General features: G+C 41.5%; 14 protein-coding genes, 3 long non-coding RNA genes and 12 other non-coding genes across 52 annotated transcripts in view; 27 read left to right on the top strand and 2 right to left on the bottom strand.

Moving 5' to 3' along the window:
- Window positions 1-2,430: 2,430 nt before the first annotated feature.
- On the top strand, window positions 2,431-8,948 carry LOC117760565 (collagen alpha-1(V) chain-like). Its single transcript, XM_034583687.1, has 11 exons — window positions 2,431-2,518; window positions 3,781-3,882; window positions 4,091-5,284; window positions 6,024-6,077; window positions 7,055-7,174; window positions 7,673-7,755; window positions 8,007-8,060; window positions 8,175-8,228; window positions 8,331-8,438; window positions 8,765-8,818; window positions 8,903-8,948. Exons 1-11 carry the CDS (start codon window positions 2,477-2,479, stop codon window positions 8,946-8,948), a joined length of 1,911 nt encoding a protein of 636 aa, XP_034439578.1. The 5' UTR covers window positions 2,431-2,476.
- On the top strand, window positions 8,007-21,390 carry si:dkey-21p1.3 (collagen alpha-1(I) chain). Its single transcript, XM_034582539.1, has 58 exons — window positions 8,007-8,060; window positions 8,175-8,228; window positions 8,331-8,438; window positions 8,560-8,605; window positions 8,765-8,818; window positions 8,903-8,947; window positions 9,076-9,129; window positions 9,243-9,287; window positions 9,395-9,448; window positions 9,527-9,571; window positions 9,677-9,730; window positions 9,968-10,012; window positions 10,108-10,161; window positions 10,245-10,289; window positions 10,446-10,499; window positions 10,594-10,701; window positions 10,805-10,858; window positions 10,941-10,994; window positions 11,178-11,222; window positions 11,328-11,381; window positions 11,667-11,711; window positions 11,924-11,977; window positions 12,169-12,222; window positions 12,309-12,362; window positions 12,508-12,561; window positions 12,647-12,700; window positions 12,795-12,839; window positions 13,033-13,077; window positions 13,485-13,592; window positions 14,222-14,275; window positions 14,376-14,429; window positions 14,576-14,629; window positions 14,725-14,832; window positions 14,920-14,973; window positions 15,056-15,163; window positions 15,332-15,382; window positions 15,708-15,761; window positions 15,866-15,919; window positions 16,042-16,095; window positions 16,199-16,306; window positions 16,445-16,498; window positions 16,575-16,628; window positions 16,944-16,997; window positions 17,082-17,135; window positions 17,260-17,313; window positions 17,476-17,529; window positions 17,624-17,677; window positions 17,833-17,886; window positions 17,971-18,024; window positions 18,109-18,162; window positions 18,247-18,264; window positions 18,361-18,423; window positions 18,573-18,737; window positions 18,830-18,965; window positions 19,075-19,181; window positions 20,065-20,145; window positions 20,252-20,461; window positions 20,942-21,390. The coding sequence occupies exons 7-58, from the start codon at window positions 9,079-9,081 to the stop codon at window positions 21,092-21,094; spliced, it is 3,501 nt and encodes a 1,166-aa protein (XP_034438430.1). The 5' UTR covers window positions 8,007-8,060; window positions 8,175-8,228; window positions 8,331-8,438; window positions 8,560-8,605; window positions 8,765-8,818; window positions 8,903-8,947; window positions 9,076-9,078; the 3' UTR covers window positions 21,095-21,390.
- Window positions 21,391-23,245: 1,855 nt separating this feature from the next.
- Window positions 23,246-47,726, top strand: soat1 (sterol O-acyltransferase 1). 4 transcript variants are annotated; one of them, XR_004613595.1, is made up of 19 exons: window positions 23,246-23,412; window positions 24,268-24,419; window positions 25,461-25,519; window positions 26,017-26,165; window positions 26,341-26,400; window positions 26,548-26,655; window positions 27,037-27,316; window positions 27,503-27,581; window positions 27,726-27,810; window positions 27,893-27,938; window positions 28,041-28,170; window positions 28,265-28,362; window positions 28,466-28,564; window positions 29,037-29,172; window positions 29,401-29,546; window positions 29,697-30,037; window positions 35,456-35,459; window positions 37,641-37,647; window positions 47,717-47,726. XR_004613595.1 is itself a non-coding variant. In XM_034582541.1 (16 exons), exons 2-16 carry the CDS (start codon window positions 24,269-24,271, stop codon window positions 29,772-29,774), a joined length of 1,704 nt encoding a protein of 567 aa, XP_034438432.1. In that variant the 5' UTR covers window positions 23,265-23,412; window position 24,268; the 3' UTR covers window positions 29,775-31,302. The 4 variants fall into 4 exon arrangements, 2 of the variants coding, with proteins under 2 accessions (XP_034438432.1, XP_034438431.1); XR_004613594.1 differs by lacking the exon at window positions 23,246-23,412 and adding an exon at window positions 23,444-23,670; XM_034582541.1 differs by lacking the exons at window positions 35,456-35,459; window positions 37,641-37,647; window positions 47,717-47,726 and having other exon boundaries at window positions 23,265-23,412; window positions 29,697-31,302.
- abl2 (c-abl oncogene 2, non-receptor tyrosine kinase) lies at window positions 31,817-57,543 on the top strand. Of its 5 annotated transcripts, none has more exons than XM_034582534.1 (12): window positions 31,817-31,831; window positions 31,876-32,631; window positions 45,014-45,178; window positions 47,918-48,213; window positions 48,341-48,613; window positions 48,879-48,963; window positions 49,125-49,302; window positions 49,438-49,622; window positions 49,725-49,877; window positions 50,117-50,206; window positions 50,513-50,695; window positions 52,529-57,543. In XM_034582534.1, exons 2-12 carry the CDS (start codon window positions 32,415-32,417, stop codon window positions 54,295-54,297), a joined length of 3,594 nt encoding a protein of 1,197 aa, XP_034438425.1. In that variant the 5' UTR covers window positions 31,817-31,831; window positions 31,876-32,414; the 3' UTR covers window positions 54,298-57,543. The 5 variants fall into 5 exon arrangements, with proteins under 5 accessions (XP_034438425.1, XP_034438426.1, XP_034438424.1 ...); XM_034582535.1 differs by having other exon boundaries at window positions 31,827-31,842; window positions 45,017-45,178; XM_034582533.1 differs by having other exon boundaries at window positions 31,828-31,842.
- Window positions 57,544-58,973: 1,430 nt separating this feature from the next.
- Window positions 58,974-94,281, top strand: osbpl9 (oxysterol binding protein-like 9). 10 transcript variants are annotated; one of them, XR_004613553.1, is made up of 25 exons: window positions 59,017-59,127; window positions 61,180-61,230; window positions 64,807-64,885; window positions 73,325-73,401; window positions 77,654-77,749; window positions 78,263-78,310; window positions 79,776-79,805; window positions 79,895-79,945; window positions 81,511-81,549; window positions 85,798-85,891; window positions 86,478-86,582; window positions 88,027-88,186; window positions 88,442-88,554; window positions 88,650-88,768; window positions 88,934-89,019; window positions 89,120-89,300; window positions 89,930-90,014; window positions 90,329-90,439; window positions 90,534-90,597; window positions 90,761-90,901; window positions 90,997-91,075; window positions 91,300-91,391; window positions 91,483-91,618; window positions 92,254-93,243; window positions 93,306-94,281. XR_004613553.1 is itself a non-coding variant. In XM_034582118.1 (24 exons), exons 1-24 carry the CDS (start codon window positions 59,017-59,019, stop codon window positions 92,326-92,328), a joined length of 2,217 nt encoding a protein of 738 aa, XP_034438009.1. In that variant the 5' UTR covers window positions 58,974-59,016; the 3' UTR covers window positions 92,329-94,281. The 10 variants fall into 10 exon arrangements, 9 of the variants coding, with proteins under 9 accessions (XP_034438009.1, XP_034438007.1, XP_034438010.1 ...); XM_034582118.1 differs by having other exon boundaries at window positions 58,974-59,127; window positions 88,442-88,545; window positions 88,647-88,768; window positions 92,254-94,281; XM_034582116.1 differs by having other exon boundaries at window positions 58,974-59,127; window positions 92,254-94,281.
- A 4,793-nt stretch (window positions 94,282-99,074) lies between these two features.
- LOC117759768 lies at window positions 99,075-101,905 on the top strand. The gene is made up of 10 exons (XR_004613554.1): window positions 99,075-99,431; window positions 99,515-99,558; window positions 99,704-99,751; window positions 99,927-99,970; window positions 100,427-100,476; window positions 100,665-100,714; window positions 100,904-100,930; window positions 101,113-101,152; window positions 101,324-101,373; window positions 101,852-101,905. It is a non-coding gene; the product is annotated as an uncharacterized LOC117759768 (long non-coding RNA).
- LOC117760879 lies at window positions 99,293-99,372 on the top strand. The gene has a single exon (XR_004613746.1). It is a non-coding gene; the product is annotated as a small nucleolar RNA SNORD74 (small nucleolar RNA).
- Window positions 99,790-99,858, top strand: LOC117760888. The gene has a single exon (XR_004613755.1). It is a non-coding gene; the product is annotated as a small nucleolar RNA SNORD75 (small nucleolar RNA).
- LOC117760876 lies at window positions 100,283-100,362 on the top strand. The gene has a single exon (XR_004613743.1). It is a non-coding gene; the product is annotated as a small nucleolar RNA SNORD24 (small nucleolar RNA).
- LOC117760889 lies at window positions 100,520-100,595 on the top strand. Its single transcript, XR_004613756.1, has one exon. It is a non-coding gene; the product is annotated as a small nucleolar RNA SNORD79 (small nucleolar RNA).
- On the top strand, window positions 100,754-100,836 carry LOC117760883. Its single transcript, XR_004613750.1, has one exon. It is a non-coding gene; the product is annotated as a small nucleolar RNA snR60/Z15/Z230/Z193/J17 (small nucleolar RNA).
- On the top strand, window positions 100,966-101,048 carry LOC117760881. The gene has a single exon (XR_004613748.1). It is a non-coding gene; the product is annotated as a small nucleolar RNA snR60/Z15/Z230/Z193/J17 (small nucleolar RNA).
- A 35-nt stretch (window positions 101,906-101,940) lies between the features above and the next one.
- Window positions 101,941-102,007, top strand: LOC117760886. The gene has a single exon (XR_004613753.1). It is a non-coding gene; the product is annotated as a small nucleolar RNA SNORD78 (small nucleolar RNA).
- A 167-nt stretch (window positions 102,008-102,174) lies between these two features.
- On the top strand, window positions 102,175-102,247 carry LOC117760878. The gene has a single exon (XR_004613745.1). It is a non-coding gene; the product is annotated as a small nucleolar RNA SNORD47 (small nucleolar RNA).
- A 5,746-nt stretch (window positions 102,248-107,993) lies between these two features.
- On the top strand, window positions 107,994-108,076 carry LOC117760882. The gene has a single exon (XR_004613749.1). It is a non-coding gene; the product is annotated as a small nucleolar RNA snR60/Z15/Z230/Z193/J17 (small nucleolar RNA).
- Window positions 108,077-108,205: 129 nt separating this feature from the next.
- Window positions 108,206-108,288, top strand: LOC117760880. The gene has a single exon (XR_004613747.1). It is a non-coding gene; the product is annotated as a small nucleolar RNA snR60/Z15/Z230/Z193/J17 (small nucleolar RNA).
- Window positions 108,289-109,223: 935 nt separating this feature from the next.
- Window positions 109,224-109,290, top strand: LOC117760887. Its single transcript, XR_004613754.1, has one exon. It is a non-coding gene; the product is annotated as a small nucleolar RNA SNORD78 (small nucleolar RNA).
- A 181-nt stretch (window positions 109,291-109,471) lies between these two features.
- On the top strand, window positions 109,472-109,544 carry LOC117760877. The gene has a single exon (XR_004613744.1). It is a non-coding gene; the product is annotated as a small nucleolar RNA SNORD47 (small nucleolar RNA).
- Window positions 109,545-115,659: 6,115 nt separating this feature from the next.
- LOC117759769 lies at window positions 115,660-117,363 on the top strand. The gene is made up of 3 exons (XR_004613555.1): window positions 115,660-116,013; window positions 116,168-116,373; window positions 117,275-117,363. It is a non-coding gene; the product is annotated as an uncharacterized LOC117759769 (long non-coding RNA).
- An 801-nt stretch (window positions 117,364-118,164) lies between these two features.
- Window positions 118,165-119,286, bottom strand: LOC117760563. The gene is made up of 3 exons (XM_034583686.1): window positions 118,882-119,286; window positions 118,365-118,766; window positions 118,165-118,289 (listed from the first exon to the last, which is right to left on the bottom strand). Exons 1-3 carry the CDS (start codon window positions 118,997-118,999, stop codon window positions 118,165-118,167), a joined length of 645 nt encoding a protein of 214 aa, XP_034439577.1. The 5' UTR covers window positions 119,000-119,286.
- Window positions 119,287-122,015: 2,729 nt separating this feature from the next.
- On the top strand, window positions 122,016-123,257 carry LOC117760562 (cell division control protein 2 homolog). The gene is made up of 4 exons (XM_034583685.1): window positions 122,016-122,195; window positions 122,371-122,494; window positions 122,751-122,849; window positions 123,111-123,257. Exons 1-4 carry the CDS (start codon window positions 122,083-122,085, stop codon window positions 123,255-123,257), a joined length of 483 nt encoding a protein of 160 aa, XP_034439576.1. The 5' UTR covers window positions 122,016-122,082.
- A 2,172-nt stretch (window positions 123,258-125,429) lies between these two features.
- Window positions 125,430-130,619, top strand: tor3a (torsin family 3, member A). Of its 3 annotated transcripts, none has more exons than XM_034582127.1 (7): window positions 125,430-125,891; window positions 126,039-126,161; window positions 127,063-127,328; window positions 128,067-128,242; window positions 128,997-129,121; window positions 129,392-129,682; window positions 129,719-130,619. In XM_034582127.1, exons 1-6 carry the CDS (start codon window positions 125,726-125,728, stop codon window positions 129,637-129,639), a joined length of 1,104 nt encoding a protein of 367 aa, XP_034438018.1. In that variant the 5' UTR covers window positions 125,430-125,725; the 3' UTR covers window positions 129,640-129,682; window positions 129,719-130,619. The 3 variants fall into 3 exon arrangements, with proteins under 3 accessions (XP_034438018.1, XP_034438020.1, XP_034438017.1); XM_034582129.1 differs by having other exon boundaries at window positions 129,713-130,619; XM_034582126.1 differs by having other exon boundaries at window positions 125,431-125,891; window positions 129,392-130,619.
- A 1,390-nt stretch (window positions 130,620-132,009) lies between these two features.
- On the top strand, window positions 132,010-138,843 carry calr (calreticulin). The gene is made up of 9 exons (XM_034584010.1): window positions 132,010-132,303; window positions 132,864-132,965; window positions 134,106-134,309; window positions 134,566-134,660; window positions 134,882-135,091; window positions 135,471-135,584; window positions 136,767-136,910; window positions 137,233-137,325; window positions 137,521-138,843. The coding sequence occupies exons 1-9, from the start codon at window positions 132,204-132,206 to the stop codon at window positions 137,752-137,754; spliced, it is 1,296 nt and encodes a 431-aa protein (XP_034439901.1). The 5' UTR covers window positions 132,010-132,203; the 3' UTR covers window positions 137,755-138,843.
- Window positions 138,844-140,153: 1,310 nt separating this feature from the next.
- Window positions 140,154-164,839, top strand: eps15 (epidermal growth factor receptor pathway substrate 15). Of its 5 annotated transcripts, XR_004613718.1 has the most exons (26): window positions 140,154-140,294; window positions 144,815-144,856; window positions 145,629-145,718; window positions 145,822-145,869; window positions 145,971-146,066; window positions 146,183-146,245; window positions 147,222-147,347; window positions 147,663-147,722; window positions 148,145-148,375; window positions 148,665-148,810; window positions 149,672-149,828; window positions 151,301-151,383; window positions 153,617-153,689; window positions 155,668-155,829; window positions 155,952-156,149; window positions 156,255-156,680; window positions 156,896-156,970; window positions 157,237-157,399; window positions 157,523-157,567; window positions 157,662-158,059; window positions 158,907-158,976; window positions 159,129-159,199; window positions 159,763-159,898; window positions 160,053-160,258; window positions 161,262-161,345; window positions 164,440-164,570. XR_004613718.1 is itself a non-coding variant. In XM_034584005.1 (25 exons), the coding sequence occupies exons 1-25, from the start codon at window positions 140,268-140,270 to the stop codon at window positions 164,578-164,580; spliced, it is 3,330 nt and encodes a 1,109-aa protein (XP_034439896.1). In that variant the 5' UTR covers window positions 140,154-140,267; the 3' UTR covers window positions 164,581-164,839. The 5 variants fall into 5 exon arrangements, 4 of the variants coding, with proteins under 4 accessions (XP_034439896.1, XP_034439894.1, XP_034439898.1 ...); XM_034584005.1 differs by lacking the exon at window positions 161,262-161,345 and having other exon boundaries at window positions 157,240-157,399; window positions 164,440-164,839; XM_034584003.1 differs by lacking the exon at window positions 161,262-161,345 and having other exon boundaries at window positions 164,440-164,839.
- A 3,289-nt stretch (window positions 164,840-168,128) lies between these two features.
- Window positions 168,129-192,566, top strand: ttc39a (tetratricopeptide repeat domain 39A). 2 transcript variants are annotated; one of them, XM_034584009.1, is made up of 21 exons: window positions 168,129-168,372; window positions 170,017-170,067; window positions 170,290-170,340; window positions 170,670-170,723; window positions 177,131-177,235; window positions 183,120-183,251; window positions 183,956-183,996; window positions 184,098-184,165; window positions 184,273-184,337; window positions 184,447-184,546; window positions 185,365-185,430; window positions 185,856-185,964; window positions 186,062-186,129; window positions 186,215-186,274; window positions 187,287-187,448; window positions 187,986-188,077; window positions 188,304-188,424; window positions 189,620-189,731; window positions 189,924-190,038; window positions 190,291-190,407; window positions 190,548-192,566. In XM_034584009.1, the coding sequence occupies exons 1-21, from the start codon at window positions 168,320-168,322 to the stop codon at window positions 190,660-190,662; spliced, it is 1,857 nt and encodes a 618-aa protein (XP_034439900.1). In that variant the 5' UTR covers window positions 168,129-168,319; the 3' UTR covers window positions 190,663-192,566. The 2 variants fall into 2 exon arrangements, with proteins under 2 accessions (XP_034439900.1, XP_034439899.1); XM_034584008.1 differs by lacking the exons at window positions 168,129-168,372; window positions 170,017-170,067; window positions 170,290-170,340; window positions 170,670-170,723 and adding an exon at window positions 173,021-173,398.
- Window positions 192,567-193,021: 455 nt separating this feature from the next.
- rnf11b (ring finger protein 11b) lies at window positions 193,022-206,177 on the top strand. Its single transcript, XM_034584011.1, has 3 exons — window positions 193,022-193,603; window positions 203,133-203,302; window positions 204,263-206,177. The coding sequence occupies exons 1-3, from the start codon at window positions 193,481-193,483 to the stop codon at window positions 204,432-204,434; spliced, it is 465 nt and encodes a 154-aa protein (XP_034439902.1). The 5' UTR covers window positions 193,022-193,480; the 3' UTR covers window positions 204,435-206,177.
- Window positions 206,178-209,995: 3,818 nt separating this feature from the next.
- cdkn2c (cyclin-dependent kinase inhibitor 2C (p18, inhibits CDK4)) lies at window positions 209,996-212,758 on the bottom strand. Its single transcript, XM_034583124.1, has 3 exons — window positions 212,627-212,758; window positions 211,972-212,329; window positions 209,996-210,127 (listed from the first exon to the last, which is right to left on the bottom strand). The coding sequence occupies exons 1-3, from the start codon at window positions 212,756-212,758 to the stop codon at window positions 210,123-210,125; spliced, it is 495 nt and encodes a 164-aa protein (XP_034439015.1). The 3' UTR covers window positions 209,996-210,122.
- A 6,699-nt stretch (window positions 212,759-219,457) lies between these two features.
- Window positions 219,458-221,448, top strand: LOC117760727. Its single transcript, XR_004613714.1, has 3 exons — window positions 219,458-219,764; window positions 220,082-220,087; window positions 221,334-221,448. It is a non-coding gene; the product is annotated as an uncharacterized LOC117760727 (long non-coding RNA).
- Window positions 221,449-235,562: 14,114 nt separating this feature from the next.
- Window positions 235,563-243,793, top strand: part of faf1 (Fas (TNFRSF6) associated factor 1) — a 59,696-nt gene continuing 51,465 nt past the window's right edge. Inside the window, exons 1-5 of the mRNA XM_034582886.1 lie at window positions 235,563-235,872; window positions 238,901-238,969; window positions 241,316-241,362; window positions 243,040-243,344; window positions 243,465-243,556. Of these exons, the coding sequence (XP_034438777.1) occupies window positions 235,813-235,872; window positions 238,901-238,969; window positions 241,316-241,362; window positions 243,040-243,344; window positions 243,465-243,556 (573 nt within the window). The 5' untranslated portion in view covers window positions 235,563-235,812. The remainder of the gene's footprint in view (window positions 235,873-238,900; window positions 238,970-241,315; window positions 241,363-243,039; window positions 243,345-243,464; window positions 243,557-243,793) is intronic.

Raw genomic sequence — 243,793 nt, 5'->3', positions numbered from 1 at the left:
ATGCGAGTGCAGATAAGAAAAGCTCTTTACCCAGAGCAGTTCACAATGTATTACTTCAAAGTCGTCTTATGTTAAACACTAATTCTAAATGTATAGGGGAAATGTATTGTGCAAAACACAGACATCTCGAAATAAAGGCTAATCTGTTAGAGCTCAGACATACTGACGTACTGTAGAAAACTGTAAGACTTCAGTGAGCCTGTTTGTCCAGGGTGGATTTTATTTCCATGATGTGTAGGTTGAAAGGATGGAGTTCAAGCCTCTGGTGTTAAACTTGACCTTGAATGTTAACGCACAGACTGCTGATGCCGCCTGAATCTGGCAGCTTTGTGATAGAGTTTACATTAACATGTGAAGCGTCTCTCATGAGGACAGTCTCTCTGTGACACCACAACCTAAGCTCCATTCTGTCCCAGACACACGTCTCACAACTGTCCATGTCCGGTGACTGATTAGGTTATAATGAATGTGTGTGTCCTTGTGGCACATGAATGAGTGCATGTATACATCTGTGTGTGAGCGTGCTAACGTTTACATGACAGATTTCCAGATGAGCTGAGTGTGCTGATGCGTCTTCGTCTGGGTCAACGCTGGTCAGGGCAGAGGACGCTATTGGTTGTTTTAGGCCAGGAGGGGGAGGAGCTTTTCCAGTTGAAGCTGGGCCCACGACTCCTCACTGTCGTCAGTGTTTGGCAACAACACTATGAGTGAGAAACAACACCCGCACAAACACACACACACTCATTGGCATAATGCCTAGCCCCTAACCCTAACCTTAATCATATCAAAACTAAATACCTAACCCTAACCTAAACCCAATTCTAACCCAAACCCTACAACCAAGTCTTAACCCTCAAACAGTCCATTGAAAAAGAGAGGACCAGTCAAAATGTCCTCACTCTGTAGCTTTGTGCTTAAAATGGTCCTCACAAAGGTATATGTATAAGTACACACACACATTTTATATTGTATCAATGCTTTTATATATGCTCTTAAAAAGATCATTATTCAAATCCATGCTAACGCCCTATATGTCTCAATGATGAAAAGAAAAAAGATTGCTGTATCCAGCCCCTGACATGGATCCACATTATAATTGAATGGGTTCTTCCCTGACCCATTCTGCATCCTTCCATCAAGTTTCATGGTGATACATCCTGTAGTTTTTGTGTAATCCTGCTAACAGACAAACAGACGCAGATGAAAACACAACCTCCTTATGGCCGAGGTGACAAAGATATTAGTTTGTATACTACATGTAATTAGGTGGACAATATGATCAATATAGACTTTAGACGGAGACAAGCTGCCTAACTGAACTTTTCGATGAAGTCAGAATAATTATCTGAAGTAGCACACCATCTTTTGCTTAAATGAGACAGTAAAAGTGTCCCACACATGTCTGACAGGTTTCCTGCTGCTGCTCTGTGGGATGGCCTGTGGCACAGGCTCTCCCTGGCCTTCTCTCTGTCCACACTCAGCCTGTACCTGGAGTGCAGTCAGCGGGAGAGCACCTCCTGGCGTCACGGCTTGGGACCGCGGATCAGCACTTTGGGCCTGACGCTGCTGGGAGGAGCTCCGAGTCCTCACCACACACCGTTTACGGTAAGCACCAACCTCACCCTACACCAACCGTCATCAGGCAGCCGCCCCTCCCTCGCTCTTCTGATCCCAGTGTCACATTCCTCACCTGGGCCACAGTCCTCCCCCCCTGACCCCTGACAACAGAGGTGGCGGTGCAGGGATCAATGTGAAGTTCAATGGCAAATGGGGTGGAACAGAGTCATATGGTGTAAAATAAATCACATTTGATGACTTTTGATCACATTTGATCTATTGAGGCATTTGTTTATTGAGCAGCTATTGTAATATAGGAGATTAAAATTCAATTATTCTAAGGTTATTTTTAGGAGACTGATTATACTTAAAATATTTGGTATCGATGGATCTCCCTTAACAATATGATTAGTTGAAAGTAGCGATTCCAGTGCAATATGTTTGTAGTGGAAATAAAAGATTTCAAGCTCCAAAAGGTTTAAATGTGAGTCAAGTTGAAAAGAGTCTTACTTGTAAACCTTGAGCTCACATTTGGTTCCTTTGTTTTGATTAAATTGGGATGAAAACTTTGGTAAAAACTGAGAGCTCAGCAAAATCTCCCTGCTCATCTCAGGCTCACAATGGTGTCAGGATTTACAGGGAGGCCCAGCACACCACACCACAGTGTCTGTTGTTGTTCCCACAGTGTCTGATGTGATCCACTAGCTAAGGATTAAGGAAACAAAGCCACATGTGTACAGTATAAGTGGGTGGGTGAGAGTCTTTGGTCGTCTGTCTGTGGTCGTACAGCATAGGCGTGAATCCTCCACAGAGCAGGAGGGGTGTGTTTGTTTTTTCAAGTGCAGCCCCTGCAGGAGTGTGTGAGGACTTACAGACACCAACAGTCAGAGCAGACCACAGTTTGTCTTTGTCAGAAACCATGCAGGGGGCTGATGTGCTGCTGCTGCTGCTGCTGAGCTGCGTAAGTCTGCTTCTATCATATGTCTCTGTTAAAATGTTGTTAGCGGATTGATTTAAAAAATGTTGGATTTATTTCATGACCACTGAAAGAACTTAAAGAATTGTATTTAAATATTAGGAAAAGATTATAAGACTGCTTCAAATGATAAAAAAATAAGGTTTTTCGCAGACTGACTAGAGTTTCTGATCTTATTTCAATTTTTAAAATATTTCTTCGAGAATTTCACGGAATTGTTGAAGTATCGTCTTGCTCCTTAGAATATATGTTACAGAGTAAAAAGGCCAAATACAATCAAGAGAGATTGTCTCATAACACTGGAAATCGCACTTAACTCTATTGTGTTCAACCAACTTTATTCCTTCAGTGGTTTAAGAGGTTTTCCTGTGAATGGAGGCATCACTGTTGTCTTCATGTGTTTTATTACATGGTCGATCAGTAGCCTCCATCATAGCTCAAATATTTTTTAAGGTTTAAATGGATTCTTACATGTGAGAGGATGAGAGACGCGTCAAAGATGTTTCCTTCGACCTGTAAACCCTCATAAAATATGTGCAGGAAATGTCACCATCTTTTCACTGTGTTCAGCATTAGATCACAATGGTGTCATTTTGATCTAATGCAGCAGAAAGAAGTATTTCACCACAGTCACTCTGCAGGTTCGTGATGTTACAGTGAGAGGCCTGACAATGAAACTAACACCTCTTAAAGCAGTGTGCAGACCTGGCTGCGTACTCAGTGCTTCATGTTGACTTTTCTCGTTATAACTGAGTTATACAACCAGCTTGTTAAAAGCCCAGTCTTTGAGTCTTTTTGCACAATTTCGTATTATTTGCTTGTTTAGATTGTTAGTTAATCTTTCATGACATGTCCTTTTAAAATTTAAAAAGTAAAGGGACACAACGATCCCAGAACTGTCTTCATTTCCTCTCTCCAGGTCTTTTCCCTCCACTTTCTCTGGATGAAAAGGGATTTTAAAAAACAGTCTTTCCATTGTAGTATGATGTCATTGCAGTAAGACCAAAAACATAAGTGTTATTAGTTATACAATTTATGGCAGATTACATTTAAATGTGTCACAAATTATAGTTTTCTGTAGAAAATTTCAGAAATGTTTTTGCAACTTTCAAATTGCCTGTGCAATATTTTTGACTCTGGTGCCCTCTAGTGGTCTTGCAGCAGAACAGACCCTGTAGCAGACATCATCACACACAGACTGAAAAATAAAATTCACTGAAGCTACAACTTGTGTTTGTGATGTTCAGGGAACCATCCAGCAGATGATCTTTGTCGTGGGAGATCCTGCAGCAGCCGAGCAGCACTGTCAACATTACAACAACACATGCTCAACACTGACCGACACACAGGTACGAATAACACACAACAAGCATACACTGGTTTAAAGTGCAGGGTTCCACTCACAAAATGTTTGTCCTGAATGTATTAATTTAACAACCTGACATGTTCCATCAAACATAACAATCTATTCTGATTCTGATTCTGATTCTTCTGATTATTCTGATTATTATTATTTGGGAAAAGCCTGATAGTTCTCCTCATTTAAATCTCTCCCAGCAGGCTACAGCAGTAGATGAGGTGACTTCTCATCCTGGCATTAGAGAATCATCCAGACCAGACACTTCCCCTCAGGACACAACTGTGAAGGCCGGACTCCCTGAGCTGACAGGGAGACTGAATCCAGAGAGCAGCACCTCCCCTCTAAAGACACACACTGCTCAGACTGGTGCAGAAACTCAGACTACAGGCTCAACCACAGGAGAAAAACCAAAGACTGTGGGTGAGGAGACGGTTCTAGGTGGAGCTAACGAGCCGCAGACATCACAAATATCAGGGACAATGAAGGAGACACAGAGAACAGAAGGGAGTTTGACAGTCGCTTCTGTCCACACAGCTCACACTGCTCAAGTTCATCAGCCATCGGGTGCAGCAACAGAGGGCTTCACAAGTAATGATGCATCTGTGGTGGAGCCAGTCGAGATGTCTATTTCAAGCCCAAACATCCAACCTGAGAACCCCACAGCTCCAGGCGTCACTTCACCATCCGCAGGGGGAGCAACAGAGACTGCAGAGAGAAGTTTCTCTGATGGGCCTCATGAGTTTGTCATCACTCTGATCTCAGGCTCCACCACAGAATCAGGGTTTGATGCTGCCAGTGTGGACGCTTCACCTGACGGAGGAACAAAGGAGGCCAAACAGGATACTTCACCAGCAATAATTACACCTCCAGTTTCTGTAGTCACTCATCCCTCCCTGGAGGTTTTAGCAGCAGCAGAAGAAGACAGATCAGTGGAGGGAGAGGTGACACAAGACTTTGCTGCTCCTCAGAAAGTTCCAGCTCCAAATCTGACGCTTTCAGCTCCCACACAACAAAGCACAGCAGCACTGAGTAACATCCCAACTGAGGGGGGTAACGTTTCAGCACAAACAGAAACCACATCACCACCGCTACGACTTCCAGGTGGAGAAGAGGGGAGCGGCAGAGATGAAGATGAGACAGATTCAGTGATGGAGGAGGAGGAGGAAAGAGAAGCAGAGGTGGAAAAAGCAAATCATGATAATGACACCGGCATCTTTGAGGAAAATAATCAATCTTCACTTGATTCGATCTCCATGTTCAGCGATGAAGACTTCATAGTCATATCAGAGACTGAGTCGCCACAGCAGAATGTTAAGGCAGCCAATCAGCAGCCTGCATCCTCAGTCAGACATCACGGGGCCGGACTAAAACCTGGGGTCAGAGGTCAAAGGGTAAGACATTGTTTATATTTACCTGTATCTACGTAAATGTTTATTAAGGCCTGGAATTAATTGTCACATTGGAAGTCATTTTGTGTCATTACAGGTCAATCATATAAGTGTCAGAGTGTTAATGATGTTTAATGATGTTATAAGTAAATAAACAAACCACGGAGGAAATGTCTTAAATATGGGAAATGTTCGAATCTAATTTTCTGTCACGACTTGGTATGAAATTAAGTTTGAGTGGAGCCGTGTTGATGATCGAGATGGCAACATAGTCAATTCAAAAGCAGTGTGTGTGTGTGTGTGTGTGTGTGTGTGTGCGTGTGTGCGTGCGTGCGTGCGTGCGTGCGTGCGTGCGTGCGTGCGTGCGTGTGGTAAAAGGGAGGGGTTGAGGTTGAACTCTTCCATGAAACACACCATTTCCACATTATCTCAGACTAAGGACCATGAACTGTGTTTTAATAACAAGCATTTACAAACCACCCTACTTTTTATTAAACATTATCAAATAAAAGGGTTACATTCACCAGAATCCAGACATAATAAACATCTGTCCAGGAGATCATGTTAAACCAGGGCTGTTGATGTTTTGAAAGATCTCATTCTGCTTTTATCAATATGTTTTATGGAATTACTGTTCATTAGTAGAATTATTTGTTTGCTGGTTTATTTATTTGTTTACTTATTTTTGCCATTTCTGACAGGTGAGCTGTTGCCTAATTCTTCTATGTTCCTCTTTCTTCAGGGACTACAGGGTCCACCTGGACTAACAGGGCCATCAGGACCTCAAGGAGACAAAGTATGTGTTCAACTCAAGACATTATTTATTTATTTTGTATGAACAATTAAACAAATGGCTCAGTGTGGTGGGAAAGTGCTGCTCACAAACATCAACAACAACAAACTGCTCAACTCTGCTCAACTCTTTGAGCTCGTTGTTTTGGCCCACAGATATTTGTTAGTCTCTAATCAGATAAAAAGTAGATGTAAATCAAACATTTGACAAGCAGCCAATAAGAAATATACAGTCATTAAAAGGATTTGCTCCCTTTGTCTCATGTCTGTTAGATATGTTGGTAAGTTTGCAGTTTTTTTATACAAAGCAAATGGGCCAGTTAAACCATTTTCCACGAGGATTTAACAAGCAGCTGTGTGTTGAGTTCAGTAGGAACTCAGAAAAAAACCCTGTCAAACTTCGGCTAAACTCCAGTTTTGCCACAAGTCAGCCTTGTATTCCAAGACTAAAGAAAACCTTCATCAACCTCCATGTTACTTTGTCATCAGTAACTTTAACTGTACATCAATCACTCTATGCATTCACAACAAATCAAGAGCACATTCTAAATTCCCCCAACTATAAAATATTAAACATATCTTTAAATCCGGACTCTGCACAACCCTTATTCAACCTATATCCACTAATCAATGAATTATATGTACACAAAACACATATATAAAACTTTGACTCATCCAATAGTCCTTACCTGCTTTACTGAATCCAAACCAAACCATCTCAGATGCAATGACTTTTGTGTAACATGTAACGCTGGGCTTATTTTCTTCAAACAGACCTAAGAATCAATTTATACTGTGGGGGTTGTGTTTGTGAGATTCTTGTGGAAACATCGCTCAGTACGTCTATGTCTATCTTTTCTCTTTGCGTCTAACTGAGATGAACTATTCCTGTTTTGGGCAGTGCTGATCAAACCTGTGGACGCTGTAAACCAAGGTCTGTTTTGCACATCATACAGATGATCTTATCTCTCGTCCTCTCAGGGATATCAAGGTGTTATGGGCAGGACCGGGGGGACAGGATACAGAGGCCCCATTGGTCCTCCAGGGATGCCTGCCATTGTTGTATTCAAAACCTCTGAGGAAGGATGGGAGGCTTTCAAGGTGAACTGTTGTGAATCATCTAATGGTTGTTGGCCATGAACCAGGCCAACTCTGTGCTACACACATACTTGAATTAATGCTGAGAGTATGAATATGGATGAATGAAAACACAACAATGGAGAAAAAAAAATATTTATTGGGTTAATGGAGTAGGAAGTGTTCGCTAATGTTTGGCTAGTTTTCGGATAAATATTTAGGGAGTCTATCAATCTGCAACACATTACATGCTTACAAGTAAGTATTAAAGTCGATGAAAGTCAATTGCATTGTTGGAAGTTGTTGGACAACCATTGCTTCCAATGTATAAATCAAATTTTTTACATTTAAAAAACCTGCCAACCAAATAAAGGTTTAATAACATGATTGTTGCAAATTTAGAGAAACAATTACATGTGTTTTACCATATAAGTTTATTTCTTGTGGTTTGGTTATTTTCTCAAATTACATTATTTGAACTGAAGGTCTGTGCTATAATATTTTTGTGTTGTTCCTTCTCAGAAAAAGAAGATCTACAAAAAGCTGGTGTTTTCCTGGCCAGTAGGTGTTTGCGTTAAAGAACAAATGGTGTTGTCGTTCCTGAAGTAACATTATATTTGGTGATGTTTAAATTATTGATCAGTGTTTTGTCAGTTGAAATCCAGTTGTTCAAAATCCTGCACAGCTGTTAAATCCAATATCTGCATCAATAAAGTTATGGACATTGTTAGCTTATTTACAGTCGGTGAAAAGTGTTTGGACCAAATGTCTGTCTGGGGAATAAATATCAGTACGGGAAAACTATGAAGATGTATTGTGATTAAAATATCAAACATTGTGGTTTTTGTATTTTCAGAAAGTTAAGGGGCCTCTGGGGCCTCCTGGACCTCCTGGAGATGCCGGACCAATCGTAAGTAATCAGATTACTTGACAAGACAAAGCTTAAACAGCTATGTAGGGGTAAACTTTATCGTACCCTGTCATTATTAAATATAAATGATGGTGAAAAGATTCTGTATTCTAGGGGCCACCTGGAATTACTGGGAAACAAGGACCAAGAGGAGCTCCAGGGAAAATGGTAGGTATCTCTACTTTATTTGCATCTCATCAGAGTCGACAATGAGGTTTTCTTAGCAAAATGTGCTGACTTCCTCACATTCCATGTTGTATTGAACCGCAGGGTAGTTCAGGGCCACAGGGTCTGCCGGGGCCCCAGGGCCGACCCGGAAGAGATGGGACCCCAGGAAAGGACGCTGACCCAGGCCCTCCAGGCTTACCTGGAGAACAGGTAAATCCATTTAGAAACATGTAAAAGATGTGTGTATTTTTATTGTTTGTCTGTTAGATGTAAATGTCACTTGGCGCAGTTGTTGCAGCTTGATAAATATATTGTGTGCCTGTCCCTACAGGGTCCCATAGGCTACAGAGGAGAGGAGGGCAGTAAAGGGGAGCTGGGTGAGTGGGTAAGAGTGGCCTGGACTTCTAATGTTATGGGGATTTCAATTATAGAGGCCCAAGTACATGTGTGTTGGTCTCTTTGTCTAAATGTCTAAGTTCTATTTTCTGCAGCTACCTTATATTTGCATATGTCTGTGCTAATATTTCTGCCTGTAGGGTTATGAAGGAGAGGCTGGACCACAAGGAGACAGAGGACGAACAGGAGACAAGGTCAGATTCAGGATACAATACACACAAAGTCTTTATAAGGAGAAGATGGTTGAACTGCGATATTGTATTTCCTCTGTCTCACAGGGAAATAAAGGAGTCAGAGGCCTTGTTGGGCTCCCTGGCTACATAGTAAGTGAATTTACTGTTAAATTATGGCCATTTTGATTGTCCTAACATCATTTTCATGAAGTCTGACTTCAAATCAATGAGAACTTTTCCCTCAACAATGCAGCATCTGAAATGTCCTGTGTTTACAGGGAATGCCCGGAGCCAGGGGTCCTTCTGGTTTTCCAGGACCATCAGGAACTCTAGTCAGTGTCATGCTGCTCACTGGGTTACAGTTATCCATCGCTACTGAATTAAAATAACTCTGTAAATATGATAGATCTTGATCACAGCCGTCTTTGCTTTTTATTGTTTCCAGGGAGAGATTGGAGCTCAAGGCTTCAGTGGACCACCAGGCCCACCTGTGAGTTAAATAACATAATATGGAGATAATACTATAATTAATTTGGAATTAAACAAATAGCCACTGTTAAAGTAAGGACAGCAGCAATTAATTTGTCTGCTCCTCAGAGCAAAATTGGCTCCAGAGGACTGAATGGTGTTTTAGGAGTGAATGGACCTCCGGTAAGTAAACAGCCAGCTCATCAAGTTGTGGAGTGAGTTATTAAACAATATTTGTGAAACATAATTTTATGTTATCAGGGTCATCACGGTGCAGTGGGTCTCAGAGGAGCAGCTGGACCACAGGTGCACATGCAGATTCATGCAGACACTGAATAATAATAATAAGCACACTACATTATCTTAATACCTAAATAAATGTCTAATCTGTGTGTACATGCTTTGCTTCAGGGAGAAGCAGGTCCTGAGGGCACAGTTGGATTTCCAGGTGTTCGTGGTCCTCAGGTACAACAAGAGCATTTGGTCAGAAACGTTGTGTTGTTGTGATGTGATGTGTATTTACAGTCACTGCAGATTTACTCCTGTTACTTGAGCTATTGGTATTTTATTATATGTGTTTCCTTGTATGTATATGCATACCTGACTCATCATACAAAAACACAGCAGCCACACTTTATTGAATTAGATTAGATTTATTAAATGACAATATTACAAAATAAATTTGATATTTGTTTCTCTTAGGGAAATCCAGGACCAGATGGACCAGTGGGTCCTAAAGGAGACCCTGTGAGTACACTTAAAAAATGAGAATAAAATGTCATGCAGCATTGGATGCAGTTATAATTCTTGACTCTCCTCTGTCTTCTATGCATTTTCACAAGGGTGATCCAGGAGATGAAGGAGATATAGGAGAACCTGGACCACCTGGACTTAATGTAAGGCTATGAGTCCAAATCCTCTACAGAGGTGACACTCACTACCACAGATATGAATTTAGATGTAATTTTTCTCATTACAGGGAGCCAATGGGAATCCAGGAAAACCTGGACCCTCAGGTGATCCCGTAAGATTACTTAAAGCAATTTCAATATTGACTCCATCTAAAAAATGTATTTATAAACATGTTATCTATGGCAATATTTAATTATCTTAACTTTCCATGTCATTATAGTGTTGCTGCTCTTTTGGTTACTAACTACTGCACGTGTTTCTCTACCAGGGGGATAAATCCAAACGCGGTGACAAGGGTGATTCAGGGTTTAAGGGAGACATAGTGAGTTACATCCTTCCTGTCAATCTGTACAGATGATTTCTAATCTGTTCTTTGATCAGAACAGTGAACATTGTCTTGTTATGTTTGTGTACAGGGGCCTCCAGGGCCTCTAGGTAAACAGGGATCAAAGGGTCGTCGAGGCCCATTGGGGTTGGAGGGACTTGTAGGACCAACAGGGCCACCAGGACCTCCTGGTTCCAGCGTGAGTGAAATAAACTTAATGGACAAAGATATATTCACAAGATGCTACTGAACAGCAACTGAAATTCCCACGTTTTATTTTGCATATGCTTCTATTATTATAGGGGTTTGATGGCATCATGGGGGAGCAAGGAAAGCAGGGAAAAGATGGTCCAAAGGTGGGTTTGAGAAAACTGTCGGTATCATGTCTTTTTCTTTTGAGTATTTTGTGTAATCAAGTGTGCATGTATGTTTTTGTAGGGAGATCGAGGGCCAACTGGTATTCAAGGAGCCGCTGGGCCTCGAGGTGACAAGGTTGGTACAAGTGTGGATAATGAACAAGTCAGGTCAATTTAAATGTACATTGTACTCACACCAGCAGAGATTGAATTTTGGTCTAATATAAAAAATACTGGTGACAGTGTCAATAGAGTTTTGAGTTATTTCCACCTAATGTTAAATCCTAATCAATTATTATTATCATTTTTCCTACTGGAGGGTCGAAAAAGCCAAGCAGGATTTTCAGGAGTACCTGGTCCCATTGTGAGTATGAGAGTGTACTTAATATAGCTGAAGAATGAAACATAGAATAAATAAATAAAATATAAATTCTAGATGTTGATCATTGTTCCCATCGTCTATTTGCAGGGAGAGATGGGAAAATCTGGGGAGAGAGGACGTGAAGGAGAACCTGGTATTAAGGTTCCTATGTGATTACACTTCTTGTTCTGAGCTTATGTGACTGCTGTGTTCAGAATAAATATATTCACTATTTGTGATTTTCAACATTTGTCATTTAAGGGCTTTTTTTAACAGCGAAACCTGGACTTTGATATTCAGCCTTTTATATACACTGTATTTCCATGATTACATTTGTAGATTGTTGACTTTTATGTGTTAATTTGTGAAAAGCAGACAAACTAATAAAACTTCTTATAAGACGTTAATAAAACACTCTGTTTGTATGTGTGTAAACTGTTTGTGTAGGGAATGCCTGGATTCACAGGGGAGCGTGGACCTAAAGGCCAGAAGGTGATCACACTGGAACCTTCATATTTACACACAGTAGAGAACATTTTGACATATCTACAATTAGAACCACGTATTGTCCAATAAATGCCATGTGACTTTTCTGCCCAGTATAGTTTGGAAGAATTTGGGGATTTACTCATATATTTCATCCACTCCCATTGAATAAAACACTGTCAAAAGATCACCATCACATGATCTCTGTCCTTTCTTAGGGTTTTCGAGGTCATTTGGGAAACAGAGGACAGGATGGAGCTCATGGAGCCCTGGTAAGGCCAAACACAAACAATATGTTAATACTCATGTTTCTAAATTTGTCCAAAGACTTATCACCACACAAACCAATGTTTTATTTGATTTGATTTTCCAATTTCATGAAAAGATATTTTGTTCTTTTACACAGATGAGTAAAAAAGTCAAGATATGTGATTATAATGAAAACAATACATCTTTCTATCAGGGCCCCATTGGTGCAAATGGAATGAATGGCGACCCAGGAACACCAGGCCCAAAGGTGAGTTTTTAGCTCTATTATCATAAATGAACAAGTCAAATTTCACACAAATTGTATATCTACTATCTGATAAACATCTGCCACAGGGATCACCTGGAAAGACGGGAGCACCTGGCCTCCAAGGACATGTAGGGAAGAGTGTGAGTTATTTACCATCTTTAAAGTTTACAGCTCTTAAATTGATTTAACAACAGACGAACAGATTTAGACAAAGTAAGAAGGTAGGTATGATGTGAATGAGAGATGTTAAGTCAAAGAGCTTTAAATATCCTGTGCCATTCAAAGGGTGAAGCTGGCAGTAGAGGATTGGAGGGGACACCAGGAAAACCAGGAGACAGAGTAAGTTAAAAACTATCATTACATGGCTTCTTACGATATTTAAACTGGTGTCATAATGATGCTGAGATCTGTTGGTTTCCTGTAGGGTGTTAAAGGTAAAGAAGGCCTCAATGGACTTCCAGCGGATGAAGGACTAAAGGTACGAGTCATTTCAAAGCCTCGTGTTTATTCAGTGTACGTGCACATGATGTATATTTTATGTTTCAATTTAATGTGTTAACCTTGTTATGAAGGGTAAGAGAGGCGAGGAAGGACCAAGGGGAAAACCAGGCCCCCCAGTATGTTATTTTTCATATTATTATTATTAGTAGTAGTAGAGGAAGTAGCTGTAGTCATAAATATTTTCCGTAATCAACTGCCATAACAATATCAGTGCAACACTACACCATCATTTTACTGACTTTTAAGTGTAAGTGCTCTGGTATTTTTTTCTCTAAGCTCCATTACTAACAGTATCCCTCTGTCCTTCAGGGTGAGACGGGCATGTCTGGACCACGAGGATACAGAGGAGCTCCTGTAAGATGATTTCAGTGATTCATTCCTTCCAAGCACTTACATCCACCCAGTCCTTTGCTGTGTCCTTAAGTTTCCCTCTGTGAATTATTGACATGTTTTCCTACTATGACCTGCGAGTCTCTCAATATATTTTGTATGGAAATTGGGTTGAAGTCCTCTCATACAGTAGATGTGCTTACTGTCTGTCCCATTATTTGCAAGCTAATCCAACACAGATCACATGATTGCATATTTTAAGGTTTAAAATGTTGTTTCAGGAGAGATAGATGTTGAGACGTCTTTATAGACCAATAGCTTCCATTACATCATGCTTTTGCATTCTTCAGTTGGTCAGTCTTTGTTTAGTCCATTTATTGTTATTCTTGAAATTCTTTTAATTCTTGTTTTTACATGTTTTTTCGCTCCAGGGTATTCAGGGTAACATAGGACCATGGGGTGAGGTTGGGCCCCGTGGCCTTCCAGGTGACCAGGGGCCACGAGGTCCAGTTGGTCCTCGAGGAGTTACAGGTTACCCAGTAAGTTTAATTTTGTGCTCTGGTCAATGTTGACCTTTATTTTCTGACTGTTTGGTAGATTTGGTGTTACATGTTCTTCGTAGCCAGAAATACCACAGTTCACTGTCGTATTAAGTACAAATAAATGAAAATAAGCTCAGTGCTCGTGGTCACCAGTTACTTAACTGTCAAGGTAACCAACAGAAGATGTCAAAGCCTGATCAATGCTTAAGGGTGAAAGCAAACAAAAATCAAAGATGAAACTGACCAAAAAGGATTACGCACTAATTCGCTATGGCCAGGTCCACCTCGACTGCCTACGTCAAGACTTAACCCTTGGGGTTCACTGGGTGCACGGACACTGAAACCATCAATAATGGCTACATTACAGTCATCTGTCACAGAAGACCATGCCAATGAGTCAGCGTGCTCTACCAAGGGTCAGGGCTGGTGCTTCTTAGAAACACTTTTGTTCGACAAGCCCGAAATATCGGCCATGACATTTTTTTTCTTTTAACACCAGTTTTGCTGATTTATTGACTAACAGCCGACCTCTTGTGTCTCAACTTGGGGTTTGTCGTCATGTCTGGTGTAACAGTAAGCATTGTGATAGATTACACCAATCGTTGCTTTATTCTCTCTGTATTTAGGGTAAAGATGGATCCCAAGGACCAACTGGATCAGCTGGTTTCAAAGGAGATAAGGTTAAGTTTCTCCTCTACACAGCACCTTTGTCTCTTTGATGCGCAGGTAATTTGGAGTGAAGCTGTTTAAGGATTCTGTCTCTCCATGTTGTATCTTCAGGGATCTACGGGGGCTTTGGGGCAGGAGGGAGTTGCTGGTCTCGATGGTGAGGAGGTATATTGATTAGACTGAGTTGCTCACAGATTTGAAATTACCTTTTTTTAATTTAACTTGATGCCAAGCTTTAAAAACAGGGTTATGCAATCTGTTGATTTGACTGTAGGAGAAGACGTCCATAACAATGCTGTTCTTGTGTTTAGGGTCCAGTTGGACTGAGGGGACCTGAGGGCTCAATTGGACAAAAAGGAATATCTGTGAGTCAATATGTGACTTTGTATAATTTGTAAAAAAAAAATGTTGAGGTCATAAAACCTCTGAATAATTGGATGTAATTTAACATACATTACAGGGTGATAAGGGGAACACTGGACCTCCTGGACAGAAAGGGCCAAAGGGAGCTGAAGGTGACACTGGCAATCAAGGGCTACTGGGAACAAAGGGTCTGCCAGGAAAACAGGTGAGTCAGATTTAAATAAAAATACCTTTTGAGTTGTATTTTACAAGGGAATCTACTCAGGACAATGCTTTCTGCTTTTTTGTGTAGGGATACAGGGGAGCGCAGGGAGACAGAGGAAAACAGGGGGTTCTGGGTCTCAAGGTCAGTCATACAAGAACAATGACAAAGAACATTAGCTAAGGATTGTTGTTAATGAAAGTGGTGATTAATTATGCTTTTGCAGGGTGATCCAGGCATCAAAGGCCCATCAGGTGTGCCTGGACGGTTCGGACCAGGGGGCAACACTGGGACGGCAGGAGGCAACGGCCAGAAGGGGCTCCAGGGACAAGCTGTAAGTACCACTGTTCGATTTCTTTTTGAACTGAAAATTATGTTAAAATTCTGTAATGTCTCTGTCAGGGTAATTTGATGTTTATGTGATGTATAAGATACGTGTGAACATGTTTGACTATTACACAGCTGGAAACAAACACTGTAGGTTTATTTCTTCTCATTTCAGGGCCCTCCTGGGAGTATAGGTCCCCCTGGACAAATTGGACCATCAACACCAGTATGTCCGACTTAAAATTGAACTTACATGTTTTCAATTGTAGGAAATCTCCACCCTGAAAGTTTTGTGGCCTTTGTGTATGAAACTGCTTTTTATGTTATAAGCCCTTCAAGGTTGGTGATCTGTGCCATACAAAACAAATGCAACTTAACTTTGACCTTGACCATGAATATTTTGATTGTATTAATCCTTAAAGAATACACAGATCAGCAGACAACATTAAAATTGGTTTCCTTTATGAATTAATTAACTTTCAATTATGCAGTTACATGAAGTTACATCACCTGTTGTTTCAATGTTGTGGCTAATTCCCGTGTTTTTTCAGGGTTTACCAGGCAACAGGGGCTTTGATGGCAAAACTGGAGGTTCTGGGACAAAGGTGTAATGTACCATTCATTCATTCTGACTCTCTCACTGATCTGTCCATTTAAAGGGCTTTATTGACATTTAATTCTCTCTCTGATGTGTGTTGGCTAAATTCAGGGCAGTCACGGTGAAAAGGGCAAACTCGGTCTTCCAGGCGTCACAGGAGACATGGTGGGATTTTATTTTCACTTTCCCTTTAGGCATCATTAATCAGGTCAAGCATATTTAATGGTCTGTATGAAGATGTAACCACAGTGACACAGTGTGTTTATATAACCCTCTTTATTTCCCAGGGCATAGGAGGTGAAGTGGGTGCAAAAGGAGAACCTGGAGCACGAGGCACCGCTGTGAGATTGATTATTTGAACTCTCAAGAACTGGATTTACAATTCAGAGTTACTAAACGTGCAAGTTTTCTCACAATTTTAAGTACGTCACTGCAATTTTTTAGGGGAAACTTGGGAAGATCGGGTTCATCGGCTCTGCTGGTGCTAAAGGTCAACCTGGACCTGCTGGTCCTCGTGGAATTCCAGGAGCTAAAGGAAATCTGGGGCCAAAGGTAAAAGGAAGCCAGTGTATTTGTCCTATTAAAGTAAAGTCATCATAACAGAGTATTCACCTTCATTATGTTTTAAGTTTTTGATGATTATGATCAGCTGAAATCTGATTTTTATTTCCCATTATTGTTTTTATAAAGGGAAAAAGATCCCAACCTGGAAGGAAAGGGAATAAAGGGACCCCTGGGAAAACTGTGAGTTTTATGATTATTGATACGATTATCTTGTCAAAGTCAAATCCTGGACATTCTAATGAAGTCTGATTTTTAGGGAGCTGATGGAGAGGCGGGGAAAACAGGACCTGCTGGAACACCTGGAAAACCAGCAAGTATCCCTTCTGACAGATACTGTTCAATAAATACCTTTATATATATATACTGAAAACCCATTACTGGTCAACCACAGCTCATCTCAAATATTAAAGGTTCAGTGTGTAAGATTTAGGTGAAAGGGATCTATTGGCAGAAATTGGATATATTATAATCTTAGTGATGACAATAAACATAAAAAATATATTTTACATTGGGACATATACGGATTATTATAGATATAAATATTAGATATTTGAACACAATAAAAAGTTAAAGAGAGGAATGTGTCGATGATAACTGGTTTCTTGTTTTGTGATTTTGTTGTCAGGGCTTGAGTGGCCTGGACGGGTTACTGGGGGTTGAGGGTAATGAAGGATATACGGTAGGAAAAATGTACCATGCTGCAATTTATTATTGTTGTTCAACCATTTTACTGAATTAAATCTCTCCTGTGCTCACACCAAAGGGTGCCGTTGGTTTCAGAGGAGCTCCTGGAGCACCTGGCTGGTCCGGCAAGATGGTAAGCTTAATAAAGACGCGGATAACATGAAACTCTGCAAAAATGTGGTGTCTCATTCATAAATGTCAGTTCTAGTGTGGTTTACATTTCTATTTTGTGGTATTACATACATTTAATATTTCAGGGAAAACCGGGGCCTCCTGGGATCAGGGGAAACACTGGAGCAGGAGGGTTTAAGGTACAATATTATGTCATTAATTTAAATGTCAGGTAGATATTATCACCATATAATGTTCGCCTTAAATATAGTTAGTGATTTGGCTTCTTATCAGACAGTTTAACACAATTCACTGTGAAATGTGTCTTATTGGGTCTCAATGTGTCTTATTGCATCACTCAGGGTAAAACTGGTCCAAAAGGAACACGTGGACCTTCTGGACCAATTGGGCCAAAGGTTTACAAGTTTTTTCAGTATAGTATTAAAGTCATAAACATGGCATCATACACCCGTTCATGTCAACATCTGTATCATCTGTGTGTGGATACAGGGTATTCCAGGACTGAGAGGAGAGAAGGGGGAATCTAGAAGTCTTGGTACAAAGGTAAAATGTCCTCAACCCACAATAAAATGTATCCTAATAGATATGTGCAACATCATTCATAGATAAAACGTGACACAAAAAATAATGCATTGTCTGAGAATCACACGTCTTTTCAGAGAGCAATTTGTCTTTGGTCGTCTGTTCTTCATGTACAGGGTCTCCCAGGTGAAACAGGGCTCTTGGGACCGATTGGGCCCCCGGGGCTGAAGGTTGGTTGAAATGATTTTCATATAAAGTAATTCAACAGCAAAAACATCAATTAATGTTGATCACATTTATAACTTTTATCTCAGGGGAATCCTGGTTTGCAGGGGCTGAAAGGTCAAATAGGTCGTAAAGGAAAACAGGTAAGTTATGTTTTACTTTTTATTTCACACTTTCTTTTAATTATGGCAATAGCAAATTATTGATCAATCATCTGATTATCACAGGGAAACACTGGTCCTCGTGGTCCACCTGGGCTAGGAGGCTTCCATGGACTTCTTGTATGTTGTTTTGATTACTCTGCTATTTAAAAAAATGTTTTACTCACATTGGTAACTAAATACATTTCTAATTGTCTTTTATAGGGCAAGCATGGAAAAAAGGTGAGTGTTTGTGTAGATAGCATCATGGTCTATAGATAATTGTAGTCTCCTCTCCTCTTGATGCAAGACAGAATGAATGTGTTTGGATCTTTACAGGGAGTGAAAGGTCTCCAAGGCAGGAGAGGACCTAAGGGACTGAAAGGAAAGCCTGGACCTCCAGTAAGACATTTTACACATGGAATAAAACCTGATTGACAAACTTAGCTGCAACATACTGATAGGAAGTTGAAGCTTAGCAGCAGTGAATACTGTGTAATGGCCAGTAGCTTCACACCATGGTCTTGGAGTCATACTCATGTCTTTCACAGGGGAAACCAGGAGCTCCAGGCAAACATGGTTTGACACAAAGAGGACGATCAAAGCCAAGACCAGGTCAAAGAAATGAGCCCAAAACAAGAACAAGTACAAGATCTAAACTGACAAAATCCAGACAAACACCCGAACTCCCGAAGCAAAAGGGAGGGCAACAAAAAGTTGGTACAAGCTGTCTGTCTTCATTTTGCTTTGCATTCAGTCATATTCAAGGGATTGCATCATGATTCTGGTAAATTATGAAATCCTATAGAGGCCCAGGCTGGTGAAGACGAGATTGCCTCGAAGTGATGAGGCAGAGGAATCTTTCATTTGGCCCCTGGGAACACAGGACGACCCCGGAACCACCTGCCATGAGCTGGGACTCATACACCCACATCTGACTGATGGTGAGGGTCTCTCAATAGACTCATAATGTTGTAAATCAGTCACTGACTTTATGCTGTAAAATACATTCTCCTGAATGATGGACAAACACTGGACTTGATTATCTTTCAGGTTACTTTTACATGGACCCCAACCAGGGCTGTGTTTGTGATGCTTTGAAGGTTTCCTGTAACTTCACAGCAGGAGGAACAACCTGTATAGACCCTTTACAGTCACAGGTACACTCATTCTCACATGGTTTAAACCATTAGAGGGTTAGCTGCTGTGTGGAGACTGGCCTCACTTTATTTATGGAGGTCAGAGCACAGTTAGAAGAACTTGTAAAACATTCATTTTCCCATTACCCTGTCTGCACTGGCACTGGCATAGCACAAGCAGGGAATTGTTTTCAACCCGGACTGTGTTTGCGTGTGTGTGTATATACGTGTGTCTGTGTGCGTGTGCATGTGTGTGAGTGTGTGTGTGTTGACAAGATAACTCAACAACAACAGCAGGGATTTTCACTAGATTTGGTGGGAATGTTACTTAGGAGGGAATCTCCTGATGATTACCTTTTGGAGCACAGGTCAGGGTCAACAACAATATACTCCAAATAGTAGATTTTAAAAGATACCTCTGTGAATAAGACTAGAATAACATCTAAAATCTAAAGCCTATATTAATCAGAAAATAATCATACCTATCATATGATATCATTTAATAAGTGATGTGATGAAGAAGTACAAGGAAGTCAGAAAACGATGTTATTTAGATTGACCAATCATTTGTCATCATAAATGATATCACAAAGGCTTAGTTACGATATGTAGTGTTACAGTATAAGAAAGTTAACATTGTTTAATTGTGGTATAGTGCTCATGCAGGGTTTTCAGCTACAGCAACAACTTAACATAAACTAATGGTGTCACAGCACAATCTGGCTTCTTGCAGGTTAGGTTAGATTTACCTCCAGCATATATCGTAGCATATATAAAGCTACGTTTCCAATTATTTGTGGGTTTTGGGGACTATTAAAAATAATTTTGTGAAGAAAGGGAATAACATTTTTCTTTTGTTATAAATAAGGTGGTGCTTGTTCTGTAATAATGTTCTGTTGTGTAGATTAAGCTCAGGTGGGAACCGGAAAAGCAGAAATCTAGGAGATCCATCCAGTGGTTTAGTCAACAACATGATGGAAACAAGGTAAGTCTAACTCATTTATGGACTTCAATGCGGACAATGTATTACATCCAACAATAAGTGAGTTATTCCCTCCACCGTAAAATGAATCATTTCACGTCTCCATTAGTTTGAGTATGCTGGTGTGGATGTTGTCCAGCTGAGGTTTCTGCGGTTACACAGCCATACGTCTTTCCAGCACATGACAGTCAGCTGGGAAGTGGGACCCTCCTGTGCTGCCACCGCAACTAATTCAACAAATTGGAGTATCCACATCCTGGGAGACTCGGGCAGAGAAATAGATTCTCACTTAATTAGAGTGAGCAGAAAACAGTGTGAGGTAAGTCTAAACTGTTTTGTCATTCTCCAAAACACAGCTTATTACAGTTTAGCAGTTTTCTTTTTACTGTTAAAATAAATATTGTAAGTAGCTCTGTATTGTTACGACAATGTGCAGACAGCATTGCAAGAAATGACAAAGAAAGATTGGCATTGGACTGTAGATCAAACCCTTTCTTTTCAGTAAGATTAATGCAAATTAATAAAAAATTGTCTGACATTGCATATTCTTCCTGCATTGGCAAAAAATGTTTTACCAAATATATCACCTCAGCAATATAGATACAGAGATGTGATTAATTGATTTGATCAATACATTTTCAATCGTAAGCAGATGTTTGATGCTAGATGAAAAAGATTTCCCAGTCTGCCATTTTCTTACCCATAAATGGTTTCAACCCTGGATATAATTATAAATTCCGACAGGACAAACTTCCCCTGTTCTCGTCACGTCTATTCTGCTGTCCTGGTTATTTTGCAGGAGCACATGGTTGTGAGGGTTCAGGGGAGCACTGAGCTGCATCGAGGAGATATGGAGTTGCTTCCTCTCAGAGATCTGGGTATAGCAATGACGGGACCGACTGCCCTCGCCCCTGAGATCACTGTGATCCTGGGACCCCTCTGCTTCCTGTGACCAATTAGTGATGTGTGTGTTTATTTGTATGTGTATTTAAACATTGTAAATATCATTTTCATATAGAAAGCAGCTATATACCGTATGTATCTAGATATTTTAAATGAATAATTTTGATAGGAATAATTTACTCTGTATTTTGTGTATATTTATTGAATTCATCATATACGCATTTAATAAATTGCTCTTAAATTTTAATGCGTCAACAAACGTTTGAATAAAATTCTGTTTCTAATCCTCCTTGCAGGGGATTGATGTGCAGCACTATCAAAATAAAAGTATAATTTTGAACTTGAAATAAAACTGAGTCATGTGTATTAGCCCTGAACTAATCCCCAAGTTTGTTAAGCCTGCCACTGACAAGTTTCAAGTTCTGACATTTCCAGAGACCACATAAAGTGGGGCGACATCTCCCTTGGAATTTCCATGAGCATTGGAACGTTTTGAACATTAAGGGTTATTTTGATTTTCCATGACCAGCAAACCGCACCACAGAGCGTCCTCGTTGTGACAGAAAAAGCCTGCAGCCATTGAGCTTGAGTCACAGGGTCCTCTCCAACAGACTATAGCAAATCATCAGAGTATGATATCACTGTCTCCTACCACTAACACGTGGAGACCTCGTACCCTCACATATTCAATCATGGTTCTTTTTTTTGCCCTTTGATCATATATAACACAGTCCTGGTGCAAAGGCTGTCAGTAACTGTATGTACTAAGCTAGAACGGTTATTACTAAAAAACTATGGTCACACTGTCCTTGTGTTTTTGCAGTTAATTGTATTTGCCACATTCAACTCATGAGACCAGTTATAATTTGTAAGCCATCATGCTTTACTGAGAGGGCACAATGTCTCATTCAGAAACACAGAGTTCACTGTTGACTGAATCAGACTCAATTTAAAAACATTTCAAATCACACTGCCTTCATTAGAACAAATTTACCGGTGTAACATTTATGAACATTGTTTTAGTTATGGGTAATGTGTTGACCAACATCATTGGGAGAAATGAATCCCCATCATATGATTCATTTGATGTGATGTCATGAAGAAGTCAAAATGAAGTCAGAAAATGATGTTCATGTTCATGTTCTTCCTCGTAACTCCACACACAGACATGTCTGAGTCTCCAGTGTAGGACACCTGAACTCCTCACAACCAAACAGGGCACATCACATCTTACATTCCATCACTGATGTTAAACATGACTCACATGACCTGCATGAAAGGAGATCAGAAGTGTTAACTAGGGGGGTCTGTATTTATATAGAGCTTTTTTAGTTTGATGACCACTCAAAGTGCTTTACAGTGCAGTTTATTGCCATTCACCCATTCACACACACACACATTCATACGGTGCATCTATGGGCAGCACTTTTCCTGAAGGTTAATTCAGTATCTTGCCCAAGGACACTTCGGCACGCAGATGGGGAAGACTGGGATCGAACTGCGACCCTCACACAGAGCGCTCTTCCCCCCTCAGCCATACCCGCCCTGGTAGGTCCTGTATGCATATGGATGTGGGAAAAAAGTGGCCCACGTGTGATCAGTTTTCAACAGCTGTTATCCTGTTCACCGTCCATTTACATTCATATACACTGCTCTCACTTTATCGCACTGATGTCGTCGTTGTTTTCTTTCTGGTTTTTACTTGTGTTTTTTCATGCTCTATGGGCCTTAGAATTGCCCCAAGTTCAAAACAAATAGTTGTTTTGAATTTGAAGCAAATTAGGCCCAAATATCCCTAAATAAATGTGGTGCTCTCGGCGAAGGTGTAATCAGGATGTAAACCTAAAGCTGCAACATGTGGTAAATGGTGATTGTGGCCCAAATAGCAAAAAACAAATGCCTTCATTCCAAGTGGGCCAGACGTGGGATGTGGGCCAAATCTGGGCCAAAATAATGTTGCCACGCGAAGAGCCTCAGTGTGAATCTCAGTATTTCTTGTTGGAAAAACGATAGAGCGCAGGTGAAAGAGAGAGAAGGACCAGATGAACCCAGACAGTTTCAGTCCCAGGTCTCAGTCTTACAGTCTTTAAGTGTGAAAGAGAAAAGTAGGAAGTGAGAGTGTTCCTCTTCACTCATGAATCTCACCGATCACTGATCCGATGACTGGCGTGGCCAATGCGGCGACGTAGAAGGAGGAGAGACTTTGGGCCAATCAGCGGCGGCCGTGGGGCTCCTCGTCTGCTCGCTGTGTGTACCATGGGGAAGGTGAGCCGCACCACAGGTCGCTGTCATCACAGGAGTTTCCTCGGCTGAGTGCGGACTCTGCTCGGTCTGAGGTCCGCTGGAGGAGACGGCCCCTGAAGTCAAGTGAGTAACCCCGGAGCTTTTATCACCGGGCAAACCGCGTCTCTGTCCCGGAGCTCAACACGCACGGCAACAGGCTAATTTTCAATTAGCTCGCTAGCGGTCCTGAGTAACAGGGTCCAAGCGTTTGATGCGACCGTGATGATAGAGGTTCGTCGTTAGCGGTCGTGTTAGCTCCTTCTGAATCTCCGCTCATCACACTGACTCCTGGTGTTAGCTCCACCGCAGCTAGCTCCGCTGTTAGCTGGGTGTCTGTGTCATGTGAGGTTTGATTTGATTCTCATTTGTTTGCTCTGTCACTCAGTCAAATCCTGAGCGTTTCTCGTCTGCCTGAGGTGGTTTGAACCCTGATTTTGTTAAGTTTCCCTCAGGGATCTGTGATGTGACCCATAAATATCAAAATAGGAATCTTCACATCGGTCGATAACAATATTTATTATGATATATGTCCCGTTATTATTAGATTTTCGCTCCTGATTGAAAGTTGTGGTTTTACACTCTTCGTGGTCAGAGAATGACAAATACTTGATAAACAGCAAATCCTTTTACAACTCTGAGGTTGATCACTTATATGTTAAACCCCCTCACTCAATCCAATAGAATACTGGACTGTTGCTGTTCAAGATTCAAGATTGTCATTGTGCAAGTAAAGCAAAATTACGAAACTGTCCTTCTCAAATCAAATTGTGCCTGTGATAAAGATTTATAAAGTAAATATACAAATACATTCATGTTGCTGTCATTTATCTTGTGATGATTATTTGTATTGTTCAGCCCGAGCGTCCACGAGACATAAAAGCTTTATTTTGGTGGATGCGACTGTTTATTTTTCATCTTGAATTGAGTCTGCTTCTTCAGGATGGAGAGTGGCAATGACAGCATCCTCCGGTCCCGCCTGCGACCCATCCCCTTGACGCCCCCCCTCTCTGACTTGGACAGCTCTTTGGACGGGGAGTGTAGTCCTGAAGACCACCGGCGAGGGAACGGAGAGACCCACATCACAAGCAATGGTGAGAAACTCTCCCTTGTCAGTAAGAAGACAATGACCTGCATATAAAAAGGGAAATGCTAGATGAACTGTGCATGTTGACTCAATCCTGTCCTCCCTTTTTTAAAATGCCAGTAAATTCCCCTGGACGTGACTTGACCTGACTTACTGAAACCTTGTCATGTGATGATATCTTCATCTTAAGCAATGTTTTTGACCTATGGTACATTTAGTTTGGTTCACCAGGGTAGGGAGTGACTGAGGCTGCTTTCCGCTGAACTCCTGCTCACTACTACGCAGATGAGATGCTCTGAACTCATCAAAATCATTATTGATGTATCTAGGTGAAGAATTTGGAAATATGCTAATAAAGTATAATTTATTGTCCTCCTGGCTTTGTTACAGAGTGGAGTTCAGTCAGTTTCTTTGCTGTGCTGTTTGTTAACGTGTTCTCACTAGATGGATGAAGTGTTACTGTCGCTTATTGTTGTTTGTGTGACAGTAACTGAGAAAACTTGTTTGACATCAGACAGCTGTCAAAACGGATGAGCTGTAATAACTTTAAGCATTCATATTTACTCAGCCTTACAGATGCTAGATTGCACTTTGTATGAACTTGGTGCGTCTCCATTTGAAAATTGCAACATTGGATCTAATGTTAGTGGACTTCTGCTATTTTCAACTGTTTCCCTTTGACAATACGATGACTAAACCCTACAGACATCAACTATTAAAGTCTACTAGCAATACAGTCTTTTGTCAAGGGTTATGTGCAATACTAAAAACAGATTCAAATTCTGTATAAACAATAAAACAGAGGGATTTCATTTTGTGTGACATCTCCTCAAATAGCCACTTGTATATTCTCTCCTGGTCATTTAATAAGATATTTGAATTGGCTTGAACTGATGTTTGCGTTTCCCAGTTCAAAGTTCTGCTGGGACGAGGTGACCTGGCAACTCTGTTTTGGTGTGCCTTTTGTGTAGAGCTGTATTATTGATAATGGGAGGGTACAAAGCAGCATGTTGATAATTATTATTTTATGTTCCCTTTTTGATTTCAGGGAAAATTGAAGTGGAACAGGTGATCAGCAAAAAGCTACAACTGAAAAGAAAAGCAGAGGTTTGTAAATAAGTAATCCAGAATAAAAAAGCTGAACTTGCATATGGAGCCCTTTTGGGCTAATCAAACATGATATCATGACATTATTATTCTATTTAATTCAAGCAGTCTTAAAACATTTATTTACAGAACTGCCTTTGGCTTATAGAGCTCTGGCTTGGTGTTGATGCTTGACAAATTCATAATGCATTCAATAGCTCTACAAATATACTCTTAATATTAAGGGTCTATATGGGAGTTGTGAAAATATTTATTGTTGAAACTATATTGTATGTATTCAAAATGATTTGTGTTTACTGCATCAATGTTTTGCAGTGGATTACTCAATACCTGTACTTTCTTTAGCAGCTTTGAAAAATTCAAATCAGTGTCGGTGTAATTAAAACAGTGAAACTTCACAATGTAAAACCAAATTTGTATATTCAAAAATGAAATCATTGCTGCCGCCCAACTGCTGTGAATGAAAAATTTGACTGTGTCTCTTCTTTGTTGCTCAGTTCCTCAAGAGTGACCTGATGCGTCAGTTTGACAGTCAGGTCAATGACTTCATGGACAGTCTCATTGAAGAGTCAGCCAGTCTGGAGCCTGCACCTGTGCCTGCGGCCTTCTCAGCGCCAATGTTGGACAAGGAGCGTAACAAACTCGGGTATTGACCTTCAACTTCTCTATCAAATCAAATGTTGCTTTAAGTTGCTTCCAATAGGGTATATGTGGTGTTGCAGCCCAAACTGTCCCCTTGTCTCTCATCGACATACACTTGCTCTTCTTCCTACGAAAATTATGAAGTTGCTGGTACCTGATTTCACTCTGTTTTCTTTCAGGCATTTCCGGGCTCCTCATGGCCAGGGGAAACAGTTTGTCGATCGCAGGTCGCTCCTAGAGTAAGCTGAAACTAACTGGATGTTAAAGGCATACAAATATTTTTTATACAATACCGAGGTACATTTAAATATGTCTTTGTTACAGTGAACAGTTTTAGCAGAACTTAAAGAGTGTGTGTCAATTGTCTTTTGTTTGTTCTCCTGTAGTGAGCTGTTTGAGGTGAACCACATCAGGACCATCTACCACATGTTTATTGCCCTGCTCATTCTCTTTATCCTCAGTACACTTGTGGTGGATTTCATTGACGAAGGAAGGTAATATAAGACTGCTACACATTATACTTTTTTTTTTAATTATTTCCTAAAATTTATATAACTTTTGAACTTGCTAAGATTTCAACTCAACCAGTGGAGGCAGATGGTCGCCCAACCTGAGTGTGGTTCTGTTGGAGGTTTATTCCTGTAAAAGGAAGTTTTACTTCTCCACTGTCATCAAGTGCTTGTTCATTGTGGGGAGCTGTTGAATTTCCTTGTATAATTTTGATAATTGAAAAATAATATTGTCTCAACCTCACTGTGTAAAATGTCTTCAGATAATGTATGTTGTGATATGGTGCCACACAAATATAACTGAATTTAGATCATGTGTCATGAACCATAAAGTTTCTCATGTCTACTTTTTCTTCTCTGCCTCAGACTTGTGTTGGACTTTGACCTGCTGGTCTATGCGTTTGGACAGTTCCCTCTGGTGGTGTGCACGTGGATCTGCATGTTCCTGTCTGTGTTGGTGGTTCCCTTCACCCTGTTCCACCTGTGGTCACAGAGCCAGTCCGGGTCTAACCCCAGGTTGTACACTTTGCTGTTTGGCTCTGTATTCCTGCTCTACCAAGCTCTGGGTCTGGGATTCCTCCCCACATATGTGGTGGTGATCAACAGTATGCCACCGGCATCCTGCTTCATCATCATCCTGGAGCAGGTACATGACCAGTATGACTGCTTGTAGCTTGATCAGTGTGTCACAACTGGACTGTTGTATTATACCATATTACCTGGCTTATGTCGTCACTTTAAAATGTTGTGTATAAATTCACCCTTCCCTCTTAAATCAAATATGTGGTCAATTATTTTCATTCAATCATTTTTATTATTTGTGTAATTCCAGGTGCGTCTGATGATGAAAGTGCACTCCTTCATCAGGGAGAATGTACCAAGAGTTCTGGCCTGGAAAAAAGACAAAACCAGTACGTAACTTTCCCACAACTATATATATAATTTCTTCTTTCTTTCCTGTGTATCCATGTACAGTTCATACAATTCTTAAAGTTTGTTTCTGTGTTCCCTTTTCCTTATGATCATATGTTGACAGTCTCTCCTTTCATCTACAGCTCCCAGCCCAGTGGGCCCTCAGGTCTTTCAGTATATCTACTTCCTGTTTGCACCCACACTCATCTACAGAGACAAGTACCCCAGGTAAACAGACTCTTTATCTGGCAGATGGCGTTTTAAATGTCCTTTTGAGAACTGCTCAGACTTTGTTTTTAACCTAATGCAGGAACCTAGTGATCAGATGGGGCTACGTGGCCACAAAGCTACTTCAGGTACAAACTTCTTTTACATTTCACTGCTGACTTTGCTCAAAATTTCAAGCTAACAGAATTGGCTCATTTTTCTTTTTGATTCCAACCGTTCCTACCCCGCAGGTACTTGGCAGCCTGTTTTACGCCTATTACGTGTTTGTGCGGCTGTGCATCCCTCAGTTTCGCAGCATCAGTCTACAGCTGTTTGACCTGAAGGCCATGGTCCTCTGTGTCTTCAACTCCATCCTCCCAGGTAGATCAGCCACTGATTTGTGGACCCTTGCATGAACTATTGTTGCTGTAACAATACAATATAATTTCTGATTCTTCTGTGTCCTTCTTCGCAGGAGTGTTGGTTCTCTTCCTGGGATTCTTTGCCTTCCTCCACTGTTGGCTCAACGCATTTGCTGAGATGCTTTGTTTTGCTGATAGGATGTTTTACAAGGTGCTGTTTTTCTTCTGCAAAATTTAGATTGATATTTAATTTTATACATTTTTAATAGTGTTGCACTTAATATTTGACTCAATTCAATTTGATTGAATCATAGGATTGGTGGAATTCAACCTCTTTTGCCAATTACTATCGCACTTGGAACGTTGTGGTCCATGACTGGCTGTACTACTATGTGTACAGGGACTTCCTGTTGGTAAGTGTTTTTTTTCTATCTTTACAGCAGCAGTATGCAAATGTTTTATCTTAATTGTGTTTTTTTTATTTGCTGTTTTTATACCTCAGTGACTGCTTTGGTGAGAGGCATTATATTTTCACCGTGATCTTAAAAAATTAAAGCAATAATTATGACACAATCTAACACAAATGTCTAATTAGATTAAAATTATGAAGTGATTGCATTTAATATCCCAGAGGTCAAAGGTTAAATTCATTGTTGCATCAAAATGATATGCAAAAACTCTTTCCCAGCCATTATTAAACGCTGTATCTCAGGAGCAGAAGGGGGAATTAGTGACCATATTACCTGCAAATTGACTGATTGGTGCATGGAGGCATATGTTAAATGTAGTCTAACAAACACAATGCCGATTTAAAAATGTATGGATTAAATAAAAACTGTTTGCCAATGATGTTTTGACTTGACTTATCTGCTGTTGTCATTCCAGATGTCTCAGAAGCGTTTCAGAGCAGTAGCCATGCTGTTTGTGTTTACAGTGTCTGCGGTGGTCCACGAGTACATTCTTGCAATCTGCTTTGGCTTTTTCTATCCCGTGCTCTTCTGCCTTTTTATGTGCTTTGGAAGTAAGAACAAAAAGCCACTACACACCTCAATGTTATCACACATACATTTTTTTTAAGTGCCGTAAAGACATGTGACCCAAAATATTCCTCTCTACGCTTCATTTTACCCCAAAGTTACTTAAAAGCTGGATCTAATAATAGAATTGTCCCATATGGATCATGAAACTCACAAATATATATCTGTTCATTATGCTTCCACTCTCATCTCCTTTCTTTATCCTCTCACAGTAATGTTCAACTTCATTCTGCACGACCAAAGGAAAGGTCCCATCTGGAACATAATCATGTGGACATCCCTCTTCTTGGGTCACGGTGTCATCATCTGTCTGTACTCCCATGAGTGGTATGCCCAGCTCTACTGCCCCCTGAAAGAGGTAACAACTTCAGCATTAACCTTGTTCTGACCAAACAGTCGATTTGTTGTCCCGATGTTATTTTCCTTGATGGATTCAGTTTAATTCATCTGAAAGTTTTAGTTTGCAGTATCTATCTTGAGACTTCAGCTTCTTATGTTGGTGTTTCAGCCTTCGTTCCTTGAGTTACTGAAGCCTCGCTCCTGGAGCTGTCAGAGAGGCTCGATGGTGGAATCTGACCGGCTGTGACCTGTGTTTGAACTACTGCAGAGGACTATCGCTGATCTGTATATATTTTAAGAGCCTTCCCTAGTTTCTTTCACAAAATATTGTTTTATTTTATTGCACTAAGGTCACAACTGAGTCTGTGAATGATTGCGGGGAAGAGGACCTATAAGTATCTGCCAAAATGTTCTTTACTCCAGCAGCTAAGTTACACTGATGCCTTAGTCTGTTTTATGTCTTTCAAAGGCAACCCCACAAAACAATTACAAGTTCACATAGAACCTCATGTTTTTCCTTGATCAACTGTGAAACCCTGTGCCAATAGAAACAGTGATTGCCACTGTGACACAATGACATAGCAGCTGAAAACAAACATTACACGGTACAAACGCTGTTCACATATGCAGTAATGAAAGTAAAGTGCATTCAGTATGCTGCTTGGAAAAATATGTATTATTATTTATATTCACTGCCCATAAGATTTTTTGTTCTTTAACTCTGGATTGAAGAAGAAGAAGAGAAACTGTTTAAAAAAGATGACAGTTGTAATGTGTGGAGTTAAGGTACTCTGTGACTGCTGAATGTTTTATAACTGAATCCACCTGGTTTGAATATGCACCTACTGTCAGGGTCCTTCTGAACCTAAATGAAGTTGTATTTTGTTAATGACCGATGATATGTGAATTATGTACAGTGATTCCAACTGCAAGGGGAAATCACCGCAGAATGCCTCCCATTGTAAAACTGGTGCAGCTGGCTGCTAGAATATTACACTGGGATACTGATGATATAAAGGGCTACATTTTGTTTTGTCAAATAATTAGTACATTAAATAAGACAAGTATGTGTTTTCCAGGACAGTAATTTTCATGTCAAACTAATAAGGATTTGTTTCTGCTCAGTGTGCTTTTTGTTCTTGCCCTAAATAGTTTATGTACATGTGTATTATTTGAAGGAAACCAACCATTGCACAGTTGATGTGGCCAATTTTGACATATTTCAATGTATTTATTCTTGTGAATAATGAGATGCACAATGCAAAGTAAAACCAGCTAGGAAACTAGGCACTTCTAAAAACGCTATGGCCACAAGGTGGCACTGTATTAAAAGCTTTTATTTGTGATGTTTCCTCGGCTCATTCTGCAAGAGAAACTTCCATTAAGTTAATTATTAATAAACCACGAATACCAGCAACTTATTTTTTATCATGTACTGATAATAGTTGATAGATTGGAATGTCCTGTGGTACTTAGTGCTGAGTTTGAACTTTTAATCTCTCTTTATGGTTTGGAGATTTTATTCATAAGGATATTATTATTAATTAGTAGTGAAAGAAGCCAAGATGCAGAAATGCTGTTTATCTATTTTTGTGATCTTACTGTCATATTCGTGTTGATTGGGATCATTCTTTTTATTCTGGCCTTGACTATATTATAGTGTCAGGTGACAATTTTATGAATCAGTATGTTGTTCTATTTTTGGATGTCGGTCATATGTCCTAAAAACACATCAAAGTATGAGAACTATGAAGAATAAAAACAAATTAAGAACTGTATGTTTACTTTGCCTCATCTTTGATGAATGTGTGGGATTTAGTGTGAAAGGGCACCAGTAACAAAGTGTTGAGATTGAGATGCTCAAACTCAGAAAACATGAACTGTTGAGCACCTATGCTGTTATATATATAAATGTATACTGTGAACCAAGATCTGTTGAATCTTTATAAAATATATGAATCACAATGATTTTATTCTAGGTTATTGCTTGCTCATAAACTAAATAGAAAGATGTTCGCCCATATGATCATCAGTTCATTTAACCATCTGCAGAGAAGGGTCTGTTTTTAATCAGGTATTTCATCCTTTCCTGTGAATGTATATAATGAAAACACATATATATATAGGCCATGTCATCTTAGATATAGTTGTATAGAACATAGTAGTTTTCCTTATTGTATCATCACAATCAATCATGACAATCACAACACAGTGTTTGCTTGACAGTAGTTGGTGGTGATGTTCATTTCTCCAGAACTCAGGCAGCCCCACACGGGACCGGTGCTCTGGGCTTGTTGGGACCGGGTTGGGAGCAGGTTGGGACCGGGTTGGGAGCAGGTTGGGACCAGGTTGGGAGCGGGTTGGGACCGGGTCAGTGTCGGTGCAGGAGGGCAGCAGCAGCAGCAGGAGGAGGATCACGGTGACAGGGGATCTGTGTGAACCCCCCGCCTTGTGCAACACATCTTCTGTTCTGCGGTAAAGATGGCGGCGTCAGAGGGGGCGCGCAGCTGCCGGACAACGGCAAGGCAATTCTGAAAAAGCTCCACATTTGACCGAATCCCGCGCCTCGGTTACCGTCGATTTCTACTCGGACACCGTCCGGATCACCGGAGTGGGACCAATTGCTGTCACGAGCCTGGGCTGCGGTTTTATTGTTAAAGGCAGGGTGGGTGGGTTTCACCGATAGCTGCTAACGGTGGCTAACGGGCTAGCCGAGCGGGCTAACACGGGCTAGTCAACGTTAGCTAACGGTGAAGAACAGCAGGGAGGGGATTGAGGAAGACTATTCCGGCCAGGCCGCTGCAGCTCAGGGGGGAATGTGAGCCAGAGGTGCGGCAGGGGGGGTTCGCTCGCTTCGTCCCAAACGTCCGTACACCAGTCTACCAGGATGGGACAGCAGGTAGGCCGCGTCGGTGAGGGCACATCGACCGCACTCCAGCCGCCACAGCCCCACGCGTCCCAACCGCACCAAGGGAAGGGGATCCGGGGGAGCGGCGCCGGGAGGAGACCCCGGGAACCCGGCAGTAGCACCGGGACACCGCCGGGCAGGGCTGCTGCAGTCAACGTGCCCGATCCGGGGATCAACATATTCACGCTGCATTCAGGTAAATGGAGAATTACGCTATTAACCAGGGTGTGGGTGAGGATAGAGGAGTGTAGTTTTGATGTGTTTGCTGCTGACTAGCGACTGCTAGCTGAGTCCATGCTAGTTTGACAACGACGCGTTAGCGGAAATAGCCATGCCAACGAACATTAGCTTTCCATCTCACCCATGTCTCCCTCTTTCTCTCTGTGTGTGTGGGTTTATTCCTCTGTTGTCTGTGTGCAGACATGGGGCAGTTTATTCAGGGAAGGGATTTCTCACTTGATCACATTGCTCACCACTATATCGTTATGTTGGAGCGTGTTCACTAAAGATCAAGAGGAGAGAGTGTTTTTTTTTAAGAAGAAGAGGAAGAATCATGTGGTCCCAGTGTGTGGGATCCACTGCTGCAGGTCACCTGGTTAAGTTGCCCGTCTCTGTGCTTTACTTGGACTGGTAAAGAGTGATTCTTGCCGCCGGAGGTTTTGCAGCAATTCCACTCCATTAACTCGCTGTGGCAGCCACCACAGGCTCACATTACAATACCTAGTGGCTTTTCACATGCTCGCTTACATCCCCTGTCTCATCATCTCTGCTGTTCCAACGCAGTCAAGCAGCAGATTGCACAGTTTGATCCCGTGGGAAACCTGTGTGAATTATTTAACTCGACCCTCATCGTATGATCAGAGTTTAAAAGCTACATGTGTTTGATCATAATTGAACATCCCAGCATCTCACACGATCAGGGAGTTCATGCGCTGCGGGAATAATGTGGCTTGTATGAAACATTGACACAGAGAAGCGAGCTGGTAACAGTCACCCCTCCATCCACCATGTTCCTGCCTCAGAGCTATAGCTGTGCATTGGTATTGTTATCTGTGAGTCATAGAGAACAATGCAGATCTACACCAACTCTCTCCTTTGAGCTATGGAGAAACAGCCCAGCGGTAACTCCTCCATGCCCTAAATGGCCTTCCTCTTCCCTCCCAGCCTTCTCCCCTCAGGCACCTTCTCACAGAGGCTGATCTGAGCTTAATAAGTAATGAAGATGACAAGATGTCAAGATTTATGATAATACTCCGCTTGATTGTACTCTCCCTGGGTGTATGCCCAGTGTTGTATTCGACGTCTGTCTACCTTCAGTTAGCTTTGTTCCTCACTCGTGTCGTTCCTGCAGTGGACGAACAGTTTACGCAGCACTTCTCATGTGTTGTTTAGATGTAAAACTACTGACGCAGCTTGCTTAGTTTCCGCAGATGTCCAAGACCCAACTTCCTCACAGCATTGCAGCGAGGTGCAAGCTTTTTGGGAATGGAAAGCCTTTTTTTAATTCCTGGCCGTCACATCTGAAAAGCCACCCGCCCCAGTTTGAAGTACATGCACCAGGCAGACAGACGGACCTACTAAGTGCAGCACCTCTCACTGTCGGCGCTGCTCTGTTCTCGCCGATGTCAGGGCAGGAGTGGCCTTTTTATAGCAGCCAGGATGCAGTCACATAGCCACTCTGCAGAAAGACTTCTCCTCTTCAGAGTACACAATAATAGAACAAAGACTCCTAAGTGAGGAAGCTTGGGACTGTGCACTTGCTCCTCCACTGACGATCAAAGGACCTTTTTTTCTGTTCGTCAGTCAGTTAAAGTGATAATGATGCAGCATTGTCTTCCATGTCTTTGTGGGTAAAATTTGGACTCGATTCTTTGTACGGAGGCTGTTGTGATTGTCACGAAAGAAGTTGATGTTCATTAGGGCTACAGAATCTTTCCGTTTGTAAAATGTCAACAAATCACAGTTGCTGATAAGAAAAGAAGCAAGCAGCTCAAATTTATAATCACGTAACAGTTGTCATTTCTGACCAAACTGAATGAACCACTTGAGGTTCCTAGATTTGTTATGTGTTTATTTGACAATGCGACACGTCGGCAGATCTTGTCCAAGAATTGAGATAAGAAGATATTGATCCCTTTTCAAGGAAGTTGAATTGTCAGAGCAGAAAAAGGAAGTTCAACAGATGCATAGTGGAGTTGTAAGCCAACCAGTGGGTTGTGGTAATGAGATTTAATGTTCATATTGATTGTGTTTTCACAGGCTGCATGATAACAATAATATTCCTGTTGAAAGCTATAAGAGATTAACACCTAAAGTGGTTTTATTAATCCAGAATCATAAAAACTTTATATCAGACGAGCACAGTTCTCAGGCCAATTGACAGATGAGTGGTCCATGCTGGCAAGGGATTCGATGGACCTGGATAAACAGTAACCACGGGTACACTGTAAGAAATAAAGCAAATACTATAAGGCAGTGAGGATTTCATAGCTCAACATGGTACTTGGTATTCTATTAGTTGGGGAATTTTGACAGGCTCGTTTCCCAAAAATGTCAAGAGCGAGAGCAGAAATCTGAGCGACGAAGCCTCATGAGCACAAAGAAGCAGGCCGAGCACGAGGAGAAGGACTCGAAGTTATGCACAGGACAGTAAAGCTGAGTTTTGGTTTTGAGCAAGAGTAGAGCAAATTTGCACACAAGCAGGTGGTGGAGGCAAGGCATTCGAAAATCTGAACGTGGAAAGAAGAAATAATGCTCTCAAGACCACGCTCTTGAATACATATAGGAAAGAACCCCTAGAAATAAACAGTTGGCTATGAGGAATGCATGTCTGTGTGTTGAAACCACGTCTGTGTGTTGCTACCTGACTTTCCACAGTTTCTGTCGGTATATGTGAAACCACTGAGTCGTTTTAGGGAAGACAAACACACGGGCATCCCTCTCCTTCATGTCGCCTCAGTATTGGTGTGTTTTCCCAACTTCTATAGATTCCTGTTGTGGGCTGCTCTGGGTCTCACAAGGTGAGTCAGCTAAATGTACCCCTGCTCAGGTACGCAGCAGTTCTCTTCAGCTCATCATTAATTAAACACCCCTGTCTCTGAGCAACATCCTACCAGACAGACAGGCCAGCGAGAAAGCCCTGACCTTAACAAGGACGGACAGGGCGCAGACCGCCACTGTGCTGATTCAAAGGGAGCCGTCCAGACAGCCACCTCTGTGCGTATTGGTCGGAGTGCGGAATTGGTGAATCGGTGGCTGCAACATATTGATGGTTTCTCCCCTTTATAGCCCTGTCAGGGGTTCAGAGATTTCCATCTCTGCTGTGGGTTGAATTGATACAGACATTGCAGGGATAAGAGTCCTCAGCTGTTGAACTGACACAGAGATGTGAATCTGTTGAGAGAACAGACTCTTAAATAGGTTTTTATTTTTACAGGATTTGTCACTTTAACATCTATTCTTATTCTTGATCGTGCTTGTGGTTTAACCTGTTTGCTGCACTGACTGTGTGAATAAGCAGCAACAACACTTCTGAAAGTTCCTCATAAAAAGAAAAACAACAAAGCGATTGGTTTATCTATTTTCATTCGAACCAGATCATAGAAATTGGGGCAGACGAGTGGATTGGAGCATTTTTTGGCAGCAGCGCTGTGAATGTAGAGCAAGCTTCACCCAAAGTGCAGCGCTGTTAAAGCTGCCCATAGGAGAGAAGAGATGCCTGGATCCTTTCAAGGACCTAAGCTGATTTGCATCGTGGGTGAAATTAGATTAGCAGCAAATCCACTTTTCTATGGACTGTGCGCTAATACCCAGACGACCAGGATAAGTCACACTGCAGCTACTGCTGTATCTGGGGACAAATCAAGCTTCAGACACTTCAGTGGCTATGGGTGAGATTTAAAACAGGCTTTTTAAAATACAGTAGCCTGGAGTAAAGATTATTTGTTGATTAAAGTCCTGTCAGTCAGTCCTTGTAGCTACCATTATCCACTAGGAGGAGCCATGGCCACACCTTCTCGGGGGGAAACTGGGCAGAAATTAGGGCAAAACTGATGAGTTTGACTGATTGTTTCAGAAGTGACAGTAAGTGTGATCCAATAGCTGTGTTTTAGAAGCATGAAGTGTTTAAACACAATCATGGTCTTCTAACTGAAGACTGCATGTACCGTTGCGCACTCTAATGGTTTTATGTTTAATGTTTCATGTATCTCTGTGTATTCATCCTTATCCCAAGACTGCCCTGTTCATCCCTGCAGTCGACCTGCTCTGCTTGATTCCTCTCTGTTGAGCCCGGGCTCTTGTGATCAGCCTCGTTCCTATTTCAACCTTAGAAAAGTAAATGATATTTAAAATGGAAATATCCCTTCAAATGCATCACAACGGCACGTGAGCTTAAGTTATTGCATAAAATACCCAATCCAAAGATTTATATAGATGTATTTTCACCAAACTTTAAGAGTCGTCTTGTCTGTTTGTGCGTTCCAACGTTCAGTCACTGCCTTGAGCCTTTGCATCTGCTACCAGTCAACCTCGTGTAGCTCCCAAAACCACAGTCCTAGTTTTTAGTCATTGGCCTTAGCTCTCTTGCAGCTTATATTATTAAAGGGCGAGGATTAATCTGAACACTGAGTGATTGGCTGTACAGATGGCGAAACCATCCCTTGAATCTGTCCGCTTTAAAACACCAAATGTTTTCAGCTTTGTGCAGAGCTCATGCCAATTTGTTGCAGTGGCCCCTGGTTAAATCAAGAGTTTTCACTCTGTCGCTGCGATGGTGCAGCAGAGAAAAAGATGAGATATGGGGGAAGGAAAAGGGGCCAGTCGCTGTGCCAAGCCTGTTAAGAATTGATTTGCTTCCAGGAGCAGTCCTCTGTTGCTGGCATTATCACTGCTGCTTATCTCCTGAGTTGCAGGGTAGAGACTTGGCTAGAAATGCGCGCTCACATATTCACTCACACACTTTACTGTAAACACACACTTGCACACACACTCGCTCTTTCTTTTCCTTACATCCTTGTCGGTGAGGTTGTAATGTGGTGCAACTCTTTCAGAGGATTATTCAGCACGTCCTCCTCTGTCAGTGTAATCGCCCACCAGCTGACCAGTCAGTCAGAAACTTTAATCTGGGCGCCCTGTGGCACCGCTGTACTCAAATATGCCATGTGATGTATTCTGAGAATAGAGAGAAGTTGTTGCTTTGATAAGACTTTTAGTGATTTGTTTGAAGAAGGATTGCTGCTTACATTTCACCCTCTGTTCATTCAATAACGATGCGTCCCTGTTGCTGCACTGACATGTTATCATTGAGTATAATGATAATAATTCTAATAATGTAGATAATCTAGTTAGAATTTTGAGACAGTTTTGTGTTAGATGAGCCGAGAAACTTTATACTACAAATCTGTTGTGTGTACATAGTAAACAGTTACTCCTCGGGTCTGGTGTTTGCAGCCAGGGGCCTCTCAGCTCTCTGATTAAGAGCACAGTGAAATTCAAATCTTCCCTCTGGACTCCAGTCTGTTCATTAAACTGAGTCATAGTAAAGCGGCTTAAACCTACAACTAACACAGCTTAACCGCACCACACACAGATTAGCTGTTCAGACACCAAATAACTCTGGCTTCTACTGTAAACCCTCATTAGAAAGAGAGGAGAAACACCAGGAGGCGGCAACAAGGAGAGTGTGCTTTTCAGGCTTTGGAGAGATTTGCTGCGGTGTACACGCCCCTTTACCTGCAGGGCACATAAACACACACCAGACGTTTTACATCATCCACACGCAGTACATTGCAGTATGTTTGTGACAAGATTGGGCAATTCTGCAGTGAGGACAGCAGGCTAACATCTACAGGGCCGAATGGTAACTTTTTGTTTTGCACATAGCACTGGTGCTACAGAGAGTGATGATTTTGTAGCATTGGCCACAAAGTATGAGCCCCATCTCTGAAACCTATCACAGGTATAGTGCATGGCAAGCTTGTTGCAGTCAATGCATACAAATATCAATTATTTTAAATGCTAAATTGTGAGTGCGTGTGTATGCACGCACGTATGTTTGTTGAAGTTCATTCACCAAGTTATTACGTCTCTGTCAACGTGCTAAGAAACAAGGGATTACTGAACTGTGGGATTTTGGAGTTTGATGCATGAATTCTCTGCAGGAGGGGACTCGGTTTTTACTCACTTGCCAGACTACAAATACCAAGTAGATTAGCAATGCATCATCAAATCACCTCACACATGAGCAATTATATTGACCCTCAAGTCACAGTCTACACACACATGTGCTACAGGGACAGTTTTTTTTTTGTAGCAGATGCAACATACATTTGCAGCCCTGATAAACTGCAGTCATGTCCGCTTAATATTTCCATTCTGTTTATTTATGTGTGCCTTTATGACTTCTATTGACTTCTATTAAACTTTCTGTTTGGCTGGGATTGACCAATTTTGGCTGAAGTAAAAATGCTTAACAATTCCAAAGGCCTGTTTTTGCTATTTGAATTTTATATCACAGGGACTAAATGATTATCTCTACTCTGTTCTGAACAGGTCAGAGAGCCTGAGTGACTTCAGGCTAATTCTGTATTTTGAATATATTAAAATATAATTAGTCAATTAAAATATCTATTTGCCTAATGTGTGAAACAGACGACTGCAAATAGTTGGTTTCAAGTCATTATATGCTGCAAATCCTCTCCGCTGTCACATAAAGCAGCACTTAGCTTCTTTTTTTTTTTTGCCAGCACACCTATAGGGAAGCACTTAAAGCCCATTATTAACCCATAACAAGCCCTGAGAGTGGCAAGGCAGGGTGAGTTGTGAGTTAAGGCTCCATTCTTCTCCATTCCAAGATGATCCGCTGGCCCTTAGGCCCAGACTGATGTCTGTCCACTCCCTAATTGGTGCATTTCCATGTAGACAGCAGACACCGTGGTTGTATGGACAGAGATGAATGGAGAACATTCACAGGCGTTCCCAGCATGCATGTGTGTGAAATTACTTACTCAGAGGTGTTTGCAACACCAGGATTTGTGTCTGGGGGGGTCGGATTGAGGCAGACGTGCCTGTGTGGACATGGAGAAACCGTGGGCACGAGGCAAGTGCATTCATGTATTTGGTTGTGAAGAATGCAGTGAGTGGTGTATAAAGGTCTGAGACCACTTTCCGGTGCAAGCGAATGGGAAGATGCTCTCAGACGTTTGGACCCCGCTGTGTTGAATAACACGGCTGATGAACTTATTTGTGCTTCAGACTGATATCAGTAAACAGAAGAGCAGTGTTTTCAGACAATACATTTCAAGTCCTCATATCTTCCTGAACCAACACACACACACACACACACACACACCCTTGTGATGTGGCATTAATGAGGCTGTTGTCTTTTGTCCAGTCTCTTGAACAACAACTGACTCATGTCTCCTCTCCAGCTGAGGATTCTCTATGGACTGCTTCTCAAACTAGAGATGGATTGCTTACAAACAGAGTTAGTGACATGTGTGAAACAAGCACATTATTGATTCATTTTTCCAATAAATATTTAATCTATAAATTATTATTTTCATTACAGATTAATCTCTAGTTTATTTTCTTCATTAAATATATTTTCTGCAAAACATCTTGGACTTTCTCTCAGTAGTTCTTGCGTAATCCTGCCGACAAACAAATCAATGAACACGGGCCAAAACATAACATTCTTGGCAGATGTAAAAATACTTCATAGACCCAAAACAGAGAAATCGGAGACAGTTGAGAACCTGCTACCATTATTTTCTGATCTGATCTTCTGTTGGATGTGCGTCATGGAATGAATGGCAGTAGTGGTCTCTTGTTTGTTGCTCTTCCTAAAGTGTCTCCCATGTTTTTCCACGTCAACATGTTTAATGTGTGTTTTCTTTTTAAAGTGAGAGGCATGGAAGGGTTGGGATGAGTCTTATAGAGATTTTAAAGCCGCCGGACATGTGGTGATTTGGCGCTGTTTTAATGATACTCATTTGACTTCAGTCCTTGCGTTTCCCTGAACATTTGTATCAGTACCTGGCTGCATATTTAAATGTTTTAATATGTTAAAAAGTTTCCTGTGATGATATCACAGTTTCCTGTGATGATATCACAAACAGTATGACCATTATTATGCCTATGAGACAGTTGTTCTTACATCATTGCGGCTCAGTGTGATTCAGTGACTATTAGAAGAGAGCTGTATTCTGCTGTATTCTGTTACTATATTACACATACAGATTACTGTTAACCAGTCTCTCTGGCTCCAGTCCACTGATTTTGTTGAAATCCATGACTCCTTTCTTCAGCTTTCTGTCCAATGTCGTCACAGGATCCGATCAGGCCTGTCCTATTGGCTTATGTAATGTCTTGTATATCGGTGTCTCATCCGTGTCATTGTCTCAGGTTTTTGTTTGGGCTTCCTGCAGGCAGCAAGCCGTCTACCTCCGCACCACCATCACTATGTGCTCTGTTATTTCTGGATGTCATGTTGCTATGTTTTGTTCTCCAGCGGCTAAAAATAAACCCTTACCTCGCTGGTCATGGGCTTCAGATATGAACTGTATTGTGTTTGATGAGGGCGTGTAAATTATGTTATTGTTTATTTGTTTGGCACAAAGTTGTTGGTTTGTGGAGTGAAAGCTTTACGGACACATGGAGACACAAAGCAGTGCAGGGGCAGCCAAGGAGATAGTGTCACCATTGATGTGTGTGTGTGTGCATGTGATGTGGATCGGAGTGTCTACATGTCAAGTGTGCTCTCGGTCCAGGGTCACCTCTGTCCCAGCTGTCTTAGGGGGCGCAGGCTTGGCATGCCCCTCCGACTTGCAAATACCCTCTGTGCTCAGCCTAACACAAAAGCCATAGTTTCTTCACAGTGCACATGTGCTACACTTGACAACACACACACTCTGAGGCACCCGGACGGGCACACGACAAACCCCACGCAGGCCAACTGCTCCCTCAATCAAACGCTTCTGCGCACGAGGTTTTAGCTTGGCAGAGGAGACCAGCATCTTGCAGTTGGCCTGAAATAACAGATTTAAGAAATATCCACTCAAAGTGGATCATGCTACTAAAACAATTTAATGTAATTACGTTATTTAGTTTGAGCCATAGAATACTTGAATAATAAGTGATTGAGTTTCTTTTTGCGTCTTTCAGTTTGTTTCAGTCTGAAATTGAGATTAATCGAATTGAGACCTTTAGCAGGCGCGCATGCCATAAAATCACTCTTTCATTAAAAACATTCTTGAGGAGCTGTGATGAGATATGTAGCCACGTATGTAAGAGGAGCAGCTCGGACAGTTGGCTCAGCCGGGCTACGGCAGTTGCAGTCATGCACATTTACACACAGGCTCACACACTCGCAGAAGAAAAGTGGGGGTCAATAGGACCTCTCCTCCCCCTGGGGAACAAGACAGGCCATCTGCCGTTGGCCACAACGCTAGTCCAGGCCTCACACACTCCCACAATCTCACACACACACACACGTGCACACACGTCGAATTCAGCTCAACTTTCCTCCATACCCTACACCCTGCCCTACCCCCAACCTCTGTATCCACATGCCCCCCCCCCCCCCCCCCCCCCCACACAACTTTACCACACGCCTTTCTCTCTCCCTCTCTCTGCCATGTTTTGCCATCCCGTACACTGCGTTAAACCACAGCGAATATCAGTCATGTGTGTGCTCTCCAGATGGACCTTGGAAATCTTGACTCCTCTTGGCCACATCAAAGCGAGTAGGGGAGTCTGCAAGTCACCACTGTAACTTCTGAAGTTAAGGTGGTTTGATTCAAGGACAGCGTGGGTAAATATATTGTCCGGGGGGTCTCTGTCTCTCTCAGACTGCCTCTCATACAGCATTTGTAGTTCCACAGTGAAGGTGATGGTTTAGAGGACGAGTTCGGGCTTCGTATTCTTTGCCAGGAGAATGAACTCTCTTTCAAGCCTCCATCGTCTTGAGTCGAAATAGACGCACAGTCGAGCTTTAAAACTGTTCGGAATCAACACAGTGGAATCAAGGAAACCTCTGTGTTTCTTTGGATACTAGGACCGGTAACAGACCGGAAGATGTACTGGGAACTGTGGCTGAGCCAGGTCACGGCCAGTGCTGCGCTACAATGCATGCTGGTCCAAAACAAAGGTGAGCAAGCCTTGTGTGTAGATGTTGTGGCACAGATGACGCTATGGATATTATAGAGCTACATATTATGGGATGTGAGAAAGATCGTTGTATTTATTTAATCCTACATTTCAGTGGGTCGATCACACGGCTTGGAAAATCGCTCTGCTCCTGTGTGTGTATGGCATGTGCCGGCCACATGGTGCCGACTAACAATGGAAAATGTTTAATTTCTAAATGAATTATTGCCAACTTTGCAGGATTACTGCAGTGGCACACTGTTGTTACTAAATTCTTTGAATTTGATTGTCCCAACCGAAACTGCTCAAAGGAAAAATGTGTTTAACCACGGAAAGCCAGTGTGTCAGAAGTTTAGAATGAAAATCCTGCATCTATGAATGAGACTTGCTTAATGTGGCCTCATGATAATTTAGTAGTTAATCAAGGTTTCATTCAGAATTCTCAAATTAAAAACCAGATCTAAGAGTATTGTTAACTTGTCGAGTTATGTGTGATTGTTCACTCATTATCTCACCATAAATTGACATTTCACACCAGCTTTTGTTTTGTTGAGTTTTATGCCGGTTTCCTGTCAGGTTGGTAACATGACGTTCCTCTTGCATTTAATAGTTTGGTTGTCTCTTCAATTACTAGACCTATGACATATTTATATCTATATTGCGGGTGGCTGTGGCTCAGGCGGTAGAGCAGGAGTCAGCGGTTTGATCCATGTCACCCCTATTCCACGTGCTGAAGTGTCTTTGGGCAAGATACTGAACCACACAAAACCCCTGATGGCTGTGTTGGCAGTGTGTGAGTGATGTGTGCTGCACACAGATGCACTGTATGAATGAGTGAAAAGCAAAACTGTACTGTAAAGCGCTTTCTGTGGTCATCAAGACTAGTAGAAACTCTAAAAATGCAGACCATTTACCATATGAGACTAAATATTTTCCTATATTGACGATTGCGTTACAGCTGTGAATCAAAAAACAGAACGTCTCTACATCTATATTACATATTTGTTTTCATTTTTATGCAATTCAGCATTGCGTTGGATTTGTTCTTAAAGAAGGAAATATGTTTGTTTGTTTTTGCCACTTTTACCAAAGCCTGACCATGTTGCTAATAATTGTATCTGGTCTGACAGTCCAAAGAAATTGCTGCAGGAGAAAGAAACAGTTATGAGTCACAAAGTTCCTTCTTTGCTTCTATGCTTAAAACTGAAATAACCATAATCATCAATGAATTTTGTTGTCTTTTTCTCTTTTAAAATACAAATCATACCCATGGGAGTTTTCTCTCAGTATTTTTCTTTTATATGAACTGTTAAGTTGCATTTTGACAAAGATAAAAATGGGCACAGATGATTCAAAACCACACCATTATACAGAAATAATGTTGTATAGTGATGTAGTTTATTGCCATATCCATATGATCCAAATCATATTGCCACATCGCCCTTGTTTGTGGTAATTTAGGAGTTGTACATTGCCTCCCTGTTGTTTTAAATATGTTCGAATGGTCAAAATATAAACATTACACAGTAAAATACAACCGTACTATAAACAACATTCTCCAAAACAACAGAGTTAAATAAACACCTCTGGCTCAGTTGTAACAAAAAACGAAATACTTTTTAAATGTAGGGTTTGTTGTTTTGGATTGTATTTATGTTTAAACTTGTTCTATTTTTAAACGAGGAATAAAAACAATTCAGTGCAACAGCTTTTGTGTTTTAAAAGTCACTTGTACTTCTTCCCTGTCCCTCCATTTCCCCACCCTCCTCTCCCACTCGCTCACCAGCTGTCCAGGCATGCAGTGACTTTGGCAGCAGCTGTCGAGTGCTGTACACATTAGCTACGCATGTACGTGTTCATAATTGTGTGTTTGCGGGGGCGTGTGTTACGCAGCTATGGCGATCACTGCATCCTGTGTAGCTAGAGAATCTTTCCTATCCCAGTTGCTCCTCCCTCCTGCTCTCTGTATATACTGGCGTAAAACAGCACTCCTACCTCAGATCTTACCTAGCCCAGGCGAGACACGGCAGGTTTGTGTAGTCAGTGATAACAGTGCTCTGCAGTGAGTGGACTGGTTAAAGTAATGCTTCTGAGGTGCCTGCAGGCAAGCAGCAGTTTCGAGGAGGAATGGACAGCTCTGAGCAACCGTCATCGGCACACTGGGTTCAAGCAAGAGACTGGGCCTGGACAGACAGGTAGACAACCTGTGAGATGGACACCTGGGATTATAGAGAGTTAAATCTGCGCCAATTGTTTAGAAGGTATCAGTCTTGTCACCGGGCTGCCCTGCAACCACGGGAGTCATGGTATAGAGAGATAGAACAGCAACAGGACAGTTCCCTCTTGACCTGTGTGAAAGATGTTGCTTGTTTACAAGTCTAATAATGTATCTCCTTTCTCTCTGACCCTTTGTCCCCCTCTCCCTCCAGAAGCTCTCCACCGGCCGTTCGGTCTGGACTCTGCGGCACTGACGGAGGCGGTGCGCTGGAGCTCCAAAGAGAACCTACTGGGAGCGGCCGAGAGCGACCCCAACCTCTTCGTTGCACTTTATGACTTCGTCGCCAGTGGAGACAACACGCTCAGCATAACCAAAGGTAAACAATGACACAGGACAGTAGAATAATTGCATTGACCACAAATCTTTAATTCATCAGCTGCCTCAAAATAAGATTTAGTTTTGTCGTGTCAGTGTGATGACACAAGACTTGAAAGACCTGTCTTCCAGTCTGCTGATTCCATGCATCATCACCTGAGGTTATTGTCTAGGAATGTGATGTTACTCCCAGGAGCGATTTTTTTTTTTTCCATATCATCCTTAAGCAACACTGTTGACATCTGTAGCAACAGAGCAGAGTGATTCCCTCACGTGCAGCAAAGAGTCATCACTATTATCCTAAGGGCAAGGCTAATGATTGACAGGTCAGCGACTCCCAGAAACAGTTTTTGTGTTGTGAAGCGTAGTTATGACATAGGAATGTTGTGTGTCACTCGACCTCACCTCATAGTAATGGTAAATATAACTTTTCATGACAGCAGCAGGCACACATAAACACAAGCAAACTATATTTTAATTATTTTTCCACCACCTGTGAGCCAAGTGTGTTACTATAAACTACAGCAGAGGTTAAAAATAATATTAAGCTTGTAACAGGAGCTTGTTATCTGACAACCATGCAGACCGCACAACTAAACTACCTTTATTCTTGAACGATGTCTAAATCATTTCACCATTTTCCTAATCTTTATTCTCCGATCTGTCACACAAACTCTTTGTTCAAACTTCCTCTCTTAACCAGCAGCAGTTAACCAGTAATCAAGCTTTTCCCCTGAGCTTAAAATATCCTCATAATATGATCCAGAAGCTTCAGGCTTGTGTCCCGAACTGATCTAAAACATTAAACGTGGCAGTGTGTTAATTACCCATCGTTTTAAGGCTTTACAGCCCAGTCGCTGCCTGGGATGGAAATTAGGTTTAGACCCTGACTCATGGAGTGAATCTAAGATTCCTCTCCACATGCGAGCACATGTGCACTCACACAGGCTTCACTCCACTTTTCCTTTCTGTGTCGCATGGAAACAACCCCAGCCTCCAGTGCTGCGTTAATATGGAATTTGTTCAACTGTAATAATAACAGGTGGAGGATGTGCACAGCAGAAAGAGGCTGATCACAGAGAAGGATTTAGCCGGCTCTCGTCTGGGGCTGATCACTGTCTCCTCTCCGTGCCAGGCCAAACCTAACTAGGCCAAACCAGGCTAGGCCCGAGCAGAACCCAGCTTCAGGCACACATGGTGTGTGAGAGAGAGGGAGGCAGTCAGTGTTTCCACTCCCACAAAACCTAGAGACACAGAAGACAGACACAGAGGAGACTGGTGGATTGGTGGGCTGGATGTGGATAACCAGCTCTGTTTAATGTAGCTCTGTGGATTTGCTGGCGTAGCGTCTTTAGCTCTAATAGCTCAACCTGCAGCTCTGGTTAGTGGTCACATGTTGGCTGGCCACGGTCGTCTTACAGAGCGGACTGGAGGTCTGTACTTTAAATTTTAACTCTACTGTATTGGGCTTATTAGCGTCCGTCTGCTACACAATCTTCGTTGCTACCATTTGTCACAGTTTAGGGCATAAAGCGACTGACTCATGATAGCCTGAGGCCACGCTCAGATCAACTTAAGCAGTGTCGGGAAAAAAGCAGCCCACTCATTCATTTCAACAAGGCATCACAGCGAGGGTGCTGACTCAGGGGGTTCCATTTTCAAAATTGCAGGGTTGTCTGGTTAAAAGTTTGAACCAAGCGTCACTCTGAAACAATGAAGCATCATCTGGCAAGGTGAGCCAATCAAATAAATGCAAATGCTTCGCTGGTAGATCAAGGAGATTACATTTTCATCTGCTTTTTTGTTTTTCGTCTGCTTGTCAGTAAGCAGAATTATGCAAAAACTATTGGGCAGATTGCCATGAAACTTAGTGGAAGGATGTGGTCAATTTCTTTAACATTGTGAGATAGGGCACTTTTCAACTTCTTCATTGATTTCTTAGAGAATAATTCATGTTTAGGAGATTGATATTTATGAGTCTGTGCAATATGGTACAGATTTAAATAAAAATCCAGATCTAGTGAATTTCCATGTGGTTTCATAAGGAGACCTTGGCAGGAGTATGCACTCCACTGAGTGCTAGTATTGTTATATGCATAGTTTATTTCTACTGTTTACATCCAGGAATAAAAGGCAGTCTAGAGGATGAGCGGTAGAACTGCAGTGATGCCTCCACTGGCAGATGATCAATCCCAGCCTGCCACTGTCAGCCCTCTGTCTCCTCTCACCCCCTTTTCCCTCCAACTAATCCCCCCCATCCTACCTGCAGGACTCATCACGCTACCATTCTGTGTTGTTTGTTGTACCAACGGCTCCCTCCCTACTCCAGTCTCCCAACACATCAGCCTCTCCACTCCCTCATCTCTCCCGCACTGACGTCAGAGACAGATCAGACCAAGTCGTTACATGCCTGGTTTTGCTGAGCCTTCTATGACTGATCCGCAGTTCACCCAACCCTATCATTGTTCCATACTTTTGATGTAGTTTCAACAAGAGGCACGTTTGTATACGTGGCTCCTCTTACTTCTATCACATGCAGTGTTAAGGTATTTTGACCAGCGTGGTGACCTCATTAAAAAGTTCCTGTGTTGTTATTCAACCTAAAACAGACAAAATAAATCCTCTAACCAGAATCTGATGTTTTAATATTTAACTTTTAGGCATTTGTGTTTTTGATTCGCTGTTTATCGAGACACTCAGTAACCATCAGGCCATCTCTGCCACTCCCTCCCGTGTCCAGGTGAGAAGCTGCGTGTGCTCGGCTACAACCAGAATGGAGAGTGGAGCGAAGTGCGCTCAAAGAATGGCCAGGGTTGGGTGCCCTCCAACTACATCACACCAGTCAACAGTCTGGAGAAGCACAGCTGGTACCACGGGCCCGTGTCTCGCAGCGCCGCAGAGTACCTGCTCTCATCCCTCATCAACGGGAGTTTTCTGGTCCGGGAAAGCGAGAGCAGCCCCGGGCAGCTGTCCATATCTCTGCGCTATGAAGGGAGAGTCTACCACTACCGCATCAACACCTCCTCCGATGGAAAGGTAGGCAGACACATGAACAGTTTGGGCCCACTTAAAATTTGGTGGTGTAAGTTTTGTGTGTGGACTTCACCAGAGTCCACCTTTTTTTCTGTCATTCTCCACCTTCATGCATGCTCCTCCTCCTCAGGTGTATGTAACATCCGAGAGCCGTTTCGCCACCCTGGCCGAGCTGGTCCACCACCACTCCACTGTAGCCGACGGCCTGGTCACCACATTGCACTACCCAGCACCCAAATGCAACAAGCCCACAGTGTACGGTGTGTCACCCATCCATGACAAGTGGGAAATGGAGCGCACAGACATCACCATGAAGCACAAGCTTGGAGGGGGCCAGTATGGGGAGGTGTACGTGGGAGTGTGGAAGAAGTACAACCTCACGGTGGCTGTCAAGACACTCAAGGTTGGTCGGTAGACTTCTCTGAAAGCAACTGTAGAAAGTTATATTGTAAAATATCCTATGGATATCCTAGGATATTTTCACAGCACTGTTTAAATGATGGGGCATGGGCATAACAATGGTTTTAGATCACCACCTGCAGGCAGACTTTGGTATTACGTGTGATTATCACTGAAGACACCGATGTAACATTTTTCTAACTGTTACAACATGTCTGTAAAAAGCCTCATTCTTTTCTTTGTCTCTCTTTCTGTTTCCAAAATAACAGGAGGACACCATGGAGGTGGAAGAATTTCTAAAAGAGGCAGCAGTCATGAAGGAGGTTAAACACCCGAACCTCGTTCAGCTACTAGGTCGGTATTAATGGAAATCACTGATAGTATTTAACTGTTAAACCTTTTTTTAATTGCATGTGCCGCTACAACACCTACTTTAATGCCTCCAGATTATACACCATTGCTGGCTTTGATGCACACGTTAACACTTTTATTGTTGGCATCTGTATTCTTCATAGGTGTGTGTACCTTGGAGCCTCCGTTTTACATCGTAACTGAGTACATGCCACATGGCAACCTACTGGACTACTTGAGAGAGTGTGATAAAGAGGAGGTGAATGCTGTGGTGCTGCTCTACATGGCCACACAGATCTCCTCTGCCATGGAATACCTGGAGAAGAAGAACTTCATACACAGGTAAGGGGATATTTAGAGTACGACGTTGTGTGTTTGTTCACACTTCTTGCATTTGTCCACACGTGAAAAACTTATTTTCTCTCTCTCTCTTCCTCGTTTTCCTCCATCTCCCTCTCCCTTCGCCTCGCCCTTTAGGGATCTTGCGGCGAGGAACTGCCTGGTCGGTGAGAATCATGTCGTGAAGGTTGCAGACTTCGGCTTAAGCCGGTTGATGACTGGCGACACATACACTGCCCACGCTGGGGCCAAATTCCCAATCAAATGGACTGCACCCGAGAGCCTCGCTTACAACACCTTCTCCATCAAGTCTGACGTCTGGGGTGAGCAGCACATGTGCATGCAGTCATTCTGGACTGTTTTCTACCCTGTACCTCATTTCCATTTGTCTGATGTTTGATCTTCGGAAACTTTCCTCCTTACAGCTTTTGGGGTGCTGCTGTGGGAAATTGCCACATATGGCATGTCTCCATACCCTGGCATCGACCTTTCTCAGGTCTATGACCTCCTGGAGAAAGGATACCGCATGGAGCAGCCTGAGGGATGTCCACCCAAAGTCTATGAACTCATGAGAGCATGTAAGTAGTAGCAGTCTAGCCTTCTTTTGACATATTCACCAAGTTCTTACACTGCACTGGGAAGACATGAATAGACTGACAGCAGGCCAACCTGTTTTTAGACATATATACTCTGATTTATTTCACAATATCTCTTGTATGTACAATTGGATTACTTAAAAACCCATTTTAAGTCTCATGTATTTGTCAAATACTGCAATTCCTTGTAGTAATATGCCTTTTGTGTGTCTTTCTACCAGGCTGGCAATGGAGCCCATTAGACAGACCTTCGTTTGCAGAGATTCACCAAGCCTTCGAAACAATGTTCCATGACTCCAGCATCTCTGAAGGTAAAATAACACGTAGCTTGATCTCAGTTCCAATTAAGTTTAATAGTTGGTCTTAGAAATGTTGAAATCCGACTCTCAGAGTGCAGTTATTAGGCTGAACATGCAAACTGGATCTTATTCAGACTACTACTCTTTCAAACAAGGCATGAAGTAAAGTTACAAGGAGGGTTTCCCTCACAAAGCACAATGAATGTTAACACTTTTAATTTTGTTTTATTTGTTCAGCAACTGCACAGTAGATGCACTGTGTTGATTTTAAGTCATCGCTGCCTCTGAACCGAGTATTTTCTTCTTTGTGCGTTACAGAGGTGGCGGAGGAGCTCTGTAAGACGGCCTCCTCTGGTCACTGCGGACCACTGCACTCATTCAGTCACGACATGCCCCTGTTACCTTCCAAATCTCACACACTCCGTAAGCACACAGAAAACAAGGAAAACATTGAGGGTGGACTGGATGGGCGCAGCGACCACGGCACACACAGCCACTCAGGTACAGCCAGGCATCCCCGCCTTACTACCCACCAGTCAGATGCAAAACATTATGATTCTGCAGGTACGCGAGTGGACGCCGATTCAGAGGGTCGACTGCAGCGACGCCGCGCCCGACGCCTGAGGAGAAGAGCCGTCATTTTCCTCAACAACTAAGAAACGATTCTTCAAGTAGAGCCTGACAGAGTTCCCACTAATAATCTGATTTCTGATTTGAAGTTCAAGGTTCATCACGTACTTCATCCATGAAATCTAAGCACTCATGTTCATGTCACCCAACACCCACTGAAAGTTTTGAAATATAAAAGTAACACTAAAATATAACTGAACCCTAAAATATAAAGGTTTAATACAATTTAAAATAATCCTTTTTTCCTATTAAAAGAAAAGAAAGTTGTCCCATCTATGCCAATGTTTCATAGTACTAAGGGAAAATACCAGAGATAGATACTATTACTATATATGATATGAATAACATTGCCATTACTGTAATGTAAATCAAATCTAAGGAATTAATTCTTATGTATTAATATTTGCTAACCCTAATATTAAATTTTAATTACATTGTCCTTTGTTTGTCTTGTTTTGTTTGAGTTGTTACTAACCTATTTATTTAATGTTGAAAATAAAATTTTGTTCATTAGTGTGTTTGCTGAGGGATCTTGGTGTGTGTGTATGTTTATGTAAAGAAGACGTTACGCTTCGTTTGTGTCTTGTTTGTTGTCATTGTGGCCATTTAGTTCCATCTTGTATGTTTTGGTCCGAAAAACACAAGCATTCACGAATAAAAGGGACAGTAACGTGCAAAACCCCCCAAATCCAGTAAAATTTACACATTCAGGACATTTCACAAAGGCATAAAAACGTGAGTTGTCACAAGACAGAAATAGAGAAATGGTTTCTCCACCAGTGGTCCTAAATTATACAAGATAATGAAAGATTAAGACCACAGCCTATATATTATTTTTGATTTTCATGTATGATCAGGTGGCTGTGGCTCAGGAGGTGGAGCAGGTTGTACACTAATGTCAGGGTTGGAGGTTCCAGCTCCTGCTCTACACATGTAGAAGTTTCCACAGTTTGCACCCACTGGTCAGACTAGGACCCTGAACACCTCTGTCTGTCTGTGTGTGTGTGTGTGTGAGAGAGTTAAGGTGAATTAAGCCTCTTTGGATAAAGTGCTATAGAAGTGCATCCATTACCATTTACCACAATGCGTTCTAAATATTTGATTGTATACATTTATATTTTAAATGCACATGCTAATGATGAAAATGTGTTCTTAACAGTTTTGTGAACTTGCAATTTTATTTGGCCTTTTTCACTTAACATATTTGTACAAAGAAAACTAACTGCTCTTTTTCCATTATCTCCAAATTACTGTCTGTGGTGAAATTGATGCAGCATCTATTTATTTATTTAAAGGCTGTGAAAATCAATTTAACTTGCGTAAAGTAGCACAACAGCTTTCCTCGTATTGGGGGTTGGGCCCTTTCTCTTTGCCCTGTGTTATCGTCAGGTCCCAGAGGTGTATTTATCATCCCATCTTTTACAAAAGCAACTTGTAAATCATTGAATTAATGTGTGCGCATGAGCGTGAGTGGCATGGATTGAAATCTTTCCAATCCCTTTTGCTGAAATGTCTTTTCCTTCCTTATAAGTCCCCCAGGAGGAGAGAACAGCTTTTAGAGAGAAAGGGAACATGCATCTGTGATAGAATGTACAGACATGGGGAAAATTCAGAGCAATATCTGTTTTTAATTGTGTTTTGTAAGATAATAAGCAACCTTTGAAAGCTTTGTTTTATTAATCCGTGTCCCTCTTGTCTTCCCAGGTTGGGCTTCATTGCTGGGAGGTGACAGCCGGTCCGGTGGCTCCCCAGCTCTGCCCAGAAAACAGCAGCCACGAGACAAATCTCCCAGCAGCCTTCTAGAGGACGCACAGGATATGGGCACATTTACACGAGACCGCAAGACGGGCTTCTTCAGCTCCTTCATAAAAAAGAAATCTTCCTCCTCCTCTTCATCTTCGCCATCCTCCCAGCTCCAACATAACCTTCCGACGCCGCCCAAGAGGAGCAGTTCTTTCCGGGAAATGGAGACGCAGCCTCACAAGAAATATGAGCCCACTGCTGATTTCAGCGCTCCTCCTCCTCTGCCCCAGTCAGACAGTTTAGGAGGCTTCTCTGCCTCTCCTTCCCACTCCCACGGGGAACCCACCCAGACTCAGTCGCGCTGCTGTGGGGCAGCGTTCGGACAGAAACCCTCTGGCCTTGGCTCACAGGTGACGAGCGGGAGCAGTTGGAGTGGGTTGGCTGGTTTTTTTACCCCTAGACTCATTAAAAAGACCCTGGGGCTACGGACAGGTAAGACAACCTCTTCAGAGGAGGGGGGGAGTATAGTTGGAGGGCCTAAACCCTTCCCTAGGTCCAATTCTACCTCCTCTATGTCAGCTGGGCTGCCAGACCTGGAGCGCATGGCTCTAACTTTACCCAGAAACCGCAGCGCTAAGCCCCCTTTGGAGAGAACTGCCTCCACAACCTCCCAGCCAGAGAACGGGGCTGCACGGCCCTCAGAAACTCTGCTGCGGAGGATGGATGAGGGGACCGCACAAATCAGGGAAAGGCCCAAAGCCAAGCTCCTACCCCGGGGCACTGCTGTAGGGGTGAGGGCACCAGGAGTAGGGGGGGAGGTGGGGGAATCAGACAGTCTCTCCCGGGTCAGAGAGGTTAGAGAGGAGAGTGGGGGAGGACTGGACAGGCAGCAGAGTTGGTCATCTCCCTCAAAGAGTTCTAGTTCCAGTGCTTCCCCAGTGGCAGCAGGCGCACCGACTCACAACCACAAAGTTCCAGTCCTGATCTCCCCTACGCTGAAGCACAGCCCAGCTGACGTGCACCTAGTCGGCCTAGACTCTCAGGGGAACCGCTTCAAACTGCTGTCTGAGCACCAAGCAGACCGGGACAGGCCGCGACTTGTAAAACCCAAGTGTGCTCCTCCTCCACCTCCCACTCTGCGGAGCCTGCAACACTCCTACAGCGGAGACGGAGAGGAGCAGGTAGGAGGTGCACCCGTGGAAGTGAATGGAGACACATTAAAAGGTCACAGGTCAGGGCGACCGTCTGTGCCACCACCACAAGTGCCTCCTGCATCTTCCTCCTCCTTTTCCTCGTCTTCTGCAACCACCAACACGACTCCCACCAAAATGGCCAACGGAGCCCCCACCACTGCTTCATCCAAAGTGGCACTACGGCGAACCAGGCAGCAGGTGGAGAGGGTGCCCCTGGAACGGGCCAGCCGCGAGGCCCTGCTGGTGTGCGCCGAGTGCCTGAGCAGCGCCCTCCACGCCAGCTCCGAAAGCCCCTCCAGCAGCCAGGTGCTGGACGCCGGCCACCAGCTGCTAGACTACTGCTCAGGTTACGTGGACTGCATCCCTCAGATGAGGAACAAATTTGCCTTCCGAGAGGCGGTGGGGAAGCTCGAGCTCAGCCTGCAGGAGCTGAGGGCTTCGTCTTCAGGAGGAGGACTGAGCAGCGTGGGGCCCAACACTGTACTGGACAACCTGCACAGCTGTATTAAAGAGATTAGTGACGTAGTGCAGAGGTAGCCACTGTGACAACACCAACCGTCAACGTCAAACCCCAACTACCCGACAGATCGCATATATTGCCTTTTTATGTTTCTGGTTCTATCGACAGCTTTTCGAGGGACGAAATGAGATGAATCTCTAAAGTACCTCAGAGAAATCTCTACAAAGTGTAATCTTTAATGTTTACAAACAACAGTTTCATAAAAAAATGCCAGTGTGGACACTAACTTTGCTCTGACCTGTACATATTGAGAAATGTTTATACTGAACTAAATGTGGTTTTAAGTCGCACCATGAAATGTTTTGCCGCGAGTCTCCACGCGGCCGCGATAATAACGGCCTCTTTGTTAAATGAATGTCGAGTGTATCAGCTGTGTGTAGCCAGCCCGGAGCGTAGGTGAAAGCTCCCTCTGCTTGTCTGTCAGTCTGTCACATTACTGAGCGGGAACGATGGCGGTTGTTTCCAGCCTCACTGAGAATACTAGACAACTGTTTTTCCCTGAGAAGCTGAAACAGCGTTTCACAAATATGTGAATCATGAGGCTTCTGCACAGTGTCTGGGAAATGTAGTGACCATAAGCCATTTTTAAAGCCATTCGGGGTCTCAATTTGACATTTGTGTTTGTGTGCAGATGTTTTTTTTTTTTATATATATTTTGGTTTTTATTTCATAGATCGCATCTGACAGTCAGTATTTTTCAGGAGTTGGACAATTGTGATAAAAGATGAGAAGATGAATCTCCCCAGAATTGCTTGTTTTAGATATTTGAATAAAGTCTTGTTTTTGAGAATAATCTTTAGAGAATGATCAGGTGTTTAGACGGTGACATTCCCAGAAAAGTGAGACCATTGAAAGCTATTGAAGGGATCACTTACAGCGTTGTGTTCATTTTACAAGCATCTAGCTAAGTAGGCTCAAATAAAACGCTAAGTTTATGGTTTGGTACATTATCAAATCTAACGAGACAAGAAAAGATTTTTATCAATCTATTTTGTTGTTTTTTTTCCACAAGACTGACACATTAATGAACGAATGAATGAATGTGGGGTGTCCTAACATATGCACAGCATTTGTCTTCGCTTCAGTGACGTGACCGATGTTAACACAGTGCCACATTAACGGGGGAAGATCCCCTAAAGCATTTCAATATTTTGGTCCAGTTGTCCTTGCGCACTACATTTCTCTTCATGTATTATGAAGCGTTAAAAGTGTGGAGTGAGGAGAGGGAGAGCACAGGGTAGCACATGAGCAGGTGAACTGGCACAGTGTTTCTATAAGTGTCCTTCTGCGTATGGACAGTGCTGGATTCCCTGTAGCCTTGTCATGGCCTCAGTGCCTCAAATACTTCAAAGTTATCGACGCTACGCAAACTCAGAGACCTACTCTACACGAATCACACAGTACTGATCTCTCAACAAACAAACTGCAGTATGTCTTCAGCACATGAGCGATTTGTACATTATTTGGTTTAAAAGAGGAAAAGATGATTTTTAGAATGTTATGTATGAACTTGAATTTTAAATTATTCTGTTTTTTTTATTAAAAGCACAGACCTATTTTGAGAAAAGAAAAAAAAAGAGTGTAAATATTTGATTTATTTCATATCCAGGAAACAAAATGGTTTATGTGGGGGTCACAGCAAAAAGAGCAATGTTTTTTGACTGTAGAGATGTATTGAGGCCCATCCACCCAGATCTGAATACCTGCTTTATGAATGTATTATTCTTCAGTTCTGAACCTGGCCGAATGTCCATCTGCACAACTCTTTAAACTCTTATGGTGTCATTTCTTTATTTATTATTTTACACCTTTTATTGGCCCGTACGTCTCATTTTTGGGTGACACTAAATCATTAAAGTCCAAAATCAGCTGCTCTGTTGTTTTGAGCACAAATAAAACTGTGTACAGCACATACACAACTCACATATTTTCTTTCTTTACCTTTTTCTTAGGCTCACATCTTAATTTACACTGGATAAGACACATTGGTTTATCGACACATTGCATCTGAATATTACAAAAACTAATCTATAAACACTGCAGGTCCATAACGTCTGTTAATGATGCTTTTCCAAGTAAAACTTTTGTGGTGCATTTCATAACATAATTTCACGTCAATGAGTCTATAAAATGCCTAATTTCTTGCCAAACAGAAAGCTTTGAGACAAAGTGTAATGAACGTCTACTCACTGTGCATTTCAAATACCATGGCCATCATTTATTTTCGTGATTCTTGTGCCTTTGTATGAACAAATATGTACAGTTACACTGTCACTGCAAGAAATCAAGAATGGGAATGTTGAAGTCCATCATTAAAACATTCATGGGATGTCTTTTCTTTGCCATGGGATTGTGATTGGTTGTCACTACAGGATGTGTTTCTGTCATTCAGAGGTTAAAGATCAGATGCAAACTTGAAACCAAAAGGTGCATTTTCTACTCTTCAGATTTTGTATTTGGACACTTATTCAGTTACAGGTCATTCAAACGAATACACCTGTTTGGTCGCTTGAGCCTGTTGCTCTATTATCCTCTTAATTTCACAGAAATGTTTTCCTTAATAATTGCCTTGCACCACTCTGGCCTGTTTGCCTGTTAAGTTTCTATTGGTTTCAGTGCATCTCTGTGAAACACGTTTCCTCAACAAAGCCTCGTGAAAAAAGTGAAATAAAAAAAATATGTGACCATCTCGAATCAAACACATTTCCAGCCTGGGTGTGTTTTTTATTTTTATTTTTTGGGTTGTGTTTTTTTAATAAACATGTAAAGATTCAATCAATGATTACAGTGTCAATGAATTGATTGGGTGCCAATGGATTTCCCCCTCATATCTGTTATCTGAACCGATGCTGTTTCATTTTTGAACTGACCACATTCTCATTATCAGTCTCATGCATTGTCTTTATTTACGATGCCTGCATTTATCCTGTATATCTGTTGTTTTTTCCTTCTGTCTCCCCCTGTTCTGGTGAGCAGCTCTGGAGAATGTGTGTACACATCATTATACCAAAGGCCACTTCTTCAGTTGTACAAGTGCAATGTAAATCCACACACACATATATACACACACACACCATAATGGAATATGTGAATCTAAACAGGGATGAAAAAAATGGCAGAGATGTTAACATTAACTTTTTTATTGTACAAAAATATATTTTGTGTTTTTGTTTTTTTTATTTAAAGCTCACGTTATATTACTGTGAAGTTCTGCTTATCAGTGTTAAGCCTATTGTAAATAATAAAGATATTGATGAATACTGTTTCGATGTATGTTGTTGAGATGCCTTAAACAGTTTTATTAATTTCAGATGAATATTCAGGATTTTAATTTGTGTTTAGACTGTTGCACGTTATCATCTTTAGCCTCACAATTTGTAGGGTTCATTATGTTTGAGGAGTCGACACAACGCTTACAAGTCTTAAATTAATTAGAGCTGTCTTTAAAATCATACATAAAATAAATGGACATTGTAAATGTTATCGGAAACAAATGACGTATGAGATGTAATATGTAAACTGCATGAATCAATCAAAAGCCTTTTTAAAAAATGATCTTTGAATGTACTGTGTAAATTGTGTACCGCAATGCAAAAATAACAATTTGAGTTTTAATATTTCACCCATTGTAGTTTCACTAAGCAAACAGTGATGTTCATGTGAAGTTAAATATGATGAAAAAGACAGTTTCACTGACTTCAAGTTGGCAATTGGTGCAAAGCCAGAAGGTTTTCTGCTCAGAAAACCAAGAAAATAGCAAATAACATTTAGCAAATAACGAATAAAATACAAACGAGAACCTAAAATTAAATTTTTCAAATGTAATCATCAAATCAGTTTTTTGCTACGTTCAACTAATCCACTAAAAAAAAATGTCTACCTCTTTAAGTCTTTTAATGGGACATAGGAGTATTACGGCTTGAGTGTTTTGAACATTTTTATGCAAACCCTCAGCTTACAATATGTTTGAAAATACATGCTACTTCATAATGGAAGGGGTGGATGACTGTAGCTCATACATGTTGGTAAATATAAGTAGTACATTTTCACAAGTACTCTACTTATATAAATGTGAAGTACTTGTACTTGAATATTTAAATGTCATGCTATTAAGTACTACATTGGAGGGGAATATTGTACTTTTTATAAGAAATACATGCAAAACATTGGTAATACAACATGATGAGTTCTCATAGATTGCATGACCACGGTGTAAATAATAAATTTATTTTTCAAGCACTTATGTAAACAAGGAGACAAAGTGCTTCACAAAATCCATGGCAAAAAAATGAATGAACTAAAATAAAAACTATTCCATTCTGAACCATTTTAAGGCTCTGAGTCATAACATTATAAGGTCAAGACCTTAAAATCTATAGAGAAACAGTTCTCATGAAGTATATGAACTATAAACACCCTGACCAGCTACAACATGAAAGTGGCGCTTGTTTATGCATCACTAAAGAGGATGTATTTGCATCATAGTATAAGACTGGGGAGTATTTTTAATTGTACTACATTTTTTATTTCAGTGGAACTTTGAAAGCGGGGGTTTCACCTTGTGTTTAACTGAGGTGATGATACTTTAACTGAAGAAAACCGCCCTGATGATAGTCTGCTGTACTCAGAGTCCTCTTCATCACCAGCACCATCCTCTCCCTCGGCAGCTTCGCGGCCGTGACGCCGGCCCACTGACACCATATCCGACTCCTCCCCGGCCGTAGCCTGTTGTAAAGATGGCGTCCATCATGGAGGGGCCGCTAAGCAAGTGGACTAACGTCATGAAAGGCTGGCAGTACCGCTGGTTCGTGCTGGACTACAACGCCGGTTTGCTGTCCTACTACACGGTACGTTGGTCCCCGGGGTTTGTGCCCGCCGGAGAGGTCCGCTCCCCGGGCTACAGGCGGTTAAACGTGCCGCTGCCCGTCGGGAGCGGGGCCTTGTGTTTGTCAGGACTCTCAGCTGGCTCACAGAGGAGGGTCTCCCCTCTGACAGACCCCACGGTCGACCAATAGCGTCGCTCCTCTCGCAACAAGCGGCCAATCAACGCTCGCCGTCTTCGCCCTACTTCCGCGTGATGCAGCTAGCACCGCGAAGCTAAAAGCAGAGATGAGCTAACGCGTCCAAACGTCGCTGTGAATGTTTCTCCGCGTTAAGGTGAGACAAGGTTGTGATTCTTCATGTCGGCGAGGCCACACTCGTCCCCGGTGAGTTGGTGACAAGGTGACAAGCGGACACCAGCTGGACTGTTAGCCGAGGAGCTAACGAGACATCGCAGGAGGAAGCCCGTGTTAGTTTGGTGTTTGGCTCACTGCGGACGACAAGCTGTCATTGACACCAGAAGTAAACAAAGAAGCTGAGTTTACTGAGTCGTCGGGACATTTTCTAATCGTTCGTTTACATGTGATGTGATCAGGAGCTGCTCAGTGACTCCGTTGTCTCAAACTGTCAATAACTAGTCCAGATAGACGCCTGAGCCCTGACTGAAGTAACACTGGGTCTGAATGTCAGATGAGAGGATAACTGTGGCTCAACACTCACAGGGATGTGTAGGTTATCAAGGAGAAGCAGAGTCTATCAACAGTTTGATACAGTCTCCGATTTAGAGCTGAAACTACAAGTTGGTAAAAGTATTGACAGGAAATGACCAACTATTTTTAGTAGTTGAGCACATGTTGGAATCATTGTCTGTTTGCAGCTTCTCTGTTAAAGACTTTATATTGACAACATGTTGTCAATATACAGTTAAATTTGCCAAATGTTTGCTGAGCAACTTGAGTGAAGGGTCACCACACTTTATTCAAGTCTGTTTCCCAACAAATAATATTTAATTCTGTAGAGAAATGTGCATGTTATGTAAATATTTATAATATTTATTTTATGATATGGCCCATTTTATTCTATCTTATATTTTCATGTGTTCTCTTGTCTATCTCATTCTGAATATCTGCTGTAAAAAGTGAATATCCCCAACATGGGATAAATACCATATCTCATCTTATCTTATTTATAGAAAGCTCATAATAACTAAACTAAACATAACTGAGAGGGGCGTGTTTGAGTTTTAAATAAAGCAAATCAGAAGTCATATTCCGTTATTGGATATTGTGTATGGAAACATTAACCATTTCCTTACAGTTTGAAGACAAAATGATCAGTAGAGGAAAAAATCGATTAATTGACAATGAAAATAAGATGAATCCCTAATCCAAAGTACAAGAAAATGTATATAAATGTTCAATTGAGTCAGTTGAGTCTGAATTTGTCACCTCTCTCACTTCTGCATCCAGTTAAAGGTTTTTAACTCATAACCCTTTATTTACAATGATTTTTCAAAACTTCTACATTCAAATATAAGTCGAGAGGGAAAAGTATTCTCTGTTAACTTTTAACTTTTCCAACTAAAAGTGGGGGAACTTAAAGAATATAGTTGGATCACATGGAGAGCCCTCAATACAGGACAAACTGACTATATGTACAGTGGATTATTTGCAGTGAGCCTTGTACATAATATGGAGCTGGTTTGTTATAATATCTACAAGCTGATTTATGTTAAATGTTCATAGCTTAACTTAAAAGCAGCTTCTTCCCACAGATGTGCTCAGTATCTTTGACACTTTTCTATAGCAGACATGTTGACTTGTCACAGCAGAAATAGCACGATGGCTCTGTTCCTTTCAGGTTTCCTGCTGAGGCAGTTTAAGTGACCTTGAGACACAACACCAGCACTTTCAGACTGAAGCAGCTTAATGGAAACTACTCAGATTCTTTTCTATGACGTGTCAAAACATCTTCTGCCAAAAATGCCTGTTTAAATAATTTCCTTGTTCACCGTCCAGTATAAGTAAAGTATGTATACTGACCATTAATCCCTTATCTGTTCTGTTTTGTGTTTACAGTCAAAGGACAAGATGATGCGAGGATCCAGAAGAGGCTGTGTGCGACTCAGGGTAAGATTCTCAGGCTCAAGGCCGCCCTGACCCTTGACTTTGATTCATGAGACGAATACTCTGCATGCTGGGCTTTGTTGCTTTTTCCGCTTTGCTAGATATTTCCCACATGTTTCAGACAATCGTAGTCCTGCGTGTAGTTCAACACCCCCCATTTATGACTTTCTGTCAAGATTTGCTTTCTCAATGAAATCCCTATGAACTAAAAACACTGTGGTGCAACCTCCAGTATATTTGCTGGAAGACATAAACTTTGCACCTGCCTTATTTGAACAGTTGCTGCAGCTCCATTGCTTCACTGGTTTAGGATTCCCAGTGCAGTTGTCTTTGCAATATGTTTTCAGTACTGAGTAATGTCCACTAGGTGGCAGCAGTCGTCCTACCTGTCAGATCAGATTCCTAATGCAGGATAGTTTTTAATCAACCTCTCCGACATTATTACTGAAAGAAGAAACTCAGATTTCTTGAAAACGTAGTGTGTTGTATTTGTCCATAGAAAAGCCACCACAGGGCTGGATCTAAAGTGTAGGAGCAGTGGAAGACACGTGTGGCTTGACCTCTTTTCTTACACAATCCCACAAATAACTCTAATTGAAACAGCAAGGCCAATCCCTGTGTTTCTGCCGTACACTAAAGACAGTTGGGTTTGAGTTCAAAAGATGAGCATGAGACAACATTTTAGAGTTTTAGTTTTGGATACAAAAAGTGCAATGTCTCTGACGCATCTGGGTGTAAATACCAGGAAATCAAAGCTGAAATTCTAAACTCTTCTCTTCTGTTATTATCAATTGTTAGTAGACTGTAACACAGTCAGGATGTCATCACTCTTTCCTTATTGAGGCAGTTGTGAGGTGAGTTAAGCCCTTTTCAGACACGACCTGTGGGTAAAGTCCGGAGAATTGGGTCTGGAGTTTACCAAGAGTTTGCCTCTAACACATGCACAACACAGAGGTTCACAACAGCAGCAAATCCTCTGCATTATTCAGGCGAGAGGTGGAGTAGCCGGGTGCAGCAGACAGAGGTAGGAAGTGACCTATTAACTCCACTGCGTACATCACGTGATTTTCTTAACACAGAGGCGTCGGCTCTTATCACCACAAACTCTGTAGACACCTTCGTTGGTGTCTTCTACGTGTATGACACAGACATATTTGTTTTCTTTTGGTTTCTCAAGATAAAATACGGACTATCTGGGGAGTTCAGTGCATGTCTGAAAGCAGCTTCAGTGTGTTCTTCTTCCTTCTGCTTTGTACACTGTAGAGCCTCACTTGTTCCTCTCTACTCCTTCAGCCTGTAGATGTCACTCAGCAGTGAATATATTCATTCATTCGTCATTTAACATTCAAGTGGAAGGGAAAAGGGTCGTAGACATTTTGACTCCACTTTAGTTGCCTGTTAAAAGAGTGTATTTGTACACCATATAATCTTTTTTTAACTGTGCGTGGTTGTTTGACATCATTGATGCAGCCGTTCTTTTGAATATGTGAGTGCCTTTATTCAAAATCCCTCAATGGCCACAATTAGACAGGGTACATGCATGTGTTTTGATGTGTTAATCCATGAAAAGAGTCTTAACACATCCAGCCTCTCCCTTTTTACATGCATGTGAATTGGCATCTAAGATGTCATTTGTGCTTATGGTGCATGACATGAGTTCCTCATGAGTTTTAACAGAAGCAGAGGTGAAAGCCACATTTTCTACCATCAAAACCTGTTTCAGGACAAAATGCATTGTTGTCTCAACCTGTTCTCACTGCAGAGAGGAAGTAGCTCCTGAAACCACCTGAATAGAGGATCCAGCATTAACAGTCAGAGGTCAGAGGTTTCAGTAAGGGATGGATTATTGTGATACATAAGACTGCATTCCAGTCAAGTGATGAGATGCATCATGGAAAATTAAGAATAATAAATTGTTAAACTTATAAACCTTTTGCCAATTTAAAGGAATAAATAACATTGTCGTGGTCTGTTTTTCAAGAAGCTGACTGTCAGTTTCAGTTTCCTACGAAGTCTTTTTCCCACAGGCTCTGTGGCCCTGCTTAACCAGGCGTGCTTGGTCTTGTTTGAAATAACACTGTAGCCATAACCTCTAATGTAATGTCATGCTGTTTGTCCTTGGATTCATTTCCAAGTGCCACAAGGTAACTGAGGTTTGTCCCTTCTCACATGTCTAAGCTCTGTCATCAATCATTACATGACAATAGTTTTTGTTGACCATCTGTCAGGAAATGATGACCTTTCATGTAATTTATGAGGCCATGCTTTGTAGTCAGTGAAAATAATCTTTGAGGTCCTTTTAGGCACAGTAAGGAAAACAGTTGGTCGTATTAGTAGTTTAAACACTGAATGGCATCAAGATGGCACGGTTTTCCATCAGAACAATATATCTTTTTTATAAAATACACCTGTACTTGCAGTTTCATATACTCTATACCTTGTTGAAACAGAATTTAAAAAGTTAGACCTTCTCCAGTTTTCTCGGGTGCCTCTAGTGCCTGTTTCTAAGAATTTTGAATATATTTTCGAGAAAAAATACCAAGGATGTGAGTTTTGTTCTCGCTCCTGAGTGTCTTGTCTTAGTGCCTCTCTTGCCGTGCAAACAATGTGTCACACCCGCTAACATTAGCTTAGAAATGGAATCCAGTAAATTGAACCCGACCAATTTATTTGCCTTTCACAATTCTTTATGAAGTTAGTGTTTTGGGTCTCATTCACACATGAATTATAATTTAGTTACTCATTCATTTTCCCTCTCTTAACTTTAAACTAGCTTGTCTCTAATAGAATGGGCTCTCTTGTAAGATAAGTTATAACACACTAGTTCATTTCTGAGGTTATGGTGTTATTAATTAGATGAGCCTCATTACTACAACACATCACAAGATACTAACATCAGAGCTCTTGTTGACTTTAGGTAACTGTCTATTCTTGTGGACTTTCGTTAGAACAGCAGAGGCCACATCCGGCTTGTTATGATTGCGTCAGAAATCTATTCTCTAAACCAATAAGATGTAATAACATCTTAATAACAAAGCGGCATTAATGGAGAATTATTTTGGTGGACTCCACAGTGGTGAATATAATTTATAATATGTATAATTATTCATAGGTTTGTTTTTACAAGGAAGCTCTTGAGTCACACGCCCTGTTTCTATTGCTAGGAGCTAATGCCCCAGCTAGCCAGCAGGCCATGGATGCAGTTGGCTGCTCGCTGCCCGTCCCCTGTGTCTGTTCCTCTCCACCCTTCCCTGCCTTTCTCCTCCTTCGCTCTCCCATATCCCACCTCCACCTCCCCTCCCTTCTCTGCCATACTCCAAAAGGTTCACGTGCGTGTGTGTGTGAAAGGAAACAGTGGTCATGAGAAAGAGATTAGGCAAAAATGAGATGGAGCTTTTAAAGGAGAGAGTGAGGTGCTGAGATGAATCAAGGGTATTTCACAAACGAGACTCGATCAGGGGGCTGCAGGAACATATGAAGGGTATGAGGAAAGAAATGGAAAGTAGAGAATGACGTGTCCCACTGTCTCTGTCTCTCTCTCTCTCTCTCTCTCTCCTTCTCTCTCCCTTTCTCTCCCAGGGAGCTGTGATCGGCATCGATGACGAGGACGACAGCACATTCACCATCACTGTGGACCAGAAGACTTTCCATTTCCAAGGTGAGCTGCCCCGCTTTTAATTTTCTCTTCTCTTTTTTGCCTCTCCCCTCTCTCTACTCTTTTCTTTCCATCACTGGCTTGCTCTCTCTGTGATCTCTCCCCGTCCATCCCTGCTGTCCATTTGCTCTCTCACTTTCTCTCTCTCTCTCATGCCTCTTTCCCTCCCCGCCTTTTAAAGACTTGGATTGGTCTGCTCTAATGCCAGGAAACACATGCACACAGGCATCCATACAATGTCAAAGTATGCCACTCGCATTCAGGTCTTTTCTCCCCTCCTGTGGAACCCCTCCAAGCGCCGTGAAGTTGGACTGATGCGTCTTTTCGTTAGATAAACAAGATCCGCTCAACTGCAAGCTAGACAGATTCCTCTGGAACACAACAAGCAAGTAAGGCTTTTTTTCCCCTTCGCTTGACTGTGGCTGAGGAGGAAGATTGCTGCTTGTGTGCAGCTGAGCCTCTGGGAGTAATAAGGGAATACTGCTGAGCTGGAAGCTGAGCTCCGGTCTCTTCGTGTTGCTGCCGCTGTTCGCCCTTCGGTGCGCTGCCGCCACCGCTCGCTCTAACAACCAGTCGTTCCATAGGGACAGGATTGACTCCCAGCTACAGGATCTGCGCCCCCCCCTCCCGTCCTGCCGACCCTTGCCTTCTTTTTGTCAGGGAGCTGTCCAGTCCAGTGCCCCACAGACATCCTTTTTTTGCTCTATCACGCCACCAGGTCTTTAACAAACCTCCTCCACATATCCTCCATCTCTGTCCTCCCATCTGTCCATTTGTATCCGTTTTGACATCACCAAACCCCCTCACACATCACCACCAGCACCCATCACCTTCTTGTTGAGGGTCACCAGCCACAGTCCATGGGCTCCCCTCCCCTCACACTTCCTCCATGCCCTCTCCCATGTCTGTGTTCCGAAGCTGTATGCTGTGGTTCTACAAACGCAAGGGTAAGGAGAAACCATGCACGTCTCATGGTCCACATGCATGCCAGTGCAGAGCGAAAGGATCGAGAGCAGGCGTTGTTTGTTTGTCTTCTGGGATGTACAGTCAGGGTGGAACAGAATGCTTCGTAACATTCGGCTGAATTGGTTTGTGATGGAGGTTCAAGGACAGTTCAGAGCCGTGCGAATGCAAACAGTTTAGTAGCCTTCAGGTAGTCGTGAAGTATTAGGGAGGGAAGAGTGTGATCAGTGTCCCATATTAGTCTTATATTAGTTTGTACAGACTGTATTATTTTAGAAAAGGATATGTGCTCTGACTGTTTGTTCTGCTTTACACGTGCTTTAGCTAAACAATGATGTAATGTCTTTTTTTCCCTCAGGAAGGTCATAGTTTGTACCTGTAATTTGCTGATGTTGCGCTGGTTGAACGTTATCTAAATTAGCTGAGTCTGAGAGACTTCTACGTGAGTGAGAGAGCAGGATAACATCAGCAAAGTATGCTAATGCTATTCTGATCAGAGTCCAAATTTGAAAGCATTATTTAAATCTGTCAAAGAGGGAATTAATTTCTGGCAGGATGTTTCCTAACGAGACAACACAGACACCAAAGACAATACAACACGTGTTTAAACTATTACCCAATAAAATTAGAATTAGAAAACACATCATTTTTTTTACCCAAAGACACGTAATTGCTAAGTGCTATTTTTTTTATCAGTTAAAGCAGCATATCCAGACACATCTGCTCTTCAGATATCCCCACAGGACAAACAGGCAACACATTAACACTAGCTGTATGCTGAACATGAGATTCTGGATACATCAGCAGATTGCTTGGACATCAAGAGATGCACAGGATGTTGGGCAGGAGGACATTTCTCTGTTGTTGTAAAATGATCCTGATCTAAGCATGTTATGCAGTCAGTGTCCAATTCACGGCAACGTCTGAATGTGTCTGTTTACACACACACACAAAGGTCATGGTAAAACAGGCCTTCGAGTGAAAGAATTTGAACTGCAATTTTCTCATCCTTCCATAACTCCCATCTGACAATGCAACTGTGTTTGTCTGCTTGTCAGAAGTTTGGTTTGGTTGTGCGTGAGTAGACTGCTCACGAGTTACTGTAGTGAATAGTTTTCTCTCATTCCTCATTCTTCAGACTTCAGTCTATTCAAGCTCATTGTCTGTGATTCTTGGCAGTTTGACGGATTTTCTTCCTGGTTTATTTCTGCAGTAAAGACGTCAGAAGACGTTAAGTCATGTCCACTCTTTGTGAATTTATCTCCTGTCACAGTAGAATATGTTGGAGCAGCCTTCAGAAACTGCTGCTGATTAACTCTGAAAGACTTACTATAAACAGACTTGCGAGCCCAGCAACATTGCGGCTACAAATAACCCATAATGCAACACTGACCACACTTAGACTGGTACTCTCCATTCAAAACAAAGAATCTGTTGTAATGAAGGAACAGCTGTCTGATAGTCTAGTCCCACATGCATATTTTTTTATATTCGGGCCAATTGGTATCCTTCCTCTCCAGATCAATGAGAACTCGCAGCATAGTACTGTGCCTATGCCTTATTATGGTATAGAAAACTCTTTGCTGCTTTATGTGTGGGCTGGGGCATGTTCAAGATTTGGATTGTGGGGCTGGCTGAGCATCACTGCCAAGACTAAGAGGGGTTAAAGAAAAAAGGCACAGTGGATGAACTGATAATTTACCAGTGTTTTAAGTTTTAGGGACCAAAACCTCTGCTGATGCACATAATTATCAATGTTAGCTTGTGTCATGGTATAAAAAATGATCTTCTTGACACTTGTTCTTTGCGGGACATGTTGATGTGTAGTTCTGAGTCGACTTCCCACTGTGCTCGCCTGGAGTGCAGCTCTGTGCTGTCTTTCTATTTAGAGAAGCATTCATTATTTATCAGACCCTCTTCCCCCGGCAGTGCATCAGAGTTGTTTGAGAGCCCTTCAGCTTCCCCTTTTCCTCTCCCCCCCTCTCTGCTCTCACTCACCCCCTCTTATCTACAGTATCTATCAATCTCTTGTCTTCTCCTTCTTTGTCAGTCTGCCCAGTCCAGGATCAAAGACCCCCCCATGCTCTCTTCCTAGTCTCCTCGCTCCAGGGTCCTTCCTTACCTCTGAATAACTGTGTTCTTCTAGGGGCTGAAATCCGCACCTGTATATTTATAAAAACGTTGCCAGGTGCAGATCCCACATCCAAAGCAATAAGATGTGCTCATTTTCCTTTTTTGCCACAAAGTTGGAGATAAAACAGAGTTTGAATGAAAAAAGGTTTTAACAGATACTTACTTTTCCCACCAATGCATCATGACTTCATTGACCTCAGATTATATTCATATTAAAATGTTCTTATCAGTGCATTTGGGTAACTACAAGGCCACAGTATTGACAGGTAGTTGTTCAGAGCATCAGACCTTCGGACCTCCCACCGGAGCATGTATTGCAATATTTCATCAGCTTGTCTGACGATGGCAGGAACAAGAGGGAAGGAATGAATAATTGACAGAGAAGCCTTTTGGAGAAGGTAGAAGCATCGCTATGGGGAGAGGCTGAGTGTCGTAAAGGGAAAACTCAGAGATGGATACCTCGAGGAGAACACCACTGGTGCTTTTAGGTTAATTTGTTACTTTATCTGGACACAGCATTTGTCTGTGGGTGTGTGTGGTAACTGTACTGTTGGGATCTCTTTTTGTTTACTTGAATATTATAATAGGTTATGCAGTCTAGGGGACTATAACTACTTAATTAACTTATTTATTTATTCTTAGTTCCCTTAATCAAGCTGACATCCAATACAATCTGCCAGATGTCAGGCATTCATAGTCGACGGAGTATCAGCACACTGGACCGACACTGAAATTACATGTGGATATAAGCTGAAGACAGCAATATGTTGGCAGTATAGTTGTATATATTTCATTAAAAACACTGGCAGGTCATACTCTGTATCTAAAACATGCATCATTATATCAATTGCCAAGTGATCCACTGCTTTGGATGGCATAATATCCTTTGCCAGATAGAACATGAAGGCATCAGTCACCTCGTATCATAATTTGCTGCATTTATTGGATTTTTCCACTGCTCTAATGCATCAGTCGGTGAGACCTGTTCATGTTTCAGGGACTCGTGAGATACAGACGAGTTTTCCTGACCTGAGTTAAACACTTGTTTCTTCAGATGCTTCCTTTTCAAAGTGGATGAATAGATTCACCCACTGTTGCCTAACAAGGTACACAGAAAAGATTGTTCTGAGTAATATTAGACTGTGCATCACCAAACCTGAACTAATGAGTACTTTTTTGGCACCAGTTCCTCATCTGTTGTTTTTCAAATGTGTCACACATGATAGAAAACACAGAAAAAGTCAAAATATCCCAGATATGAATGCTGCCATCCTGCACCGATGACATTGAAGTCAGAGTCTGTGGCAGTAGCAATCGAGGGATGGAGCCACTGTATCGTGGTCTCACCAATACACACGCTCGACCAATCCTGAGTCGGTCTCAGCTGTTAATGAAGTTTCACCCAGTTTTAATAGCATCAAATAAGTTAAAACCAAGCTACATCAGTGTGATTAAAAACTACCTAAAATGACTAAAACCGAGTAAAATGTATTTGACTTCTACTTTGACTTTTTTGTTTGGTCCATGTCCAATCCACCAACATGGAGGAGGCAGGGTTCATGACCTTTACTGCTGCCAGCCACTAAGGGGCATCAAGGCGCATAGAAATACAGCATAGCTATCTAATAGGCTATCATTCTGTTGGTTTGTTAATGTAGCCTGAATATAATTGTCATTAAATGTCCCGCCCGTAGGTAGGACACTTAAAAGTTGGCCTGTGAGACTGTTGCACTCAGACAGGGTTGAAAAGTCGTCATTTGTTGTTAACGTCAGCTTTGTGCAGTAGTAAAGGAAATCGTTTTTACTTGGTGACTTTTGGACTTTTGTCCCTTTTTGTTCCTCTTTCCCATTAAATTTCATAATAGCTGCTAAACAGCATGTAACAACCCTTTAACCCCTTTTCACAATAAAGGACTAATCTCCATTTCTTATCTGTCCACAAAGAAAATGATTGAAAGACAGAGTATTCTAGATACAACCAACATTCTCTATTGCTCCAGGGTCTTTTATATATCTCTATTATTGGATAGCAGGACTACTGTTATACATCCCCCTCCCCTTCAAGACAAGCACTACTACTACTAGTGCAAGTATCTCCTCTTCACTCCCCCCTTCAGGCTCCACATTATTGATGACAAATCAAGGGTAGGTGGCCCTAACCTCTCGAATGCTCTTTTTTTTTTTAAAGGTGCTTACGAATAAAATGTATTATTATTATAACTAATAGTAGTGGTGAATCTGTCCAACGTGCTGTCAAAATGATGAAGTAAATAACTTGTTTGGTTTTCTACCTTTTATGGTGAACTGCATAATGCTCTGTTTTGTAAGATATTATAAAAGATATTCATTTTGTATTATATGTTGCACAAAGACAGAGTAAGCTGTTATAGGAAGTTTATAAACTAGCCAGTTATCTGGAGAAAGCCTGGGAGAAGAGATGTGTCTTCTCCTTTTCTTCCCCCCCCCCACATGTTTTCTATATGTTGCACTAGAAGAAGATGTATGTGTTTGTAAATTAGGGGTGTCTTGTAATCCAGGAAGGGATGGGCCAAATACCCTAGTACAGAAATAAAGAAATACATGTATGTATGAGGTTAATGTTCCAGGTTAACATACTGATTGTTTGCATGTTTAGATGCAGTTTCACAGTTGAGGTTCTTGTCAGATGACAGCCACAGACACACTGTCCTCCCATGTGATCTGCCCACTGACTCACACCTACCTGGGATAGTAAACTGTGTGGTATAGTTGAGCCACAGACGAGGACAAAGATTTGTTTTAAGTTGAATGGCCCTGCAACCACTGCCTCTCTTCTGTCATGAACCGAGCTAAACAACATTAGCCACAGTAATCTGTTCCTGTGGAGAGTCTGGCTGAGGGGGAACGTGAGAGGGCAGTGAGGCGCTGTCTGAGTGGATTGGCCTGAACCTCGGCCGCCTTTTAATGTCTTTAAAAGCTTTTCTGCCGTGGCAGTGCTCAGCCTCTCTGCTAGCACAGCCATTCATCTGCTGCACACTCTTGTTTCCAGCTCAATGAAAAATGACTCCTTCACAGGATATAGTTTGGCAGGTAATACAGGGGCATATATCTTATTAAGTTCTTTTTTCACAGCTTTTAGAGCTATAGTTTTTTGTCTGTGGTGGCCTCCCTCCACACGCACAGTAAAGCAGATGTAAAGCCACCTGTCACATGAACTGAAAACCTTTTAATGCTTGAAAATATAGTGTGAGCCCACTTCTTTCTGTTCCATGTCATGGCACAGGACAAAATATTGTGTCCATGATCGCCACTGGCACCATTGTGTGTTGCACATGCTGGGGCCTATAATGAATCACTGTTTAATGTCACTGGCAGTGTGTTTGTTCTCTGTCTTTGCTTTGAGGCTGCAGCCTCGCCCTGCTCCATTTCATTAAGTTTAAAACCATACGCTCTTTCCAAAGGTTGAAATTTCTTCCATTCATACACATTCTTTCTGCTTAATGTATTTTCTATTCAGCAGCTTATTGGAGGGAGGGCTTGAATATATGTCATGCAATCACCATCTATTCTGTCACAGACTTTTCCCCCCAAAAATCTCTCTAGAGTTTCTCTTTTGGTACTTTGTTCACTCACCAAAAATTGTAGTGCTTGTTCAGTTTGTGTAATAAATCAAATACTACCTGTAATAAATTACTTAAAAAGTATGGTTAGTTGATGCCTTATCTCTTATCTTTTTCTGAATTAATTGTATAATTTAATCTATCAAATTTACTTCTCCTCGCCTTGTGACTTCCTGACTAGATTATTGTCTTTCATTATTATCAGACTGCCAAAACAAGTCTCTAAAGATTCCGTAGTTGATTCAAAATGCTGCAGCATGAGCACTGACAGGATGTAGGAAAGAAGATGTGTTAATCTCGGGCCATGTATAGTCTAGAATTGAATTTAAAATCCTCCTCCTCACATCCTAAACGGTTCTACACCATCATATCTTAAAGAGCTCATATCCCACTCGAACACTGTGTTGCCCGATTGCAGGTTTCCATGTGGTTCTAATCTCTCCTTCCTGTTTGTGTCCAGGTCGGCAGACACCCTCTCTACCTCAGGCTTAGTACTTTCCTTTTTGATAAGGACTGTAGTTATGGTTGTCTGAGGCTTGACTTGAACCTTCCTCTTGCTATAGGCTTTATATGCTGGACTTCCCATGATGCACTCCTTCTGTCTCTCCATCTTTACTCATTCATATCCTATTAATGCATGTTATTGAGTTAGTTTGTTCTCACTCTCTCATAGTTTTGTGCTTTGTCTGAATTTGTGGTTTCAAACCATCCACCGCCTCCATGATCTTGCTCAACACCTACTGCTACTACTATTATTAATGTTATTAGTTATTATCTTGTTATTAGTTTCAATTATATTATTTTGCTATAGTCTTATTAATCTCAGGAGTATTAATATCATTCTAGTCATTACATATGGGTTATTCTTATTCATGTTTATGTTTATGTGAAAGTTGCATTGTGCTAATTGACTTTATTTAGATTTGTTCATGCACACTAGCCCAGTTAAATAATTGCATTAACAAACTTTATTCATAAATTTAAAGGAATAAATCTACATTCAACATTTTGGGCATCTCACTTATTTGCTGTTTTGATGAGTGTTGCATGAGAAGATTGATAATTCACTGTATCATAAATATGAAGCCACAACTAGGAGAAGGTTAGCTTAGTTTAGTAAAGTGGCTGGAAGCTGGGTAAACAGTAGTAGCCTGGTCTTAACCAGGATAACATACCTGGAGTATTTCAAGGCAGATAATTTAGCACATAACCACAAGAAAACAACAATCTGGCGCTTTTATGTGTTTTTTAAATGAATTTGAATGAAATGTGTGGTTTTTATTACCTAGTAGATTTGTATACCTTTGAGCCAGACCAGCTGTTTCCCTCTGCTTCCAGTCTTTGTGCTAAGCTAAGCTAACCAGCTACTTCATGTTTAATAGGCAAAGATAAGAGTGATGTCAGTCTCGTCACCTGACCTCAGCAAAAAATAAGCAATTAACAGGTATCCCAAAATGTCAAAGTCCTTCTTTAAAGCTCAATTTTTCCACATAAAGATTATGGTTATTTTGTTATGTGTGAAACTGTGAATACAATCAATGATCCATCCCTATTGAGCAGAATTCTAGTATTTTTGATAAAAAGCCAACAATCTCATAGAAGAATGCACTGTTTCCATGTCTGTGTGACCAGTGCTAATGTCACTTCACTGTTGTATCGTGGTGTCATTGGCATGTAGAACATATGTAAAGGCTGCACATGGTGTCTGTGTGGAAAACTAATTAATTTGGTTTGTCTCTGCCCTTAGCCCGAGATGCAGATGAGCGGGAGAAGTGGATCCATGCCTTAGAGGGAACTATCCTTCGTCACACACTCCAACTACGAGTATGTAACTTTATTAGCATGTTTGTGTTTAAGTGTATGTGTTTATGCATATGAGTCTGTGTGTCCAATCCATCCAGTGTATTTATAAGAAAAGTAATTTAGCTGTGGGGCTCAATCAGCAACCGTAGGTGTGGTTTCTATTTATCCTAAGCAAATATGTTCTTGTTTGAGTTACCAGAAGAGGATACTGAAATAGATACTGTGAAGCCTGAGGACTGTGAAACTCTGAAGTGAAGGTAAATGTTACCTTGATATCAAAAGCTTTTAATTGAGGCATTTTTATTGAACCTCTGTTTCCATTCATTTGTAAACCCTGTGAATCATTTACTGTGATCACATCTCTCATTCGATGACATCAGGGTGACTTCGCCTCTCAAGTGTTTTCAGCACCTTGAAGCTGAGTCTCATGCTTGTACCTGATTTTTCTTTGTCTACTGATCAGAGAAGGTGAGTCATTGATGAGTCATGTCAGTGTAAATAGAAATGAAAAGCATCAGAGGGGCAACATCGTTTATACCATATGAGGATGACTGATTGGTGAAATAAGATGTAGATTTTGTCTATTCTTATAAAGTCCATCCATTACGACACTATATGACATAACTTCCTGACTTCATAGTGAAGCTTTATGTTGTGTCTATAGTCTTACAGGATGCAGAGGTACCTGGAAAAATGCATTTATGAACTACGCATGACATCATTTTCTGATTTCATTGTGACCTCTTCAAGACATCACTTATCATGATATCGTTTTTTGGAACGCATGTTTGTTAGGATCTCCTGCTGTGTTCTCACATCGGCTCATTCAGACACTCTGTAGAGATTTTACAAGAAAGTCCGCAGGCTCTCACTCCAACATTTGCGTTCTCACATACAGCCCCTGGATAATGTCTGGAGATCCTCTGGAGTTCAGTGCTTGTCCGAAAGCAGCAAGTCTGATAAAGGAGTCATGATTTTTAGTTTATAAGAAAGGTCATTTAACTGCTGATTTGCCGTCAAAATTTTTGTCCCACTGATGTTTGTCTTTGTTTTTTCATTGTGGGATGTTTATTGAATGTGGGAGTATTGAGTGACTCAGTTAGTTCTCTTGTCTGCCCTCCAGCTGTTTCCATGTCCAACTTTTTTCCCTGCCTACCTTCTCAAAACCTGTCTTTTTTTATTATTCCTTATCATCATTACCTATTTGAAGTTCTTCCCACCCATCTCCTCCATTTCCCCCTCATGACCAGCCTTTTAGTTTTCTCTCCCTTCCTCCCTCCCTCTTTCCTTTTTCTGCTGTCCCTCCCTCTGTGGCAAATCCTTCTGATGTGCTACGTGTGCCTGCTTGCTCACACACACATTGCCTTCGTCAGACGACATGTGACCCAGCAGTAGCCAATCTGAGACCTGCTTGTTGGATCAACCAAACATCTTTCACTGCCACAGCCAATCGGTTTGGGCTGTTAGTGCTTGTCCCTCTGAGCAATTGCGGCTGCTTTGTGTGTTTTCTCCTCTGCCTGCATGAGAGGAAGTGTGCCTTTCCTGCCAGGGGAGGGTCCTGGATTAACACTGCTCTCTCTGCCTCATACCAAACACTCAGCTGATAACTGCTGCCGAAGGATATATTGTAGCCAGGCTGGCTGCCCTCCTAACGCAGTCTGAAGGCTGCTGTGGTTTACATTGGCAGACTGCAGTTGGGGAACAAGAAGGAGGAGATTGTTTTCTCTTTCTCTGTGGGGGTAGGAAGAGAGAGAGAGAACGCTAACTTTTTACCAAAGCTGTTGGTTTTGTTGCCGTAGAGGGAGGAAAAAGAGAAGAAGCAAAGCCGGAGAAAGAGAGACAATCTTTTGTTAGGCAAAATGGCCCAGTGGGAGAGATGCACAAGGTTTTAACGCAGCATGTCCATTGGAGGGAGGCACCCAGTAAGTAAAACACACAAACACCACTGCACCATAGCAAGGAGCTAAACGGCTGCACTGCGCTTCCTGCCGGGGCATCAGCATGTTAAAGTGGGTCACTGTGCATGGAAAGACAAATAGAAATGGAGGGGTGGGGGGGAAGGTGCAGGAGCAGTGTTGTTTGTTGAGTCTGGGGTGGTTGGGTGGGTGAGTCTGTTAGTGTTTACGTGGGAGGGGTTGCACACCGCTCTGAATTATTCCCACTATGTCGCACACTCACCGCACACACACAGGGATCCACAGAGCGTTCAGCGGGAATGAGTGGGAGAGGAGACGTCTGGGAATATTTCAGGAACAGCGGAGCAGTGTGACGTGGTGTTACGGTGGCTGTTTATAAAACCAGCCCCCTGCTTCTGGTTTTCTGCTTCTAAACTTATCGGCTCTGTCTGTACAAACTCTTCTCCTCCAGTAAGTGGAAAACATGAGGCGCTTGGTAATTACTGTTTTGGGGACTCTGTTTTGTTTTTCTGTCCTGGTTTGTTTTCACCGTGTCAGCTTCAAATTCCTGCTTTTATTGTTTTTCGTCTTTAGTGTTTTTTTTACCATATGTTCAAGCCTATGACAGTTGCATACATGAATATTCAAGCAGGTTTTGATTCAGTTCTTTGTTGAGTTGAGTTTTTGCAAATTTACTTTTTTTTGGTGTACTTAATAGATTTATGTTTAAGGGTGTTGGTGTACTACTTTGTAAATATTGTTATGTTGGAGCGGTTGTCCTGATGGTGGTTAATCTTCACTGTACCACTTAAATTTAAAGGAGATAGATGTTCTGTTGCATAGTTGTGTTTTTAACACCTACTTCCCGTATGTTCAAAGGTGCCTGTGTTGCTCTGTGTTGCTTTTGTTTAGGTAAAAATGATCATGATGTAATTCTTCTTGAGAAAGATATCAGTGTTTTTCCAGTGTAATATGAGTAAGGAGCCAGACACCCAATTTGCTGACACATCCATTGTTTTCAGTTTGGATTTTTGCTCAGGCCCTCATGTGGACAGCTACTCCCCGGTCACGCTGATGATGAAAGCACCTTTGATCCTTTTGAGGAAGTCTGACCAGTTACCATCAGACTTCATTGGCGCTGACTTAACTCAGACTTTGTTCTCTAGAAAGCTAGCATGTTTTTCCAGTTTAAACTTTAACAGGTCTCAGGCTGGGACAGCTGTGAACAGCAGTTTGGCTGTTAATGGCTTTTCTTCACGTTCCTGTGAGGTCGTTTTTAGAAGGAGGAAAAGCCCCCTCAAAGTCAGACCACAACAGGACTGTGCGACGCAGCAAGTCCGAAGCAGCGGTAGCATCAGACGTGGTTAGATAAAGAGCCTGATTTATTACCAACACATCTGTTTGATTCTAAACTTTCGGATTTTTCCATGTCAGAGTTACAGCTGTGCAGCAGTAAACGGTGCTGCAAGACATTCGTCATCTGACTGGTTTGGCATCGAGTTTTTATTATGTTGTCACTAGTCCAGAGTGTCCTTTGTCTTTACAGGCCCCAGCTTTATATATGGGCTGATTTTTGAAGGAAGTCTTTTATTGTGTACGTGTGCATTTTCATTTTCCTGCTTTTGGTTTCGTGTCACAGCCGACCAGATTGTTCCGGGTGCTCGAGTGAGCTCAGACAGATAGAGACAGATGCTGGGTCACATCTGCTCTACCAATAGTGGAGTAATTACCTTTTAATGGATATTATGTAACGAAATTGTCTGTGCCCGTGTGTGTGTGTGTGTGTGTGTGTGTGTGTGTGTGTGTGTGTGTGTGTGTGTGTGTGTGTGTGTGTGTGTGTGTGTGTGTGTGTGTGTGTGTGTGTGTGTGTGTGTGTGTGTGTGTGTGTGTGGTTGGAGTATGTGTCCTATTAAGGGGACATAATTAACAAACTATGTGTCTGAGTGAGCCTCAACCCATTCACACACACACACTTCTGTCAGTAGCCAAATCAATTCCAGCCATACGTTTCCTGATGTAGGTTTTGTTGAAGCCTGACATTCGCTGGCCTCCAGTCAGCGGCAGACAGACCTGCTGGCCTTTCATGTCAACAAGGCTTTAAACAATAGTATTCATATCTACAACAGTACAGTACATTGCTGGAAAACTCTCTGAACTCTTGATGTTTCTGTCCGACATTTACAAACAGTTACAAACCGTACCTGACCAGGCGGTGACAGACCCAAGCCTTTTTTCAATCAATGGATGGATTCTATTAATTAATCTATGGATTACATGTAAATATATATGTGTTAATATGTAAATACCAACATGTTGTTTGAAGTGGATGTGGTTACCGCTGCACTGATTCCCAACTGTGTTTGTCTCTTCGTCCACAGGAGGCCGAGACAGGATTCGTTCCGAGTGTTCAAGACTTTGATAAGAAGCTCGCTGAAGCTGATGCCTACCTGCAGATTCTGATTGACCAGTTAAAGGTAGGACTCGATGTGGAAACACCTGTCAATCCTTAGCATTTCATTTGTGATGATTCACATCTTCATAAATATGTCAAATATATAGATCTTTCACCACTCACATTGACGTGTTCGGTTAAAGATCCAGATGTAGTCCATTTGAAAAAAGTCCATGTTCCACGTAAATGGCATCTCTTTCATTTGAAGCTGTGACATGACCTTCCTCCTTATTTTTTGTCCATTCCTGATGGTGTCACTCTTCAACAAAGCAGAATTTATTTAAGATTAAGATTTGTGGTAGTACGGTGATAAAGCACAAAATCATGTATTAAAAGAAGCAGCAGAATGTCGTCTCAGGCAGAAGATGTAAAGGAGTGAGTGCCCTTTCTTGGTGAGAAGAGCTCGCTGCTTTCCGCCACATTATCTGATGCCACGTCCTCTGTACACATTAACCTTCTGATAATCTCGGTGCTCATTTCACCATAGACCCGTCTCAGCTCATATTCCATTCCCCTTCTTTCCTCTCTCACACAGCTGTTTGATGAGAAGATCAAGGACTGCAAAGAGGATGAATCACGCAGAGTGAGTACCAGAAGAGCTGCTCTGTCCTTGTGCCTTGGCTTTCCGGTCCGTGTTCTCGCTGTCATTAGAGCAGTGGCTCACAGCAGGGAAGCGTGCTGACACACAGACCTGGAAAGAAAAGATGATGACGATCATAGCATGCGAATACACACTTTGATATGTGTAGTTTGTCCGTTTAAAGACGTCATATTTTTTTTAAGTAAAAAATGACCACACATTATGACCTGGTTCTCAGCATTTAAATAATTGGGAAACTAACAAAACTGTTTTCTACAAAACATTATAATAGCCTATTTGAGAGAGACCCGCTAAAATATAAAATCATACAAAATATTCGGCTCCACCAAAAATTGTCCTGAACTGACAGACTGGATTCATTGTGTTGTCCATACTTTCTTTCAATCACTTTCTAGTTTCAGCTCTGACACAGCTACCCCATTAGCTATATATGGGACACATTATTAAAATTGTACTGTATTAAAAAGAATTAAGATATGCCAATTAGGAATCGTTGTTAGAACCAGTATTCTGTAATTATAATACTTAAAACCACCGCTTCCTAAAAGTGAGGCCAAAGCAACCTGATGACTGGCTGCAGTGTTGGTCAGAAATCCTCCATGTTAGTGGATGGGACATGAGCCAAACTTAAAAGTCAAAGTACACATCAAATATATGTTTCTCACACATTTCTCTGATTTTGGGTAGTTCTTATTACACTGACGCATTTTAATGAACACATTTCATGAAAGTAAGTTTGGTTTATTTAATGCTATAAAAATGGGGTGAAACAAAACTGAAACAGTACATGTCTTGATGTATTTTGTGAAGCACAACCTTGTTCAGATAAGTGCTATCCAAATAAAGTTATTATTATTATTATTATTATTATTATTATTATTATCATCGCAGGACCTTGATACTGCAACTCCAATCCCCTGATTGTTGATTCTGGCTCCAATTGTGCAAGATGGCAGGGTATACATCCATAATATTTCAGCTTAATTTCTGAATATAAGGAGGAAGTAGTCAATTACTCCATCTTTATTTACTGTCAATGGGATAAACCTAACAGTTGCAATTCTTGTTTGTCAGCTGTTTTGGTGCTTTCAGGGAGTCTGTTCAGTTCTGTTGAAGGAAGCTGTTCAGTTTCAGGATGTGTTTGTAGCCTCTGTGTTTTTTGGAGCAATGTGATTCACTTCCTCTCTGACATGACCTCTGTTCTTTATCACTTTGGCTTTCGTTGTAACCAGTCTCTTCACCGTGGGAAATTGTCTCATAGGACAAAAATTAACAGAAGTGCTGCTTCATCTAGTTGTGGATTAGCACCTTGATGTTTTATACACATACTTTATTTGCTGTTGAACTGGCTGAACCAGCACCTCTGCTTTTGAAGCTTGTATTTGTTTTTACACTGCTGTTTATTTTACTACCCTCTTATCTTTCTTTCTTTCTTTTTTTTTTACAGAAAATTGAAAATTTGAAAGAGACTACTTGTGTAAGTCAGAACTTAAACACATTTACGTTTAATCCTATCGTTCAGTTTCTCTGAGCTCTTGGTTAATAAATTCTGTTTTTCTCTTTCAGAGTATGGTAGAGTCCATCAAGCACTGCATTGTACTGCTGCAAATCGCAAAGGTAAATACAATACGCTGCAGCTCGGTCTGCCATCTCACTATAATCATTGTTCTTGTTAGACCACAGTAGCTTGCACTGTTACTTTGTGTATGTGTGTGTGTTTGTGGGATAGTTCCCTGCTTACGGTTGCTGTCTGGGCCAGTGGTTGAGGAGGGTGTAGCGCAGTATTGGTTTCATCACATGTTCCATTCAGCCCTTCTGAAAGGAAATGGAGCAATCATTTCTGCTTCATGTGGTTGTTAGGTGAAACTTGTAGCTGTTTGTAAAACTATGAACATTTTTTTCCGGAATAAGATTTGAGGAAACACGTACTGACAAGACCAGGAGTATTTGGACACTGGACAGTTATCTTTTTGTTATGTTCTGAGCTTCAACACATTCAATTTAAAATAAAATAATGGATAAACAATAAAGTGCTTAGTTTTAGTAGGTTTACATCAATATAGAAAGCACTGTGTGAGAGATAAGGTGCCTGAATTTTAGCAGTTCAAAAGTAATTAGACACTTGGCTATTAAATGTGTCTTGAGTTGACATTTGGATTTAAAGGGAGAGTTCACCCAAAAATGAAAATTCACTCTTTATCTACTCACCACTATGCTGATGGACGGGTGGGTGAAGTGTTTGAGTCCGCTAAACACTTTTGGAGTTTCAGGGGTAAACAGCGTTGCAGGTAAATCCAAAACAATTGAAGTAAATGGTGACCACTTCTTCAAATGTAAATAATACAATAATAATAATAAATGCCACCATACTGCTCCTCTGGTGTCATCCAAGTGTCGGAGGAGGGTAACACCTGCTGATGTCTATAGGTCAAATACGTAATACAGTTATTATATTGAGCACTAAAATATCTTTTAGTGCTAAATGTGATTTTTGTTTGACTTCACATGTATCTGTCCAATTATTTTTGAACGCCCAAATCATGGGCACTGTGTTTAAAGGGCCACAGCACCCACACAGATCTTTCTCTTCAGGGCCATTTTCACAGCAGACTTTTTGACCAATCGCAGAAGAAAAGATCTATAAATAATAAAATGAACAATTGCTGAATTCCATTCCTTCAGGGTCCTGGTGTTGTACATGCTGACTCACTGTGCACTAACAATGTTTCTTACCGGGATACTTGAGCAGACCCATTGTTAATGTTATCAGTAAAATTAGCTTTTCCTCCTAACCCTAACATGTCAAAATGTCTGCTGTGAAAAGGATAGTATCGATAAAACCTACTCAACTTGAACTGGAACTTGATATTATTTATTCCAATGTGCAGAAGTCCAGAGATCAAACATGAGTAACTGTCCACATACTTAGTCTTGTGTGTAGTTTACCTTACAGATTGGAATTAATGACAAATCCCGGTCTTACTTATACTGAAGGAAACGACAGGGGATTTTACCATGTGATGAAAGGATTACTGCATGTGGCAAGTTGGTGAATTTTATGACGCACCATGTGATAAGAGGGGATGGCTGTCACTGCTCTGGACCCAACAGATGCTCAGGATGCTTTATGAAATGACTCGTCCTACAGCAGTAGTCTAACATTGTTTTCTCAAAATTTTAAGGACCAAAGTAACGAACAGCAACACGCAAACGGACTTATAGTAAGTTTGACGTCCTCTGTCCACGACAAAAATATGAATCAAGCAAACTGCTAACCTTCTTTTCTGCCTTAATCGACTTTCCACTGTAGAACATCAGATGAATCAGATCTCTGTAGTGCATGCTGTCTAATTTAGAGATAAGCTTTATCTCAATCTCTTTTCCCTCACGTTTACCACCTCTGTCCTTCTTAATTAAGTTCCTAATTTCCTGATTTCATCTGGGATTTTAAATTCTTTTTGCGATGGTTGGGAACTATTCTTTCCTTCATCAAGATAAACAATGTGTACGTGTGTGTGTGTGGAAACTTTGCTAGAGAAAATGCACAATATGTATGTGTACATGGACTACACATGTGTGTTTGCATGCCTCTATATGAGAGATTGTTGCACTTCACTCCACCCAGTAATTCAACATTGATTTATTCCACACTGCCTGCTTATTGAACTACTGAGCACTAATGACTGGAAAGCCTTCCAGAGAACACTTAACTCGCTCTGCAGGCGTTCGGTCTTCATGTCAGAGGCCATATCTGAGTTTTGCATGTTTCATCTACAACAAGTTTATTTTACTGTTGATTGTTTTCCAAAAGCATTTAGGTTTTTAGATTTATTACTCATGTTCCAGGTAGCTATTGTTTTTATTAGATGGAAAATCTATCACAGAAAATGTTGTCTTCCTTACTTCAAGTAACTTTACAGTCATGTCTTAATGCAGTTGTCTGCTGGGAGTCCAAATAATTAACATTTAAAGGTTCAGTGTGTGGAATTTAGTGACATCTAATGGTGAAGGTGCATGTTGCAGCTGAATACCCCTCACCTCACCCTCTCCTTCCAAACATGGAAGAGAACCTGTGGCAACCTTCTGTCATCATAAAAACTCAAAATGTGTTGAGTTTGGATGATCGTAAAAAACATGGCAGCCTCTGTAGAGAGGATCCTCTCCCACTGTAAATATAAAGTATTTAAATATATAGGACCAATTCTAGGGTAAAGACAACAATTCATACAATTTTTAGATGATTACACACTAGTGAAAACATCAAGGTTTATTTAAAATTTAATTTCTCCCTCTAGATCCCTTTCACCTATATCTTACAGACTGAACCTTTTAAATGTGTAATAACACTGTCACGCATGTCCATCTTCGCCTGTTACTCACTGTTTAGCTGCTTGCAAACATGCAATGAACACCAGATAGTCTCCTGATATTATCTGGAGGGCCTGTTTGAGAATGCAAATACTGGAATGCTCCGGACATTCTGTGAAGACTTTTCTGTGAGCCCCTAGTAAAACCTCTGGAGAATGTCTGTCACGTGTTAGAAACATCAAGAACCCGCCCACTAGCTCGCTCTCACATGGGCACATTCAGACGCAAAACTGGAAAAACACAAAAAAGAATACAAATATCTGGGGCTGAAAAAGAGGAGCCAAGACACAGAAGAAGTCAACTTGGAAAGACGATGAGATTTGAGAGCTTTGGGTGATAAGGGCCAACGTCATTATGGATGTGCTGTAAACAAAGACACACGATTTCCGCAGCAGGATTTATACATCCTGTCCTTCCTCCTGCACGCTTCTACCCAGACGCCACCCCTCGTCCAAATGCTCTGTAGATGTTCCTGTTGTTATGAACACATCTGACCCAGACAATCTCCTGCTGCGTTCTTCAGATGTGAAAGGCAACCGTTTTCTGGAGTTCATGTCTGAAAACGACTTTAAAGAGTGTAGCTCATAAACGCAGTATTTTCAGCTGTCAATTCTCAGAGATAATTTTTGTCCCAAACGGTCTTTGCTCACAACTACTTCCATGCAATTGAATGCCACTTGTATACATATAACAAAAAAAACAGTGAGCAGAACCTAGTAGCTTCCTGGAAATTGGAAAAATCAATGTTCCTTTATGCTTTGGAAAACGGGAGCTACAGAAATGTGCATGGGTTGTTGGTAATGTACTAACACATGTACAACCTCTTGTCTGATCCTTGAAGCAAGAATCCCACAGGGGCCATCCAGCTTGTTGGCCTGCACTGCTCTTATAGCTGACTTAATCTCACAGTCATTAAGTACAGCATTACACAGTATAAATAGCACCGCATATATATAAGCTCTGTCTACACATCTAACTGCACATGTTTTATTTTTTTATGCCATAAGCTTTGTACTTTAGAACATCTAAGTGTCTGTCACGTTGCCTGCGCCCCTGCAATGTGGAGGAAAAAGATAAATGCACTGTTGACCTTTGTTTGAAATACCTGAAACACCAACTGCATGTTGGATTGACCTCGTCAGGCGCTGCTCTGTTCTGCACGGCCAGAGAAATTGTCCCTGAAGTGCAGGAAGCCAGAAGCCTGTTCAGTATTTATCTGTCAAAATTATTTATGGCCTGTGATTGGTTAAAGGTTCGCTCTGCTGCTCGAGCTACCTGGTTTATTAATATTCTATCCACACACCCCAAAAAAAACATCAATTACAACACTATGTTTTAAAGTCGTTTTTAACCGTAACTCTTTCCTTCCATCTGCTTTTGCTTTATGGCCGCCTTGCAAAGCCACAGGCTGGTCCCACCATGACAGACCAATATTTCTCTGATTGGCTATAATTAGTAGCTCTTGCCTCATGGAGTCACGTGGAGAAGGGAAGCATAGGGCAGTGCAAAGGGAGGTGGAAAGGAAGGAAACGAGGCAGGGAGATAAGAGAGATTCTGTCTGGGAACCATTGATGTTTTTGGTGATAATTATCTAGACACAAATTCAGAAAAACAATCTTCTCCTTTCACCCTGGTGGGTATGTTTCATGCAACACGCTCAGTCCTGTATACTGCAGTTGTGGAGGCATGTAGTGGCTTGTTGTTCACATCCTGGTACACTAGTACAAACTTAATATTATCCTCTGCTACTTCTACTCCTCCTCAGCCTCAGAGCCTAATGTCAAAGGACGGACATTGAAGTGATTCACTGTACCTGTTCCTGTTGATTGCCTCTGCCAGAGGAAGTTTTTTTTTTTTTCCGTCTGCATTTGTTTGTTAGTTAGCAGGATGACGCAAAAAAACTATTTCATTGAATTTTGTGGAAGGGTTGGGGAATGACACAATAGAGATGGTCTTGTATTTTGGTGCAGATCAGGATGAAGGGGCTGATGCAGGGAGAAAAAGGATTTCACTGTCTTAACATTGTGAGATTTGGCGTTTTCTCAGCATTATCCTGGATTTTTCAAAGAATAATTCATGGATCTTGAACAAAATTCCACATGTTTAGGGGAATGATATTTGTTAGTGTGCAATTTGGTGCAGATCCAAATAAAAACTGGGATCTAGTGAATGTAAACGTGGTTTCATTAGGTGACTCATAGAGACATTCTAGTTTCACATGGTTCTGTTAATGAAAAAGCTAAAATCAAGTTTGAATAACAAGATAACACATCACATCGACTAGATCCAGTGCAACCAAAAGCCCCGGGGGGAAGTTGTTGGGAAATGACAGTCGATAGGGTTTCACTTTGTTCGCTTGTGTTGCTGTCGGTGTTCCTGTCAGTGTTGGGTCATTGGGGCCAGTGACCCCATTACACAAAGTCATCAGGCTGCTTTGTGTGTTTGTGGTCACATACGTCGGACACACAGTGTTAATGTTGCACTGACGAGGGCCGGTCGCTGCAGGTAAGAGTGTCCCCACTGAGTTTAACCACAGGGAATTCAGGAGTGATACACATGATACACATTTCGGTTGCTTCCCAATGGAGTTAATTAACTCCTCTTTAGACTCGAAGGTTGATCCGAGTTCAGGAGGTGCTGTTAGTTATTGTGTAAGGGTTCGGCTGGTGTCTGGCTTTCTGACATTGTTGTTGGTTTCATATTGATTAGATGAATGAAACCCCGGTAACAGCTTTCCAGGAAATGGAGTGAAAGGAAATTGATCGGCCTGCGGTGGGTGGCGCATGTATATCACACTGTTCTTGTTGCGTACATATAGCATTAAGCTGATCTACAACCAATACAGCTGTGAACTTGATGTCCAGTTTTTGTCTGAGAGCTTATATTGACCTTTGGCTGTGATGTGAGAGGAAACAGTCCCACTGTGGTTTGTATATTTAGTTCTACATGTTAGCGACATGCAGGCTCGTTGGGTCGTCTCTGGATATGCAGTTTGTGTCATTTTAGATTGGTAAGCAGGCAGTGTTAGTCTTGTGTCTGATGTCAGAACTGATTGATGCAGTTTCTGTTGTTGATGGCGATGTTATTTTAATTTCCTCCAGAGCACCATCAACCCAGTGGATGGGATCTTCCAGCCACCTCTGGACAACCCTGTAGACAACAGCACGATGCCAACACAGAACACACTACCAACAGGTACCTGTCGTCCGCCTCCTCAGCATCTCTTACACTCATGTGGGTTCTTGTGTCTGATGTGTTATAACATTTGATACACTTCACACACCCAACATTGCTCACAGAGGTTATTAATGTTTTGTAACTTACTCAAAGGTGAAAACGGCTCCCCCTGGTGTTTGCATGTTTAACCTCCTCAAGCTGATGTTTCCACTCGGTTCCACACAGTTAATTTTGTCACAGAATTTATAAAGTGCTCGCTTACAAATTCTTTTTTTATTTTATTATTGTCCCTGAACAACATTTGAAATTCAAATCTTTCACAGTCAGAGTAGAGACAGTGGAATGAAACCTGAAGCGAGTTCTTCTCTGACAATATCAATATTATCCAGGCTTTTGATAAATCTTCTAAATGTGCTTTCATTGTTTGAAGGTAAAATCATATAAGATAAGTTCCTGTGAAATCCCTCTCAGGACTGAAGTCTGTGTTTACAGCGTCTCGGGTTCTTTTCCCAGCCTCTTGGAACTGCTCTTGATGAGGTGCTGCTTATAATGTGATTTGGCTTCAGCCTCAAAAACTCATCCGCTTTCTCTGTTTTTGCCAAAGACGCTTCTCAGGTGTGTAAATCAGAGCAACGACCTTCCACGTTACCTGTTGGTCCCGTTGTCACGGTGATGGGCAGTCTGCAAACCCCAACTCCCAACAGCACAGGTGAAAGTTCACTTCACTCGCGCAGCCAGTTATACTAAAGCACTACTCGGAAAAAGTATTAGTTGTTATAATGATCATTCACTGTGAGTTATTACTTCCACTGATCTTAACAAAAATTATAAACTGTAGGAACTAGTCATTTTCCTGGTTTTGTGCTTTAGTACAGTCCCCCCCAGTATTCATTCATTCATCCATCTATTGCATGTTTGGTAAACTACTGCAGTGCCTGTTCTAAACATGCTCGTTTGGAAGGGGCTCTTTGTTTGGCCTGTGGTGATGCTGCTCGCATGAAACTGTAAAAGTGACCTGCACTAATTGAGCCACAGCAATAAATGACCTGCGACTGAACTCAGTCCACAGAACCCTGAAGCTGCTGCTCTAAGAGCTGTTTACCTGTTTATTCAAAGTTCGGTAAAGCTTGACTCGGTGCACAGACGACTGACCTGGAGGATCGGTTGTCGTCACCGTGAACGCGCTGTCGTCGCGATCGACAACATCACTTCCGTTAATGAGTCCCAGGGCCAATACAGACATACAGCTTGTGATTCATGAAACTATGAGATATAATATAAATAATATAATATTTTATAAATCTATCTAATTTCAAGGTCCATTTACTAGCTGTTCTGGTGTTTTAAGGTATATTACATGATCTGCATTAGCAGATGGAATTTTCTCATTTGTCCTGGTATGGTTTTATTATAGAGTTTTAATCTATGTTGTCTTAAAAGTGACATTACAAAGATTATTGTTGTCCTTGCGGCTGACCAGAATAATAAAAAGACAAATGTAAATGTCCGTTAAGTACATTTTCTGGAGGTTTAGATGATATCACATAATCTTTAATAGCAGATGGATCTTGTGTGAAGTCGGATGCCTGTTGTTTGTGTAGAAATTGGCTTTATTTCTCATTCTGCTTTGACAAAAAAAAGTAGAGTTTCAACAGGAAGGAGGATACTTGTCCTTGTCAGGATGCTATTTCTCCTTTTTAGATCCGCTCTACAAGCTACAGGGAGCTAATGGAATAAGAAGTCCACCACATGACCAAAAGCAGTAATAATATATATCTGTTACTGTTCTTCTCCAGCCCAGAGTGTTGTGTCCATGAACATAAAGTAAATTAAAAAGGCCAAGTACAAAAGCAAAGGACAGCAGAGGCTCCTGCCTATTTGTCTTCTGTGCTGAGGCAGCAGTATTAAAACGCTGTGCTGTGCATTAAGGAGGCCGCCTGTGTGCTCGAGAGCGCTGTCAATACGCTCTGCAGTGTAAGTCTTCACTGTGTTAATGACAGGTTACTGTACATGGTGTTCAGGACTGGGCTCCGGTTAAAGAAGAACATGTTGATTTTACTTTCTTTTTTTTCTTTATGAATAAACAAACCTTATTTTAAAATACTGCAACAGAAGACTGATGATGACACTTGATATTTTCCCTCCTCTGTCAGGGAGTGGTCCATCAGGCCCCAGCAGTAGCGGCACCTCCCCGGGTCTCATCCCCCTGCCCTCGCACTCGGTGCCAGATTTCTCCTATTCCTCCAGTGAGGATGAATTCTACGACGCTGATGAGTTTTACCAGAGCACCACTTCCCCCAAACACTGCATAGAGTGAGTACAGCAGCACCACCGCACCTCCATGCAACCTGCAATGCACAGAGGGAACCTATTGCTTCAGAGTTTGAAAGCAACACTTTAGTTTACTTTATTGTTTGGCAGCTCAGGTGGCAAAACGCAACTTTGCAGATGCAGTTAAGGACGTGTGCAACAGAATTGTCTGTGAAATCCTACTCATTCTTGTATCTCCTCATCTCTCCGGCTTCCTGCCTCCTTTCCGCTCCTGCTATCTCCTCCTCTCGCCCTCAGTCCCTCAGGGCCTGGAGCCGCCCAGCCCCTCTCTAATAAAGACACGGCGTTGAAACGACCAGACACCACCGAGTCCCTCAACTCGTCCATGTCCAATGGAACCACAGAAGCAGGTAAAAAGGGAAACGCTCGCAAGAGACACAAGTATAATGGACATGATTAATGTTGTTTCAGCCATGTAAGACGTGTCCCCTGCTGTTGTCCTCAGATCCGTTTGATAGCCATGACGACCGTGATGATGACGGAGAGGGCGAGTCCGTGGAGGAGCACAAGAGCGTCATCATGCATCTGCTGTCACAAGTTCGTTTGGGCATGGACCTCACAAAGGTAGAGAGATCAGAGCAGTGAACTGAAGTACGAGTGTCTCTTTGCTCTTTATGCCTTTCTACCACTGCAGTGCAGTCAATCCTCCTTTTACTCACTAACATCATCTGTGTGAACTCTTTCTTTTCAACAACCACAACAGTTGTTCATCTTCATTATATTCCACAGGTGGTCCTGCCAACCTTCATCCTAGAGAGGAGATCTTTGTTAGAAATGTACGCAGACTTCTTTGCACATCCCGACTTATTTGTAAGGTACGTACCATTCCAACAACTTCTCTGTTCTGTTCAAGTCATTGTTTTAATCAGATACATTTCAGATTTAGAGCTGTGTCTTTCATTTGTCTTCCACTAGTATCGCTGAGCAGGAGGAGCCCCGGGACCGCATGGTTCAGGTGGTGAAATGGTACCTGTCTGCCTTCCACGCAGGGAGGAAAGGCTCAGTGGCCAAGAAACCTTACAATCCAATCCTGGGAGAAGTTTTCTACTGCCACTGGGATCTGCCCACAGAGGCAGAGGAGCTCCCCCCACCCACGGTGAGACCTCATGCATCTGTAGAAAACACCACAACATACAAAAAAAGTTTGTCCACACTGTAGCTGAAAGTCGCTTTGGCTAAAAACCTTGTGAGCCTGCACCGAGCACTGAGATAATACATTTGATCTGTGGTTATACAAATAAACCTACAGTCCTAGATTTTACATTAAATTAGCAGCTGACATCTATTTTTTAATGTGTAGATACTAAGTAATTTTTTCATGTTTAGATTATGAAGTCATTCTCCCTTTCTGTGATGTGTGTGTGTGTGTGTGTGTGGCTCAGAGCACAACAGACTGTAAACACACCAGCTCACGACCGTGCTGTTAAACCAGAAACAAAGCAGCAACACTTTATACAGTTAATATTGTGTATGTATAATCTTAATTCAAATTGCAAGACCTACTAAGAAACACCTACCAAGACATTTAACAAAATGTTAATTTTGCATTAGAACTGGTTGCCTTTTTATTTATGCTCTAATTGCTTCCAGTGGTACAACACATTTTATTTTAAAATTGTTTTCATAATCATCAAAATATATTTTTCATATTGTGTACAGCTGTAACATGGAATAAGCAATAAGTGATTCATCATTTTCAATCTTTTACTGTATACCACCCTTCAGGAGACAATATCAGAGGGTCCAGTTCCCTGGTCTTCATCCAACAGCGTGTGTTTTGTGGCAGAGCAGGTCTCTCACCACCCGCCCAGTGAGTGTCCCACCTTCCTGTGAACGATTACACTGCACTGCCAAAACCTCTGCACATGTCGGGTCAAGGAAATCCAGCTGAACACAGACTTTTTATCTTCAAAGTTACCCACAGCCACTCTTTCTATTAGCTCATTTATCATTCAGATTTAGAGCCCAGAAAACTTGTACAGCAAACATATCCCAGTGACCATGTTGTATATTAGGATTTCTTAATATTTTTTTTAGATACTGGCTTCTTGCTTGTTGGATTGTCACTGAGATGTTTTCTCTTTTTGTCCACACTCATCAGTGTTTCTTCTCATCTCTCTTTAGTTTCTGCATTTTACGCAGAGTGTTTAAATAAGAAGATCCAGTTCAACGCTCACATCTGGACTAAGTCAAAGTTCTTAGGCATGTCCATAGGTGTCCACAACATCGGCCAAGGTATTCAACACGACTGTCCCACACACCACAATATACATTTGACACACTCTGATAGAACTTTGTGGATTTGTAATGATTGTTTTCTGTTTTTTAGGCTGTGTATCATGTTTGGAGCATGATGAACATTACATCCTCAACTTCCCTAATGGATACGGCAGGTGTGTGTGTGTGTGTGTGTGTGTGTGTGTGTGTGTGTGTGTGTGTGTGTGTGTGTGTGTGTGTGTGTGTGTGTGTGTGTGTGTGTGTGTGTGTTGTTGCTGCCCTCATCATTACTGTGTGATCATTACCATCTGCTTCACTGACGTGAACCTGTGTGTCCAGGTCGATCCTGACCGTGCCGTGGGTGGAGCTGGGCGGGGAGTGCAACATCTCCTGCTCCAAGTCGGGCTACAGTGCAAACATAGTGTTCCACACCAAACCCTTCTACGGAGGGAAGAAGCACAGGATCACTGCTGAGATTTTGTAAGATGGAAATAGTTGTACAACACATTAGGTCACAGTTTATAGACCAAGAATAGATTTGAGTAAATATACTACAATTCTTTTGTCTCTTGCAGTGCACCTAATGATAAGAAGTCTTACTGCTCCATTGAAGGGGAGTGGAATGGAGTGATGTACGCCAAGTGGGCGTCTGGAGTGAGTCCTTTACTTGTTTTCTGTCTTCCAATTTTTTCTATTTTCCTTTAAGTGGTGGAGGGTGTGGATCATATTAGAAAATAATCACAAATAGTAATTTATTTAACAAAATGTAGGCATTCATTTCATAGGGAAATTACTACTAAATGAAAGAGTTGCACAGTGAGTAAAATACATTACATTATAATACATTATATTACATATGTTGCTTTTTGTGTTTCTAGGAGAACACAGTGTTCATCGACACTAGGAGGATAGGTATCATCAAGAAGAAAGTGAGAAAGCTGGAAGACCAGCTTGATTACGAGTCCAGAAGGTGAGATATGAGACTGTTTTCCCACAAATTGCTTTACTGAGAAACAAACTGTGGGTTTGTGTGTTTGACTTTCAACCCTTTGATGCATCAGATTGTGGAGAGACGTGACGCTGAACCTGAAGCTGAAAGACATCGATTCAGCGACAGACGCCAAACATCGGTTGGAGGAGAAACAGCGAGCTGAAGCACGAGAGAGGAAGGAGAACGAGCAGCAGTGGGAGACGAGGGTGAGTCTGGTGAAATTGTTTTTTCAGCTTGATGAAAGAACTCAGATCTTTGATCTGAATAACTTTTAAGCAGAGCCCCACTCATGTAGGTTTTCTGGCGCCAAATATTACAGAGTAGTACATTTCTGATAGAGATTTATCCGTAGATTTATACATGTATTAAAAAGGATTCCTAAGATTTCGTTGTCAAAGCCCTCTGACAAAGAAATATAACTGAGCTTGATATTTTACAGTTTAACCATAAAGTGTATTAATGATAAAAAGAAAACGTAAATACCACCAAATATAAAGAAGGTGAAATTAATATAGAAAATAAGCAGAATTTTTTAAATATAAAATACAAACATAAATGCACATCTTATCTGCATTGTTTATTCTGTAAAATAAGTAGAAAATGTAACTACATAAACGAGTCATTTGGGCTCTATTTTCATATAAGCACATTGGGTTCAGTCCTCATTGTCATTAACATTCAAAATATTAGGAAAACTATAGCAAAAGGCTTTCTCCATAATTTAAGTATACACAGATCCAACTGCTCCCTGATAGACAGAGAACATTGTAATATTGACGTTTTTTACTTTTGGGATTTTCTAATGTGAGTAGTAATTGTTATTGCTTGTGTTTCTCTGCAGCTATTCCACGAGGACGGCGAGTGCTGGGTCTACGACGAGCCTCTACTAAAGAGATTAGTCTCTCAGAGGCAATGAGGAGACGACGCACACTCTGACACAAACACACAAACGTATGCATCAAGAAATGCACACACAGCAGAGTCTTCATAAGAACTCTTTTGCAAAAAAACACTTCTTATCCAAGCCTTGGAATGACTGATGATTGATTATGTACACAGCTTTGCGTCTGACTGTAAAACAACAATATGGAAGTGAATGAATTCGAGCGGGAAAAGCATCGAAGGTGTAACATGAAAATTAGTGAATCTTCTTCTCCTTATTTTGGGCAAACTCAGCTTTCAACGCCATCGAGACCCGCCATCACGAGACCTGTCGGTGCACAGAGACGGGACAGGAGCCTCTCCGCTTTTGGTTTCTCCACTCTGCCCGTCAGCTTCATGACCACACCCATCGTCTGCTCCACACACATGGTTTTTGTTGGGAGGGGGTGGGTACAGGGGTGTGTGGTTGGTGTTCAAATCAAATACAACAGCGCTCTACATCTCAGGGAATCTGGTGACTGAGGAAAAATAAAGCTGCTGCCCCCTCTGAGAGTCTGACAGCCTTAGTACGGTGGAACGGATTCATCTTAAAGGGGCAGGGGAGAAATTCTCTGCTTGCCTGCAACTAGTTATAACTGTTGTTTATATATAGATACGATATACATATGATGGATATATAAATATATATTCTTTTTTATTTTCAATGCTCTTTTTTTCGTTTATTTTTCTTTTTGGCAATAGTGTAAAATATTTGAGGATATAAACTTGATGGCTTTACATCTTTAGGAATCATTCCATTTTTTTTTTTCTTCTGTTCCCATTTAAAAGTTGACTCGCCACATATTTGGTCCTCCTCAGAGTTCTGTGTCTCGAGTGTTATCCAGAAGCAAAGCCCTGCATAACCCACAGCACAGATAAATGGAATATATGCAATATAGAAATACTTTCCGTTGACTGTCACTGGACACATTTGTACATCTGTTATGCCAGAAAAAACGATTTGGAGAAAAGGTTGAAGAGAACAAACGATCCCCTAAAAAAGCAGATGTTTCCATGCTACCTGAAGGCATTTATGAACGAATGATTGTTTACATATTTTTGTCTTTCTGGATTGCTTGTCTGTGATGAGGACGTAACAGTTGGACTTAGTCTGTGACGTCTCCCTTTCTGTTGTGCACATCACGTGTCCCTGTGTCCTCTCCGAACACGCTGACTCCACAGTGGATCACCTTGATGACCGCTCCTGTGTCGTCAGAGGCTGAGGAGAGGGATACAGAGAGGAACCTGAGGTTCTGCATTCTGCTGGTTCAGTCTCCTTGTCATCTTGTGTTTTTTTTGTCCATGGTTTTTCAAGATAAGAACAACGTAGAGGTTGGTATTCACCCCTGTTGTTCACCTCGGACCATTCATCATTCATTCTCTTATTTCAAGCTGGATCTAAATGCTGTCATATTTGTATGAGATACAGAAATTGAAAAAAGATAGAGTTCACCTGAAAATGCCTGAGAACATCTTTTAATGCTGCAGCAAACGCCCCTAGAACCGTTGTGTTGTTTCTCCAAGATATTTGGTCATAACTTTTAATAAACTGATCACGTCAATAGTAACTAAATTCAATTAATCTGTAGAAGCAGTTAATCAAGACATTCCTGATGCGTTATGTGCATCCAGTGACATACAAATTGAAGATGGAAATACTTGTTTGCTGCAGTCGAATTGAATCCTCCTCTAAATCGGACTAAAATGCTTTTTGAATCAACCCAGTCCAAGCTCAACATGAAGCTACTATTTAGTTTATTTTCTCTTCCATGTTTTGTCTTTGTAAATTATATTGAATCGAGGCCTTGCCATACATTTCAGTATCACTCATTGTCGCCTGATAGAGTAATCAAGACAAATGTATTTTTTATTTCCTTCTGATCATAACCATTGATTGTATCAGATCCTCCTGTTTATTGATGCATAATATTAAATCTCCATGAGTTTACTGCTGTGAGTCTTTGTCTTGGTTCTTCCAAAGAGCGATTTCTGGGTAAGTGAGGAAGCAGTTACTTTTTCTATAGACGTTCATGTCCGTACATAACTTCTGTTTAAGGTAAAATTAGTTAAAGTTGCAGTGTGTAGAATTTAGTGACATCTAGTGGTGAAGTTGCATGTTGCAGCTGAATACCCCTCACCTCATCCTCCCCTTCCAAACATGACAGAGAACCTGTGGTAACCTTCAGTTGTCATAAAAACTCAAAAGGTGTTTAGTTTGTCCAGTCTGGGCTACTACAAACGAGAGCTCAACGCACTGCAACTTAAGAAAACATGCAAGTGGACAAAACACAGGCAAAGTAAGAAAACATCCTCAATTTCACAACACAACACAGCACATTACAGAAACGCACTGCAAATACAGAAAACGACATCGGAAGTGTTTCCAGAGGACTCCTAAAAGTGATGGACACGTCCGCTTGTTGTTGCTGCCGCAGTTTGGAGTTGTTAAAGTCGGTGTCCGTTAGTGATCTTGGAAAATTTGCTAAACTTTAAACGTTTTTGGTTTATTTTAATAAATAACAAACTTTATTACTGCAGATGTATCCTGTTAACCCTCTGAGACCCACTGGGCCGTGTACGATCTCAAATATCATGTTGTCTTTAGAGCGTCATGACTCCTCAGCGGTCTGAGATAGAGACATGCGGTTTTCTCCTGTTAAACCGAATAAACAGCGCTAACAAGCAAGCCCCTGTTAGTGAGGCAATGTATTGTCCATATTGTGCAGGGGAAGGAAACCCTAACTATCAAAAGAGCAATTTTGCCCTCTTCCGAGCTCCGATCTCACTGTGCGTCTCTCGGAGCCCCGGGGCCAGTGTGTGTGTGTGTGTGCTATTTGGGAGCACACACACACACGCATGCGCCCGCTCCTGGTATTTCATGATGGCCTGATACGATGATGATTTAAAAAATGATCGTGATCGTTAATCATATGAAAACTGATTAGTTAAGTTCACCGTTCGCGAAGAATATGCACAACACTGTACAGCCTCTGCAGAGGGGCTGAAGAGCCGCATGCGGCTCCAGAGCCGCGGGTTGCCGACCCCTGTGTGGAACCGTATTTGTTTGATGTATTGGACGTTTTTGTGTCTCCTGTGGCAGCAGTGTCCATCACTTTTAGCTGTCCTCTGGAAATACTTCCGTTGTCGTTTTCTCTATTTGCAGTGCGTTTCTGTATTTGCTGCGCGTTTCTGTAATGTGTTGTGTTGTGTTGTGAAATTGATGAAGATGTTTTCTTACTTTGCTTGTGTTTTGTCCACTTGCATGTGTTTTCTTAAGTTGCAGTGCGTTGAGCTCTCAGGGCCACCGTATTAAACACACTTGTGAAAACAACACTAGGATTATTTTATATTAAATGTCTTTCAATAGATCCCTCTCATCTAAATCATACAAACTGGACATTTAAGAAAATAATACGTTATTGACCATGTTGGGGAAATTCATGTATCACTGCAGCCCAGGTCCTAATACAGGTAAAAGAAGAATAGAATGAAACTAGAACAGTAGAGCACATATCTCTGCCAAGGTCCAACATTCTCCTTAAATTCAGTCAAGTGGCACTAAATTTCACACACATACACACTACCGTTCAAAAGTTTGGGGTCACCCAGACAATTTCGTGTTTTCCATGAAAACTCACACTTTTATTTATCAAATGAGTTGCAAAATGAATAGAAAATATAGTCAAGACATTGACAAGGTTAGAAATAATGATTTTTATTTGAAATATTAATTTTGTTCTTCAAACTTTGCTTTCGTCAAAGAATGCTCCATTTGCAGCAATTACAGCATTGCAGACCTTTGGCATTCTAGCTGTTAATTTGTTGAGGTAATCTGTAGAAATTTCACCCCACGCTTCCTGAAGCCCCTCCCACAAGTTGATTGGCTTGATGGGCACTTCTTGCGCACCATACGGTCAAGCTGCTCCCACAACAGCTCAATGGGGTTGAGATCTGGTGACTGCGCTGGCCACTCCATTACAGACAGCATACCAGCTGCCTGCTTCTTCCCTAAATAGTTCTTGCATAATTTGGAGGTGTGCTTTGGGTCATTGTCCTGTTGTAGGAGGAAATCGGCTCCACTCAAGCGCTGTCCACAGGGTATGGCATGGCGTTGCACAATGGAGTGATAGCCTTCCTTATTTAAAATCCCTTTTACCTTGTACAAATCTCCCACTTTACCAGCACCAAAGCAGCCCCAGACCATCACATTATGTCCACCATGCTTGACAGATGGCGTCAGGCACTCTTCCAGCATCTTTTCACCTGTTCTGCGTCTCACAAATGTTCGTCTGTGTGATCCAAACACCTCAAACTTTGATTCGTCTGTCCATAACACTTTTTTCCAATCTTCCTCTGCCCAATGTCTGTGTTCTTTTGCCCATATCAATCTTTTCTTTTCATTGGCCAGTCTCAGATATGGCTTTTTCTTTGCCACTCTGCCTAGAAGGCCAGCATCCCGGAGTCGCCTCTTCACTGTAGACGTTGACACTGGCGTTTTGCGGGTACCATTTAAAGAAGCTGCCAGTTGAGGACCTGTGAGGCGTCTATTTCTCAAACTAGAGACTCTAATATACTTGTCTTCTTGCTGAGTTGTGCACCGGGGCCTCCCACTTCTCTTTCTACTCTGGTTAGAGCCCGTTTGTGCTGTTCTCTGAAGGGAGTAGTACACACCGTTGTAGGAAATTTTCAGTTTCTTCGCAATTTCTCGCATTGGAATAGCCTTCATTTCTAAGAACAAGAATAGACTGGCGAGTTTCACATGAAAGTTCTCTTTTTCTGGCCATTTTGAGAGTATAATCGAACCCACAAATGTAATGCTCCAGATACTCAACTAGCTCAAAGGAAGGCCAGTTTTATAGCTTCTCTCACCAGCAAAACAGTTTTCAGCTGTGCTAACATAATTGCACAAGGGTTTTCAAGGGTTTTCTAATCATCCATTAGTCTTCTAAGGCGATTAGCAAACACAATGTACCATTAGAACACTGGAGTGATAGTTGCTGGAAATGGGCCTCTATACACCTATGTAGATATTTCATTAAAAACCAGACGTTTCCACCTAGAATAGTCATTTACCACATTAACAATGTATAGAGTGTATTTCTGATTAATTTAATGTTATCTTCATTGAAAAAAACTGTGCTTTTCTTTGAAAAATAAGGAAATTTCTAAGTGACTCCAAACTTTTGAACGGTAGTGTATACCCCACACATATATGTATAATTTCCCTAAATGTGCCTGATTATTTTCATCAGGATCCATAAATTATTCCCTGGGATAATGTTACCAAACGTCAGATCTCACAATGTCAAAGAAAGTAAAAAATAAAAAAAAAATCCTGGATCAGCCTCCAGATTCGGATCTGCACCAAAATCTAATAAGTCCCTTCATGACTCAACCACATCATCCCATCAAGTTTCATGGAAATGTGTTCAGTTGTTTTTGTACAATCTTGCTTATTGACAAACAACACAAACCAAACAACAATCAAACATACAAGGGTGAAAACAAGCATGATGACAGTCTGTAGCGTCCACCGTCTGTTGTTCAGTCTGATGTCAGTGGCCACAAATGAACAGCATTGATCCAGTGGCACATCTGCCACAGCTCATCATGGAGAATATGAGACCCTACACATGGAATTACTCCCGCTGACATGCAGTGATGTGCGAATGAACAAGGTCAAAACAAAAATTACATTCCTGCTCAATATCAGCTTCATCACAAACCACATTTCCTGTCATACACTCAGTGGACATTTTGTTAGATACACCAAGGTCCAACTAATCCAGTCTATAACAACAACTTCACAATAAATCCACATTCAGGAAGTTTTAACGTTCTGTTTGGGTTGAAACTGTTGGATCACACTGTGTGATCATGTGATGGGATGATGTTGAGCTGTATTGTTTCATACAGTGAAGTATTTCTTTTATGAAATGAATCTACCTTCAGTGAATTTCAACACAACAACACAATCTACATCCTCCAAAATGATCACTGAAGGGGACAGAGCATTTGCTGGGAAGGCTCCGAACCTCTGGAACCATCTGCCTGAGGAAATCAGGTCAGCTGAGTCAGGGATCTCTTTTAGATCCCTCGTTAAAATTTACCCGAATTTAAGTTCTATTTTATTAAATTAAATTTTAAATATTGATTATAAAGACTTTTATGTGAGCTCTTTTAAATTAATATTGTTTTATAATATTGGTGATTCCTTACTTTTTTATGTGCTTTATTTCGCTGCCCTTGTAAAGCACTTTGTAACTTAGATTTTGCAAAGCGCTCTTTAAATACAGTTATTATTATCAAAGTTATTATCACACTCTGCAAACCAAACCCTCTGAAACACTTCTGAATGTGGATTTATTGTATTGTTAGTAATTGTATTGGATGTTAGAATTTTATTTAACGTTATTTTAACGCTCCAACCCCTCAAAGAATGAGCAGTATAGATAATGGGCTTTATTTAGTTTTAAGTCCCCCCATAGGATTAGCAATAAATGCTTCGGATTTTATTCTATTGTGTTTTATTTTGTCCTGTTTTATTTTCTCTCAAAGGGGTGACGAACGTCATCATTAGAAATGTAGACTTTCCTGTATCGGTCCAGCAGGGGCGCTAGTCCTCGGACTATGTTTCCCATCATGCAGTGCGACCTCTGCTATAAAAGCGCCTCGCCCCAGCAGCTCAGTCTCATTCTCCGGCTCTCTCTCTGTGCCACAGGTATGTCTCCTCCACCACGTGTCTCTGTGCTGCGTGTCGTCACTTTGTCTTTTAGCTTTTAATGTCTCCACTCTGATGTGTATTCATGTAACTTCCTCTGCTGAGCCCGCGCTCTGTGCACTGACGGGTTTGACCTGTGAGGCGCTGATGCTAGCACAGTTAGCCTGGTTAGCCGCAGCAGGCCTCGGCCACGTGTTGCTTAACGCGGGTTGAGATCAGCTCAGCTCGGCTCGGTTGTCTCATCGCAGTGTGATGATACAAATGTTGGTAGGGACATCTGACTACTGTGAGGAAACGCCAACTTTCTGACCGCGTGGGACACTGAGACACAAAGAGGCCGTTTTCACTGCAGAGCTCCTGCGCTGCCAGACTTTAGGGTGTGGACATGTTTTCAGCCAGAAGATGGCTGCATCTATTTCAATCAGTTTCGTGCTTAATCTGTTTCCCCATCTTTTTGCAGACTCGTCAGCGACGTCGACTCAAAATGAAGGTGAACAGCACGTGGTAAGTAAAAGCTATTAGGTTACATGTACAGTAGTTTCTGAAACTTCTCACTGAGTTTGAATCAGTAGTGATAAATAAAGATTAGTTCCAGTTACTCAAGATGGCGTCCCGGACCCCTTCAACTAACGTGCCCTTCTTTCCTCAGGCTCAAACGGGTGTTTCCAGGCGTTTGGACTCATCAAATGCATCCCTGGTAATTGTACTTTTTAAACTCTACTAATCCAAAGTGGAAGTCGCTGATGATTTCAATTATAAGAGTAGTGGACAGAAGTGATTTCTGAGCAGCTTTAGACTGAGACTTCCGTTTCCGCTGTGCACCATGCTCTCGGTGTCACGTGGACAATACCAACATGCGCTTGTATCCGCAGGTTGGAATATGATGCAGAGGTGTGAAGAAGCTGGGGATGATGAGGTAAAGCTCACGTTTTCTAAATGTCGATGGCTTCTGTTTCTCTTGAGGTGTTAGCAAATCTTTATTTAGCTATTGAACATTTCCCCAGGCTCAAAGACAAGGCCTCAGTTGTTGGTCTTAAGTCTGACAATTGTATTTTATAACTTGCATCCTTGTATTAACAGGATCCATTCAATCTGAACTAGTTTAATAACTAAAATCTCTTAATTTACAAGTATTTGATTTTAGCGCCTCATTTGAAAACTCAAAGTGCAGTCTTGGCTCCACTCTGACCACACCTCCAGAGAAGCATCGGTCTGCACGTGATCCCTGTGCTGCTGATGACATTTATTTGCTACTCTTGATCAAACGATGATGATACCAGCAACCACCATGTTTTATTATCTGAGGCACTGATGAGGCCGTGTCTGACGTCCTGAGATTCTTTCATGGCTCACGTATGTCTTGTTTCTGCAGGTGTGATCACACTGACTGAATTCACTCATCAATTCACGACATTCAATAAGGTAACGAACTAGACTTTTATCTTGACATATTTGCCCCAAAACCAACTGTTAATGATGATTGTTAAACAATGGGAATCTCTCTGATAAAGGGTGAAAGAGAACTGTTTTCTGATGCAGTGCTGGTTTAGGATAAGCTTGTATGTTTGCAGTTTTTTTTGTTTTCTCAACTTCTGGTGTTTGTCTTGCAGATGGTCTCGTGTTTGTGCATCTGGTCTGAACGCTCTAGTATGAGCTACTGGTGAGTTTAAGATTTTACCAGTTTAGTTTTGAAACTGGTCTGATACAATGATGATCCCATAGTTCAGCAGAGTTAATCAATGAAGAAGAACTATTGTCTTTCGCTCCTATCTGATGTGTCGGCTTCTATGAACCTCATTGTCTCCTCAAATGGGATTTGGTTTTAATTGAATTTCTTGTTTATTTTCAGAAACCTCTCTGGCTACAGAATGCTATGGTGAGTGAGACTGAAGTTTTATCCTTAAATGAAGTTTGACACAATGATGATACCATAGTTCAGCAGATTTAACAATGAAGAAGATCTATATGTCTTTCGCTCCTAGCTGATGTGTCACCTGTAATTGTCCTCTAGCCCAAACAGCTTATTATGCATACTAACGTCCCCTCTGTTCTCCTCAGACATGTGACTTCTCCGCCGACTAAATTTCCAGCCTTGTTGGTACGTCTCACATTCAAATCAAATGTTGCTAATGTTCAGGCGTGATGAATGTGAATCAGGTCGCTGATCCAGTTGAGGAAATATGTCATGTTTCTGATCTGATACTTGTTGCAAGAGATAAAATTGCTAGTTTCTGCAATCATCATAATTGAAGCTGTTTTTACTTTACAGATCTAATGGGATCTTGGGCAGTTGGGTGCAGAAGATGTCACACAAACAATGTGAGTATGAAAATAAAAACTGTAGAACCTCAGTCCCAGATGACAAGTGGAGCTGGACACAAACATGCCCTTTAGCTATCAGCAGGTAGTTGTCAAGACTGAAACTGCTAGTTGGCTTTTTTCACTTTATATAAAATGAAAGGTATGTAGTTAGGCTAGAACTGCAGGATTTAATTGGGATACCTATTCATAATGCATGAATTGGAGTAAATTAATTTACAACTGACACCAGCTCCATTTGCTGGTTGAACTCCACCTCGTCTGGGTCTGAGCAAGCAGCTCTGGTTTATTAGTTGGGAACTTGGTTGGTTTTAGTGAACCTCATGATCCCTGTAGTCTGACCTTGTGATGACTAGATGACGACTGACTTGAAACCATGGAGTCTTGTTATATTAGCTCTATCTGATTTGGTCAACGTAGAAAGCTTCACCCCATGTATGTTGTGCATACTCATCTTATGCTGTTCTGTCGTCTGCAGGTTCTGATCGCTCTCTGAGATCCGACTGAACGGCCAAGGCGAGGTTGACTGAGGTGAGAATTCAGAGAATTGCAAAATGGCTTTTGCTGGTTCAGTGATGTCTTTAACAAATGTCTGACCTGAACTTATAATGTGGACAACATTGTTGCTGAGTAACCTGCAAACTTGAAGCTTAATAGACCAATCACTGACTTGTAATAAGGGTATTTCTGTCTCTTCTCCAGGAAAAGGCTGCATCTCTTGGGCTGACCTTGGTAAGTATTTCAAAGTCTATGACAAAGTGCCAATGTTGGTTTGATTGAAAATCTGCTTAAATGGACCACTACCTGTGATGACAAGATTCTGCCAAATGATATCTCTTGATTATACCTTACCGTTCCATATTTCTCTGAGGTTGTGGTCTAAAACAAATGTTTTGTTACTTGATACCTGGTTTTATTTTAAAAGACTTGTTTCTTTCCACAGAAAGCAGATGTAATGCCCTCAGACAGCCTGATGTTTTACTCTAAAGGTAAGTACAAGCCTGCTAGAGTACAATATCTGAGTCGTGATGATGTCAAATAGAATTTAGTGTTCTGGATATTAAAACAAAGCTTCCTCTTTTTCAGATTCTGTGGTATCATGGCGACCGGAGTTTGACCTGCAGACAATTTAATATCTCTTGGCAAATGTGTTTTCAACATTGTTGCAATAAAATACTCAAATGAAATATTGATTTTTTTTTTTTTTGGAAAAAGATGAAAATTGTGTTTTAAAGTATAATTGACTCAACTACAGAGCTGGTCAGTGATTGGAAGTCTTCATTGTGCCAAAAATCAATGATAAAATGCAATGTGATTGCAAAAATGTAAACAAGACTCATTTTAACTTAAGTAGGTTACTTAAGTCAGTTTGTAGGGATTATGCAAAACCTCAACTGATAGCCATGAAATAGTGTGGGGTCAGGCATGTCTCAAAGAACCCGTTACATTTGTGTGGATCTGGGGTATTATAACGTTAGGATGTTTTTTTTTGCCTCTTACTGATCTCAAAAGAATTTGTCTGTGTGGGAAATGGGATTTTTTTTTTTTAATATTGAATGTTCTTAGTTTTCAATCGGTTACAATTTAAGCCTTAAGCTCATCTATTGAATGAGCCTTGTTTTTCTGTTTAATGTTCATGTGCACTTTCAGGTTCCAGCTTTCAATTATAAAAATTGACATGGCAAGGAATCAACAGCATGAACAAATGTGTGATTCTTAAACTCTTCAAGCTAACAGCTACTCATAATGAACCCAGCATTAAATCAAGGTCAAATAAAGACAGTAGGCAAACTGATCCCTTTTTTTATTGCGGAGAACATTTCTTGAGCACGTGCTCGTCTCTAGACTTCTGAGGACACGCATTGACATGATTCATTCTCTAACCTTTACCATTGCAACTAAATACCTAACCTGAATCTACTTATAGCCCAAATCTACCTCTAACTCTAAAATCAAGTCTTAACCCTCAAACAACCCATTGACTGAGAACCAGGCACAATGTCCCCACAATGATGAATTGAACCAAGATGGGCCATTATAACTAGATAGACATGCACACACACACACACACACACAGAGCTATGCATCAGACTTTGACTTCCATTCATAATGGGCAGCCTAACGTAATCCTTCTACCTTAACCTGACAACAATCCACATCTGATCTTTAACCTTAACCAGGAACACAGAAATGAAGTTTGGCCTCATCAGGACTGAGCTTTGGTCCCGTCAGGTCTACTGGTCCTGACAAGGTCAATGTTTATACTGGAAAAGACCTAAAAATTTGTACACACACAAAATCACATATTGATTAACAGACATTTTCTGAGATAAGATTGTATGTGTGTGGGTGTATTAGCTTAAAAAATATGTTCCAGTAAAAAACATACAGGAGTGAGAACTACCATTAAGGCAGTTTTAGTATTTCAGCAGGTGTTTATGTGTCATTTCGCTGAGCAGTGTTTCACTTCGCCCACCCTTGTGGTCTATTTGCGGGTGGCAACCGACATCAAGTTGCATTACCGCCATCTACTGTTTAAATCACGATGGTTGACAAAGATTAAAATAAAAGAATTGTGACGAAAAGAAGAAAGAAAATTCACATAAAAGAAAATAAATCACTACAAAGGCATGAAGTTGATTGTGTGGTTTTATTCTAATTAGACATCAAATCCATGTGAGAGGTATATAGGCACACGCTTCATCACTTTAGTCACATTAACCTATTGTGAGGAGCACTTGGCTAAAATCTTTGTGTGATTACGGAGATTAACACTTTGTTTATAAAGATTTTAACATTTTGCCGAAACGGACATCAGCTTCCCTGACACTTGTTGAATTAAGCAGATTAAATATGTTATTACAATGTTGTTACAATTTGAGCTTGATGGGAGTAAAACGTTGAGAAAAGATATTTTCATGTGTCATTAGTAGTTTTATCTTCTATATATTTTACTTAGTGTACAATGTGGGCATGATTTTGAATCGTGAACAATAAATATGTAGATATAGTGTTAGGAGTATAGTAATAGAAGAGAGAAATATTTATCGGCCTGTAATGAATCTTTGATTGAAGCAGTACTTTTAGTATTGGCTGATTTTCAAGATTAAAACGACTGAGGTTGATGAACTGGCTGTAAACATTTCTGCTACATACATGGGAACTGTCTGTTTGTGTGAGAGCATACGTGGCTTTGTGTCTAACTTCCTTCTTTTCTATTCTACTGACAAGTGTGAAAAATCAACAGGAGAACTATTCTGTCACCATGTCTCAAAACAGTGAGTTAGAAATCAGTGTAGGAGACCTGATCCCCTCCCCCACTACACAGTACCAGGCACAGACAATCCTGGGCAATGGCGTCTATGGAGTGGTCATCCAATGCAGGAATGTGACCACCGATGAAACGGTGGCTTTAAAAATGATCAAAAGCATGGAAAACATTGACTGCGCCAAGGAAGAGGAGGTCACCCTTCAAACCATGAAGGCGCTCCACTCAGACAGGTTCAACATTGTCAGATTCAACGAGTCATTTACCTACAAGGGACATGTTAGATATTCATGCCTCATAAGTAGAAAAGTACTGAGGAACATGTGACTGAGTAGGGGAATACCGAGGAAAACAAAACTCACAGCCCAAGATCACAGCCCAAGGCTGTGGGACAGGAGATATAGGTTCCACCCAGATTGTATGTGTATAAAAATCAGCGGATGATGTTGTCCGGGGCTGATTTCCTCATGATCCATCCTCGGGGTTGGTGAACAGAGGAACTGAGCCCAGAGACTCTGTAAGTATCATGATTTATAATAAAACATTTTTGTCTGATAACTACCTTGTATGTGTGTGACTTTCCTCTAATCAAACAAACACGGCGGACTGGAGAATTGAGAACAGAATGAGGTGATCAACGTTGCTCCGCCAACAGACATTACTGTCTTGTGTTTGAGCACCTGGATATGGATCTGCAGAAATTCAAGCAGGTCAGCCCGGGTCAACACCTTCAGCTGAAGCAGATCCGCCCCATTCTACAGTAGGTTTGTTTTTTAAACTCAAGCTCTTACACTAACTGCTTTGTAGGGTGAAGGGTAAACTTGGTCGCTAAAATGTGTCTGTTATAGTTGTTGTTGAGGAAATAACTCTGTAGCTCATGATTATTATTATGTTTTTCATGATTTCAGCTGGCTACATCCTTGGAATTTCTGAACAGCGCAGGGATCATTCATGCAGATTTGAAGCCAGATAACATCATGTTGGTGGATCATGTCAGGAAGCCACTCAAAGTTAAAGTCATTGACTTTGGTTTAGCCTTCGATGATCCTGAGGAACTGATCGGTGAACCCCTCCAGACCTTGTGGTACAGGTAGGTAACTGACAGCACATCTGTATACCTGGGACAGCTGTGTTTGCTGTAATTAATTAGACAAGTCCTGTACGCTGGCATGTCAGGTTTATGTCTCAGAGTAACATATTGACAGTAACAAGGAGTTTAGTACATTTTAAAACCTCAGTAATATGTTTGTGTTTCTTATCCTAAGATCTCCTGAGATTCTGTATAAAGAGCCTTTCAGTGGGGCTATCGACGTATGGTCTCTCGGCTGTATTGCTGCTGAGCTGTCTACGGGCAGACCACTGTTCCCAGCCTCTAATGAGAATGAATTGGTCAGTATCTGCACTTAAATCACAACAAACGTGTACAGTTCTGCCGTGATGTTTGTGTATTTTTAAATCCACACACTTTATTATTATAGTGAAAGAGTTTCCAGTAGAAGTTCACTGATTTCTACTATTTTACTAATGAGACAAATCAGAGACACTTCATCCATATGTCTCAGTAATAGAAGTGCACCTGATGTACATGATCAACAATGTAAACTTGAAGTTAACTAACTCTCACAATGTTGTGTTTTCTCCACAGATGAGGCAATTTGCGTTTGCAATTAGAGATCCAGAGCATGAAGGAAACTTCCTACCTCATGCGTTCTGGCCAAGACGCTGGATGGAAGGCAGATTTATGGTAAGAAAGTAGTTTACAACCACTTAGCTGGCTCCACTAGCTCACTAATTATGGTGTCTTTCCTTCAGTCTGTGTTTCTTTCCCCTGTGCCATCCACTGCAAACTATCTCAATGAAACAATTCTTCATTTCAGTCCATAGTTTCAATTCTCGTTTGTGATCAACAGCCTGGATGAATTTATAACAGCACAACGTTTTCATAATCCAAACACGAGGACAAGTAACAATGTTTGTTTTCCTCATCTTGTTAAAGGGGACTCATCCACTCTGGGAAGAAGACGTCCAAGCTGAATACTGTGACCTGCAGTGCTTTTTGGACCTAATGACACAGATGCTGATGATGAGTCAGTTTAGAAGAATTACCCCCAGCAGATTCTCCAGCATCCGTTCATCACCATGAGCCACATTCAGGGTTCATACAAAAACAGCCTCTAGTAAGTTTGTGCTTAGATGGTCTGTGTAAGTCTGTGCTGTTGGACATGGGTAAAAAATATCAGAGATATAAGGTGATTAAGGTGTTTGGCTCAGCAGTTTCATTTGTCTTCCAGTGTGAAGTCATGTAAGGATCTGATGGACATCTGTCAGGATCAGAGCTCTGAAGATGGAGGACATGGAGACCAGGTGATCCTGCAAATGTCCCTGAACGAGGACGCCTCCAGCAGCACTGCCAGCCCAGCCAAGGAGGGGAGCCCTGCTGGGATGAGAGATGAGAAGCATTCAAAAATGAATGCAAAGCGTGGCAACAGGTGAGTGTTTGAAATATCTTCCTGTCTTGATCATTTTATATTGTAGAAGAACAGTTCAACATTTTGGTAAATATTCTTGTTTTTTGCTCAGAGTTTAATGGGAAGAATGATAAAACTCTCATTAACTATGGATCTGCAGCCAAGTGCAGTTTAGAATGTGCATTTTTAGAAATGTCAAATCACTGCTTTAAGATCAAGAGTTAAATTATTTTCTTATCCACATCACAGACCAGAAGACTCCCAAGCCAAGGTCAGAAGGAGTGAACGACTGGCAGCCACTCGAAAAGGCACAAGTGGGCAAACGGGCCCAATCAGGTGCCAGAGGATGATAAAGAGACACGATCCCACATCCAATGGCAACCCCTCGACAAAGAAGAGCAACATGAGCCTCAGAAAAGGACGAACATAGTGAGAGGCCACAAAAAGTCAGAAGCTGCCCCCTCCAACTCAACCAATGTTCATTCCCCAAGAAGAGGATGAGGGACGAAGAGGAGGTGCCAGTGTTGGACAAAACCTGCTCATGGAGAGAAGGAAGGTAGAACTTGCCCGTTAAAAAATGACAGTTTAAAAGAGGCTGACGAACTAAAGACTGGAATAAGGAGACCGAACTGGACTGTCAAGATCTTAATTTTTGTTTTATCTGCTCTTTTTAATCGATGACCAAAACCTCGCGCCACCTGAACAGTTTTTTCCCCATGGCAGTGGGGCTCACAAACAAGCCCCCTGCATCACACTGACTCTGGCCCCCAGATTCGTTATTTGCGGCGCTCTTCTGTATTTGCGTGCTTTGGGACTTTATTTTGCATTTTGAACGCTCTAGTATGAGCTACTGGTGAGTTTACCGGTTTAGTTTTGAAACTGGTCTGATACAATGATGATCCCATAGTTCAGCAGAGTTAATCAATGAAGAAGAACTATTGTCTTTCGCTCCTATCTGATGTGTCGGCTTCTATGACCTCCAATGTCTCCTCAAATGGGATTTGGTTTTAATTGAATTTCTTGTTTATTTTCAGAAACCTCTCTGGCTACAGAATGCTATGGTGAGTGAGACTGAAGTTTTATCCTTAAATGAAGTTTGACACAATGATGATACCATAGTTCAGCAGATTTAACAATGAAGAAGATCTATTTGTCTTTCGCTCCTAGCTGATGTGTCACCTGTAATTGTCCTTTAGCCCAAACAGTTTATTATGCATACTAACGTCCCCTCTGTTCTCCTCAGACATGTGACTTCTCCACCGACTAAATTTCCAGCCTTGTTGGTACGTCTCACATTCAAATCAAATGTTGCTAATGTTCAGGCGTGATGAATGTGAATCAGGTCGCTGATCCAGTTGAGGAAATATGTCATGTTTCTGATCTGATACTTGTTGCAAGAGATAAAATTGCTAGTTTCTGCAATCATCATAATTGAAGCTGTTTTTACTTTACAGATCTAATGGGATCTTGGGCAGTTGGGTGCAGAAGATGTCACACAAACAATGTGAGTATGAAAATAAAAACTGTAGAACCTCAGTCCCAGATGACAAGTGGAGCTGGACACAAACATGCCCTTTAGCTATCAGCAGGTAGTTGTCAAGACTGAAACTGCTAGTTGGCTTTTTTCACTTTATATAAAATGAAAGGTATGTAGTTAGGCTAGAACTGCAGGATTTAATTGGGATACCTATTCATAATTGTAAACTTATGTTGAGTGGAAATAAAAGTCAAATTGGAAAATGCATGAATTGGAGTAAATTAATTTACAACTGACACCAGCTCCATTTGCTGGTTGAACTCCACCTCGTCTGGGTCTGAGCAAGCAGCTCTGGTTCATTAGTTGGGAACTTGGTTGGTTTTAGTGAACCTCATGATCCCTGTAGTCTGACCTTGTGATGACTAGATGACGACTGACTTGAAACCATGGAGTCTTGTTATATTAGCTCTATCTGATTTGGTCAACGTAGAAAGCTTCACCCCATGTATGTTGTGCATACTCATCTTATGCTGTTCTGTCGTCTGCAGGTTCTGATCGCTCTCTGAGATCCGACTGAACGGCCAAGACGAGGTTGACTGAGGTGAGAATTCAGAGAATTGCAAAATGGCTTTTGCTGGTTCAGTGATGTCTTTAACAAATGTCTGACCTGAACTTGTAATGTGGACAACATTGTTGCTGAGTAACCTGCCAACTTGAAGCTTAATAGACCAATCACTGACTTGTAATAAGGGTATTTCTGTCTCTTCTCCAGGAAAAGGCTGCATCTCTTGGGCTGACCTTGGTAAGTATTTCAAAGTCTATGACAAAGTGCCAATGTTGGTTTGATAGAAAATATTGACATGAAAATCTGCTTAAATGGACCACTACCTGTGATGACAAGATTCTGCCAAATGATATCTCTTGATTATACCTTACCGTTCCATATTTCTCTGAGGTTGTGGTCTAAAACAAAGGTTTTCCTCATCTTGTTAAAGGGGACTCATCCGCTCTGGGTAGAAGACGTCCAAGCTGAACACTGTGACCTGCAGTGCTTTTTGGACCTAATGACACAGATGCTGATGATGAGTCAGTTTAGAAGAATTACCCCCAGCAGAATTTTCCAGCATCCATTCATCACGATGAGTCACCTTCAGGGTTCATACAAAAACAGCCTCTAGTAAGTTTGTGCTTAGATGGTCTGTGTAAGTGTGTGCTGATAGACATGGGTACAAAATATCAGAGATATAAGGTGATTAAGGTGTTTGGCTCAGCAGTTTCATTTGTCTTCCAGTGTGAAGTCATGTAAGGATCTGATGGACATCTGTCAGGATCAGAGCTCTGACGATGGAGGACATGGAGACCAGGTGATCCTGCAAATGTCCCTGAACGAGGACGCCTCCAGCAGCACTGCCAGCCCAGCCAAGGAGGGGAGCCCTGCTGGGATGAGAGATGAGAAGCATTCAAAAATGAATGCAAAGCGTGGCAACAGGTGAGTGTTTGAAATATCTTCCTGTCTTGATCATTTTATATTGTAGAAGAACAGTTCAACATTTTGGTAAATATTCTTGTTTTTTGCTCAGAGTTTAATGGGAAGAATGATAAAACTCTCATTAACTATGGATCTGCAGCCAAGTGCAGTTTAGAATGTGCATTTTTAGAAATGTCAAATCACTGCTTTAAGATCAAGAATTAAATTATTTTCTTATCCACATCACAGACCAGAAGACTCCCAAGCCAAGGTCAGAAGGAGTGAACGACTGGCAGCCACTTGAAAAGGCACAAGTGGGCAAACGGGCCCAATCAGGTGCCAGAGGATGATAAAGAGACACGATCCCACATCCAATGGCAACCCCTCGACAAAGAAGAGCAACATGAGCCTCAGAAAAGGACGGACCTTGTGAGAGGCCACAAAAAGCCAGAAGCTGCCCCCTCCAACTCAACCAATGTTCATTCCCCAAGAAGAGGATGAGGGACGAAGAGGAGGTGCCAGTGTTGGACAAAACCTGCTCATGGAGAGAAGGAAGGTAGAACTTGCCCGTTAAAAAATGACAGTTTAAAAGAGGCTGACGAACTAAAGACTGGAATGAGGTGACCGAACTGGACTGTCAAGATCTTAATTTGTGTTTTATCTGCTCTTTTTAATCGATGACCAAAACCTTGCGCCACCTGAACAGTTTTTTCCCCATGGCAGTGGGGCTCACAAACAAGCCCCCTGCATCACACTGACTCTGGCCCCCCCCCCCCCGCACATAATTTATATATTATTGGCACTATCCCGAGATCAATCACTGCACCTTAGCACCGCACGTGCCCATAACTTATTGTCCTTTCTGTATATATTGTTGTTTTTTGTCCGATTGTTGTTTTTATGTCCAAATGCACCAACCACACCAAGGCAATTTCCTGTATGTGTAAATATACTTGGCAATAAAAATAATTCAGATTCTGATTCTGACATAAGATTAATGTTGATGTTATAAATCTGTCATAAATAAGACAATAATTCTAGTTGTTATCAAATAATGTTTGTGATTCTTTGTGAAGTTCCATCACCACTGACTGCGAGGCTGCGAGGCAGCGCAGCGCCGTTCCCAAGCACGCAGCCGCCTGGCTGTTCACACGGGACGAGCATTTCTCCGCTGGTCAGCCCCATAGACTGTATATATAAGGTCAGCCCGCGATTCTGCTTTCTCCGCTTGTTGTTGTACCCGTTGAATGTCGGGGTTCGGGGGTAAATGATGGTCTTCATAGCCCCCCCCACCTCTCTTTCTCTCTCTCTGTCTGTCTGCTTGTGTGCTTGTAGTGGATGGGCAGAGGGGGACATTTAGTTGTGTGATTGGGAAAATTAAAACTCCAGGACAACAGAAGGGGAATACAAAGTATGGGATGCATATTTGATAATTTATATCATATAAAATATGTAATTTATATCGTTTAAAATCATGGGGGGAGAGGGGGGAGCTGGCTCATTAGCATTTAAAGGAACAGGCACTCAAAACAGGTCACTCTGTGGAGGGCTGTTTTATACAGGGTAAAAAGGGTGCTGTTTTAAATGATCCTTGTGGTATTTTGACCAAAGTATGTTACAGACATTTCATTAAGACCCCAAGGAACCTTATCAACTTGTGGTAAAATGGGCATGCTATGTCCCCTTTAACAGCTCCTCTTTTGCAGTCATATCGGGAAACACCATCCGAATAAAAATGCACAACTGGGCTGTGTCACTCACGTCTGTAGATTCGTCAAATTGCAGTGAGAAACACTCGCAGTCCGCGATATCCTTCCAAAGTTGCTCGGTTAAATCCACAGCTATGGCTTCACTGCGCCGTGTAACTGTACTTCTTGATAGCTGGAGAGCTTTGATTGAAGATAATATTTCTGGTTTGTTTTTAAAGTCTCTGAACAACGAGTCAGCTGCTTCAACGAATGCCTCTTTTACCATCTCTCCGTCATGGAAGGACTTCTTGTGCTTAACAATGCAGTGACTCACCCGGAATGATGCTTCGGTGGCTGCCTTAACTTTTGTGGTCAGCTGTGAGAAAAATGACTGCTGTCCGGACAACTGGGATTTTAGTTCCTTCACCTTTCTCTTTCTCAGCTCGCTTTTCGGAGGGAAGTCAGTGTCGTAGTTTTTGTGAACCGTCCGAAAATGCCGCTCCACATTTCCCCTCTTCGGAATAGCAATGGTAGACTGGCAGATGAGGCAAACGCACTTCGAATATGATAATGAGAAAAAAAAGTCCTCCTCCCATTCCGTATGGAAGTGGTAGGTTTTTGACTTCTTACTTGGTCCAGCTCCCCCACTCATTTTTATACCCTTTCTTAAGTTTAGAAGAAATAAATCGACTCGGTAGCTTGCTAGACCCTGTGTCCGAATTCCCAGTGTACACACTTGTAAGCGTGGTTTTAAGGGCGGGTACCTCAATGGGCGCGTCGGTAAATTAACTCTGAGAGAGCCGGAGCGTCCACGTGACTGCCTCATGTCCAATCGTGCATGCGTGAGGCGATCGACCCACACTACCTTCGCGATCGACCGGTCGATCGCGGTTGACGTATTGGGCACCCCTGCCTTAGATGATAGACATCACTATTTAGAGATGCAATGTTTTTTTTAACTATGCGACTCTCTTCCCTACATCAGTAGGGATAGCCACATGAGTGCGTAGCAGTTTTCTTAACTCTAACTCTTTTCTCCTAGATTAGATTAAATTAAAAAGATAAACAGCTGATTATGCAGAAGTGGAGTTTGTTTGGTGATAAGTTCACATTATTATGCATTGACTGAAGAATGCAAATATGCTAGTGACAAGAGTGTCAAGATCAACACTAATAGCATATTTGCATGGGGGTGGCATGTGATTTTGGCAGAATTGACTGAATAGGAGATTCAGGAACCTATTTCACTTCACACTTTCATCTTTGTTCTGATAGATGCTGTGTTATACTGCAAACGGTATGCAGTCTGCAAATATGGAGTGCATATTAAAGATTTTTAATTATTAACACTTAATGTAGATTATAGGAGCTGTAAACAAGGGTCAATCGCAATTAAATAATTTTTTTAAGAATACAGATTTAATTTAATAAGTTTAAGGAGTAAGCTGTTTGGTGGATAACAGTTTGTTTGGTGGCTGACAGACTTTTGGTGTGGGTCACATGGATGGTAATGTTTAACCTACGTATGTTTCTTCATTAGGTAGAATTGACACATGACTGGTGTCGATGTGTCAAAAAGGAGGAATTCCCTATGTAAGAAATTAGATATAGATATATTGGGTGTACAAAAAGAACACTCTAAACAATACTCAATAAAACTTTTATCTGAGTCGTGTAATTTGAGTTACAAATAAAATAGGTACAGAAATCCAGATTCCACATATGACAATCCACCACCAAACAAACAGTTTGATCATTTATAGAGGGATTTGATATAGATTAAATTGAATTGAGTAAGTTAGGGAATTAAATAAATACTGTCTTGTTCTTGTTGACATGTATGCTATGCAAGTAGAAGCTTTCCCCACATCTAAACAGGATTCTTCAGCAGTGGCGCAGACACTGCTCGGAGAACTCATTCTACGTTGGGAAATTCCAAAAAGATGTCCACTGATGGTACCCCATTTGTAAGCACAGCTTTAAGGATGCTGGTGAGTATCTGGGTATAGACACGAGGCAACATCGTGCCTATCATCCCGCCAGTGGCGGGGCAGTGGAAAGAAACAAACAGTGGAAGGAGACAACAGCACATTGAAAAACGAACTGGTAGATATTGCGTAAACCTGTCCCCTGTACTCTTTAATATCCACAGGCAGGTGAAGGATGCCCTACCGAAATCTATAGACAGGGAACTGCATGATCTGGAACCAGGAGACTGGATTGTGGTGAAGGACGTGAGAAGGAAAGTCTGGAGAGCACGTCGATGGAACGAGTGCAAACCAAGCAGGCTGGTCTCATCAAAATTTCGTAGGAAATGCTACGAAAAGTAATGCACTAGAATTCGTATGAATTCCACGTAATCGTGAGTCAGGAGGCTGGGGACACGTGACCTATGCGCTTCTCTCTCTTCGTGAAAACAAAAAACATGCCGGACATTCATTTTATTCTTTATGGGAAATTAAATATTTTCATCGTTTAAATGTGTTTTTGATCAACTTTGAAGCAGAAAATGTTATATTTATTTTCATAATCTTCTTTCAGATGGTTTGTATGATATTTTGTTGTTAGTTTTCTTTTATCGGATTTATTTAGTTGTTATGGTTGTTGCTATGGACGCTTCCCTCGCTGCCACCATAGGCCGGCACTCACATATAAGGCAACCACAGTTTAAAACTCCCAAACCGGGACCATTGTTTTATCGATGTGCATGCCGTTGACGGGTACTTTGGGATGGAATGAGTGAGCGTCCTGGAGGTCTTTGAAAAACTTCTCCTTAGCATTACAGCTAACCGCTAGCATGGGCGTGTTGGTCTGTTCAGCCTCAAGGCCATTGGCTAGCAACGGGCATGAAAATGAGTGATTGACAGGCTTGCCTGCCAACTAGTATCACACTGACAGGTCCTGTCAGAGAGAGATGCAAGCTCATAGGCTAGCCATAGCCGTGACAACGGAACATCACATGGTGTTTTGTTTACTTTTTTTTAATAGGGTTACGTAACTAAAAGAACGCCAGAACCTGCTAACCCCCCATGTAAGCACTGGAAACATATGTAATGCTATATGTAATTGTTATTTTGATTCTGATTGAAACCGGGGAAATTAGGTAGTGAAATTTGAAAACATTTTAGTGTTTTATAGATATCTAGATCAGTAAACCGGGACGTCTGGTCATTGTACTGCCGAAATTCCCGCCTGGAATTATTCACCTCCCTGAGTTGTAGAGGTTTTCTTCTGACTACCGAGTCAGGACGCCGAATGGCTGAAAACAGCAGAGAATGGTACGACCGTCCCAGAAGAAGAGAGGGGAGAGCTGGGATAAGGCACAACGGGACTTAGCTAAAGAGGAGACAATGTGAGAGCAAACAAAGTGCATATTTTTATTCTGCAAATTAGCAATGATTCCCATCTACTATTCGAAACGATAGTACAGATTTTACTTCGTCAAAATGTCGCGGGATGGCGCTGTAGATGTTGTGTGGGGTCAACTCTACCGACTGAGAATGCAAACGAGTGAGAATGCGTCATTCGCCAAGAGGTCACTCATAATAGAAAAGTAAGTAAAACGTTTATCTTTAACTACTAATTATACTTAAAGCAAAACTCAGTTCTTTGAAAATTATTTATCAATGCGACAAAAGTTCAGTAATGTTAGTTCTATATCAGTCCAGAACTGCTAATATCAGGACACATCTATAATATATAAATATTTTTTTTAATGTGATTTTAGTTTAATGACACAACATCTGTGGGAACAACTGACCTCCATTCAAAGTTCAGGCCACACATTTTGTTGTATTGACTAGCAGAAGTAATATGTCTGCAAAGTCCAGGAAGAATCTTAAAGTCAAGGATTCTCACACAGGGATGTTCTTATACTTGTACAGGTATAATGGCTGTCCTCGATCTAAAAGATACTCTAATAATAATAATAATAATAATAATAATAATAATAATGATGATAATAATCAACAAATGTGGAAAAATATGTTCTCCATATGCAATTGTTTAGGAGTAGTTAGTTAAATCAAATGCTTATCAGAAAATGCTTAAAGTTTCTTTGGAAGAACTAGGGTAATATTCTGTAATGCGCCTTGACATAGGTTTCCACTCACCAATAAACCGAACCTACGGTAATATGATCCTGTATCCTGTTCACTATTTGCAGCTGCAAATTGTTAATAAGTGTTAATTAGTTAATAGGTGTTTTATAGCAACCTAAGTTTTGTCTGTTTTCCCTCAGATACCTACATCTTCCTTTGCACACCAAGAAGGTAATGTTATTCTGACAATCTTGACAAACTGTTCACTCATGACCAATTGATCACTATTAGGAGGACACTATAGTTATTGAAAGACTAATTTATTATAAGATAATATGGCCTCTGATGGATGAACTCTAATATTTGTTTCTCTTTTCCCTTTCAGTTGAAATGCCTGGCTGGACTATTAAAACCTGCATATCTTGCATGCAGCATATACGTGTTGCATGCAAGATATGCAAACTTTGTGGAGCCCAACAACCAATGAAAAAAACTGTAAAAAAAGCAAAGGAAAAGGCAGACAAGGAATGGGGGGAAAAGTTAAAAAAGGGAGGTAATACCTCCAAGTTAATCGATGCTGCCCGGATTCTGGTAAGCTCTTCACTACCTGTAGTCTGCTGACTCTTCACACTAGCTACATATCCCGGTCGAATGAATGTATAATAGTAATAATTATAATACATTTTATTTGTATAGCACTTTTAAAAGGTACTCAAAGGCACTTTGCATGGTAAAAACACTGACAGTAAAAACAATAACAACAAGGTAACATTATAGCAGTTAAAAGACACTTATTACATAAATAAATCACAGATTAAAAGCAAAGTAAAAAAGGTATAGAGATTAACTTTAGATGCCTTGGTGAAGTGCTATATTTCTTGTACGAAAACACTGTAAATACAAAGAAGTAAGAAATTCAGGTGACATATATGTCAAACATTCATGCTCAAATCGTACAATCGTACAATACAACATATAAAATTGTTAGTAATTGTTTTTTCTACCCTCCCAAGGTCATAGCCCCATTTCTTACGAAATTTACTGCCCGGAAAATTGGCACAAAAACTTCAAATATCTCACTTTGATAGTTCAAAGGCCACACTGTATGACCACTAGACCAGAATTTTGGAAAAATAGTAAACAGGGAGTAATACATTTTTTATGTCTCTCTCTGATTTCCATCAAACTAAGCTTTGTACTATAATAGCAAGGATGTCTGTAAAGTTTAAAGTCATTTTGCTTTGCTAATCTGACAAAATTTGGATACCTCCAAAACTTGTTTTTCCTACTCCTTCTAAGCAAACTTGACTCTCAATGAACTTTGTTTGGCATCTTTTTAATACTATAAGGTGGACAGGTTATACGCCATACTGTTTGACCAGATCAGGGCTATGGTCAATTGGCACAATAAGGATATGGAGCTACTGACAATATAATGCTTTTTGTTTTTAATAGTTAATCCATTTTGATTATGTTCCCGATTTGTTTTCAGGTTCACAAACTCAAGATGGCAGGGTTGCACCCTGGTCTTCTTTTTGGAACAAAGAAGAAGGACTGTGTGTCCTGTGACTGCCTCAGTGGCCTGGTAGTCACAGACAAGGAAAACGCGTCGATGAAAGCAGTACGCACACTTTATGAAAGCCTCTTGTCAGGTTAGTCCACAAAATGTTTTGTTTGTGCTAGTGTAGTCTTTATTAAATATTTTTGGTTACTTTTCATGATCTCACGACACCAACTCTCGGTGGATACAGTCTACAGTGAGCTTTGAACCCTCATTGAATCATTATACATTTTATGATCAGAAACCATATTAGAAGAAAACTACAACCCCTTGGACCAGATATATAGAATTACAGAGTTATCATCCAAATATGTTTATTTCTTTTAAATCTTTCTCTCTTTGAATTTACAAAGTCATCCTTGGTGTATGACAGTATTAATAAGCATACAATACTGGCAGCAACTCCAACATTGAACATGAAAATCAAATTGTAAATATTCTTTTGCATTATTTGTATTCTGCCTTCGTTTTATCAACAATGTTGTTCATGACTTCATGCTGCCTTCCATCTGCTGCACTTTCTCCACAAATTGTCCAAGCTATCCAAATTCCAGTGTTCAATTTGCACAACCATTTTTGTAGCTTTATTTGTACATATGCAGTCCATAAACATGTGATTAGGAACCTTTAAGATTATAAAGATGTTACTCCCTTAACAACTGACTCATTATATTTTTTAATAAGCACAAATTATATCCTAAACATATACGCTGCACACTGAATACGCTTTAGCATTTATTCTTGACCTAGCTCCTGTGCTGCTGACTATGTCTTTCATAGGCTTTACTACACTAAGATTGCCATTGTGTACCAGGAGATGTTTAATAATGTGAGATGAAGATACCTTTCATGTTTATGAAGAGTATAGGCCTCCCTGGAACAACATTTACACTCTCTGGAGGGCATTCACAAATATGGTCTGGCATTTCCAGTGGCAATATTCTTACTAAGGGAAAAGAGATTAAAAACATAAATAAATAGATTTGTGTTTTTAAAAAGAAAAGAAAATATATTTATTTACCACATGTGTGATGAGAATAGTGCCCGTCAGCATCATCTTTCACAACAACTGTTGGCGGCAGTGGCTTGTGGAAGCCATGAACCCTGGATGCCCGATTGTGAAGTGCTTGGGACTGATGATGGATAATGTCACAATCACAGCAGTAATATTGCATGGGCATGCATTCAGCACATCTGATTGTGGCGTCCTTCTTCAAGCATCTTTGACAGAGCTGTGGTTTGATGCAGTTTGCTCTGAGCATATTGTCCATAAGCTGATGTCTGGCTTCCTTCCATCTCTCTGACGAGAAGATGTTTCGAGTCTTCCAGTCGTTGGCTGTTGTTGGTGTGCTGGCATCAATAATGACATCAGTGTCATCATGTGCAACACTGAGAAGACTCTCAAGTTCTTTAAGTGCATTATCTGTTTCAGGAAGAGAAAATGGTGTTGATAAGGAAAAGTATGGGCTGGGCCATCAAATTTGTTTGCCAATCAAACATGGCACAGAAATATAAATATAGAAACTATGATCACTTACCAAGTCCTTCCTCTTGGTCATCGGGCATCTGTACAGAAATCCCCTCAGGAACACTGGGATTGGATGATCGGACCCGTTTCGCTAAGAAGAGAAAGTTTAATGTGAAGAATGCCAACATTTCATTGCAGTGTCAATGTCAATCACGACTAATCTTCTTAGTTCCCAATGGAACTGCCCTTGTCTGGGGATCTCTTTCCTGTTTATCCTTCTGGACCAAGTCTGTTTTGTACATGTCATTTACTCAAATTTGGTCAGGTTACTATTTCAGTTGTCATAGTATATGACAACAAAACATAGACAGACATTATGACAGCGTTCACAGTACAGTATATTAAATGTACTCTTGGAAATAGCGCAATTAAAATGTATGATGTGTTATTGTGCATGGTCCCTGATAAAATAATAAATACAATGTTTCAATATTTCATACCAAGCCAACGTGTGTGCCTTGGCTCAAGAGAAATTTATTTGCATTTGTAGAAGAGTGAGAGAGAACGACAGACTCTTAAAATGAGCCATTTGTTTTATTTATAAAGGACTGGGTTGAGGTTGGAATTACGAGCGAGGGACAGGTTATCTGTAAAACAGTAAAATTAGCGATGAGAGTATGGTCAAAAGAAAGCTTTTTAAAGTTAGCATATTAGCCTAGCTATGTAATGTTGAGTCTTCAAACCGTACAGGTTTACATGTTACCCTGATTACATTAGCAACTTTGCAAAACTTTGATCAGTTAAAATTCTTCAAACAAAGAATACGTTGTTAACAAAATGGATAGGTTTAATGGTAAAAATAAGTATTAGAATTTGCGATATAAATAAGTTATAAGACTTACCGAGGCAGGGGGTGAAGGAGAATGATGTAACGTCCGTTTTTCAGAGCTATGCGCAGGCGCACTGGTCGTTCGTGTTACGGAAGTGAATGGAAAATTAAAAAAACTAACGTCATGATATTAAATAATCGATTAGGTAAGGACTAGTTCATCAATGAAATGTTATTATTGTAAGCTATTTTATTTAGTTGCTTTAATGTGGAAGTTGGTGTGTGTTCCTGTTACAAGCAACGGAAGTGGTTATGTACTGCGGAGCGAGGAATTGACGAGGGGAGGAAAATAAACAGGCATTTTGTCCTGATTCAATACACATCTTTCGTGTCCTTCTTCTACTGATGCCTTGCAGTATATGGAAAGATATTAACGGGGGCAATTTACAAAGTATTCCGGTTTGACGGCAAGGAGCGACAAAAGCGTCCATAGCAACCACCTTAGATACGACAGAAAAGTGAAAAATCTTCGTAATAACTAACAAACCAAACATCGTATAGGTTCACTGAATGAAAATATTGAAACTGAAACACACATATCTCGCCATAAATATCATCAAAACGCATTTTTATTAAGAAACATTCCTAAAATATAGCATTTTCCACCAAGAATACAGCAATCTCCGCCATCTTACTTGAGAATATCGATGCAGAGGTCTGCGCAGGCGCACTTGTCGTTTGTAGCGCTGTGCATTTCGTAGGATTCTCTACGTAAATTTGTACATTACTTTTTTTCGTAAGATATCTTACGAACCGTCTCATGAGACCACATTGCCCTGGGAGACAGAGTTCTGGAGGCTCTCCTTTGTCTCTAGAACAAGGAAGACATGTGGTAGCAGGCTGTGGCTACACATGTAGGCCCAACTATTGTTCAACAAACACTAGGTCCCAACACACAATAACAAATGATGAGCTTCTTCTTCTTCTTTGTTTAGTTTATTGGCGGGTGGCAACCAACGTCAAGGTGCATTACCGCCATCTACTGTGTAAATCATGATGTTGACAAAGATTCAAATTAAAGAATCATGATGAAAAGAAAAGAAGAAAGAAAATTCACATAAAAGAAAAGAACAAATGTGGCTTTAAACCAATTAGACATTAAAGCTATATGATAATGAGGTTCTCTAGAATTCTAGAACCTTACAGTGAGAGGTATATAGACACACAATATTTATCGGTCTGTAAAGTGTCTTTGATTTAAGCAGTACTTTTAGTATTTGTGGATTTTCAAGAATAAAACGACTGAGCCTAACCCTAACCCTTGATGAACTGTCTGTAAACTCTTATGCTACCTACCTGGCTGACAGGAACTGGCTGTAAGGCTTTGTGAGAGCATACGTGGCTTTGTGTCTAACTTCCTTCTTTTCTATTCTCCTGACAAGTGTGAAAAATCAACAGGAGAACTATTCTGTCACCATGTCTCAAAACAGTCTGTTAGAAATCCATGTAGGAGACCTGATCCCCTCCCCCACTACACAGTACCAGGCACAGACAATCCTGGGCAATGGCGTCTGTGGTCATCCAATGCAGGAATGTGACCACCGATGAAACGGTGGCTTTAAAAATGATCAAAAGCATGGAAAACATTGACTGCGCCAAGGAAGAGGAGGTCACCCTTCAAACCATGAAGGCGCTCCACTCAGACAGGCTCAACATCGTCAGATTCAACGAGTCATTCACCTACAAGGGACATGTTAGATATTCATGCCTCATAAGTAGAAAAGTACTGAGGAACATGTGACTGAGTAGGGGAATACCGACGAAAACATAACTCACAGCCCAAGATCACAGCCCAAGGCTGTGGGACAGGAGATATAGGTTCCACCCAGATTGTATGTGTATAAAAATCAGCGGACGATGTTGGGGCTGATTTCCTCATGATCCATCCTCGGGGTTGGTGAACAGAGGAACTGAGCCCAGAGACTCTGTAAGTATCATGATTTATAATAAAACATTTTTGTCTGATAACTACCTTGTATGTGTGTGACTTTCCTCTAATCAAACGAACACGGCGGACTGGAGAATTGAGAACAGAATGAGGTGATCAACGTTGCTCCGCCAACAGACATTACTGTCTTGTGTTTGAGCACCTGGATATGGATCTGCAGAAATTCAAGCAGGTCAGCCCGGGTCAACACCTTCAGCTGAAGCAGATCCGCCCCATTCTACAGTAGGTTTGTTTTTTAAACTCAAGCTCTTACACTAACTGCTTTGTAGGGTGAAGGGTAAACTTGGTCGGTAAAATGTGTCTGTTATAGTTGTTGAGGAAATAACTCTGTAGCTCATGATTATTATTATGTTTTTCATGATTTCAGCTGGCTACATCCTTGGACTTTCTGAACAGCGTAGGGATCATTCATGCAGATTTGAAGCCATAACATCATGTTGGTGGATCATGTCAGGAAGCCACTCAAAGTTAAAGTCATTGACTTTGGTTTAGCCTTCGATGATCCTGAGGAACTGATCGGTGAACCCCTCCAGACCTTGTGGTACAGGTAGGTAACTGACAGCACATCTGTATACCTGGGACAGCTGTGTTTGCTGTAATTAATTAGACAAGTCCTGTACGCTGGCATGTCAGGTTTATGTCTCAGAGTAACATATTGACAGTAACAAGGAGTTTAGTACATTTTAAAACCTCAGTAATATGTTTGTGTTTCTTATCCTAAGATCTCCTGAGATTCTGTATAAAGAGCCTTTCAGCGGGGCCATCGATGTATGGTCTCTCGGCTGTATTGCTGCTGAGCTGTCTACGGGCAGACCACTGTTCCCAGCCTCTAATGAGAATGAATTGGTCAGTATCTGCACTTAAAACACAACAAACACGTACAGTTCTGCTGTGATGTTTGTGTATTTTTAAATCCACACACTTTATTATTATAGTGAAAGAGTTTCCAGTAGAAGTTCACTGATTTCTACTATTTTACTAATGAGACAAACCAGAGACACTTCATCCATATGTCTCAGTAATAGAAGTGCACCTGATGTACATGATCAACAATGTAAACTTGAAGTTAACTAACTCTCACAATGTTGTGTTTTCTCAACAGATGAGGAAAATTGCATTTGCAATTAGAGATCCAGAGCATGAAGGAAACTTCCTACCTCATGCGTTCTGGCCAAGAAAATGGATACAAGCCAAATTTGAAGTAAGAAAGTAGTTTACAACCACTTAGCTGGCTCCACTAGCTCACTAATTATGGTGTCTTTCCTTCAGTCTGTGTTTCTTTCCCCTGTGCTATCCACTGCCTTTGGAGCAAACTATCTCAATGAAACAATTCTTCATTTCAGTCAATAGTTTCAATTCTCGTTTGAGATCAACAGCCTGGATGAATTTATAACAGCACAACGTTTTCATAATCCAAACACGAGGACAAGTAACAATGTTTGTTTTTCTTATCTTGTTAAAGGGGACTCATCCGCTCTGGGAAGAAGACGTCCAAGCTGAATACTGTGACCTGCAGTGCTTTTTGGACCTAATGACACAGATGCTGATGATGAGTCAGTTAAGAAGAATTACCCCCAGCAGATTCTCCAGCATCCGTTCATTACGATGAGCCACCTTCAGGGTTCATACAAAAACAGCCTCTAGTAAGTTTGTGCTTAGATGGTCTGTGTAAGTCTGTGCTGTTGGACATGGGTAAAAAATATAAGAGATATAAGGTGATTAAGGTGTTTGGCTCAGCAGTTTAATTTGTCTTCCAGTGTGAAGTCATGTAAGGATCTGATGGACATCTGCCAGGATCAGAGCTCTGAAGATGGAGGACATGGAGACCAGGTGATCCTGCAAATGTCCCTGAACGAGGACGCCTCCAGCAGCACTGCCAGCCCAGCCAAGGAGGGCAGCCCTGCTGGGATGAGAGATGAGAAGCATTCAAAAATGAATGCAAAGCGTGGCAACAGGTGAGTGTTTGAAATATCTTCCTGTCTTGATCATTGTATACTGTAGAAGTTCAATCAGGAGAGACTTGATTCACGATTTTACTATGTTTATTTACAAGTGCACAGAAGTGATGTGAATGTTATAGTCTTTGGCATTTTAGACCCCTGTGTGATGTCATCAGGATTAGAAGTGGTGAAGCAGAGGGAAGAACAGAACCCTCTAATTGACTATGGATCTGCAGCCAAGTGCAGTTTAGAATGTGCATTTTTAGAAATGTCAAATCACTGCTTTAAGATCAAGAGTTAAATTATTTTCTTATCTACATCACAGACCAGAAGACTCCCAAGCCAAGGTCAGAAGGAGTGAACGACACTCGAAAAGGCACAAGTGGGCAAACGGGCCCAATCAGGTGCCAGAGGATGAGAAAGAGACACAATCCCACATCCAATGGCAATCCCTCGACAAAGAAGAGCAACATGAGCCTCAGAAAAGGACGGACCTTGTGAGAGGCCACAAAAAGTCAGAAGCTGCCCCCTCCAACTCAACCAATGTTCATTCCCCAAGAAGAGGATGAGGGACGAAGAGGAGGTGCCAGTGTTGGACAAAACCTGCTCATGGAGAGAAGGAAGGTAGAACTTGCCCGTTAAAAAACGACAGTTTAAAAGAGGCTGACGAACTAAAGACTGGAATGAGGTGACCGAACTGGACTGTCAAGATCTTAATTTGTGTTTTATCTGCTCTTTTTAATCGATGTGTTCTTTTTGAAATGTCCCCATATTAACGTATTAACAGCTTGATTGTGAATTAATACATATGACATAAAGTAATTATTTTAATCGGTTTAAAAATTTGGATCCAGAAGGAGATCAAGCTGGTTATATCCCAAAAAATGACATATTATTACATGTTATGCATTTTCCATTCATTTTCTCCACTGACATTTCAGAAAATCCTCGAGTCTTAAGCCTGCAACCAGTCCGAGCAGCTATAAAATTAATTGAGACCATAAAAGATTTGATTCGGATCAAAAGAATATTGAGAAAAGGGCAACAGTACCAGAGTGTGTACTTGTTTTGACAGTGAAGAAACTACGCATCCCATAAACTATTTCAGCACTTCTTGAATCCGACCCTGTTGTGGGGATTTTCCTCATCTCTAAAAAAACTGCAGTATTATTGGATGAAACTCCAGCTAACTTAATAAAAGAGCTTGCTGAGAACCATACTACCCCTCCAAGTGTTCAGTGTTTTATTTCTGTTTTCTTACAAATCTTTCTAATTTATTCCATTATACTTAATTTGCTTTCACCCAAGTATTCCCTTCTTGTTCCTTCCTTATACTGTAATTGCCATATTTAGTTTGCGATTTATCTTAAGTCGGGGTATTTGGGTGATCTGGGACATTGGGTCATGTCAAATCACATGAAAAAGGGGCGGGGCAAGTGACAAGATTAATGTTGATGATATAAATCTGTCATAAATAAGACAATAATTCTAGTTATCAAATAATGTTTGTGATTCTTTGTGAAGTTCCATCACCACTGACGAGTAGCACACTTCAATAACTTCACACAGCACCGAACTACAGGCAGGTTCATCACTTTTTTGGGTCCCCAGTAAACATTTCCGGTGTCGTTTTCGTTATTTCCGGCGCTTTTCTGTATTTGCGTGCTTTGGGACTTTATTTTGCAGCCCACGTGTCGTCAAATTGATTAAGTAGTTTTTTTGCATGTGTTTTGTTAATTTGCAGTGCGTTGAGCTCTCTCGGCCACCGTACAACACTATATAATCAGAATGGGACTTTTACTTCCGGAACCAGGCTGTTTGAGATCTACTCTCAAAAACAGAACCAGTCAGTCGAGTTGCCTTCCTGCCGAATATGCGCATTTCATTTCAGTAAATCCGTGAGGGCGGGTAGTTAAGGGCTGTTTTCTATGTTTGGAGAGCTCCCGCCCGCAAGCGCCGCACACATTAATTAAACGAGCGCCCCTCCCCCGCTCCCTGGTCCAACTGGGGGAGGAGGAAGCAGCCCCCTCCTCCCCCTCAGATCAGGCTGCATGAGGCCGCCTGCAGACCAACACATCCCCGCTGATGACAAGCGGAGACACCGAGGAGGCTTCCGGTGCGACCTGCCTCTTCCCCGATGTTGGTGCGGTGGCTGCTGCCTCTGCTCGGGGCTCTGTCCGCACGGGCCGACTTCTTCCACCTCGACAGCATCTCCAACGTGTCCAGCTACTATTTCAATTACATTTACTGTAACATCTGGGAGGGGGAGTGTCAGCCCAACCAGGAAGATGCTACACAGCAAGGTAGGACCTGCGGGTAGGACACAGGCACAGGGAGACAGGATCATATCTGCAGCTGCCACACAACGACAGCATTTGTGTTCAACGTGCTCCATCAGCTCGTCAGGAGTAAAAAGCTGATTTATGGTGTGGTTCTGTTTGTGTGAACAGTTCCCAGCCGGGACCTGTGGACAGGTTTCCCTCAGGACTACATCAGCCTGCTGCATCAGTGGTACTGTAGCCTGGGCCAGTGCTGTGAGTCTGGAGACTGCAGGATAACCAACAACATCACAGGTAGTGCTCAATGCAGCCAGGCCCAGATCTAGACTGCTCTACGTTGGGGGGGGGGGGGGGGGGGGAATTAGAAATTTGGGGGGTGGGCACCTTTTCACACAGTGGAGTTAGTGTTGAGAATTTTTCCAAGTTTTACAGAATGCGTCACAATAGGAAATTCAACCAAGCCGTGGTATAATGATAATAAGAATTATTATGTCATTATTATTTTACATAGAGTAGCGCCACCAACCCCTTTTAAGCCTGCGCAGAACACGCATGCAGGTGATGAGGTGAGGAAGCTGTAATATTAAACACACCTTTTTAATGATACAAGTGTCATTCATTTAAAATATGTTAAAAAACAAGTTCAACAACCGTCTGTCTGTCTGTCTGTCTGTCTGTCTGTCTGCTTGTTTGTCTGTCAGTGCTATAGAGTAACAACCACACAAGATACAGTCACTAAACTTTACAGGAGTGTAGTTGGGAGGTTCGAGATTTAAGGTGGTTGTGATCTAACCGATGGGTATTGAATACTCTCTTAATAGTGTTGTAAAGATTACAGAGTGTACGTGTAATAATGTAGTTCTGACTTCTGCGTACTCATGTAATAATGTAGTAACGACTGCTGAGTACTCTTGGGTCACAGTGTCATTGTAATAAAGGAATAAAAATGGCCAAAAATGAAACAACTGGAGAAAGTAGTAGTAGTAGTAGTAGTACATTTAAATGTACTCCAGCAGCAACAAATCAGAAAATGATTGGCTGGTGCATCATTTATTCTGAGGAAACCCATTCATATACATGCATACTGTAAAATACAAGTACTTAGGCTGAACACTGCTCCATTGCTTAGATTAGTTTTTCTCTATCACTGTCAGTCAGAAGCTTCCTCTTATCTTTTTGTGCACACATGGCACAGGTCTGGCAAGGGACCTTCAGACGAAGCTCCACGGGCAGCACCTGGCTCAGTCCGTGGTCCTGAAAGCCATCCAGGGTTTTATCAACAACCCAGAGTCCAACAAGCCGCTCACCCTCTCCTTTCATGGCTGGTCTGGCACAGGCAAGAACTTCGTGGCCCGGATCATTGCTGATAACCTGTATCGTGACGGGGTGAAGAGTGAGTGTGTCCGGCTGTTCATTGCCCCGTTCCACTTCCCACATGCCAGACTGGTGGACACGTACAAGGTGAGACATACAGAGCCCCACTTCTGTGCCAGGAACATGCTGGAAATCGCATAGTTAAATGTTTAGTTTAAGTTTTGTAATTTAGCGTATGAAAGATAACCACCATAATCAGACATTGATCCTACGTGTTCTGACTACTATTTTGGACCCTGGCATTTATAAAACCAGGTTATCGGTGCTAGACACATTCTTACACAATCGCTGCATTAGATTTCAAAATTATGTTGACACACTTTTATAAGAATGTCTCGAGAAGGTCTCTATCATAAAGGATAACAGATGTTGTAGTTTAATAATATTAGTGATAAAAATCTAAATTACAATTTACTTTTAATGAACTTGTTTTTTCCCTCATCACTGACGTGCAACAGAACAGAATTCTTACATAATACAATTTAATGTGTTTAATGTTTTTACGAAGTGTTTTTTACATAAAAGACATTTTATTTTCGGCTGAACGTAAAGTAGCAGAATGCAAAGACATCTTGTTTTAAAAAAATCCCTTTTCAGCAGTATTTAATTTAGCATTAATGATTATCTTTTAGATGATCTGGCGACTATAGCAGCTGTAATTAAAAACTTTGTAAGTTTGAAACTAAAATTTCACCTATCAATTAACTAAAAACACTTCTGCCAGACAAAAAAAAAAACATACATTTTGTCTTCATGTTCTTTTGTAATATTTAGAGATGTTGGAGAGTTTTCACGCCGTAGTTTTGCCTTTCTCTCTGTATTCAGGGACAGCTTCGAGAAGCCATCAGGGACATGGTGTTGCGTTGCCCTCAGACTCTGTTCATCTTCGACGAGGCTGAGAAGCTTCACCCAGGCCTCATCGATGCCATCAAGCCCTACATGGATCACTATGACAACGTGGATGGGGTTACCTACCGCAGAGCCCTCTTCCTCTTCCTCAGGTTGGTCCTTTACTGCTGTTGAAGCTGGGTCAGACACCCACAGTGTATCGTGCCTCTGGCCCAGATATTCTGAGAGCTCATCTGTGATGAAGGATGTTTCCTCCTCTGTCTCCATTCGCTCTCTTTATGGAATTTTTCATATTTTATGTCTAATTTATGGTGATGGTTAATCTTTTAAATCAATCATAGAAATCAATTTTTCACTCTAGTGATATGATTTAGGAGAGGCTCAGGATCATTAAAACTCTAATCGTAACACTCATGTTGAATTTTCATTATTTATTTGTTAACTACAGTTCACTGAAATAAGAACTTGCTTTCAGAGGAAAACCTGCCAAGGCCAAGCATTCCCCCTTAAATCCAATCAAACTGAACCAACCTTCACACACTCATAGACAGCAGTTCCTCAAATGTGGCAGATTTTTTTGATCAAGATCCAATTTGTGAAAATATCATAAGCAACCTCTCCTCCTGCAGCAGCTGCAGGTTCGGTTCTGACCAGGCCCTTTGCTGTGTGTCTTCCCCATTCTCTCTCCCAATTTCCCTCTTGAAAGGCAAAATGCCCATAAAATATCTGAAACAAATACCCGGACCCACCTCTTTGTCAATCCTTCCACTAAGTTTTGTGGAGAAATGCTCAGTAGATATTGGATAATCTGGCTGATAAACGAACAAATAAACAAACAGCAGTAATGAATTACATAACAAACTCTCCTCCCCTTCATGTTTTTTGCTGTTTCTGTTGTCTCTACAGTAATATTGGTGGGGCAACGATCAATGATGTAGCACTGGACTTCTGGCACTCAGGTCAAAATCGAGAAGACATTGGTATGGAAGACCTGGAGCATCGACTACGAACTGAAACGATGGAATCTCAAGGTGTGCAGCAGTTTTTACTTCAGCTCTGTGAGCTGCATGTCTGTATTACATGAGCGATAGGGGTGAGTTAGAATTAAATTCACTCAACTGTTGTGCTGGACCAAAACAATTAGCTTGAAGCTGCACAGAGCTGCACATGGGGGTGATGATTCGTTGTGGGATCAGTGTTAGTAGTTATGCTTTAGCACTAAAGCTAGTCATTTCTACCTAATACAAAATATGGATTGGTGGAGCTTTGTGATAAGTTTCTTCTGTGCGGTTCTCTTTTAGGTGGGTTTGCACAGAGCGAGATGATGTCCGGCCACCTGATCGACTTCTACGTGCCCTTCATGCCTCTGGAGTACCGCCACGTGAAGCTCTGTGCACGGGACGCCTACGCAGCCCGAGGTCTAGAGACAGACGAAGCTACGCTGGACGAGGTGGCCAAGGCGATGCTGTATGTCCCTAAAGAGGAGAGACTGTTCTCAGCCCAGGGATGCAAGTCCATACCCCAGAGGATCAACTTCTTTCTCCCCTAGAAGGAGAGACAGACAGAGAGAGAGAGAGACCCCCCTCCTCCCTACACACACACACACACACACACACACACACACACACACACACACACACACACACACACACACACACAGATACAACATGTGTCCGTCTAGGTCTCTCAGAAGGGGCCAGACATCAGAGCAGGTCCAGCACTAATAGAAAAAATCAGCGAGGCTCAGCCTGCGGACGTCTGTGGCGTCGCAGGAGACGTGTTCATGCCAGACAGAGACAGATATCATGTGCAGTGTGGCTGCTCTTCTCCACCTGCATGGTTTCAGTCCGCACAGTGTCGAGATGAAAAAGTGTAGAACACGGTATCAGTGGTTGTGCAGTGTATGTCATACTGGATTTCACACATTTTTCATGTCTGCTCTCCTGAATTGTTTTTTTAATGTTTGAATAAGGTCATACGTCATGTGTTGGTATTTGCATGTCAGAAGTTACACTTGTATCAGCACAGATTTATTTTGTGCCATTTTTGAACATTTTACTGCATCTGAATATTTTTGTGGAATTATTTCAATGCACACTTAATGTTTCAATAAGCCTTTAATTTGGCTTGTCGGGAACATGATGTGGCTTTGTGGTGTGAACAGTGTGTAACGGCGGTGATGGAAATGTTACTTGAAATTTTTACAGGGGTTGATCAGACCATTTGAATATCAGCTTTTGGTCCCAATGAGTTTAGAAATATTGTTCATTTACTTTTTATCTCAGTCATTTTACGGAGGTTTATCTGAACCTGATACATGTTTTATTATTGTCATCAACATTGCTTAATATGCAGAATATTACTTTGCGGCATAGTTTATTTATTGACTGTCTATACACGCACACTGGTGTGAGTTGGTCTGTTTTAGAGATTTTAATCTAAAGCTCAAAGGTTCAGATCACGAGAAGAACATGGAAAGAAATGATCACAGAAATTGTTTTAAGAAAATAAACAGCAAGAGTAAACCAACAACAGCGTTTATTTATTTATTTAATGGATTAATGTGATTAATTTGTTGTTTTTATTGTTCTGCATGGTGCCTGCTATCTTCATGCCTCATGCCAGGGTTGGTACAAAACTTCTACGTTAATCAACAGATGAACAATGTTCGCCACAATTTTAATAATTGGTTTCTTGTTATTTTAATTAACTTGTTACAACTTCTCAAATGTGACTATTTGCTGTTTTCATTGATAGTCAATGGAATAACTTACATTCTGACTGTAACATGGCAGCTTGGGCACTAAGAAACTGTTCTCTGCATTTAAAAACAATTGGACAATAATCAGCAGATTAGTCAATGATTATGATAATTGATAACTGCAGCCCAACAGGAGTATTTAAGTGCCCCTCCACTAAAGATTACGTTTTGCTTAATCTGTGCAGGATGAATGTGCAGAGCTCGCATCAGTAGAGGAAATCTCTCAAAGTAAAGGAATGAGGTTTTTTTCTGGAAACAGATGATGTCTTAAGCAGAGGTATTTATTCTCTATACCGGGTGCATCAGGGAGACCAGGCTGATGAGCCGCACAGACATTAACAACTTAACAGTTAAATTGCCATCACCAAATCTCAGTTGTCCTAAAGGGCATGTTATAAACCTGTAAAAACAAGCTGACCATATATCATTAGATTGAATGTAGAGATTCTGTATAGGACTGATATATCTAATCCTTGGATCATCTCGCCAAACCACTGTTGTGTCTTCTCTATCTGTCTCTAAGAAAGTCAGAGCACCCTCTCACAGAGATGTTTTCTATCTGGCCTCCTAAAACAATCTTGGGTCCTACGAATACGGCAATAGAGAATGGGGAATGGAAAGGGTATTATTATAACACAATATTAGTATGCATATATGTGGTGGTTTATTTCTTCCTCTGACTTTACTGTATTCAATGTCACCCTGGGTTAGAGAAGCCCCACACTTTGATAATGCATAGGTGGAAGAGAGTAAAATATAATTAACAAAATAGATCTAAACCATACAAATAAATCTATAACAGGATGTTATAACATCTGAGTGTAAAATTTGTGCTTTGACAAATAGTATTAATGTTTCATTCAATTAAAAACTGTCTTTTAAACATTATTTAGTTCATCCAGTTAAATCTAGCCCAGATTGGACAAGTATCGGTAAAGTCTAAAGACCAAGGACGGACTTTGACTCCATATTCATTTTAAAGACTCACATTTAACGTGTTATTGTTGTATATTCGTGTTTATTGTGATTTCTATTCTCCTGATTCTCGCGCAGCGCATCATCATCACTTCCCTGGGTGTGTACCAAGCGAACGCGTGGTCTCCTCCCATTGGCCGCGAGCCTCGGCGCTTCCTGGTTGAGGCGCGGAGGCGACGTCCAATCAGGTGCAGACATCTGTTCCGAAGCGAGAGGAGAGCGGCGGCCGCGTCCCTGCGCTTCTTCTCCCCGCTGCTGCATCACTGTCTGACGGAGCGGAGCCGCAACACACCCGCCGCTCACACGCCGCAGAGACTCGCTCGGTGTAGCTGAGGTTTGTGGCTCGTTTGAATTCGACAGGGTGTCAGCTCGTCAGTATGACCGCCCTGTCGCTGCTGCTGCTGCTGCTGGCCGTGTCGGCCGCGTCGGTCCTGGCCGAGTCCTCTGTGTATCTCCGAGAGCAATTTGAAGATGGAGGTGAGATCTTTGACCCTGAAGAACATTTTGTATCTTTCTCCTGTGCTTTGTTTTATATAAATATGTCACACGTTACTGTAGCGAGTGGGTGGTGAACCGGCGGACTCCTCCTGTCTTGGCCTCACTGAATGAATGATTGATTTTGATGTCATGTTAGGATTTCCCCTGCATTTTTTTTTATGATGCATTATTTCTTATTTTCTTATATCTTGAATCTACATCACTGCCGTTCATCTTTGACCCCTCTTCCTCCCTCCCATCCTCCCCAGCCATCATCACACCCTCTCTCTCTCCTCCCCCATCCCCCTCCTCCTCATCTCTGCCCTGGTCATTCATTCATTCATTCATTCATTCACCCTCCTTCACCTAGCAGTCCTCCTCCTCCTTCTTTCACCACCACTTTCATTGTCCCAACACAGTGTGGACTGTGAAATCAGCTTCACAATCCATGCACATCCCCATTGCACCTGCACCGATGCACCATCAGTGGTGGATGTGCAGCTATTTGTGAGTCTTTTTTTTTTTTTTTTTTAAACCTGACCTTAAACTTGTTTGTGCAGATTCTTGGACGAGTCGCTGGGTGGAATCCAAGCACAAGACAGACTACGGCACGTTTGTCCTGACGGCAGGGAAGTTCTATGGAGATGCAGAGAAAGATAAAGGTGAGTGGAAATGATAACCTTAATCTTACAGGGTGGATCATGTGTAAGACAATAGACATTTTTTAATCTTAGGTGCCAATATGTATTTTTTTTTAGCATAAGGCTGAAGCCCATGTCAAGGATGTTAAGTCTTGTCAGAACCGGTGGAGGATCTAGGATTTTTCTAGATCCGGGGCCAAAAAGGGGCCACAATTTACACAGAGGGGCCAATTATATCTCCAATTACATCCACAATTCCTGGTTCAGATTTATTTACTGTTACCTCTGTAGCTTGAATATATTTAGAAAATTGTTCCTTTCTCAAGTACATTGTGTACTTCAAATAAAAAGCTTCCCCTGGCCCCGCCCCTGGTCAGATCTGATTGGCACTTCCCAATATGTTACTTTCCATTTCTCTTAATTCTGTTTCTTTCACTGCAACTTTAGCCCGTCCAACAACACGGAGGAAACATTAAATCTCGATGCTGTATGTCATTGACATTGGGCGAGAGGCGGGTCCTCGCTGGACAGGTCGCTAGCGTATCGCAGGGCCAACAGACAAACAAACATTCACCCTCATATTCACACCGACGCTCAATGTACAGTCTCCAATTACTTTTTGTGGAGAACATACAAAACAACGCACAGAAAGGTCCTGGTCAAGAACCGGGTGCTAACCACTGGACAACTATGATGTTATTACAGTGACACTACAGCCACAATGTACATTTACTTCTCTCTGTCTGAATCAGACATCGAGGCAAAATAAAAGAATTGACTCAATGGACAGTTTTGGTTGCTGTAGTTTATTCAGTCTGTGGTCTCACATGTCGTTATCGTTTGAGATGTTCTATGCAAATGTGTTTATTGTGCATGTAGGGCTTCTAGCTGTGATTCTGGAAATGAGCCCATGTCCCAGTGAAATCTCCAGGGGGTGCAGTCAGTGTGTTTGAGGGTGGTTCCATTCCTCACTGTCTGTAGAGCAGCACCAGTATCTGTCTCTACATGACGCCATCACAGACTGTCTCTCTTTTTGTGCAGCTTGTGAAGAGACTAGTTTAAACTTACAAATTCAAACTAACCTGCCACAACTTGGATGTATCGTGCCGTATGTTGGATTTTTACTCACGACACATTGCAGTGACACTGTTTCTGCTGCAGGTCTGCAGACAAGTGAGGACGCCCGCTTCTACGCTGTGTCAACCCGTTTTGATGACTTCAGCAACACGGGCCAGTCTCTGGTCATCCAGTTCACGGTTAAACATGAGCAGAGCATTGACTGTGGTGGAGGCTACATTAAACTGTTCCCCTCCTCCCTCAGCCAGGAGGCCATGCATGGGGACTCTGTCTACAACATCATGTTTGGTAAGTTTGGACACTTCCCTCTGTTGGACTCCCTCAAATATAATTATTCCTCAGTGAACAGTATAACCAATCTGTAAGAGCAGACACCTTGATAGTTTGGGAAGATCTCTTTTTGTTTCACCAGTTTTACGGCTCTTGATATAATTGATATATATGTATTTAATATTTTATTTATTTTTTCATCTCTGCTTAGTTTCAGCTCCTAACTGAAGAAGCAGATTTTACATTTTCACTTTTATTTGTGGGCTTTGTTTAGGTCCTGATATTTGTGGCCCTGGCACAAAGAAGGTTCATGTTATCTTCAACTACCAAGGCAAGAACCATTTGATCAACAAGGACATCAGATGCAAGGTGAGACATCAGTAAATGATTGTTGTGTCCATATTTAACTGGGAAAAGGCAAAAGTGTTTACTATTTCTCATTGCATGACAAAATTAGTTGGTACATTGTTTCATCCAAATCAGCAAAGACATGTCAAAAGTGGAAACGTTTTTTGCATTGCTAACCCATTATATGCAAATCATTAAGATGCAATCCCAATAGCTGCTAACTTTTCCCTTCTGCCCTGCAGGATGATGAGTACAGCCACTTGTACACGTTGATCGTCAACCCTGACAACACCTACGAAGTCAAAATCGACAATAAGAAGGTTGAGTCTGGCAATCTGGAGGAAGACTGGGACTTCCTGCCCCCCAAAAAAGTTAAGGACCCAGAAGCCAAAAAGCAAGAGGACTGGGACGACAGGGAGCAGATTCCCGACCCTGATGATAAGAAACCAGAGGTCAGTCTGTTTGCGCCATTCAAGGATTCTCTTTGTCTTGGATTTTCATCCATTTTTCGTCCTTATTGGTCTATTTTCTTCTACTTCTAAACTTTAATTTTAATCTTGATAAACAGAATTCAGTTTATTTTTATGAAACAAACCCTTATAACAAATATAATGTTTTTTATATGGCTCAGTCGAGTCATCTCAACTCTTTTGAGATCACATCCTGTCCAAACACTTAACACCTTAACACACCTAACTAGCACTGGGTGCAAGTCTTAACCTGATCTCCTACACTTTGTCTTATCTAACAGTACTTTCCACCTTCCTACTGAAGCCTTAGTGTTGTCCTTCGCTTGTAATTTGCTTTGGATAAAACCATTTTATTTTGTAGGACTGGGACAAACCTGAGAACATCCCTGATCCTGATGCAAAGAAGCCCGATGACTGGGATGAAGAGATGGATGGAGAATGGGAGCCACCCATGGTCACTAACCCCGATTACAAGGTGAGCAGCAAATAATGAATACACCTACTACACACGTTCCATTCTGTAGGTTACGCTACTTCAATAAATCTCCATGTAGTGTTCTATAAAAGAGACGTCATATGAGAGATACAAACCATCTCGATCAGAATCCTGAATAGAAATTTCTGTTACATCAAAGATGAAGGATGTCAGACACATGTTCAGCCACTTGTGCAACCTTGTGCATGTGTAGTAGATGTATAACCCATGGGGGGAAAAAAACTAACATTGACTATATTTTCTTTGGGCCATTTTATTTGAAATTATCTGTATAAAGTGTATGTTCTATATGGTGTCTTCAAAGATTCACTAAAATCATTCATCATTAGACCGATGGTAAAATTAGATTTATGTAACACTACTACTATAAATGTGATTATGGATTATGTTTCAATATCAGCAAAACTTAATTGCAATTGTATTGTTATACAATATTACAATACATACAGTAAATGCAATAACAATAGTTTAAATGTTCCCTCAATAACTTTAACTGCAGACATGGTCACTCCACGTGACACATGCAGATGAAATACAATGAAATGTATTTTAGTAAAATAATGGCTTACCCTGACTTTTAAAAAGAATCATAATTTTTTTTTGTCCTGTTTTGCCATGTGAGAGAAAATTAGATCCCAGTAGTCTCGAAGAGATGGTAGAATTAGTTTATTCCTTGAGCATGTAGGCAAATATACAGACTAATGCGTATCGACTCTATAGGTCCTGATCAAGGTCTGACAACTCATCAGTACGAAGTTGAGACTGGTGATGCTCAACTGCTGTGGCCTAAAGCAGCACCGATAGAGGGCGCCAAATCATAAGTGTGGGCCCCTCTGTGACAGAAAATGGAAATTTTGGGCTTTGTTTTTTGCATTGTTTTACATTAAATGAAAATAGACCTACAATTGGAAATGTCCAAGTACTCCTTAAAAAATAGTGTGAGGGAAAAGTAAGAGAGAAATAACTCAAATAAAAATTGAAATAGATATTTAGAAACAGTTATTTTGGAATCAACCCCACATTTGATCTACAGATTCATGCATACAATAGAGGAATAAATATGTAAAAGAGAAGCAAACCAAAATAGTTAATACCTCTGAAGTGGAATCATCAATAGTCAATATAATAACAGGTTCCTCCCTGTCTGTGTGCTGTCCATAGGGAGAGTGGAGGCCCAGAGAAATCAGCAATCCTGCCTACAAGGGCAAGTGGATCCATCCTGAGATTGAGAACCCGGAGTACACAGCCGATTCTGAGATCTATAAATATGACAGCATTGGTGTGATTGGACTGGACTTGTGGCAGGTAAGAGCACACTGAAGCAGATTCTCTTATTTACTGCTTAATATTCAATTTGCTGAAATTAAGAATACCAAAATAGCATATGACTTTTAGTTTAATCATATTCACTCTGGAACAGGAAAGTGTTACTTAAATGATTAATGTTTTGTGTTTGTTTGATTCTAGTTTGTGCACAACTGTTTTTTTTTTCAATTGGGGCAATTTGTTTTTCAGTTTCATATAAAGTAAAATGGACATATAGCAAACATGTTTATTGGATGTATCTTTAATTTGATTTAGTTGCCTGAACTACCTGACTGTAAAATTTGCTTTTTATTTTATGAAGGTCAAATCTGGTACGATCTTTGACAACTTCCTGATCACCAATGACCCAAACCTGGCAGAGGAAGTAGGCAACGACACATGGGGAAAAACAAAGGCAAGTCAAAAATCATACATCTTTACTAGTTTTCCAACTGCATGTAGCGATATGTGCTGCCCATATAGCTTTAGTTTGCATGTGTGTACCAACTTTTTAAGTTCAGCGCCTTGTGGTTAATGCATAAAGAAAGTTTAAACATTAAGGAATTATTTATTTATCATTTTTTTAATCTGCTTTTTCTGTGTACTCCAGGATGCAGAGAAGAAGATGAAGGAAAGCCAAGAGGAGGAGGAGAGAAAGAAACGGGAGGAGGACGACATGAAGAAGACAGAAGAGGCAAAGGAAGAGGAGGAGGAGGAGGAAGAAGAGAAAGATGAGGATGAAGAGGAGGAGGAGGAAGAAGAGGAGGAGGGGGAAGAGCAGGAGGAAGAGGAGGAGGAGGAGGAGGATGATGGCACAGACTCTAAACTCAAGGATGAGTTATAAACTGCTGAGAAAAGAACCTGACTGTGTGAGTCAGTAAGCCAATCAGAACACGGCTGGTGAATGAGATGATCGACCCTCGTGACTGATACCGTGGGGTGGGGTGGGGTAGGGTGGGATGGGGTTTCTCAATTGTTTGTTTACAAAGCAAGGGAATGTGTGAAAATGACAGTTCTGTTTCCTTGTGCTACTACTATTATTATTGTTATTAAATGAGGAATAGTAATAGAAAATAATGAAGATGTCTGTCAGGACCGGGAATTTGTTTCACAGCAGAAACATGTAAATTGTCATTTCTGTTTCGGCCAAAATTTGGGTTTTAATGAAGTTTAATGTTGTGGTGATATGAAAAGCTCTATTTGGTATATGGATGGTACCATGTACATGTTTTGTTTACCTCATGTGTTTTGTCTCATTAATCTGTGTCACTTGTTTCTGTTAATCTTTTGTCGTCAGGCCTGTTCGTCTGCCTCTTCCTTTATGTAGATCTCACAGGAGTCAACAGGGTTAGACGTCATGGTGCAGGTTATTCAGTCTGCGCTTATTTAAACCTTACTGATTCAAACAAGGGTACGTGGCATAAGGACGAGTAAGAGTGCATAAGAACTAACACCAGATGTTTGACAACTTTTCCAAAATAAACTTGTTCATAGGATGGTAACATGGGGTGCTTCAAGATAATATCCCTTACATTTTTTTGTTCTGTAAAGTTAACACTATTCTCACTTCAGTGCACATACTGTGATAATGTTTGTTTAAATCAACTGTTCTCAAACTGATGTACATTAAGATCATTCCAGTAGCAGCAAAGCTTCCGCTCACTTGGTACACACTCTCTTTAGGTTTACTCATTGTTGTTGCACACAACCTGGTTCCTCATTTCTGATGTCGCTATCTCTGCACTGCTGTTCTCCAACACACACACACACACACACACACTGTCTCAAACAGTCTGAGAAATTATCCTTTTGTAAAAGATACATTTTGTACTAATGGTAGTAACTGAAGTGGGAAGGTTTTCATGTTGCTGTGTAAAAAAACTAAAATGATAGGAAGGTGAACTGTCCAATAAAAACAACTGGAAGAAAATGAGCAGATGTGCTTCTCAGTTTCATGTCTTCCAATAGATTATTTTTACAATTATATTATGTATCTTATATGTAAGTCACAGTTGATTTTGAGGGCCAAATGGTGCATGGATATCAGAGGCCTGTAGGGCCTTTATTTGACCAGAGGCAAGTTTTTGGGTTGTGAGTTTGTCCCATTCTTGTGTACGCGATATCTCAAGAATACCTTTCGGAGAATTTCTTCAAATGTCTAGTTTGACTCACAGATGAACTGGTTAGATTTTGATGGTCAACGTTCTGAGGCGGTAATTGTAGTTATTTGTTTTGATGGCATTTTTCTGTATTATATACTTATACTGTAATTTATATAAATATGTTTTACTTGTACTCCGCCACCTTTGAGGAGGAACATACTTTTTTATTCCACTAAATTTATCTGAAAGTTGAAGTCACCAGCTACTTTGCAAATTCAGATTTGTCATTCAAAACATGATCTGCTGATAAAACAACCCTTTATTCATTTATTCAATGTAATAACATGGAAATGCAAAAAAAATGCACACAAACTATAGATAGATAGATAGATACTTAACATGCATCTTAAAAATCACTAAGAAGAAAAGGAAAGCAACAAAAAACAACAACAACAGACCCACCCCACCCACCCAGGCCACTGCCTCTTACAGAATATCACTGTAAAAGGTTTCTGAGGTTTATTGAAGAGTGAGTACCAAGCTTCTGTCACTGGTTCTTCGCTGCGTGGACTTGAACAGACTAAACTCTAAGGTACGTCATCATCCAAGCAGGAAAAGAGAAGGAGCTGGGAGGCTTAGTAGTTAAAATAATACTACTTATAATAATGATTATAATAACTTTATTTATAGAGCACTTTTCAATACAGAGTGCTGCACAGGAAGAAACTAATGGTTAAAATACAGATACGTACATAGATAGTAATGGTAATAATAATAATAGAGATAAATAAACAATAACCTGACACCTGAAGTGAATACAGAGATACACTGGATACTGGAAAAAGTACATTTTTAACTAAGACTTAAAAACATTATGTATTTATTTAACATTGACATTAGTCAAATTCGTGTTTTTGTATTTAATATTTGAGGGTCTGGGGGTTTTAAAATAAATACATTTAAATATAGGCATGGTTGGAATTTATTTTATAGTGTCTTTTTTCTAATTATATTGTTTTATATTATATTATTATAAAGAAGGCTGAGGTGAAAAAGCAACAGCATGTTGGGGAAGTGGCTCCCCCATGACTCTGAGTGATTAAACCCTCCTCCCGCTGGCTCCCGGCTCCTGGTCCCGGCTCTGAGTTCAGGCCTGAGGCCGGAGGTGCGGGTCCAGTTCCGTGTTTTGCAGCGGCCTCTCTCTGTGTGAGTGTGGCAGCGGCGCAGGGTGAAAGCGGTGGGAAACAGAAACACTATGGCTGCCTCGCTGTCTCTTACTCAGGTAACACTGTCTCACAACTCAAACATAACGACCGCAAACCTTCTCCGAGCCGTGTCTGCCCTGCCCGGGGACATTCCTGCGGTGTTGGCGGAACCGGGCCGGGCAGAGAATGCGGGCTCTCCCCGACCCCGGTGGCTCTTTTTCGGGTTTCGTGTGGTCCTGCTGTGACTGGGAAAAGTTTCTGCCTAATCTCTTTGGGGACTGCGTAAGGGCGTAGCTAGTTAGCTAGCATGCTAGCCACCAGCTAGTTAGTGTGCAGTGCTGGGCTGTTTTCGAGCCGCTATATCAGACTTGTGTTAAACATTTCAGCGTCACTTTGCTTCCTTCTCGTTTCTCACAGTGTGTAGCTACGGTTTGTGCTTCCTCGTTTGGCTGCAGGCTAATTGTTCTTGGTTGGAGAGGTGTTGATACGAGAGGAACCCATGTGTGGCTCTGTTGTGGCTCTGCTGTCATGTTTCTGCCAGTTCAACGTTCGCTAATATTGTTTTTCCTCTAAAAAACAGCGAAGCAAGTTCCACACATTCACGCTATGGCCTAGGCTGCGACTGTTCTCCTCTTGCTATGTGTTTACACTGAGTAACCAGTGTGTTGGAGGCTGTAACCAGAGGTAAACAGGCTCCAGGACTGGGTTAGTGGGTTGCCTGTGACCTTTGTGAAGTGAACGTTAACTGTTAGCATGTTAGCTGCTGTGGGAGTTAGGGTTCCATGATACCAAGGGAATAAAGAAAACAACAAATGCTGTTGACAGTAGTTTTGCAACCAGTTAGGGGAAGTGAACCTGAGCAGCTCAGGGCTCAGAGCAGCAAAGTGACGCTGAAATGTTTAACACAAGTCTGATCTACTGTCACTAAATGTCAGTCTGCTGCTGCATTGAAACCCACAGACGATGTGTTTGTTTTCCAGAGTAAATGGGCACCACATCACATAATAAGTAGGTTACCGTGTGTGACTTGTTACCTGAGCCACTGCAGCCTCCAGACAACAGACAGGAGCTGTCTGCCACCAGCAGCACTGACAGCTCCACCTCTCTAACATGAGTTCAAAAAGCTGCTGACATCTCGGAGTTGCGACATTGACAACAATGCTTGTTTTAGTTGCTGTCAGTTTTTCCACCTGATCATTCTCACACTGACCCACTGGTTGGTGTTGGCAGAGACATTAAAGAAATACTTCACAATTAAATGTTGTTTTTAGCTGCAAACAAAGTTATATGACTTTTCTTTGATGAAACACATGAATTCTGTTTTACTCTTGAATTTATTACCAAGTTTGATAGTGGCTCATCCCCCCGCCTAGTGTTTCAAACACTCTTGGACCTTGCAGGGCCAATGCTTAAATTAAGCTCAGTCAACTGTTTCGGAGGTTTCTAAGTTATGACGTTTAAGCTGCTCTCAGACATGCACTGAACTCCAGATCATCTCCTGACATTATCTGGAGGGGCTGTTTGTGAGAACGCTCCGGAGTCTCTCTGGAGTTTCTCATGCCAGCCCCCGAGTAAAAACTGTTAGTTGATGACGTTTCAAACGTTTAGAAAAAACTAAAATAATTAAAATATCTCATGCTGAAAAAGTGCAGCCATACACGTAGATGACAGACAAAGAGAAGTTGTTGTGAACGCCTCTGACCGGAGAATCTCCTGCTATGTTCTTCATGTGTTAAAGGCGATCTGCGGAAAAAGACCAGTTCCTATCCAGCTAAAATTCTCTGGTGTTCATGCTTGGAAATAGTTGACACCCTCTAATCACACACCCCAAAAAGTTTAAAATTTGTTGTGATCTTGAAAACAGGTACAATTTCAATTCCATGTTTCTCATGTGACGAAATCATGATGCCAAATGTCATGAAGATCTTTGACGGTGTGGCCCCAAAGTGTGATGATTTAATGCGGAATGATCCATGTGTATTAATTGTTATGGCTGGATTAGGTGGTGCCATATCCAGAGCAAACTAGACTGGCCTGACACCTCCTGCTCTGTATTGTATGTCCCTATGTGCTGCAGTTTTATATGGGCTATAGCAGGGGAATGGTTGATGGGTGTTTTTCTTTTCCAGTGCTCAATTAAAGGGTCACCAGTACAATGAGCACAGTGTTACAGCTTCCAACAGTTCCAGGCACACTATTGTGTCTCGCAGAGAAAAAGAGTTGCAGTGGTCAGAGAAAGATAAGTGTCTGCTCACAGTTATCTCACTGTAAATTGGCAGTTGACGGAGCTGACAAATAACGAAGCAAATCACAGGCTGTATTTGTCTTGTGAGTCGTCTTGTTCTTCGAAGTCTGTAATGACAGACATCCACAACCAGATCTTTACACTCTTCTTGCTTTTTTATTTTACAGTTGACAGTCTATTTGCATGTCTCTGTAGAAATTCAGATTCAGCTTTTACTCACTGGTAAAAGGCCACTCCCCAGTTGATTCACTGGGTCAACTCCTTTCTTCCTACGCTGCAACTGATGATTAAAGGCACAACAATCAGTTGTCAGTTTCAGCTGTCCGAAAAAGGAAATGCTGAGTCTTTTCCTGTTCAGCCAAGCAGTAGACAGTCGTACTTACAGAGTAAAGGGGGGGAGGTGTTGAGGAAGGATATGACAAGGGCAAAATCCCAACATCCACAATCATACATACATTATTGCAAGTTGAGCCATTACAGCATTATAGAGAGAAACCCAACAGTTACCACAGAGAGAAAAAACCCTCCCTTTGAACAGGACGAAATCCCAAGCAAAACCAGGCGGCCATCTGTTGAAGAGAAATGGGGGGGTGAGAAAGAGAGACGAGAAACAGTTGTATATTCAATCACTTTCAGACAGGTTTTTAAAAAGTCTTTGGAATAAAGTCTTTGATGGTGTAAAATGCCACGCTAAGATCTAGCAGGACGAGTAAAGAGAAAAGTCGATTTCCTGAGGACATCAGTAGATAGATAAGATGGTTAGTAACACTCATCTGTGCTCAGTCTGTGCAATGATATTCTCTAAATCCTGATTGGAAAACTTCAAATTATCTATGGTTTAATTAATTATGCAAATTATATAATTTGTTTGGTACAGCTATTTTCAGGATTTCAGAAACAAAGGGGAGGTTGGATATAGGTCGATAGTTGTCTAGAACATCTGGGTCATGAGTATTTTTTTTAAGCAGAGGTTTAATTACTGCAACCTTAAAACCCTGTGGGAAATAGCCTGTTACTAAAGATACATTGATTAGCTCTAACATGGAAGTGTTAATTAAATGTAAAACAGACACGTTGGAATAGGGTTGAAAAGACAAGTTGGTTGTTCAGATGAAGAAACTGTTGAAGTGAGATCAGAGAGATCTAGAGGAGAAGCAATGTAAATATAATGCAGACAACACATCTGTGTCAGTCATGGGAAGTAAATAATGAATTTTTATTCTGATGGTTAATCTTTCGCTTGATTTTATTTGTAAAGATAAAGAAGCTTATAAAGTAATTTTGCCTGAGACTTAAAGAATCAGATTAGCTGTTGCCTGGGATCATCAGTATCATCTGTAGCCTTGGAAAATGTAGCCTATATAATGTCCAGATGCCAACTGACAAGTTGGCATCTGGACTGGTCTGAGTCTGGTTTCAGACTCAGACCAGTCATCAGTGTGGTGTAAGATTTACTACTCCAGAAAATCTGTATGGCAAGGAAGCACAGAAGAGAAATGTCTTTGATACAGTCATTGGTGTATTTATCTAAATAGAACTTTGATTTACCCAAGATTAAACACCAACATTTTTAATTTTTGATAAATTGTTAGTCTTTTATCAAACCTCAATGAAAGATACATGTACATCCTGGTTCCACCTTCATAAAGTTATTTAGCTTTTTCTGCTTTCTGTTCACAGGTAGACTAAATGATTCATAGATGATTATACAAATAACAGATTGATTAACTCAGCCCTAATCTGATATTGTGACTGAAGTCGCTCGTCATACCTGTACTGTAGGTCAGGCTTCATAAGATGAATATGTTTTGGGAAAAATTAAGACGCTGTTTTTCCTTTAAAGGTAAAACCGGTCTTTTGAGATCTTTTTTTGCCACAGTGAGTTGAATCCAGTTTTGCATTTGTTCCACCTGTCTGAGCGGTTATCAGTCGCTGTGTTCATTTCTAGCCAGCAGACATTTGGAGAGTTCAGCTGTTTCAGTGTGTGAACTGTCTTTGCATGTGTTAATTCAATTGATTCAGAATTTTACCATATTGGTTATTATCTTTGTTTTTGTCAGCTGCCTTGGCTCAGTGGACGACACACTCACTGTCGCCAGCAAACACTTGCTGATTATTTCATCTTCACTGAATCATCAGATCTGAGAAAAACCTTTTAATTCTAAATTTGTCCTGTCACAGGTTATTTGAGTGTAAGTTTAGGGGGTTTATAAATTTCATGCACAAACCTTAGCGAGCAGCGTCAACTGTGGTTGTAGTTTTACAAAGTTAAATGTATATAAATATATTTAAAATTGTCCAATCATTTCAATCCCACTGTTTTTGACATAGATATTTTCTCTCCCTCAACAGCTCTCCAGTGGAAATCCCATCTATGACAAATACTATCGACAGGTATGGAAATATATCTCTCCACAAATGAAAAATAATTGTTTATTCAGCTGAGACCATTAATAGATTTTATAAAACAGTTGTAGTTTTCAGTATACCCTTAACTAGTGAGCCTGTTTTTGTTGTCTGAGCTAGTCACTTCAAGATGATTTGATTTTTTTACTCTCACCATATTGTGCTTATTGGACTGGATTTTCCCTTTTCCCTCTCCCGATTCCATTAACCAGACTTTGTGTATCAGCCCAGTACTTATCTGGTATCAGTTTCAGTTTTATCTGTGTGAAACTAATAGACTTTAAAGACATGGTATTGGACCGGTACATAGATTAGCGTTCTCGCTGGTATTGAAACATCTCTACTTTAAACTATAACACCAGCATTCACTAAATGCAGTATTGCTGTGTAGAGTGATCCATCTTCTCTACTATCAGTTCCAGGCTCTGTGTCCAGTAAAGGAAGTACCTCTATGAATTAATAATGCTTCACTTTGCCCGATGTGTCAGGGGAGCTCACAGTGAGCCTCATGAAAGGGTACTAACACTGCTGGAGAAATGGCTTTGGTTTATTATCAGTATTGATTCAAGTGACTGCACAGCCTCTCTCCCTTTACATCACTCACCAATCCAAACACTTCTTTCGTCAGTCTGTGTAATGATGTGCAACCTTTGACACAGCTGACTCACTGATGTTCTGAGATGGAGTGACCTCTTGACTCTGTGTTCTTGTGTGTGTTTATTTTTTGGGTTTGTGTGTTAACGTATGTGATTGTGTCAAGGTTGATCCAACTGGCAGTGGGCGGGTGACGGCAGCCGATGCAGCTCTGTTCCTGAAAAGGTCGGGCTTGGCTGACCTGGTCCTGGGGAAGGTGAAACTTTTGCATTATCAAGAGAGGAAACATTTCTCTCTGTTGTCTCTGCCATTTATTTATATTTTGATGGTCAATATGTACAATATGTGTGTCTCCATAGATTTGGGATTTGGCAGACTCTGAACGTAAAGGCTCTCTTAGCAAACAGGTAAGGACTGCCCTGTGGAGAATAACATGCTTTTTTTTATACACATGCTGTGTTTGTGATCACCAGGTTCATGTCATACACTGTACTTGTTTTCCCCTCAGCAATTCTTTATAGCTTTGCGGTTGGTAGCCTGTGCTCAAAATGGCCTGGAGGTGGCACTCAAGAGCCTTCATGTGGCTGTTCCTCCCCCCAAATTTGTAAGTTTGCAACTATAGACCTCAGCAGAGTCTCTGTCCATGCTGTTAATGCTTCAACATAACATTGTACATTGTTTACTGCAAACTAAGGTTAACTGAGGTTTGTTGATCAACAGCATGACACTAGCAGCCCGCAGTTAGCAGGAGGAGCGCCTGGCGACACACCCTGGGTTGTCAAGGTAAAGCACAAACAAGTTTGTAATCTGTTTTTCTTCGGCTGCCTTCCGACCTGCACTGAACTCCGGATATTTCCCTGAAATTTTAGGGAGCGGCTGTATGCGAGAACGCAAAAGTCTTAGACAGAGCCAGTGACAGTTTAGCTGGAAAATGTCTGTAAACGTCACAAGGAGCAAGTGGGCATGTTGATGAGATGACATTTCTACCACGCAAAACTGAAAAAACAACACCAAACAAAAATTATACAAATATCTGAGGATCAAAAAGAGGTGCCATACACGTAGAATACACAGGCGTAGATTCAAGAGTGTTTGGTGATAAGGGCGATCGCTTGTGTTGATGTGCTGTAAACAAAAACACATGATTTCTGCATCAGAATTTATTCATTATTTGGCGACACCACTCACCTGAATGTTCTGGACATTTTCCTTTTGTCATGAATGCTATAACCTAATCTTCTAGTGCGTTCTTATAGTGGACACCAGGAATCTATGTTTATTTGTAATTTGCCTTGATGTATTTTTCTTTTCTCATAAGAGATGACCACAACAATACAGAGTGAATACAGTGTAATTATCACATAGGGGTCTTTAAATTTGTGGTCACGTAAAATGTCAAACAAATGAAGTCAGCTGAAATATGACCCAGATGTTAACAGTCATTCAGTGTCAGTATTGTTGGTTCATAAAAAGTTACCAGAAATGCTGGTGGGATTTTAAAGGTTAGAGTGCTATTTGAGAAACACACACACACACACACACACACACACACACACACACACACACACACACACACACTGTAAATGAGGCAAAATTATTTATTTTCACAGCTGACTGGCCTGAATATCTCTCTTGTTTGTTGAACTTTGTGGATACATCTTTGTTCTTCAACAAACGCATCTTTTCATGTTTTTATTATTGTTATTCCTCACCCTCTAATCGTTCTACATCTGTTGGGTTTGTTTGTTTTTCTTTTCAGCCTGAAGAGAAGATGAAGTTTGATTCCATCTTTGAGAGTCTAGGTCCAGTAGGTGGCATCCTAACAGGAGACAAGGTTAAGCCTGTCCTGCTTAACTCCAAACTTCCAGTGGACATCCTCGGCAGGGTATGATCCTTTAACAGGACTATTTTATAATAACATAATAATATGTTTGATTCATTCTAAAAGTGGCAAAACTCAATAGGGAAATCAAAAAATCCATAGACTGTTACATTTTTCACATGTAAGGGTCTAAATGAGGACAAACAACACAATGCGAAAAAAGGGATGTGAACTCGCAAATCAGTTGGGTATAAAAATAAAATCGAAGAGGAAGTGAGAGTGGGTTTTGAATCAGGGCTTTAGGGGGTCTGTGTTGCTGTATATAATATATCATAGCGTTGTTATGAGCCGTAAAAAGAACGTGTCTCTGTGTTGAAGGTGTGGGAGCTCAGTGACCTCGACAGAGATGGCATGTTGGACAAAGATGAATTTTCTGTGGTAAGATATGAGCTCATAATATGACCACAAAAGTTAAAGTTTGTTTGCAGATATTTCAACTCATGTTTTTATTCTGCTGATGTTTTCACATCTGTGATGTGTATAGCATTGATCTTTCAATCAGCTAAATCATATTTGGGTGTTCTAGAACAAGAAGTTGTTTTGTTTTGTCTACACAATTTGAATAAGGGTGCATCAGGAATAGATTTCAAAGTTTCTTCATCCATTTTCTCTTCGTGTAAATATCTCTTTGCTTAAATTGTAAGTACAATCTTGGAAGCTCATTAAGGCTGTGAAAATTGCTTCAATGGATCTAGATGCAACAAATTCAAGACATGTGGATGAAGCATAAAGATTGAGAATCCACAGGCTTGTTTATTGGTAATTGACTTTTATCACTGCATTTTGTTGCCCTATCCCAGGCCATGTATTTGGTGTACAGAGCGTTGGAGGGGGAGGCTGTTCCCATGTCCCTACCACCTCCCCTGGTTCCACCCTCCAAGAGGAAAAAACCCTCGGTGCCTCCTGTGGTGCCCCTGTTACCCTCGCCCCCCTCTGCCAAAGAAAGTCGCTCCTCCCACGCTGGCTCTAAGACCATGCCCCCCCCTCCTAAACCCGCCCCAGCTCCTGTCCCAGCACCAGCAGCTGCTTCTGTGAGTACAGGACCCATCTCTCCTGTGCATGCAGTACCTGAAAAAAACCTTTTGGATGTTTTATATCACTACCTTAGCGTAGCTAAGTTAGCTGCAACAGCAAACATTTGAAATGATTTCAAACTGGCTAGTTCAGTGTGTTTTTCAAAAGAACCAGGTGAGAGAGGGTGTGAAGGTAAGTTCATTTTTAGTTTGAGTTAATATGCCACTGTCATAGGTTGTATTAAATCCTACCTGTAGTTATGAAGTAAAGCAAGTGGTAGTTAAGTCTGTCGTGTGGACTTTGCAGTGGGTGGTGTCACCAGCAGACAAAGCCAAATACGATGAGCTCTTCAACAAGACAGACGGTGACATGGACGGGCTCGTGTCTGGACCTGAGGTCAGAGATATCTTTCTGAAGACTGGGCTGCCCTCTGCCACACTTGCACGTATCTGGTAAGAAACGATGGTAAAGCTCCCTTTACAATCCCCTGCCCGTCTATGAGTTACTGATCTGTATGACACCGTGTGGCTTTTTTGGTTTATTTACTTAAAACATTGTGACTTGGTCTTTTTTAGATTAACTGTATTCTGTAGTATAGTATAATTATTTAATCTATAAAGTCTATATAGTTCATCCTTGGATTTTAAATTTGTATCCCTAAGAATCCTTTCATAGGAAAAAGGGAGGAAACTGCAGGAGATTGATTCCTCTTTCAGGATGGACCGACGTGGAATATATTTGTTTTCAGAAAAGACAGAAAAAACAGTAAATGATGGAGAAACAGTATGACAATACTGACAAATTTGCTGGCATAAGGCTTTAAATCACATGCTGTTTTAAATGTGTACATTTAAGAAACATGGAAAAGGAAAAATGACTGAGTTGAAAATGAACAATGTTGAAAAAACATTAAAAAAAAGAAAAGAATTATAGAGATGCCTGGATACAAATGACATGCAACAAAGGGGATGTTGGTACATGATCTGTGCCCCAACCACCAGGACGCCCCAAAGCCTGAGATCAGTGATCTAAAAATAATGTACGGCTCAAATACAGATTTTTAAGTGATAGATAAAAAATAGCTGCAGTTTTCATAGCACCACAGTGCGTGTTGTCCCATCCGACCAGTAGAATATCCCATCAAATAGATTTTTATCCTCACACGACTGATTAGCTGCTGTCCTGTTGTGACCGTGGTGTGTATTGACTTCCATAACTGCAGGACATGATGATCAGCCAGGCTATCAAAAGCACTCTTTGCCTGAGGTGTTTATCGTTATTCTCTTATGTAACCTACGTGCGTTCGTTAACAGGGAGGTTTGTGACATTGGAGACATCGGGAAACTGACTCGAGAGCAGTTTGCCCTGGCGCTCTATCTGATCAATCAGAAGCTGACGAAAGGCGTGGACCCTCCGCAGAGCCTGACCCCAGAGATGATCCCTCCCTCTGACCGACAAAACATCAAACAGGTGAGTCGCTCTGAGCGTTTAAGTTCGTGATAGTTAAGGATGTGTCGATCCTTTTTCCCCGATAAACATGATGATGTTCCTGATGATACAGGAAACTGGTGTGTTTCCTGGAATAAAAATGTGATTCCGAAAGTAGAATTGATGATATTAATTAAAACCAAACAAAAAAAACAGCAGTAGTAGTGACAACAGTCATGATGATAAAGTGATAATGGTGATTTAAGAGAGAGACATGGTCAGGTCATTAAATTTACAAATCACTGATTGTCTTAACACTGCAACCTGATATTACTTGTTAATTGTATATATTAGAATCTATGTATTTATTATTAAAGAATACAATTGTTAAAATTTAATACAATGCTGGAAAATCGAATTGATGTATGTTGTAAAGTGATAAAAAATCATTCATATATCAAATTGCTGTACAAAATCTAAAATAATTTTGCGTTAATTTCCTATTTTTAAGCACAACAAACACTGCTGTGTATCTATTTCTTTTATACTATTTACTATATATTATCTTGACAGACATATTATTTATATTATTAATCTAACTACAAATTGAAGAATCTGTTTGCCTGTATTTCAAATTTCTCGACAACTGCTCATCAGATTGACTTCTAACTTGGTGGATGTATTTCTGACATCTTAATTTCTCCTTTTTCCTGTTGTGTTTTGTTTTGTTTTATAGCTTGCAGCTGTGTGTCTTTCTTTTCCTCTCTGTTTGATGCTTTGTTGCTCTTCACATTTTTTACATTTTGCCCTTTTCACATGTGCGGTGGGACAATCCTGAGTGAGTGTGTGTTAGTTTACTGACTCTGTGCATCTCATTACTTTTAACAGGAGGCCTCTGGTTGTTTGTTGATGTTTTAAAATTTTCTCCAAAGCTGTTTCTTTTTGGGGGCTTTTTCACACAAATCTAAATAATGTGTTACATGAGTATTTGTCCCTGAGCTCATCATTATTAAATGTCTAAATATTTATGCTCATGGGAAAGCTGACAAGAGCAGAGGTGGCTGTTTCAAGTATTTAGGACTGCACTGACTTCTCTGTAGATTTAAAAAAGCTTTGGGTTTGTTTTATTTATGTTTATGAAATGTAGAAAAATGTGCATCTACCCACTATCACAACCCTTAAACCACTGTACATCCGGTTTCTGCCAGCTGTGTCTCCTTTTGTGGCTTCACATGTAGTTTTAGTAATGGTAATAATCAGTGTAGCGCTGTTGTTCTTTTGTCTGTGCTGTGACTTTCTTTTCTTTCACACACAATGTAAATGTCCTTAGTATGGAGGATTTTTTTATCATCATAAGTGATTTTGCTGTTCTGTTTTGTGTGATAAATCATGTCTATACTTTCCGTATGTGATGAGTGTTAATTCTTAGCGTACGGTAGAGGTAGTTCACCATTTATCTGTAGTAGTGAGTTTATTCTACCTCTTGATTTTCCTCTCCCTTCCTTTCTCTCCAGAACAACTTGCTCAACTTGGCAGCCGACTTCTCAGCCATTAAGGAGCTTGACTCTCTCAGTAATGAGATTGTTGAACTACAACGGTAATATTTTATTCTCATAATCATTAAAAAACTGGAAACACTGCGCACATTGTTGCTGAAACCATATTGGTGCAGGTTACAGCATTTGTGGTGACGAAAGGGGGCCTGTTTTTGTCTGACATTTCCACTTAAACTTATGATAAATTGATCTGATCATCCTACCTAAGAGACAAGAAGACATTTTGGCTAGTTATGACTTTTTTAATCTATTCTCAAAAATATCTCAGTGTATATGTCAATTTGTATCATGTATCAATTTTTTTTTATAAAAACCCAGGACTCCCTCATGAAAGCTCTTACAGCAAGTGATTGCAAAGTATCCCTGTGTCCTATACTGACCAACAGGAGGCAGAGTTTTCCCCAACTGAGAATTTATTTGGCTGTGTGTATAGATACGCTGACACCCAGTGGTCAACTGAAAAAGTGACATCACGTTCACATTGAACGTTTTCTTAATGTAGCTGCATTAATATGGAGTATTAATTAATATATAGAGACTCTTTGGTTGAAATACCAAAATAAATACAATATATTCAAACACAATGAATGATTTATACCCACCGCTCGTCCCACCTATATGATGATGAAGATGGTTAGAGTTTAATCTGGTTTTCTAGTTTACAAAACATAATTATATCACTCTCACCCTCTCAGACGTTCTCTGAACACTCACAACCACAGCGTCAAGGAAGCATCCTCTGCATCATCTTTAATATGCTACTAAACTACTTCAATAACAGATGGATTACATTTCTGTTCTTTTTTGACAATTCTGTGTGTTTCGTCCTTGTATTAGTTGTAAATATATTTTGCATATATTTTGATTGTAATCTCACTGTCATTGTTTTTATGGATTTGATGTTGATAACTAAACAAAATGTCACTTCCCTATTCATGAAAGACGCAAGTGAGAAGTGAGAAGTGAGAAAATAAGTTTCCAAATCCCCCCTCTACCTTTTAGTTCTACACACACAGATGTCTGTACACACACACACACACACATACACACGCACACACCAGATGACAGCCATTCTGAGGTAGGAATCAGAGATGAGAGACACTGATAGAAGTTGAAACTAATGATACTAAGAGAGTAGACACAGTGAATAGATCAAGAAGAAAGATGATGCGCTTTTGTTATTGCTTCAAACTGTGGCAGCAACCCTCTGCTCGAGCTGAGGAGGTTGGTGAGGATGAGGATGAAGATGGGTAAGAAGAGATCAGGAGTGATGCTCAACTTGAGTTGACTGTAGATTTGTCCGAGGAGGATGTTATGTTACAAAGGGAATCGTGCATTTTGATGTGAGAGGAGAGCAAGAGAATCTTAAAATAGATATTTGAAGCTTTTTTTTGTTATTTATAGTCATTGAAATGGATTGGAAGGGAGTTTTAAGGTTGATGTATTTGTTATCTTTTGCCATTTTTATTCAGTCATAGAATGAAAGTGAATGGAAAAAATTAGTGGTATTTATTGTTTTTAAAGAAAGAAAATACATAATGCGTACTAAAATGTTCGTTGGACAGAATGTTTTTCAGAACAGAAATACAGAATATATGTTTTATATATCCTAGCATTCTACTATATGAACAAAACCATTAACATCACATTGATAGATAGATGCTTTATTGTTTATATTTTTGTTGTTTGGAAGAACATTTTGGGGTTATTGCCTTTTGTCAGACAGCTTTGCTCTGTCTCTGGCTGAGTGGATGAAACAGTGTGGTAGAGAGGATGAGCGCACAGGCAGCACAAACCATCAGTGTTGTATTTTTGGCTCATCATCACTCTTCCCTATATCCATCCTCCAGGCAGCCATCTGCTTCTAACTTTTCATCTCCCACACATTTGACTGAGCAGGCAAATGCTCCGTTTTTCCAACACCCACCCTTAACGCGCTCACAGTGCTGTACAGCAGCCTAGTCTCAACACGCAGGCTCACTTCACATTGCGTCTCTCAAACACACACACACACACACACACACACACACACACACACACACACACACACACACACACACACACACACACACACACACACACACCTGCTGTGGCTGTCCGTACAGTGGAGTCAGGAGTTCAGGACATCATGGTTGTTCAGGGAGAGGAGGTGATGGCGGTTCAGGGGCAGGGTGAAGAAGGCTCAGCAGAGAGCTGGATAGGGCTGGGTGGGATGGGTCTCCCGACTCTGTCCTTGGTGGCTAAATACTCCTGTCTGTTGTGCTGGACCCCCAGAGAGAAGATCACTGTGGAAGAGGAGATCAAGGAGAAAGAGGAGGCCATCAGACAGCGCAGCAATGAAGTGCAGGTAAGGAGTCATCGTCTTACTTCGTCTATGAGTTTGTTTCTGTTCCCAACTCGGTGGACACAGAGAGAGAGAGGATTTTTACAGACATACATTTGATAGCATGGCTGTAGATGTTTAAGATACAGACTAATAACCGTCTTTCTTTCTCACAAACGTTTGATAGGACACACCTGCTCTCTGTTCCTGAAACCAAAATACAGATCAGACAAAACAGACAGTTAGAGCTGTAGGCGCTAAAGCAATTGTTCAGTTTTGTTGTGATGAATATACTGGATAGAACATACATTATGAATATACTGGAGGTGAAGAGATCAATAATACAGCAGTCCTAGACACTTGTTCAGAAACACAGTTACTGTTTCTCAGAGACAGAGAGGCTGGTTTTGTGTTCGTGTGTCTGACTCGTCTGAGCCTGATAGATGGAGTCTATTTTGGGAGGAGTCAGACTGCTCAGCTTATGGGAAGTGTGTGTGTGTGTGTGTGTGTGTCTTTGTGTCTTTGTGTGTGTGTCTTTGTGTGTGTCTAAGTCTCTGGCGGATTTAGCTGAATTTCCTTAGCTGCACTGCAGGGTAGCCTCAATCAATTTTGGCTATTTATATATGATGTTTTTGAGCTTTGTCCCTGGAAATGAGATATTATTGATGGTTTATGAATGATGAACTCGGTCAGTTTTCTTTTTGAAGCAGCGTCTGTCAGTTCCTCCACACAAAACACGAACAGCGATGCCTTTTGTAGTTGTTTTAGGTCCAGAAGATATTTTGGCTAATCTACAGTATTTACAAAAATGAACACTGATCAATAAAAAATCAAATAGAAGATATATTCCGGTCCCTGTGTTCCTCCTCCTTTTCTCCACATGGGCTGTTTACCTGTGAGCAAACAAACCCTGCTCAAATGTGATTGGTCAAATTAGAAATGGAAACCAGAAGGCTTCCAGCCACAAAGTCCCTCGCCCACAGATCCTGTATATTTACATGCATCTGTTTATAGAGATTAATTCAGCCTTCAGTATCCTAGGTGTTAGGTTAAAGGGATAGTTCACCCAAAAATGAAAATGTACTCATTATCTACTCACCACTATGCTGATGGAGGGGTGGATGAAGTGTTTGACACTGTAGGATTTTCAGGGGTAAACAGCATTGCAGCCAAATCCAGTACAATTGAAGTAACTGGGGACCACTTCTTCAAACGTAAAAAAAACCCAGCAGAAAGAAAGCATCAAATGTCTCCATACTGCTCCTGTGACGTAAACCAAGTGTCTGTAAGCCCCGACATTCAAATTCGACACGAAACGGTGTAATCTACACCATGTTGTTACCCTAAATGTCCGCTATTATCCTCAGCCCGGCCCTGCATTTACGCCCACACAGCGCAAAAGCTTGCACCTCTATTCTCTCGCCCAAGGGGCACGTGACAGTTTCTCCTGCATTAACTGCCGCACCCCTCCATCGGGAGATAATGGTAGATAAGGAGTAAACTTTCAATTTTGGGTGACTGGATGCAATAACCATCATTGTTCAGTCCAATGCGACCCATCTTTTCAGGATCCAACTCTAGCCTCATATCTTCCACACACAGACTCTCCCACACCACTTCACATCTGTGTGGACCTTCATTGCAAAGTGTAGTCAGATCTGCTAGTTAATTCATGGTGGAGTCAAACTGATACATTTCTCAGGACAGGTTCTTCCTTTCCCTTATTGTAAATATTTTGTACACTGTCAATTCAAACTTTTAAGCCATTGCATCTGTATGAAGTTTAGCTTTTTAACAATGTGGTATCAGGTATAATTAGTTAATCATCTGACTTACATTAGCTCTCAGTAAAGCCACTCTGATACATTACTGAATTCATCAGTGCCTTTTACAATTTCACCTGGAATTGAACAAAGCCAAATCCTTAAGCGTGGTCTTGAATTTTCTCCTTTGCTTTTTTCTGTTTGTCTGATTTGTGTTTTCTTTGCTTTTACCTGTACAGGACTTACAAGAAGAAGTGGGGAGGGAGAGTGAGGAGCTGCAGCGGCTCCAGACTCAGCGTCAGAAGGTCCAAGAGATGTTGGACGAGCTGGACCAACAGAAGGGCTCCCTGGAGGAGCAGCTGGCTCACATCCGCCAACAGACCACCCAGGAGACACAATTGGTAGGTGTTGTTGGCTTTTCTTTTCATGGCGGACTCACTTATGTCAATACAGGATATCTATGTCATTAAAGAAATGGCTGATAACTGGCAGAGAGAGTTCATGATGGTTACATGTATCATAGATCACATCGCTGCAGTCGGAGCATGAGGAGCAGGAACAGATGATATGTCAGTATGAGGAGGAGCTTGTCCAGGCCCGAGAGGAGCTGCTTGCTCTGCAGGAGGAGAGCAGGAGGCTGCAGGAGAAAGTCCAGGCTGCACAGGAGCAGCTCACACCTCTGCAAGAGTCTGTGCGAGACTCATTCAAACAAGTTGCACAGGTTGGTTTGTGTGCATGTGTCATGCTCATGAATATTCCCTTCTCCACAGAAAGTTTTACTTGTGTTTCATTTTTCTATGAATCCCTCCATCTCTCTGCTCATAAGGTTCAACAGAAACTGAACAACCTTCAAGTGGAGGAAAGGTCAGTGACTGCCCAGCTCAGCTGGAAGAGAGCCCTGGAGGACAGCTCTCCTGTCATGGTCAATGGATCAGCAGGTACTGCAGCAGAGCTGCACCAGGGGGACCCCTTCCAACAGGACCTCTTCCAGGAGGACCAGCCTAGAGAGCTGAAGCTAGAAGAACCAACTGCTTTCTTCAGTTTTCAGAAAGAACATTCCGATCAAAAAGAGATAGAAGCAAATGAGAATGAAGAAGAGGAGGAGATGCAGGACAAGGAAGATGAAAGTCCAAATACTCCAGAGGAGGAAAAACCAAGATCTGATGCCTTGGATGATCTTTATACTAGTCTGGCCCCTTCTGATATGTACAATAGTCTATCAACCTTCCCCAAGCCTCTGAACACTGTCAGGGTAATAAATACATGTCTGCTTCAGCTATCAGTCATTATATAAATGGAAAGAAATCAGTGCAACTTCTTACTACAGTTGTACACTGCGTTGACATCATTATTATGAAAACACCAGTTCCTCAAAATCTGGTGGACTTCAGTTATGTAAGAAACCAAGAAATATTCTATATTTAAAATTGTATTTGTTTTTGCCGTCCTCTCTTTTTCCATGTCCAGGAATTCGGTAGCCACGAAGTTTCATCAGAAGTTGCAGATGATGAAGATAAATCATCGAATGACAGCTCACCAAAGGTAGAGACCCTGACTCACTGAAGTTTAAATGTCAGTTTTCTTACATTCCAGAGTTTCTGTGAATTGTCATTCGACCAAGGACTTTTGTAAGTTGTAGTCAGTATATTTTAGTTCCCTCAAAAACACATTATGGATGCAAGGGGATCCGACCTGATCCTTCATAGGTTTTTTAAAAACACATAAATTCATACATGCAGCGTGGATGCAACCTTCACGTCATGCACTGTGGTGTGCAACATAATCATCAGAGCCCTGTTCCTGTTCAACAGGTGGCATCATCAGACCAAGAGAACAAAGAGGAGCAAGCAGAGACGCCTGAAGCCACCACCACCACCACCTCCTCGGTACCAGTAGGCCCCATGCCACCACAGACCAGCCCACCAACCCTGCCTGAGATGGACTTCTTTCATTCAGACCCCTTTACTGACCGTAAGTCCCAACAAACGTATTAACTGTATGTAACGGCTTAAACGTGAAATGTCAAGCTTCATGCTGAGGTTTCTGGTAAAAAACAACACCTTCAAATAGATTTCAATGTTTTTTCCTTCATAGATGATCCATTTAAAGATGATCCATTTGGAAAAGCAGATGTTGCAGGTACATTCTCTAAATCAAACCCCGTCCTGAAGGAGATGAACACAAGAATTAAGTATTTAAACATTCTGTATCTGTTGCGGTTTGGTTTCATCAGATCCATTTGGAGGAGATCCATTCAAAGGGACCGATCCCTTTGCTGCAGACACTTTCTTCACACAGACCTCCAGCGCCCCCTTCTCCTCAGAAGACCCTTTCTCAGCCCCAGCTGACCCGTTCGTTGCCACTACTGATGTGCCAGAGCCAGACCTGTTTGCAGCCAAGCTGAACAATGCAGCACCCGCTCCTGCAGCAGGCCCCGACCCCTTCACCTCCAAACCGACCAATCCAGCTTCAGCAGCCAAGGGTCCTTTCACCACCACAGAGAACAACATGGCTGAGTCTGACCCGTTCGGAGGCAAAGTCAATGCCACAACAGAGGCAGATCCATTTGGTTCTCAGGACGGAGAGACCGATCCGTTCAGCTGCTCGCCAGTCAGCTGCGATCTGGCAGTGGTGAGTAGTTCTGTAAAACCTGGCCCCAGTGCCCTCACACCCACATTTATCAGGAAGTCATTGGCCAATGATGCATGATTGCAATGCAATAAAGGTTTGTTATAAACATGGCTGTTAATAGTCCAATATTCATGATCTCAGCAGTTGTACATGAGGATATTTTTATTTTCATGACCGAATTAAACACTTGATTTATGCCAATAAACCCTTACAATTTATAATGTGAAAAACTTCTGAATGAAAAACAGAATGTTGGCTGAATGTGTAGGGTTTGGGAGGATTTATTGTCAGAAATGGAGTAAAAAGATGTTTTCATTATTGTATAATCATCATAACCTTCAGGGATTGGTATTAATTTGTTTCAATTTTCAACTTCACTGGCACTAAAACCTACACACTGGTCCTTAAAATCATTGAGTTTCAAGTTGTTCAGTTGTCTTAAATTAAAAGGTAATAACAAACATTTTATTACAAATTTTCACATTAGGTATTCATATTATTATTGCAGTTTTAGTAAAAGAACAGAGTACGGTTTAATCTGTCTATTTGATATTGTATTGTTTTGCCTTCAACTTCTTATGCGGTTGTTTAAAATCTCCCAAGCAAAGAAAGAAAGAAAGAAAGAAAGAAAGAAAGAAAGAAAGAAAAAGAAACAAATTAAAAAGAAGTTTTAAAAAGTTGGTGACATCTGGTCATTATACACTGTAAAACAAGACAAATAACACAAGTGAAAGTGTGTGTTTTTAGTTTTTGCTTAATGTGACTGTCATGAGAATAAAATGTGAGTGGAAGTAGTATTATTTTTATTTCTGTTAATGATTTTTTTTTTTTAATGCTTTGTTTCTAGAAGGACACTGCAACGGCCAATGACCCCTTCGCTCCAGGTGGTACGACAGTGAACGCCAGCTTAGATGCAGGTATGATGTGTGGTATGGTACCACCCTGTGGGAATACAGGAAACTGCAGCTCTTCCACATAAAAAACAAAGGGATTTTGTTACAGTATACAACATAACAGTATCAACAGTTTGTGTGTGTCAGTTTCATAAAGTCAATCTCATTGGTTTCAGATCCGTTTGCTGCTGTGTTTGGTAATGAGTCGTTTGGAGGGGGCTTTGCAGATTTCAGTGCCTTGACGAAGGTAATATTCAGATCATGACCTCTGCTGCATGCGGAAATGACTCAGTATGTGGTGAAACACAGTGAATATCAAGTGGCAGTCAGGCCATCCGTGCAAATAGAAACTAACTCATAAAAGTAAATATGAATTGACTCAAGCTGGAAGAATGTTGGTGAGTGTGTTGTGGTTTTTTGGAGGAAACCGCTGGAACACTTGTACTTTTATTTTCCACCAAGGAAAATAAAGTACAAGTGTTCAATATCCGCTTGGTGGATATTTTTGCCTCTCAACTTTGAATATTTAAAAGGAAAATGCTTCAACAGAGTGTGACTGAATTCTACAAAATGCTGCATTCTTTAACTTTTAATACAGTCATATCAGATTAGTTTTGCATTATATTTGTAAACCACAAATCTTCTGTAAATATGCACAGATGTTACTGTAATGTTCCGTGAACGTTTCAACCAAATGACACCGTATGATGGCCACTGCTGTAATTCCACCTCCAGTCTGCAGTGTCAAATCTTCATGTAATGTGTCTGTTTTGGAAAGAATAAATTTGATTCTGTGTTGACCTGTTTCAGTCAAACGGGGCTGACCAGTTCGGCATCAACAATAAGAACCTGTTCGAGGAAGACACTCCGTCTGCCAGCCCCGACATGCCCCCTGCTCTGCCCCCGAAAACGGGTACGCCAACGAGACCTCCCCCTCCACCTCCAGGTCAGCACTGGTTTATTTCACTGTGCACAAATCTTGGACTGTTGTCAAATAAGCTGTGTTGCTATCAGACATGTGGGGGCTATATTAAGAGTGTGTGATGGTTATTAGAAATAAAAGCTTCCTGTGTACATCTGACTGTATCTCACTTGTCCAGGTAAGAAATCATCCATCTCCAGAACAGACTCCTCTGACTCCTTCCATCGACGAGGGCACTTCCTCCCACAGCCTTCAGGGGACTTCTCCTCCTCTTCCTCCTCGCCCTCCCTGCCTGCCAAGGATCCTTTAGCCGACCCCTTCGCCCCCTCCTCCCCTCCTCGTCACAACGTACGGGAAGCTGACCGATTTGCCAGCTTTGACAAAGTGAGCACCTCCCTCTCGCCCTCTCCCTCACCTCCACCTGACTCTCAGTAGACATCCCCTCTTCTCTTTGTTTTCCTGCTAATACATCACATCAAGTTGTTCAGTGAGGTTACAACCACCAAGCAAATCAGGCCAGCTTTATAAATCCCTCCATCCACTGCCACTCAAAGGTCCCGAAGAAGTGAACTATTGAGCCGAAGTAAGGTTTCATATAGTAATACAGTTTCTTGAATCTACATTTCTGTTTATTTGATTACTTAATTTTCCTAAACAAAGTTGACACAAACTATTAAAACTTCTATTTTTGAGTTTGTTTTATTGCATACTGACTACTGCTGTTGTATATAGTAGCTCTTTATAATGAATGATATATTTCCTGGCCTTGTAATAACTCTTTATACTTGAAATTATTTTTTGTTTTTGATTTATATTTGGGTTGCACTTAATTTAAGCCCATGAGGTTGGGCTGTCTTAATTTATGAAGAAATGTATAGAAATGTCAGCATAGTAATTATAGATAGATAAATATATAAACTCTGTAACATATCTGTAGTTACAGACACAAGTTGTGGTGTAATTTAATTCTACACATAATCATACCAAGTCCCTCGTACTGGCTGACAGTGAATGGAGAGATGAGAGGCTGCTTGTATTTGGCTTTTATTCAACATCCCAACTCAACAGACTGACACTATATCCTGTGCATGTGAAATGGGTTTTTCCAAAAATATTAACCGATGGAAAAGTTTGGCTTTTCATGCAGCTTTTGACACTGACATTTTAAAAATTTCATTCCATTTCCTTGCGTATCTTGTGACCACACATTAGCCGTGCACGTCCTCAGATATTGCATATAGATACATCGGCAATACGCACGATAGTGGCAGTGTATTCACCATTGTCTGCATTGACGTTGTGATCGTTGCTGCCATGATCTCAGAAGTAACCATAGGCTAACCACCTCCAGTGTTTCTTCTCTCTCCGCCGTGTTTTTTATTTACAGAATTCATATCTGGAGGTTCTATATCTGTGATGTGACCTCTAGTGGAATACTCAACATGCGTAGTACGCACGTGGTACACAGGAAGTATGTGAACACTTATGTCACGATGCATTTGGTACGAACGAGTGGCCAAAAAGAAAGTCTCTCTTCAGCCCTCGAGAGATTCAGAGACTGTTTCAGCTTTAAAGTTGAAGTTTTGTGAAGCTGTCATCATTTCACAAACTCATTGACAAGCTAGAGGAGCGCACACCTCAACCAAGGCTATTACACTATCTCGTAATCCATAGGAACTAGGAGACACAAGTTTACTGTTGTTGTGCACTCATTCAAATTTGTGCATTTAAAATATAAAAGAAGCAAAGTTACAACTTTTGGAAAATGAGTCTGTCTATTAGTCTAAATGTGGGTCAAACAAAAGTTTCCATATCAGGAATATAATGGTAGCTGTTTTAGATACTGCACAGAGATGCACTGTCACACTGTGGATTTGGGATGGACGACCAATATTAAGACGGTGTTGATTTTTGCGCTTCTTCCTTAACATGACTTCACCCGCATGTTCCTGTTGAACTCTGACCTGCACGCACCAACTGTGTGTTTGATCGGCTGCCTCTTGTTCACTCATACCACCGTCTCTGCCGTTCCTCACTAGCACCCCTCTTATCATCCCTCTGTTCATCCCTCTGTTCATCCCTTCATTTACCAGTTCGCTCAGCCCTTGTCTGGTCATCAGTGTGTTGTGGAGAAACAGATCGCCTGTATTCTCCGTGTGTGTGTGTGTGTGTGTGCGTGCGTGTGTGTGTGCGAATGTCAGAGTCTTTACACCTCTGTCAAACAAGTTAAATAAAGAGTTGAATCATGGGCATCATCTCTGGCTTCTATGTGCATCCGTGACATCACTTTCTGCAAATGCTTGAGCTTTGATGGACCGAAGTTTCTTATTTTCAGTTTGTTCGTTACGAAATCGTGGCCATAACTTTAGACCATCGCTGAACATTTTACAAAGCCTGCTTTGAATTTAAAGGATCTCCCACATATCAAGCTGCCCACCTTCCCTTTCATCTCTGCAGCTTTGACATTGACACGTGTTATTAATCGTCATAGATTCATAACAAACAACTTTCATGTCTGCAATTTACTGTAAACCTCCTTTTTCTTTTTTAAATGAATGTTTTGGTAGTATGCAGGGTTTTAGTTTGCAATGCGTGTGAGTGTTGTTCTTTCTCAACAATACAGATATTAACACACTGTAGTAAAACAACAAACAAGACCAACGTGGAACTGACAGCTGTAGTCTACAAACACCCCAGGCAGAATATATCCTGGTACACCCGGCTCTGCTGTGGCAAATGTGGATACTGTCTCTTCCTTTAGTTTGCCAGATAATATGGAGTTTCCGGAGTTATTCTCTACTCGGCTACTACACTACCCAAACATTTTCAATCGTTGGGGTAGTGTAAAAATAGAAAAAATAGACATTCCTTCATGTTTAATTCTTTAAGGTCTTAAAACCTGCAGGAACCCTAAAACAATGTTCCGATGATCTACAATTTGTACTTAATATAATTTCATTTTAGAGTTTTGAAGGTATTGACAGTTTGTCTGAATCCTGTCAAATCGGTTCAGTCATTGAAAGCAAAGAGAGAAAAAAAGAGACCAGATAACAAACATGTGCAGGGTTTTATTTTTTATATTCAGGAACACAATGCATCACGTCTCTTGCTGAAAGCATCATTAATGTCTGATTTCATCACATTTTCTTGCAACTGCATGTTGTCCACTAAATCCATCACATGTCTCTTTAGTCGTCATCATGCATGTTCTGCCTTCTGCACCCTGAAATCATCGGCTCTAAAAAAAATACCTGCTATCGCGATGTTGTCATTGTGTTGTCCTCTTGCATGGGTGAATACACACTGGATGACCTGCGATGCCTCTGTCTGCCATTCATTGCGTATAATGTGTCTGTTGTGTTCCCAGAATAGTGTGAGCTCCCTCTTGTAGCTATCGTGAACCTTTAAGAAGGATATGATATCGGTCACATGACTATCAATTATCCTCAGTGGAGGCACCAGATCTCGTGCTTTTATTCTTGTCACATGTCTCTAAATAATTTGTATGGACAGAGGCCCGAGGGATGACTGGCACTCTCTTTAATGTCATTATTTTTTTATTTATTTTCTTGGTTGCTTTGCCTCAAATAGATTTAGCATTTTAAAGTGTCAGTCATGGGGCTGGTCACTGCCATGACTTACTTACTTACTTGTTAATTCACTGTGAATTAGTGTTAATCACAGCATTGTTTCTCCTGCAGTGGCACATAAACATGTCATCTTTAAGAAGGAGAGCTCTGTCAGTGGGTTTTCACTTCAGGTCTTTGAGGATGTGAAACTGAAATGACTGTTTATTAAATCCCACAAAATCTGCAATGGCCACTTTACAATTTCAGTAAAGTCAATAGAAATATTTAGGGCCATAAGCCAGAAAACGTGTTATAAATTACAATTATAATAGTGTTGAGGATGCCTTTCTCTGTGACCCACACCAACACGGAGATTTAAGCCTTTCACTGATGTATCAGAATATGCTGGTTGATAAGCAGTAAGATATCTGAGGGGGGTCTCTGGCAAATAACTTACAAATAAACCTCAGGACAGAAATTACAAAGTTTTGTTTCAGGTTATTTAGTTTGAGCTCTGAGAGGTTCATTTTAAATCTGTAGAACATACAACAACCACATGATGACAGTGGCACTGGTAAATCATTATCGGAATAATAGGCTAAATTTTAATTTAAAGATTTAATTAAAAAAGGAAATATAAATCGAATATTAAAAATCCTAAGCTTAAGAAATACAGTGTCTGTTGCAGTCTACATCATTGTTCCCTTAATGACAGAAAACTGTTCCCTATATTTACGGTAGTTTTCATGTGTTAGTTAAAAGTACAGGACTTAACACAACAACAGTACTTTAGATATTCCCTATGAAGCTCATGATGATGTGTTATGATTGTGTTGTTATTAAGAGTTGTGTGTTCTCAGGCTCTAAGAGCGATTTTCATCTTTAAGAATTTGTTAACTACGTACATGTGTTTGTGTTTGTGTGTCTCCTTTCTTTGCATCTCTGCGTTCTTTCCTCCTCTGTGTGTGTGTGTGTGTCTCTGTGTTCACGGAGCAGTATCCAACAGAGGAAGACATGATAGAGTGGGCAAAGCGCGAGAGCGAACGGGAGGAAAAGGAGCGACTTGCAAGGCTCACCCAGCAGGAACAAGAGGACCTGGAGCTGGCCATCGCTCTCAGCAAGTCTGAACTCTCCTGAGAAGCTCTCCTCTTCCGTTCTTTCTTCCCTCCTTCCCTTTCCTCTCTCCTCCTTTCCCATCCTCCACTGGCCCGGCACGGCACGGCACAGCACAGCCTGGCCCAGCCCAGAAAGCACCAAAGCAAAAGTGGGGACTGTATAGGACTGATTCAGCAACACCCGCTGACCCCATCAGGAGATTTTCTTTCTGAGTGAATCCATCTCTGCATCTTTCAGCAGCCTCAGCCCCCCTCTCTCTCTCTCTCTCTCTCTCTCTCTCTCTCTCTCTCTCTCTCTCTCTCTTCTCCCCCCCCCCCCTGAGACTGTTCACTGTGCACTGGCATCGCAGTATAGTGTCTCTCTCCATCCTGTCGGCCTCTGTGGTTGTCGTTGGGTGGAGACGACCAAGGACAAGCAGCGTGTGTGGATGGTTTTAAATGAAATGCAGTGAATATTGTCAGGTATTAGGATCGTCACACTCTGTTGACCTCATCACACGGCGACAAAAGGCCACATTAACTCTGCAGAATGTAATTTATTTAAAGAGTAGACTGAAACAGCCTCGACATCTTTATCCACTAAGTAAACTCACTACCCTTTAATAACTCACAGCGCTCTATAGCCTCTCAAACTATGTTGAGGATTTCAAATATAAGTTAATGATGGACATGACAAAATGCTCAATTTTTTATGTTGTGAAATGGGAGGTTTTGGAGCAGCTGTGACAAAATCTTGGCATTTATCTTTAATATCATCCAGTGTGAATAGAGTAACGATGGCAGAGGGCCTGTGAGATCTTCTTCTTTTTTTATTAATGACAACATTTCTACGTGTTTAACTGGAAGTTATTCATCCTCTGATATGTGAAAAACAAATTGATACTAAAAAAAAAAAATGAACAAATCCATTACAGCTCTAATGTCTTTTGAATGGAAGAAGTGCAAAGCTTCGCCCTGCATCTGTTCTGTCTGTGTTATAGAAGGTTTATTTTCTGGGAGAAACTAAAGTTGGAGTGAAGCTACATCTATTTCATCTTAACTACGTGTTCATTAATTTTCAAGGCACACTACAACAATGAAATGCATTTTTAAAGACTGTTATTCGGGGACCTGATGAGTGGTTTCCTTTTATCAAGTTTGAAACCTTTGAAGTGTTAATCCTGACTCATCTGCACAGAGAACCTGCTGCGAGGTCAGAGGTCAGGGGTCAGGGTCAGGCACAGAGCAGCCTCCCCATGTCTTTACTCAATGAAGCCCCAGCAGCGCGGATGCTGGTTGAGTAAATTGTGTATCAAAAATCTTCCTCAAGTGGTAAATCTCCATGTTAGAAATCTCGATGTGCCTCTGCTGGTGCTTCTCTCATGAGCAACACAAAGTCAGTCAAAGTCTGGCTTTTGTTGTGGAGCACTTCTCTCTCTCTCTCTGTGTGTGTGTGAGTGAGTGAGTGAGAATCTGGTGGAGCCGCGATATCCATACACTGGACCAATGGAGAAACACTTGGACAAACATCTGTGTGATAAACCTAAAATGACATTTATTTGATGTGATTTTCACTGTTTGGGAGGAGGCAGGGTTCATGACTAATACTGCGGCCAGCCACCAGAGGGCGATCAAGATGTTTTGGCTTCACTTTTGGGGACCTGTAATGTCGTCCATCTCTATCTACAGTCTATGGTTAAGAGTGACACAGCAGGTGGTCAGTCAGAGATGCTTCGTCGTCCTCTTCTCCCTCCTTTGTTCTCCTCATCTTTCTGGTTAAATTGAATGTTTCTCCCAGAAAATAAACCCAGTGACTTCACGCTGATCATTAAACTGAGGGTTTCTGACAAGGGAAAGCTCGACTGAGCGCATGAGGTTTTTGTTTCTTTTCTTTGCTTATTTCCGACCAAACAGAGTTTAACACTTTGAACATCTCTTACTCGTCTGACTCTTTTTTAAATTTTATGTTCAGTGTGATCAGCATCATGTTGTTTCCTCTTGTTTGTGTGTAACCAGTTCAGTGTCTGGTTGATGCAGCACTGCGGTCTCTCATATTGGAGTCTACGTTTATACAGGAGAACCAGAGCCGCCTGTCTTCGCTGCTTATCGTCGCCTTGGCTTAACACATCTGATTGTTTCATTCGCTCGCGTTTAAACGCCTCCAGACACAAGACAGTCGTTTGTACAGGCTCCTTGAATTTTACAAATTAAGAACCACTGATGTTTCTAGGCTGATCCACAATGGCTTTTTAAAACTCAAGCTAATTGTATTTTATTTTGTATTTTCTAACGTGTAATAAAAATCATTATTGGGAGTTTGGCCAGAATATATAATGCATTTAATTGAAACAGAATAAATATTAAACATGTAGTTTTGCAGTTTGTGCGTTGTTATTGTTTTACATTGGTACTTTCCTTTAAAGGGACGATGGTGGATGATGTTCTAACACTAATGATGCCACATAATGAAAACACTGTCATTTCAAATGTGCTTTTAACTGTCAAATTTACTTTAAACTTAATTCAAAAGAGGACTTCACCGAATTTACACATCAACTTCTGTGTCCTCGTCAGAGAGAAAATAATTAGATAATATTTTTCTTGGCTTTAAGTCATTGTTTCATGACATGTACATTTCCCAGGGAAGGTCCAGTTGAGATGCATTGTGGGAAATGAAGGGTTCAGTGCTTTGGGGGTTACATTTGTAATGTAAGACCAAAAGTCAGAATATGTTTCAGTTTTGATGATTTTACTTTATATTTTGGAAATCTGTCTTTTGAATGTCCCTCCACATGGAAGTGTAATAAATCGCTCAACTCTTAAAGTTTAAATACTTACCAACAAAACTCAAAGCATCAAAAATGTAAGTGCTCCTCATGTAGAATAATTCAAATTATAATGTTGACAATCAAGTGTTGACAGCATTCAGGGATTATATAATTATTTGTATCATATTATTCAGTCCAAAAACATCTAAATATTGCATGTATGGTCAGAATGATATATTTTCATGCAAAAGGAAATCATTTGTAATCAATAGTAAGTCACTTTGAATACAGCTAATGCCCATGGTACACTTTTATTATCACTTAACTTTTCACGATGGATTATTTTCCAAAATTGGTTGAAATAAGTGGAAGCGTATTCTTGACCTCGGAGGCAGAAGCTGACGTGATATCTTCTACCACGAGTCTGTCCATTGAGTGGCTGCTCTGGCGCTTTCAGTCCCGTCACATGATCTTCATCAGTGAATGGAATTTGCCCAGATGTCATGAACATGTCAAAACCTTTCATCTGTGTTCACTGATGTTTCCTGCTTAGAAGAAGAAAGATCCAATACAAACTATAAAGGAAACTATCAACTAATACAGTAACACTTCAACGGTTTGAATGTAGAAGTTTTAATAATTTGAGGGATTATTATTATTATCGTTATTATTTACGTGTTCTATGTTTTTATTTACTTGTTTGTTTTCAAGACACGTGTAACTACAGTCTATGAGTTGTGAGAACATGGAGGGTGTTAGGACCTTGGAGCCTGCCGCTACATTCCCTACATTTAAATAGGAGGCTCATTGAATCCTGATGATCAGAACAACTCACCTTCACAGCAGCAGCAGCAGCAGCTCCTCTTCCTCTTCCTCCTTCACCAGTGTCAGTGGGACCACCTCCTCCTCCTCCTCCTCCGGTCAGTGCGTCCATCCATGCCCGCTGTGCAGGCCTCCTCTGTCCGGGTGTAGGCCTCCTCTGTCCGGGACACTCAGCTGTTGCACTGCGGTGGAATGAGTTTTATCACCAACTGGAGACGCAGCGTGAAGAAACATGACGGAAAGACGTGAGTCCCTGTCAGTACATGTCTGATTTTAGCAGTGAGGGGTGGAGGTGACTTGTGCTGATGTGTAGAGCACATCATGTCCAGGACACACACACACACACACACACACTGGGCAGGTTCCGTGTCTGAAACCTGACCTGTGGAGTTGATTCCTGTTTCTGTTGTGTCCACGGATCAGATGAGTGTGTTCATGTCACTGAAACAACAGCACATGTCAACTTTTTACTTTCTTCCATCAGAAGGTAAAAGTCATGTGTGACAGGCCTCAGTTTCTGTTCGAACCTGTGCAGCTTCTCACCTGTGTGCGTTCAGGATTGTGTTTCCTGTAAGTGCTTCCATTACGTGTGCTGTTGCTGTGTGAAGCCTGTTAGACAACATTACAGTCACAGTGTGGTTAAGCAGGAACACAGTGATGTGGCATCAGCCTCTGAGTGTAGAGAATCTATTTATAAGTTTTGATTATGCTAAGATTATTTTATACAGCCTCAGAATCGAAAATTATGTGTTTTATTAATGGACGCTGTTGAATTCTGCTGTGGATCAAATGGTGTAAAAATTACAAAGTATAAAAGCCTCATCAAAAGAAAATTAGGGTCTTTTGAAAAAGAATGCACTTCCTGTACGTCTCGTTTCAATCTATCAGGTTGTTGTTGTCTCTTTAATTGTTCAATGGCGTCATTATTCATCACAATTTGAAATGCAGACTCCACTTTAAAGTTCAATGCCTCATCTCATTGGATAAGTTTGAATGTGTTAATTTGAACATTTCCAGAGAAATGTCTGACACTGTTCTTGCTTCCAGTCCGAGTTGAGTCTCGAGTCTCCACAGTTCAAGTCAGAGTCCCGGAAGAATAGAGTCTGATTCCAGTCTGCGACCAGTCCCCAGTTCCAAGTCATGAAGTTTATAGAGAAAGCAAAGCGCACGTTTCAGCCTCTGAAGTCATCTTAACTTTAACTGTTACTGATGACATGCATGTTAATCTGCAACTGGTGAACACACATGAATAATGTGACTGTGATAATGTAGCCACGCATATCACATGCCTAATTAATAACGGATAATAAAAACTAACAACAGAAGGGAAGTCTCCATCTTCTGAGTCAGAATGAAGGTCAGTGCTCGAACTCATGTGTCATGAAAATAGGAACTCAAGTTGGACTTATTATGAAATAATATAATATAGAAAATATACTAATATATCTTAATCAGGTTTTTACCTAATTCAACTGTGCAATAATACTTTTAAATATCTTTGCAATTTTGGTTTCATACAAGTGCAATCCTGTATTTCTTTGAGTTTATATTCTATCTTTACTGTCCCCTTTGCTGCTGTAACCTAGCAAATCTCCCTATATTAGGGCAAATGTAGGATTAACAGATCTAATCATATTGTTTTGTATCGTATCTTATATTCCATCGTATCGTATCCTATCATATCGTATCTTTAGCTTTAGCCTCCACTTATTTTTATCGTTGTCTGTACTGGTAGTAGCAGTGTAGTAGTAGTATCTGTACCAGGCCCTTTGAGTCCTCCTTGAATCTTCAGACCAGACTTCAAGTATCCCAGCTAACACCTTCCTCCTCTCACCATCATGAGATCCATTCATACATTCTCTCTAAATTGACCTCTGACCTCTTCACAGGGATACTCAGAAGGCACAGGACATCCCTGACAGCCCCGACTCCTTAAACCAGTACGTTCACATTACTAACACACACACACACACACACACACACACACACACACACACACACACATTCATTCTTTCTTTCTTTGTAGTCGGGAACAATCAGCAGGGTCACAAAGAAAACAGCAACCCTGTCCTACTCAATAACAGATTTAATAACATGACAATAATAACATTTGTGAACATACTTTAAATTTGTTATGCTCACAGACTTTTATTTCTTTTCAGGTTGTCCGTCATTAACAGTCCAGACCTGGATCCCATCCTCACAGACTTCAGGTAAGTAGCTGTAAACCACTGGAGGAGCCCACATTGAAGTAAATAAAAGAAACAGATAGAATTTAATCAGAGGTACAGTTTAGATGTTGACACCATTTTTCCAAGCCACCACAACCATCAGAATGTTTCAGGTCTTATCTGGAGACAGATCCTCAATAATCAGTGCTGAGAAGGAAGTAGCCTGGGAGTGTTCACGTACAGTCTGAGTTTCTATGGCTCTCACTATCGTGTTGCTTAAACAAAAGCTCTCCTTTCAGCTGGATTTCATCCCTGGAGCTCTCCCTCTTTTCTCTAAACAGCCTCAATTTTTTTGTGTTCCTCTGTTTCAGGTTACAGCTGCCGTACAACAAAGATGCTCTGGAACCTACAAATCCATCTAATGGGTAAGAGTGATTTAGAATATAGGACAAGATGTTGAATATCCCTTGTACGAAATCTCACTGATCGCAAAGTAAAAACTCCTCCACCAATTCTTCTAAATAATCTTGTCATGACACTTCTGTTCCCTCGTCGTTGTGTAATCCAGCTCCTCTGTGAGTCGGTGTGAACTTTACTTGACATATTAGTGACACGTTGCGTTAAAGGTCAGGAGAAGGTCACCGTACCTTAACGCAGCTTCTCCCTGCTGTTCACCTCATTAATAATTCACACAGAGGATGAAATCATCTCCCGACTCTCTCTGTCAACTCGTGACTGGGCGAGTGTGAACACAAACCTGTTGCTCATTCAATTGTCTGCTGTTGCATTGTGTTTCAAGGCATGTAGAGAGGTTATTGGCAGAGTTCAACCAATTTATCTGTTTGCCAATGAAATCCGTCCGATGTGAGCCTTTCACCGACGTGTCGCTGACGACGTTGACATTTTGCTGATAAGAAAACTTTTATTTTGATAGAATAAAAGAAAAGATGTGCATTTTTTTTTTACGTAAAGAAAAGCAAGTATTGAAAACAAGTTCAATATTTATTTGGTCGTATAATTTTATTTTTTAATAATAGTTATTTATATTAAAACTTTGTGGTCAAACTGTAAAATATCAAGCATCGACACTTTCTTTGTCTAAAGGGTTTGATTAGGACATTTTAGGAATCATCAATTTATTTTCTAAATCGAACATCGGCTAATATATCGGTATCAGGATTTCCTATTATTAATATCTGTAAAAATCCATATTGGTCGCACTCTGCTCTAGTTGTGACTGTTCGAAATCTGAGGCAGGGAAAACTAAATAGAGGTTAGAGTTGCTACTGTAAATCTAGCATCTGTACTTTACAACTACAATTCGCTCGACATGAAAGCTTTAGAGATTTACATATTATTAGATAAAGTTAAAAGAAAAAAGCCAACATCAGAATTATAAATAGTTTGTTTGGTCTTTTAATCAAATTCCCTGCCATGAGGACGGCTACATATCAGATCTAGTCAACTCCACCTGAAACTCTGCTTGTCACAGCGCACATGAGAGATGGAGGCAACAACCGCATCTTTTGAAACATCTTTACAGTCCAGTGTAGAGACAGATGGATTTCCCCTCATGTTCCCGTGGTTACAATTGTGTGTTCATGGAATACCATGGGGGAGAAAAGGACGAGACAAGCACTTAGACACGGTCACATGAGTGTGAGCTTTATGCTTTCCTGAAGCTAGCAGTGTTACTAATCGAGTGTGTGTGGGCACATACGCCTATCTATAGTTATGAGGGCCAATTTTGCTTCATTGTTGGGACATTTTGGCTGGTCCTCACAATTTCAAAGGCTTGTTTGAGGGTTAAGACTTGGTTTTAGGTGCCTCACAACATCATCCAACTAAATCTTCTGTTGTTGTTTGAAGTAACACAGAGCAGCTGAAGTTACATAATGTGCGTTTAATTAAGAAAACGGAAATTTGTTGAGGCCCTAATGAGGTTACTAGACAACACGTTTGCATGACACACAACAGGACTCACATGGGCTGATTTAGCATTAAAATGACACATTTGTTCTCGGTGCTGACACATCAGAGTGTATTTTATCTTTTGTTCTGACGAGGATTTCGCTTGAGCTCACTCTGATCTGCAGCTGAGCTGAAGCATCTGTTTTCAAGTGTATGTGCTGTAAACACACACACAGCAGAAAGCAGAGGGGTGACTGAGTGTTGAGCTGCTGCGTAGGACAGCCACACTGGCTCTGACTTCATAATTCATTCATGCTTTCATATCAGTTCTGGTTGTATCCACAGTTTCTGCTCTGCTGCATCTATATGTTCTGCCTCTGCTCCCTCTGCTCGCTGCAGGGCTCTGTCTCTGCCACTGCAGCAGACCGGACCACCTGAGATCCCCACCGCACAGCAGCTCTCTCTCTTCTTCTCTCCATCTGCTTTTTCCGTGTTTCACCTTGAGCAGAAGACAAGCACATGGTGGTCGTTGTGTCGGAAACGAAGGACGGTCTCGTAATTATCATACGACAACAAGTTACATGTCTTTCAGCTTTTCATTCTTCCCTTTCTCCCGTTATTTTGGCAGTTTCTCGTAAACAAATCCCCAAATATGAGTAGTGGACATGTAGCCCCTCCTCAGATTTAGTGTGAACCAATGAGAGCAGAGGCTGCAGTGTGTGTAGCATGAGGGTGATGATCGGAAGAGGTGTGTGTTTGTGTGTGTTTGTGTCTGTGTGTGTTAGCTGCAGCACAGATAGCCTGTGTATTCTCTTCCCATGTGTGGTAGTCATCCCAGTCTTATTAAGGGCTGCTTTTGCTACTGTGCCCTTCCTCCTCCTCCTCCTCCCTCTCTCGCTTTCTCTCCTTCATTCTGTCCAGTCGCTCACTCTTTCTTCTTTCTCTCCTCCTCTCTCTCTCTCTCACACGCCTGCCTTCCTGCCGCTGCTTTCTGCCCTTGTTGCTGCTGCCACAGAGAGAGACACACAGACCGTTACCCTTCTCTGCTGCGAAGGCCCTGCGCTCACTTTCAGTTTGACATTTTTTCTTGTACGCACACAGACACACACACACACACACACGCACACACAGACAAACACGCACTTTGCCAGATGAAAATGTCAGAAGAGGATGAGACTCTGTCGAACGGGTAAGACACTTTGTTACTGCTGCGTTTTGGGATGACGTGTGTTTGTCAGCCTCCCTAAGATCCTCTGTTTGTTTCTGTCCAGTTTCAATGATGTAAAGGGACTGTGTGTGTGTGTGTGCGTGTGTGTGCAGCTCTGACACTCAGGCATGTGGATGAACTTGCTTGGGCTGTAATAATAACAGTGTTGATCAACTAATGCATCGTCACTCTGGAACACACACTCTCTCGCTCTCTCTCTCTCCGTGTGTGTGTGCTGTGCTTGCACGTTAGCTTGTAATGAGCACATGCAGGGAGGGGTGTGTTTATGAATAGTGCTTGTGTGTGTGCTAAGTGGTGTTATCTGTGTGTGTGTGTGTGTGTGTGTGTGTGTGTGTGTGTGTGTGTGTGTGTGCGCTCATGTGCATTTGCCTGATAATGATTGTCCCTGTGCGAGTCGCTCTCTGGAGAAATAAACCCAGAATTTCAGACTCGCTGACGGAAAATTGAATTAAATTACCGGGACGATGTGTGGCATGCAGTCCGAAACCTCACAGACTCTCCTCATTGTCCCAGTTGTCATGCCTCGTCTCTCTTTCATAGTGTTGTCAATTATACCCTGGATGCAAAGGACAATGTCCCCTGTCTTCAGGCCTCCAATTGTCTTGAAGGTGTCAATAAATCATGTTTTTCAGTCAGATGGGACCAGTTGAGTTGGTTGTCAGTTAAAAGAAAAAGACCACGTCAGCATACTGTAGTTACTACTATGAATTTACCAGTCTGATTATTGGTCCCTTCTGAGTATAAATAATTTGAACACCATCTCAGATATTTCTCTAGCTAATATGCACACGTTGGTCTTTGTTGGATGAGCTCCAAAACAACATCATTAGAGAAGGTTAGAGGCATTTATTATTTATTAGGTTGTACTTGTTTGCTCAATGAAAGAAGTGATTAGACTCCAGCAGAAATGATCTTTTAAATAGGACTGAAAAATTATTTGTGTGAGGTCACGACTTGGTTGGTTGTAAGGTTGTGGTTACAGTAAAGCTTTGGTTAAGATTAGAGTTAGAGTCAAGGTTTCACATTTGTTTTTACTTTTGTTTTGTTGTTTTTACTTTTGTTTGTTAGTTTGTTAGCAGGATTGCTCAAAAACTACTGAACACATTTCAATGGAATCTTGTGGAGGGGTGGAGCATGACGAGAGGAAGACCTCATTCTAATTTGGAGCAGGTCCGAATATACGGACAGATCCAGGATTTTCTTTTTTCACTTACTGTAACATGGCGTTATAGGGTGTTAGCCTTGGTGGAGGTATATTCGCTCTCCGATTGCCTTTCTAGTTTGTTTGTTTGGAAGGATTACCATGAAACTTAGTGGAGGGATGTGGTATGGGTCAGAGAAGAAGACAACAAATTTTGGTCCAGATCCACATAAGGGGACACATCCAGGATTTATTTGTTTCACTTTTTTGGGGGGTTTATCAACATTTTCCTTGATTTGTCAGAGAATAATCAATTGATCTTGATTTTAAAAAGATCTGAAATGTTAAGGAAACTAATATTTACGAGTGTGTGTCCAATACAGTGCAGTTGCAAATGAAAATTTGAATCTAGTGAAATGTGGTGACACAAGGGGACTGTTGGGCCTTGGTATGAACTCATTGGTCCAGAGCATGAATGCGGTCAATGATAAATATGGTTTGAGTATCCAAAGACCAAACGCACATGGCTGTTTGTCTTTTCTAAGTAAGCTTGTTATTTGAGGTTAAGGTGGCAGGAGGCTGCACCTTCACAGAGAGGAAACAGAGGAAGCTCTGGTTGGATTTAGTCAGTGGCCACTGGGGGAAGACATGTAACTCTACAGCATTATCCTTAAAACCAATGATGTAAACGTGTTACCTTTATTTCCTCCTGCCATTATTATAGGTCATATTATTGATGCTGTTTTTATTGTCTGTAGGCACTCAATTATAAAACAGCTATAGTGAGTTAAATTTACTATCACAAAATGATTGTTAATTCTTTGGGGGGGAAATGGTCAGTACACTGTTTGTTCAGCTAAAGACAGACGTACACGGAACATACATGTTGCTCTGACAGCTTGTTGCTGTGCTGTAGTCAGGAAGCTCAGCTTGCTGCCAGTCATATGGTGAACACAGCAGTCACCTGCATGTCATTAGGCAGAGCTGCAGCAGCGAGTGTGTGCTCCTTTATGGTGGCAGGCAGCCGAGCTGGTGGCGTATGAGATTTTATAGCTGCTATGTGTTTGTAAAGGGCAGGAAGTTAATGTCAATGATGTGGTTTAGTCACTGCTGTTACAAACATTAGCTGAAGATGTGTTCGCTCATATTCCTGATTATTAATCTGATGTTTGCAGCCAACATCGTAAAGTTAACGGTTGTAGTGCTTGTGCCCTGGAAAACTAAACTCGACTTCCAGCTTGAAACCAAATAGAAACCTGCTTCCCTTCTCACAGAAACACATCTGTGACGACCTAATGAACAACAACGTCACAAAAACAAGATACGCCACTTATGCAAGCGTTCCATTTAAATAATAACATAAATAGCAAAGAATGAATGTATGAAAATGAAGCATTACTACATCACAGACCAGTCATTATTCATATCAAAGAAATAAGTGGTCTTAATGCTGAAGAACATTTGTCAGCAGTCAGTGACTCAGATTGACCATTTACGCCAATCATTTGTTCTGCTCATGATACAGAGTGTTTTGCATACACCTTCTGGTATTTGCAGCCTGAAAAGGAAGAATAAAAACAACACATTTAGACCCAGTGTCAGTAGCAGTGCGTTAGCCTTGTGACGGGGGAACAGTGCATACTTCTCAGTCATGTCTTGTGCTCAGTTTGGCCACACTATACACTTTGTCACGTGAGGGTCCTGTGCACCGTGGAAGGAAGTCAGAATACTGCTTCCACTTATCATCAATTATCAGCAGCTTACATAAAGACGGTGCACATTATTCATATCAGCAACAGCATCTGTTCTTCACCTTTTTAATAAATGTGTTTTTAGAGAAGTGTATGGTTGTGTAAGTACAGAAAACGACGCTGAAAACATGCAGTGTAATGCAAGCAGCAACAACACTGAGAGCAAAACGCTATCGGGAGCAGAGTTCCCTGTCTGACCCACTCTGCCTCTCCGGTGAAGCAGCAGCTGATTGGAGAGGATTTAATAAAAGATAAATACATTAAGTGCGGTGGATATGAAGATTCCTTCCCTCTGTTGAGGGTCAGTGTTTGGAGGCTGCCAATGAGAACAGGGTCACTGCAGTAGAAACAGAGCAGAGCAGAATAAAGAGATTTGGGCTGTAGTACTGAGGCTTTTCACACTAAAGAAAACCCAGTTGAAAATGTTTTTAAGGGGTGTTTGTTTTTCAAATCCATGAATGTATCATCTCTTTATTGATTATAACTAGAATGGCACTCAGTAGAGCACATACTTGCACTAAGGCCCAACAGTCCCCTTATGAAACCACATTTAAATTCACTAGATCCAGATTTTCCACAGCAAATACGCATCAGGTTCTTCCCCGGGTCGTGCTCTACCTTTCCAAAGAAAATGCAATTTTGCGTAATCCTGCTGAAAAACAAGCAAACCCAGACAAAACATAACCCCCTTGGCGGAGGTGATAAGACAGATGCATCATAATGTCTAAGATCAGAAATGTGCTCATGCTTCGCACAGGTTCCACCCTCCTCATCCTTGTCCTGTTTGTTTTGGTTCTGCAGGGGCTCGAGGTCGGACCTGTCTCTGGCTCTGGAGGACTGTACGGCCGCCTTGGACCTGTTTCTCAGAAATGAGTTTGAGGAGGCGCAGACCCGGCTCAGAAGCAGGTAAAGAAACATAACCTGAACTATCTGCTCTTATGTACTGTAGCTGCCGTGTCTTACCTGGGGTGGAGCTCTGATCTAACTGTGCCTCTATGCACAAACACAATGGATGTGCGAAGAGTTTCAGCAGGAAGCTGCATTCACACACACACACAACATTCAAATCAATGATGGCTGGATTCCATTCCGCTGCGTCAGTTCCACGACCCTGGTATTGTTGTTAGTGGCAGACTACCTCACCGCCATGGCTTTACTGGAGGGCAACAGTCATTGTTAATGTAGCGACATGCTAAACGTACTAAGTTTACTAAACTAACCTTGGTTTTTTCAACGTTAGCTGGTCAGTCGAGTTGATGCCCAATACATGTAAAAGTGTGAGGATCGGACGTTTTCGTCTCAATGCGGCATACTCTCACTATAAAAAACTGTCACCCAAGCGCAAGGAATCCTGGGATTACTTGGCTCGAGATCCACAGTAACCTTTGTTACTCGGGGACGACAGGACGACGCATTTGGAGGAAACTTTGAGATGGGACAGAGGAGTTGTGCTGCTGTGACAAAATCAATCATCAGTATTGTGGATTCATCTCACTCCGCAGCCTCTCAGTCTCACACCATCGCCTGTAGTTTTATATTCCAGCTGTGTCTTCAGGTCACTCATTATTGTCTCATCATATCACACCATTGTTATCATTGTCCTCCACTCGGTGTCTCTTCTCTCTGCAGCTGTGGGCCCCTCCTTAACCCCACTTTCTTCTTTTCAGAGACAGTAAACAAGCTTCCTGTCAGGCTCTACTTTCATTTTGTATTATTGTGTTTGTATAGGCAAGTTTTAGATTTTAGCTTCAAGCTCAGATTTAATGATGCAGACTTTCATTATAACATTACAGAAATACTCTGTTATATTACATTACATGTCATTAAGCTGAGGTCTTGGACCCTTCGGCATGGGCTGGGATTTGAGCCGCCGACCTTCTGGTTGGAGGAAAACCCCTCTACCCCTCAGCCATAGCCGTCCCCCTGTTCCCAGGTGACTATCCTAAACATGATGTGCCTCAGTATTTAAAACTGGGATTTGTGGAATATTTCCTCCTGGTTTGTTCTGTCAGAACACCAATGACTCAAATAACCTTGGCTGTGTCTCTGGAGTTAGAGCCAGCCAAGGTTTAGTCTCGTTCCATCAGAGAGGAGTTACACCTTCCTTAGGCGATCAAATCTAACGGATACTTACCATCATTTGTCACGTCAGGTGGTCAACTCGCCACTGTGACTTTTATTTCATTACAATTTCAAATTGATGACTACCACAGTATGTCTATGTATTTACGTCCAGTAATTATTATTATGTCTGGCCAGTAGCCGGAGGAATTATGTTTTCGCATTGTCCGTCAGTCCGTTCATCCATCTATTCGTCCGTCCATCCATCCACCTACCTACCTACCCACTCATCCATCCATCCCTCCATCTATTCGTCCGTCCGTCCATCCATCCATCCACCTACCTTCCAAATGTACCTTTCCCTCCAGCTGCTCTGTCAGTCCAGTGGGTCCTGATTTCTGTCTCAGCATTCTACCCACAGCTCAGTGTGATCTATCTCTTCCTCTTCCAGCTGCTGACGTGCACTTGAACGGACAGTAGTTGCTATTATGTACATATTTGTAGCTGTTATGAGCCCAGATGTTTGGATTTAATTTGATACATTCGGTGGGACAAAGCCAAAAATCGGTGCGAATTCAAACAAGAGGCACGTCTATAGGATATCTGTCCAGATATATTATTATTGTCTTGGTTGAGTGTCTTACTTAGGTGTGAAAGCATTTTGTGTGTTCAAGAAATTATAAACCATACAAGTCCTTACTTCCGGCCTTTACCTATTTTAACAAAATAAGGAGCCTTTAATGTAAAGTATTTTTACATTTGAATACAGCTCTCTTATCAAATTGAGATGTGGCTCTTTTTTGTGTGGTTTGCACAAAACCCTGTAGCACCCACAACCCTCCTCTGCTCATACTTTGCAGCTGATGACCTGGAGTATCAACTTCTCTCTGTTTTGTTATGTAAGATGTGTTGATAACTGCTGCACTGAGAGAGAGAAGCTGAAAGGGATGTCTTGTAGTCAACAAATAACTCAGAGGAAGCAGAAAGTAGAAATGTTTCCCCTTTTGAAAACTGTGTCCTGAGGCAGTCAGGTGCACACACACACACACACACAGTTGTGTCCCCTAACCCTTACCGCTGACACTAACCTTAACCTAAACCTAGTCCTAACCTAAGCTTAATCTAACTATATAATTATTTACATTATGTGGACCTGCTTTTTGTCTCCATAGGTCCCCATAAAGTGACTGTGTGGGTCACACATCATGATTAATACTTGGAACACACACACACACTGGATAATATGTAATTTCTTATGCCCTCTGTTTCCTATTTATGTCAAAGACAACTGATGCATATCCCAGCATGCGCTTGAATGAAGACAGGGTCAGCGATTGCAGGGTTAATGCTCTCACGTTAATCTAACCTCACCTGAGCAGTGTGGCTGCAGGAAGAGACAGGCAACGTACATTTTTCACACAGGAGGTGTGGCGCTGGGAACATCTTTCAGTTTTCCACTGAGTTAACACTGAATTATTGGCTGTCACTTTCAGAACCTTGTTACATTGTCAGGTTATTGATAAAGGAGAAGAAGCTGAGGGGAAGCTGTGGCTCAGGGATTACAGCATGTCAGCCTCTTATGGCAATTGAGCCTTGGAAATACACCAGGGGTGCTGTACTCTCTTGTAGGGACGATAAAATTCTTTGAGGGATGTGTAGCAGTTTAAAATGCTTGTTTTCAACTGGCCTTGTCATGCTTGATTTCTGTTTTACAAGCTGCTGGCTCACTTTGATATTTCTGACCAGAGGATCTGTAGACTGAGAAACTGTGCGTGCATGAGTATCAGCCAGCGACAAATACATCTATCACCTGAACTGTCTCTTTAAACTTCTGCTGTATTATAGGATTCACATAATTGAGTTTCTCCTCCTCTCTAACATTGTAGAAACATGTCTGCTAAGTAACCAGTCAAGTGGTTTTAGGTGTTTCTTTTTCTCTCAAATCACAGAGGTATCCAACAGCCAGCTTAGTTTTATTTGCCAGCTCTCTGTTTAAACATGCCACCAGACAAAGTACAGCCAAGACGGCGCAATCTTATTCTTCCATCACGCTTTCTGGATGTATTACACACAGCTGCAGCAGGGAGTGGGCACAGGAGGTGTCTGCTAGATGAATAGCTGTATGACTTAAGATACAGGAACTGAGCAGATTCTTGGTAAAATAATGTGATACGCAAACACTCAAAGGTTCAATTTGCCATAAGTTATTTTTTACCTCATTTCAAAATGGAGCTGCTTCTTTGACTTTGATTCTGTGTCATTTATTACAATCAAAACCACAAGGAAATAATTATTTAGAAAGAAATAAATAAAATGTGGGGTGTATTGTTCCTGCCATTGCTGCACATCCTTATTGTTACTAACACGTGCAGAACTGAATACAAGGCGTGCACAGACATGTTTCTGGGAAAACACAACACAGTTCCTCCTCATATCATTGTGCTGAAAACATGTGGGGGACGTGTGATCAAAAGGAAGAAGGCCGTCGTATCCCAGAGTTCTCAGATAATGCAGACTAACCGATATCTGAATGCAGACTAACCGATATCTAAGCACAGCTACGAGCGTTTCAATTGACCTCACAACTCCGGCATCACACAGTGAATAAGCCTGATGCAGCCGGCAAATCTGTACCTCTGTCTTCTCTGACTGTCGTCTGCTGCTTCCTGGTTGTTACTGAAGTGAATCTTGCTAACCAGCCTGTCACTGCCTAGGGCCAACAGTCTCCTTATGAAACCACATTTTAATTCACTAGAACCAGATTATAAATATCAGTCCCCTAAACTTGCCTGATTTCTTTCATCAAGATCCATAAATTATACTCTTTCTCACATTGTTACAACAAAAAATGGATCTGCCCCCTGAGCCGAATCCGCACCAAAATTCATTGGGTTCTTCTTTGGCTCATGCCCCAGCCCTCCACAAACTTTCATGGAACTCGGTTGAGTTGTTTTTGCATAATCCTGCTAAAAGTCCAACAAACGCAGATGAATAAGAACCGCTTGGTGGAGGCAATTATATCAATTATTTTAGGTTTAGAGTTAAAACCCTGTAAACTCTGTCTGTTACAAAAAAGAAAAGTTGATTCATCAATCATACTTGATTGATTGCATTTGTCTAAAAGTCACGTGCACCACGTTCTGCTTCTTTTTCTCTATAATGAACATATAAAATCTAAAAATCATTTATATAAACAGTAGAGTTAATCATGATTTAGATTTGATGTCCCGTCTTTGTGGGTTGTAGAATGGTTTGTTTCCATGAGAGAGCTGGTCACATGAGTCAGTGTGTGGTGAACAACAAAGAAATGTCAGCTATGCCGACAAACGACATTCCTCTCCACACACCTCCACCTTTATGTTCATGCTAAAATTCTTGTACTGGACGGTATGTTTACAATAAACAGCTCAATACAAAATCTGCTTTTACAACCAACAAGGCAGTTTATTTCGCCCATTGTACATTAATGCCAAAGGTTTTTGTTGCTGAGTTTGACATAATGATATTTAAGTAATTAGGTCTCATAATGGTTGAGAACTGGAGCGACAGGCTTCTCTAACTGGAACAACAAGTACAACTACTGGAAAAATCCGCCTGTCATCAGACACACTTTTACTCAATCACTTTAAACCCGGTTCTTGTTGAGCAAAGGGTGTGACGAGACATACATGACAACCATAGGTATAAATAGCTTTAACTGTTATCTCTGCAGTGGTGTGGCTTTAGTTTTCTTAGTATTCCATCACACTGCTTTCGTTAGTGAGAGTTGATTATCAGAAAATACAACTTTTCATGTTCTGTGCCCAAGTTGTTCCGTCTGTCTGAAGAAGAGCATGTGGCTCGACACGTCAGGGAATACTCACAATACTTCAGTAAAAGTACAAATAAATAGACAAGTAAACATAAAAGTACAACATTAACTTTTCTTTGAAATACTTCAAAGTAAAACTACTTGCAGAGAGCAGCCTAATCACTAATGTAATGGTCTACTACATCTGTATGTAAAGCAATGATCTAATGTAATGTTCTAAATACATCATTAACTGTGCCTGCTGTATATTTTCTTTAATATAACAATAATACAGACTCTGTCATAATAATAAAGAATGCTGCATATAAATGAATGGCTGAGTCTCAGTCGTGGCCTCTTCCAAATAATTGTAGGTGTAACTCAATGCAATGTTAAACTGTGGTGCAGTAGAAAGTACAGAATGTACAGACAGGAGTACCTGAAAGTACATCTACTTAAGTAAAGTGCAGAAACATGAAAAATGTACTTAAGCACAGTAATGAAGTAAATGTACTTTATTACATCCTACCACTGCATTTATGTTTATTTCTCAACACTATCTTTGGTTCAGCACCTGTTTATTTCTCATGTGATGTTTATGTCTACTACACTTTATGATCATGTTGTTCCATCTCTCGATCTCTGGTTAAATGACTTCTGCTGTGTGAATCTTAAATCAGAATTAGTATCGGGGTTTATTGACAAGTAGGTTTACACCTACAAGGTTTTTGCTGTGGTGTGTTTGTGCAACGTTAATATGAAAATATATATGTAAATCGTTCCTTGTTTAACCAAATGTTATTCTCCCGTCATCATCATTTCTTTCATCACAACAGCAGAGCATCTTTCTGAATCAGTGTGTTGTTTAAAATATATCACACCCTGTTTCATTTACTGAAAATTTAAAATATAAATATTGTGCTTTGTCATTTGTCGCAGAACCAAAGACAGCATGTACCACGCTCTGACCTACGCCACGATCCTAGAGATGCAGGCCATGATGACCTTTGACCCCCAACACATCCTGACAGCAGGAAACACCATGAAGGAGGCCCAGGCTATTTGTCAGCGGTGAGGCTTCCCTTCAGCACCACAGTGAAATAATGTCCAGACGAACAGTTCATCTCAGTATCAGTTCCTCCAGTAGCTGCAGAAGAGAGGTTTGTCTTGTAAAAGCTGTAGACAAGCTTTAATAAAGCAATCAAAAAGTAAATTTTCTTTTAGGTGATAAAAGGTGATTGATCTGCTTTATCTTTTGAACATGCATTATTAACATCAAACCATTGATCCTTTAACCAGGAAGATCCCATTGAGATGCAGCATCTCTTCTGCCAGTCAAGTAAAATAAGACAAGTTTCATATATAAATACAATCAGGGACAAAAACCCTAGAACACAGCAAACAGACAAAAGCACAGAAGAGACACAGGCACATATGCTGACCCACAGAATGTCACACCTGCCTGTCACAGTTTGTCTTTGTGCCACTGTGAGAGTCTGGACCCACAGGAGATCTAATTAGCCCGACGTGACAAACCTGCACTCGACTCTTTCTCTGCAGGTTTATTTTTAATGTTGTGACTGTTAATGCACAGTCAGCAGACTCAGCACCTTATGGGAACTTCATCCTACAGCAGCTCAGCATCCTGTCTTCACTGGAAAGAGGCTGAGTCACTGATGTGCCCAGGAAACGAGAGCAGAGCGTCACTGCTGAGAATCCTTAAGATTGTCAAAGCCACTGACGCCCTGTGATGGTTTTGTGTTTTGTGCTTTCAGGCACCGCAAGAAGTCAAGCTTCTCCAAAACCTTTACGGAAGGTCAGTAAAGGAAATGTGTTGCAATCAGTTACAACGTTCAGGCCGCAATTTCCATTGTGCTTCACGTTCATGCTGAGGTTAACTTGTCATTTTCACCTCAGAGGAACTGCATGCTGAAGTGTGCTACGCCGAGTGTCTCCTGCAGAGGGCAGCACTCACTTTCCTACAGGTCAGGAAAAGTTCTTGACACAGACCAACCACCACTGCATTGAAAACAGCCACCATTGATAAATGTACAGTATGTGTTATTGCAACTCACCCCCCCTTGTTCTACAGGATGAAAACATGATCAGTTTCATTAAAGGAGGGATCAAAGTGAGGAACAGCTACCAGACATACAAGTGAGAAACTAAACTCCAGAATGTTTATCCCCACTTTCTAATTCAAATTCCTATCTTCCTCATTATCTCGCTAAACACTTTTCTCCCTCTCTTCACCTCTACCTTACAGAGAGCTTCACACAGTCCTCCAGTCCGCTGGCTACACTCATGGTGACAACCACGGCCATTTTGAGGGTGGTGTTAAACTGGGAGTGGGAGCCTTTAATCTAGTAAGTAGAAAGTTTTACGGGGCATTGACGGATTAATGGACTAATGGACCAGTGTGTTTTGAAAACGACTTGTTTGCATTGCATTTTTCATGATGTTAAAGCTGCTCATAATTAAACTGAAACACATCCAGAGCAAAAGATATAGATAGATAGATAGATAGATAGATAGATAGATAGATAGATAGATAGATAGATAGATAGATAGATAGATAGATAAGTGTGGTTTGAGCTTCATTCATGTGGCACTTAATGATACATTTTTGATTATTGCCAAATTATGGGCCTCTTCTACTTGTTTGTTCATTTATGAGCATCTAAGCCATTCAAAATATCCTTTCCATGCAAAGACTTTATCGTTAGATCAGAGTGTACAAAACTAAATTTCAGAACTTGCTGTTTTAAGTGTAGTGTTGCCATTAAAGTCATTTGTCTGGTTCTGTTAGAGGACGTCACCGATGCTTGCTCACTGTTGGAGCTGTAGGGTTTCTCTATAAGTTGTCTAAACTCCTGACCTTACCGTGTAAAGTATGATTTGGCACTATACAAGTATAATTGAAATGAATTAAGAAATATGGTAAAAACATACAGTTAAAAAGTAGTGAAGACGTAATTATCAAGGGTTGCAAGACATGATTCTGTGATTGTTCCCCTGTAATATTTCCCTCAATTATAAAACCTGTTTATTTACTTTACAACCCATAGCCTTTGTACAGTACATACAGGAAATTCAAGGTCATTTTTTGAAGAACTTGGTGTTGTAATGATAAAGAAAGGATCCTGTTTTCCTGCAGCTAAACTGTCACTTCCTCTCCCTGCAGATGATTTCCATGTTGCCCACTCGGACACTGAAGCTGCTGGAGTTTGTGGGTGTCTCTGGTAACAAGGTGGGTTCTGTAGACGGGTGAGAGACAGAGACACTTGTCCGTAAAAGTAAAGGGCGCAAAGTGCCAAATCACGTTTGCAGGTTTCGGTTGAAATTCCTTGAGTGATTTATGGTAAAACTCTTCTAGCATCGTGTGTGAATGACTGTACAATTCTTCCAACTTAGTTGTTTGTTGTGAAGTAAGATTCAAGCTTTTGACACATTTAGTTTGTGCAATCACTTTACAAAATAAGCTGAAAACCTGATATTATTTTCCCAACATATTTCTTTTATAGTTGCGAAATCAAAATTCATATACAGACAGTAAGTTTTGTTTGTACAGTCTCAAGAGGTCGTCTGACATGATCTCCACACGGAGAACTTAAATATTTTTTTGTATCCTGCATAGTACAATGTGTGTGTGTGTGTGTGTGTGTATCCATGCAGGAGTTCGGTCTGCAGCAGCTTCAGGACGGCTGCGCAGAGAGCACATTCAGGTCCTTCCTCTGTAACATGCTGCTGCTCTGTTATCACACCTTCATGAGCTTCATACTTGGTGAGCAGTGACACACATGCACACACGCACGTACACACACACACACACACACACATACACAGCTGTAGCTAACCACTGTTCCGTGTTTCTCGTGCAGGAACTGGAGAAGGAGATGTTGAAGATGCTGAGAAACTGCTACAGCCATATCTCAAAAAATATCCCACGGTTTGTCAGAGAGTTTCTTTTTAACTTTACCACATGATTTGAAGTATCATGTTTCTCAACTCATTGCTGACTGTCTTTCTCACAGGGATCCATCTTCTTGTTCTTCGCTGGTCGAATAGAAGAGATCAAGGGGAACCTGGATGCTGTGAGTCCACCAACACATACACACACATCACCACCATCATGTATTTTTATATTTCATGTTATTAGAACGATGTCAGTGTTTCTGTGGGTAGGTCATTTAGTTTTTTTATTTGAATTTTAGTAATTTATGACTCATGCATTTTGATCTTTGTGGGTCATAATAATTGTTCATACATAACCCTCAAGCACTTCTTAAAAACAATTTAACTACTTTGAGTAGAATGGAAGACTTTACAATATACCAGTTGTTTTAAAACCAAGTGTAATGGGTGTGAATCTTTATTAGTGATGTGCCATATCACAGATTTCCTTTACGATCCGATACAAGTAAAACCAAGCGTTGTTGGTTTCCCGATACCAATATGATACTTTGTAAAAAGGATGTATTGATATTTTTGTATCGATCCGCACACCACTAATATTAATCTGTGAAGTGAATCTCCATAGACATATTAAACAACAATACAAGAATCACAAACAAGTCTTCACAAGATTTGTTAGATGGGCATATAATGTAATTACCAAATTAAAAAGACTACATTCTAATAACGTACATCTGCATTTATTTCGTTTAGCAACAGATCAAATCTTAACATGAAATGAACATATTGGTTTATAAACCCTGAGTTCAGGTTGTCAATCATTATTGATTGATCCACCCATCATCTATATTGTTTATCCTTCGGGGGTCACGGGGAGGTGGAGCCAATCCCAGCTGCTATGGGGCGAGAGGCGCACAGGTTGGCAGCAAATCACAGGGCCACCATACAGAGACAAACACACAGTCACTCTCACATTCACAACTACAGCCAATTAACTCAACCCAAACCTGCATGTCTTTGGACTGTGGGAATGAGTCCTAGAAGACCCACACAAACACAGGCAGAACTTACATTCATTCATTTATAAAACAAGTTTAATTACGCTAAGTCGTGTGAAACATCTATAATTATTCATTGTGTCACCATATGAAGAGGGAATCATGATTAAGACGGTTTAATGTGTGTTCCCAGGCTATCAATCGTTTCCAGGAGTGCTGTGAGGCTCAGCAGCAGTGGAAGCAGTTTCACCACATGTGCTACTGGGAGCTGATGTGGTGCTACACGTACAAGAGAAACTGGAAGATGGCTTACTTCTACGCTGACCTGCTCAGCAAGGAGAACTCGTGGTCTAAGGTGGGCGGTGGCAGATGTTCAGGCTAATGCTGAGTTAGTCATGTCTAAATGTGGTTTCCTTTTGTCAGCCTTTCACAAAATAAGAGCATCAACCTGATTTTCAGCTCTTATCTGGAGTTTTTACTAGGGGGCTGGCAGGAAAAATATCTGGTAAAGTCCGGAGCCTGTCACTCGGACATTTGCTTTCTCACATACAGCCCCTAGGACCATTATCTGGAGTTCAGTGCATGCCTGAAAGCAGCTATACAGTATTTCCAGCTTGGCCCCTTTTCTGTAAGCTAGTCCCTCTCTGTCTAAACTGGCAACAACAGCACACAAGGAGGATTCTGTTAAATGTCTGTTAATGATAAATAAATTATATTTCAGCTTCTAGTGGCTGAAAATAACACACATCATGAAACTCAATACTGAGAGTGAATTTGAGTTCTGGCTCTGACTCCAAATTCCACACAGTTGTAGTTTTATTTTTCTCTCTTCATCTCATTTGAAAAGGAAAGACAGCTTTGCAGTAGTAATCACCTTTTTTCCACTCCTCAGGCTACCTATGCGTATATGAAAGCATCCTACCTTAGCATGATGACGGAGGATGACTGTCTAACCTTTGGGGAGACTGCGTTAACTCTGTTCAGGTACGAGGAAAGGAAATAATCTCACAGTTGATTTTCACATGCCTAATGCTGGTGCCAAGCTACACAAGTTTTTTTATTGATGGTGAACTGCTGCACAAGTGCTTTAGTAATTCAGAATTTGACGATTTAAAGTGACGATGCAAACAGACATAATGTGTCACGTGTTATCTCTTGTTTACAGTTAGTCATGTGTGTGAATTTAATTGTATATTGTATTATTTTTCAGGCAAGTTCCAGAACTAAAGCAGAAAATAGCCGGCAAGTCTTTACCAACGGAGAAGTTTGCGATCAGGAAAGCCCGCCGCTACCTCGTAGATAACCCCATTCCTCTTCCTGCCCCTCCATTGGTCAGTACTGGGTGATGCCTGCTTTAAAATTACATCTTGTAATATGATTTAGTTTTTGCACATTTTTTACATGGCAACTGTGTTTATATAGCTTTCGAAGTGCTTTACAGTACAAGTCACTTTCACCCATTCACACATTCATTCACATGCTTCTACAAACAGCGCTTTTTCTATCACGCACCATTGACACATGGACAGCTGTCAGTAGCAGTCTGGGATTCAGCATGTGGACTGGGGGGCCGGGGATCGAACCACCAACCATCTATTTAGTGGAACGACACACTCTACTTGCTGACCCACAGCTGGCTGTGTGTTGTGTTATCACATTAGGGAGATTATGTAGTTTTGTTACATGCAGACTTTGCCCTATAAGAAGCTATGCAGGCCTCCCCATTAACCTGGTGGTTGACCAATCAGAACAGACCTACCACCTCTCATGGATCAGGTAGCAGATGCTGTGATTGTACTATTTGCTTTGTAAAAGACATTGACACAGAACTAATGCTCATTGACCATATTGTGACATTTCCCAAGTCTGGAATCCAGCTAGGGTCCCTCAGAAAGAAAGGTTTTTTTCTGTGTAAGACATATGTCCCCTGGGTCCGTGTGCTGAGAGGCGCAGCTTTCTGACCTTATCATTCTGCCACAGTTTGAGTTGTGGCCAATAGATTAAAGTACTGTGGGCGTTTATATGGCAAGTATACAGTATTTCAATAATAATAATAATAATAATAATAATAATAATAGTTAAGTTAAAAATGATCAAACCAATATAAAGATCACACAGTAATAGAGCACAAATACAGATATAAAACATTGTTACAGATGAGAAAAGAGTAAAAACAAGGTAAAATAAAACATTATAAAATGATTAAAATACATGGACTAGGAGAAAACACACCTATAAGAATGTGTCTGTAAGAGAGATTTTAAAGAGGATAAGGAGTTTGCCAGACGGATGTCCTCAGGGAGATTGTTCCACAGAGTGGGAGTCCTGACAGAAAAGGCCCAATCACCTCTGGTCCTCAGCCGGGACTGTGGAATGGTCTTCCCTATGGACCTCAGGTTACAACCGGACGCATAAGGTGTCAAAAGCTCTAAAGTGTACATAGGTGTGAGGCCAGAACAGGCCTAGAAAGTCAGCAATAATATATCAATTCTTAAATTTACCGGATTTTGTTTTTGTGTTGTGTAGGAGATGATGTACATATGGAACGGCTACACGGTCATTGGAAAACACAAAGACCTGACGGAGGGCATGCTGAAAACACTGGATGAGGCACAAGCTCAACTCGAGAGCAGCCAAAGTATGCAAAATGATTTATTACATTCTCAAAGATCTTTCTAATAAATAAGAATGTCATTGTCATTTATCATTTTCTCTTCTTTAATACTAATATGCTAAGGTGGATTTCATTTATTGTAGCTGCTATATGATTGATATGATTTTTTTCCACAACTTTTGTTATCTCCTCACTGTCCTGTTGTGTGTTTGTCAGGGAGTGAGTTCTCCATGGATGATCAGTGTCTGCTAAGCCTGCTGAGGGGCTTGTGTCTCAAACACCTGGGGCACCAGGAGGAGGCCGAACACTACTTTACCCTGGTGCTTTGCAAGTACGTGTCTCTCAGTTTCAGACACAGACATGTACAGACAATATATAGAAACGTAATTCAACCAGAAACAGACATATGCTCCAGTTTCTGGCAGGGTGCCATCTCCAATTAGCGTGATCATAGTCATTGTGCATCCTCTGATTAGTAAAGGCAGTTCTGTTTTGATAAACTTGCAGCACAAGAGTTGAATTGTTGACCCTGATTTTATGAGCCACACATAATGTAACCACTGAGTTTTGACATTGTTTGCAGTGAGACTCAGATCAAATATGACCACTACCTGGTTCCCAATGCCCTGCTGGAGCACGGCCTGCTGTTACTGGAGCAAGGCAGAAAAGATGAAGCAATCAAACTGCTAGAAGCAGCAAAGTAAGTCTTTTAAACACCACACACACATATTCAAGTCGTCAACATGCCACACCCAATCCTGTTTGTGGTTTTCAATAAGTCTTACAGCATCACTTTATTTCTCACGAAACTTGTCAATGACTCCTCTTGCTCTGTTTCAGGCAAAATTACAAAAACTACTCGATGGAATCTCGGACACACTTCCGTATTCAGGCCGCTCTGCACAAGGCCAAGGGCCCCGCGGAAAATGGCATCAACGTTCCCTCCAGCCCATAACAGACAGAGGAGGGCACACAAGAGCAGCTCTCTGTCTCTGCAGTCCCACAATGCGACACATACTCCTGCCCATCCAGGCAGGCTATTTGTGTTTTTCATCAGGAGGACATGCTTATGTTTTCTTGTGTGTGCCACCCTCACGGGCAACTGCAGCTCTGTGTGGCCCTGACTGGCTTAGCCGGGTTTGATGTGCTGTCTTCCAGAGCTTCGTATATTATGATGAAACTCATTTCCTCGTCTGATTTGAAATAGAAACAAGTTGAGAAATGTGCCTATATTTAAGAAACATTGCTTCCAGCAGGCTTATTAGTCCAGCACTGTGGCCAACCATCAGGAGCGCTCTAGGGTAGAAAACAAGGCTGTATTTGTGTAGTACGTGCTGCAGAGGGCCTCCACTCGTACCCCTGGATAAGAATGTGCCAAAATTCAGGGTGATGTGGGTGTGGACCCTAATGGAGCCAGATTAACAGAGGGCCCACTTTAAATTACTGACACTAACTCCACCTGGACAGCAGCACCATTTGGCTGCTACAAAGAAATCCTACTTTTTTAATTTAATGTAAATGAGTGATTATTGATAAAATTGACCTGACTAGATGGGAGATGCACATCATTATGTGTTGACACCAGTTATCATATTATGTTACTCGCCAAATATTCCATGAAAACTACGAGACTGTTTTGTACATTTGATAAATGTTTGTTGTCAGGGTTCCGATTTTTGATGACCTTCATTAACACTACATAATCTTTGGTTCTTTGTGTTTCTCACAGCAAATGGAAATTTTAATGTTTATTCCAAGTTTTCCTCCTTTCCTCGAAACCAACTTAAACACTGAAAGACAAAAAAGAACATTTTAATGTGGGATTCTTTCTTTTAGTCTCATTTTGAAGAATTGATCAACTCTACAATCCTGTTGTATTTACAGTCACATGTAATGGTTCTTGCAAAAAGCTTTGTAAATCAGCAGGCTGTGCAATCTCTCCATAGTCGTAAAACAATGCCTATCAGACTTGAAGCGGAGAGTTTATACACTGTAAATGGCATCGTTTACACAAATTGTCCTGTTTTAAGAGGACAGATGAATGTGTCTTTTAGAAAGGCAGACTCCCTCCTTTTCTCCTCCTGGTGTGTGGGACAGATTCCAACAGCACTTGAGCTCGAACAAACGGGCCATTCACACCGAGCGGCGAAGGACTGCGTGCTTGTCTGCTTGTAGCATCCCTTCAGTGGGTGAAGAAGCTCTGAATGGCAATGACCACAGTCCTGCTTTGTGAACCCCCTCCGCTGCTCATGTATCTGCCATGCTCGGCCAGAACCACCAATTGAAAGACTTGGACATCATAACCACAGTTCTCTGTCAAATAATAATAATAATAATAATAATAATCTGTATAGGAACAAGTACTTGTAATGATTGAAATGATAAAACAAAGACAGATGACCTCTGAATGTGCTGGTGGTGAGGTTATTTGAAGGGCGAGAAAACCCCAGAAACTCACCATGTCTCAAGTGCTGGAATTAGAGCAGCGCTGATTTATTCATGATCAGTGCAAGGTTTGGGATTCAAGACGATGACTGGGAGTCAGTTTCAATATTTTTAGTGGTGGAGGAAATGTATTCTTATTACTATTTCAACAACAGTTGCTCTCTGTAATATTCAAATAACATATTGTATTTTCTACTCATAATCAAGCTTTTTTGTCCTTTTCCTCTCTTTGGTTTTACTTGTGTTGCTGTAAGAAACAAACTAAGTTTAGTGGGAAAAAGGAAGCTGATGATCAGCATAATCCACTGGGCTCAGCTACCACTGAGCAGAATGACATTCCTGTACATACTGAATGTTTCTATTGTAATTTAACATGAAATGTTGGTGAGCAACTAAAGAGCACATGCCACTCTGTGTTATCTGTTTTGTTTTGGGTCATGTGTGCACCACAAACAAAAACACAATGTGCAATGTTTAGATTTCAAATGTGCAGATCAAGAGGGGCAGCGCCTGCATGAACCTGCAAAACCTCTGTGATCTAATTCATAGGAAAGGAAGTCAGCTCTTCCTGATGACATGCAAGGCGATGGCAGCCAGACAGAGGAAACACAGAGTGAGCACATCATGACAAGTTCACCAGCAAGAGAAAGAGTCGCTGATCACGCCGCGTGTTTTCAAAAATGACAAATAATGAGTCGAACTCGCAAATAAAGCCTCGGATTCATCGATTTGAACTCTGTGTTTATGTTTTTAGCGAAGGACAATGTGATCGCGAATCCGATTGGCTGCGGCCGAGAGCTTCTCTGACGCAGTGAGAGCCGATTGGTGCAGTCGCCCGACGGGGGCGGTGCCTCGTGTGGCTACGTCACCACCTTTTGTCGTTGTCGGGCAGCAGCTGCGAGCTGGGAAGTGTCTGACAGCTTCAGCCGAGACCTCCGCCGCTCCGCTCTGTGCAGACAGCGACACGGACATTCCCTCCGCTCCGCTGCCTCCGCGGGTGTAAACTTCCCTGAGGTCGCTGCACTCGTTGCTTTTTTTTTAGTATTTAGTTTTTAAGCTAACCGAGAGCCCAATGCTCCCCTGCCAGTGCTAGCTTGCGTTAGCGGGCTAGCTCTTTGTGTGGCTAGCTCGATAGCTGAGGGATGTTTTGTTGTTATTGAGCCCGAGCAGCCCTCCCGTCGTCTGGGGAGCGGAGCTTCGTCAGCTGTGTATGGGAGAAACAAACTAAACAACAACCCCTCCTCCGGTGACATTAGCCTCCTGAAACCATCTGTTAGTGTAAGCGACAGGGAAGCAAAGAGAGAAGAGTTTGACCGAACAGGAAGGAGATGGGAAACTGTCTGAAATCTCCGACCTCGGATGATATTTCTTTGCTACATGAGTCTCAGTCGGACCGGGCCAGCTACGCAGACGGTGCTGACCCCGACCAGGAGCCACCGCCCCCATATCAGGTAACTTTTACACCCATCAGGCCAATGTGTTTGTCTCATGATCTGAAACAATCCATTGAATACCCGAAGTCCTGTGTGACCCAGTGTGTCAGTCTTTTATTTTGGCAGGTGCATTATCCAGGAATCTGTTGGTCTCAGCAGTATGTGAGGCGCCATCAGCTGTTCACAGATCCAGCATCACCCTGCCCACTGAGCCTGTCCCGTCCCGGCCTTGACACTAATCCTCTTTTGTTTTATCCCAAGGTCCTGACTGTGCCTGCCATTTCCCTGAAGTTATTATTATTATCATTTATACGTTTACTTAAAGTGACAGCATCACCGCTTGCTTTAGTTCCAACTCTGCACTGAGCCATGTTATTTTGGCTCCTGTTCAGTGGAGCTGAACTAAGACACAGGGACTCTCTGTTATGGCCTGTGGTTCACTTTAACAGCATGATCTGTAATCCCAATGGACTTGAGACAGAACCCCCCCCCCTCTCCATTAAAGAGGGGAGTGTGTGTAGTTTTTTTGAAAACAACTTTTATTGCTGCTCCCCTTCCCTGATCTCCTCGAGGTACACCGGCAGCTGCTTTGTTTGTCTAGTGTCCTTATTTCCCGAATTAGATCATCCACAAACAGACCAGGTCATGTTGTAGCTGCAAATATGATGTGTGGTGTTATCGTTCCTCCTGTGTGTTTTTCTATGGTAAGAGGCGGCTGCTACGTGTTATGTAAGGCCTTGGCACAGAGTTGGCTTTTTACTAGGTTAAGCCAAGCCTTATTTGTAGATTTAAGATAGGTGCTTTTAAATGAATGGCAAACTGAAGGCGATCTCAGGTCAGTGCAGCATAAGAGCTCTCATTACAGAGGAACTACATACTTATACTGTGACCAAGCCTTGTAAACTCTTAACAGCAAAGATAGAAGCATAACGTGGAAATGTGCTTCTTGTCATCATTTCACTTTGATAATTCTGTCACCATACTTGATTTTAATACACATAGAATATTGAAATGTCATAAACACTGATGATTGGTTTCCCATTTGTAGATCTCACATTTCATTGCCGTCATTGGTGAAGTCATTGTAGTCTTTCTTCATCACCTCTGCCATGGAGGTTATGTTTTCACCACTGTCCCCTGTCAGGTGGTTTATTTGTTTGTCTGTGAGCAAGATTACACAAAAACTACTCAAAGGCTTACCACAAACCTGGTGGAAGGATGTGGTATGAGTCTGGGAAGAGCCCTTTAAATTTCAGTGTGGCTGTCCTGCGGATCCAGTATTTCTGTTTTTGCATTCTTTGGCATTGCGAGATATGGTGTTTTCAGCATTTGCACTGATTTCCCAAAGAATTAGTCATGGCCCTTGATGAAATAAATCAGGCACATTTAGCGAACCGATATCAATGAGTGTGTGAAATTTGTTGCATCTTGATTGCTGAGGGGACAGTCATATGCTGAGATATCCACTTGACTGAGTGCCATTCCAGTCTTTGTGATATTATTATCAGCATGGTCCCTGAAAACAATGAATTTGTAGTACTTACAATCCTAAATCTACTGAGAATCTATAACAGTGTTGTGTCTAGATACTGATCACATTGAAGATATTTTTGATCTTTTTATATGATCTGAACTTTACTTTTTATATAATTTCCATGTGCTAGTTGTTTTTTATGGTGTAAACGTTTGCTATGGATTACCAGTTGAAACAACAGTTTTTTTTCTTTTAGAGAAACAGATTTAAAAAAACATTGAGAAACATTACTAAGACAAGACCGGGTCAAGTTCATATCCATGTTTTTTATTTATTATCGGAGCGGTGTTTTTCACAGAAGACTTGCATCATGAGTCAGTCAAAGATAACATCTGAGACTGAACATAGCAGGAAGTCCTTGACATGCATCTTTGTCCGGGTTGATACAAGTGTGTCATGTCTGGTGTACAGCACTACAACAGTAATTAGGTCAAAGCCGCCAGCTCTGGTCTCACAGTGGAGAGATGGTGTAATAAACAACACAAACACTGTATAGTGTCTTTCCAGCCATGACTAAGCTTTCAGTTGTGTACATGAGCCGTTTGATTATACTGGCAGTGCAGCACAAGCTGGTTAACTAACCAGTTAAAACCCTAGTTAAAGAGCTCTTTTAGACCTGCCAGTGCTTTTCTCCCTGGTGACCACAGTAATCAGCACCTTCACCAGCTGAACCCAGTCTGAGAACACAGGACACATTTTTGTGCGATCACAGTTCGGCTTAACCGGGCTTTGGAGGAGCTGTTTGTGTTAGAAGTGGGACTAAAGGCTCCATTATACGCAATTTGAAATTGAGATTGCTGTGTTCATAAAAGCTATTGGGTGTGGCCCTGGGTGCAAATGCCAGGATATGTACTGCGACTGGAGGTCTGTCCTTCACACCAGAGGGTCATGGTGAAAAACATGGTGCTGGAAATCACACCAGTGAAATCCAAAACAAAGACAATAATAAGCTCCAGCTCGGCTTAAGTTTCAGGAAATGAAAACAGTAGAAAAATGGCGATTTATAACGATTTTGTTATCACAGCCAAAAACACAAAGAGGACAGGGTGGATTTGTCATTTTATCAAATTGTCTGGTAGCAAATGAGAATAGACATTTTTCAAATCCAATCTCCCAGCCATGCATTGTATTTAAAAAAAAAAAAATCATCCATGTTGAAAAAATAGTATTATATTATAATAATACAATATAAACCTGACATTATTTACTCAAGTAGAATTGTATTTGAAGTGCTGAATTTAATATATGGCTCATGAATCAGATGTTAACATGGGCTATTAGCAGGTTTCTGTTGTGATTCTAAGGAAAGAAAGATAATGAGTTAGATCCTGTAGCCTCCAGGGAGTTGGTCCAGATGAGTTGCAAGCAATTGACTCATTGTGTAACTATTATTCCGAACTGAACTTATGTAACCGGTAAACCGGCGACATGTGCTCCAGGCCGATTGGAAAAAACATGCAACTAATCACACCACTGACAAATTGTATGAGACAGTACATTGGGGAGCAGTGAATGACACTTTATGTCTGTCTCAACAAGTTGTGACTGGAGGCGTGCATGCGTTTCTGTGTATAGCGTAGATTCCTTGTGCGAACATGCCAGTTTTGATTCAATTTCAACCTTAAGCTCCACAGATTCCACAGTGTAGACGTTTTCCCACTGGGTAATAACTTGTGACACACAACGTCTTTTCTTGTGAAAGACATCATCATTACACAAAGTTTACAGCGTCTTATTAATATTTAAGGCTGAAGGTTTCCTTCTTAGTACCCAAAGGTACATTTGTTGTTCAGACAGGGGGTTGAGCTTCCCAGAGTTCAAAACAAGCTCCAGGAGACATCAAAACAAAATACATTAAAGATGTTTATGTTATCATGTTACATTTTGGCATTCAGGTTATATCTGAAATCCTGCCAATTAAGCTTTTTGCTCTTCACTTGACACCAAATCCTCCTCCCCATCCTGTCAGAGGACTCTCCGACTCTGGGATGTGACTTTGCTCTGCTGCTGACTCTTCGGTTTATAATTGTAGCGTCTGACTTAAGTATTTACTACCAAATTTTTTTTTTTTATTTAATAACGTGGATGGTACCACTGATTGGTGATTGTGAACCAAATGGTTTTATGTCTATAAAAAAAATAAATGGTTATCTATGTATTCCTGAACACCATGTAACACTGACTGCATTTTAACCCAAACATCTAAATTGAATTCTGAAAGTACAGAGAAAAACTATTTTCCTGCATTAGTAATTTAGTCTATAGTTATTTATATATAAGTTCATTTTGATGTTAGTATTTTAAAAATACATCAAACAGGTCAAAGTTGTATCCAACCTGCAGTGGTTCACTCTTCAGACAACTCATCATGAGACTTATAAATGTCTGCTCATCCTGAGTTTGTCAGGTCGTTTCTGATCAGACCGTGTTCCCTGAGAATTCAGAGTCAGCAGTGAATTCCAGGAGTGTGAATTCCAGCCTCTGCAGATGGGTGTGTCCACTGCCTGGCCGAGGGCTGCACAATGGCAGTGATGAATAATTTCCTGGCTGAAACGAGGCAGTGCGTGGACTGGCATCTGCAGGGCTCAAGGCCAAGTCCTATGATGGACAGACGGGGCAGTATATGGAAACTATTCACACAAACTTAGACTGTTTATTCTAAGACAATATTTTGATAAAGTTCTTACTTCCTAGTCCACGTGAGCAACAAATAGTCAAATTTGTAACTGCCTTTATTGCTGTTTTTATTGTGACCACCATATATTCTGTGCTACTCATTCATACATTATATCTTGTAATAAAACACTTTAAAATGCAAACGCATATCTAACATGACTTTTAGCAGCTACCCGATTGTAAAGTTGTCTTATACTTGATAATTTACCTGTCATTGTGTGTTACAAAATTAACTTGTTTAATTTGTATAGTCCATTGTCTAATATTTCTTTTAATTTCACATGAACTGGAATAATCTTAATTCTGTTATGTGTGCTATGACAAGAACTTTGAGATAATTTATCAGACCTTAAATGATCTTACTAACAGACTATTACAGATATAGAATATAGAAATGGCCGACATAGAGACAGGATGAATGGAGGAGTGGATGGATTGATGCTGAAAACGAAGTGGATGAGATCAGACCACTGAGCCGACCATTTAGGTTAGTGGACCATGGCCATGTAATGTGTCGTCAAAATGTTTTCAAAGTGATCAAAGGTGAAGGATGATGTGGCCTGTACCCTGTGTATGCGTGCCGACGCGTGTGTTGTCATGTGTTGCAAACAGCACGTTGTGTGGGGATTTTGAAAGCTGCTGGTGAGACGAGTGCTGAGTCATCGCTGTGGAACCGGGCTGTGGGAGGGAGCGTATACGTGTGTGTTTGACTGTGTGTGAGTGGGTATGAGAGCCCTCTTGTGCATATTTTGCACTCTGGTATGACTTTTAATGCCCCAGTCTCCCTGCTACGTTTTCTGATCACATTCAGTTCGGCGCAAAGGTCTCAATTCTGCTGTCAGCTACATGGTCTGTCCTCAATACACTTTTTGACTGTTGCCGTTACTTCTGTGTCAACATGCTAAAGTAGCATCTGCTGCTCTGGTCAAAGTCAAAGCCCAATCTCCCTCAAGACCCGTCATGTCGTCCATCTTTATATAAAGTTCATGGTACACAAAGAGGTGAAGAGCAGAGAGTCGAGATGAGAAGGCTCGCAGTCAGCGGTTTGCTTTGAGCTCAGCTAGCTCGGTCAGAAGAAACAGGGAAAGCAAGTTTAGTTTTGTGTTGGTTTCTAATTAGCTTTCTAACCTGGAGTGGAAATTTGGAAGAGTAAAGGAGGAAGAATGTGAGAAAAGAGGTGACACTGAACAACGATTTTCTTTTTGCTCGGTTGCTGTTAGAGTAACAACATCCATAAAAAGAAATAGAATGCCAATAAGACACCTTCATAAAGTTTTAAAGATACGAGGAAATTCTCTTCAAAACTACACTTGAAGATGCAACAAAGACATGAGAGGAGTATGGACCCACTGTGTCTGTGTCTGTGTGTCTGTGTGTCTGCGTCTGCTGACAAGCAAGCCATTGTACTGACAGTAAGACAGTCTGTGGGCTGTGGCTGACCACAGAGGCCTGGATGTATATTCCCTTGCCCTCTTCAGGACTGGTTCTCACAGTCAACTTCTCATTTTCCGACAGCTGCCATTCTGGCCCCATGTGATCAGAAGTCAGGGTGGGTTTGGTCACTCTAGCTGCTTTCAGATATTGAACTCTGGAAAAAGAAATTATCTGGAGGGGCAGTATGTGACATCGCAAATGTCAGAGTTATTTGTTGTGGACACTTTTCTGAGTTTCTCCTGCAAGCCCCGAAGTAAAAACTTGTGTCTGTGTCAGCCCATGTGTAAAAACAGCAGGAGATTCTGCGGGGGATTCACCACGTGCAAGTGAGCATGTTCACGACCTTTCTTAGATGTGACGGATGCAAAACGGAAATGAAATGAAACAGAGGTGTCATACACATAAGACAGAGGAAGATTTCAACTAGGAAACAAGAAGTAATACGGGCCGTTGTCGATATCCTGTTAACAAAAATGCATTATCTCCACAGTGAAGTGAGTATACGTTACGTCCTTGCCTCCAGCATGCCTTGTCTGAACACATTTGACCAAAGAATCTCCTGCTGCGTTCTTATATTAAAAGCTTGAGTTAAATAAATGAGCTTATTAGCTTATAGCAATTTGTGAAATCCAAATTTAATAACCTACGTTTTTACTTAACTTTTTAACTCAACTTTTTCTCCCAATATTTTTACCTTTTCTTTATTCCACCCAGAAGGGGTATTATGTTCATCCTCCATGGTTTGTATGTGGCCCCTGGGAAGGTTTTGTATGAGCCTCTTTAACAATACTACAACTTCCTGCTGAAGTGAAGCATACACAGTACACATACCGTTATCATCGTGTTGTCAGCCTATCCTGTTCTCACATCAACAAGCACATCCTGTTAATGTGCATCCATCTCCTCCTATTGTTTTCTTGGTATTGTGTGTAGGTGTCTACAGGTCTGTTTTCAGAGATTTAGTTACTCTGCAGTCCCCAGACAGAGAGCTAAGATTTCAGAGCCTGCAAACGCTTCATGTTTCTGGTGTTGCTTCCCTTTAAGTGCATATTGACGCTGCTGACATATACCAAAAACTGGGCATTGTCACTAATGAAAGGGGGATTTGTCTTTAAAACAGGAAGTGCTCATCGCTCATACTGGGCTTTGAGCTCATTTATTTTGCCGCTTCCTTACATCGGAGTGCTGCGGTTAAGAGTCTGCAAAGTGTCTGTGTCACTCTGCTCGGAAGACACAGGTTTCCACATCAACTTTCCTGATTTCGCTCACATCTGTGTGTCTCCATCTGCGTGCTTCTCTCTACCCAGCAACCTACACAGTGTATGAAAGCAACACATAGGACCCGCCCTGGGCTGGCGTCATTATGCCTGATTAAAAGTCTCTTAAATGTCAAACAAGGCCGCCAATGTTTTTATTTATTTTGTATTTATTTATTTTTGATATAAGAAGAGTTGGGTTCCGGATGGAAACCTCTTTCGGTCCGGATTCGGACCGGAGTCCGCCAGTTGCGGACCCCTGCTCTAACCCGTTGGCCCATCTCTCACATGTCACACCTAAATATCAGGCCTCTGGCTGCGGGGAGAATCTAGGCCGTTATTGAACTTGTGGGCAGAGAGTAACTCCATATTTCATTTCCCGACTCCTCTTTCCTCGTAATTTCTTTCATTTAGTGATGGATGATGGAAGACAGAGGGTAAATGCCTCGCCACATTATTTGTCTTTCTTTCTGCACTCACTCCTGCCTCCCTCCCCCCCTCACTATTAGCAGCGCTGGCTTGGCTCGCTGACAGGTCCTGCTGCTGTGTGCCTGGCCCAGAAGCAGCCTACAGCATGCTTGGCAAAGGAAACCAAGCTCTGTAATTTGGCTCAGCTCGCCACCGCCCTGCACCGTCCGTCTCCCCTTCCTGAGTTGCCCTCTCACCCCTGCCGTCTCGCTCTCTATCTCTGTCGTGCTCCTGGTCGGTCTGAGGTCACATGATGGAACAGTTGTCACGGGCCAGTTGGCACACTAGCTGTAAAAGAAAGGAGAGGCATATGACAACAATGACACTGCTGACCACTGTGCAGTTGACCATCCTCACACACACACACACACACACACACACACACACACACACACACACACACACACACACACACACACACACACACACACACACACACACACACACACACACATATTGTACAGCAGCTGCCCCCTCTCAGGCCCTGTCTGTAGCTTTTATTCCCGCTGCGTGGCTGCATCAGCTGTTGAAGTTACGCTGACTCATGGCTTAAAATGCTGTCAGGCTTATCGCTAGCTAACATTGTAATTGTTGTTCTGCATTTTTTCTATGAAAAGCATTACTTTTCAAGAAATAAAAAAAGTCACAAAAAAAAGGTTTCAGTGCCCATTATGGCTACTAACGCATAAATAATATATCATATCTCTGATTAACTCGCCAGTGATGGCTATTAGGAGAGCCAAAGAGGAAGTCAAACAATTGTTTTCAATAGTTGGCTTTATCATGACATGAGTTCCCATTAAAATCTTATGTCACTTCAGTTTGGTTGGTGGACTCTCTTAACAGTCAACAGAAACATATTTGTTGTAGTAACAAATAAGCAGCAAAAATCACACAAACCTTTAAGCTCGTTCAAGAATTCATATTTCCATAACACAAGTCATTGAATGATAGTATAGTTTTTAAAAAGGAAAGTGACAAAACTATTGATTAAGAAATGAATACATTGGGGGGGTACTCTTTAAACACGTGCTAATTAAAAAAGCTTGTGAGTAAGACATGTCTTTATTCTGCTTTTAAAAGAAGACACTGTTGTTGTAGACCTTTGTGCAGGCAATGAGTAAACACATTCTCTGATGGCTCTTTATTTCGGTTTCTTCCCTCCTATTGGTCTGATCTGCAGCTTCATTCAGGTTTGTGGCGCTTTGTGTCAAAAGGTCGTGGCTACAGTGTCGGTATACAGGTGGTTAATCAGAGAGCTCGCTTAACAGCATTAGAGTGGACTTAGCCTGATCCATGACATGGCTGTGGGATCCTTCAGTTGCCTGACATAAAGGTCTGGCACATTGGAGGAGGACGAGAGGAAAGAGTCAGAGGCAGAAGTGTGCGGTTGATGAAGAGAAAATGAAGAAGAGAAACTGGTGCACACACAGTCACTGTAGGGAATGTATGAGAATGAACCCCAGACATAGACCACAAATTGAAAGAGTTGAGTGAATAGAGAGATGCTTTTTACAGAGGAGGAAGACACTTGGAGACCAAGGTTGTACACAGATATAAAGATGGATGCAGTTCTGTAGAAGTAGAAAATGACCTGTCCTCCCTGATGACCAAAGTTTTGACATACAGACAGACAGAGAGAGAGACAGATGGGTAAATATACAGGCAGACAGACAGACCGAGGGACAGGCAGACAGGGAGACAGATGGGTGGATAAGACAGAGACACAGACATGCAAAAAAACAGACAGGTGGCTTTGGCTGCTTTGTAGTTTGGTGCAGGCCAGCCTGAAACTTCCACATTATCATTAATTCCCGTTAAACAGAGTTTCCATGAGTTCTTAAAAAATCAAAAATATTTAATTTGAATGTTCATTATCTGAATTTCAGGCCATAAAAACTCTTAAATATGTTAAATAACACGCAATAGAGAAATGTTTGGGCTGGATGCATTACATGTCTGTGTGTTGTTCTCTCTCGATGATACAGATATTAGCGCACTGTAATAAAACTACCTTAGACCATTTCCCCTTTTCTTCTATTAGTTGGAAGTGTAAGTCATTCTGGGACTAACACAACCTGTGCTTTACATCGGTCTGAAATTTAATTCATTATCCGTATAGATTTATCAGAATTAGTTTTTCTTTTCTTTAAATGTGGCCCTGTCTCATTTTCTGTAGGAGCAGATCCATGTACCCGTCTATCACCCAACACCCAGTCAAGCCAGACTGGCCACTCAGCTGACGGAGGAGGAGCAGGTCCGCATCGCTCAGCGCATCGGGCTCATACAGCACCTCCCGAAGGGCGTGTATGACCTGGGGCGGGACGGCTCAGAGAAGAAGATCAGAGAGTGAGTAGAAACCCGTCAGAAGATGCAGAGGAAGTTAACTTTGTTCAGAGCAACATGGTGGCACCGTCAAGAGAAATACTACTCCATCAAAGTGATCTGTGTATAAGCAGGGGTTCTGCAGGACTTTAAAATGCTTTAGGTAGAAGGTATGGAAACAGGATCGAAATGCTAATGCTTGGTGTTGTTTCTGAAACCGTTTCATTCAAATCATGTTTGCTCTTCTTTGAGTAATCACTTTGATGATGGGACAGCATCAGAGTGACATCACACAATGTTGCTTTCTTTGTAAATAGGACCCATCAACCCCATCCGTCTATGTCTATACACTATGTCATGCACCAACAGGCACATTTTAACAGGCAAAAACATTGTGACTAGTGTTCTCCAAGTCAATTAAATTAAATGAAGTATCATGTGAAAAGATCAAATAATTTTTTTACTTAATATTTCGGAAGGGCTGTATGTGAGAATGCAAATTTCCAAGTCACGCAAATTTTCCAGGAACTTTTCCTGCCAGCCCCAGAGTAAAATGTCCAGAAATTTTCAAATTTACAGAGTGTAGCTGCTTTGTACCTCTTCTTGTCTGCCTGTATATTGCTTTGGACTCTTTGGTTGATTTTGTGGATATGTCCAAATGCTTGTATGTTATTAATGCAATAATAAACTCCACGGCAGAGTCAGTAGCTTCTTCTCCCACCATCTTTGAGGTGTTGTAAACAAAAACACTGTGCTCTCTGCAGCAGAATTTCCATGTTGTTGTGAACACATCTGACTAGGACAATCTCCTGCTGCGTTCTTCATATGTAAAAGTCAAAGTCTGTAAAATGTCCAAACCAGACATTTTCACAAGTTAAAACGGTATTTTATTGTTCTCTTGGTTTTGTGTTCTTCATTTCCAGTCCAATCAAAGTAGATTGCAAATTTAAAGGGAAATAGTCATTGTCATTGTTTCCTCTGCAGGTGCGTCATCTGTATGATGGACTTCGTGTACGGAGACCCCATCCGGTTCCTGCCCTGCATGCACATCTACCACATGGACTGTATAGACGACTGGCTGATGAGGTCCTTCACCTGCCCCTCCTGCATGGAGCCTGTGGACGCCGCGCTGCTTTCCTCCTATGAGACCAACTGACACGCACACACACACGCACATATGCCCACAGATGCCTGTGGACCAAACTGGACACACACATACAGTATGCACACACTGTATCCTGGATTAGTAAGGTGGCAGTATCAAAGCTGTGACTGTAAAAGATTTATTGTGATCTCTTATGTTTGAGTGTGTGCACACATAAGCACGCATGTGTGTGTGCTTGCGTGTGTGTGTCTGTATATGTGTGTGTGTGTGTGTGTGTGCGTACCTGCACAAACACAAGTTCCTCACTTGGCCTGCTGGACAGGACTGCATTTGAGAAAGGATTGGAGGAAAGAACAGAGTGATGATGTTCAGGACGGGCAGGAAGGGGCTGGGTCGAGGGGAAGGAGTCGACGAGAAATGACAAGTGGACAATTGCAAAAAAAGAAGTCAAGGAGAAACACGACAGAGCTGAAGATGCGTGATGTAAAGACTTCTATCAGAGTAAGAACATCTGATGGACTCTGCAGAGGCCTCCAGCTGTCCGTCTGTACAGATCTCTCACGATAAATTAAGATAGGTCGGTGGTTTGATCGATTGTCCAGTGTCCTGTGTTTGTTTGGTCAGTCAGCATAAGGGCTCAGTTGAACCAGTGTTTATTAACAACACAGACATGGCAGAGGAAAATACAGTCACGTGCTTTAGCCATTAATGTGACGAAGAACTAATGCCATCAAGCTTTCACTTCCTGTGACTCTGTGTGTGACAGTGAGATCTCAGATTATTGGTTAAAGCACGAGTAGATCAGTTAACGAACCATTAATACAAATCAGAGATATTTGCACTTCTTAATCAGAACTTGTGACAGGAGTTGTGACCATATGCATTCAGTAATTATGTCAAAGTGAAGTATGTGATTTGTTTGACCTACATTTTCATTAGCATTGATTCGTCTCTGTGAACCAGGAGTGTAATTTATTACCGGTAACAATAACCAAACTACTAAATTAATTCTAAGAGCGATTCCCCCTTTACTGTCCAAGTCGTGTAATTTTAAGGACAAGTAAAGAACTTATTTAAAAACATACACAAGGTTACGATCATCACATATGTCTTTACACACGCATATTTATATATATAAATTTTGACTTCATGCTGTTATTTCTTCATTTTCTTCACATGAATTCGATGTCTCAATCTCAACAATCTCCTCGCCACATTTTACGTCTGTTGCCTCGGGTCACCCAGTTGATGAAAGCACAAAGAAATGACAACCGTTCTGTTTTATTTTCCTTCTCCCTGCAGACTGTCGCCTGCAGGTGAGTCAGTGAGACTTTTGAATTACTTTTGAATTATGCAGGTCATGTTTAATAATTTGAGTGCCCCCTGCTTTGCAGGCATGATAGAAATCCAACAAGAGTTTGAAAACATGCCTTTTAGTGAAGGTTGTATGTGTACGTATGTGTGGGTCTATGTCCGTACAAGGCTTTGTGGCCTTTGTATGAGGTGGTAAGTCAGCACCTTAGTTTTTGCACAGTACTTTAATCTACTTAACTTTTTATGTTGTACTTTGTTCGCCATCAGTGAGGTGGAGTCTCATGGCCTATCAGCTGCTAAAACGTGGAGCAGAGTCCTGTTAACTTCAAGAAAACAAGGGGTGGGGGTAATATGATACAGACAGTCAAGGCTGCAGATGCTGCAGTCGTGCTGGAAGTCATTGTATGTGTGATGTTGTGAAAAAAACAAAAGATGTGTCTTTCATTGTCACAAAACTAATAAATTGTCAGTGTATCGTGGTGTTTGGATTGGGTTTCTGTCTCCTATCACCTCGCTCTCTTCATCAGGAGGTTAGCTGCTGCCCACTTCTTTCACCTGCAACAGTCCTGTGGTCACACTGGTGGATGACCTGGATCTAATCGAGGCTGAGTGAGTGATTGGATTGTGGGGATAAACAACGTTAAATCCTGTCTCTGTGAAAGTGTGTTGGTATCTTCAATAGTTCCTCAAAAAAAGTTCAAACATAGTTCCTTCTTCTAGGGAAGACACTCCTAAAGTTACGTCTTCACAGATACTACACAGTGCTTTGGTTGTGACTTTGAACCAGAGACTTATTTATTGAAAAGATCCACTACCCACACAGGGAGGGTAAGTGACCACTCTTTTTTTGTTTGTTTTAATTACAGGTTTGAAGAGCAAGGTTTGCTCTTATTTGAATTGGGTGTGAGTGTTGTATGTTTGTTTATGGATGCTTTTGTAAGCATAAATATGCATATGCTATGTACTACAGGCAAATAATAAATAGACATCGCAACAGACCATACCTAATAGTGGGTGTTATCAATTTCCCTGTCAAAGAATTTAGATTTTATTATTTCATTGTTTCGTAATAAAACTATAGTTTTACTATCAATAAGTGATATTTAAGGATTAATTTCTCAATCAATTACTAAATTGCTTAGTTGGTGACATTTTTATCCAAAATATGGAATCAAATTTTTTTAATATATTGGTTTATTTATTTGGTTTTTGAACTAGCCTGATAACAAATGCTTTTAAAAGTTTGATCTGGGGAGGGAGTTTACAGACTACACCATTCTTAGAATGATTTGTGGTTTTAGAAAGAGGTGGCAGGAGCACTACTGGGGTCCCTCAAACCACTGCTGCTCATGGAAGGGAATAAATGTCAAAAGATTCAAGGAAAACCTATGTCCAGAAATAATGGCATGAAGAACCCAGGGCCAGGCACTCAAAAATGTAAAAGGCCTTTATTTCAATGGGCTTTCAATGGGTATTTTACCTTGCACTCTAATCTAGAAAACGGAAGAGATAAGGTCCTCCCACATTAAAACAAAATTCTTGGCCCCTAGGGGCATGAATGAACAAAATGAACAAAATGGAGAAAATCCCCCTGCTGGCTGCCAAACACCATGGTTGTTAAGGACGGTGCAGAAAGAGGAGAATCCACAATAGACAACAGACATTAAAATGCAGCAGTTAAGTAAACATATCAAACAATACTATTAGACTACAAGTGTACTCAAGTGATAAAAATATATAGTATCTACAATGAGGAAACCAATTTGAGCAGTTTTACACCTCCCAGAATGATCAACTGATGCCTATAACTGTATTTTGATGGTACCAGACTTTGAATGCAAAATTGGGACACCATTGAGAGCGATCATTCATTACAGGAGGTAGTCACTGAACCCCCAGGGGTCAGTTTCAGATAATTGCAATTACTGTGACAATATGGTGAAAACACTTTGAGAGTTGTATTTACCAACAAAATCTATCTATCACCAGTTTCACAAATTGTAATACCAGCCATGTTGTGTACCAACTTGAATGTACTTGTGGTTGTTTCTATGTAGGCCTCACTAAAAGGAGGCTGAGGGATGGCCGAGCACAGGTATGCCATCCGTACAGGGAATCTGAATTAGCCTCTGGCCAAACACTAGAAGCCCAACATGGGAGCGATAAAACTTGAAGAGTGTCAGGTTTTGAAGTAATCAGCTCTGATGCAAGGGGCGGGGAGAGAATCAAACCCCTGAAACAAAGAGAGTCAAACTGGATCTATGTCCTTAAAGGTCCAGTGTTTAAGATTCAGGTTAAAGGGATCTATTGACAGAAATTTAATATAAAATAATCCAAGTGTGTTTCATCTAAATTATATAAATTGTTGTTTTATTTACCCTAGAATGGGCCCTTTATATTGAAATACTTTATATTTACATGGGGGGGTCCTCTCTATGGAGGTCACATTGTTTCTTGTAGTAGCCCAAACTGGACAAACTAAACACCCTTTGTTTTTGTGAAAACTGAAGGTTACCACAGGTTCTCTGTCATGTTTGGAAGGGGAGGATGAGGTGAGGGGTATTCAGCTGCAACATGCAACTTCACCACTAGATGTCACTACATTCTACACACTGCAACGTTAAAGGCACCAGTTACCCTGGTCTCAACGAGGACTTGAACTTCTCATCTTTTTTATAACAGATCACATAATCATCAGTTGATCATTCTGTGAGGTTTTTAGCCTAAATGTCCGCTGTTCTCCTCCGATAGTTATGTTCATGTTCTTTCAAACACTCAGATATGGGAAACCACACACACACACACACACACACACACACACACACACACACACACACACACACACACACACACACACACACACACACACACACACACACACACACGTTGATAAATGTGGGAACAAGCAGGGATTTATTGCTGTCTTTTATTGTGTATTTTTTCTATAGCAGATTTCACAGAAAGAGAGAGAGCAGAGAGAAGGGAGTTCGTTCATTTCACATTTTCTTTCTCATTCAGGGTGACCAGTAGGAGGCTCTGTCCTTAAAAGGCACAGTTAGGGTTGAATGAATGCCTCTTTCACACAGTGTCATGAAAATCTCAAAATTCCACATAAGCTACTTTCAGACATGCACTGAAGTCCAGAGATCCTCCGGTCATTCTGCACAGGGGCTGTCAATGTCCGAGTGAGAGCCTCCAGACTTTCTCCGGACTTTCTCCGTCTGGCCCCCTAGTAGAAAGTCCGCAGAAAGTCCAGAGAGGCCGATGTGAGAAAAACAGCAGGAGATCCTCCACAGGATTTTACTGCAAGTGTGTGGGGTTGTTGATAACGTTTCTAACACGTGAGAGATACAAAAATGAAAAAAGAAAATTACAAAAATAATACAAATATCCCAGAGTAAAAAAGCAGTGCCACACACTCATTAATTTTGACTCACAGTATTCACAAGTCACAAGGTACTGATGTGGGGTGTTAATGGAACACAGCAGCAGTAGTGACACCTCCTAAATGTCTCTGCACCCATAACAAATATCTGTGTCTGACTGTATGTGATGTTCTGTGGCTTACTGGTCACACTATGAGGCATAAGTAAAAAAAAGTATGAGACCTTGGCTCTCAGATTATAAATTATTTTAAAAATACATTTATGCGGGCCACTTTATTAGGTACATCTGTAAAATCGAGTGAAATCCAAAACAAAAGCTCAGCCAAAGAGTTTACAAAAGCTAATGATGTTCAGTTTTGATTGACACTGTTAAAGGGATAGGTCACTGAAAAATAAAAAATTCACTCATTACCTACTCACCACTGAAGGAGGGGTGGGTGAGGTGTCCACAAAAAACTTTTGGTGTTTCAGGGGTAAACAGTTTTGCAGCCTGTAGCAGCCAATAATTTAATAACCGCCAATTATGTAATAACATGCCAATAACGTAATAATTGTTTCATTTTTAATGTAATAAAAGCCAATAATGTAGTAACATGCCGATAACGTAATAACATTGTTTCATTATTTCCCGGGTTTTAAAAAATCCTTTAAAAATGTAATAATTGTAGCCCATAATATAATAATAAATTAATAACACTTTCTTTAAAATTGATTTTTTTTTGGCTATTGGTGTCACACTTCCATGACACTATTTCCTCTTTCAAATAACTATTATAATACAAATGGGATACATTATTACACTATGGGCAAAAGGTTATTATTAGTTTTTGTACTGGATTGCACTAGAAGGTATAAATGTACCAGATTTACACAGGGTTTATATTACAAGTATTATATTATCAATTAAGTGGGGGTAATTTTAGAATAAAATATTAAAAAATGTTAAAGTCCAAGTAAAAGGAAAGAGCAGAGTAGTAGAATCATAAGAAGGTTTCAGCCAATCCAGATTGTAAAACATTGAAGTGGGTGTCTTCATCATTTAGTCTGTAAAAGAGAAAACAAATAATGAGTATTTGACTAATTTATCCTAAGTGACAATAATGAAAATAAATAATAGCAATTATAGAGGGACAATATGAAACATCAGAAAAGATTACAGTAGTGCATATTTTATTATGGCACAGGGATCCATTGAAGTAAAAGAAAAAGTAAGATGATTTTAAATATCAGTTACAGTTACAGTACAAAGCAAACACTAAGAAACTATTTAAAAGCAATTCGAGGATCACACAGCAGCAGAGCACATAAACAGAAATAAAACTAATGTTACAGATGATAAAAGAGTAAAACAAGATAAAATAAAACATTATAAAAATATTCAAATAAGATCAGAACTATAGGAGAGAGCTCACCTATAAAAAAACGTCTTTAAGGGAGATTTATTATTTATATATACATATTATTGTTTAAATATAAATATATCATATTTTACTCTTGAGTTTCAACTCAGATAATGGTTTTATCACTATTCCGTTCTTAGTTTTTGCCTTTTCAACAAGAGAGAAACTTTTTAGAATAAAATGTAGATTTATTTTAGTGTGTTGTCTTTACACTCAGTCCTGGGGCGTATCTCTCTGTATTAGGAGCCTTATGCCAATGCACTGCGCTATAAAACATGTACAACGATGGCCCACTGCACGATAATAAAGCGAGTGAAGCTGGTAAAATACTTTGGGGTCATTTTATAGGTCGCGGTTTCTTTTTCTCCACATATCTGTTGCGCTTGTGATAATTTTGTCTCGTTGCCTTGGATGAATAAACACGAACGGCTGAGTAACGAAACCGATCAGATGATTGATCAGTTTCCAATATACAACCAATAAATACGTTCACAGCTTTGCCCATGGTGACACCGACGAGGCCGAGACTGCGTAAATGTTTCTTTACGCACCAAAAGCTGCGCGTTTAAAATCACCTAAAGCTCCTCATCACCAGCTTCACTCGCTTTATTATCGTGCAGTGGGCCATCGCAGTGCATTGGCATAAGGCTCCTGATACAGAGAGATACGCCCCAGGACTGAGTGTAAAGACAAAACACTAAAATAACTATTAGTTTTATTCTAAAAAGTTTCTCTCTTGTTGAAAAGGCAAAAACTAAGAAAGGAATAGTGATAACATCATTATCTGAGGTGAAACATAGTCAAATATGATATATTTATATTTAAGTAATAATATGTATATATACATAATACACGTGTATATTTAAATAAAACGCATCCTCTTCTTTTAACCCTCTCTTAAAGACACATTTTTATAGGTGAGCTCTCTCCTATAGTCCTGATCTTATTTTAATATTTTTTTAATGTTTTATTTTCTCTTGTTTTTACTCTTTTATCATCTGTTACATTTGTTTTATTTCTTTGCTTTGCTGCTGTGTTAAATAGTTTAAATAGTTTTTTAGTGTTTGCTTTGTACTGTAACTGTTTCCTATTGTTTGAATGTCTTTTAATTTATTCTTAAGATTTTCGCAAAAGTACAGTAATGCAGTCGGCTGGAAATGAATCAGCTTTTCAGCTTTGGCTGACTCATAAATATCCGGAACCTTATATGGTCATGAGTCTGAAAATGAGGTTTCGGTCACCTTGTAAATGTGGGCCTTGGAACTCAGAGTCTAACACAACAACACAACACTCACACTTGTCACTTCTGATTTAATCCAAGGAGTTAGCTGACCCAGATTATTTCCCAGCATTTCTCAATGTACCAGTGCCACCTTTCTCTAAATCTGTTCCCCATCATACATTTTCCAGACCCCCTCCCACCAGCAATAAACTGAGCTACTGAGAGACATCTTGAAATTAAAATATTCTGATATAAAATCGACTCACTTGCGCTCAGATACTTGTCGATGTATTTGGCGGTGTCCACCCTGCGGTGGAAGTGCGCGAGCTGCGCGGCGGTGTATCCCAGGCCGTTGGTCGCGCGGGGGTGCGCGGTGCGTGTGATCAGCAGCTGCACCACCCGCAGGTGGCCCCCCTTGGAAGCCAGGTGCAGCGGCAGGTTGCCCTGGTCGTCCACGAGGTTCACGTTCGCCTCAGCACGCATCAGCGCGCGCACGGTATCCACAGACCCTTCGCGCGCGGCGTCATGGGTCACGGTGCGGCCGCTGTCCGGGTCGCGCACGTCGGCGCTCGCCCCCCCACCAATAAGAGCTTCGACCACGGCGGTGCTGCTCATCTTCACCACCTGAGAGAGAGAGAGAGAGAGAGAGAGAGAGAGAGAGAGAGAGAGAGAGAGAGAGAGAGAGAGAGAGAGACGACCACTGGGAGCAAATAAAGCAAAACGACGAGTTCCTTTTTTTTCTTGGTATGAGCTATATGTCTCGCTTAGGCCACATTGTTCAATTTCCTCTCTTTCACAGATTCGATGATTCATTATCAATCTTACATGTATCAATGAACAAAGTCTCCTGGAAATATATGACAGCAGAAAGTAAATTAAAGCAGTCAAACTGGATGCAGCGTGATGGAGGTCTGTACCCACCTGGAGAGCAGTTCTCTTGAATGTATTGAATCCGTTGACTTCTGCTCCACTTTGCAGCAAAGACAACACTTTTGATAGATTTCCAGCGGCACAAGCATCGCAGAGCTCGTCAGTCAGACGCCGGTCAGTCATTGTTGCTGAATGAAGAAACCGACAGAAGCCAACGCTTTTCAATGGGGAAGGATTTCCTCAGCCAATAGGGGGCTATAGTTGCATCTCAGTCTAACAGGTACCTCCCTTTAAAGGAGCGCTCTCATTGCCACTGGCACATTTTACCCTCTGTCTTGCAGGAAACATTCTCTATTTTCTCTTACACTATCCCAGCTGCAAATTGGGGGCGGGATACAACAAGAAATACATAGCTTTGACCGTGTGAACAAATCATTTGTATCCAGTTCAATAGCAGGTGTAAGCATATTGAGTGTGTGAAAGAACACTACAGTAGGCAATGCTTTTTAGTGGGGAAGGATTTCAACAGCCAATAGGGAGCTTGTTGCATCTCAGGTTAACATGTGCTAAATGAGCGCTCTCATTGCCTGAAAAGAAGAACTTGAAGCGCTGACATTTTTGTTACATTACATTACATTTCATTTAGCTGACGCTTTTATCCAAAGCGACTTACAATAAGTGCATTCAACCATGAGGGTACAAACCCAGAACAACAATAATCAAGAAAGTACAATTTCTTCAAAAAAGCAAAACTACAAAGTGCCATTTAAATGCTACTAAAACATTATAAAAATATTGAAATAAGATCAGAACTATAGGAGAGAGCTCACCTATAAAAAAATGTCTTTAAGGGAGATTTATTATTTATATATACATATTATTGTTTAAATATAAATATATCATATTTTACTCTTGTGTTTCACCTCAGATAATGGTTTTATCACTATTTCGTTCTTAGTTTTTGCCTTTTCAATAAGGGAGAAACTTTTTAGAATAAAATGTATATTTATTTTAGTGTGTTGTCTTTACACTCAGTCCTGGGGCGTATCTCTCTGTATTAGGAGCCTTATGCCAATGCACTGCGCTATAAAACTGTAAAACTGTAAAATGTACAATGAGGCCCACTGCACGATAATAAAGCGAGTGAAGCTGGTAAAATACATTTTATAGGTCGCGGTTTCTTTTTCTCCACATATCTGTTGCGCTTGTGATAATTTTGTCTCGTTGCCTTGGATGAATAAACACGAACGGCTGAGTAACGAAACCGATCAGATGATTGATCAGTTTCCAATATACAACCAATAAATACGTTCACAGCTTTGCCCATGGTGACACCGACGAGGCCGAGACTGCGTAAATGTCTCTTTACGCACCAAAAGCTGCGCGTTTAAAATCACCTAAAGCTCCTCATCACCAGCTTCACTCGCTTTATTATCGTGCAGTGGGCCATCGCAGTGCATTGGCATAAGGCTCCTGATACAGAGAGATACGCCCCAGGACTGAGTGTAAAGACAAAACACTAAAATAACTATTAGTTTTATTCTAAAAAGTTTCTCTCTTGTTGAAAAGGCAAAAACTAAGAAAGGAATAGTGATAACATCATTATCTGAGGTGAAACATAGTCAAATATGATATATTTATATTTAAGTAATAATATGTATATATACATAATACACGTGTATATTTAAATAAAACGCATCCTCTTCTTTTAACCCTCTCTTAAAGACACATTTTTATAGGTGAGCTGTTTTATTTTCTCTTGTTTTTACTCTTTTATCATCTGTTACATTTGTTTTATTTCTTTGCTTTGCTGCTGTGTTAAATAGTTTAAATAGTTTTTTAGTGTTTGCTTTGTACTGTAACTGTTTCCTATTGTTTGAATGTCTTTTAATTTATTCTTAAGATTTTCGCAAAAGTACAGTAATGCAGTCGGCTGGAAATGAATCAGCTTTTCAGCTTTTGTCTGACTCATAAATATCCGGAACCTTATATGGTCATGAGTCTGAAAATGAGGTTTCGGTCACCTTGTTAATGTGACTGACACCTTAATGTGGGCCTTGGAACTCAGAGTCTAACACAACAACACAACACCCACACTTGTCACTTCTGATTTAATCCAAGGAGTTAACTGACCCAGATTATTTTCCAGCATTTCTCAATGTACCAGTGCCACCTTTCTCTAAATCTGTTCCCTATCATACATTTTCCAGACCCCCTCCCACCAGCAATAAACTGAGCTACTGAGAGACATCTTAGACAGCAAAGACAACACTTTTGGTAGATTTCCAGCGGCACAAGCATCGCAGAGCTCGTCAGTCAGACGCCGGTCAGTCATTGTTGCTGAATGAAGAAACCGTCATTGGTCCTGCAGGATGTGTAGTGCTTCTGCCACTACTTCCTCCCACCTCTCTCTCTCTCTTTATCACTTCCTCCCATCTCTCTTTCTTTATCACTTCCTCCCATCTCTCTTTCTTTGTCACTTCCTCCCATCTCTCTCTCTCTCTCTCTCTCGCTCTCTCTCTCTCGCTCTCTCGCGCGCTCTCTCTCTCTCTCTCTCTCGTACCCTTACTCATCTCTCCTCTCTCTCGCGCACTCTCTCTCTCTCGTACCCTTACTCATCTCTCTCTCTCTCTCTCTCTCTCTCAGTGCATGCTGGGAGTTTGTTGGTGGAGTGGTGGTGAGCGTGTGAGAGTTTGTGGTATTTTCGCAAATTGCTATAGTTATATTCTAAACTGTGTTTTTGTATGATTGTGTAGTTGTTAGTTGTTGTATTGTTAGTGTGTCTGTGGTTGTTTGGCGGTGAGTGAGCCGTGTTTCCTCGGCGGGATGGCGTCCTCTGGGCCGCTGTCCCTGTCTCTGAGACACGGAGTGAGGCTGGTGCCGCAGCAGGACAGCCCGGTGGAGCAGGTGTTGTTGGCGGTAGGAGAGCAGGTGGGACACGGGAACATCTCCTACGCCTCTCGCATGAACAAGGCGGTGGTCGTGTTTCTGAAGGAGCAGAAGTTTGTGGCGCAGCTCGTAGAGAGCGGCCTGGTGATCCAGGACCAGCTCGTCCAGGTGTCCCCGCTGGCGGTGCCTTCCACCCGGGTCACTGTGTCCGGGGTCCCCCCGTTTATCTCCAACCAGGCGCTGGAGCAAGAGCTGAAGCGCTTCGGGAAGATGGCGAGTGGGTTCAGGCCAGTGACTCTGGGATGTAAAGATCACAAACTGAGGCATGTTCAATCTCTGCGGAGACAGGTGTTCATGTTCCTGAGCTCTACCACCCAGACTCTGGATGTCTCATTCCGGGTCAAACATGAGGACGGGTTCTACATGGTCTATGCGAGCTCGGGGAACATCAAGTGTTTTGAGTGTGGGGATGTGGGTCACAAGCGGATCTCCTGTCCCCGCAGACAGCACGCAGCGGGGCCCGCTGTGGCTGCCGGGGGAAAGGAGGCTGTTCCCCCGGAGCTCAGCGAGGCAGGCGGCTCCGCGCCGGCTGGAGGTGCTGCCTGGGGCCCGGTGGTCCGGTCCGCTGCTGTCGGCGGCTCGGTGTCTAAGGTGAGCACAGCAGGGGAAGTGAGCACTGAGAATATAGTTGTGGTCACGGGTGTTAAAGGTTCTATTGTGGTCGGGGATGTGGGTGTTAGCGGCCCGGTGCCAGGTGGCTCTGTGGTCGGGGATGTGGATGTTAGCGGCCCGGTGGCCGGTGGCTCTGTGGTCGGGGATGCGGGTGGTAGAGGCCCGGTGGCCGGTGGCTCTGTGGTTGGGGATGTGGATGTTAGCGGCCCGGTGGCCGGTGGCTCTGTGGTCGGGGATGCGGGTGGTAGAGGCCCGGTGGCCGGTGGCTCTGTGGTTGGGGATGCGGGTGTTGGAGGCCCGGTGCCCGGTGGCTCGGTGGTCGGGGATGTGGGTATTAGAGGCCCGGTGGCCGGTGGCTCTGTGGTTGGGGATGTGGGTGTTAGCGGCCCGGTGCCCGGTGGCTCGGTGGTTGGGGATGTGGGTATTAGAGGCCCGGTGGCTCTGTGGTCAGGGATGTGGGTATTAGAGGCCCGGTGGCCGGTGGCTCTGTGGTCAGGGATGTGGGTATTAGAGGCCCGGTGGCCGGTGGCTCTGTGGTTGGGGATGTGGGTGTTAGCGGCCCGGTGCCCGGTGCCCGGTGGCTCGGTGGTTGGGGATGTGGGTATTAGCGGCCCGGTGGCCGGTGGCTCTGTGGTCAGGGATGTGGGTATTAGAGGCCCGGTGGCCGGTGGCTCTGTGGTTGGGGATGCGGGTGTTAGCGGCCCGGTGCCCGGTGGCTCGGTGGTTGGGGATGCGGGTGGTAGAGGCCCGGTGGCCGGTGGCTCTGTGGTCAGGGATGTGGGTATTAGAGGCCCGGTGGCCGGTGGCTCTGTGGTCAGGGATGTGGGTATTAGAGGCCCGGTGGCCGGTGGCTCTGTGGTTGGGGATGCGGGTGTTAGCGGCCCGGTGCCCGGTGGCTCGGTGGTTGGGGATGCGGGTGGTAGAGGCCCGGTGGCCGGTGGCTCTGTGGTTAGGGATGGTTGTCATGGTGACGTTGAGGATGCTGACATGGACGTGGACTCTGACTGTGAAACTGGGTCAGTTGTAGGAAGCGCTTCTCAGAGCATTGATTTGTATTCTCTGGAGGAGATTAATATTTTCCTAGATGATACATTTGGGAAAACAGTGAATGTGAGAGATTTTTTCCCAGATATTGGAAAGTTCATTCAGTCAGTTACCACATTACAAAAGGGGGTGGGGCTGAATCGATTAGATGAAAAGAAACGTTACCGCCTAAAGAAATTAGTCACCAGGGTAAGGAAAGGGTTAAAGGTACCAAACACAAAAATGTTAAAAAAGATGAAAGCGTCAAAATAAAGATGTTCTTAAATCACTGGGTGTTTCACTGTTGTTGTTTGCTGTTCTCTCTCTTCTATCTTCCCATGCAGGGTCTAAGGGTAGCATCATTAAATATGAACGGGGGCAGAGATGCAAAGAAGAGAGCTGTGTTAGCGGAAACAATTCAGCAGAAGAGACTTGATGTTGTGTTTCTCCAAGAAACACATACTGACAGTCTCAATGAGATTGATTGGGGCTTATGGTGGGGTGGACAGCATGTCCTCAGCCATGGGACAAATATAAGTGCAGGAGTTGCCATTCTCTTTTCTACAATAGCAAACGTAAATATAATCTCTCACTCAGAAATAATTCAAGGCAGAATCCTGATTGTAAAAGCTGAAGTACAAGATTTTAAATTCAGTTTTATTAATATTTATGCACCCAATCAAGGCTCTGAGCGGGAAAGAGTTTTTAAAATTTTAAACGAAACACTAAGTGGCATAGACCAGGAGGAATGTATTGTGTTGGGTGGAGACTGGAACTGCTGCACAGATTTTAAGTTAGACAGGACGGGGGTGGAGCCACATGTTCAGTCATCTCTGCTTTTATCTGAGATCGTAACAAAAGTAGATCTGGTGGATGTGTGGAGGTTAAAGCATCCTTCAGCCCGGCAGTACACCTGGGTCAAAGTTTTAGATGGAAGGATCAGTGCAGCCAGGTTAGACAGGTTTTATCTTTCTGCCGCTTTTACTAGTCAGGTTTTTAACTGTCAGATCCTCCCTGTTGGTTTTACTGATCACCATCTGGTTTTAATGGAGTTTATTTTATCCTCAACAGTAAAATCAAAGTCTTTTTGGCCTTTTAACACAAAATTATTGCATGATTTTACTTTTTGTGAGAATTTTAAACTGTTTTGGGCTTTTTGGAAAAATAAGAAAGACGAGTTTTCCTGCCTTACCCAGTGGTGGGAAGTAGGAAAGGCCCAAATCCGAGTGTTCTGTCAGCAGTACGCAGCCAACTCCACCGTCAAAATAAAAAGAGCCATTAAAAAGCTAGAGGAGGAGATCAGAAACCTGGAAGCTGTCCCAGCCACACAAAGCAACGGGCAGGATGCAGAACGGCTCAAAACCAAGAGTCAGGATTTAAACTCCTTTTTACATGAAAGAGCCAAAGGAGCCTTGGTCAGAGCCCGCTTCACTAAACTACATGATATGGACGCTCCGACCACCTTCTTCTTTAACTTAGAGAAGTCGGTGGCTCGGAGGAAACAGATGGTGTCTCTGCGGCTCCCAGACGGAGAAGTGACCACAGAACCGGCTGGGATGAGGAAGCATGCAGTAGAGTTCTACTCAGAGCTGTTCAGAGCAGTTCACTGTGATGTGGACTCTGCTGCAGAGCTGCTAGAAGGACTTCCTCAGCTGAGTCCTGAAGAACAGGATACACTAAACTCTGACATCACCTTAGAGGAGCTGACCGCGGCTGTGTCGCAAATGGCGTCCGGAAAGGCCCCTGGAGTGGATGGATTACCTTCAGATTTTTAAAAACATTTCTGGGGTGTTTTGGGACGAGACATTTTAGACATTTTTAAGGAGTGTTTTAAAAAAGGGACACTTCCTACTTCCTGTAGACGCGCAGTTCTCTCTCTGATGCCTAAGAAGGGAGATCTTAGCCTTTTAAAGAACTGGAGACCAGTGGCCCTTTTATGCACAGACTATAAGATCCTCTCCAAGGTTTTATCCAACAGACTGAAGACCTGCATCGAACAGCTGATCAACCCAGATCAATGTTACTGTGTGCCTGACAGATCCATGCTGGACAATCTGTTTTTAATAAGAGATGTGTGTGATGTGTGTAAATTATATAATGTAAATGTGGGTATTATTTCAATTGATCAAGAAAAAGCCTTTGACCGTGTGGATCACGATTTTTTATTTTCAACCTTGCAGGCTTTTGGTGTTCGGGGTGGGGTTCCTGTCCTGGGTCAAGCTGCTGTATAGTGGGGCTAGCTGTGTGGTGAAGGTGGGGGAGGGCTGAGCTGTCCTGTGCCCGTCACGGGAGGCATCAGGCAGGGCTGCCCCATCTCAGGACAACTGTACAGCATCGCCATCGAGCCTCTTCTGTGCAGGTTGAGGAGCAGGCTGAGGGGTCTCTCTCTGCCGGGGCTGGCTCACAACCCTCCTGTGGTCGTCTCAGCTTATGCTGATGATGTTAATGTTTTTATCCATGACCAGCATGATGTCCAGCAACTTCAGGAAAGTCTGGTCTTTTATGGGAGAGCCTCTTCAGCCAGAGTCAACTGGGAGAAGAGTGAGGGGTTTTTAATGGGTCAGTGGAGCCCGGGGACTGAGCCTGGTCTTCCTGGAAGTCTCCGGTGGGGAAGGGATGGATTAAAAGTTTTAGGAGTCCATCTAGGAAGTGAGGGCTTTCAGAGGCAGAACTGGGAGGGGGTGCTGGAAAAGGTGGAAGCGAAGTTGTCTAAATGGAAATGGTTGCTACCTTATCTGTCCTACAGGGGAAGAGTTCTGATAGTGAATAACTTGGTCGCCTCGTCTCTTTGGCACAGACTTATTGTGTTGGTGCCACCTCCAGGTCTGGTTGAAGATGTGCAGCGTCGCCTGGTGAAGTTCTTCTGGTCTGGTCAGCACTGGCTGAGGGCAGCGGCCCTGTATCTCCCTGTGGCAGAGGGAGGTCAGGGTCTCATTGACATTGTGTCCAGAACTGCGGCCTTCAGACTGCAGACGGTGCAGAAGTTGCTGTACGGCTGTGGTCTCTGCTGGTTGGCTCCTGCGCGTCTGCTGCTCAGACAAGCTGGCCGGCTGGGGCTGGACAAACAGTTATTTCTGATCTCATCAACTGAAGCTGACCTGACTGGACTGACACCGTTCTACAGCTCGGTGGTGAACGCCTGGCAGACGCTGGAGGTCAAGCGGACTCCTGACCCCAGACCGGGGATATGGCTGTTTGAGGAGCCGCTCTTCCACAATGACTTCCTAAGAACAACCACATTTTCCTCTGCAACACTGAGAAGTAAGTTTGTTGAGGCTGGCATCATCAAACTGGGCCACCTCACAAAGACATCCTGGGAAACACTCTGTGACGTCACCAACATCAGGTCCTCCAGAGTTCTGAAGAGGATCGTGGAAGAAATGTTGCAGTCCCTGTCTGTGCCACTGAGAGCATTTGCTGAAAATCGTACTCTAGCTGACCAATGGGATGATGACTGTGAGTACCTGTTTCCCTCTCTGATCGTCAGCCCTGCTGCTGACGGGTGGCGAGAGGAGAGTGGACTGCTTCTTTCCTTTAAAACACCGGTGCTGGGTAGTTTCAGCTCTTGTGGGAAGAAGCAGCTTTATGTCAGCTGTGTGAAGGTGCTGAACCTTCGCTCTCTGGCTGGAGTCAAGGAGACGAGGTGGACTGAGGATTTTGCTGCAGGCTGCACCCCTGAAGGCAGGTGGAGGGTCCTGTATAAACCTCCTGTTGAAAAACGGGTGGGTGACCTCCAGTGGAGGATTATACATGGAGCTTTAGCTACAAACAGACACAGAGCTCACCTGGACCCGAGCACTGGGGAGGGATGTGGTTTCTGTGGTGATAGGGAGACGGTAGAGCACCTGGTGGTGACTTGTCCTCGATTAGAGGTTTTATTTATACAACTGCAGCAGTGGGTGGAGGCTCTGGGGGAGAACTTTTCTCTCCCGTTGTTTGTTTTTGGGCCTAAATACCACAAAGGAAACAGAGCAACACTCGTCTTAGTCAACTTCCTGTGCGGTATGGCTAAACTGGCCACCTGGAAGAGCAGGAAGAACCAGATATTGGGTGAAGGCTGGACAGATGTGGAGAAGTGCTTCGAAGGTTTGGTAGCAACTCGCCTGAGAGTAGAACACGCCTTCTACAGCCTGACCAGTAACCTGGAAGCTTTCAAGTGTCAGTGGGGGATCAGACAGGTTCTATGTTCAGTAGAGGAGGACGGTTCACTGGTCCTTCATTTTTAAACTCCGTGTGTGTGTGTGTGTGTGTGTGTGACATGTAGTTTTCTTTTTTTTTTTAAATATGATCTGATTGAAGTGTTATTTATTTTTGCTGATGCATGAAATGATCTAAATAAAAGTTATCTTAAAAGTCTCTCTCTCTCTCTCTCTCTCTCTCTCTCTCTCTCTCTCTCTCTCTCTCGTGGTGGAGTGTGTGTGAGCTGAGAGCTGGTTGCGGTTAATGAGCGGTTTTGGTTTATTTGTTGATAATTCTGTTTATAGATATAGTGTATTGTCGGTTATAGGGTTTGTGGTGTTGTGGTCGGTGGTGCTAAACGCCATGGACCTCACCAAGTTAACCCGGACGCACGGCATTAAGATCGCTCCGGCCTTCCCGTGCTCGGTGGAGGAGTGTAGCCTGGCCGTGGGGAGGGTGGTGGGGCACAGCAGTGTGAAGTCCGCTGCTAGGATGAACAACGCGGTTGTCATCTTTCTAGACAGCGTAGAGAAGGCGAACACGGTGGTGGCGACCGGGATCGAAGTGAGCGATACGTTCGTATCTGTTCTGCCTCTCGCCACACCAGCGGTTAAAGTGACTTTGTCCAACGTCCCCCCGTTTATTAGAGACGAGACTCTGATAAGAGAACTGTCCAGACACGGAAAGATAGTGTCTCAAGTAAAGAAAGTGTCCTCAGGATGCAGGTCCCCTCTGTTAAAACACGTGGTGTCCCACAGAAGGCATCTATTTATGATTATGAATAACAGGACTGAGGACCTGAACCTGGTGTTTAAACTCAGAGTGGAAGAGTTTGACTACGTGATTTTTGTGACATCAAATAACACAAAGTGCTTCAGCTGTGGGAAGGAAGGACACCAAGCTAAAGTATGTCCACAGAGAAATAAAACAGCTGACACTCAGGAACAACAGGAGGGGACAGGGGGCGTCCAGCAGGAAGGTCAGGAGGGACAGGAGGGGACAAGTGGAGTCCAACAGGAGAGTCAGGTGAGTGAGGAGGGACAGGAGGTCACAGGGGAGATCCCAAAGGAAGGTCAGGTGAGTGAGGAGGGGACAGGGGAGGTCCCAAAGGAAGGTCAGGTGAGTGAGGAAGGACAGGAGGGGACAGGGGGGGTCCAACAGGTAGATCAGGTGAGTGAGGAAAGACAGGAGGGGACAGGGGGAGTCCAACAGGTAGATCAGGTAGGTGAGGGGGAACAGGAGGAGACAGGCGGGGTCCAACAGGGCCAAGTAAGTGATATTGACATGGAGAGAGATGAGGAGGTGCTTAAAGTTCCTCATCTGAAAAGAAAGACCAGAAGCAACAGTGGAAGCTCAAAGCCAAAGAAAGGAACAGTGAAGAAAGGAGGGAGAGGAGCAGCAGAGTCCGAGTCCAACATGGAGACCGACTCTGCTGACAGTGAATCCTCCGACTTCAGGTCAGGAAGCCAGAAGAGCACAAGAAGCTACAGTGCGGGGAAGATAAAAGTGTTTCTCCAGAAAACAAAGAATATGAAAGGATTGAAAATAGAAGATTATTTCTCTGATAAAGAGCAGCTCTCAAACTCTGCCCGGCTGCACATGAGCAGCAAAGGCAGAGGAGGCTTCACCGACCAGGAAATGTATAGACTCAAAAAGATTGTTCAAAAAGTTAGGCAAGAGAAAAACAACGATGAAGATGATGAATAAAGTTTTACATCCTGATTACCAATCAGTCCTGTTTTTGTGTGGGGTTTTTATATTTTACAACATGAGTCTTTTAAACATTAGCTCTTTGAATATAAACGGAGCCAGAGACGCGGTGAAGAGGTCCCTGATGTTCCAGCAGATAAAACTTAAAAGAACTGAAGTGGTGTTTTTACAAGAAACACATAGTGACTCTAAATATGAGAATGACTGGAAAAGAGAGTGGGAGGGGCAGGTGGTCCTGAGCCACCTAAGCACAACCAGTGGGGGGGTGGGCATCATCTTCTCCAAGAGCTTCACACCAGTCTTTGGAAGTGGAGGAGGTGGTGGAGGGCAGACTACTGGTGGTGAGGGCAAAGGTTGAGCAGTTTTATTTTGTTTTTATAAATGTTTATGCTCCGGTCTCAGGACCCGACAGTCTGTTTTTTAAAGGTTTTAGACACAGTTTTAAGCAAAGTTAAAGTAGATGATTTTTTATTTTTAGGAGGAGATTTTAATTGCACAGAAGATGATGTTTTAGACAGGAACCATCTAGAGCCCCACAGAGCATCGCAGCGTGCACTGAGGCAGCTGCTGCAGGCCCATGACCTTTGTGATGTGTGGAGAAGGATGAGTGACAATAAAAGACAATACACCTGGACTCATTGCCGAGGGAATCTAATTTCCATGGTGAGATTGGACCGGTTTTATTGTTTTAAACATAATTTTAGCATCTTCAGAAAGTGCAGTATACTCCCTGTAGGTTTTACGGATCACACGCTGATTGTGTGCAACATTTTTATCTCTAAATTAAAGTCCAGAAGTGCATACTGGCATTTTAACACGTCTCTTTTATGTGATGCACATTTTAAGGATGTTTTAAAGTTTGGAAAGTTTAAAGTGGTTTTAAAGAAAGAAAAAATGATTTTACTTCTTTAAAACTGTGGTGGGACTATGGGAAGGTGGAGATAAAGCAGCTCTGTCAACAGTATACTCTCAATGTCACAAGAGACATAACCAGATCTATGGAGGATCTAGAGACGGAAATTGTGGAGTTGCTGAATTTAATAGATTCCACTGGAAATCGAGATCATATTAAAGATCTCAAGTCTAAAAAATCTGCTCTTACAGACCTACTGGGCACTAAGGCTCAGGGGGCGCTGGTCAGGTCACGGTTCCAGACGGCAGCGCTGATGGATGCACCATCGAAATTCTTCTTTGGAATGGAGAAGAAGAACGGACAAGGCCGACTCATCCACACTCTGCGATCTCCTGAAGGAGAGGAACTCAGTGACAGCAAGGAGATCCGGAAGAGAGCCGTGAGTTTTTATAATGAACTGTACAGAAGTGAATACACCGAGAACAATGCCATGTATGAATCCTTCTGTGGAGAGCTGCCCAAAGTCCCTCAAGACGTGAACACTGGGTTGGAGGGCCCCCTGTCGATGCAAGAACTCTACACGGCCCTGCAGAGCATGGAGGGGGGAAAGCCCCCGGGCATTGACGGGATTCCGGTAGAGTTTTTTAAAGAGTTCTGGAACGAGATGGGGGAAGATCTTTTAACTGTTTTTAACGAGAGTTTTAGAGACTTGGTGCTGCCGATAAGCTGCAGGAGGGCGGTAATAACTCTCCTGCCAAAGAAAGGAGACTTACAGGAGATCAAAAACTGGCGTCCTGTGTCGCTCCTATGCATGGATTACAAGATCCTTTTTAAAGCGCTGGCAAACCGTCTGAGAGAGGTGATGGAGGAAGTGATTCACCAAGACCAGACCTACTGTGTGCCTGGTAGGTCTATCCTGGACAATGTGTCCTTAATTCGAGATATTGTGGACTTCTCTAGTTCATTAGGCATAAAAACTGGTCTCATTTCTCTAGACCAGGAAAAGGCTTTTGACCGGGTTGAGCACCTTTACCTCTGGAAGACTCTGGAGAGGTTTGGCCTCAGCCCATGTCTCATAGCTATGATCAAGGTTTTGTATCAGGACATTGAGAGTGTACTGAAGATTAATGGAGGCCCAAGTGCACCTTTTAAAGTGTACAGGGGGGTGGGACAGGGCTGCTCGCTCTCAGGGATGTTATACGCACTTTCTATTGAACCCATGCTAAATAAGATAAGAGCTAACGTTGAGGGTTGGATTTTAAATGATTTTAAAAAGAGCCACATTTTATCAGCATATGCAGACGACATCATCGTCTTTGTAAAAAAACAGAAGGATATCCAAGAACTCGGAAAAATTGTCAGTGATTTTAAAACCATGTCAGCTGCCAGGGTAAACTGGGGGAAAAGTGAAGCGCTGGCGGGAGGGGGGGCTAGGGAGGGGGGGCTACCCAGTCTGCCGGGGGGGTTGAAGTGGAGAAGAGATGGTCTCAAGTACCTGGGGGTATATGTCGGCAATGAGTCCATAGTTCAGAAGAACTGGGAGGGGGTGGCTGAGAAAATACAAGGGAGGCTTAACAAGTGGAAATGGCTGAAGCCACAGTTATCGTACAGAGGCAGAACATTGATAATTAACAACCTAGTAGCTTCTGCTCTGTGGCATCGGCTTGCCTGCATGGAACCACCGAAAGGACTCACACAAAAACTACAAGCCATTTTAACAGATTTCTTTTGGGACAGATTACACTGGGTGCCCCAGTGTGTATTGTTTTTACCAAAGGAGGAGGGGGGGGGCAAGGGCTGGTGCACATTCAAAGCAGGGTAGCCACTTTTAGATTACAGTTTATCCAAAAGTATCTTGCAGGTCCACAGGATGTTGTTTGGAGACAAGTGACAAACAGCATCCTGATGGGGACAACTGGTCTGGTTTTAGACATGGCACTGTTCTTAATGGATTTTAAGCTTTTAAAACTGTACGGATTATCTCCTTTTTATCAGTCACTTTTTAAGACATGGAACCTTTTTAAATGGAAAAGGCTGGAACCTGCAAACTCACTGCACTGGCTATTGGAAGAGCCGCTAATCAATGGAGCCAGGCTGGATGTCCAGAGCAGCTCAACACCGGGCCTCACCAGCATGCTGTGCACCACCGGAGCTGTAACCCTGAGGAAGATAGTCGATGCAGCAGGTCCTGGACTGACCAACATCCCGGCTGTGGCTTCCCTCATCGGACAGAGGTCCATGCGACAGGCAGGAAACATTTTAAACTTATGGATTAAGAGACTCACAGACGAGGAGGAAAAGATGCTACAGGAGTACAGTACTGGAATAGAAACCCCCGACGACAGCGACCCTTTCCCAGAGTTGGGTTTTACTCCGAATCTGGACGGGCTCACAGGACCTTTTTTAAGTTTTTCATGCTTTTTATGACTGTAGAAGACTCTGTTCCCTTTTTAATACACTTCAGAATGTTTTTAAACAGTTTGATGAGCCATGGAGCAAGAGTGCCTTCATCCTAGGAGTTGGATATAGAAAATCCAACCCTAGCAAGTGGAAATTGTTAAACTGGATAGTAGGAGAAGCCAAACTGTCCATCTACAGCAGCAGAAAAAACAGAGTAGAGGACAGGGCAGGACAAGAAGCACTTCCTGTTTTTATCTCGTTGCTGAAGGAAAATCTCTCTCACGTACCCTTACTCATCTCTCTCTCTCTCTCTCTCTCTCTCTCTCTCTCTCTCTCTCTCTCTCTCTCGAATCACTGCGCAAGCCAAACAGCAGGTCCATCTGCAGCTTGGTGGCCAATGACGGCCGACGAAGGAGCAGGGCCTCTAGGAAGGCGAATAAACAAATTTAGTAATTCAAAGGACAAAATAACAGAATTTGATGATTAATGGGACCATACGCATCACCCTGTCAAGCCAAGGTACGCCCAACGACCAGTGCACCATTACGACAGGGAGGGAGCGCGCATCTGGCTACACTGACATTTTTGTTCGATTGCGCCACTTCACCTCTCTTCTCTCACACATACCCGTACTCATCTCTCCTACCCTCACCCCCCTTTCTCTCTCCTCTCTCTCTCTCTCTCTCTCTCTCTCTCTCTCTCTCTCACGTACCCTTACTCATCTCTCCTACCCTCACCCCCCTTTCTCTCTCCTCTCACACGTACCCTTACTCATCTCTCCTACCCTCCCCCCCTCCCCCCCCCTCTCTCTCTCTCTCTCTCTCTCTCTCTCTCTCTTTCTCTCCCGCAGCGGCAGGGAGGGAGGCATCTGGCTACACTGACATTTTTGTTCGATTGCGCCACTTCACCTCTCTTCTCTCACATTTTACCCTCTGTCTTGCGGGAAACATTCTTTATTTTCTCTTACACTATCCCAGCTGCAAATTGGGGGCGGGATACAACAAATACATAGCTTTGACCGTGTGGCTCCTTATCACAATCGACGAAGATGGCGAAAAGATTCTCTGCTCAGAGGGCCTTAGAAATGATTTTTGAAGAGAGAGAAGCTTTGAAAGACAATGAAGAGGAAGAGTTTTTAGAATATGAAGATCATATTTGTGTCAATTCAGAGTCTGACAGAGAGTTTGAAGAAGAGGATGAGATTGACCATCAGCTCCAACAAAAGTCCGTCAGCAGCCAGCATGTGGAGAAAAAATGTAATGGTCTTTTTGCCCAAGGAATGAGCCACCCCGCATGGCTACCGATGTAATAAGGATGCAACCAGGGCCAACACGGATAGCGGTCACTCATGTGCAGGACATCAATACTTCTTTTGAACTTTTCATCCCAGATTCCATTCAGAAAATCATTCTGGATTGCACTAATTTGGAGGGAGGGGGAATGAGATGGACCAAACCCATTTATTTGCATACTTTGTGGTTCTTATCCTTGCTGGAGTTTTCAAATCAAATTTTTTTTATTTGTATAACTGTATAGACTGCATATGGCAAGGGCTAAATACATTTTATAATAAAAAAAATTAAATTAAATATATATAAAATTCAGCAAAAAAATTCCAGCAGCAAATGGTTTCAGCAGTTCACACAATCACACAAGGCTTTGGGGTTTGACTTTTTTTTTTTAAGTACCATACATACAAAACAAATGTGACTTCATTCCAAAAATACAAAGTTAACAGTAAGCTTAAGAAACAGCAAGATAATATTTTAAATTAAATAAATATAGATAATATTATATATATATACACTACCGTTCAAAAGTTTGGGGTCACTTAGAAATTTCCTTATTTTTCAAAGAAAAGCACAGTTTTTTTCAATGAAGATAACATTAAATTAATCAGAAATACACTCTATACATTGTTAATGTGGTAAATGACTATTCTAGGTGGAAACGTCTGGTTTTTAATGAAATATCTACATAGGTGTATAGAGGCCCATTTCCAGCAACTATCACTCCAGTGTTCTAATGGTACATTGTGTTTGCTAATCGCCTTAGAAGACTAATGGATGATTAGAAAACCCTTGAAAACCCTTGTGCAATTATGTTAGCACAGCTGAAAACTGTTTTGCTGGTGAGAGAAGCTATAAAACTGGCCTTCCTTTGAGCTAGTTGAGTATCTGGAGCATCACATTTGTGGGTTCGATTATACTCTCAAAATGGCCAGAAAAAGAGAACTTTCATGTGAAACTCGCCAGTCTATTCTTGTTCTTAGAAATTAAGGCTATTCCATGCGAGAAATTGCGAAGAAACTGAAAATTTCCTACAACGGTGTGTACTACTCCCTTCAGAGAACAGCACAAACGGGCTCTAACCAGAGTAGAAAGAGAAGTGGGAGGCCCCGGTGCACAACTCAGCAAGAAGACAAGTATATTAGAGTCTCTAGTTTGAGAAATAGACGCCTCACAGGTCCTCAACTGGCAGCTTCTTTAAATGGTACCCGCAAAACGCCAGTGTGAACGTCTACAGTGAAGAGGCGACTCCGGGATGCTGGCCTTCTAGGCAGAGTGGCAAAGAAAAAGCCATATCTGAGACTGGCCAATAAAAAGAAAAGATTGATATGGGCAAAAGAACACAGACATTGGACAGAGGAAGATTGGAAAAAAGTGTTATGGACAGACGAATCAAAGTTTGAGGTGTTTGGATCACACAGAAGAACATTTGTGAGACGCAGAACAGGTGAAAAGATGCTGGAAGAGTGCCTGACGCCATCTGTCAAGCATGGTGGAGGTAATGTGATGGTCTGGGGCTGCTTTGGTGCTGGTAAAGTGGGAGATTTGTACAAGGTAAAAGGTATTTTAAATAAGGAAGGCTATCACTCCATTTTGCAACGCCATGCCATACCCTGTGGACAGCGCTTGAGTGGAGCCGATTTCCTCCTACAACAGGACAATGACCCAAAGCACACCTCCAAATTATGCAAGAACTATTTAGGGAAGAAACAGGCAGCTGGTATGCTGTCTGTAATGGAGTGGCCAGCGCAGTCACCAGATCTCAACCCCATTGAGCTGTTGTGGGAGCAGCTTGACCGTATGGTACGCAAGAAGTGCCCATCAAGCCAATCCAACTTGTGGGAGGTGCTTAAGCGTGGGGTGAAATTTCTACAGATTACCTCAACAAATTAACAGCTAGAATGCCAAAGGTCTGCAATGCTGTAATTGCTGCAAATGGAGCATTCTTTGACGAAAGCAAAGTTTGAAGAACAAAATTAATATTTCAAATAAAAATCATTATTTCTAACCTTGTCAATGTCTTGACTATATTTTCTATTCATTTTACAACTCATTTGATAAATAAAAGTGTGAGTTTTCATGGAAAACACGAAATTGTCTGGGTGACCCCAAACTTTTGAACGGTAGTGTATAAGTAATATAAACTTACAAAAACTTCGAACATTTTATGTGTGTATGTGTTTTGTGTGTATGCATATCAACTCCTGGTGTTCTCCTTTGGCACCCACTGCAAGGGCCAAGTCTTCCCACTGTAATTAAATGCAAAAAATGTTTTTACATTAGCATTGAATGAAATTCAAAACTTGACAAGGGAGAAGGGCAATGAGACACAGCGAGCTATATATGCCATACGCATTAAATATTTTAACACGCACACAGTAAGCTGATTGGTGTAAATGACCTGATTATTGTAATTTTAACCAGCAACATTTCATCTCATCTGCTGATGACTTCAAACCCATCTACTAGTCAGCTGGTTGGAAGAAATAACCACTAGATGGCAGCAAACCTTATTTGGCATTTAGAACATAAAATTTCGTGCTGCCTCATAAAAAAAACCTAGTACAGTGGAAACTGCTAGTATTCACGTTAGTCCCAGGCCAAATTGAGCGGTTGATTATGTAAAAGAATTGCACATTTTCTTTAATATAGTCCCAGAATCCTAGGGAAAGGTAACAGCACACACACCGACTCACTGCTCACTTTTCTCTCTCTCACTCAGCTGACGTCTCTGATTTTCTGAAGTTTAAACATTGATTTGTTTGAAATTACGCCAGAATATCAACACTGATCATCACAAAATCAAAAAAATTCAAATGTCAGTGTCTGCATAGGCTACTCACTGTATGGGGTCTAATTTAGCAGTGAAACCAAAGCAGTTTTTTATTTAGCGCAAGTCATATTGTTATCGCAACATTCAAGAAGTATATGTATAATACTACAATTTAATACCACAACTCTAAAAACAAATATTTAAATTTACATAATGTGATGTAATGTCATGGCAATTGTAGAAACAAGGTTCACCAACATCAATCATCTTTATGGAAGATTTCCAAGGTTTGTTACTCTGACCTATGTATTACTTACTTGTATAACACCTTACTAAAAATACATCATACACATATCTGGATCTGGTTGGTGAGTGGAGGGATGCTGGTTACTCCAACCTCAATAGAACAAAAACACATAACTGTCAGAGTAATGTTTTGTGGCGCATACTAGCAAATTCCTTATTTGAAATATATATTAATAAAATACATCCATACAACTTTATTTTATCTATGCTTAAATGTGATGTTTAGGAGTTTTAAACACTGTGATATGGGCGCCACTTAGACAACCAGAGCTGTGTGCTTTGCTGTGACTATAAATGACTGAAACCTCTGATGAAGGAGAAAGTTATTTTCTGAGTACTCTCTTGCATGTAATGTGCCCATTATACTTCAAATCCATTTGATCCTCTTGTGTGTTTATTTGGCTTATAGCAAGGCATCCACTGCTTTAACTCAATCAGCATCTTATCTGCCAATAACATGGTGTCGACGTGCAAGGAAATCCCAATATGTTATGATCAATGTCATTTATTATGCACAAAAATTACATTAAGGCAGTTGCTGGAAATGATATGATCAACAATGCTCATGCAAAAAAAAGTTTGAAAAGTACAAAAATAGTGGAGCAAAATAAAAATGAGAAACATTTGAAGCACTTTAAGATACTCAAAGACACTTTATACAGGTTAAAAAATATATATATCAAAACACAACATAGATCGGTAGTTCTGAATAAGTGGGTTTTAATTAGTGATTTGAAAGTGGACAATTCTCTGCATTCTCTGATGTGTTTGGGGAAGGGGGGTTCCAGAGGGAGGGGGCGGCTATGGAGAAGGTTCTGTCACTCCAGGTGTGCTGCTTAGTGTGATGGAGACAGTAGGTTGGCATCAGGAGCGGAGGCTGCTGGAGGGAGTGTGGTGGTGGAGCACAGTGGTACAGCTTCACTTGAGAAGAACTGAAGGACACACAAAGCATAGTGTTAGAATTATGAAGATGGTTCCCTTTGGTTGATTTTTTTAAAGATAAATGTCAGACAGGCAGCTCAAAACTAGATATACTAAAGCTAACAGCTACCCAACAACAAGCTCAGGCCTTCTTAAGGCAGAGGCTGTTCTCTTTTCTACCCACATGTTAAAATCACAGTGTTGGGAAGGCATACAAATTATGTGGTAAAGGAATACATGACACCTTCTGACCTATACAAGAGTGGGCATGTCAGCACTTTGATCTTCCTCACAGACCAGCCACTCCCATGACACAGACAGACACAGTGAGGCATATTGTACCAACATCATCATACAACAGGAATGTCGGCCATGTTTTTGTTTTCGCAGGCGGGAATTTGAGTCACGTGATGTGGGCACAGGCCAATGCAAAACAATGGGCAGTCAAAAACGTAGGCATCTCACAATTTGAGAGGCCAAATTGTGAGATTACTACGTTTTGCCCAGTGGACCAACGTAGCTATTACACGTTTTGAGACGAGACTGGGTTGACTGAGCATAGTATTAAGACTGTTTAACAGGGTTTGGGATACTGTAAAATCTCCCTGCAGTGTGGAAATAAGCAACAATAGTACCTGTTCTAAAATAAAGACCCCTCAGATCCTTCCAGCTATAGGCCTTAACTTCCCATTAATGCAAATTCATGGAGCGAATGGTAACAGAAAGGTCGTCATATTTCCCAGAGAGTAAAGCACTTCTGTCTCTTCATCAAAGTGGGTTCTGTAGGGGAGCTAATACAATAGACTCTGAATTGTGCTAAGAATCAGATATCAGAAAAGCACAGACCAACAAGGAAGTAGTGATAGCTGTCTCCCTGGATGTGGAAAAGGCATATGACATGCTCTGGAAAGAAGGGTTATTTATTAAATTTAAATCTTTTGGTATTGATGGTAGACCATATAATTGGGTTTTGGACTTCTTACTTGACACGAAAAATACAAATAAGAGTAGGTGAAGAATAATTCAGTGTATATACAGTAGAGAATGGAACGCCTGCATGTAGTCCATTGTTATTCAACATAATGATAAATGACATTTTCTGTCAGGTCGATCAAAGCGAAGACAAAATCTTTGAATGCGGACGACGGGGCTCTGTGGATAAGACGTCGTAATGTATCATATATAAATAAGAAAATGCAAGCTGCAATAGTTGAAGTCGAAAAATGGGCACGTAAATGGGGATTTAGAGTTTCTGTAGCAAAAAAACCCAAGTAATTAGTTTTTCAAGACGGCATAAAATCACACACATTTCTTTGAAACTATAGGAACAACTTCTTGAGCAAGTAAAAGCAGGGGTTTGGTTTAATGAGAAGTTGACATGGGATATTCATTTAGAGAAAGCTCAGAATAAATGTAAAAAGGTTATTAATATATTTCATTGTTTGGCTGGGCAGGAGTGGGGAGCAGGTCGAGCCTCTCTTCAAAATACATACTGGGCGCTCATGAGATCTGTCTTAGATTATGGGTGCATTGCTTATATTTCAGCGGCAGAATCAAATCTTAGGACGCTGGATGTATTACAAGCGCAGGCCCTTATAATCTGTAGTGGATCCTTTCGATCATCCCCTGAGGCAGCGATGCAGGTGGAAACGGGAGAGATGCCATCAGGGAAATAGAAGAGTCAAGCTAATGTTTGCATACTGGGTCAATCTCCAGGGGCATTGTAATATGCATCCTGCTAAAAACATTCTAACAGACTTGTGGGAACATAATGAGTCAAATTTCATGAGTTTTGGGTGGATTGGTGATGTAAAAGTAGAAAACATAGGATTATGTCATTTAAAACACAGCCCCACAGTTCCAATCTCTTCCATTCCTCCCTGGTTATTCCCATTGTCAAATATAGACTTCAACATACACCAGGAGTTGAAGGATAAGTCAAAGCAACTTCCAGTATGACAAATAGTCCTGAGCTATTGTGATCAGTATTTCTTAGAGCGAAAATATACAAAAGACATGCAGGGAGGAAGGTAGGCTGGAAACGAAGGGAGGAAAAGGTGTCATCACTTGTTTGAAAGTAGGTCATACAGGACTCAAGCATACATTGTATAAAATTGGCAAGCACCCAACTGGAAAGTCTCTACGGAAGGAAAAACACCATGACTTTTCATTGTCAGGTGTTTTAGGAAAAACAGCTGGCAAGATTTACCATGAGATTATTAAATTCACAAGAGACACGGATTTGGCTAAAAGGATATAAGTTTTGTTGTGTTTCTGCCTAATCTCTCATTCCACACTCCAGTTCAGCTGGTAGCGGTTATGCACCTCTAAGCTGGTTTGCTGCCAATAAACACTGAAGACGAAGAAGAAGTGTTTGGTGCAAGGCCTGTGTGGAGTTCGCATGCTCTCCTCGTGTCTTCCTACAATTCACAGGCATGCAAGTTAGAAGAACTGGAGGCTAAATCATCCATAGGTGTGAGCGGCCTGTAGTTCCTTCCTGTAGCTGTCTCACTGTACAACCACCTCTGCTCCCAGTCAGGGATAGTACTATAAACCCACTCAGGTTGAACTTATTTCAACGTGCAATTCAATAGCTATGTGCAATCCTGTTACACTGCATATACTACACACTGAAATAATACTTATAGCAGTCTAATACATCAACATAAATAACTCCATTATGCACAAATAAAGATTACATCCTCATGCAATCATTGTGTGCCACTGCACTGTACTCAAGTATATTTCTCTATTAACAATATTTCCATAGTGAAAGGTGTATATGATGTGCATTTATCCTCTGCTCATACTGTATATATATATATACTCTGTTGTATGTTTAAGTTCTATTCTATACATCTTTTTACATTTCCTTGCGTTTGCATTGCATGTTTACGTAGGTATTACTTTTACTGAAGTCTATTTTTTGACTGTCCTTTTTGCTGCTGCAACACAGCAAATTTCCCCATTGCGGTACTAATGAAGGATTATCTTATCTTATCTTATCTCTGTAGGCATGAGGCAAAGAGGGTCGTCCACTAACCAGAGGGTCTCCTCCTCCAGTCTGCATCCTGAAGTGTCCTTGGGCAAAACACTGAACCAAAATGCCCCTGACAACTATGCACGACTTGTGTATGAATTGTGTGTGACTGAATAAAGCGCTGCGTATTGAAGCACTGTGTGAATGTGGCTGTAAAGCACTAACCATAAACAAGAAATGACTTAAATGTGCACCTTACTGAATCAAGAATTGTGCTTAGATGTTGGACATATAATGGCCTCTCTGTGTAAATTGTGCCCCCTGCATGGCCCCCCCGATTAAGAAAAATGTCAGTTTTGATACTGGTTTACTATAGTTATTATTCTGTAAGCCAAGGGTCTATTTCTGGGCTCAATATTCACGGCAAGTTTAATCTTCAAACTATGTGAGTTAAGTTAGGGTTAGGGTAAGTACTGAGTGAAACAACGTTTCTTAGCAGATTGTTACGGCTGGATGACATGTTTTCGTGTTAGCAGCATTATAAAGAGATGTCCATGTTTGTAATGCTGCAGCCATATATGCTAAATTGTGATGGCCCAGATTAGGCCCTCACTGAACACATACTGCGTGGAGTGATGGCACATGTGCGCTCCGCTCCTGTTTGCCAGACTGAGGCCACAAGTAAGCCACAGTGATACTGCATGTCAACCAACGGTGGCCCAAATTAGTTTTGTGCGATTTGGGCCATATTCACCCTTTACCACATGGGCCACTTTAGCCTCACTTCCAGATTACACTTTACCTAGAGCACCGCATGTTTGCCAAAAGGGACCACATTTTTTAAGGGATATTTGGGTGCCCCTTTAAGCTCACATCCATTTTGGCCAGGCCAGAGTTGCCACACCATTGCCTGTAGTTCTATCTGCGGCGAGAGTCAACTGAGTCGCACGTCCTCGTCGCCTCCAGTTTTTCAACATCTGCGGCCGCTTTACGACAGCCGTAAAGCGATGGACTAACTGACAATAATGATACGCGATAACTGAGCAGTGCTGCGTTACTTCACGCATTCTTGTCCGCCTGAAGCTGTTAAATCCCGACAAAGTTCAACACCTCTGGTTCGCCAACTTCTCAGTCGTCGCCACGTCTGAGCCAAAGAGTTATATCCGTATTCGGTGTCCCTCTGTGAGGCGAGAGAGCGACGAGAGCCAGTGGGAGAAGAATTGCTTTTAGCCAGTCATTGCCATGGCCTCCGAGAGCGGCGATAGCAACATGGACAGAGAGATGATTCTGGCCGACTTTCAGGTGTGTCTCCTTTGTGTGTCCCGCATGTCGTGTTCAGCGGTTAGTGAATGTGTCCGCTGCTGTGGACGAACCCCGAGACGGTGTCAACAACCGTCCACAAGAGCTGACCGCAGCCGTAAACAGCAGAGCTGAGCCGAGCTAGCTCCCCGAGCTAACTCACTGACAGCTTGCTAACTGACTCTCAGAGCAGTTATTAGCCGAAAGCTCGCTCGCCGGGTAACGCTGCTCCTCAGCTGTCGGTGTAAACAGAGGCATAATCTGTGTTTACAGCTGGTTTTCCACGTGGGCTCGCTCCTCAGATAACGGTGATGCAAAGGGGATCCACTGCGCTCATGTTAACTGTCAACTTGTTTACACTTCGCCTGTTGTTGTCAGGGTTTTCAATCCCCGTCACAAACGGTGTCGCTCCATGATAACACGTTTTTAACCCCGACGTGCAGGAACCAAAGTGTGTTTTGATGGTGGGGGGAAATCCAGGACACCAACAATGGCAGCAAAGTCCTGTATACTTGCTCTGGGTGGTAGACTGAGTGTGGATGTGAAATATATTCCCGTGAGGACAGGCCACAATACATTTGTTGTTAAATTAGTACTTTTAAGCTTCAGTGTGGAGAATTTAGTGGTGAAGTTGCTGCTGAATACAACTCACCTCGCCCTCCCTTTCCAAACATGAGGAAGAACCCATGGTAGCCTTCAGTTGTCGTAAAAGCTCAAAAGGTGTTTTGCTTGTCCAGTGTGGGCTACTGTAAACAAACATGGCGGCCTTCTTAGAGAGGACCAGCTCCCAGTATAAACATTAGGTATCTAAATATAAAGGGCCCATTCTAGGGTAAAGAAAACAACAATTTGTACAATTTAGATGAAACACACAGGTGAAAACATCACTAGGATTATTTGATATTCAATTTCTGCCAATGGATCCCTTTCACCTAAATCTTCCACACTGGACCTTTAAAACCTCCACTTAATTACACTCTGCACGGTCAGTTCACAGGGCTCAAATTTAGATTCAGAACTCTATTTACAACTCATTGGAAACATTTTGGGCTAAATTCCTGAAGGAGATACTACACCCTTTATAATTGTGAGCTGCGTGCACAACATAGTATAAATATATATAGCTTATCATGCTCGCTACCTCTGCAGTGAGTGTCATGTCTTTGCGATTGTGTTGCAGACACATGAGATCAGATACTGTGTGATGAAAAGTACTTTGTCTTGAAGTGGACGTCTGGTTAAGCAACGTGCCACAGTTTTGCCCCATGAGGTGGATGAAGAGCACACAACCAAAACTTAATTAAAGCTATCAGTGATTTCTCCTAAACCATCACAGTGACTAAAGTACCATTACATGGCCTTTAATTTGTTAGGTGAGCCACCTAGTTAGTTCTTTCTTGCTTAAGCTGCCTATAAAACACCTGAAAACATACAGCATATACTAGAAGACACAACTAAGAAACAAATAAGCAAGACATACAGATACAAAGGTAGATCAATCCATACGGATCAATAGACCTGGCTAACAAAAGCCGGCTTTGTTTTGAAAGAAATAGGTGCAATTTTAATGTTTCCAATTTGTAGGCAGTTAAAGTCATCATCACTTTAAAGATAAAAACTTAAAGAATGATATACAATCTACATAATGCTCCTGGTTTTGTGAATTACATTTTGCTCAAAGGCGACATGAGTATGATACTGCTCTGTTTTACGAAAAAGAGATCGCAACAGATTAAAGACAGCAACAGCGCTGATTCTGTCAACTTGTAACACACTGATTCTCTTGGTTGTTTGTCTGTTGCCCTCTACAGCTCAGGAAAACCAGTGGAACAGGAGCAAGTCTCTAAAAATACCAGTGACTCAACCACTATGTGTTCTCCCTGGAAAACTTCCCACAATCCATCTAATAATATTAGCAAAGCAGTTGCATCATCACCTCCTGAACCTGCCCCTTAGTGTTATTGCCAAGCCTCTCAAGTGATTTCATGAATAAAGAAATTATCCTCTCTAAATTCATTAATCTGCTTTGGAACCGGTGCCACTAAATATTGCTCCCACAAGTTGGGATCCAGATAGCAGGAGATGGAGCTCAGCTGCTCAGCGCAACATTTCAACTTGTTTTATGTATGAATGTGGGATAACAGTTTTTCGACACTGTTGTCAATGCCCAATAAATGTTCAATTTATTCTCATGCTGGTTTTGTGTTTTGGTACCTGGGATCACATGTTTTCATTTAGCGTCAGTTACACTAACAAAAGGATCAGTTCAAAAATTGACACGATGCCATTTGCTTTGGATCCTTTGCCCTATTTTACCCTCCAAGAAGAATACAAGAAGCTCAATCTACTGAAAGCTATAATTAACGCTATTATTTGAATTGGTCTTACTTTTTGGATTGCAATCATTTTATATTGCAGAGAACAGATAGTTTAACCTGTTAAGCAAGAGTTCAAGGTATAATTTTGTAGATGATACAAACAACGAAAATAAAAACAAGTTTCGCTTCCTCCTTACAATTGAACACAAGGCTTTTAGAACCTTTGCCAAGGAGCATATATTTTCACCTTTTTGTTGTTTGGTTGGTTTGTAAACAAGATTATGCAAAAAAGCACTTTACCGATTACCACGTAACTTGGTGGAAATCCCATAAAATTTTGGGAAGATAGGGTGTTTTTTAAAATTTTTGTTAATTGCTCAGAGAATTATTCATGATCTTGATGGAAAAATAAGGCAAGTTTTGGGGACTGATATGTATGAGTGTGGGTGTAATTTGGGGCATATGCAAATAAAAATCTGCATTTAGTGAATTAAAATGTGCCTTCATAAGGGGGCTTTTGGTGGAGGTATAGCCTATATAGGCGGCATTGTGGTTATCATTGTTATGGGTAGTAGCATAGTAATAAATGTTGAAATGTTACTGTTGGTTTTTATTCTTTTGTGGTGAAATGTATCTTTTTCATGTAGATCAAAATCTCACACATTGCCCTTCACTGTGGTAATTGAGTTTCCTTTCTTGTTTTCCTCTCACAGGCATGCACTGGAATCGACAACATTGCAGAGGCAATCACTCTGTTAGAGCTTAATAACTGGGATTTAGTGGTAAGTTTGTTATCTGGAGGCTTTGGACCTTGCTCTTTAACAGACAGGCTTAGTCCAGCTAGAGTACAAGTTCAAGAGGGCACTGGACACTCAATAACATACACTGTGTTTTTTTTATAGTGGCCAAATTATTTCTTCATTTTACCTGGTGTGTTTTGTGAAGCAGGCAGCATCTTCACGCGAATATCTTTCTACTGCAGTGACTGTGAGAGTAAGAGGCGTCCTGAGTTCATGTAGAATATAGACTATGAGAAAGTATGAGTCCCGCCAAGTTTGTTTGACGTCCTGATGAGTCTGTAAAACAAGCAGCCCGTTTCAGCGAAGTGCATACTGTAAGAGGTCAGTCTATAATTAGACGGATGCTGGCAGGAACTCAAAGCAGCAGCAGCAGCAGCAGCAGTAGCAGTCCAAGCAGTGGCAGGACAGATGGTGGGGCCTGGACTCACCGCACCTGTAAATCTGATGACTTGCAGTTCCTTTGCAGTAGCTTGTAGTTTTTGTAAACATTGACAAAACAAATCTGCTGCTCTGTGTGCGAGTGTATGCTGGGTGTGGGTGGGGAGTGGAATGGTAGGGTCTAAAAACAATAGACACATTCATTGATTGTAACATTTATCACTTTAGCTCTTTACCAATTAATGCTGATTGGGGAAAAAATAAACGTTTTTATTCTAGGTGGGGTGGCCACGAGGTAAAAATATGCAAAGCATAAGTAACAAAAACAGAAGAACTTCTGATAACACTTCAGCAGTATAATATACTCTTCTGTCTAGTCCGTAAGTCATTTGTATGCCACAATATGGCTAAATACACTACAGTACACACTATGCTATTCTAGCTTTTATTATTAGCAGTCTCAATGAACACATTTGTCTTCTTTGGTGTGAATTATTGTATTTTTATCTGGATAAGAACCAACTATTAACTTCTTACATACATGTTTACAGTGAAGGTTTTATACTCGAATGTTCGAATTTTCTCTCAGTAAGAAAAGAACAACTGTTACAGATAAAAACAATAGTCACTTTGTGATATTCAATGTCCCCATTAGGCTGTGACAGCGAGGTAGTGTGTATGATACCAATACCTAGAGAATGAGGAAGCTAAATAGAATTCAACCATCATTATTGTATTGTGTACACCCCTGCTTTTCCTGCTGTGATATGTACGAATGTTATTCATGAAGAAGTCTGATCTTCTTCCTTTTTTAAATGTATATATAATACTTTACATTGATAGTCAATTGAAGCAATGGGATAGAAACCATGAAAACCACTGTTTAATACACACAACAACCAAATCGATACATGAAATCTACAGTCACAAGATTCCTGTCCAGGACACTGGACTCTGTTTTGTCCTGATAACCACCATCACACACGTCAACACACACATGGCTAAAGATAATGACTGCATGCTACATTTAGAGGTCCCAACTAAAATTGATGCTTGTAGTGGCCATGTCATTCATTCATTTTTACCTTAATGTTTCTTGAACTTTTCTGAACAATTCTTCTTCAATTATCTTGTTGAAGATATTAATCCAGTATCTCATTGGTTACAGAGTATGAACACTTGTTTTCAGTGTTAATGTGAGCCTCATTTTTTAGTTTTGCCATTAAATTGTTAGTTCACTCCATACAAAAGTAAAATGTGCAAAATATCACACACTTTGTCAGTTTGACAAACACAATCTTACAGAATCAAACAAAATATCACTGGTGCATTTTGCTAGGTTATAGATCAACTGGCCACCAGTCACATCTACAGGGAATAAGCCACCATGTAGAGGCACCTTAAAAAAGAAATAGTAGCAGGTTAATTTTGGGATTTGATGAGCACTATTATCAAATGAGTGAAAAAAGACATTATGGTCCCACAATATGAATTTACCAATGAAGTCTGCATTGTTTATTTATTTATTCAAGTATTTTTGTAATTGTGTTATCAGGTTATATAGCACCATTATTTTTGTATGAAGCAGTATGTGGCAAATGTAGGACATATGCCTTGTCTTGTTTATAGCACATGATGGATAAGTTGTTGGCATTAACCTTAAACAACAAATACTTTTTAATTTTGTTCCAACAGAATTGTTGATACACAGTTTATTGAGATATGTCTTTGTATACACAAAAATACATGTGATACTATTTGCTTGTCTCTTTTAAGCTAAAGGGTTATGATTAATGTTTTAATTTTTTTCTTAATTAACAGTGTGATTGGTTGAACTTTACAGAGCAGAGTTGGCTAGTCTCAGTAGCAAAGAGCTGGCCATTGATGCAATGCAACTAAAACTAAATTGTATTATACTGTGATGTATAATTTATTCAATTTTTATTACAGGCAGCCATCAATGGAGTGATACCACAAGAGAATGGGATCTTACAAAGGTAAGAACCATGTTATCACATGTTTACAGTAAAACAGAGGACATGTATCATTTTACCTTACAACACCGAACGAATGCTGCCTCTGATAATTCAGGTTATTTATGACTTTTCAGCCCAGTTTTGTTCTTTAGGTTGTCAAATGATCATGTAATGAAAGTATGGGAGACTACCAAGTAGAAATATGAATAGTTGGAGTGGGAGTGGGGACCTGACATGTGAAACACGTAGCAACATTCAAAGGCCACAGAAAACATGAAACCAAAGCCTGATAGTTTTTGGAGTTGGAAGTTGAACTCCTCACCTCAGTGTTGACCAGGAGATGTGAACCTGCAGGTTCAGTGTCTGTTTTAACTCTTTCTTAACAGTGGGTATAGTTTTTGCATTACTTGAATAGGTCGGAAATTATTTGAACACATTGTCAATCACCCACTTGATCAAATAACATTTTGGTGTAAACATGTCTATATACATATTCAGCAAATAACACTAAATTAGATGGTATTGGGTTGGAGGTTATTGCGACTGCTGTGGTTTCCATGCTGCTGTTTAAGAGAGGAACAATATAAAAGACACTGCAACTGCAAGGAAACTTTCTGCCAAGTATGGAGTTGAACACAGTGTCTGAATAGAAATGGTTTCTTTAAGAGGCTTTGTGCCCAGCTCTCCCCTCCAACGGTTAGTTGACACTCATGAATGCAGGGAGCTGATCTTAGCCCACTCAAACTGTAGATGTTCTGTTAAACCGCTTTATTTTGTGTACACACTTGTGTGTGCGCATGCATGTGCTTTAGTATGGCCCGGGCCATTGGGCCATGAGAATATTGCTGGTCTTTCCTAAGAGGCAAACATTGCTGTGAATGGAGGATAGCTGGCAGTGGAACCAGTAGCCAGCACATTTTTGAAGTGGCTGGCACTGGTAGGAGTGAGCTGGGGTTGCCCAGTAAACAGACTGATGATGTGACCTGAGCTCGGGCCAGTTGGAGGCCAATGCTCTTGTCTAAAGTGCATTTCCTTCTCCCTTCCAGCCCTTCTTTAGTAAGAAGAAAATTTAATATTTATCATTCAATATTGAATTGAATATTCAAAGAAGCTTGCCTTGTTGAACAGTAACACAAATCCCTCAGGCCATCAAATCATTACCTGATAGGACTTATATACATAAAATAATATAAAATCTGACTCGTCTATTAATGTCCCACCCTGTTGGCCCAGTGTGTTTGTGGGGAGTCTTTAGCAACTGTTGACAGTCGACCTACGCCTCAGGACAGTGGCCTCTCTAATGTGGTGGGCCAAATAAAATACAGCCTTTGTTAAAAAGCCTGGATCTGGCACACAGCTCTTGTGATGCAGTTGCTGCTTACACTTCAAGGAACAAAGGGCACATTTTGTTCCGGGTCAAGACAAGAAAATACATTATTTACTGTTTTATGTGAAACATGGAACACAACACTGAGCAAGAAGCAAAGAGACAATAAAATATTGTAGGAGAGAGAAAGACTCTGATTTCTGTCTTGTTAATGAGAACATCTTTTAGTGTCAGTTGTTTCTTCTAACTTTCCTCTGTCCTTTCTTTGCTTTATGATCTCCACTGAAACATGACTATTTTTTGAGATATTTTACAAATACTGAAAGCTCTGTCATCTTTCAAATCTTTTTTTTTTTTTACTTCTGTGACAGTAACTTTTCCAGCGAGGCAAGCCAGGCCAGCATGTTCGGACCTCCTAGCCAATCTGAAGCAGCTGATGCTGCAACAGCATCAACAGCATCAACAGCATCAACAGCAGCAGCAGCAGGAGGCGCGGTTCCTCCCGCCTCCTCTTCGTCCTCTTCCTCCTCTCCCCCGTCGTCCTCGGCTTCAGCTTTTTGCCCTTTCAACTCCTCCTCGCGACACATCGTAGAGCGTCAGCCCCGGATGCTCAACTTCAGGGTGGAGTACCGGCAGCGCACCGTAGAGCTGGTACTGGAGGAAGGCAGCACAGTCGGTGAGCAATGCACACATACACACTGACTGACATACTATGTGTAACACTCATCATAATACACTGCCTTTGGTGCTTAAATGTCAAGCTGAAATAGACATTTTCCTCTGCATAACTTTACAGGAGAAATCAAACAAATCCTCGAGACAGAGCTTGGGGTTCCAGTGTCCAAAATGCAGCTGAAGGGATGGAAGAGTGGAGATGTATCTGATAGTGTGAGTTAAAAGCCCTTAATAATATTCCTCGCCAAACATAAAGCAGTGGACCATGAAGAAAAGAAAAATATCAATGGTGATCTTAGCTAAACTTTTTTTTAAAGTTTGTATATTCTCTCTCTGTGTTGTTTTTGCAGTTTGACTAATCTAAAGAATTGTGATTATTTAAAAATTAAAAATTTTACTTGCATGTATCCTAACATTTGCACCGTACAATGTGCCCTGCCTGTGCACAGT

Source organism: Hippoglossus hippoglossus, chromosome 4 (assembly GCF_009819705.1).
Source record: "Hippoglossus hippoglossus isolate fHipHip1 chromosome 4, fHipHip1.pri, whole genome shotgun sequence".
NCBI lineage: Eukaryota > Metazoa > Chordata > Actinopteri > Pleuronectiformes > Pleuronectidae > Hippoglossus > Hippoglossus hippoglossus.
The sequence above is the reverse complement of the archived record's forward strand: the minus strand, read 5'-3'. Positions and strand labels throughout refer to the sequence as shown.

Bases quoted from the DNA above. Each gene is read 5' to 3' on its own strand.
- LOC117760562 (XM_034583685.1), top strand. From the start codon at position 122,083: ATGTTGGTGGATCATGTCAGGAAGCCACTCAAAGTTAAAGTCATTGAC. The intron at 122,196-122,370 runs GTAGGTAACTGA...TCTTATCCTAAG, and splicing joins CTCCAGACCTTGTGGTACAG to ATCTCCTGAGATTCTGTATA. The intron at 122,850-123,110 runs GTAAGAAAGTAG...ATCTTGTTAAAG, and splicing joins GGATACAAGCCAAATTTGAA to GGGACTCATCCGCTCTGGGA.
- abl2 (XM_034582534.1), top strand. From the start codon at position 32,415: ATGGGACAGCAGGTAGGCCGCGTCGGTGAGGGCACATCGACCGCACTC. The intron at 32,632-45,013 runs GTAAATGGAGAA...CTCTCCCTCCAG, and splicing joins CATATTCACGCTGCATTCAG to AAGCTCTCCACCGGCCGTTC. The intron at 49,303-49,437 runs GTAAGGGGATAT...CTCGCCCTTTAG, and splicing joins AAGAAGAACTTCATACACAG to GGATCTTGCGGCGAGGAACT.
- si:dkey-21p1.3 (XM_034582539.1), top strand. From the start codon at position 9,079: ATGCCCGGAGCCAGGGGTCCTTCTGGTTTTCCAGGACCATCAGGAACT. The intron at 11,382-11,666 runs GTTCCTATGTGA...CTGTTTGTGTAG, and splicing joins AAGGAGAACCTGGTATTAAG to GGAATGCCTGGATTCACAGG. The intron at 16,499-16,574 runs GTGAGTTTTATG...TCTGATTTTTAG, and splicing joins AAGGGACCCCTGGGAAAACT to GGAGCTGATGGAGAGGCGGG.
- cdkn2c (XM_034583124.1), bottom strand. From the start codon at position 212,758: ATGACTGACCGGCGTCTGACTGACGAGCTCTGCGATGCTTGTGCCGCT. The intron at 212,330-212,626 runs GTGGGTACAGAC...TCTCTCTCTCAG, and splicing joins TCAAGAGAACTGCTCTCCAG to GTGGTGAAGATGAGCAGCAC.
- eps15 (XM_034584003.1), top strand. From the start codon at position 140,268: ATGGCTGCCTCGCTGTCTCTTACTCAG. The intron at 147,723-148,144 runs GTAAGATATGAG...GCCCTATCCCAG, and splicing joins ACAAAGATGAATTTTCTGTG to GCCATGTATTTGGTGTACAG. The intron at 158,060-158,906 runs GTGAGTAGTTCT...CTTTGTTTCTAG, and splicing joins TCAGCTGCGATCTGGCAGTG to AAGGACACTGCAACGGCCAA.
- tor3a (XM_034582127.1), top strand. From the start codon at position 125,726: ATGTTGGTGCGGTGGCTGCTGCCTCTGCTCGGGGCTCTGTCCGCACGG. The intron at 126,162-127,062 runs GTAGTGCTCAAT...CACATGGCACAG, and splicing joins GATAACCAACAACATCACAG to GTCTGGCAAGGGACCTTCAG. The intron at 127,329-128,066 runs GTGAGACATACA...CTCTGTATTCAG, and splicing joins GACTGGTGGACACGTACAAG to GGACAGCTTCGAGAAGCCAT.
- soat1 (XM_034582540.1), top strand. The intron at 28,171-28,264 runs GTAGATCAGCCA...CCTTCTTCGCAG, and splicing joins CTTCAACTCCATCCTCCCAG to GAGTGTTGGTTCTCTTCCTG. The intron at 28,363-28,465 runs GTGCTGTTTTTC...ATTGAATCATAG, and splicing joins CTGATAGGATGTTTTACAAG to GATTGGTGGAATTCAACCTC.
- osbpl9 (XM_034582116.1), top strand. From the start codon at position 59,017: ATGGCGTCCATCATGGAGGGGCCGCTAAGCAAGTGGACTAACGTCATG. The intron at 88,555-88,649 runs GTAAAAAGGGAA...TGTTGTCCTCAG, and splicing joins CAATGGAACCACAGAAGCAG to ATCCGTTTGATAGCCATGAC. The intron at 91,619-92,253 runs GTGAGTCTGGTG...GTTTCTCTGCAG, and splicing joins AGCAGCAGTGGGAGACGAGG to CTATTCCACGAGGACGGCGA.
- LOC117760565 (XM_034583687.1), top strand. From the start codon at position 2,477: ATGCAGGGGGCTGATGTGCTGCTGCTGCTGCTGCTGAGCTGC. The intron at 8,229-8,330 runs GTAGGTATCTCT...ATTGAACCGCAG, and splicing joins GAGGAGCTCCAGGGAAAATG to GGTAGTTCAGGGCCACAGGG. The intron at 8,439-8,764 runs GTAAATCCATTT...TTCTGCCTGTAG, and splicing joins CAGGCTTACCTGGAGAACAG to GGTTATGAAGGAGAGGCTGG.
- LOC117760563 (XM_034583686.1), bottom strand. From the start codon at position 118,999: ATGTTGGCATTCTTCACATTAAACTTTCTCTTCTTAGCGAAACGGGTC. The intron at 118,767-118,881 runs GTAAGTGATCAT...TTCCTGAAACAG, and splicing joins TGACCAAGAGGAAGGACTTG to ATAATGCACTTAAAGAACTT. The intron at 118,290-118,364 runs GTAAATAAATAT...CTTTTCCCTTAG, and splicing joins CTATTCTCATCACACATGTG to TAAGAATATTGCCACTGGAA.
- calr (XM_034584010.1), top strand. From the start codon at position 132,204: ATGACCGCCCTGTCGCTGCTGCTGCTGCTGCTGGCCGTGTCGGCCGCG. The intron at 132,966-134,105 runs GTGAGTGGAAAT...TTTCTGCTGCAG, and splicing joins AGATGCAGAGAAAGATAAAG to GTCTGCAGACAAGTGAGGAC. The intron at 134,661-134,881 runs GTGAGACATCAG...TCTGCCCTGCAG, and splicing joins ACAAGGACATCAGATGCAAG to GATGATGAGTACAGCCACTT.
- ttc39a (XM_034584008.1), top strand. From the start codon at position 173,028: ATGTGTGGTAGTCATCCCAGTCTTATTAAGGGCTGCTTTTGCTACTGT. The intron at 188,425-189,619 runs GTCAGTACTGGG...TGTGTTGTGTAG, and splicing joins CTCTTCCTGCCCCTCCATTG to GAGATGATGTACATATGGAA. The intron at 189,732-189,923 runs GTATGCAAAATG...TGTGTTTGTCAG, and splicing joins TCAACTCGAGAGCAGCCAAA to GGAGTGAGTTCTCCATGGAT.
- rnf11b (XM_034584011.1), top strand. From the start codon at position 193,481: ATGGGAAACTGTCTGAAATCTCCGACCTCGGATGATATTTCTTTGCTA. The intron at 193,604-203,132 runs GTAACTTTTACA...CATTTTCTGTAG, and splicing joins AGCCACCGCCCCCATATCAG to GAGCAGATCCATGTACCCGT. The intron at 203,303-204,262 runs GTGAGTAGAAAC...TTTCCTCTGCAG, and splicing joins TCAGAGAAGAAGATCAGAGA to GTGCGTCATCTGTATGATGG.